The sequence below is a fragment of the Sinohyriopsis cumingii genome, chromosome 16, assembly GCF_028554795.1.
Source record: "Sinohyriopsis cumingii isolate HCF-2022 chromosome 16, ASM2855479v2, whole genome shotgun sequence".
Taxonomy (NCBI): Eukaryota; Metazoa; Mollusca; class Bivalvia; order Unionida; family Unionidae; genus Sinohyriopsis; species Sinohyriopsis cumingii.
Genome location: NC_142976.1, coordinates 68,482,022 through 68,770,379, shown reverse-complemented (window position 1 = coordinate 68,770,379; position 288,358 = coordinate 68,482,022). Strand labels below are relative to the sequence as shown.

At 35.4% G+C, this 288,358-nt stretch overlaps 2 protein-coding genes and 1 long non-coding RNA gene across 3 annotated transcripts; 2 read left to right on the top strand and 1 right to left on the bottom strand.

Annotated features, from left to right (window-relative positions):
- Nucleotides 1-79,073: 79,073 nt before the first annotated feature.
- LOC149780727 (uncharacterized) lies at nt 79,074-86,585 on the top strand. Its single transcript, XR_016414907.1, has 3 exons — nt 79,074-79,148; nt 83,904-83,957; nt 85,914-86,585. It is a non-coding gene; the product is annotated as an uncharacterized LOC149780727 (long non-coding RNA).
- A 13,936-nt stretch (nt 86,586-100,521) lies between these two features.
- LOC149780726 (WD repeat-containing protein 88-like) lies at nt 100,522-143,223 on the bottom strand. Its single transcript, XM_089937777.1, has 11 exons — nt 143,000-143,223; nt 135,629-135,828; nt 135,116-135,179; nt 130,355-130,493; nt 127,362-127,488; nt 126,089-126,202; nt 124,507-124,577; nt 116,338-116,420; nt 113,048-113,116; nt 109,302-109,394; nt 100,522-105,327 (listed from the first exon to the last, which is right to left on the bottom strand). Exons 1-11 carry the CDS (start codon nt 143,099-143,101, stop codon nt 105,196-105,198), a joined length of 1,194 nt encoding a protein of 397 aa, XP_089793903.1. The 5' UTR covers nt 143,102-143,223; the 3' UTR covers nt 100,522-105,195.
- A 210-nt stretch (nt 143,224-143,433) lies between these two features.
- LOC149780725 (E3 ubiquitin-protein ligase MARCHF6-like) lies at nt 143,434-244,565 on the top strand. The gene is made up of 25 exons (XM_089937776.1): nt 143,434-143,471; nt 156,357-156,453; nt 157,397-157,470; nt 163,619-163,762; nt 173,703-173,775; nt 174,689-174,839; nt 175,479-175,671; nt 178,410-178,471; nt 180,195-180,227; nt 185,587-185,638; nt 187,184-187,242; nt 187,975-188,084; nt 191,495-191,609; nt 192,332-192,535; nt 193,118-193,168; nt 196,347-196,447; nt 199,587-199,770; nt 207,981-208,196; nt 211,353-211,422; nt 214,651-214,832; nt 227,335-227,469; nt 228,274-228,363; nt 228,910-229,042; nt 233,346-233,481; nt 237,193-244,565. The coding sequence occupies exons 1-25, from the start codon at nt 143,444-143,446 to the stop codon at nt 237,284-237,286; spliced, it is 2,787 nt and encodes a 928-aa protein (XP_089793902.1). The 5' UTR covers nt 143,434-143,443; the 3' UTR covers nt 237,287-244,565.
- Nucleotides 244,566-288,358: the final 43,793 nt, after the last annotated feature.

The following is a 288,358-nucleotide window of genomic DNA, read 5'->3' as shown; positions in this document are numbered from 1 at the left end:
CTCGGTCTTGGTAGTCACAATGAACTATCGATCTTGCCTAGAGTTCCTTTTAATATACAGACCAATACCGACGTGTCCATACGGTAAGGTGAAATCATTAGGAAGTCGAACTCGCTTCTGGTACACGATTTGATAGACTTTTTCCAAGGGCCGACTGACGATGTGGTGAGTGGGTAAACGTACAATCTTGTTGGGTTGGTGAGTGGTCACTTTAAAGTTTCCATCCTCTCCGGATTGCAAGGCTTCTTTCAATACCACAAAGTTGACCACACGACTTGTACGATAATTCAGAGTCAGTCCTTTCACTTTGCACGTCGTGTGCACTTCTCCTTGTTTGTCCCGGTATTCGTAGCCGTAATTTTTGGGACCGCCACTGACGAAACTTAGAATCTTGTCGTCGGGATGCTCGTCTGTCCAGGCTCCTAAACGGTCTCCTTCGATGTCAGGGTGCTGTTGAATCGGGTGATGGATGTAAATGCAACTGTCCGTGTCAAAGTACAGGACGCGTTCCCCTAACAGTTATAATGCTTCGTACAATTTTAAGCGAGCATCAGCTGTCACGTAAGCCGCAAGGGTCGTCTTGTACAAAGTCCAGATCTTCTTCGTAATTGACCAAGATCAAATCCTCGCGAACGACGTCCACGTGTTTCATGTATTTGGTTTTGTAGTGAATCATCAGGAAGTAGCGGGAAGGTTCTGTCAAATATTCCGTCTTGGGTAAACACGGTCGTTGTGCCATTTTACCCCACAAGCAATTTAACATCACTTTGGCAAACGATCGCCTGCCTTCGTTTTTCTCGATGTGGTCTAAAGAGATGCCTTCTTGTTCATAGTATTTCTCTTTGAATTGTATTTGGTCTTCGGGAGTGTGACACCAGGAAGGATAGCCGCTGACTTCTTGTTTCAGTTTCAAAAAGGCATCAGCGAAAATGCCTTTCTGACTGGGATCACCCTTGTGGTATTGTTCTGTCTTGGGAAAGTGGCAAATTTCGTACACTCTAACAGTTGGTATCCCATGTCCAGAGCTTTGAACAATTCTACGCTGACCCAGGTTCCCGTCAAGGCCCGTTCTTCCTGGGTATGCTGACAAGGTTGGTCTTGGTTGCACGTTTCGGCACAAGTACGGCACAATGGAAACATCAGTTTGCCTTGACAATGGTGAGGTAAGACGGGATGGTACATGTCCGTGGGAGGTAAAACTTTACACTTGATCAAGCCTTCGTACTGTCGAATGTTTTTCAGGTCGATGTGTTCCGTGAACAATTGTGGGTGCCCTACAGGAAAGCGACAATATTTGCACACGTAGGGATACAGCGAACACACGTCCAAGTATTTGATTTCTTCTCCTTTCTCTTCGTCGGCTTGGTACAGCAAACAGGTGGCATTGGTCCTTCCTCCGTACAAACTATCCCTCGGGTTCAGCGGGTCCATGAACTGGTAACTTTCCACGAGGCGTTTAAACTCGGGATCGGTTTTCATACGGTGATCGTACTCGTGTTCCCACATCTCCACCACTTGGTATCCTTGCTGTTCCAACTTTAAGCGCCGCTGACAAGTGTCCTGGTACAAGTCTTCCATGGTCCGTCGTAAAAACTGATTTTTAGTGTCACGATCAGGGTAGCAGATGGGACATCCGTGAAATAAGCAACCGTTAAACTCGTACACGATCTTGGGGTTTTCTAAGTCCCAGCCATCGACCGAATACGTTCCGATGGTCTTTTCACCCCCTCCGTTGCGGGCATGCTGAATCCACTTGTCTTCCTTGTCGCACAAGTAATGTAACCAACGTAGGGCTTTGACCGAGTATTGACGTTTGACAAAGTGGGTCGTTTGAGGGCTGATGACAGCCACGGTGTTTTCAGGCATGAATCGTTGTCGATACACTAAGGAACACGCTTTGGCAATGGTGCAAGCTTCTTTCAAAGGATCGACCCCTCCGTGTTCCATGAACAGTTCTCGAAATTTTCCACAGCAACGCCGTAAAATGTCCACGTCGGAACGACAATACTTTAGCATTTCTTCCTGAAAGTCGAAAGGGTCCGAGGCGTGAGCCTGGTACCAAGCGTAGAAAGCTTCTCGTTGTTCGGTACGCATGTTGTCGGGGTCGTAATAGTGAGCCTCAGGTAAATGGGGTAGAACGGCGTGTTGATTGGCTTCCGTATTGAAAAAGTGTGGAAAGTACCCTTTAGCCATTTCTGTCATTCCAAACGTTTTAGGCATTCGACTCAAAGGCATGGCCAAATAGCTCATCGAATCTTTAAACTGCACTTGTCCCACTTGCATGAAAATGATTTTGGCTCCGTTCAAAGTCACTTTAGGACGTTCGGTGCCTTGTTCCGTATAGTATCTCAAAAGAAACTGTCCATCGTATCCGGAGAAATTGTGAGCCATCACCGTGGCATGGCGATGACAATCTCCGTAACGTGCGATGTCCTCTTGGCTCCACGTCTTGTCGACGGGGTCTAAAACCCATTGGGCAAAATCGGCTAACGTGTTAGGTCCCCGAAAGATTTTTTCACGTCCTCCAGGAATCTTGCTGCAGTGAGGGCAATGACTGAAGATAGGTTCTTGAATGCACTTTTCGCACGCTCGATGAGCCACGCAGAAATTAGGAATGTGAATGCCGGTCTCTTGCATGCATTCGAAATCGAAAAAGATGAAATTGCCTTTCTTCTTGTGACCGTCCTCTTCCTTTTGTTGGGGTTGGTATTTTCGCACGTAGCATTGGTGTTCCAAGTCCACGATGTGGTGACAAATGTGACATTTTTTCTTTCCTGAACATACGTGTGCCTTGGCACTATTGGTACGTATGCCTTGTCCACACGTAGGGCACAATCTCAGGAATTGACAAGCACATTTCTGCTGTGAACCTTGCGTCTTCAAATGTTGTTGGTAACAGGTAGGGCTGACAAACGTGCGCAGACAAGTTGAACAAGGCACTGATTCTTCGCTCAGACAGGGTGGAGAGGCCCAACATCCTGGGCATTTCAATCCACAATGCTTGTGTTGCTCTCGATTGTTATAACCATGGTCACATTTCTCACAGTAATAACCGTATCCCAGGAATGCAGTGATACTGGTAATGGTATCGAAATGGTCATCGTGATAATAAACATGAATGTATTTTCCATCCTTAAAATCTTGGCCTCGAAACAACAGAGGCCCGCGCATTTCTTGAGGGTGCACTTTCAAGGTGTATCATGGAGCTAGGGCATCTTGCAATTTTTGCATCTCAGGAATGCCACAGGGTGTGTCTTTGGACAGGCCAGCTTGTTGCAACAGGAGTTCTGCTTCGTTTCGTTGTTTGGCTCGGTTCGATTTTCGAATGTTCTCCCAGGTTCTTTTCCATTCTACCGTGTCGTTCTTGTTGGCATAGGTTCGTCCCACCACGATGGCACGGGCTAAACACATCTGGTCTTGAGGGTTGTTAATTCGGACGAGACTTGTTTTGGTGTTGCGAAGGTCGTCCACCAATAACATCTTTTTGCGTCCAGTCCCTTGAGGAGGAGAGACGTGGGTCATGTCCAGTGTGGCTTTACCATCGGTGATGTCAAACTGATCATTAGATTGTTGTACGTGTTGAATCTTGCCCATGACTTTGGAAGCAGTCAATTCTGCAAGGGTGCTAAACTCGATCCAAACAGGGGATTTCAAACCGTCGTGTTGTATGGAAAGTCTCAAGCGATCGTCTTCTTTGGGTTGACATTGTCGCTTGAGTGCGGTGAGCAAAGAATCCCACACCCCAGTGATGAACACTTCTGCTTTCTCTAACGGCACTTCAGCCTTGAAATCTTTAAACTTCACCGTGTATTTGTAAGCCGTGGTTCTAAATTTTCTAGAGGAGCGCTTTTCCGTCTCTCGAATGGAATAGTATTTTTCAGGGTTGACTAAGGGTGGTGAACTTGGTTTAGAGGTTTCAAATTCTGGTTCACTCATGTCCTCTTCAAAATCACTGGCATGAATTTGTGCCAAGATTTCAGCCCTGGTACGAGGCGATGGATCACGTTTCTGCCTCTTACTTTCTTCTTCTTTCTTCTCAAATGAATAGGATCGTTTCATCTTGAGTGCAAAACGTCAAATGACTCAAGTTTAAACACCATAGACTAATTTATAGTCATGGCAGACCAGCGTATATAAAAGGGTGTGTGTCTTGTCCTTTCACTATTCATTTCACTCTCAAGCTGAGCACAACGATGGAAGAGACTAACCAAATCGAACCTTTCGTCAGAGCTTTGCGAGGGGTCATTAGAAAATTCTCTTCAGACCAGCCCACGGACTACTCTCCTTCCTTTCGAGATAAAAGTCAAGATACTTGCTATATCTGTCAGAAGAAAGGGCATTGGTCTTCAGAGTGTCCAGACCGTCAAAAAAGAAAAAAAAACAGAGGCTAAAAAAGACAAAAGTAAAGATACCTGTTATTATTGTAAAGAAAAAGGACATTGGTCTCCAGATTGCCCAAAAAAGAAACAAGAGGAATCAGAAGAAAAGAGGAATTGTTCAGAAGAAGAGAGGGATTCTTCAGAGGAAGAGAGGGATTCTTCAGAGGAAGAAAGGGATTCTTCTGATGAAGAAAGAAGACAGGTGAAGAAAAAGAAACAGGAGAAGAAAAGAAGAATGGAAGAAAGCGAGGAAGAAGAGGAAAAGAGTGTGACGGTGAAGAAATTCAAAAAACAGAGAGACTAAACAAGGAGACAGAAGAAGTCAATGAACTTTTAATTAAAGTGTTGTGTTGTGAATTGTGAATTGGATTGTAACAATGGATAAAAGAATAAATTAATGATATAAGGTAAGTGTCTTTGAGTTTTGATTTTAAAATAAGAAGCTACACTCACGCACTCATAAAAGGAAACGTACTATAGGGGGTAAAATGGGTTGGTTTATTTTTTTTTTGAGTTATTGGCAAAATTGAAGGGCTATCTCTTTTCGAGAAATGTGGGTGGCCCTGAAAAGGGCCTTTTTATTTTGGTGTAGGGGTGAGTTTAACCAATCAACTTTAACTGCCTTAAGCCTTTGCCACGGCCAAGGCCTACTTCTGGACTGCGTAACGTTGATGATGATGATTGGGTTGAAATCACTAAGGGTGGTACGGTAGGCTTAGTCACAGGGTTGACGTGTTTAGCTCGGGAAGGTCGTATTCTCTTCGGTCGTAATAAAGAAGTCTGATACATTTGTTTCAGACTTCTTAACTCCCCTAAAATGTCCAACAGTACCGTGACCGTTTGATTTTCACCCTCTTGTTTCTTTGCTGCTACTTCTTCTTGCTGTTGTTGCTGTTGTTTTTTTCTTACCTCTTCTTCTTGCTGCTGTTGCTGTAGGAGAAAAGCTTGTTCCGCTTCCTTTTGTCGTTGTATAAATTTCTCCAATTCTTCTTTCTGTCTCTGTCTAAAATTCTCCACTTGCGGTAATGAAGAAGGTAACGAAGGTTCCGGAACAAATTCTTGCGAGGAGAGAAAATCCACAAAATCCCAATTCACCTCTTCTGAAAGTAAGTCCGGGTTCCCTTGGGCAGTCTCCCCTGTTGGTGCACCCCATTGGATCGTTTTCTGAATTTCCGTCATGTTGAATCACTGTCGCATAGATTGACTGCACACAAGCGCTAGTGAATCTATATAGACCAACTGACGTCACAGACTGCTCTCTTCGGATTGGATGCGGGCTGACTGAATTTTGTAACGCGTGTTCGGATTGGTGAATGAACTCAATCGTTTCAATCCTACCTGTACCTATAAATAAGCGCAGTTCACTGCATTGATTCACCTGTTCTCGTCGCTTCAAGATGTGGACCACAGTCGAATCATCCACCCTTGTGTCTTCCATGATGTTTAGAACGGACATGCTCATGTATGTCCGATCCAAGTGGACCGTTGTCCACAGGACAAACACCAGTCTGTGGATACGTAGGATCTACGTAAAAAGACAAGGATGCCTCAAAAGAGTGCTGATTTACGGGCCAACAGTGAGACGCAGCCTAAGGACAAGAAGAAGACCAATGCGGTTCCCTTTATGTTAATGGATACATTAACATAAACCCAAAGGCCCTTTTCAGGGCCACGCATATTTCTCGAAAAGAGAATGACTTTTCAATTGCCTACCAATTTTTTAAAAATAATTTTTATTTTAAAAATTTAAAAAAAAAAAAAATCCCATATTCAAATCCCCTTGTCCCTAGACAGACCCACACTTTATTCCCCCCATATTCAATTTCCCCTTGTCCCTAGACAGTCCGAAACTCTATTCCCATGTAATGCTAATTCTCCTTGTCCCCAGATTGTCCCACGATTTTTTTCCATGTTAAATTTCCATAGTCCCCAGATTTTCCCGGGGGGGGGGGGTCTGTAATGCTAATTCCCATTGTCCCTAGGGTATCCCCATATACTACTGTGGGTCGATTGGTTACTGCAAACTATCACTGGTTTTCAATCAGGTCAGGAACTAGGTCAGCATTATATACAATGTTTCAATAAAATTGTTTACGTCAAAAATATTTTTTTTTAATCAGTCAGAACTGAACTCTATTCCAGTAAATAAAGTTATGAAATAAAACATTTAAAACTAGCAAGCAAACAATTAAATTAAATCAAATATAAATTAAATCAAACATACATACATACATACATACATACATACATACATACATACGTACGTACGTACGTGCGTGTGTGCGTGCGTGCATGCATGCATACATACATACATACATACATACATACACAATAAATGTAAAGATGGGTGGCCCTTTCTTGTAATAACTCTACAGTCTACATGCTCGTGTTTGGAGTTTAATTATATAAATATTCATTACAGTACATTTTAGCTTAGATTCTGGCACTTAGCAAGACAGTCTGTTCAAGAAAGCTGTTCTGGAGAATAATGAAGAACGCTGTACCCACTAGAAATGTCCAACAATAATCATTCCTTCGATTTTTCGATTTTCTAAGTCTTTTAATTTAGTTCTCTGAACAAATATATTGATAGCTTCTAATTTCTTTACTTTTTGACATGATTCAATTTTCTTTCAGTTTGTATATTTTGGTTTTCCTTCGGTTGATCTCATGGTATTGTTTACGCACCACAGTATAACAAGCTCAACGTCCTGCAGTAAATTTTGTTTAAAGAAAGGGAGAGTATATTTGACGGCATGTGTCATCCACAAAAAGATCGGTTTCAGTAACTTTCATATGAAGTGGAAAATCATTCATAAAAAAGGAGAAATACCAATGGGCAACAAAAGTAGAGCCACTCGTCTTTTGACATATTGGTAAAATGTAGCTTTGGCCACTTAAACGCACTCTTGGCTTCCTGTTACGTAAAAATCAAACTAAGCAAGCTAATTAATACTGATATTGTATCCTTCAAGTTTGTTTCATTATTACTTTATCATTTACTAAGTCAAACGCTTTTAAAAATCGAAGAAAAAAAAAATACTCTGATTATTGTTCCGTCATCTATAGCTGCTAGCGAGATATCAATCAACTTTGTGAAATTTTTTAAATCAATGATTGTCTTTGAAACTTGATTGTGAGTTATGAAGAAGATTCTATTTCTTTAAAATCCGGCAAAGATGAATTGCGATGTCTTTTTCACAAATTTTAATGTAAGGTTGGTAAAATTGATACAGGTCTATAATTGATTGCTAAAGATCTATCACCATGTTTAAAATAGGGAACACAGTGTCTAATTAACGGTTAGTTGGGGAATTTCGTTAGCCATACTTAATCCTTTCTTATGCAAGACTGTCCCCAAGTACTGAAGCAGTTCTCTGATAAGGGTATTCAGGTCAGTTGAAATATACGATGTCCCTGGTCAACCGGATTTTATTTCAGAAGCGAAATCAAGATCTTTTTAACTTTAAACTTAATAATATTTGTCTACATTTTTGCAGTAACTTTTATTCTAACTTTTGAGAATGATCCTTATTAGTATTGGCGAATAATTCCGTATTCTAAATTTAATGATTTTTTTCTTTTAAGTTTCGTTTTCACGCTGTTGGTGACATATATCATGGCTTCACTGATTACAGATTCAAATCAGTCATACTGCATTATTCGCTTGACCCTTTTACAATTAATTAGTAGCATGTCGAGTAGTACTGCAAGAAACTGTGCAGTGAAACGTTGCACATCAAACTCTGGATTTATTAAAGTAGGTTGACAATTACTTTGAGCATGAATTTAAATAAATCAACAAAGTTGCATCATGGAAACGGTTCTGGGATCGATATTTGACAGAGGTAGGGGCCTTTTTAATGACTTCCATAACTTGTTTCTTGTGACACTAATAGGTTAGTAGTAAAGTTTATATTTCAGCTATAAATTCAGGGCTGGAAGAATAGATGCAATCAATTAATGTCATCGACTTGTAGATGAATTGAGTTGGGGACTGTATGATTTGAGTGAGATGATATGTGTTTAGAATATCATTCAATTTTCTATCCAGTCATTCGCCAAATCAATAAAAACATTCCTCATTAACAATATTTACGAGCTGGAGTTTGAAACAGTCGATAATTCATTTTCAAATCTCTCACGCCAAGACAACAGAAAATTCTGGAGGTTTTTTTTTAAATGTAGGCCTATTTAAAATCACGCTACCATAGTACCCCCACTCCCAGGGGCGTGATCAAACTTCTATAAAATGTTGACACAATCCATTGGACTAAAATTGACCCAAGTTTCATCTGCCTAGATTTGATGGTGTAGAGGGAGTTTAATAAGATTACATGTCCTGGAGGATGGATAAACTGTATCACACTATCTAATTTCTGTTAGAAAGACCTTTTCAACAGACGATCTACAGGCTCAGACTGAATGAAGTGCCTGTAACACATGCAACGGGATGAATCTTTTCTGATTTTGTATTAGTCAAACAGTTGTCAAACATACGGCAGCAAAGTCCATTTTGTACCTGTATAGTATAATGACAACAAGATTTCTTTAAAAAACAAACAGATTAAGGATAACTCCAAAGTTACTTAGGATCATTTCAGAAAAAGTTGATTTCGCAAATATTTATATAGCTTATTATAGCTTGAGGATTCGTTATAGTCTAGACTAGATGACAAACCAAAAGGTAGATCTATAAAAGCATAAAATACAGTGCTGAGGGCGGTGGAAGACATTAACTAAATTCAACATCTTTTATTTATCCATCGTATAAATTTAACTAGTGTCTAATGTTGAGAAAAACGAATTATAACTGATACAAGCGGAGACTTGCACACGTGTTCCCATCCTACTGGTAGTAAAACGGCATATGCTGCATTTACTTAATGGTATGTTGAGTCATTTCATGTTGATTGTGTAGTAAAGAATGATATTATTTCGTATCTCTCTGTTTACAAGAACACATTAATTGCCTTTAGATAATCCATCCTCTGAAGAGAATAATGCAAATAGTATATATCTGTATCTGTGTGTAAGTTTTGTACTCCTTTGATTCAAACACGCATTATGCGCGAAAATCTATTAAAATGGCAAGAAATGAACACAAGAAGAAAGATATATTTTTTTCCAAGGAGATAAAAGTACCACAAAGTAAATTCTATACTCAACAAGTTGCATTCGAGAAGTAAACATTGGCATTTCCTCTATATCTATACTTCATTGAAATACACGATACAATAAACAGAAGTATCAGTAAATACGTTCATTAAGTGTATACTATAATATGGTCGAAAAATCAGTATTGATAGACAGCATGGAATAGACACACTATATCGATAAACTGTATTGTATTGTATTGTATTATATTGTATTGTATTGTATTGTATTGCATTGTATTGTATTGTATTGTATTGTATTGTATTGTATTGTATTGTATTGTTGTCAACCATTCACAGTAAGTTCAACTTATCTGTATTCGCAAAGGCAAAAAAGACCTATAAAAAATAACGACTTAAAGAGAGGTAAAAAAATTATTGAGGATTGTTCGGGATTATTTTGATTGAAATGTATTTATATGGACTATCCATGCAAATAATTAGCATGCTTTAGTGTTATTGTGTCTTGAGTAGACGACAAACCAAAAGGTACAACGTATAGGGTAACCGACAAACCAAAACGTACAATTGTGTCTAAGGTAGCCGACAAACCAAAACGTACAATTGGACATAGGACACAATTACTTTTACTATATGTTATCTACACTTGTTTCTCAGTACTGACCTTTCCACTGTGTGGCAATCAATACAAATCATATGTTAATCTAAAATACCTTCAAAGATGACTTCACGTTGAAGTTCTCGTCAAAGGTTGACCTGCTCTTTTTTTAGATGCTGGACTGTCAACATAGCAGCATGTAAACAGAACACAGATTTCACTTCCGGATCATCACCAAGGCCTTATTACTGACTGTGCACTGTCGTCGAAATACACACAGACAACAACACCCTGAGCTCATATTCTCAAGAATAAACAGTTACTTTTAAATCCCTACCAAAAATGCATAAATAAAACTCTTCCATTACCACCAAAATGAGAGAGGAAAAAATGTTCTAAAAATAGACTAGAACTACATTCGTGGGTACTGAACTGGAAGTATTAATTGTGAACCGATTCCAATTGTGTCTAGGGTAGCCGACAAACCAAAACGTACAATTGTGTTTAGGGTAGCCGACAAACCAAAACGTACAATTGTGTCTAGGGTAGCCGACAAGCCTAAAACGTACAATTGTATACTTCTCATACTGCATTTATTATAATCCTAACGGTGATGAAAGACATTAATTAAAATCAAAGCCGTTTACTTTATCCCTCTTGTAAATGTAACTCAAATCTAACACTCATAACGTGAACAATAAATGCATCATAGCAACGTGGATCAGCATGATGTAGGGAAACGGCAGAAGTTGTCGTTACTTAATCGTTATTCACGCTGTTGAGTATCTTGATTGTGTAATGAAGAATTCTATTATATTATTTCGTATCTCTTTTTGAAAGGGGCTTTCAGATATCCATTACGTAACCAATCACATAAAAGAAATGCACAGAAAGTTGTATATTGATATATCTAATCCATTGATTGTAACCAGGAACGCCAAAGGAAAACCCAAGAAAATAAATGTTAGAAATGAACGCAAGAATATCATAGAAGGATATATCTTTTTCTTGGACATAATAGTATTACATTAAAAAATGTGTATCCACATCTAGCTACATTCGGTAAGTATGCATTTCTTCAATATCTATTTTGCATTCAAACGCACCACCACCACCAACACCCACCCACCCCCGTAAATACGCACACTATAAGTATGATTTCGAGCAGTCAAAGGATAAATATATAATCTCAATCTTTCCTCTCATATGGCGACTGGAATAAATAGAGGCAAAACCTTCAAAAAAATTGAAAGTAGCATCTAAAGCATCGACGATATAACTCTAGTTTCAATTAGTTTTATCAAAAACATTTTTGTAAAATGCAAAATGGGTGTTCATTTTGGCCGATTTATTTGACATAGCTTTCATTACATCATATTAACCTTTCGTTTAGAGGGAATATGATACAATTCTTCACTGACAGTTGGCCCAGTGTTGGTTAAAGGAGCCTTTGATTGATATCTTGTTGTACAAGGTAATACGGTTGTATAGTTATATTTTTTAATTCAATGGAAATGTCTCAATCGAGCTTCACAAAAGGCTAATTTGCATATTAAGTTGTCTTTGTTTTTGTTTTGGAGATTCAAGCTGGTTTTTTTGTGAAACTTTACCGTGTATTATTAAATAACAGTGACATTATAACAATTGCGTATAAACGTTAATGTTGCTAATGTTATGCTTTATTTCTAATCGCCGATATTCTAAAGATACAATGTTTGCAATAGCTTAATGATAACGCGTAAGGGTAAAACTATATTGATAACTCAAATCGTTATGTTGAAAGAAAAATCTTTTTAGATACCTTTTCAAGTTCTCCTTTTTCCAATCACTGTATAGACTAAAGAAATAAATAATTTTACATTAGCGCTTTTGGTACACTGTATGTTTCTGACGTATTTCTAAGTAACATTTACATAAATTAATGGAATGTCTCAACATTTTATCAACTCATTTAACTTGAATTGGTTGAAATTTGTCTTACTGGTACTCAATAAGATTAGCTAAACTATATGGGAAGGAAAAACAGGGATGAGAATATTCGGACTCAACTGTATAGGTCAGTGAGTAAAATTAATCGGTGCAGTGAGTAAAATTAATCGGTGCAGTGAGTAAAATTAATCGGTTGCGTTTTATTTACAAGACATATTTTGATGCAGTTACTGAGGAAAGCATCATAGTAGCCAATATAAATTATCAGTGGGTATATCAATTATTATTCTGCAAGTCAATGTAATCCCATAACAGTAGTAGAAAATGCGAAAGACCACGATGAGAGTTTCAAGGCGGCGATGGAGACAATAAATTCCTAACAACTATAACCTGATGAAAAGGGATTCTGTTTTGAACTTCTTGCAATGTCAGTGATAACAATAACGAGGGAACACTGGTGGCCCAGTGGTCTTATAGATCACTGACATCTCAAGGGTTCGAGTATCAACTGTGCAAACCTTACATATGTGAGAAATCTTTCAATTAACGTCACGTGGATCGGCTGTTCTCCGGTTCTTCATCCACCAAAAATATAATGGCCGCCTATCATCTGCTGAAACACAACGTTAAACCCTACACAAACAAATCAGACCATGATATCATTATAATTTTTTCTTATTACTATTAATATTGTAAAATATAATGTTATATCACATTATAATAATAATAATAATAATAATAATAATAATAATAATAATAATAATAATAATGTGGATATAATACAGCGCCTAATCATTATAAGTTCTAAGCGCTTACAATATTAAATAATATAAAAGCATACGCAAAGACAAGATTACAAAAGCAAACACCTATAAATTATAAAAGTAAACATGCTGACAATAATTAAGGTCTCTTGTTTTCGTCGAAATAGGTGATTTTTAAGTGCACTCTTGGGTGATAAAACAGTGTCCTTGTGTCTAAGATCAATGGTCAATTAGTTTCTACGCATCTGGCCATGGTACGCAAAAGAACTTTGTCCTTATGACTTCGTTTATTATAGTGGGAATAATGAAAATACAAATGTCGGAAGAAGAACGTAAGTACACATTGGGTGAGGTCAAGTAGGTATAGTGGACTGGAGCCATTCAACTAAATGTGACATGGTGAGCAGATTTTGTGTTTGATTCTGGATCGAACATGTAGCCGGTGAAGATTACAGAGCAGAGGAAGCTGTGCTCGGTTCTTCGAACTGTAATGATAACCCGAGCAGCTGTCTGTCGAATTATTTGAAGTTTCTGTAGCAGATACTAATGCAAACAGATACAAACGAATTTACAATAGTTCGTTCTTGAAAGTATTAAAGAACACAAAAGTGTTTTAGTGGCATCAACCGAAAGAAAACTGCAAATGGAGCTGATGCGCGTCACCACCATATTTCCCTCCATGCATATGCTCTTGATAGGTTGATGTCTTGGAGAGTAGAGCCGAGAGTGACATCAAGGTTTCGTACTGACTGTGTGAATGTAATGTTGGTACTGTTAATACTTATTGTTTGAGGTAAAGGATCCGAATTGGAAGGTCTTCGCGTGGTGATAAGTTTGGCTTTAGTGTGATCATCATTCATCTTCAACGTATTACATGCTATCCGTGACCTCACATTGCGAGTGCACATGTCTAAGCTTTGGACGGTAGCATCAGCTTCAGCTGGGCAGCTAGATTTTTATGATTGAGTGTCATCAGCGTACAATTGGCGAGACACCGGATGTCGATCTATGACACTTGAGAACTGTTGAGTGTATATAATTAAGAGAACCGGGCCCAGAACAAACAGAGCCTTGCGGAGCACCAAGTGTAGATCATCCGGGCTTGAATGTTCTCTTCTCTTTTCGCTGACACAATGTTGACTAAGTAGGACTCAAGCATTGTAAGGGTCTATCGTGAATACCAAATACATGCTGGAGATGTAAAGCAATATATCATTGTCTATTGTGTCATATGCTGCAGACAAGTAAATGAGGTGATGATTGCAATCCTTCCATTATCCAGAGCAGAGAGAAGGTTGTTAACTGCTCTCAGAAGGGCAGTTTCAGCACTGTGCCGACGGTGATGTGCAGACTGTACATAGTTATAAAGGCCATTTTAAATCAGATGAGATACAAATTATGATTGAATAATTCTTTTCTAAGATTTTGGACACAAAAGGGAGACTAGAAACAGGATGGTAGTTCTTTTTTAAAAAGAGGCTTTACAATGGCAGGTTAGAAAAAATAATTGGAAATTCCCGGATGAGAGAGAAGTATTGATAACATCGGTTAGTGCAGGCAATTTTGAATCTAAGCAATCAAACAGCAGCAATGTCGGGATCGGATCTAGTCACTTGACTTTGGGCGCTCTTCATTACAACTGTATGTACCAAAACCATGGAGACAGCTTCAAATGCTGTTAAAGATTGTCGTTGATATTCTTTATTGGAACTGTATGATGACGATGAGTCAATTGAAATTGTGTTGTCAAATTTATCTCTAATTGATTATACTACGACGCAGAGGTGATCTGATGCAATAACATTGAAGACTTTATAATATTATCAGCAGGCCTAGGAAGAATCGACCCTAAAGTATGAACATATATATGGGTGGATTGGCAAACTGACTGAAGTTGAAAATATGAACAGAAGCTAAGACTTTTGATGTTTAAATTTAAATCTATATGAATATTTAGATTGTCACCTATCGAATTTCTATACTCCAGGAGGTTAGTAAACTTCTCCAAAACGAGAGATACAGTCAACTTTTCGACTTGGAGGAAGGCGGTGGAGGCTGAAAATAAGACTGACCTTTGCTTCACTGTAAGTGAACTTTGGACCAGTTCAGACAATGTATGGTCGAAAATTAAAGCTTTACTGTGGTTAACAGGTTAGGTAATAATGTAATTACATTATAATAATTTCGTTGTTGTTATTATTATTGTGTGTTTGGGTTTTGTTAGTGCTCAAGTGCTTTAGTTGTTGTAAAGCATATCGAAGCTACAATTGTTCTTGTAGATTATAAAATTACATCATTATAGAAAACAGATTTAATAATAATAATAATAATAATAAGCAGCGGTAGTAGTAATATTAGTAGTAATAATATAAAATAATACTACTTCTAACAACAACAAGAAATACTTATAATGCTTCTTGTTATAATTATTTCGTTATTTCGTTATTGTTATTATTGCTGTGTGATTGGGTCTTGTTATTGCATTGGTTGTTGTTATGCATATCAAACTAAAATTTCTCGTTACTTTTATCTATAATAAATAGCATGTACCCATTACGAATATGAAAGGTCTACATTAATATTCTTCTCAGGTAGAAAGAACATATAGTCGTCATCCAAACCAAGTTTGGATGGGGTCAAAGCCGTTGAATCGTGAGTATGAGACAGTAATCCGATGAATCGTGAGTATGAGACAGTAATCCGATGAATCGTGAGTATGAGACAGTAATCCGATGAATCGTGAGTATGAGACAGTAATCCGATGAAAAGTATTCTGGCAATTATACATATGTTTTAGTTATGTCACAGGCTTGTAAACATCAGTAATAATACTATCAGAAGATCAGAATTTCAAAGTTTGTCATTTTTTTGCGACGTCAAAAATTTAAACTTAAACCTTAAACTGACAAATTTTCGGAGTTAGTTCGTTGATTAAGGGTCCTTTCTGGTAATACCTTGCGAAAATTCAAAACGTAAGTGAAAATTATTTGAGGATGCGTATAAGAGCCACTCAGTTTATCTTGTGTTCACCATGATTCAGTTTGCGCAGTAAGATGGAGGTTTAAACACTATAATTATAAATTTAAAAATGCACTAAATGATAATGAGACACTTAACCTGAATTGCTTTTTGTTCCTGATGACTTCGAGTTGTTTTTGTTTTCTGATGATTTCGAGTTGTTTTTGTTTTCTGATGACCTCGATCTGTTTTTGTTTTCTGATGACTTCAAGAAAAACATCAGATACCTAATATGAGTGTACACTCTGCAAACCGAACTGAAGCCAGAATCTGTGCCATTGTCAGTCGAGACCGTTCTAGGACGATTCTTTGCTATAGACAGTCGCGGAAGCAATAACAATAGACGTAATAGTGTTAATAAACGAAATAGAGTGTTTTGTCATTACTGACAGTTCTAATTCTTATTATCAACAAAAATTTTCAAGTGATGTAATAAGTCTTGAGATCTAGGATATACTCTTTACGATTATACTGGTCTAATGAGAGTTTACTCCTTGAAGAATCACGACGAAAAAATTCCGGGAGTGTTTGAATGCTCTCTTTTCTTTGATGTAGTAGAATTCTTCTGTTTGATGATTTGAGATTCTAACGCATGGCTTCCATTACAGCAACTTATTGAAAACAGAAAATCTCCGTACTGTTCATGATGTGCGTGCACCAGTGTCTACACATTGGCAAGTCAAACATACTATATAGCTCTATGTTACATTGAAAGCAGATCTTTCCACAAGTTTATACAGTTGATGTTTACACGAACAAAATGCAAGCCAAACCAGCAACGATAGAATGTGTATTTTAGTACATAATTCGCAATATAAACTCAAATCGCAAACCAAAAAAATAAACAAAATACGGCATGCAGAGATCGTGTATGGTGCACTAAAGCTTATATTATCTTATTAATGGAGAAATTTTCTTATATCTCGTTGTTAATTGGTTTCTATAATGAAGATGAAAGAGATTCTACAAGAAAAACTTAGTAACTGTGGTTAATTAGTCAGGCTTCCATTTATTCTGCACGTCGCTGGAAGATAAGAGCTGCACAACAGTTATACAAGAACCTTAGCTAGCCGTGTTGGAGTAGATTAAATATTCTAGAACTGAAAGTCATGTTACTGAATTACTGATATCTTGTTAATTCCAAGATAATAACTTTCAAATAATATTTTTATAAGCATAAAAACAATATAAGTTCGGTCCGTTTTCTTAATGAATGCTGGCTGTAACAATTCAGCCCACGGAGGTATATGATCAATAATTGTAAATATTATGGGTTTTCCTTTCACAGAGTAACCCTGCCGACTCTATACAAAAAATAGAAAATGTACAACTGTGTTCAGTTCTTGCAGAACAACTATTGAATATAGCATGTTTTAAGTAGACAGGATTATGAATGTCCACCACTGATTACACAAAAGTGACCAAACAAGAATATTAAAGAAACAGAGCCTGGGCGTAGTCCGAATTGGATCGTGTTGCTAGACGACTTCTGCAGAAGAACAAAGTTCTCTGCTTTATAACGCGGTAGTGGCTAGAATATCAGTAGTAAATCAAGCGAAGAAGCAGTCTGTCCGTGCATTAGGAGGCGTCCTTACCTACATTCGGTCATTCGGGGCGTTTCAGACACAAACTGATGCTGCTGTAATGTTTTGCCGTGACACAATGTCAGAGACAAATGCTACGGTCATTCCGAATCTGAAGAAGGATAAACATATATGACGTGCATATCACTACTGTGTTGTTGTCATGGATTCTAATCACTAAGAGATTGGTTCGAGGATTTTAATATTTTCAGGTGAAAGAGTGGATATTACAAGCTGTTCGGCTGTGCCCAAAGTATTTGTTTAAGGCAGTTAAAGAAAGAGCCACAATATAATTTATTGGCGGCATGGCTGAAAGCAATACGATGTCCGAGACAAAAGATAAAGGACATTCAGCTGTAAAATCCTGTTGAGTGTATAACCGGTTTTTGTAATGAGCTATAAGTCACATGTTTACAAGGAAACGTCCGCATGTATATATATCACACCCATTCCAAAGAGAATGTGTGAAACCCTTGTCCCCCTTGATTGTGAATGAATTAGATTGGCACGAATAAGTCAGTAATTAAAATTGGAAGTGATAGTTTACATTAATTTAATTCAATGTAACATCGGAGTATTGAAGAATGCATGCCAGTATATGCTGATCGGAGAAAAAAAAAACTCTTCGGTTTGCACGCGAAAGGAGAATCACGTGCATCAAAGAGGACCCCAGTGAATAAAAACTAAAGGACTATCAGATACTCAAAGGGTCCAGAATGGTGGAGCGAGGGGAGTCGGGTGGGATAATTACCCCAGGCACCAGGCAGATAGGATTCGCAGTCAGGAACTATTCTTTAGCTAAAACTTTCATAGCATTTCGCCTCACCGTAGTGTAGCGGGGGCAATTCTTACCAAACAAATTGTATTTTGAGGGGGGAGAAGGAGGGAGTTTGGCAATTGACATAAAACTGTTTTCTGTGGAAAAGAAAGGCCGCCAATACATAACATAGCCCCCTGGCTTCTCGAACCTTCGTGCCGCCACTGGTCCCGAAAAACTGATGCAGATCTAAATTTCGTCTGATGATTCATTACTAGTCATAAGCTTCAAGAGTCAAGATATTCCATAACATATTTGAAATGTTTTGGGTTTTGTTTTATTTATTAACTAAATTGATGGTGTTTTTCTGTTCACGAAATATGGACGAACATATTTCTTTAAAACACGATTGTCACATAAATACAGCGTAAAACACTTCTTGTTTCAAGAAAGCAATGCAGTGTATCATTTTGTTAAGAGCGAGTCGTCGAGTAAACTTCACAACAACATAGGGGTGGAGATAATTCAGCCGAATCTCAAAAGATGTATTGTTTGCACGTGTATATAACTGCATGTTTTGATGTTCCGCAGTTATTCTCTCTTTTTGGTCGGTTTTATGTGTTAAAATAAGTCATTATATTGCATCATGTTTTAACCCATGGTTTTTACTTCCACAGTATTCGTATAGTTTTTTATACTTCAATCGAGTTTCACCTCTAAACTGGCGGTATACGTGTTCATACATCACTTGGTTCTTACGTCTAAAGCATCAGTAAATATTTTCATACTAACCTTTGAATTTTACATCTAAAGTATCGGCATATTTTTTCACACATTCCCTTGGTCTTTCATCTGAAGTTCCATTAGACTTTTTACACTTCCCGTTGGTGTTTACCTTTAAAGTGAAGGTACAGATTTTCAGTAACACCATGAGTAGCGTCAGTGATTATCCGTCGGTAGATTGTTTTCATAATATGTCATGGATTGTCATAACACGCTATGGATTGTCATTATTACTTCCCTTGAAATCAGTTTCGGACATTATAAAGATCAATAAAAGCACACGCAGCACACACTATATTTTTCAACAATAACTGAAGTCATGGCTAATAGCTCCATTAATAAAAATCGATAATTTATATTATCCTTGAGGAAAAAAAATTCAGCAACACGTGTTTATTTTTACGACTCTAGTTCTTAAACTATGTAACAGAAAGAAAGCAAAACCACCACGTTTAGTGAAAGTCAGCAAATAATTTAATTCCATGGAAAACGAAGTGAAAATTTAAAAGAACTTTTCAGTATTGTGAACTAAATCCTTAATAATCCTAAATGTTCTATCGCAAGCCCAAAAGTATAGACTATTCCGAATGAATTCCAATCCCGATATGCAGTATTTAAGAAAATGATTGTAACCCATCACATGGGTCATCTCTATCACATTCCTCTACATTATCAGAGTTTGATTGGTGTGTACTAAAAGAAATAAAGATCAAAATTTGAGTCTCAAACACGTATATAGCAGAAGATTTCATCCAAATAAGAACATTGGTATTCAAAAATTTTTAATCTATGTATGACAACATTTCTGATAATATTCAAATGCATCATTCTCAATATAGTGTTGAATTTTTTTTTCAAATTTCGTAGTTTTCTTTGTTTACCAAAATGATCAGTAGATTTGGTATCCCTTAGAACACAAGTGTATGTCTTCTTGCCTTGGTGAAGAAGTGCCAACTAAAATATCTGAGGATTAGAGATGGTGTAAAATGTTTCAGTTATTTGATCCATACTACGGATTTCACTTTCTTGCGCTTTATTGGCTCATTTGTATCGCAGGAGCTCAATCAGGGACATTTTAAGTACAAATATAAGATAATTCCTCTTCAGCCGACAATATACAAAAAATAATTCAGATGCGTACGATCGAGACTAGTTACATATTTCAACTTATACTCACATATTTACATGGACTGAAAATGTTATCGTTATTTACTTCAAAGTGCACGAGGAACTTAATACAAAATCGCTGTATACCAAGCGACATTTAAAAAAAAATCGATGTTTGTAAGCAGTTCGTGTTTCTATTGAATAAAATAATTTCGTATAGAAATCTGATTCCAGTGGATGATCACTAAATATAATATAAAGCAAGAAGCTTCTGAAATACAGTTTCTCTTGGAAGCACACTTTAGCAAAAATCCAAAGTTGTAGCTTAGTACAAGCATGGTTGTGTCATATTCCCTACAAATTATGTTATAAATCTTACTGACGGTACTTTCACGAGATGGCATTCAAGAAATGGTGAAATATTACCAGTGAGGATTGCAAGTACGAAGCGCTTTCTCCACTTGATATCAAGTGACTTCATAGATAGACCCAAATAGCCTTTGATACATAAATCTTTTTTTCCTCCCTCATTGTCATCGTTGATTTGGTGTATGACATTAACCAGATGGAATGTAAACAGTACAAAAGATAATGGATATCTTAAATTATATGCTGAAAACAAAATACTGTGACAGAAATTTAGTGCTGCTGTTCTTCCATTTTCGTTTTCTCATCTGCACTTTGAATGATACTATATCAATATAATAAATCATGGCAAAGAGTTCCCAAGAAAACGACGTTACGCAAGTTATTTAGCTCAAACCACAATGTCAATTCAAGAATTCGAAACACGCTGAGAGAAATTATTATGGCTCATGTTAATGCTTTTCTAATTGCCTGAAGTTCCATTGGTTATCATAAAAGATGTTATTTACTGCCACTGGAAAAAGTAATCATGTCTTATAGAGCTAGTAAAAACGAAATACTGTAGGGTGAAAATGTACCATGACCATAAGTATTAAGATATAATTTTTAAGCAACAATATTAGTTGCAGCATTAAATTTGATAATTTTTTATCGAATATTTGTAATTTATGCATTTAGGTTATCGTTATCTAGGAGATGATGGACCACAATGGGAGTCTTATAACTTTTGGTATCAGAGAAAGTTCACCCTGATTGGCTAAGCTAAACGAGGGAGTGGTCCCATACGAAATTCAAGGATTAACTAATCTCGCTAGCACAGTTAGTTAGTCTACGTTTCTTTGGGAGGCCAGAATATAGTAGCTCCGAGGAAAATTAATAAGCAATTTAAACAAATAGTCTAAGGAACGTAGGTCTTGAAGAATTTGTGTGGCCGAAACCAGAGAGAGAGAGAGAGAGAGAGTCGGCTTCAAAGACATGGGAACGAGCGCCAATTTTTCCTTGAGATCAGAATATAATTGTGCATTTGTGGCCCTGAATGTTATATTTTTCATGTATTATAAGAATGATAAAAATTCTTAGGTATACTAAGAATTGATTTTACTATATGTATTTTAACGAATTGCTAATTAGTGAGTAATTTACTTTGGATAAGGGATGAAACCAATTAATTCGTGTAATTAAGTTGTGAATTCTTTCCATCGAGAAATTCGGCGTGTTTCGAACGTCATAGCTCGGCTGGTAATTTATAGCACAGAGTGGGGCGTAATAGTTATAAAAGAGTTATAGTTATGTCATAGTTCATGTTAGGAATGTGAGTAGCCGCTAGAAAAACATAAATTCACGTTACTGGGCTGTTTGTGTATCAGATAAGGTTACGAACTGACCAAAGCTTAGTTCAGCTGAATTACGACAAGATAATATCTGACGTAAAAAGAGCGGTAATATGTTCGATCCCAGAGAAAAAGAACCCTGACACGTATTTAGGTCGGGCATTATCTTTTATTATTTTCTTTTTTTTTTATTTTATTTTATTTACTACATCCGGGCAATAAAACGTGGTTGATCACGATCACGATAACCAAAGCACCGTAAGGAATGGGAGATCATACATCCCCCACTTCTGACACTCTCCAAGATTTAACTTGTATCATTATCTCTCCTTTCAAATATTAGTATATAAGTAAATCAGTCAATTCAGTGTAACATGATCCAAAAGATATAAGGTATTTTCAGAATGTACATCAGTCTGATCAATATGAAGCACATAACAGAAGATAATCGGCCAAACATGACTTCTAAATTGAAGGGGGAAAAAAATCAAAGAATTTATCCAAGATGTACCATGTGAATTACCATCTTGCATTTACTCATCTGACTTATTTAGTAATGACAATAAATAAATTAAATAATTAAAATGAGGAGAACAGAATTTAACGAATTTTTGTTTTCATTTTTAAAACACACATACTAATAGGCACATAAAGGGCACATGATGATACGTGAATATGCCATATTATTTCTGTTGATCACAAAGAATGCATTCAGTTTCGAGAAACTATGGATGGTGAGAAGGTCCAGCGCTATTATATATGGTACATTGCAATCATATCTATTTTTTTAAGAAAAAGAAGACATCAAGGATACAAAGCCTTTTTGCAATTTATTTCTTATGAAATTAAGCCTGATTCAATTCCAGTTCATATTTGTATTTGACAAGTGACGATGTAACTCAACGATTAATTCGTCAAACAGTTTTTTTTTCTTCAGTCAGGTTAACGTGTGAATAGGTAAAGCTTTTCCCCAGTACTCCATTCCTCACGTTCGCTCATCACAATGTAAAAACCGAACGGTGAAGGGGTTAGCGTGGCAAATGCGATTCATGGAAAAGAACATAAGCCATCCATAATTAACGCAAAGATTGGCAAAGCAAACTGTTGAGCACGTGCTTTCACTGCAAAAAAAAAAAAAGACAATTTTGCCCCACCTTCAAACTATTCCACCAAACAAAAACATGTAATAGATCCAATAAAAATGCAAGCCAATCATCTGAACACGGTACATGTTTACAATCTGGTAAAGCTGATCTAATTTGTAAATCATTGAGCGTACACAATAATATTTCAGTCCGCAACTCCAAGGTTTCCCCCAAAATAAATAAGCCGAACCGTTCTTTCAAGGTGGACAATCAATGCAATAGATATTAGCTACAAAGAACATGAATGTATAGCGGAATGAATGCAGTTCTATGTTGGGTCAAATGCTGGGATATAAAATGATTCTTTTATCGAGAAAAAAAAAACAACACATTTTGCCTTTGTTCAAGTCCCATATCTGTAGCACTTTTATAATACCTTTCTCTTTCCGACCAATCTACATTTGCAATCTATCCTATACAATATAAAGCCTTACTCAGCATGTACATGTGCATCACTTTGATTAGCTAAACTATTTTTATGGAGGATTTGGAGTTGTGTGAAGTTTGTTTTTTTTTGTGACAGGGGTCTAATCAAATCTAAGTTCAATAAGAAAGTGGCGTTGAACCTTTCGAAGTAGGCTTAACTTTGACTGAGGCAATCGCATCTGAAAACAGCTGCTTGCTTTCGATTCCAGATATATAGGTACTTAGATGTTTTGTCTGACTTACCGCTCGTTTTTTGAAACCATATGTGAAGTGAAAAAATCAATGAACATACGATAAAAAACTCTGATAATGTAGACCTATATATGAATGATTGATTATTGTCAGGGATTTGTAATCCTTCGTTTAGAGTTAAAATTACAAGGATTTAAATTTATTCTCCGAGACTTTCTATAATTTTTATTTTGTCTGAGTACTACAAAATGAAAACAAAAACTCCCTGACACGGTTCACGATTACATATACCTGGGTATATGATCACCATCTTTGCTAGGTCGTCGGTCCACTTCGTTCTACATCAACCCTTGGCATGCTTATTTAACTGAAACGGTCTTTTGAATAAGAACACTGTTGTAAATAAAAGAGTCCCTGACAAGGCAAGCAAAGTCAAAACACCAATGAAACAATTCACTACATTTTTCTGTTAGTTATTCAGTCATGCGATTTTGACGATGTCCATAGCCATTGACTCAGAATTAAAAGCTGCAGAAATGTTTTAATTGGAGAAACGCACGGGCGACAAGTCTGATTGCGTGGAAGCAGCCATGATTCTTCTAATAGTCTTTTAATTTAAATGTAAGAAAATCATTTCTTTCATCTTCATCCGATCAGATGGTGGAGCAGGGTTGATGTGCAAATAATACATTGACCACCCGTGGCTACCGAAGATGTATGATTAGACATTTTAGTAAAATATATTTTTTTGGGTGAATGAAGGCTCTTTGATAAAACTATTTGTTAATTTTTCTCTACGCTTTCAGTAACTGTAGACGTGCATATACATGTAACAAAAAAAGAGAAAAGTTACGAAGTATAAGAGAAAAAAGTCCCTCAAACATTTCGATAATTCACCCTTTTTTCCTACGCTTATGAAAAACTAGTTTTATTATAGATAAAATATGTAGAAATTTGGTTATTAACCAAAGTTTTGCTTCTTATAGTCGTGCAAGAGATAGTTGTCTTTGTATTTTTCGCATAAATATAATGTCAGCATATTTGTAAATTCGTTCCCTGTAAAGGCATTACTCGTCCGTATTGTGACGTTCCTTAGTAAATCCAGTTATCTGATAAGTCGTCAACTGGTTGAAAATAACTGTTAAGCTTTGGTAGAGTTTCCAGCTTGGTCAGCGTTTTAGTATTATGGTGAAATATAGAAAAGCAGCCCAGCACGCGGTATTTCCTTGGTGGTAGTAGTAGTGGTAGTTATAAATTGTCTGCAGCTTTTTCGTGAGTTTAATATTGATCAGATATTTACATCAAATAGGTCCTTTATGCGAGGGTATACTGTAAAATGCTGTATATGCTATTTAAGAGTTTACCCGTTGAACAATCATCACGAATAGTCCCAAACATGTTTGAATGCTTTCTTCTCTGATAAAGCAGAATCAGGTGTTTAATTATGTAGGATACTGACATATGGTTTGCATCACTATAACACATGTGCCAAATAATCCCTGCCTTTCATGCCGTTCGTGTGCAGGTGTATACCAACAAAGTTATAGCCTTTCAAGAACCTTTCTTTCAATTAAAAAAAAAAAATAAACTAATAAAAAGACCAGACCAAATCTGAAATTGGAAAAATGACTAAAAGCTGATGACAGATTTGGACACAATGGAAGGCATTATGTATCCAAATATGCTAGAAACAACACTAGAAATCGTCAGAGTTGCGTATGGAGTGATGAATGATTCAATGTAGATCAGTTCCCTGATAAATAATACAGAAAATGTTCACATCGAGTTTTCTGTCGTCTTACGCGATGAACATGAAGATGATACCGAAAATTCCTGACATATGTAGTCTTTTGTTCGCTTGATTATCGCAGCGTGCCTGAGCTGCAAATTACTTCGATATCAACCATTTCTAGCAATGCTGAAGTCGACGAAACGTTAGAATGTAAAATAGCAATTAAACATTCCACAATGCGATACTGATGGACTGTCCATCTCTATTATATTTAAAAGGCAAGGACTCTTGTTTAAGCCTGTTTATTGAACTTCCCTACTGGCTCGGGGATGTCGTATCGGACCGTACTGGCTCGAGGATGTCGAATCGGATCCTACTGGCTCGGGGATGTCTTATCGAACCGTACTGCCCCGGGGATGTCTTATCGGACCCTACTAGCTCGGGATGTCTTATCGGACTGTACTCGCTCAGGGATGTCGTATCGGACCGTACTGGCCGGGGATGTCTTATCGGACCGTACTGGCTCAAGGATGTCGTATCGGACCGTATTGGCTCGGGTATGTCTTATCGGACCGTACTGGCCCGGGGATGTCTTATCGGACCCTACTGGCTCGAGAATGTCGTATCGGACCGTACTGGCTAGGGGATGTCGTATCGGACCGTACTGGCTCGGGGTGTCTTATCGGACCCTACTGGCTCGGGATGTCCTATCGGACCCTACTGGCTCAGGTATGCCGTATCGGACCGCACTGGCTTGGGAATGTCGTATTGGACCGTACTGACTCGGGGATGTCGTATCGGACCGTACTGGCCCGGGGGTGCCTTATCGGACCCTACTGGCTCGGGAATGTCGTATCGGACCATACTGGCTAGGGGATGTCGTATCGGACCGTACTGGCTCTGGGATGTCTTATCGGACCGTACTGGCCAGGGGATGTCTTATCGGACCCTACTGGCTCGGGAATGTCGTATCGGACCGTACGTGCTCGGGGATGTCTTATTGGACCGTACTGGCTCAGGTATGTCGTATCGGACCCTACTGGCTTGGGAATGTCGTATCGGACCGTACTGATTCGGGGATGTCGTATCGGACCGTATTGGCTCGAGATGTCCTATCGGACCCTACTGGCTCAGATATATCGTATCGGACCGTACTGGCTTGGGAATGTCGTATCGGACCGTCCTGACTCGGGGATGTCTTATCGGACCGTACTGGCTCGGAGATGTCGTATCGGACCGTACTGACTATGGGATGTCGTATCGGACCGATGCTCTTTCCTGCATATGGTAAGATACGACTAATGGTGGCAGCCGTTTTGACATAGGATGCATCGTGCTGTAATGATACTTCAGCTGATAAGATCTCTGACATTTTAAAAGAGCATGTTTAAAGTTAATAAATGACTTTTAAGGAAAGGTTTTATCTTTTCATCGTTATCTTTGTGTTGTATGCCTTCAGGCGTAGCTAAACATACTCGGAAGTATACATCCACATCCGTCCTGCTGACGTGTCTCTAAATTCTATGCATGGATACATGCATACACACATATATGCATAAATATTGCTTTTGTACTTAAAAAAAATCTGAAAAATCAAACATTTATTCTTCTCACACATGTTTGCAATTTAAGTACTATTTAGTTTTAGCCTCCTTTTCTTTGGTCTGATGGAATTGTTTGGCATTCTACATACAGAACGAGCCAAGTTGTCTAGAGTGATCTTAATTGTCTTTCTCCGTGCACTATGAGCAAAGGTGTCCAATCATTATTGGATTAGTTCTAACATATTTCATAATTAACGAATAATATTACGATGGATGCAATTTTCCAGAGCAGCTCTAGAGTTATGTATAGTTAATATACATTGTTTGTTTGTTTTATTATTTCTTCATATGCTATGGACGATAGTGTCATTTTTTTTCTACTAGATCCGAATCATTGATTTTGGTTTTGCAAACATGTTTATCTCAAGCTGAGTCCAGAACTTTGATTTTCCCCATGAAAAGCCGGTCCGTCTCTTGCTTACAACATTTTACATTATAATTTTAGAAACAGACCTTCTAACAATGAAATTATCTTGCAAACATTTGGAACCTTCTAGAATGAAATTTTCTATACGGTAATAGTTTATATATATATATATATATATATATATATATATATATATATATATATATAAAGAACATGCTAAGTATGACCTACGCCAGGTAGAGGAGAATACAATCGTGTTTATTGGAAGAATTATCTATTTGTGATGTAAGATCTGAGCTGAATGAGTTGTAATATTGTTATGTCCAGTATTTCATTTAGGCTGGAATTTATTTATCCAAATTATTTAATTCAATTCTTCTTTGGAAATACAAAGTGCTCATACAATAACATTCTTGGAAATAGAGACTTGGATTTATAGTGAAATTCAGATAAGGATACATACTTGGATTATATTTTTGTGCTCCAAAAACAAGCGATGTGTCTGTGGGATGAAACCTCTATGGGGTTCCAAAAGGCGTAGCCAGTGGAAACACTTGCATGTTTAAGCTTTTCTAATTTTAACTACCAAGAAGATTTTTATGAAATGCTATGGTTGCTTCGCTCTCATTTTTTTCAGTGCTGGGTGAGGTGGGGTGGATGCGCATAGGCCATCCCCAGGGCCCTCGGTCTATTTATTTAACAACATGGAACTGGAGTCTGCTTGCTACATTAAGCAAAATTAAAGATCTCATCTTGACTATGCAGCAGACTTCAATTATAGTGTTAATGCATTTTTGGCTTCTTGATACATGCAGAGTTATGTGTTTCTATTTAATGGGATTCATTGGAGTGATGATTTGTCCTTCGAGCACAAGCTAACGTACTGCAGAGATGCTGATACAAATTAAGCTGCGTTGTTGGCAGACACGTGAAGACAAACACAGGAATTGTCTGTGAAATGTGCAATTTTTGTTGTTGTTGTGTGCAACAGTTTATAACTGCAATGTAAGACTATTTAGAAGAAAGTGTGTGTGTGTTTGTGTGTGTGTGTGTGTGTGTGTGTGTGTGTGTGTGTGATTGTGTGTGTGTAAGTAAACAGTTATTTTGATATTACCAATATTTGTAATACTTGAGCAGGATTAGAAGCCATTGTCGTATCATCGAAATAAGAATCTAATAGTAAAATATAAAGTATGTTAATCCTGTAAGCTAAGAAGCTTCCGTAAAAGTAATAACAGTAAATGTAAAACTGTTCTCACCTGTATATATAACAAAATTCCGCAAATGTAATAAACTCTCGTAAATGTAATATCAACCGTAAATATAGTAAACCACATCAACAGCAGATGCAATAAACATCGATTATTCATTCGATTCAACTTGCTTTAAAAAAGAGATAAGCAGTTAGAATAGAAAGATAACAAGTTAGCAAACAATGCGTATATCAGCTAGAGTAAGCATGAATGAATACCAAAACAAGCGAAAGTAATATTGCACTAGAGATAAGCAATCACTGATCTGATTATTACATTTGGGGGTAATATTTATTACATTCATGTTATTGAAATTATTTCGTTTAAGGGCCGTTTATTGCATTTACGGTTGATATAAATTATATAATTTACAGTTCATGCTTTTAGATTTGTGTCAGTTATTACATTTTTTATAAAAAATTATGACATTTACGGTTATTCTTTCTATGGACTTTATTACATTTACGGGTATTACAAACGTTTGTTTTCTGCACAAATTTTCACATGGCATTATGTAGTATTGTGACAAATCTAGTTCTGTCATTGGCACATATGTTCAGTTGTATATTATATTTTGCTGTTACTATTGGCACGTGCCAAACGTATCACACTTTTTTAATTGTATTACTTTCCAAGAAAAAAGGCAGGTCAACACCTGTTTAGCAATCAGCTGAAAGATTTAGGAAGGTATATGTTTGTGGGACACAATATTTCTCATCGTATATACCATTCATAATATGGTCTGTTTCAGAACGACTCCAAATAATGTAGCCACTCTTGAAAAAAGATTGAACTATGCTTTCATCCATTTGTCTGTGACTAGCAACATCACAGCAAGAGAGGACAAAATTAGATAACTATGCAGTCGTTACAAAATAAAAACAAAATTAAATAACTATATATATATATATATATATATATATATATATATATATATATATATATATATATATATATATACCGAATTAGTGTATTAATCTTTTAGCTTAAATACACAGCGAAGAAATATCATAACATGATATAATAAAAATAACCGATTTAAAAAGCGCAAGCTGAACTCACTTTTCTGCTTTTAATCTGTACGCTATTAATAAAACAGTTGGTTTGCGTGTGAAGATTCTTTGGTCATAAACTACCAAATAGTAGCAAAGCAACAAGTTTTGTAAAACTAAACAAATCATTTAATTATCTAACTTAATAAATGAAAAATTTACGAGGACCGTACAATATTATGAATTAAATCCAGAATCATTAAAACTGTTCGTTCATAAATTCGAAAGAATAAAGTGTTCCGAATGAATTCCAGGTCTTGAATATGCTGAAGTTCCAACAGTCTTGATGTATCACAATGGCATTGTCCAAAACACCTTTGAATGAATTCATAATAATCCTTAAAGTAATAGATTAGCCCAATGTCAATGGGCACTTTTTAATTCCAATGAATAGTTGAAATAAGTGAAATTAGTGATTTCTCTCAAATTAAATCTAAGCAATCTTTAAATACATCTTCCTACTAATATTTAAGCGAGAACAATACTAGGAATTGTTATATTTTCTTTTTATATACATCTCCACGACATTATTATTATTTTTGTGTCGCAATTCATCCATGTTACTTATTTCAAAACACATGAGTTATAACGAAATACAACTCACCTGACCTATGTCACAATGCTCAATCATACAATAAGAAAATTACCAAAAACTTATCAAGAGGTTCATTATCAAGACTGAGTTAAAAGCTGTGGCGTCACTCGGGTTGGTGTCACCCAGTGCGGTAGCTCATGGTGTCACCCCCATGGTCCTCCTTCCGTAACAGACCATACAGAATCCTTAGTAATGTCATTTTGGTGTCACCCCCTCTGATGGTGTCACCCGGTGCAGTCCGCACCCGCCGCATCCCCCTTAGCGACGCCACTGCTGTGCCTGCTAGTCATGTATTTAACTATGATCGGTTATCCGCTTATGAAATCCGACTAGACCGAGCAGTGTGTGCTCTGTAAAATTTGCAATTTTTCATTTTGGTGTCACCCCTCTGAGATGGTGTCACCCGGTGCGGTCCGCACCCCCCCCCCCCCCGCACCCCTCTAGCGACGCCACTGGTTAAAAGGGATTAAACTTTTTATACTTCTAACAATATAATATTGTCATGGAACAAAATATCGAACACACAATGCATATATACATAACGTGTGTGTGTGTGTGTGTGTGTGTGTTTTAACAATTCACAGGCGGATGAAGAAGTACCGTATAGTGGGATAGTAATTTATTATGCAAAAAGTCACTGGGATGGAATTTATAGTGCTGGTTAAGAGGGTGATACTTCAAGGGGACATACGGTGTTAAATTTATGAAAACATTAGTACCACCAGTCTGGAAATAGTTGTAACTGAAAAAAATAGAGACATTGTTTTATTGATGGAATATCAGTTCTTTAACAGTCTTGAGTTTGAAACAATTATTACTGAAATTAGCACCTATCTCTTTGGTGGGGAATTGAAAGCACATGTTTTAAACACATTTAGGTCCAAAACTTGCGGCGGCTCATATCTTTTCCTCTACAAAGAAACTGACATCTAGGGGACTGAATTAATACCGTGAGTCCTGGAAGCTCCTGCATTTTCAGTGCATAATTTAATCATTTATCTGTAAAGAAAACTTACTGTAGGACACGTTTATGTTACTTCTAGCAAATATGGGGAGGGGGTTGTCCCCTCCCCCTTTAGCCTCTGGAATTAGTTTTCTCCCATTGAAAATCTTTAATAGTTTTGCCTTCGGCAGTCGTATTTTCATGTTTCAGTTTAAGTTGGTATGAATAAGCTCCCACATTATACAAAGACTTGCATGCAAGAAAATCTGTCAAGAAAACTTAGTTAGTCGGACGGTTTTCGGAAATATATTAATTACACAATTTATAGAAACTGACTTTGTTGATAACCTTGAAGTTAAAGAGTAGAGTAGATTTCCTAAATCTTGTTCCCTTTTGACACTTTTGATTTAGGGCATGTTAGTGACCCTGTTCACCAGCAGCTCTTGCCATAGACAATGAATAGCTAAACGTACTTTGCCAATGATAATGCCATGTTCTTTCGGGTTTTAATTTGAAACAAAAATATTTCTAAAACTACTCTTGTCATTTAGTTCCCCTGGCCTATTTTCAGATTGTTATCTAAAGGTAAAAGCCGTGATAAAAATATAATGTTTATATTTATTTATCTCAATGATTTGTTGCGCACATAACATAACTTCCCTGTCAGAGTTTTTTTCTTCAAATGGAATAAGTAAAGATATAATTTCTTTAAAATGGAATCAAATTTTAGAATTATTAGTTATCAATAAATAATGAATACGAATCGAATATCTGCTACCCATGCAGAGAAATGATCTAAACTTAACATAAAATTAAACAAATACAGTGATTAATAACTGATGCTATTTTATGTGGATTTTTCAATTATTGTAAAATTAAGCTCCATCGTGCTATACGGACGTGATTACTTTGGCATAATTTTTAAAGTGTAGCAGTCTCCATCTTTAGCCTTTTGCTATTATACGTTAAACAATCCTTCTTGTACTTGCGGAGACCATCCTTGATGTCCTTAACGAAGTAATCATTTGAGAAAGTCAGTGCTAAACATAATTTGTGGGTGGGAGGTGGGTGGGTGTGTCCAACATTACAATCACTGAGTGTATAAGGCCTAGAAGAAACGCTTTATGTCTTTCGATAATCGTTGAAAACGTTTCATGTCTTTCGATAATCGTTGAAAACGTTTCATGTCTTTCGATAATCGTTGAAAACGTTTCATGTCTTTCGATAATCGTTGAAAACGTTTTACAGTTTAGGACCATACTCCGCGATGCGCAGCAAACGTTTTAGTCCAAAAGTATATTTCTGTATCCTTTATATTTCAGAAATTTGCATTAGTTCTGATATGCATACTCAATGCCAACTTTTAACAGAAGTGTTAAATTAACACTTAGGACTCCTGGTTGTTCTACAGCAATTTCAAATGATTTGGCATGAGAAACTGCCTTTGCTATAATGATTTGGCAAGAGATATTGCCTTTGCTATAATTTGCGACTCGGGTAAACATTGAATGCTCCGCTCTTTCTGCACGTGTACACAGCCAATTTAATTTATGTATGACGTCAACATCATACTGAAGTAAGTTCCACGGTTATTAAACTTTATTTCGGTTATTAATTCACTAGTAAGGGATTCCTCTGTATAGTTATTAATTAAATAATTATGGATTCCTCTCTGTGATTATTAATTCATTAATAAAGGATTCCTCTGTGTGGTTAACGATAATTTGTAGAAAAAAAATTATACTTATAGGTGCAAGAAAAGAATACGTACAGATATATAAATAAGAAATCGTTCAATATTCTGCCTGATAAATTGGAATTTATTTCATTAAAGGACTGTGTACATACGTAATATTGATAAATCACAGCTTTAACATATTTTCTCAAACGAACATGGGCAAATGACACGAGTAGTTTGTCTTTTTGTTGTTCTTGTATTTTGAGCATATTTTAATTTAAAATCGATTAGTTTGTATAAAACAGCTATAGCTGCAATGCCCCATATTTATTGTTCCTTCTAAGTACTTAAACCCCAAATAACTGCGTTACTGTCAAAATTTCTTCACATCATTTGACTTGTACAAATCCTGTTCGTCGCTTACACTAGCCTGAAATAATATATCATTTGACTTGTACAGCTCCTGTTCTTGGCTTACACAAGCTTGAAATAATACATCATCTAACCCGCACAATTCCTGCTCATCTTTTTCACTAGCCCAAAAGAATACGTCATTTAACTTGCACGATTATTGTTCTTCGTTTACACTTGTCTGAAAGAATGCATCCTGTAATTTGTACAATTCTTGTTCATTGTTCATACTGTCCCAAAGAATACACCATTCTATATGAAAATGAGCAAAATAAACCTGTACTGAGCAAACTACGAGATAAAATCACACAGAAAAGCTACTTATCCACAGGTTATATCAAATGTTAATAAACGCATGCTTCCTTTCTGTATTTTTATATGTCTTTTAATATCCGTTTGAAAGTACTGCTGATTACATAAAATATTTGATTGCTCACACTAATTGCGAAATGAGTACCAAAATAGATTGCATTTCCGTTTTTAATCTTTAGTGGCATGTAAGTACATAATGAATGGTTGTTTTCAGATGTTTTGGGGTTATTTACAAGAGGGTTTCAATAATTATTTGACATTCTTTTACATTCAGGCAGCACTTTCTCGTAATTATTATCTGGAAACTAATGTAGTGTAACTAGTTCAAGTCGAATATCTTTTATTATTGTTTTCGCAAAATGGACCCTACCTAAAGTCTTGACATAGGCAATAATCTAGATATTTTAATTATGCATGTCTAGTAATAAGAGATAGGAATAGTGGGTCGCGTTTTATAATTTATGGGGTGAAGCAATAACATTTAGCCTGGAAAGTCTTACTGGTTAATCATACAAAGGTGAGAACAAATATGTGGTCATTAAGGGATTAGAGTAAAACTATCTGAAGTATTAGCGCATTTAAATACATTTTACTAGATAACGACTGTTGTCTTAAGGCCCTCTGAAATAGGGGTAAATAATACACTCCAAGCCACACTCAGAAGGTGTTTGATTTGCTTGGTAGAGAAATCTCTTGAGTGTAATAGTAATATTTTTTTTTAATGTATCATCTGATGTCTAAATTAACGCATGCTTTGGAAAAAGTTGAAGATCCTTGAATTTACATGAAATCTTAATTGACTCAGTCAGTTGTATTCTTTCAGCCCTTTTCATTCGCTCTTAGCCTGGGGTTTTATGATCTACCTTAACTATTTTCCAAACAAATTATTTCAGCCCGGCTAATCTCCAATACTGATAGTTTTTAAGTACTATTATCGTTGATATATCATGGCGTACATCGCGGAGTCAAAATAGTTATGGAAATCAAGAGAAAACTCAAGAAAGAAATATTTTCGATGTACATCACATCACACGATATTTTACCATCTTGCAAACATATAGATTTTAAATATTTAAAAAAGCATGACATTTTTAATTTAATCCCAATCCCAAAAATATCAACTGAAAAATTCCAGCAAGAAAGAAACAGCTATATCAAGTACAGGACACGAAACCTTTCCAAATTAAAACTTGATGTTTAATTTATTTTCTGTATGCTTTGAGTTTGCATGAATAAAGATCGTTCCTTAATTCTTTTCTTGACAATGCAACATAATTCCAAAATTACTATTTGTAATCAAGGTGGCATTGTATTTTACTCTAACTGTCTTTGACTGACAGGAAAGCATACACCACGCTGTTTAAAATCCGTTTACTGGAACCTCTCTTATTATGCAGAAATGAGATGCAAATTTAAAATCTATTTTTAATAATAGTAAACTTGATCTTCAAACTCTAAGAAATGGTATCTACATAAAATGGTTTCTACATTTGGAAGAGACGATTCATTTAAAATTTGATCATGTTCGTTTATTAGCAAGCTTCTTCGACTAAAAGGAACCCACCCATCAAGCTGTTGTTGCATGCCTATGCCAAATCTAACTTATATTATTGTACAGAAGTTAACTTCAGAGGCAAAATCTAGTTGTGTGTGTGTGTGTGTGTGTGATTTAGATTTTTAACGTAGCTTTAACAATTTTTCAGTCATATCACTACGATGTCTGCAGTGTGACAGTTTATAGTGATGTTTAGCACTGGGGCATCATGATGCAGACATGTAGCATGATGTCCCACCCAGTCACATTATCCTGACACCAGGCCGACCAGTCCTAACACTAACCTCTTAATGCTGAGCCCCAAGCGAGGCAGCTGTTAGTACCATTTTTAAAAGTCTTTGGTATGACTTGGCCGGGGTTCGAACCCGCGACCTCCCGCATCCAAGGCGGACGCTCTAATCTAGTTTAGTAAACATATCGTAACCTCCCTCCCAAAACAAGTTTTGTTTTTCAAATAAGAAAATAAAATGAATAAAAATTGTTTAAAAAAATAATTCAGCAAGCTTCTTCCTCGGCTAATATGAAACAGTTATGCAACGTTTTGTTTTGCTGCAATCCGCCTACAGGAACAAAACGTTTTCTTGTGGAAAGGAAACAAAGTTACTGAAGCCATGATATTCGTATACTCACTTGGATCAATATGCTTTTGTCTGACATTAAGAAATACGCCTGTACAGTTTTTTTTTTTTATTATTGAAATCCTTCGACTGGAACTTAGGTGATTGTGCGGAAAATGTCAGGGCAAAATCTATATTCCGTAAGAGTGATATTGACCTGCAGCTTCTGACCCACTAATCGATAAGGTTTCTTGGGGGAAAAGAAACACGCTTATTAACATGTTTTCCATTTTGACTACTAGAACCTGAACTGCTATCAGAAAAATGACATTCAGATGTAATATCAATAGATAGTGACGATGACCTCATTTTCTTGATTTCTCTGTCCAAGAAGAGGACATTATTAAAGTTTTGCTTGAAAACCCTAAACCCAACGTAAGTTTCAGTGCAAAACTAGTTCGAATGGATGCATGGACTCCCGCTCGCTGGCAACCGCAGTTACCTGAACGAAAAACAGAAAACCACTATTCCCGAGAACGTTTGACTTGCGGGGCTACACAAAACATTTTGGAAAACCTTCCCTCGGTGAATTACATTGAGGAATAAAGAACATCGCCTGTCCCAATCACTTACAAAAAGTCTGCCTTGTTTCATGTACCATGATACGGACATGGCCGAGATACATTCCAACGCATTCCTGTTATCATTCAGTCGAATTATTTGTCAACACTATCTATTAGGAACCCCGAGACAGCTATTTTGCTCGAACATTTGAGCTTCTAAAATCGCTCTTGCCACGATGGTGCAGAAAGAGTAGACGTGATTCTCGACAAATTTAAATTTGGTGATATATATTTGGCAAAAGCAATCGTGTGTGTAAAATATTTTTTTCTTTCTGTTTCATCTTGATGGGCTGGTAGTCGTACAATCCAAAGATATCCTCAGAGATTTGATGCATAAGAATTCTTCACTGAAATTATAGCGTACCCAGAATTTACACATCTTCGTTAAAAAGGCAGAGTAAATAATAATTCAATTAAAATTACACATGTTGAAAAAATGTATAGCTTAGCAAGTAAATTAGTGTTAAAGAAATACTCGTGTCAAGCTGCATACAGCAGATTCAGTTGCTCGTTTTCACCTATCATGTGCAGATGACAAATGCTACACGCTTGAAGTATTCATCCTCAGTCACGTCAAGACCCATATTTAACAATCGGCCAAAGCTAAGCCCTCTCAGGTTGTCATGAAAACGCGTGGCATTGTCTAAAAGAGAAGCGAGAAGTGTATTTCCTGGCACGCTGTTTCAAGTCTGCTTAATTTATTTCAAGCCGGTTTAAGTGCTACATGTTCATTTTCCACTCATATACGTCCGTTCATTTTAAATCCAAGTTATATCGTGGTGCAAAAGTTACCATTTCATTGTGTCGTTAAGAATCTTTTGGATTGCAATTTTGTCTGGTCACATCACCCAAAAAAGATTTTACGGGTACTGATTTAATAAATTTTGACTGTTACATGAGAAATAATTATTGGAAAGTTATTGTTGACATGGCGGCTTTTAAATATAATGGAGGAAGAACCCCGGAAAACTTCGGGAAGGACCACCGACCCACATAAAGCTACCGGAAAGCTTTCTCGTATACTCATGTTGGTCGACCCCGAGGAAATCACACTATAAAGAAATTGACATACTTTTGCTGCTCTTGTATTTTAGGGTATACTTTATTCATCTACACGTGTCAAGTAAGAGCGTTTTTGCTAATGTTTACGTTTGAAAGCTATCTTCTTTCAATTGCGCTGTTTGAATTGTCCGATTCAAAAGCATGGCTTCCATTATCTAAGTGTCTGGCAGATGAATCTACTGGAGCACTAAAGCCGCTGTATATACATAGAAGTATATTTAGCTATTCTGACATTTTCAAGCAAGAAAAGGTAGTAAAGGTTGAACAAACATGTTGAAACATGGCAGTCACGTTTATGTTTGTTTTACTTTGGGTGTGAGTGAGGGGTTTTGTTTTTATTTCGAACTGGATGGAAAAATAAATAAAATTATTGTGAAAGCATAAATTTGACCCAAGATGTGTCTTAAATATAACTTAAAATCAAAGAGAGAATCTTTAAACGTCCGTTTCAATTATTCTTGTTATCATGTTGGACTTTTTGAACACCAGTAGATTCCACACAAATGCTGGAAAATCCGGTATATTACCAGGACTCCATTTACACAAAACTGACCGTTTGAATAGCACTAGATCCAATGCTGAATAGCTCTAGATCCAGTTTTGAATAGCACTAGATCCAATATTGAATAACACTAGATCCAGTTTTGAATAGCACTAGATCCAATACTGAATAACACTAGATCCAATACTGAATAACACTAGATCCAGTACTGAATAACACTAGATCCAATACTGAATAACACTAGATCCAATACTGAATAACACTAGATCCAATATTGAATAACACTAGATCCAATACTGAATAACACTAGATCCAATATTGAATAACACTAGATCCAATACTGAATAACACTAGATCACTGCCTGATTTTGCCATTTTTGTTATTCATCTGCAAGTTGAAAGCTTTATAGCAATTCATCGACGTAAGTATACTGCACTACATAACAATTCATCGACCTATGTATACTATACTATTCTCGAATGGAAAAGAATAGTCTTGTATATGTAAGATTTATACCCAATTAACTAACATCACAGAGCAGGATTCGTTACAATTTCTCGATACAATATAATACTTAAATCAAAGATAGAATTTAATATATACATATTTAAATATATTCTTATTTAAAATGCTGAATTTCAATGACAAATTCATTATCTTTAACTTATGTAGTGGCTGCATTGATTTGACTCCTTCGCTCGATTAAAAAAGTAACTTTGGAGGTGCAAAGTCCAAATATAATGAGATATTGCCCGCATGTACACACAAACACTGCCATTTTAGTGTTAAATTCGGATTCATTCCTCATAGAGCGTAAATGGTTGCTATTTTTTGGCCAGAAATTGCAACTTGGCGTGAGAATTGACTTCAAACGGTACTCATTCATTAAGTAGTGATGTCTACTACGTCTACAATTATGATTTTATTATGTAGAGTTCACTCAAGACGAGGTAATTCCTATTTCTGTTCAACGAAAGTTATATGAAACCACTGTATTGATGTGTCTGACATCAAATTACCTGGCCTCTGATGGGAGAGTATCATTGGGTAAGTGATGTGCCTGTCATCAAATCGGAGCGTACCATTGGATTCGTGATGGGAGAGTATTATTGGGTTAGTGATGTGCCCGTCATCAAATAGGAGTGTACCATTGGGTTAGTGATGTGCCTGGCCTCAGATGGGAGAGAATCATTAGGTTAGTGACGTGTCTGTCATCAAATCGGAGCGTACCATTGGATTAGTGATGGGAGAGTATCATTGGGTTAGTAATGTGCCTGTCATCAAATCGGAGCGTTACCACTGAGCTAGTGATGTGCCTGGCCTCAAATGGGAGAGTATCATTTGGTTAGTGATGTGCCCGTCATCAAATCGAAGTGTACCATTGGGTTAGTGATGTGCCTGGCCTCAGATGAGAGAGTATCATTGGGTTAGTGATGTGCCTGTCATCAAATCGGAGTGTACCATTGGGTTAGTGATGTGCCTGGCCTCAGATGGGAGAGTATCATTGGGTTAGTGAATGTGCCTGTCATCTAATCGGAGTGTACCGTTGGGTTAGTGATGTGCCTGGCCTCAGATGGGAGAGTATCATTGGGTTAGTGATGTGCCTGTCATCTAATTGGAGTGTACCGTTGGGTTAGTGATGTGCCTGGCCTCAGATGGGAGAGTATCATTGGATTAGTGATGTGCCTGTCATCAAATCGGAGTGTACCGTTGGGTTAGTGATGTGCCTGGCCTCAGATGGGAGAGTATCATTGGGTTAGTGATGTGCCTGTCATCTAAATGGAGTGTACCCTTGGGTTAGTGATGTGCCTGTCATCTAATTGGAGTGTACCCTTGGGTTAGTGATGCGCCTGGCCTCAGATGGGAGAGTATCATTGGATTAGTGATATGCCTGTCATCAAATCGGAGTGTACCATTGGGTTAGTGATGTGCCTGGCCTCAGATGGGAGAGTATCATTGGGTTAGTGATGTGCCTGTCATCTAAATGGAGTGTACCGTTGGGTTAGTGATGTGCCTGGCCTCAGATGGGAGAGTATCATTGGGTTAGTGATGTGCCTGTCATCTAAATGGAGTGTACCCTTGGGTTAGTGATGTGCCTGTCATCTAATTGGAGTGTACCCTTGGGTTAGTGATGTGCCTGTCATCTAATTGGAGTGTACCCTTGGGTTAGTGATGCGCCTGGCCTCAGATGGGAGAGTATCATTGGATTAGTGATATGCCTGTCATCAAATAGGAGTGTACCATTGGGTTAGTGATGTGCCTGGCCTCAGATGGGAGAGTATCATTGGGTTAGTGATGTGCCTGTCATCTAAATGGAGTGTACCGTTGGGTTAGTGATGTGCCTGGCCTCAGATGGGAGAGTATCATTGGGTTAGTGATGTGCCTGTCATCAAATCGGAGTGTACCATTGGGTTAGTGATGTGCCTGGCCTCAGATGGGAGAGTATCATTAGGTTAGTGACGTGTCTGTCATCAAATCGGAGCGTACCATTGGATTAGTGATGGGAGAGTATCATTGGGTTAGTAATGTGCCTGTCATCAAATCGGAGCGTTACCACTGAGCTAGTGATGTGCCTGGCCTCAAATGGGAGAGTATCATTTGGTTAGTGATGTGCCCGTCATCAAATCGGAGTGTACCATTGGGTTAGTGATGTGCCTGGCCTCAGATGGGAGAGTATCATTGGGTTAGTGATGTGCCTGTCATCAAATCGGAGTGTACCGTTGGGTTAGTGATGTGCCTGGCCTCAGATGGGAGAGTATCATTGGGTTAGTGATGTGCCTGTCATCAAATCGGAGTGTACCATTGGGTTAGTGATGCGCCTGGCCTCAGATGGGAGAGTATCATTGGATTAGTGATGTGCCCGTCATCAAATCGGAGTGTACCGTTGGGTTAGTGATGTGCCTGGCCTCAGATGGGAGAGTATCATTGGGTTAGTGATGTGCCTGTCATCTAAATGGAGTGTACCGTTGGGTTAGTGATGTGCCTGGCCTCAGATGGGAGAGTATCATTGGGTTAGTGATGTGCCTGTCATCTAATCGGAGTGTACCATTGGGTTATTGATGTGCCTGGCCTCAGATGGGAGAGTATCATTAGGTTAGTGACGTGTCTGTCATCAAATCGGAGCGTACCATTGGATTAGTGATGGGAGAGTATCATTGAGTTAGTAATGTGCCTGTCATCAAATCGGAGCGTTACCACTGAGCTAGTGATGTGCCTGGCCTCAAATGGGAGAGTATCATTTGGTTAGTGATGTGCCCGTCATCAAATCGGAGTGTACCATTGGGTTAGTGATGTGCCTGGCCTCAGATGGGAGAGTATCGTTGGGTTAGTGATGTGCCTGTCATCAAATCGGAGTGTACCGTTGGGTTAGTGATGTGCCTGGCCTCAGATGGGAGAGTATCATTGGGTTAGTGATGTGCCTGTCATCAAATCGGAGTGTACCATTGGGTTAGTGATGTGCCTGGCCTCAGATGGGAGAGTATCATTGGGTTAGTGAATGTGCCTGTCATCTAATCGGAGTGTACCGTTGGGTTAGTGATGTGCCTGGCCTCAGATGGGAGAGTATCATTGGGTTAGTGATGTGCCTGTCATCAAATCGGAGTGTACCATTGGGTTAGTGATGTGCCTGGCCTCAGATGGGAGAGTATCAATGGGTTAGTGAATGTGCCTGTCATCTAATCGGAGTGTACCGTTGGGTTAGTGATGTGCCTGGCCTCAGATGGGAGAGTATCATTGGGTTAGTGATGTGCCTGTCATCTAATTGTAGTGTACCGTTGGGTTAGTGATGTGCCTGGCCTCAGATGGGAGAGTATCATTGGGTTAGTGATGTGCCTGTCATCTAATTGGAGTGTACCCTTGGGTTAGTGATGCGCCTGGCCTCAGATGGGAGAGTATCATTGGATTAGTGATATGCCTGTCATCAAATAGGAGTGTACCATTGGGTTAGTGATGTGCCTGGCCTCAGATGGGAGAGTATCATTGGGTTAGTGATGTGCCTGTCATCTAAATGGAGTGTACCGTTGGGTTAGTGATGTGCCTGGCCTCAGATGGGAGAGTATCATTGGGTTAGTGATGTGCCTGTCATCAAATCGGAGTGTACCATTGGGTTATTGATGTGCCTGGCCTCAGATGGGAGAGTATCATTAGGTTAGTGACGTGTCTGTCATCAAATCGGAGCGTACCATTGGATTAGTGATGGGAGAGTATCATTGGGTTAGTAATGTGCCTGTCATCAAATCGGAGCGTTACCACTGAGCTAGTGATGTGCCTGGCCTCAAATGGGAGAGTATCATTTGGTTAGTGATGTGCCCGTCATCAAATCGGAGTGTACCATTGGGTTAGTGATGTGCCTGGCCTCAGATGGGAGAGTATCATTGGGTTAGTGATGTGCCTGTCATCAAATCGGAGTGTACCGTTGGGTTAGTGATGTGCCTGGCCTCAGATGGGAGAGTATCATTGGGTTAGTGAATGTGCCTGTCATCAAATCGGAGTGTACCATTGGGTTAGTGATGTGCCTGGCCTCAGATGGGAGAGTATCATTAGGTTAGTGATGTGCCTGTCACCAAATCGGAGTGTACCATTGGGTTACTGATGTTCCCGGCCTCAGATGGTGGAGTATCATTGGGTTAGTGATATACCTGTCATCAAATCGGAGTGTACCATTGGGTTAGTGATGTGCCCGGCCTCAGATGGGAGAGTATCATTGGGTTAGTGACATGTCTGTCATCGAATCGGAGCGTACCATTGGATTAGTGATGGGAGAGTATCATTGGGTTAGTGATGTGCCTGTCATCAAATCGGAACGTACCACTGAGCTAGTGATGCGCCTGGCCTCAAATGGGAGAGTATCATTGGGTTAGTGATGTGCCTGGCCTCAAACAGGAGATTACGTTTGGGTTAGTGACGTACCTGGCCTCACATTGGAGAGTATGAATTAGATGTAAATACATTATTTGTTCAATATGCAACTTCTTATTGCAAATAATGAAATATACACGTTTATATTAACACGCACTTCGGAAGTATTACTCTCTTACTTGTTGCAAAGATTTGATGTACAAAAATATCACTGCTGACTTCCGTCTCATGGAAAAGTCTGCTCTGATCTTTTCATGATACCAACAATCGTAAAAAACGTATGTGCGTGTGTGCGTATATGCATACTAGCCACATGTTTTGTCATCACTAACACTCATGTAACTAATGATATGTTATTGCATCCTACTGTAGTCCCTCAGAAAATAATTATTATATTTAGATTTTCCATGAAGATTTGCTAGCCTGTGAAGAATGTTATTTGCATTCAACATAAACCCTAAAATGAATTACATTGTTGATTGAATTCTGCCTGCTGACATTCGAGTAGGACGACAAAGCAAATCAAGCGCGCCCGTAGAATTATTTTCGGGGGTGGAGTGTGATCAAACATACTGTGGTCAGCTTTGAAGGTTTACTGATGTAGGCTAAAATATGTTTATTGGTGAAATCGGGGTTGTGTCAAATGCGGAATCCCATGAAGCAAATATATATGATTCAGCCAGTTCTTGAATGGTCACTCGCACTACAAATCAATCATTTCAATCAGATGCAAATATTTCCAACATAAACAAACATAACCTTGAGTATCTGAACGTATAACAAACTTAATTAGCATGGTAATATTTTTAATTAGCATGATAATATATTTTATTAGGACGGTAATACCTTTTATTAGCATGGTAATACCTTTGGAGCCAGATTGTCAAAGTTGCATAGCATTTTAATTACTTGTGGCACGAACCACAATTAAATAGCGTTTAAAATTTACCGCCAAAATAATTTTGACTTTTCACTGAAAATGAATATTTGACCGCCATTCTTACATGCTTCCTCACATCAGTTATCATAAAACAACATTTTAACAAAATAAACAGCTGTCAGATCTTAGATGTTGAAGAAAATCGATATTTTTATGTTATTTAGCACAAGGAAATTCAACCTTTGGTTCATCTTTAATTTCCATGGCATTATCCTGAATCAAAGCAAGCCAATGTAAATAATTTTTCTGCCTTGTTTGAAGCAAATATTTTCAATTTATGATCCTAATAAGTGACTCTGTAGTTCTTCACATTAATCGCTCTAGCCTTTATTTCCTGCCGAATAATACTGAAATCACGACTGGTAATAACTCATGTCACATGCCATGATAATTATAAACTGGTAATAATTCATGTCACAAATCATGATAATTACACAGAGTCATTAAAACGGAGATAAAACAAAGAAACTGAATGATCTACATCGCATCTTTCTGACACATACGAATTTAATACTTTCCCAATGTGCAGACATTTCGAGATGGGTTGAACTCAAACGATGCACGTGTAATACTTAAGTTGCATACCTGGGCCGACAACCAAACAAGACAAAAATTTGTTTCAAAAGCATGAATTATTCAATATATTCCTTAATTATCTTGCACGCTGTGTCGAAATAGACATTCCATTTAATAAAAAATAATAGAACATAAAGCTGTGTTGAATACGAACCATCATAGTGTTCAGAAAAGTGAACAAGATGAATCACTATCTTTAACTTACTGTTCCTTTCTTCCTAATATACTTGTTCATTCTTATGAACTATTCAAATGTATTTTATAAACCTACTTCAATGTACAATCCTTCCAAGTGCAAAATATCCATTAAAAGATTACTGATAAAGAGAACTGAATATCGCGAAATCGTAGAGGATGGTGGAAATTCTCATGCACAGTGCTGGTTTGCATTGGATCGTCATGATTAAAGGAGTGAAATTCTTTCAACTTTTCTCTGATGATATTGTTACTACAATATGGTCTCAAAATAAGACACAAATAAAGGCGAAATCAACAAGTTTAATAAAATTAACAAATACTTTCAAATAATTTATTTCTCTTAGTTACAAAGTGAAAATTTAAGAGGAACTTGCAGCATTGTCAATTCAGTCCTAAATAATCCTAAATGTTCTATCACAAGTCCAGAAGATAAGAAGGTTCCTAACAAATTCCAGTAATGAACGTGTTGATGTACCAGTAGATTTTAATGTGCTGATGTACCAATATCTTGTATGTATCACGATGATATAATCCAGATTGTCTTTGAATGGATTAACAATAATTCTAAATTAGTGTTTAATTCCAAAATATCAAAGTGTACTTTGTAATTCCAATTAATAATTTAAATCAATGACTTTTCTTAAATTATATCCGAACTGATGTAAAATCTCTGTTCATCAATTCCCAAAGACTGTTATTATATAAAAGCAAAGAATAATTATATTTACCTAATCCTGTATATAATAATTTAAACTGACCTAAGACACAGGATGTGGTCCCAAGTTAGTTTCCAGAACAGTCAAGTTTGTAACTAAAGTTATGCCTTAAACTCAAATCGAAGTAAATATTGTTTTTTAAACGACTAAAGACAGGTAGACACAAGCCTCAGCTAAGACAATTGTCAGGTAGGCCAAAAACATACCTTCCATTACGGACATAGGTCAGACACAGATTATAAATTAAATATATACATAACAAACTTTTCCTCTTTAACATGATTCTTGTTAACTGAATATTGAAAACGATCGCAGTTTATAAATGCATATCCGAATTGTCTTGGATACTGTCAAGAGACCGTACAAAAATGCACCTATCATGTTTCGAATTGCCAACGCTACATGATTTGTATTCAAGTACAAAGCCCCCAGGAAGAGGGAGCAAATATAGCGTTAATGTTTTATTTATTACCGCGTATCCCGTGACACGTATCGCGGGCTTCTAAACTCCTCAACATGCAAGACAGGGGAGATCACCAGTTCTTTGTCATTAATGTTTCCGAGATTGCTTTGTTTCCCTCCATTTCAGGAATACTCTTCCATTTTGTAGAATTCGTGGAGGCTAAAAATAACTTTCAAAACTTTTTTGCGATAAACCAAATATGGAAATATACAGATCAAATGTTCTGTTTTGTGCTTTGTTAAACGTGGTCGATGGAACCAGGGCAAGTTTTTAAATGAAAGCGCTTTACATATTGTATTGCCTTGTTCCTAATAAGATAGCTCCACAAGTTATGTATTTTCGCCCTGTTTCTAATAAGATAACCCCACAAGTTATGCATTTTTGCCATGTTCCTAATCAGATAAGTTAAACACAATTCGTTATGCATTTTTTGCCGGATTCCTAATCATATAACCCCTTAAGTTATTAATTTTTGCCCTGTTCCTAATCATATAACCCCATAAGTTATGAATTTTTGCCCTGTTCCTAATCATATAACCCCTTAAGTTATGAATTTTTGCCCTGTTCATAATAAGTTAACCTTATAATAAGATATTCATTTATATGACATCTCTTAAATATGACCAAACTTGTCTAATAAATAAATCTATCAACCATATTTTTTTATTTTCATTCAGAACAGAAGTAAAAAGTTACAGACATTTGCCACTATGTCTGTAATGTTTCAAGTACATATTTTACAGGCATCAAGCTACAGTCATTTAGTAATATTCAGCACATGTCAGGCATTATGCAACAATAACTTTCTGCTTTGTAAACCATTTACACCGGTTTTTGTTCATTTATTGGCTTCGTGTGAGTGATAAATGCATAGGAGTGACCTTAGGGATCATACAGAAATCCACTTTAAGTTGCGTGGGTCTATTTGTGCAAAGTTGGTTTCTGCATGTACAGTAAGATGTAAATTTCGGTTTCACAGTAAATAGTGCAATTTTTCTCTGTCAAATGTCTTTGAATTCTCGTTTTCAGTTTTATTTGCTTGGGTTGGTTTATTTTGTTGTTGCAGGTTAGCATGGTTTAAGGTGAGGTTTATAACCTAGCTATTAAATTAGCCAATTCCTACTCAGCGGCTTGGGCATAAAACGAAGATTATTAGAGATTTACTACAGTAAGTCCTTCTTAATGTTAGCGTTATCAGATAACATAAAATTTACAGAGTGACTAAAATATACAAGATAACAACACTGAATAGTGTGAGCTAATTATCTGATTCCAATCGCGTAGCAACCGACCCAGCAAGATCTCGTTACAAAACTTTTTTTTTGTATTGTTAGTGGGTCCCGTAATTAAGTTTGGCGGACTGGGATGGGCAGAAGTTCTTGATTCTTTACTCTTTGATTCATTATTCTGCAAAAAGCATGAAAAAACAACAACCGATATGTATGTATGTATGTATGTATGTATGTATGCGTGCGTGTGTGTGTGTGTGTGTGTGCGTGCGTGCGTGCGTGCGAGCGTGCGTGCGTGTGTGTGTGCGTAGGTACATACGTACGTAAACATGGTTAGTATGAAGAATGACTGTACAGCCTAAAAGCAAAAAACTAATAATATGAAAATACAATAAATAATGTATGTTACAGGTATTTGTAATGAAAGTGAATAATAAAATCGTCAGATATTCAAGCTACCTTAGTATAGTCTACATGGACAAGCTATCATAGTACAGTTTAGATAGACAGGCTACCAAAATACAGTCTAGTTAGACAAACTACCATAATACAGTCTAAATGGACAAGCTACCATAGTACAGTCTAGATGGACAAGCTATCATAGTACAATCTAGATGGACAAGCTACCATAGTACAATCTAGATGGACAAGCAACAATAGTACATTCTAGATGGACAAGCAACAATAGCACAGTCTAGATGGACAAGCTACCATATTACCATCTAGATGGACAAGCAACAATAGTACAGTCTAGATGGACAAGCTACCATATTACAATCTAGATGGACAAGCAACAATAGTACAGTCTAGATGGACAATCTATCATAGTACAATCTAGATGGACAAGCTACCATAGTACAGTCTAGATGGACAAGCAACAATAGTACATTCTAGATGGACAAGCTACCATAGTACATTCTAGATGGACGAGCTATCATAGTACAATCTAGATGGACAAGCTACCATAGTACAGTCTAGATGGACAAGCTATCATAGTACAGTCTAGATACACAAGCTACCATAGTACAGTCTAGATGGACAAGCTATCTTAGTACAGTCTAGATGGACAAGCAACAATAGTACATTCTAGATGGACAAGCAACAATAGTACAGTCTAGATGGACAAGCTACCATAGTACAGTCTAGATGGACAAGCAACAATAGTACAGTCTAGATGGACAAGCAACAATAGTACAGTCTAGAACTCTAGATGGTCAAACTAACATTGTGCACTGAAGATGATGAAACTTGTATAGTAATATGCATATTTTCAAATTACCATTGAACAGTGTACATATTCAAACTACCATTGAATAATGTAGATGACCAAACTACGATAGTACAGTGTAGATATTAAAACTATCATAGTACAACGTCTATATTTAGACTACCATAGTACAATATCTATATTTAAACTACCATAGTACAATGTCTATATGTAAACTAGCATAGCACAATGTAGATTAAACTACCATTGTACAATGTAGTATTAAAACTACTATTGTACAATGTAGATATTCCAGCTACTATATAGTACAATGCAGATAAATAGTATGGTAATAGATAGATACGAACGATAGATGGATATGCATATATGAAGGCAAACAGATATGTTAATGTACAACAACAAAATTATTGGATGCTGCAGCGGTTCAGTTTTTAGCTAATAATTGGATTTATTATTTACCATGATAGTAAGAAAACATTACAAAAATTTGAAGATTGCTATCACAGTTGATAATGGTGCCAAACGATACCGCTTCATATAAACACAACAACACATTATCGTAGTTATCTATATCCTACACATATTGACTGTTACTCTCTCATCATAAATGTTACTAGTTGATGCACGTGTAACTTTACCGATACAACAAGAATGTCATTCCCCTGTAACTGGAAGGAACGGTTGTAGATTTGAAATTGCATCCCTTTGGTCTGAGGAGAATGTATTTTTCTATTAAACACTGCGGAGTGGCAATTTTGTGTCTCATCTTTTCATAATTTGCCGTCATTACTAATTGAAACCCACCTTTCAATGAATTTAAAACAAGTGCGATGAAATTAGTCATTGTTTCTGAAGGTTAAGCATATTATGGCAAATACAGTACTTTGGTATAAGGGACATAACTCTCATATTGGTGATGGTACATGTACGAGATGCTCTGCATCTTGACCTTCTGACACTGAGCCGAATCGAGATTGGGAGTGGGTCTTGAGCTGTTGCCCCTCCTCCCGTCCAAGTTACAAAACGACCATAGTGTTTCCTAGAGTACGTTTACCTTACATACAGTCCATAATATGCCCTGGAAACGCTTTCAGTGCAGGAGCATCCTGGGCCTTCCTGTTGATGAATGTAACCGTAATATGTAATACTTTTCAGATGTCAGAGTATTAGATTCGAACAACGTTATGAAGTCTCACGATGTAAAAGGTTAGCTTAGTTGTCGTTGTTGTTGTTGTTGTTGTAGGGTTTAACGCCATTTTTCAGCACACGATAGGCTATACATGGCAGCCAGTATTAATGGTGGAGAAAGAACCTGGGAAAACCCCTGAAAGAACCACCGACCCACGATAAGCTACTGGCAAGCTTTCTCACATACCCACATTGGCCGAATCCACGCAGACAGGTGAGATGGCAGTAATCCGTAACGGAGAGCGCTTTAGACCACTCGGCCACTCGGGGCCCCAGCTAGCTTTGTGACCAAATGGCTTGCTGACCATTTTTAAACCATGACTGATATAAAACATATAATTAATGGAATAATACTTTAAAATACGCCGGAAATAAATCGTGTTGTTATGAATGTTAATCGAACGGATAATAACAGAAGATAATAGTGTTAAATAGTATTCACAAATATTACATCACATGAAACCACTGTTTCGTGCTGTAAGTTAGTTGGAAGAGAAATAATTTGTTGACAACGGCATAAAATAAGTTAAAAATATTCATTTCATGTTTCTATGTACACATTTTCAATACAAGAAACAATATGAGTGATGGCTGAATATTGCTAATTTTAAAGAACAACCAAGGGAGTCTGATGACGAGAACTTACAAGGTGTTGCGTATTATTCGGCAAGAGAATTTTCACTTGAACTACACCATAACAATTTTTAAAAATCTTTAAAACGATCCTTGAAGTATTCCGTTGTTTTTATTTTCAGGCTGTTGTGATTCCATTTAACGAAAAATTGACAAAACATTACAGTTGTTAAAGACACATCCAAAACATATTCATTTTGAAAACTCTTTTCAAAAGGAAGAACTGGGCAATCGTTCTCGTGAATCGTGGATATAACTATATACAGAGAACGTACATTGATCCTTTTAACACCTTCCGGATTTCTAAGGAATTATAAAACGTCCTTCCCGGTGACAAAGTCGGAGGAAGACTTTTAACACAGTATAAAGGTAACATTATATTTATTATAAAAAAAAGCTTCACGAAGAAAGAAAAACGAAGCCTTTGATTGAGTCTGATTCAGAATGGAATACTTTCTACGCTAAGACAAGTCAATGTTGTCGAATTTAGATTCGTCTTTTTAAAAACATCACATATAGTCAGTGTTGTAAATGTAAAAAAGAACACAGAGGGATATATTGGTTCGTTAAGTTGGACTGCAATCAGAGAGTTTTGCAAAAAACAATTGTTGTTTGCTTATCAATTCACAAACCATTTATCATTCTGGCTTGTCCAGTTTTTACATACTTTGTATACCAGAGACAAAGATTTAAACTGATGTTGCCATTGTTCATATTCACTTTTTAATAACACGGATGGTACATGGCCATTAAGGTACATCTAAATTTTGATTCACCTCTATTGGACAACATATTGTGCGAATTAACCCGTTGTTTAGAGTCGATATCATCCTTTTAACTACTTAGAAGTAGCAGCAACGCGATTAAGACAAAACCTTAGAAACATTGCATGAAATTATACAATTGAGAGTTAAAGAATAGTACACGTGTTAACTTGTAGTAGTAGTAGTAGCAGTAGCAGCAGCATCAGCAGTGGATGAAGCTGCATGAGAAAACAATATATCACTGTTAGTTACTACTCATTATTCTTTGAGAGCAAAATCTAGAAAGAATTTCTTCTTTGTTTGCGACACACCCTTCATTCATCTCTGCTGTGAAGAAAAAACTAATGGATTGTGGGAGATTGTTCTATGGTCAACTTATGCTGAAAACGTCTGATATGCAGTGCAAGATCATATGCAGGCATGTTTCTCTAATTATAAATACATCGAATAATATAATTTCAAGGTTGAGTAAATTTTACACATTATAAACTGGACATTATTGGAAAAGACTCAAACAGAAAAAGGCAACACAGAAGACTTTGCACAGGAGAAATGCTTTTTAATGGGTATAAAAATCGCAACGGTAAAAACAGAAAATCAAAAAATGTTTTATGCGGAAAGATCTTTTGTATACAATACTTTATTAGCATTTAACTGGGGACATTTTTTCTCTCGACGTCTGGGTGGAAATGACTACCTTTAAAAAAAAACTTCTGTTCAATACCTCTAATCATTAATAAACTTTAACTGGAAGACTTCATATACTGCAACTCTTTACGGTTACTGGAGTTGTCTTTTTTAATATCTATTGATGTCGATAATATAGGAGAAAAGAAACCTACACTTGTGTTATGAATACAGGATTCATGGTTTTACCTGTGCATAATAGCCACCTGATACTCTCAAATTTATTAGAATAATGTGTTTAAATATGCTATTCCCTTTTTTTTTACTTGTTTGTCAATCAAAGTATACCCATATCTAGGATAATTGTTACTTCTTGAAAAGCAGTTATCTTTAATGTCTTGACCCGGTCAGTGAATCTGCAGTTTTGTCTTATTAATGCATTTCGTCTTTATTTAATAATAATAATAATAATAATAATAATAATAATAATAATAATAATAATAATAATAATAATAATAAATAATAATTATTATTATTATTATTATTATTATTAATAATAATAATAATAATAATAATAATAAGTTAACAAGGGTAATGCATTTGGTCGTCAAAGACGTATTTGTCACGTGGTCCTAAGTTTTTATAGCAGGTTATATTATTAAAAAGCCACTTATACACACTCAGGTATGTTCGCAAACATACTCACACAGATTCAAAATTAATTAATATTTGTAAATATAGTGGTCGCCAGGTACATATATGAACAATAAATTATACAGGTATATACACATTTCAGCATGTCAGAAGTCGTAAATACATACATATAATAAAACATGCACATATTATTTCTAGACACAATAACAAAATTCTGTATTTGTTGGTTTTAATAGTGCATTCCAGCTGAATTACGTAACCACAGAGGTAAGGAATTCCAAAAGGTATTTGATGATAAAGTTCAAAAAAAGCGTCTGAAATGGTTGGTTTTCCACTGCAGAATCTGAGATAGTTTTTTAGTTTCTGAGCGGAGATTACGCTTAGTATTTGATGAGCTTACTACAGTTAGGTTAGAGATATGATCTGGAGAACGATGGTTTGGAGACTTACGTATCATGATTCCTTTTAAATAAAGAATGCTTTTGCAAAAGTAGATATTGTAGAAGTACAAACAAAACATTCTAGTGAGTCGTAACAGGAAGCTTCAGAATTATTCGCACGGGCCTTTACTGGAGTTTGTCAATTCTACACAGATATAAATGGACGAGTTCTAACTGACATACACTTGGTTTTCGATGAATAAAAATGTAGTCTGCTTTGCTGAAAGACGATGCCTTTATATAGAACCTTGAAGAACACCACTTAAAATTTGACTTGAATCGGAAGTGTCTCTATCCGTACAAGCAACCTAGAGACCGTTGGTGAGATACGAAGTGAACCAAGTCACTGAGTTTTACGAAAGTTTTTAGGATGATAGTGAACCAAATTCAGTGATTTTTTTATACATAAATGAAAATTGCGCAGTTACGTTCACAAAATTCGATCGCTAGCAGATGAATATTGATTGCAACAATAAAATGATAATTACATAGCATTTGCTTGCTGAAAGCGAATGACAGATACATAAGAGATTTAAATTGTAAACAAAAGACTTATGTAATCTTCATCATATGATTAAAGCAGAAAGACATATATTACTTTTCAGATGTACTTGAATGAAAGCTTTTGGATTGAAGTTATTGACGTTTGTGAGTGTAATACATTTCCGATGATATATAAATAAGAAGGAACTAAACTTTTTAACAAAAGAATAACAGAAACCTAGTCTAGCAATAAATCAAACTTTATTATTTGTAAAAAATTATACGTTTTACAAATCAGTAAAGGTCGCAGCAAACTGAGACTTTCTTTAAAAAGGAGGATTTATATTTATCACATGTAGATCAATATCCTTTTTAATCTAAAATATTTCTTTATATAAAAAATGTCACTTACAATTTATGTTATATATATATATATATATATATATATATATATATATATATATATATATATATATATATATATATATATATATATATATATTAGGGGTGCGCGATAATATCAAATAGCGGTAAATTGTGGTATTAAACCGACGATACGTTGCTGTTGAGTTTAATTATAGTCGCGTGCGCACAATTGTACATGTGCCACAACCGACGATACAATAATCGCGATATAACTTTCTTATATCGATACAGTGAGATATTGACGTTAATTTTGATGAGAAGTATCAAACGAACTTTATTATTACTATAAATTAATATTACCCATATTTCACTACTAATTAATGTTTCTGATTGGCAATGACCTACTGAATTCCATACCTTTACCTGCGGTTATCAGCTTCAGTAATATTTCTATTTCGTTTACTGGGCAATTGCAGCATGGGTAATCCAAAGTTACATGTATGTTAATGTACGTTAATCTTCATCCTTATGAAGCTTTAATTTCTCTTCATCAACAAATAAGCACCTTGCTGACATTGATGACTAACGAAAATGTACCTTGCGCTACAAGTATTTCAAGCATGGTACAAAATTCAAAAGCAAGGTCTGACATATGGACTTATCTTGTATTAAGAAAAAGTAAAAGAGATGGGAAAATTATTGAGGCAATTGCTGTTTGCCGACTATGTGACGCTCATGTTAAGTTTTCTAGTGGAACCACTAATCTAGCGTACCAAAGCCTAAAGGAACAAGCACCATCCCAGGAAATGTGGTAATTACATGATGATGGACAGTATATCACTGATCCCTGCTAATGCGAGTTCATCATGTGAAGATACTCCCAATCTTTTTAAAGCGAAAAAGTCGCAGCTAATCCAGAGAACCTTACCACGGGCTCATTGGTGGGAAATACCCTTCGCATTCTTCTCATGCTTTAAATATAACTGACAAGAAGTGCAGATTTGTAATAAAGGACATGCATCCATACCGAATAGTGGATTCGCCAGAGTTTAGAGACCTTTACATACATTTGACCCGACCCTCAAAATAATGTTCCAGGTAGAAAGCAAGTTTGCAGAGGTCATCATTCCTTAAAAATATGCTCAGATCAAGGCCATGATAACAAGACCAACGAAATGCTGAGAAGGTTGCATTGACAACAGATAGTTGGACATGAGGTCAACTGAATCATATCTGACAATCTCGTCAACTGACATTAATAAACATTGGGAGCTGATGGACTATGTTCCTCAAATTCGGCCCATGTATGAAAGGCGCACAGGTGAGAATATAGCTGCTGTGTTTTATGAGGCCCTCAAACAATGGGAAATACAGTCTAACGCCATACCACCTATTGTATCAGATAATGCATCTAACTTGGACAAGGCAGGGACTTTTATAGGATGCACCTTTCACATCAAGTGTTGTGCACATGCAATAAATGTGGCTGCACAAACGTGTCTCAAGATCAAACGCATTGAAATTCTCCTCAGCAGGATTCTTCAAATAGTTAGGTTCTTACACTAAAGTACAACTGCAGCAGCTAAAACTGAGAAGGCAGGCTGAATTTCTGGGTCTACCGGATCATAAGCTTATAGCTGATGTGCCCACTAGAAGGAACAGTACCTATGACATGAGTTCAAGGTTTCTTGAAATGCAATGTGCGGTAATTGCCGTGTTGAGATCCAAAGATCTTACTAAAATAAAAGCGAAAGATCTGAACACTTTGTCAGATGATGGCATTTGCCTGGCAGATGAGGTAATGTTTTGTATAAAACCTCTTAAAGTGGTAACAACCACTCCTTGTGCTGAATAAATTCCAACCATTTCTGTTACAATCCTTCTTCATCGGAAACTGATTGACAGCATTTTCCAACATAGCGAAGATGAAAAGGGTTGTGGTTGATGATCTTCAGGATAGATAAACCAATCAAGAAGAAACTCTCACTATTGCTGCTGCCTTGGATCCACGCTTTAAAGCCTTACCTTTCCTCAACGATGCCCGAATGAATGAAACCTTCACCAACATTTTGCAGAATTCATCAGAAACCATTGTTAGAGTGAAGGCTGAACGTGAAGAGATCACTCACCTGTGGGTTTTAGTGGGCAGTCAGAACTGCCACATTTACCACAGCTAACCGAGCCGTTATGTGTGTCCGTCACTTCTGCTGCTAGAGATGCTCAACCAGTTTGCAAGAAGCTCAAGTCAGACATTGGTCAGAGTTATATGATATATAAAGGTACCTGTTGTTCTAGCATGCAAGAATTTCTTGGTGATGTCTACATAACTGGTGTTGAGACTTCAAAAACACAAATGGAAGAACTAGAAGAAGAGCTTAAGAACTATATAGTGTTTCCTTCGATTCTCTTTAATTTCAATCCTCATCATTGGTGGAAAATCACGAGCGGAGATTTCTTAGATTAGCTAAGCTTGCTAAATCCTTATTTTAAATATGTGCCCTTTCTGAGAGGGTTTTCTCCACTGCTTGATCTGTAATAAATGCACAGCGTTCAGCCCTGAAACCAAACTATGTTGATGATTTTATCTTCTTTAAAAAAAAACTATGAAGTAAGTTCCGTCATGTGATTTTCAAGGCAGTTCATTTCGAACGACACAGGGTAAAGTGACAATGAAAATACCAATCTGCAATTGTATGCATTTTATGTTTATCAAAAAGTAAACCACAAACTGTGAACTGTTCAGACAAAAGAATTAAATTGTAACTCTTCAGTTCTGTGTTAGATTGCAACTACTGTACGTCATTTTATTCATTTTCTTTACTTTATTCCAATTATGTAATTAAATAATTTTAAGTAATTTTTTGCAGTTTGCATTCATTTTATTTCAATAAATTAACACTAATCTGTAATTCTTTCTTAAATCAATAAATTGCAATAATATTAAAAGTCTACTAGAGTGTAATACACAGTATATATCAGAATGTTCATTTTTCGCTACATAACTCAGGAATGTGTATTAAAAATGAATATTTTATCACAGAGAGAAGAAAATGAAGATAATGTATGCGTTTATCAATGTTTTACGGAAAACACTCCGGAAATATTTGTATACTTCCGGTGATAATAGAATTTCCAGAAGTGACTTAATGTCGGGAAGTCCCTCACGTTTAGTTATGTGGTGATGGCTGAATTCAGTGATGATTCTCATGCTCAAATTAGTCGTGTGAAGAAGGTCAACTCCTAGAACATAATAAATCTCAAGAAAATTCTGCTCGCTGAAGTTAGACACTAGCAATTTAACCCCGAACGAGACTCTAATGTGGACAAGGACCCCAAGGAGGATACAGGGCATAATGAGGCTGAGTAGTGACTGGGCTATTCATTCAGGTAATTACTATTATCATTATGGCAATTATTATCATTATTTCGTTAACTATATTTCAATTTCATAATGAAAAGAGAACGGCACTAATTGGGCGAACGTTGGATGTCTTCAGAACAGATTGTCATATGGGCATGATTCATCATTAACAAGAGGTGTTAAAAGTTAAACATTTAAGAATCAGACTGTGAGAGGTGTAGAAATAAATACTTTATTAACTTTATGACAAGACTGTTCTTTTAAAATGAAATGCAGACCCCGAATGTACTTTGGGTGTGATTCTTTACTACCCTCCACAGATTGTAAAATTAAAGAATTTTATTTAAAAGAAAAAGTAATCATAGACCTGGTGTATCCAGATGTTCAGCAAGCATATATTTTCTCTCTGGCTCTAGGTGTATAATACTAGTGACAAAGTAAGTATACACATTTATGGGGAAACAAATCTCGAGAATGATAATAATAATACATTATATTACATTGCTGATTGTTATGTTAGTGTGGTACAAAAGCGTGAAGTGTCGAATTTTGAATTGCAGCGAACGTTAAAGTTGGATGCATTGAGCATTAAAATATAATTGCATTTAAGCCAGAAAAGTCTTTGTGAAGGGTCACTTCCAACTTTCTTCGTTCATCCACCCCCCCCCCCCCATGTCAGAGTAAACTTCAAAGGGACAGAATTCCAACTCAGTGAAATTGACCGGGGTATCTTAACACGGTCCTTAGATAGTAAACATTTGAGCTACCAACCCTAACCGCTTGGTAGGAACCTATGTCCAATTATCATTTTTTCAAAGAGAATTTGTCACGCACTGTCGTTCACAGATTCCGATCTTTCTAAACCTGAGGAAAATTGCATAGAAGAGGAAACGTAGTCGACTCCGTGGAAAGCAGAAAGAGATTAGTGATTTCCTCGTAAAACAAGAAAGGGACCAGGTGGTCGTCTTGTAAAAAGAAAGACGGGTTTAGTGCTAGGACGCACAAGTTCTGAAAGAGAACAGCAATAGGCTTTCTAAAAGAAAGACGAGACAGTCTGAAGACAGAAGTCCGGGGAAAGAAAGAAGGACGAAGTCAGAATAAAGGGACAAGGAAGTTCACGAAGGGGCAAAGCATAGAGTTTAGGAAGGATCAACTAGGATACGTTGATGTACGGTCAAAGGGAAGGAAGGTGATGCAATCAATCGTGGACAATGCGCTTTTTTCACCTCTCAGTTTGATAATGAAATAAATCCAAATTAGACACACCTGTTAAATGATATTGACATAATCTAACTTGAATTGGAATTGCCGTTATTAATTTGTTCTAATTAAGTTTGTTATTTTTTTGTCAAAGGAGTCTCGTATGGCTTTGTTTCACCCCAGTATTCTTGCTCAGTTCTCTGTTGAAATTCCATTCTTTTTTCACTCCCGCCGGGCTATAATATCGAGGGAGGCCATTCTCTAGATAACGCCAGCCAAAGAAAATTATAACTCAAAGACTGGCTAGAACAAAATAACTTGACGTCAGTGTAAAAAGCCCAAAACTGAGACATCTTTCTCAACACATCTCTATTAAAACTAACAAATGCGCAGTAATGAAAAAACCGGAATTGCGAAATCGAGGGGGGTAACGTGATCGTGTTTATGTCACGTACATCAAAAATGACCCTGACGAAAACCAGTCATTTTAAAATAAAATAGAACTTGTTTACGAAGGTTGCTACAAATTCTGAAACAGGGTCAGGATTTAGATCAACAGCCGGTGTTTACAAAAAGAATGATTCAGGTCAATCGATTTTCTAGAAAAATATCATCTCCAGTGAATAAATTTACATTGTAATAGCATATAATAGAATAAACAATTTAAAACTGAAAAAGAATTAAATTAAAATAAATATGAATAACATCAGATATATGTAACAGCTTCCCCCATAAAAAAAAGATTTATATCATAAAGCTTTCTTTTTACCATAGGTTAATTATACCTGAGTTCTAAGAAAAACATAAGAAGTACTCTTATGAATTACAAAGACTGTACATGAAATAATACATTTCTATACACGGGAAAGTGCATCTGCTATTAAATTATCTTTTCCCTTGATGTGCATGCTGTCAAGATTATATTCTTGCAATAACAAACTCCACTTGTGAAGTCTTTGATTTTTATTTTTCATGTTGCCGATGAAAGTAAGAGGGTTGTGGTCACTAAATACAACAATCGAGGAAGGAGCCGAACCAAAGTAAACTTCAAAATGTTGTAATGACAATATCAAGCCAAACGTTCCTTCTCGATTGTTGAATAATTCCTTTGGTGCTTATTTAATTTCTTGGAAAAATAGCACACTGGATGATCAATACCACTTTCATCTTCTTCAATCAAAACTGCTCCAACCCCAACATCACTTGCATCAACAGACAATATAAAAGATTGGATGAAATTTGAAGCTGTAAGAATCGGCGCACTTTTAAGAATGGCTTTCAACTTGTCAAAAGCCTCCTTACATTTTTCAGTCCAAAGGAACTTGTTTTTCTTACTCAGTAAATTTGTTATGGGTTCAGCAATTATAGAAAAATTGGAACACAATTTAGATAGTATCCGGCCATACCCAAAAATCGCATCAGTTGCTTTTTATTTACAGGCACGGGAAATTCAGAGATAGCCTTGACCTTAGCATCTATAGGTTTAACTTGTCAATGTCCCACGATGTATCCCAGAAATTTAACACTTGCACGGCAGAACTCAAGTTTAGATAAATGAATTGTCAAACATGAATCTGTGAGTCTATCAAAGAATTTCCGAACTGTTGCTCAACTTTCTTTGCAGGTGTCGTTGTAGATGATGACATCATCGATGACTCACAATTGTCTAGACCAGATGTAATCATATTCATGAGGCGTTGAAATGTACTTGGCGACCCTTTCATCCCAAAAGGCATTACTTTATATTGATAAAGTCCATCTGGAATCACGAATGCTGAAATTTTCTTTGCTCTTTCCGTTAGTGGAATCTGCCAAAATCTTTACAAGAAGGTCAAATTTGGTGACATGCTTGGCATTCCTGATATCATCAATACAGTCATCAATTCTTGGTGATAGGAATGAATCTGTTTTTGTCACATTATTCACCTTCCTATAATCAGTGCACATACAGAAAGTTTTATCTGGTTTAGGAATAAGTATGCATGGTGAACTCCAGTCACTTTCACTGGGTTCTACAAAATCATTCTCCAGCAAATACTGAATTTCCTTTTCCAAGTATTCCTGTTTGAGAGGGATCATCCTGTACGGGTGTTGTTTGACAAGTTTAGAATTTACAATTACAACGTCATGGAAAATTTTGTTTGTCCTTGTAGGAACATCTGGAAATAAGTGCTCACATTCAAATAATTTAAGTTCATTTTTTTTATTGCACTTGCAAATATGAAAGTTTCTGGTCCAGATCTTTCATAATTTCTGAATTCCGAAGATTTGTCACTCCAGTGTCAGTAGACTCTGATGATATTCCTTCACTTGAATCTTCAATGACTGGGACAGGTACAACTAAATTAACTGCATGTTTAACATGGCCACTTAAAACGTTCAGCAATTCTTTCAAAACTAAAAAAAAAAATATATGTCTAGGTCATCTTCCAGAAAAGGAGGTACTAACTTGATATTTCTTAAAATATCAAAAGTAAGGGAGTGTTTTTCCTTTGCTACCTCTAATTTTTGTAACCGAATTTGAAATTCCCTTTCATTCGTCTCTCTTTGCATCTGTCTGTCTCTCTCCTCTTTCTCAAATTGTAACTTTTCTTGTTCTTTTTCTAATAACATCTGTTCTTTTTCTTTCTTCAATTTCATTTGTTCTTTTTCTTTTTCCAATTGCAATTGCATTTGCATTTGTTTTTCTCTCTCCTCACTCTCTTTTTGCAACTCCATGCATCTTACTTCTGTCTCTTTCTGAAACTGAATTTGTCTTTGATCTCTCTCTTTCTGAAACTGCATTCGTCTTGCTTTCATCTCTCTTTCCATTTCTATCCTTTATATCTAAAACTGAACCTGTCTTATCTCTAATTCCAACTTTTCTAGCTGTACCTCCATTTTCAAAATTTCCAACCACTCCTGAGTAAAATTCAAAACAAAAGTTCTCTGCTTTTGATGATATGTTAAAAAAAGCTTCCCGATTTCACTAAAAATTTCAAAAACATGGGGAATTCAGATTTAAAAAACAATGTTCTCTGAAATATTCAATCTAAAATTAAAAATTATCCTTATGATGAGCGCCCAATTTATATGTTACCTGTTTAGGCTCGAATAAACAGTAACACAGAAAGAGTGAAAACAAGCTTTTTAAAGTTTAACAAATAATTTATTTCCCTGGAAAAAGTCTGAAAAAATGAACGAAAAGAGAAGAACTTACGGTTTCAAGAATCAAATCCAAAATAATCCAAGAATATTCCACGAATTAAATTGCAAAAGTCCTAGCAATAAATGTTCTAATAATTTCAAGTTCGAATCCTGATGGAAAATTCAAGATGGATGATGATTGCGTATGCTGTAGTCTGTACTGTGTTGTCTTTTACAGTTCCTTATAGAAAAACAAATAATGACACTCCGGTGTTGGAAATCCAAATTAAATTTGTAAGCAACGTCTTTCCAAAATTTCTGTGTGAGCACTCCTCAAAATATTTACAGAGAAAAAAGAATTAATCCTTTTGAAATCCAACGGATCTGAAGAAAATTGTAACTCAAAATCTAGCTATAACAAAATAACTTGACATCAGTGTGACAAGCCCAGAACTGAGAAATCTCTCTCTACGCATCTCTATTAAAACTAAAAATTTGCAGTAATGGAAAAACCAGAATTGCGAAATCGAAAGGGGGGGGGGGCATGTTTATGTCACGTACACCAAAAATGACCCTGACGAAAACCAATCATTTTAAAATAAAATAGAACCTGTTTACGAAGGTTGCTACAAATTCTGAAACAAGGTCAGGATTTAAATCAACACCTGGTGTTTAAAAAAAGAATGATTCAGGTCAATCAATTTTCTGGAAAAATGTCATCTCCAGTGAATAAATTTACATTATAATAGCAGATAATAGAATAAAATATTTAAAACTGACAAACAATTAAATTAAAATAAATATGAATTAAATCAGATATATGTAACACATAATGGAAATTGAAAAGAAATCCTGTCAGAGTACATGAACACTTGTAGGCAAAATATTCTTACAGTAGTTATGGTGCCACTATCAGGGTCAACTTTGGGACAAGTGATTGCTTTATATGCATGTACAAATCATGCCTAAAATTCCATGTCATAAAATCCTTCCTTTATTAACAAAACGTATCAGTACTATCACATTACTTGAGTGTGGAATTTTTACCTAAACCTTTCATTTTAATAACAGATCCTGCTAAAAACAATTCGTTCATTATCTTGGAAATTCTCATGAAAAACTCTTTAATCCTCTGTAATTTCATTTCTTGAACAGATTATATACTATGACATTAAAAACACATTGCTGTCTGTTCATGTTCGCATTTGATTCATTTAGCTTCCTAGCACTGGTTGTAATAAAATCAAATTTTAATGCCAAAGGCATTGACTCTGAAAACATGAAATAAGTAACAGAAAAAGAAAACCAGGATACATGAAATAAAATAACTTTCTTCAAGTTTACAAATTTGCTGATTATTCTCAAATGGTCACTGCAGACTATCTCGCCTGTCACTGGTCAGATGACGCACTGTAACATCTACTAAATGCAACTAGCAACAAAAAATAGAAATGCACAGTTCCCTACAGCACATCATTTTTTCCTTTGTCTTACGGAAATCGCCAAACGCGTAGTCAGCAAGGAGCGTTTTTCCTTGTGCGATAAAAAAATCGATGTTTTGTGGTCATTATTTTCATTATTGACGATGTATTTGACATAATACCTTTAAAAAATCACATCTAGAAGATTAAATTTATCATATAAATGAAAGTTGCGTGAGTACACTACTACACCTCTCTAAGTCTTTGTCAGAGGAAAACCGAAAACAGACAAGACAAGCAATTAACACCTAAAGGGTTGGAATTATGCAAGCTGACATGACTATTTCTAATAGAATTTGAGACTGAAAGTGTTCGATGCTTCTCTAGTTGGCTTCAACTCGACTGATGATGTGGTAAACGAGCTGGTATTGACCTACAAAAGGAGATGTTATAGCACCATATGTTTTGGTAATATGGAAGTGGTATAACATTAAATTATATCCTGTATATTTCATTGCTCTTGTAATGCGAGTAATAAGCATAACACTCTTAACACCATGACGAACTACAAAAGACACTAGTAATTTACGTGAGTGAATGCGTAAATAATGGTAAGAATTATTTAATTTTAAAAGGTATGTCTGTAACAGATCGTGTATTGCAGTGTGGTTGTCAATTCCGAAAGTGATTGGTTTAAGCCGCTTGTTGTGTCATATTTGCGCGACGTGTCTTTGCAACAGTAACATGGTGTGTCATATTTTCGCGATGTATCTTTGCAACATTAATGTGGTGTGTCATATTTTCGCGATCTGTCTTTGCAACAGTAACCGGTTATTTTATATTTTCGCGATGTGTCTTTGCAACAGTAATCTGGTGTGTCATATTTCCGTGATGTGTCTTTGATTAACTTAGAATATCTTATTCACACTTTGGATTTTAATTTTTGATTTTTCTCTTGTTACTACGCAGATCATTACATGGATATCCATCTCTGATGCAATGAATATACAAGCAACCCCTAAATTGGCTTACTGCAAATCCACAAACGTATTCAAGATGCTTTTATCAATCTTTAAAACACGCTAAAAATCTACACCATTATTATGTAACAAGCGTCTGTACTAGTCAAATAATTGTCTTCTCTCCTTGACATATGTAGATATGTTTTTGCTTATTTATGGTTTTTCTGTGAGAGAGATTTATACAGGAGTGTGCCCCAAGGGTACATGCCAAATTCATTTACCGTGGTGTCGACATACCGTTGCAAAGCTGGTTTCTGCATACACAAAAAGTGAAATTTAGACTGGTTTTATCTGCAAAATGCTACAATCTATCTATGTCTTATCTACAGAAATTCGTGTTTTCAATGTTGAAACATTTTTTTTTACAGGTGAACATTATTTTAGAAGAGGCTGTGGGAAAATACAAAGCTTTCTGAAGATCCACAGGTGTAATTCACAATACCTTTTAACATTTAGTCCGATGACAGGCGAAACGCATTGAAAAGGACTTGAAGAAATTAATGACAACAATTAAACTGAATGGAGAATATGCGTATGACGTTCTTCTCCAAACAATGACAGGAAAGAAAACTGACGAAGATGAAATTCCGTCTGCTTTTTTATGGCACAGAGCCAAGTAATTTACATTAACTAGAATAAATATAGGAGAACGTTAAAGACAGTAGATAAGTTAATGCAAGTAGTATCTTATGCACAGCCTATATGAATAAGACACAGCTTAGATACTGAAGTAAAGGGAAAAGACGAACATGCTATTTAAAAATGAAAACGAAAGCATTCCACACTTTGTATATAGGTCAACTTTTCATTTGTTTTGACTTGCAAATTATATTTTCCAATGCTAAAAGCGTTTTGTGATTTAAAGAATGCGTTTTCTCTGTATAAACATGCAAATAATTTGAGACTTGCGTTCAAAATATGATGATTTTTGTCCTCGCTAGTAAGTAAAATCATTATTGTATATACCTTCTCAGTAGTTTGGTGTGCCACTTTGAGGATAAATGGTTGGATGTCCTATGTTAAACAGGGTTAAGCATTTAGCATTGTGGCGCCATTTTGAAATGCATGGAAAAATGTACTGTTTCAAAATTGGTTCACAGTTTTTTACAGATGAGTCTTTCTGTTTGTAACATAATGCATGTTGGGTCTGTCTGTCTTCTAACAAATGGATGTTACAACGTTAGTTTATCGTGTTTGGTGAATTTTTGGCTCCGTACGTGAGAAAGCATGCCAGTAGCTTCTCGTGGGTCGGTGATTTTTCCCCAGGTTTCTCCTGGTTGGTCCTCCACCATTGTTACTGGCCGCCATGTATAGTCCTTTTTGTGCTGAAAATGGCGCTAAACCCTACAAAAACAATAGCAACAACAACATATCATTATTTTCAAACATGATTTTGCAATTAATTTAACTCCTATTTCAATAGGACATCTTAATGATATTCCTCCATCTATTTACCCAACGTGACAAACGTTTGTTACAGGCATTCTGCGAAAGTTATGTATGAGTTCAAATACTTTAGAATCCTATAAAAATGGAAAATTAGATAACGATACAAAGTGGGGTAATTTAAAACTACCATCTTCATTATATAAGAGATTGCGATTATTCTAGCCGGAGACAGATTCCCGTACGAACGTGGTTATAATAATAACAAGCTCGTCCAGCTGTTCTTATCAAAGAATATAATGTGTAACAAAGTCGATTCTTGTTTGTGCATACATAATGTTTATCACTGGATTCGCACTTAACCTTATCAAACGTATTACACCTATCAGCCATTGCATTTTCAGCTGTTGTCGAGCTCATGGGTTTTGTGCGACCCGGGTGCTAAGGCAAATGTAGTACTAATATTAGTACCCTTACTCCTACCTCGTGGACAGGGTACTAACATGAGCTAATACGTGTCAATGGAGCAAGCCGGGTGTGAATCACACCCGGCGCTCTTTTAGCCCTATAATAACAATCTGAACATATTCCTTGAATATAATCCAATAAATTGAGTAGTCCTCTTATTTAATACCGGAAATGTGGAAAATCATTGTAGAAATAGTTGCAAAATCTCGTTTACCTTTTTATCCGATATTTTCGTTTAAATCGTCCGCCATATTAGTTCAAATAATGAGTACTTCCGTTCTCAGCCTCGTTTGTTTGTGTGCCATATAAGGACATTGAGGCCTTATTTGGAAACGTAAACAAATAGTAGTAAATATTTGGTGCGGTGTGAGTCAGAAATTCTGCGCATTAAAAGTAAATACGGTTTATCGGCGACTTTCAAATTTCTTCACCAAAAAGAAATTATTCGCCACTTCATTGATAATAACATTGCGTAGAATATCCAAATATGGTCTGGCAAGCCTTACGTAGAAAAGGGGTCACGGCGAGACTTTCGCGTTATCTGTCATTTCGAACACAGTGAGGTTAGTGTAACCGTGCCAATTTATTTTATCGTGTACGGGCTTAATAAATTCAAAATAAGCCATTCTTCTTTCACAATATGATTATTCTTATGTAGTAGATTTCTACACTGTTTGTTTTTCTGACTTTAGTGATGATTTTATTTGCTCCGTTATATTATATGGGATCAGTTCGTAGCCTCAACCACAACAAATCAAGTTGAGGCTACGACATCGTAGCTAAGGCAAATGGTGATATTTGTTTCAAGGCCGGATTAGTTTATTCAGTTTGAGGGGACAAAGGTTGTGTACCAGAGGGTCCAAGAGACAAGCAGGCTCTCGAGGGATCCTTTGACAGGCTGAAAGAAACGGACCATGCGATTCTGTTCCTTCGCCACTGGACGGCAGGCGTGGATTCGGAATCATGCCACTTCGTGGACGGGATAAACATCATACGTTCCATTTTCAAAACATTTGAATTGAATTCCCTATAGATGTGTAAGTCAAATTCAATCTCACTATTCAATCGAAAACCATTTATAAGCCAACATACTTCTTGATGAACCATTTATCTATCACACCTGTTTATAAATTTCATATTTTGATTATATCATTGATACAAATGCCAACCATACTTATTTATAATTCCATCTATTAATCATATTTGGGCATAGTTCCATACTTTGATCAGATCAGTTATATGCGTGATCTTTTATGTTATTTTCTAAAATAAAAAATGCTTTAATCTGTTCCATGCAGGAACGATTTCATGTTGTTATATATATTGTTGAACGCGTCAGTTTGTTATATCCTTAGATGTGATATACCGAGTTCGCATAAAAACAGCAACAATAACACAACCACATCAGCTTAACGCCTAGACACTCATCAAGCCTGACTTCCAAATGTCGGTCGAAACGGCCTTGACATTCGAAAAGGCCTTGACATGAACTCTAAACTTAGCCATAGTTCTTGTACGCTAAAAATAAATCTGGTGAATTTCACCCATTTAACAGTACAGTGGAGAACTACTCACATTTGCTGCATTGTGTCTTCTCCCAGTTTGTGCGTGTGGGGTTTACGGTATGTCATCGCAATCATTAATATATTGCCACGGTTGTTTATCCTGATTTGATGATACCGTGTTATTTTTCCATACACAGTGGTCACGAAATCGAAATAATGTTGTATAAAAAAAAATTAAAATTAAACTCATATGCAACATATCAACTCAATAGCTTGTGTTCTACTTGCATTATTTTTTTATTTTATGTTTTGGTAAAGGCATCGTCTTTCTTGCTGGTGATATGCTGGTTGCACAGATAAGAGATAGAAGCCTACTTAGGTTAAGTAGCCTTGGTCTCTACAATATTGTCGACATGAGCACATTGATTAATGGAATTTGTTGCATTACTTAATTAGGAAAACATAATTATAGTCATTTATTTAAGTGATGCCTCATTAGTGGGAATAGACTTAGCGTGTGGCATTTAAATGATACCATTGTAAACCTAATTAGAAGATGCGTGCAGCTTTTGCAGTTGTACCTTACAACACATGCTTTTGAAAGACAAGTCAAATATATTTCCTAATGAACAACCTTCACAGCTGTTCTATTACCGACGTGAATAGGAAGCGCTTCTGTAATGCCAGAAACTCTTGTAGTGCCAGGATATCGAACGAAGCTCACGTGGAGACCAAAAAGACCAACTTAAGACTCCGCAGACATTTGTGTGACATGTCACAAGGGAGACCAGACATCATCATATATTTGGTTTCAGGTGACAGGGAAACATTTTGTGTAAGGAGATAGGGAAGACCAAACACAGCAGCGACTTGTAGTATCAGTTGACAGGGAGTCCAACACAGCAGCCTCTTTGGGTGTCAGGTGACAGGGATACCAAACACAGCCCAGATAGGCATACTGTCTACTTTTCATAGACATTACGCTCCAGGATTAAACAAGATGCATATTTTCTATATAAAAAAAAATATAAGACACATTTACTATTTTATAACTTAAATTGATTCTGCAGATGTAGCCATAAATCTCAAGATTGCTTCAATAATTCTGTTAAAACCAAATATCTAAAGATTGCTTTGATACTTCAATTATAACCATAAATCTAAAATCTGCTTCAAGTTGAAAACGTATCATTACATCAATTAAACAGTGACTTCAGATAGTATAAACCTTGCACGATGTTTGTTTTTGTCGCCACGTCAAACCCACCCTCACCACACAGAAAACATCGTGTAAATATACTGGCAATGAAACAGATATATTCTCCCTGTAAAATTTCACATAATGTGCAAACAAGAATAATACTATTTAGCAAAACATATATGGAAAATATTAAATTTGTTAGAGATATATGAACAAACAACGAGTCATTTCCCTTTTCACACTATTCGTGAACTTTAATATTACTATTAATTTTCTTACATAATATGGATCTTATGCGGATATAACAAACGGGTTTTAATTAATTAATTAATTAATTAATTAATAATAATAATAATAGTAATAATAATAATAATAATAATAATAATAGTAATAATAAAATAATAATAAAAACAACAATATATAAACTATAAGAACCAACGCCTAATTAAACTCTGGAACCACTGCAGACCATAAGCCAACAAATAAATCAGTAAATTATAATGAACTACCGAAGCCATAACAGAACCATTAATTAAATAACAATTTAAAGAATTTGATCTCTAAGAGCCATTCCATACAAAAAAAACAAGAAAAAAGGATCATTTACAAAACAAATAGCACACACATATAGCAAACACCGGACAACACTGACCTCTGGCAAGGATCACTCTTTGTAACAAAACTCCAAGACCAGCCAGAGCCAAGGAGATTCTAAACACTAGAGCAGCGCGGTGTATAAACCCTAGATCAAATTTAATTAAATCGAAATTCTAATAGACGTAATACAAATAACACTTACACGATGGGGGAAAACAAAAACACAAAATATTTTAACTTTCGGCACTAGCGGATCCCTTCTGTGATGCAAGTCTGAGAGGGACCACACCAATAAACAATAAACAGTAAATTATATAGAATGATGCAAAACAAAGAGAATCCAACTTGGGGAAAAAAAATTCATTTTATAAAGAAAATCATTTCCAATATTTCAGAAAAATATATAAAGCCATTAAGAAAACTTTCAAGCTTACGCGGAGAAAAGGGAATACTTGGATGTATCTGAGGTCTTTAGAAGGAAGAAATTGTCGTAATTCGTTTAAATACATAGTTAAACGAATCTCCTTTTTGTTGTGCAATGTATAGCTTCTCTTTCTTCAGGGAATATCCTGAATATGTATAATGACATTTACAGTATACAAATACTAATTCACCAAACTATGGTCAAAGAAGGAATGTTAAGTACAGTGGTATGTGTACGCATTTTCGGTGTGGTTTGCCTTGGGGAGAAACAGCTGTGTTTGGTCTATCCTGTAACCATAAACCCCTGCGGCTGCTGAGTTTGGCACACGGTCCATTAGCCAGCAGCGATGCAAAATTGGCAAATCGATGGATGCCCATCGCCAGAAAAAATAATATCTCATACGCCAGAAATAATATACGCATTTAGTTCTAGTGATAATTGAATTTCCCTATGTGATATTAAAATAGATATAAGGTGAGATTTATGCCATGCAAAGAATGTTAATTGAATTGAAAATTGGCGAAGATTCAATACTGAAAATTAATGAATGTCATCAGTACTATAAAATAATTAGTGTATAGTTTGACATGAGTAATTCTTTTACTTGTAAAACATAGATTTAATAAAAGAAGAAACAAGCACCGTGCAGGAGTGATGATAAGTTTGATATTAGCATCTGTATTAATAGCAGTAGTGGTAGCGGTAACAATAGTAATAGTAGCATAATAGTAGTAGCAGAAGCATTTGTAGCAACAGCAGTAATAGTAGCAGCAGCAATCGTAGCAGTCAGTAATAGCAAGAATAGCAATATTCGTAGCGACAGTATTAGTAGTAGCTGATCTAGTCGTCCCCGGAACGATGTCAATTCAAATGGTTATTTGAATTAGTCTATTTAAAGGTTTATATTATAATATATTGTACAAGGTTTCCCAACTGAGTTAATATTTTATTTCCTATAAACATAACCAGATAATAATTAGCCTAGCAAGAGTTACAAACTTTATAACAGTAGCGTATACCCGTTTGGTTCCTTGAAGTATCAGGTGGTGTGTGTTCGCTCTGTGTCAGAAAATTGATTCACTTTAAAAAATGTGTTGTTCAGGTGTTGATAACATTTATTATGATGAAAAAACTGATGTTTGCTACGTATCTCGTATTGAAATATGTCAGTGGAACTACTTTCCTTTTCCATTTAGGAAGTAAATCTACCCTAGTCATGCAGAACCAGTCTGACCTCTCTCTCTCTCTCTCTCTCTCTCTCTCTCTCTCTCTCTCTCGTGCGCTTGCGCGCGCGCGCGCGCTCCAAATCAGGACTGTTTCGACTCTATGGTATTAAAGTGCGTTGCAAGAAAGAACAAAAGTAATACGTTTTGTATAATTGAAAAATGTGAATTTATTTTTCTAAAATAGAAAGTGAAAGAATTAAGAACAACTTAGAGTGTGGTGAATGAATTCTTAAAATTCCGAAAGATCTATCGATTCCAATAGTTATGAGAAATCCGATAAGTGTCAACAGTAGAGAAGAAAACCACTGATATAATTCCTAAATGTCTTTTAATGAATTCACGGTGATTCCAATATAGCTAGTATTTATCCAAATAGTCTATAAATGAGTGCTTAAGCACTACAATTCCAACGAACGATTATATTGAAATAAGTTAATCAATACTTTCAATGTAAATCTTCCAAAACACTAACAATACTATTAAGAATGTCTAATTTCGCTTAAAAATTCACTTATATAGAAAGATAATATGCAAATAAGAAAATTACATACAATACTTTGAATGAATTATTCTTGGTATTTCGAAATACTTTATCTGTAAACAAATCAGCTGATTTACACTATCTAATTAGGACCTATGTTCGCCTTGTTGAATCACGTGATGTTTATCTGAACTGTAGTACATCTCAGCCTTGGAACTTTATGAAACAAATTTATTCATTTGATGATCTTGGATAAATCAGGCGTTCATTGCAAAACGAAATTAAGTCACAATTGAAACTTGGATATGGAAAATAGCTACCTAGCTAGACTGCAAGCTTGCAAAGATCAGACAAAAATGTACATTTAAATGATTAAAACAACTATAAAAAAAAACGAAAATTCATTGAAGTAATCTCACAATCATTACATTTCTTTAAAGATGTTGCGATCTTATGTCTGTCAGATAAAACCGCTTTGTTATGCTTCTAGTTCATCCGCTCCAGTAGTATCAATCCGCGTTCAAATGTGTTAACACAAAAGCAGATGTCTTCATTTTCATATGAATAGAGCCATTGGTTTGACAAAAAACACAATTTGAAGCTTGATATGTACAATGTAAGTTTGTAAAATGTCGCTGTCCAAAGCTTAAAGTAAACTTTAGGAACATCATTTTATCGATGTGGTAATGAGGGTGGTAATAATTTGCAATTTACTTGCTTTTGCCTTTAAAAATATTCTTGAAAGAAGAAACCTAAGTTTTATTTAGCATACATACGAAAATATTTCACAAGCTGAAACATTATATTGTCACGAGTGTTGAATGTTTTGTTTATATGGCAGGACCACTGATATTGTAAAACATCTAGGACAAAAATTCTGAGGGCCTACCCCCCGTCACAATTCATAATTCACAGCAGCCTACTGCAGAATTGTTCCTAGGGCCGACAAATCATGTCCGCGCCCCTGAACACCGAAATAATTCACTCGTGAGGTAAACATTTTGTTTTGTCACTATGGCAACGCGGTATATACAAGCGCGAGAGATAAGATACATAAGAGAAATCGAACAGCCGCTAATCGCGAAGTCGAAAAATGGATCTCGAATTCGTATGACACACATTGTTCACTTCCTTCTGCATCAAATACGAATCATGTACTTTTTACAAGTCTGCAAGCTGCTAGGAAGATACGTGGTGATAAATGTTTCTACAATCCAATACTTCCCTTAGGACTAGACATACTGAACTGTTGAGTGCTAAATAGGCTATTATTCAAAACTAGACAATTAGCGTGTTCACGAAGCATATTAACAAATCCTCATATAATAACACTGGATAGAAACGTATATAACGTACAATGTGCCCTGGTCATTCATGTATTGTTTATATTATTCAAAAGTATTAAGTTATACTAATCTGATAAAAATCAATATCTACTTTTAATAATGATAACATATAATAATGATATCATCTGACACGCGCCGATAGACATTTATGTTCTGTTGACGTTTGGAATTCATTGTCAATATATTTTTGAGTAATCTAACAGATAAGCGTTGCGTGTCATTTTAGGCAGAGTTACAAACGATATACTAGAATTCCAAAAGACGCTTTCACATTATCAAAATGAAGCTATAATTTGACTGGCGAATAGAAGGTCAACATAATATGACCCTTTTATTGGTGTCTGTCAGCTTATGTTAGAGAACAAGAATTTGATGAGATAGTTAAGTTACAAGCATATTCTGTTATGCATATATTGTGTTTTCCCTTTTGGTACTCCGTAGAGTGCGTATGAGCAATAAAAAGATGTTGGCAAAGTTATTTTAATAGTGAACCTCTTCACAAGTTTGGGGTAATTTTCCACTGGCTGGCTCGGTCATGTGGGTTCTATTGAGACGTTGGTTAATGTGACAAATGTCACGTAGGAAGTATTGCGATTTAAGAGTCATAATACAGCCATGGTGTGTGTATATAAGGAGATGAAGTTGATCAATTAATTCATTGTTTATTTCCTATATTGTTGTTCTAATCACAGTCTGCATATTTTCAATGCTGTATTTAAATATAATCTGAGAGGAAACATTTTTGGGGGAGGAGGGGTATTTATTTGACTAAAATATTAATTATGGGACTATTATGAATGTATTCAAAAAGGAGTTCTGGACAATGACATTATGATACATCAAAACTGTTGGTACATCATCACATTATAAGACCTGGATTATTTTACAACACTGGATTCTTTTGGACTTGTATGGAACTTTTTATGTTTATTTTGGATTTAATTCGTAATACTGCAAGTTCCTCTTAAATGTTCATTTTATAACTTAGAGAATGAAATTATTTGTAAAGTTTTACAAAACGTTTTATTTTTTCTTCTTTTCTGTTACTTAGTTTAGGACCACAGAGCTGTAGTAAAACACAAAATCAAACAACTGCATTATCAGCTTTCCAACCTTTTGCTCCTTTGGTGAGGTCATGGACAATGTCCCAACATTAACCTCTATACAGTTTATTGCAAGGTAATTTATAATACAAGATATTCAATAAAAAGTTTGGTCAAAGGGAGTAAATGTGGGCATTACTAATTGGCGGCAAAGAGGGATACCCAATTAATTCCAGTGACACCTTCTTCGGAAATCCCAAACAACACTCGTACAAATGTATCATATCTATATCTTGCAATATCAGAATGAAACTATTTTGGGAGCCAATATACTTCCAATATTTTGCCTTTTCATGCTATTGGTCGTTAATTACTTCAGGTGCCAATTACTGACTGGCAATAATTACAGTTGGCGACGATTACGGTAACAATTTCTAATAGTATCAGTTTACCTCAAGTCTGGAGCCAGTTAATGATATGACGATAACAGGATAAATAGGAGCTGGGGATTTTAAAATAAGCTTATCTCAGAAGGACAATAGTACAGGAAGATGAATTGGTAACTAGTTTAGTTTTTCTAGAGGTCTTTCTTCTTACGTGTTTTTGAGAGGCAGGATGTCAGTAACATGGCTGAAAACAAACAGGTCGACATAATTACGTTGACAGTATTTTCTTCATGTTTGTCAGGATTCAGATTGCACTCTGACTTCTGATATTTTGCTAGAAACAACCTATCGTTGTAATATCAAGAAATTGCAAACGTCTATGATTAAATAAATGGGATTTTATGTCTTATAATGATGTTATTTAAAATCATGTCTCTGTTCAGGTAAAAATAATAACGGATCTACATTTCGTGAGTTACTCGAGTCTTGTACTGAGTTTCTAATGGGTTTGCATAGAAAGCTGTCGTTAGAAATCAATCAGTATCGTACGCAGGGTCGACAATGGGGGTGGAGGGGGGCAAAAGAGGATAAATCCAAACAACACTTCTTAATTTTCTAAAAGAAAATGTTTGTTTGAACAAGAATTCGGAGAGGCCCGGATGTTTCTCACCCCAGGGCCTGTGATTGCTCTCTACGGCGCTGACCGTGTATTTATATTACAATTACAACAAAGCCGTATACTTGTGCCAAACACCGAAAATATTTTACGTTCCATGAATTAAAAGTCAGATTTAAGAAGAAATAATGTGATACAGACTAACCTTGACTTACAGGTGATATGATCATCAGAGGAGAAACAAGGTTACTACACTAGGGTTGAGAGAGGAGGGTGACGGACTACAAACTACGTTTGATGTAGTTTGGACACAACCCAAGCCAAACTAAACATGTTTTGGAAGAAATAGTATGCGGATGCAAGGCAGAATGCTTATAGAAACTGACTAATTACTTAAAAATATCTTCCCAACACTGACTCCCCAAATAATCACAAATTCTAACAAATTTATAAGCAGAAACGTAAGGACCAATAGCACATACCCGAGGTTTGTTTCTGTTTGGGTAACATCAAAGCAATCAACTAAAATTTAACAGTTGCTTCTTTAAAATAATACTTTTTAAAATATTGTTCAGACATCAAGAATTAAAACGACAGATTATAAATTCCTCCATTCCAGCCTATTATGAATGTAACGACAGGTCATCACGCGAAAGAAAGATATTCAAACAATGTTATGAATGTAAGGACAAGTCATCATACCAAAGATACTCAAACTCTGTTATTAATGTAACGACAGGTCATCACGCCAAAGATATTCAAACCCTGTTATGAATGTAAGGACAGGTCATCACGCCAAAGATATTCAAACCCTGTTATGAATGTGACGACAGGTCATCACGCCAAAAATATTCCAACCCTGTTATGGATGTAACGATAAGTTATCACACCAAAGATATTCAAACCCTGTTGTGGATGTAACGACAGGTCGTCTCACCAAAGATGAGATATATAACAATTAGTTGTGCAAGTATATGAGGACTAATTAATTCTGCCAGTGGCATAAAATGTCTTCATAAGCATTCTTTCATTTCTTTTATTTTTAATTTTCTTTTTATAAACGGTCATCTTTAAGCTTAACAGCAAGAATAAATAAAATGCGATTCTGTTTGGAAATTAAAATAAAAAAGTGAGAATTGCATTTTTACGACCTGGATAAACATTAAGATTCATATCCATCAAATTGGTCGTTTTCTATGATTTTGGTCAGATTCATACTAGACACTGCCTTCTTTTCAATGACTTTTGTCAACATTTTATCATGGACATAGCCTTCTTTTCAATGACTTTTGTCAGAATTTTATCATGGACATTGCCTTCTTTCCACATGATTTTTGTCAGTATTTTATCATAGACAATGACTTCATTTCACATGATTTTTTCAGTATTTTGTCATGGACATCGCCTTCTTTTCAAATGATTTTAATCATCATTTTATCATAGACATTTCCGTCTTTTCACAAGACGCTTTCCAGTGTTTTTCATAGACATTGTCTTTTTTACATGATTTTTTTCAGCATTTTATATAGACATTGCCTTCTTTTCACATTTGTCAGTATTTTGTCATTTACATTGCCTGCTTTTCACAAGACATTTGTCAGTATTCGATCATAGACATTGCTTCATGCCTACTCGCTGCTGTCAGTAAGCGCCATTAAATGGTCTCTAATAAAACGATAAAATGTCCATTTAATTCCTTTTGGTCATTATTAAACTTTATAAACAACTGAATTGTCTTAAAATTTTGCCACAACAATGCTTGAAATAACTGCCTTTGCAGTTATTTTGAACTTTGACCACAGATGTTTCTCTTAATAGGCAAACTATCGTTAATGGTACATCATAAGGAAGTGGTCAATCATGGATGCAAATAAATATATCAATTCGAGTAGCGTGGAATGTAATCACGCATTTCTGGCGTAAACCTATCACGAAGGAACTCAAGACATTCAGTAGACCCATCTTAGGAACCTTTGACCTCGCCATCATTTTTAGAAGTTTGAAAGCAGTGGAACTAGTCGAAGACCGAGTTTCATCTGCCCTGAAACCGTTCTTCTTTTTTAATTTCCCTATTGCTATATTTGTCCAAGGACGACAAGACGGTGTATGAGGAATAAAAGTTAGAAATTGACAGCTTTTTATAGAAGGTTTATTCAAGGGTTTTCCTCTGTTTAATAAGCAAACTATTAAATGCTTGGCTTGTTGGATCATCCATCGTCACTTCCAGGCAACGATCGTTACAATTCAGAGTAAGTTTTTCGCCAAATTACTTTTTCAGTCAGTCAGCCAAGCCATCTTCAGAATTAATAATGTCTGAAAACACTAAAACGGCTTTGGTAGCTGACCATAACAGGAATTTGGCAAAAAAATAAATCTGAATTGGAACGATAGCTGTCTAGAACCCACGATGGATGCTCAGGCTAACCAAGTATTTATTATTTTGCCTCCCAACTTTAGGTAAAACCCTTGACCGCCTCCCCATGAAACACCGCTGGAAATGTGTCATTAATGACGCATGAATTATGTGCATCACGCTCTATTTTGGAAATTGTTAGAAACAGCCAAGTAATAGAGGACGAATTCCAAGACCGGAAACATGCTCTAGGACTAGTAGCAGTTACAGCAGCAGTATTAATTGTTGTAGAATTTGTAATAGCAATAAGCGTGTTGTTGTTGCTTGTGGTGGCTGTGGCAACTGTGGTTATTATTATTATTATTAGTAATAGTAGTAGTACTCGTAGTAGTAGTAGTAGTAGTATTAGTAGTAGTATAACTGTATAATGCTAGTGGTCATCGTTTAAGAGCGGTGTTCCTTAAAAGCACTTCATCAGTGATAGAGGGAGCAGCAATGGCCATGTTTAATTGCACGTGCGGTTAATTTACATACATGTATGTAATAATTAGATTGTAGCTGTTCTTATGCTGATTTTTCTTGTAGTTGTTAAATAAGTATCAAATATTGATACAGCCTTTTCAAAAAATACGACTATTTGACATCGATGTAGTTTACCCTTTTAGCGTATAATATGGTTTCTTAGCGATGATTCCTCGAAACAAATTTGTCAAGAACTGATCATGCATAGTATTAGCAAATACTTCTCTAACCAGTTGGGATCGCGAACTGGCCGCCTGATAGAGGTGGTCTGTTTAGAACGGCTTGATTAAGAGTAGAATGCCTCAGTAGGAACCAAACTATCTGATCAAGTGGTCTTGGGTGTTGGATTACATAACGTTTCTTTCCATATTTTGCTAAATTCACGTATAGAAAATGGTAGTTTATTTTCCAAAACTTCTGCAATCAGATTTTCAAAGATTAAAAAAAAATAATCTGTATTTGTTAAAAACAAATAGCACTTACTAGCATACCCTGAAATGTAATATGTAAAATTGATTACATCTCTAAATGTTCAGATCTACAAATTTTCAGTCGATATTGAATGCAAATACGAAAAGAAATGGACGCAGAGAGACGTAGACACTAAGACAGACGAGACAATTTAGTAACCAATCTGGCTGATCCAGACATTTCTGTCTAATGATATGTTCGTACTTATAGAATAATAAATAAACTAGCCAGATTCAATACCCGACAGCAGTTTCTATACATTGTATCAGTTTCCGTTGCATTGGTATTATGGGTTTGGCTGATATTTGGTAATGATAGCTCGGTAGAGGATGCCTTCCGACCCCTCTGAGATATGAATTAAGATGATACTTGACAAATAATGTCCAAAATAAGGAAGTGTAGAAGTTGTGGCATATAATGCTGCTTCCGAAACATCCTAGCTAGTCGGGGGACTTTAAGGCTAGTTGTATGTGCACTTCCCTGCGAGGCAGACTATCCGTGTTCGATACGCGCTGGCGGCATCTGTACTTTATATACGTTCTCAATAAAAGGTATTTAGTATTTCAGAGAGGCGGTAAAATGGCTTTAACTTTGCCAATCACATTTGTCACTGTTCAGTTTACATGACAAAAAATATAAATTTATAAAAGTAAGGGAAATATGTAAAAATGAAGTATTATAAAAGAAGAAAGCGGTTTGTGACTATATCCTCTTGAGTGTTTTTAATGATTTAAAACGAATAGGCTTAATTTAGATGCAGCCGATAATAGATTCTGAACTTTTCGGTCCATTGCTACTCAGGCACAAAACAGAAACAGGAAATGTATAAAAACTGAATGAGAAAAATAATTAATTATCTATAAATAAAATATTAACAACTTTGCACGCATAGGTCAGGATAATGTAAATTTAATTATAAGAGCAAATTCTGATATTTTGTTCCATTCTAGTATGTTGCTCTATAATTATTTTACTCAAGGATAACTGTGAAGGTTATCTCGTTTTTGACAAGAACACTTGAAAATACTACACCTATACGTATGTGATCTATTTACCGTAAAGAGATTATTGTAAGTAGGGAAAATTACACAAATGTCAGACAATTTCCCAAATTTTTCTTTAATTAAACAGTAGTTTTGTGTTCATCGAAATTTATCGGAAAGCTATATAATTTTTCTGTAATAAAATGCATCTCGTAATGGTAGGCACACTGAGTTCATCCTGCTTCATGTTAATGTTAGTGATATATGTACATGGAATTGTACAAGCTCGATTATCCCTTAGAAACATTCCTTACCCAGTACCTACATGTAAAATAATGAGAAGATTGGCAGCTTCCAGTACAAAGATTTATCCAGATCGACTAAGCCAAATCACCACCACCACCAACAACAACAACAAAAACTAGACTGAATTGGTTGTTTCTTTATTTACTGATTCAAGCAATGAAAGTGATCCCCTTCTTTCTAAACGATATCATTATGGTTTAAATTGATCTCAATCCGTTCGATCGATATAAGTAATATGACTCTTCGTGCAACATAACACTATTGATTTTGCCAGTAGCTTCTCGTGGGTCGGTGGTTCTTTCCGGGGTTTTCCCGGGTTCTTCCTCCACCAGTAATAGTGGCCGCCATGTATAGCCTATCGTGTGCTGAAAAAAAAACCTACAACAACAACAACAACACTATTGATTTAGGGGTTTTGTTGGCGTTGTTCTTGTTTTGTATGTATTTATGAAAGTTAGGTGTCGCTAGTAGCAGATGCATACTATTTCAGACATTTAATCGGAGCAAATGATGTTATCTAAGTGAGATTTAGCTCCACTGGTGCATGTTTCTGTATGAACGCGTCATAAAATGTTCGAATGTGGAATTATAGGCGGTCAGGTAAGTAAGCAAACAAGTAGGTTGACTGTTTGGAGGACGGATAAATAGGTAAGTAGGTAGATAGTTTTATTGGTAGGTTGGTGGACAGATAGTTCGCCCTGTCGTACTAGTTCGTTGGATAGGTCAATAAGTCATGTCAGAGTAAAAAATCGCGTCAGGTATTCACGTCCCGGAGAGGTTTGTCTTGATTACAACTTCTCTTAGGTACGACTGGCGAATGCTATGTCGAAATTTTGATAGAAAACACGTGTTGCTTAAGGGATTTTTCACAGTGAGATCTGGCTTTGGTTCCACTCAAATTGCATTTTCTTTAATTATTTTTGGGGGGGGGGGGATTTTCAAATACTCCCGTGTTTCACCCAAATAAAATATTGATATTAATGATGGCTTTGACATGGATTTTACTCCTTCATCTCAAATCCACGTGAGATTTGTTGGGATATGCGACAAAGTGGTACCGCAATTGCTCCAGCTGTAATAAAACAAAAACTCCAGTCTGTGTCTATGCCTATATTACGTTTAATGCTGTGTAACTGTGCCAGCAGGTTTCTACGATGACGATTAAACAAACCTCGATCGCAACAGGATACCTATGGAAATACAGTCATACCGAAGATGTCAATAACTTCTGAATTCTAAATGCTCATGAACAGTCCTTTGCCTCGCCGTATTGATTAATCCTTACTATATGTTGTCTTTTTTGTTTTGTTTGTATTTGTTTGTTTTTTTTGGGGGGGGGGTGGGGGGGGAGGGGGCGGTGTGTTTCTTTTAAATTGGGAGAAAACCATCAACAGCGTATTTTCAAAACTACATCTGACTGGAACATTGTATTACCAACTCCACAACTAAGGAATCAACGACTACTCAAAGTAGTTCACTCTAAGATAGGATGAAGCTTCCCAAAGATTTTAAACTATGATGTTATTGTTAGCCAATTATGGCCTTCAACACCGTATATCCTCCATCATAAATTCAACAATTTCTAAGATGAATCAATACGTAATTGCGATCAAGAGCCCATCAAGTATTTTACGCGTTTCTTGAATTTGTTTCTACTTCTCGTGATGTAGAAAGGCACCAGATACTGAGACAAAATGTGATGATGTTACTCTTAAGGTATACAGGCTCTTTAGGAGCATGCTAACGTATACCTTAAGAGTAACATCATGCACTAAACGGAAATTTGATACTGAGGTAAAAAGTGAAGACATTATTCGTACATGTGACGTAAATAGACACCTGATACTGAGAAAAAGTTAACAATAACAAACAAACAACGAAACAAACAAAAACATCAGCTAACTATGTACCACGTCTCTTCTGTCGCCATCACTTCAAATATCTGAAAAGCATATCTCTGGTAGTGTCACTTTATTTTGGTTATAGTTCTAAATACTTGTGTTGTTTAACTTCAAGAACGAGAACTTTAAATAACAAAGAAAAATGGAGTTCTACAAGGTCATAGTTTGATATAAATAACAAGAAAGGTCGCCAGGAATATAAGTGGAATTCATTTGCAGAATAATCGAGGGGAATAGCGAGTGATAATAAAATAAATAACTAAATGTCTACTTTGTGACTTGAATCCTTCTGGAGGCGAAATGAGAAAGCTGACGAATAGTAACTGTATCATCTTGACTACAAAACACTATTTAGTTTATCATTCACTATACATGATACAATGTATATAATTCAAAATAGCTTACCTACAATTTTATTAATGGGAAAATACCATAATGTAATTTTTGTATTCGCTATAAATGCATGTTTTACCTTTAAGTTAGTTTTGATCTCCCTTTGCTTTTACCTTTGCAATATAATTATGGATAACACATTCATTAACAACAAGGAAAATTTGAAAGAAAGAAAACAAAACGCAAACGTTTGGGGGTTACTGTAATAGTCTCTGTGAGTCTGACGATATATCCACCAGCCTTTTCGTCCGTCCGTTCTTCGTGCTTTATCGTCTTATATTATCGGACACACTCATTCACACACACACACACACACACACACACACGGGAAAATAATTTCCCGCATAGTGAATAAAATAAAACATATGGATTGATTTTTTCACCGACTTTAAATAACGCAAGGAGTGAAATAGAGTAACAAATTTAAATGTGTGATCATTTTCCAATATAAATTTCTTAAATATGTAGAAAGAGAAAAAATGAACGAAGTTAGTGACAAGGGTTGGGTATGGTACATTTTTGTCACGGCAACGTCAGAATGTGATGACTACAAAGTATTATATTAAATGAACTACTCTAAACTTATGTCAGAATTGTTTTTCATGGAGATGTCATTGACATTACATACTTTGTCTCCTCGCCCTACTCCAGCTGAAAGGCATTTAAAAGTTTTGGGATGTACTATATAGTGGTATCGCAATCGCTCTAATTCTTTATTGCTGGCAGAAGTCCATACAGTGTCTATATTTAGTCTATTCAATATGTTACCTGGCAGCTGTCCCGCGGTGAATACTAGCCTTCATCACGATAAGATGTTAGAAATTGTAAATTCCCGTGAGAGCTAGAAATAAACCTTATAATAATTTTCTTGCTAAAGTTTGTGATAACTTTACTCCTTTACTTACAGACAGCATTGCATAAACATTATAATATTGCGACTCTGTTAGAGCTAGTCACTTTAAAACGACCTTTAACTCCGTGATAGTTATCGTCGCAATTATAAGCATTAATAGAATCACGCCCGAACAATGTAAGGGAGGCATTCCTGTTTTACTGGTTGTTCGTCTGTACGTCGATTTTGTTAAAATTGGATTTAATATATAACGGTCATTAATCTTGTTCCATTTCTTACTCCTCTGAGCACATGGGCCTTGAAATGGATAAAAGTGAAAATAGATAAAAGCAGCATATGTTTTAAACGGATTTGGCAAAACACCCTCTCATCCTTGCTCATAGTCAGTTCAAGGCGTGACTCGCTTCAATTGGCTCCAAATTTTCAAAATGACTAGTTTATTACCATAATATATAATACTGTAATTAACAATTTTCACGACTTTGTTTATTGTGCATTTCCAGCTGAGATGCAAATGAAAATGCCCGGACATCGCTATGGCTTCAGTTTCATTCCTTTAATAGTCCATTATGTGTTTAATGCCATTTCATAAACTGGCATCTTTCCAAAAAGATGATATCAGCTTTTCGTTCGCTGAAGGATGCAAAAAAGTTATGAGCTCCTGATATGCTAGAAATAACTTTTGGGGATGATTTTTTTAAATGTGTAGTTCAATGCCATTGCTCCTTTAAGTAGAGGTAACATTGTGTAAACAGACTCTCAAGATGGAGAACAACTACCTCATTTGGGTTCTTAAAAATGCAGACATAAGCTGTGACTGGTATTATTGCTAGGTAATTTTTGTTATTATTCTTCTAGGGATGATTACTTTCAAGAAAGACGTATTGATAAGATGAAACACATGGAAACGAATGTAACTGGTTCCAGTGTATCTAAGGTTACTGTTATACATTACAAAAATGTGAAATAGTTTTTACATGCAGGAAAGAACAAGTTGATCTTTATGCCAACTGACTGCTTAATATATATATATATATATATATATATATATATATATATATATATATATATATATATATATATATATATATATATATATATATATATATATATATATATATATATATATTTATAAAGTATAAAAGACCTCACACAATTTTGCCTATGAAAATGAGGTTTGTTGCTCTTGAATTCCTTCAGATCTTATCATATTAATCGTGCTAAAACTTGTTATAGCCACAAAATGATGATAGAACTTTGATCTTGGAAGGCTTTCAAGGAATAATTAAAAGATAAATATTACCTGATTTGTTTAGCAGGTGTCCAAAGTACTAGATTGTATCACATACCAGTGTTCGGTAATGCTACAGACCGGTTTAACCGTATTTCCACTAAATTTGAAGATCTTCAAAATCCATCACATTCAACGATTCATAGGTTATTTTTTTTACGTCTGCTATTGCTCCTATATTTTCATATAATAGTAGTAATGGTGTCAAGAACTCATGACTAGAAGGCTGTGGGGCCGATTCCTACCATTGGATCAATGGTGTTAGGGACTCATGACTAGAAGGGTATGGGGTCGATTCCCACCATTGGATCAATGGTGTTGGGGACTCATGACTAGAAGGGTGTGGGACCGATTCCTACCATTGGATCAATGGTGTTAGGGACTTATGACTAGAAGGGTGTGGGGTCGATTCCTACCATTGGATAAATGGTGTTAGGAACTCATGACTAGAGGGGTGTGGGGCCGATTCCTACCATTGAATAAATGGTCTTAGAGACTCATGACTAGAAGGGTGTGGGGCCAATTCCTACCATTGGATCAATGGTGTTAAGGACACATGACTAGAAGGGTGTGGTGCCAATTCCTACCATTGGATAAATGGTGTTAGGGACACATAACTAGAAGGGTATGGGGCCGAATCCTACCATTGAACCAGACCAGACTGACCGTGATGTGTCCTTTGGCAAGGTACTGAACTCTGCACTTGTTTTATCACTACATGTCCTTCAAGTGCTGCTTTGTTGTAAATCACCAAACGAAATTAAAAGAAAGCATAATACATATGCAGCTAACTAGCTGAGAGAAACGCCATATTTAACCAGTCACGAGACCATTCGTGATATTTCATAATACTCTTGTATAAATTTGTTAGAGGATATAGCGCAATATGTTTCCTGAACGTTTATTTTCTGTTTCAGAATATGATGTCACTCTAATATACAGTCATTTTGGGAAGCTCTCAATAATTGACGGTAAATTATTGATGAAAAAACTTAAAATAATGATTGAATTAGTTAGGCTGGTAAGAGACTGTGATATGAAACTTAAAAAGCATTGCTTTCTAAAAGTTTTTAAAATTGGTTATACAACACTTCTTTAATAATTTATAAGAGTATGCCTACGATCTTGAATTTACAAGAGTATGCATACGATCTAGAATTTACAAGAGTATGCCTACGATCTAGAATTTTCAAGAGTATGCCTACGATCTAGAATTTACAAGAGTATGCCTACGATCTAGAATTTACAAGAGTATGCCTACGATCTAGAATTTACAAGATTATGCCTACGATCTAGAATTTACAAGAGTATGCCTACGATCTAGAATTTACAAGAGTATGCCTACGATCTAGAATTTACAAGATTATGCCTACGATTTAGAATTTACAAGAGTATGCCTACGATCTAGAATTTACAAGAGTATGCCTACGATCTAGAATTTACAAGAGTATGCCTACGATCTAGAATTTACAAGATTATGCCTACGATCTAGAATTTACAAGAGTATGCCTACGATCTAGAATTTACAAGAGTATGCCTACGATCTAGAATTTACAAGAGTATGCCTACGATCTAGGATTTACAAGAGTATGCCTGCGATAGTTAACGCAGACAATTAAAAGAACATTTTTATAAGCAGCGAAAAATCCAAGAATTAAAATTAAGAGGCGTAAATAGTAAAAATTTTTAATAAAAAAAAACTCGAAATCTTTAAAACAATCAATGCTTACGGGTTCCTTTTGTTTGTTATAACGATATCTGTGTGTCATTTTCTATAATACAACGGTACTGAGGTATTACAAAAATCAAAGAGGAGCTAACTTCTTATCTATCCTCTGTGTAACCCTACAGTACCCCCACCGATATTTTAAATGTATAAAATATTAAATAAATGAATTTGATATTTGATGAAACCCTCCTGCCCCTTGAGTCCAATCCGTCGACCTTATTTCATTATATTGTGGAGGTGGGGTGGGGGATAAGCGCAAGGCCTAGTGAAACGGAAAGCTGGACCATAGGTTTTATTCCTGCTTAGAATAAATAATATATGTACCTGCATGATTATATTTGTGCCATTCCACATAAAATTATTTAATAAAATAATCATGTGTCCATGCATACAATTTGGGATCCAGAGAAACGCACTATCCTCTCTTGTATATATAAATGAGTGAGAAAAATTGTATTGACATCAATGTTGAAACCATGAGTGAAGTGAGAAACATTGTATTGGCATGGGTGGTGAAGTCACAGATAAGCGAGAAACATTGTATTGACATGAGTGGTATACCCAAGAGTGAATTGAGAAACATTGTATTGACATGAGTGGTGAAGCCACGAGTGAAGTAAGAAAAGTTGTATGGACATGAGTGGTGAAGCCAAAAATGAAGCGAGCAACATTACTGCTTGGATCGAAATAGAATTCCCTAATCAGATTGATCATATTTGTGTTTTTCGTATATAAAAAAAATCATTGTACAAACACTGTTAAGGGAGATGGGTTGTTTAATATTAACTATTTGTCCCATAATTTAGGAAATCAATTTGTCAGAACATTTAATACAAATGTACATAACTTTTCATTGTTGTGGAATCTGAAAATATCTGGATTATAAATCATCCTTACACAGGGTGACGTTTATGCTCGACATTATAGGCATTCTATCGGAAATAAGAAATTACTGCGCAGTTCCATGATAACTGTATATGTCAGTTTAATAGAATAGTGCTGTAATTAGCATACAAAGAAATTTATTTATGTTTTGTATATGTTGGGGAAGGTTCTCCATACTCTAAAATAACCACTAGGAAGCCTTTGTGTCATGATGTTTAGAATGAGATTATATTGTTTTTTTATAATTAGGATTTTTAAGTTCTGTTGGTTACAGAGAGATCAATGTATATACATGTATCATTTGTTTATGTAGGTAATCAAAGGATATACCAGACTTCCGGTCTCGAGCTGAGTAAAATATGAAGATTAGTGAGTTGTTAGATTAAGTCCGGAATAAGCAAGTGGAAACATCTGAATAATCTCGCTCAGTGCGCTCATGTATATGCTAAGTTTAAAAGAACACAAAGTACAAAAAACAAAAATACTTTTCCCTTCCATAATAACGGTGGCTCATTGATTAGTGTTCTGGACTCATGACCGAGGGCCAGTATATTTGGTATATGAAGAACCCGAGACGACCCCAGGAAGAACCGATGATCCATCCACTCGAAGCTACTGACACACGTCTGACGTACACACGCTGGTCTAGCCGAGACTTAAACTTCTGCGGACAGAGGTGAGATTTGTGACTGATATGTAAATCCGAGCGCCTTAGACCAGTGGACTATATATATGGCACCGCTACGAGAGGAAATACATAGTTCAGAATACGATTGGAATATTTAAAGATGCTTGATAGGTAAAACTTCTTTTGTTATTGAACTGAACATAATTTTGTTTCATCAATTTGAAAAGCACATTCATATGTCGTTTCTATGTACTGTATATATTCGCATATAGGTATAACCCAGTTGCAGAAACATAGACCCTGATCTGCCTTCGCATAATGTGCTATTTGATCCGGGTCTATATGTTGTGTTCCACTGTTTAATCCTAAAAATTACTGCTTAGCCCCAGCTCTTCCGGCGCATAATGCGACACCAGATTTAGGTCTGTGCAGTTTTCAAATTAATCCGACTGTATGTATGTATGTATGTATGTATGTATGCATGTATGTATGTATGTATGTGTGTACGGAGGATGGAGGCTATGGTCATCTCGAATTGTAAACGTGCCAATTTTATGATTAAAGGTTCGCATGTGTGTGTATGTATGTATGTATGTATGTATGTATGTATGTAAAATTATAGTTTTACTTAGTTTACTGTGCTGAAGTAACATTAATAAGAAAACAGCAAGTATGACAAGCAGCTGTTACAGGACAGGACCAGATGGAGTAGATTCAAACATTTAATTTCCGCAGTAAGAAATAAATACATTGCCAGACACTGTTGACAAATAACTTGATTTCTGACATTTTAATTTGAAAGTAGTTCATCTAAATACGCGCTTCGCCCGAGCATGCTATACGATCAAGAAATACTTATTTACGCAATCGGAGCCAAATGGAAATAAATAACGTCTGTTACAGTGGAAAAATTTGGAATGGAACCAAAGCTTTCAAAAGAAATAAATGTGAATGTTGATCGGAACTAAATGCCGTAATTTTAATTTAGAACAGTGGTGACAAGGTGTGTTGTTTATAGTTTCCGTTGGGAATATTTTCCAAATTACATTGTAATCGAATTATACTTGCAGCCTCAATACATATTCTATCCGTATCCTTTTGATTGTTAAGGCAGCATTTTCGTCTCATATCCGTTGTAGTTAAACCTGTCTTCAAGCAGACGCCCGTGGGACGGTCAAAAGTAACCACTGAAGACAGGTAGATTTTAAGTTAAGGATATATATGAAGGGACTTGAAAACTGGGTTGTTTATGACAGGTTAGTGTTTAATGCAGGTGACATTTAAGGCAGGTTTGACTTAATGCAGGGTACTTAATTTCTACAGGAAGACCCGTCCCTGTAGACACGAAACTGTTTGGATCGGAATAATTTATGTCAAGTCGAATGTAATTTGCTGCCGTTGAGAACTATATTAGAAAAGCACATTTTCTTAGATGAAACAATATGCGGCGAAAGGACATAAGGTCACACATAAAACATCATCGGTCTGTCTTGTTGCGACATACGTGGTGCACTCCACAGGAGGCGAGTTACCAAACCCATCGAAATTAAGTGTGTTCCTACAACTACATCTGAAGTTATTTCTCGACCCGAGTTCCCCAGTAAGCTTGCCAGTAGCTTCAATGAGTCTGACGTTCTTCCAGATTCTTCCCCCATCAAATATACTGGCTGCAATTTATTGCCTATCATGTGCTGAAAAATTGCGCTGACCGCCCCCCCCCCGCCCCCCAAACAAAACCCTAAAATAAATAATATATAATTTTTTAAAAAAAAAAAAACATCACCAAAACCCAGTGACTTGACGTATAGGGCTGAACTATATTCCTATTTGAAACTGTGTTAGCAGACTTACTGAATTCAGACTCGAAACCCATACCTTTATATTCATACAGTAGAGTTTTCAATATATCCGACATTTAGCAGATGTGTAGAAACAGAAGCAATTAAAATTTTATGATCGTATTTCTAGCATTGATGAGACTGAAGTTATGAAACACCAAAATCTCTAAGCTTTACCCGAGTTACATGTTTATGCTCCGGTGGTTTTGCGACTAAGGAGACTCTAAACTACAAAATAAGAAACTACACATACAGTCTTAATATATTTGCGAAAATGAGCAAGTATTTATAGAAAACAATATTACCCAACTACTAAAATGACTGTTGTTCTACCTTATTTATAACTAAGTTATTATTTAAAAAATCAAACTTTTAAAATTTTCAGGCTGAATTTAAATTTTTGGTTCAAGAAGTTTCAAGACTAAAGGCCTTGATATCGAATATGCATCTATGCGGTCCTAGATTAGAATCCTTATTGGAGACATTAAATTGTATTACACTCATTGTGCATTTAATTTAAATAAAAACCAAAAAGATGATTGTAGCAAGCATGGTGAACAACAGACAACAACTGGAATTAAAAAAAAAATCATTAGCCGTTGCCCCTCGAAATGCCACATATTTAAAGTATTGCCCTAGTTGTGTTATTTAAAGTGTTGTCTTAAATGTGCTAGTTAAAGTATTGCCCTAAATGTACTAGTTACATTGTTGCCCTAAATGTACTAGTTAAAGTGTTGCCCTAAATGTGCTAGTTAAAGTGTTGCCCTAAATGTGCTAGTTAAAGTGCTGCCCTAAATGTGCTGGTTAAAGTGTTGCCCTAGTTGTACTGGTTAAAGTGTTGCCCTAAATGTACTAGTTACAGTGTTGCCCTAAATGTACTAGTTACAGTGTTGCCCTAAATGCACCAGCTGCATGCAGTGCTTTACTTTCTGTTATGAATACCTTATGCACATATTACATTTGCTACGTCTTATACTCCAATTCGTATTATCGCTCACCCTCACTATACTTACAGACATAAGCCAGACTATGGAATTGGTTGCTTGAACGAATTTAATTATGATAGTGATCTGAGATGCTGACAGTTTGTTATTGTAATTCCCAAATCTCCTTGAAGTTTTTGCAAGATTATCCAATTTAAGTACAGATTCTTGCACGATCATGTACTTTTTTTTGGGTATAAAGAAGTATTCAATGGTCGAAAGACCATCAAATGTTAGAAAATCTCTAAGTCCCAATATCGGTGAGGATTTTCTTGATCCAATAAGCTGCTAGAAATGTCGTTACTCTGGATATGTCTGTAGCTTTGCTTCCATCAATTAGAAAAATCCAGATAAGGCCAGACAAAAATGCATTTCCGGTCCGCAGAACGGCCATGTTTCTTACTTTCTTACTATCACTTTTCCCCCATGGTTAATAATTTTTGTTTGTTTTCAAAATCACATTAAAAATTTATAATATTTTTTTTTAAAACTTCCCAACAAAACAAACAAACAAACAAACAAACAAAAAACTACCTGCCTACCTTAATTTTAAAAACGAGTGCAGCTGGAAACACGTATTATTAACTTTGACCTTGTGCGTACAATTCTTCACATATAGCTTATATGACCTCATGTCAATGCTCTCCTATATACTGTACATAAAAAGGCATCGAAAACAAGAAGTCAACACATACACATCGGTCATAAAGCCCCCACTCCCAACAAAAGAAAACAAGAATCAAAGAAATAACCAAGTAATTGACATCAAAGCTGTATGTCACTCAAACCCAAACAATGACCAAAAGCAAATGGCAAATGTTTGAGCATCACGTGATTAACAAGTACATATTCAGCTTGACGGAGTTTTAGCCCGTCTCCTCTTCGACTGCCACTGTATATCGATGAAAAATTCAAATCCTTTTAACTTAAACATTTTCCCACCATTTTGCATGAAATTTACAGTTAGCACAAACAAAATGAACACGCTGGTTATGTGTCAACATAAAATACTTTGATATGATATGCTAACGAAAAGAGCGTGGATATGTCTGACTTGGAGAGACGGTCAATTAAAGTATGACTAACTTGACTATGCAAAGGAATGCTGTTGTTGAATTCGATTTTGATTATGTGCATGCAAGGAATACAGAAAATTTTATTTAAATACATTTATTAAATGAGCGTTTTTTTTTTTTATGGAATGCATCAAGACATTATGTTTATACAGAAGTGAAGACGAGACATTATTACCGTGCTCTTTATTATGGCATTTAAGCATGAGAGTCATTCGCCAATGTGTAAACACCTCCCCCCAAAATTAAAAGAAAAAAATAAATAATCAAACAATGTCGGCTCCAAAACTTCGAATGCGAACTTGTTTACGAACTATATGCCAAAAGTAAATAAATAATTTCTACTGAAATGAGAAAATTCTGGAATGGAACCAACACCTGCAAAATAAAGGTGATTTACAAATCACTTTCGGTCGAGCATTTCTTAGTTTGAATAAGGACAGAAGCTCTGACACTCTATTGTCTGTTAACAGATTCTAAAAATAATAGGACTAGAATGGAAGGAGGAGGAAAATGGAATGTACAACTATATTAAATAATTCATGTGACGTTTATTTCTATCCTGTTTTAATTTTCTTTTTGTTTTCTCGCTAAATGAACTCAAGTTGTTTGAACTGCATGTTACTGAAATAACTTAATGCGTTTAATTTGTTTCATATGCTAAATAAATGCACACAAATATCTCACTTCTACGATTACATAAAGAAAGAAAAACCCATAGCAAATGGTGAAGTATTTGCAGATGACTATTATTTGGGTAAAAATGTAATCATTTTCACTGCCGTCAATGTTGCCTACACAAACTGTCAACGATTCTGACTTTGAGTTCTGGCATCTCACTATGATTTCATAGTTTAAAAAGGAAAGAAAGATTTGAATGGAATCATTGGTGTGTTCTGCCGCCCTTACTGAAGGCGTCTGTTACTAAAAATACTATCGCATCAGTTTCGTATCTATGCACGGAGTCGCCTGAAGTTTTCTATTTCGGTTAGCACCACATCGAATTTCGCCGTGATAGTTTTATCTTCCACGGTCACCGTTAAATTCCTAAAGATCGTCATCGCGTGGCTTTTAAGGATTCGTCACTTATATGTGATTATAAAACTTAAAAGACGTTAAATACGTTTAGATTCCCGTTCCGATGGATTTAAATCCTGGAAACTTAATTGCATCACCGGCGACTAACGATATCAATGTTGGTTATGTGAAACATGCGAAAGGTTTTTAACCTTATCGTCTTTAGTACGTGTCACTGATAGCCTATAAGCTGGTGACCATTTATCAATATTGTCATTGTACTACAGTCGCCCACAAATCCAGCTAAAGTGAACAATTATTATCCCGTCTTGTGAACCAATAACATGTGACGTTTTTGTCCACTTAAGGGTATATGGAGAACTCGCCCCGTGGAGAACTCACCCTGGAAGAACTCGCCCCAACGTATCTGGAGAAGTCGCCCCAGAGTAGTTGGAGAAGTCGCCCAAAGTGGTTGGAGAAAACACCCCAAAACTTGTCACCTAGAGAACCTATTTAATATTAATCTTTGAAATAAATAAGTTATTTATAAGATAGAAATAAGTTATTTATAAGATAGAAATGTGTACCTTAGAACAATGCTGTTAGCAACAAAAGATGTCACAACATGGTGGTTACCGCATTATTTGATCGCATTTTGAATTGTTCAGTTACCTAACTGACATTATAATTCATCGTGATTAACATTCGCACCGAAATTCAAATATACCACCCAACACACGTCGTTTTCCATTGAAATTGTTTACTTAAGCCCTGTATTGACTATTATTACCGATCATTGCAGATTCGCTGTTTGCTGTTGTTGATGATGTTTAGTGCTGTCACCATCGTCAGGGATTATAGCAGACTAGTTTGTCTGAAAGTTACCAAACACGAGATGATATAGTTATCTGTGTGGTGTCTAAGATGGTACGAAATTCATGCAGCCCCGATTGTTACATCATATAACAGATCACTTTACAGTTTCCTAATTTCCCTCACAAGTTTTGTCTCCATCCATCAAAAGCAGACCGTTCTTGTAAATGTTTATTTAACTATTTTTTTTGAAAGAATGTCATTTTTTTCAATGGAATTTAATCTTTGCCTCGTATTTTAGTAATATCTAAATTATATCAGCGAGTACCATTTTTAATACTGACAAATCTGGGTTAGAATAACTGAAATACGTCTTGGTTATCTGATGGCTTCACTCCGTCTGTTCTAGATTATATGTTGCATCTGTATCCTAATTATATTTTATTATGTTTGTCATTCCAATGTAATGGTGCAAATGTCATTATAGCAAAGTGTATATTCCTTTTTGATCATTTGGTAACTTTCAGTAAGTTCAAAGATATATGCAGCGATTTTCAAAATCATTGTCAAATTTGCTGAGATCTTTATTTTCATCGGACATCTACTAAAACAACAGGAACACTTGTTTAAAAATTATTATTGTTGGTATCAAAGTTTATTTACGGAAGTGTTTAGAAGTGATTCGATTGAATACAAAAAGCACGAGTCGTCATGGTTTGTAACTCTGATATAAACATTTTTGTTCTTAACCCATTTTGACAAAAGCTATGCAAGTCCAGCACGAGACTGATTTAAATTTATTTTTGTTCAAATAAATGTAAAACGTACTATTAAGTAGTTACGGTCATTTTTGAGTAAGTAGATGGTTCAGATTATCAAATAGATCGTTAAATTCCTTTTCTTTGATTGAACATGTTCAGCGCGTATCCGAATACATTTTTTCTTCATTATCTTAGACGATAGTACGCATAGTTCTGAATAATATGGAAAATATTGCCCTTGTTTTCCATCAGTGCTCATTTCTGACAGTTATACGGCAAAAATGTTTCAATATTGGTAGCAAAAAGTATTCGTTTTAAAATCCTTGCTTTAGGTTGTTGAACTCTGATGTTTATATTGTAAAATTATATTAACATGGGTATCCAGTACCCATGTTAATATATAATCCTCTTTTTTTTAAAACTCTTTTTATTTCTCCATCTTTGAAAAGTAAGAAATTATCTACCAAATGAAATAACATAAAATAAATGATTACGCTTTGTCATTCAATGTTTACAACATCAATTTATTATGCACATTTGATTTTGTATGTAACTGCATCGGATGAATATGCATTTTTCATTCCACACTTATGTTCAAGACTGTTTTCCACTCGTTGTATAATAAACCCTTCTTTCCCATCCTGCATTCATCTTGTTTGTGTAATGTCGATAATAGAAAAATAAATCACTTATAATTGAAAGTCTGCGTGTTCATATAAACTCGTTAGATTTTAACACATTCCGGAACACCACGAGACCGTTTTTAAACAAATGTTACTGTTAACTTTCTTGATTAAACTCGGGACCAGGCTGATTCGGTACAAATTACTGACTGATTAGAGCCACAGGGGCTAGTATCGTTACTTACAATTGACCTGTCTAATAACTACAAGGGAGGACACTTTTAAACTCGGGACCAGGCTGATTCGGTACAAATTACTGACTGATTAGAGCCACAGGGGCTAGTATCGTTACTTACAATTGACCTGTCTAATAACTACAAGGGAGGACACTTGTCTCCTTGCTCGCGCGACCTATTTAAGAATAAACGCTGATATTTCAATCTACGCTTTGCGTAGCTTAATAAATTTGGTACCGATATTTAGCTATAGCATTCGACTGTGTATTCCTATCCAAAGTTTGACATAATATCAAACCTTTATGGAATGCCAAACAATTTTCCCACGCTACTGCTCGACATGGCCCTGATCGCGTCCGCTTAATATGCAAGAACAACGCGCTGAATGGAATGCTACCTTCTCACTGGCCAACTGAAAATAAGTTATAAATACAGTACGTCATTTTCTTTTAACCAATGACAGGAAAATATTCCATTCAGTGGGATCTCACTTGAATATTAAGCGGGCGCGATCTTTAATTGCGTAATCCAATTTGTTTTAATGAACAGGTTGCCATATCTAGGCTTCCAACAAATATTAGCAATCGATATTACCAGAGAAACGAAGAAGCGGGATTCCATATACGCTCTCATGTTCTAGAATGCTTAGAACTAGAAAGAACACATTGTCTGTCCCTCACATTATAGACCCATACAAAATAGCTGTCTCCTGTTTTATTGATGCCATATTACATCAATTCAGTTTATCAGGCTGTATGGAACATGTTGCCTTTTCTTATGTCAGTTTAAATGTCCACAGTATTTTTTGACATAGATCTTTTGTGAGTTTTCAAGCATTTGTTTGTCAGTTTTGTCAGCTGTGCCCTTCACGCCCTCAGTCCATAGTACTTTGTGTCATAGATCTCTTGTGAGTTTTCATGCATGTGTTGTTCAGTTTTGTCTTTTACATTGCCTTTCCCCTTTAAGTGTTTCTAACTTTATCATAAGTTAGTTATAGTTGGCTTTTCTCGACTCCTATATAGGCATAGTCTCTCCATTCATTTCTGGACTTGTTTGTGACCGGTTGAATTTTATATTTTAGAAAACATCTAATTTGATGATTCCTTGACTAATGCTGTATATTTATTTTAGACCAAGTTAAGGGTGCTGCACATAAGCTTTACATTCAAATAGTGTATTAGGTATCACACACCATTTGTGTTCAACTATAGTAAGTTGGAATCGCACTCAAATCATTCTTTTTCATTTCCAAAATACAGTGTTCGCTGTATTTTACTAAAGCTCTAACATAACTAGTAACAACACTTTTTATATTTGTTTCATGTTTTCAGACAATTTCATTTTGCAGCAATATGTTGCACAGTGAGGGCATAAATGAAGTCCCATGGAACCCACATGCCATCTGCCTTGCTTGTACTGATTGTTAATGGACCGGTAGGTGCCTGTTTTGTTGGTTATGGTTGTCGGAAAGTAAATGAACTTTATTAGGGGAATAAGAAATGGTTTTCTTTCTCCTCATCTCAGAAACATACTGGATCCTTTCAGTTTTGTGGGGTTTAATGTTATTTAATTCATATCTGTTAGAGTTAGGCCCAGGGTCACCTCCAAGGGAGAAAACACTAAGGGTGACAGCAATTTGCCCCCCCGCCCTCCCCATGAGGGAGAATCAGAACTCTCTCCAGGTCTGCAGCACAGTGACGATAGAGGCAGACTTCTTGTGATGGAGTTGCACCTTCTCTTATCCTGTGACCCAGTAGTGGTAAAAGGCAGACAGAGTCTCCTTGGACATGGAGAGTTTCAGTCTAGAGCTACAATATCTAAGAACTCTTCTTTCAGATCATTGTCGCTCTCTGCTACAAGAATAAGGATTTGGTCGAGACTCCCCCCTTCTTATAAGGCAAGTTACGAAGACATTTGGGGACTAAATGTTGGTGTACATGTGCCAGATTAAGGAAGGGAATCAGATCAGATCCCCTAATCCCTTTTAATCTCTAAGAGATGTCAGTTAAGTGTATTTTCCTTCCCATCTTTGCAGCCACACATCAACACCTGGGCAATGATCTCTCTGCAGTGTTGATGTTATAGGTCATGGCCTTGATCATCAGCTTGTGTGGAGTCAAAGAGGAAGGAGAGGTGCTGCTCTAGTTACTCAAGATGCTTGAGGAGAGTCAAGAAATGTTCCTGTCCTTCTGATGAGTCGGCTACTAGGGACAGTTCCTACACTCTTCGTGAGCAGTTTGGGGACAATGCTCCTACATCCAAGAGGCATCATGTCAAGAAAACCTACCAGTCTTAGCAGATTTAAACGAGTTTATGAAAAATAGGCTGAGACAGTACCACCTTTCCTGTTAACTCTGGCAGCAGAGGATAAAGAGATCAGGCATTTGCTGCCTTCTACCCTGGGATTCATACACCAAGCTCAGAGGAATACATCTTTTTATCAATGAAGAGTGCAATGCGTATTATGCTTATTGCTCCAGTCAGATTCAGTAATAGATGGCAAATTTTGCATGCAAATGAAAATTACTAATATTTTAAACTGAAGCTACATGTAGAAAAGACAAATTCTGTCAATTTTTGCACTCCACCAACTTGGTGAGACCGTTAATGTTTACGATTATGAAATATGACCATTACTCTTATGGGAAAACTATAAAGTTATCTGACAGATGTGAAAGGTATTTGATTTGTGTTAAAGATGATTAAAGTAAATATGCAGAAAAGATTAGTACAATCAGTGACCTTGACAATATAACTTAGTGATAATGAAATACCATCAAACTAAGAAGCATAAGTGTACCATGGTTATTTCTTACCTGAAACAGCTTTAATGATAACAAGATCAAAAAAAAGTAAACCACAGAATATTGATCTGTGACCTTGACCTTGAGGATACGATCTCAAATGTGCAATGCAACACATAGTGGCTATAGGTAAGTATACCATGCTAAACCTATTAACAACTGTAAAGTTAGACAGAAGATGGGAAAATGCAACTGAAACCTAAACAAACGGAGCATGACATTGACAGTGAGGACTCCCCCACTGATATATGTGGCAGTCCATTTATGAAATATAGCTATACTCAGTTTCATCCTGCTATTAAATTATATATTGAGAATGAAAGTGCAATGTAAAAATTCAACATACAACACCAGGACACTGACCCTGAACACACCATCTAATGATGATATATATGAATAAACAAGTAACATCACCAAATCTCAAACAATTCTAATGTTATGGAGTTGACCATTATGATATGACTCTCAATGTGGTATGCAACATACCTTGTAGTAATGATGTACACATATTCCAACTTTAATTTCTTTATTTCAAACAGCTTTAAAATTCAAAAGCAGAAGGGAAGGTGGAAACATAATACAGCACCATAACTTTGACCTTAAAAGATAACACCCATCCCCCACTACAGTATGTATGACACACTTTCTAGTGATGATAAACAAGTATTTGGAGTTTCATGCCTTTATCTGAAATGGCTTAAAAATTGTACAGGGAAAGATAGGCGTGATGAATATGTACAATGATAAGTCATGACAATAGGACCCTAAATGTGGAACATGACATCTTTTTTTCTCTTAATCTCAAACGGCTTTAAAGTTGTTGAGCAGATGAGATCAAATAGTGAACTGTGACTTTGACCTTGAATCTGCTACGTCACACACCTAGTGATGATGTACAAGTAAGCCAAGTTTCATTCCTTAATCTCAAATGACTCCAAAGTTGGAAGGAAAGTTAAGCATACAATATTGAGCAGTGACTTTGACCTTGAAAATAGGACCCATATGTGGTATACAAAACACTTTTTAGTGATGATGTGTAAGTATGGTAGGTATCACTTCTTTATCTCCAACATCATGACAATTAAAGAATCAAAAGAAACGTGATAGATTGATGGAAGAGCAAATACAATAGCAGAGGATAATGTTTTCTTAAATTCATTCTTTTTCTTATGAAAGTAAATATGTTGGGCAAAAATGTACTGAGTTGGAAGATTATGCAGTACCATCTCCAAATTGTGCAGATTAGACAAAATGCACAAAATGTAAATACTATACTAAAATAGCAACATTTTAATTTAAATAATTTAAATATTCTCTGACACTCAGCCCTTTTTGCAGCTATACAATAAATCTGTCCAATTCCAAGTATAACATTTCAGATTCAAAGATTTGTCCCTGTAATTGGTAAAAATACTCTTAAAAAATTCATAATGTACTAGATCTCTGATACAGTATTTTAAATATTACCAATAACCTTAAAAAAAAGTGTAAGAACCATTTTTCTTGTTTACTAGATCTTTTTTATCTGCTGATATACAACACAATTCACTTTTAAAATTACATCTACATTAAATGTATCCATTATACGTCACAAAATCATGATAAGATTTTCTGCTTAAGGTTTAAATTTTGAGATATCTACTTTAAAATTGCATTGATATTGACTGCATCTATTATATGTCACAAAATCTTAATGGATTTTCTGTTTAAGGTTTAATTTTTTTATAGATTTTAAGTCTTAAGGACTCAGATTGATAAAAGATCCCTTTTTCTGGTTTCTTCAAACATGCTATACAAGCCAAGATACAAATTCTTTTTATGCAATGGACCTATGATGCAAAAACACTGAAAGCAACAATCTGAATAGATGTAAGTTTATCAGCAATGTCATCCTGGGAATTAACCAATTAAAAATCATCACCCTGGGTATTAACTAAAGTCAAAATTTGTACATTTGACTAGAAGACTGATTTTGCACATGTCCTTAAAATTGCTTTAACCTGCAAAGTTATACAACCATGAAACTTTCTACTTTTGTTTTTGTGAGAGATTTAATTGTTTATAGCATAAAAAACATGCATTCCACTAAATGTCCAAGCTTTATTTCAAATAAAATATAAATTACTAGAATTAATAGTTTTTGTCATGGAAATGTCTGGGCTGAATGCTACAGCTTTGGATAATGGTAGATTACTGGTATACTGGGAGATTACTGCTATAGTTTTCAGATATCAATGGCTTTATCTCCCTGAATATTATTGTCACTGTTTTAGGAGTGAACCATGCATAGTCCAGTTATTTACAAAACAGGAACTTGTTTTCCATTTTGTAAGGACAAAGGACACGTTCATAAAATCCAATGCTGAGACAAAGAATGACAAATACAGACAGTTAAAAATTCTTCCAAGTATAGGTAAGGGGAGTTAACCAAATGGTTTTATATGAGCGAGTAAGTTTTTCATGAAATTTGTAGTTTTGGCATTGCACATAAAAGAAATGATTGATAATTGCAACTATTTCAATTCATAACCTGAACATTGTTCAGAAAAAAAAACACCACATAAAATGACTATGAAAAAATGTGTACAAAATAAAATAAAATTATCAGATTTTATCACCCTGTCATGTCACACTGTCAAATCTGAAAGAAAATAATTTTGAAATAAAAGCACAAGAGTAACATACACAGCAGACAATGTGTTCAATAGTTCTCTATACAGCTAACTGAAATTTCTGTGCAGAAACAATTTTCTTCTTTTAAAGTGAAACTTGATTTTTGACATTTTGACCCAAAAATTTAGAGGCTTCTTCTTTACCCTAAGTGCATATTCTCCACAAAATTTGGACCCGGCCTGTCATGTGAATCTAAATTTATTGTGCTGGAATTTCTCTTTTTCAATCAGCAATTATAACCTTTGAACATCTGACCTCAAAATCAATAATCGTCTTCCTTACCACAAGTGCATGTAATAAAATTTCACTTTATATATAAATTTTATGGAATAACAAGAAATGTTACATGGAACATTACATTATAATAAAATTCACTATCCAGTAGAGTGAATGTAAATTTAGATTTAATGTATTCTGTTCTAACTAACTAAGCAGAAATGAAATAATTTGGCAAAACTGGTGAATTCCAGGTAATGGGCAGTTATAACAGTTTTCTGCCTCATGTTAAATGTTCCAATCTTACTCATTTCAACTCCAAGTTGAGTACAACTATTTGTAGAAACTAGGTAGTTCATTTCAGGCTTGAAAGTCAGCTACTTTTACATTTTTTGGATTTGCTGAAAAAAGTTTTCTTAAACTTAGTTATTTAATTTAGCATTTTACTGCATTTTAAAAACTTGATAAGTAAAATTCACAATAAATGAGAGAGAATGTATGACAAGAAAGATGTAAATTGGTTTGGATTGGCATTTTAAAGCACAGCAAAACAAGTAGGTTATTTGGTGCCACAACAATTGAAATAAAGTGCTTTTACCAAGAACATGCCACAGTAGATGATCCAATGATATGATTCCAACCTGATCATTTCTGATGATTAGACTGGCATGTTAACCATAGAAGTCATTGAACATAACTGTCAAAAACTTTTAACATAGAATACAAAAACTGATGTAGCTATTGAAAAGTGGTGTGTGTGTGTCTGTGTCACATTCTGCTATTGCAGATGTACCTAAAATAATCAATCATATGCAAGGTGTGAAGCTGGGAAATCCCACATCGCAGTATAAATTTATAAGCCAGAATGAGGTTTCACTGAATTTCTCCCCACCAATTTTGATCCTATGGTTAGGAGTCCTCTGTCTTATATCAATGCCTGTGAAGTGTTTTGTTTCTTCTCTATTTCTCACATAGAAAGTGTTGGGGAAAAAGTGACTGATGTATGGATTAAAAATAAAATTTTCTCAAAAGTCTATGACTCTAATGAGAATAAAAAATTTAGTTGACCAAACATTTTTGTGCCATGTTGATCCAAGCATCATAATATAAACTGCAGTGTTCATGAATGGATTCATGTATCCCACTTTACTTTTTCACATGTACAAACTGTCCCGCATATATCAGAATAAGAAAAAAAATATATCCCACCTTAACAAGCCAGTAATGGTTCATTAATAAATAAAATGAGCCAAGTCTTATTTTTCAATATTTCAAGGTATTATTCAAATAATTTATATACAATATATACTTGTACACAAGATATCACAGTCTGTCATGTGACATTAGATAGTCGCACAGAAGTCATGGATATGTAGGCAAATATTTACACAACCTGAAAGACAAGGAAATGCCAATAATGTTCCTTATGTATACAGTATGGTCACTATACAGTCTAGAACTTTAATGAGATGGTCACTATTGAACCTTGATAAGACAGTCACTGGTACTTTGATGGAATGGTCACTGGAACTTTGATGGGACAATCACTTTGGAACTTTCATGGAACAATTACAGTGGAACTTTCATTGGACATGGTAACCTCTTTCCCATGGATCTTGAGGAAAAGATTATCACTAAGGAATTTGTGTTTTAAAAACAACTCCCATCAAATTTCTATGGCAAGCACAATGTATGTAAAAGTTATGTGAAATTATTGTTAATACAAGTATGTAAAATTAAGTCAAGCGTATGATCTCACAACACAAATACATGTAATATTATATATCATACACACCTGTATCTAATGAAAGCACATAAAAAAAACAGAATTTAATAAATTCTTTCAAATACAGAATTTTAAAAAAATGTTAATTCCACAGATAAAGGGAATAATTATAGTTGTTCTCAGATCTGCAATAATTGTTTCTAGAACATATTTCAAAAGCACACATAAGTTATACACACCTGAATAACATACATTACAAAAGAAGTCTCAACAGTGTATAACAACAAATTAATCATGGCAATAGAAATCTGAAACTGTACTAAACTACTGTGCAGTACTTAATTATAATGAAATTTTGCAAAACTCCATAGCATGAATATTCTGGTTGTATATATATGTATTATGGCGCTTGTCATTATAAGCCAATTTAAAGTCACTGTAATCTTTGTTGCCAATCATGCAAATATATAACTTTAACAGAAAATACTTTAAGGAGTTGATGTTAGGTTCTGACCTCCAGATCTATGTGTACTAATTTAAAAGGCGCTAAAATACTATGGACTTGTCAATTATATCGTATAGTAATGTTAAGATATATATATATATATATATATATATATATATATATATATATATATATATATATATATATATATATATATAATTGCATACATAAAAACCTTGCAATTTTAGATACAGCAAAATTTGCAGAAGATCATGTTTCCCAGAGAATACTTATGTGATAAAATTAACAACAAAAAGTACCCTTCTCCACAACCTCTCTAATCTAACAATCGCAGAAAAGATGAAAATGTTGTTTTTCTCATCTACACCAATTTTATGAGCTAAATTCTTCCCGAGGCACATATCTTCCTGAGATCTCAGAGTTCACTAAACATATTACCCACTTAAATTATGAGGCGCTTGAATAGTTTATATCCTTTTTCTTTGGCTTCACTTGAACAAAGAGGTCTTGGTGGGCTTCGTGGCACCTCTCCATCTGCTTTAAGTAGTGTCTGAGAGCATGGACTCAAGTCCTGCATAGCAGAGCTATCAGAAAGCACATTATACTGAACTTGCTACATCTCTTTTTGTTCTTAAAAGTTTTTCTCAGTACTGTGGAGCAGATTTCTTCCGACCATGACTCAAAAATATTGTATGACTCATCTGTGTCCTTCATGGTTTTAAATTTCTTGCCTTTAATGCATATATTAAGATCATGAATCGTATTCTGACAATACAAAATAGCAACAAACATCAGGGGAAAAAAGTCCATAACAGTTAAAACATTCACATTATTATCAAAAACAATTGCAAAAAGTAATGACTGCAACATGCAGCAAATACAGTGGAACCCCGCTATAGCGCGATAATTGGGGTCCACAAAATTGGATCGCGTTAATAACGTGGTAGCGTTAATGCGGGGTTTTACAGTATTGTACTTTTTCAGAGAACAACTCACTGCATTCATGTCTAACGTATATATGATGAATAGGGTATCAACACCGTTTACAATCGTTCCGTCATGGCATTCAATTCATCTATAATGCATGTAATTCCATCGAAAAATGGCACACAGACTTACAATATTCAATATTTTTTCCCACATCATTGTGTCTGAATTCAACGACTAAAATATAGCATGAACAGAGCATCAACACCATTTACTTGCCGTCTGATATTGTACTGTCGGGGCTTGAAATTAATCCATAAAATATGAAATTCCATTGCAAAAATTGCATACATATGTAAACTATTCAATATTTTTTTCACACATCATTATGTGTCTGAATTCAATGGGAAAAATTAACAGCAAAATTAAAGATGCATGTTTACGGTTCATTACGTTCCAGGGTCTATGAATGGTGTCGGTACAAATTTCATACTGCTAAAGTTTTCTCATATGCGTTTCTGTGTACATTTATCCACTGCAAATTTCCAATAATTAACGCTTGTACGCTTATTTATTTGAATGACTACAACAAGAATAATTACCTATCAACACATGCTTTCAGTGTGCATATAACTTTTACTTCAGATATTGAAAGAAACGTGTGAACAGTACTAAACTAATCATTGCGCAAAGTGCAGAGAATGACTTGCGTTTGTGAACTTGCTGCCCCATAATGGTAAAATATTTTTATAAAAAAATAGGAAATTAATAACGAGTTCATAAACAAACACCATACCCATGTAAAACCTGGGAACTAAGTACAGTAAGCCTGCAATGATCACGATTCACTTTTATAAAAAAATTTCAAGCTGAACACATGTACAATTTCATACCCTTTCAATTTCCAGCTAATAAAGTGGACATTATTTACTAGTCAACTGATTGCGTCTAATAAGACCGCCAAGCCCAGAAAACATGTTGGCGGCTTTTGTTTTTTGATGTTTATTAAATTGTGACAATCTTTTATCAACCACTGCATTGGCTGCTGCTTGTTTGTGTACGCAGTTAAAGAAGAAACACATGTCGGCTATTGTTTGAGCAATGACTGTATACAGAATTAATTGAAGACAATCACAAAGGCGACTTACTGGCTTTACTCATGGATCAGAAACAAGCAACATTTCCGATAATATTTATTTTGGCATAACACTTCAAGAACCTGGTGAAATTGTTAAATTTCAGAAGCCAAGCCACGATCGTATCATATTTGAATTCATACTCAAACTCTTCCCAAAATGATAATAAATGTTTTACACACTATTTCTCATACTTTAAAAAAAAAAGTATTTTCTCAGGTACGAATAAATTACACGTACATTATTTAAAATTTCAGGAACCACGGTACAATCGTATTCTATATCGCATTATACTCGAATTCATACACAATCTCTTCCCCAAAATGATAATAATTTTTTTGTTGTGCAAAGCGCAGAGAACGAATTGCGTTTGTGAACTTGTGTTTCCATAACGGTAAAATATTTTTTAAATAAAAAAAATAGGAAATTAATAACGAGTTCATAAATAAACCCCATACACATGTAAAACCCAATAACTAAGTGCAGAAGGCCTGCAATGGCCACGAGTCACTTTTATAAAAAAAATTTTTTAAAGCTGAACGCATGTACAATTTCATACCCTTTAAATTTCCAGCTAATAAAGCGGATATTTTTTTACTAGTCAACTGATTGCGTCTAATAACACCGCCAAGCCCAGCATACATGTTGGCGGCTTTTGTTTTTTTATGTTTATTGTGAGAATCATTTATCAACCACCGCATTGTCTGATGCTTGGTTGTGTATGCAGTTAAAGAAGAAACACATGTTGGCTATTGTTTGAGCAACGATTGTATACAGAATTAATTGAAGATAATCACAAGGACAACTTACTGATTTTACTCATGAACCAATAATAAATAGCATTTCCGAAAATGTTTATTTTGGCATAACACTTCGAGAACCTGGTGATATTGTTAAATTTCAGATACTATGCCACGATCATATTATATTAAAATTCATATGTGAACTCTTCCCCAGAATGATAATAAACGTTTTACACACTATTTCTCGTACTTTAAAAAAAAAAAATCCCGGTACGAGAAAAATACACATACATGTATTTAAAATTTCAGGAACCACGCCATGATCATATTAAGTTCAAATTCATATGCGATCTCTTCCCCATAAAAATAATAATTTGTGTATACATTGTTTCATGTACTTTGGAAAAAATGTTTTTTTCATGTGTGAATGAGTACAAGAAATTTTGGGAGCCACACCATGACCGTGTTATATCCGAATTCGCATTATAGCAGGGCGCGTTATAGTGGGGTTGCACTGTACTTCTACTCTCAATACTATACTGACTCAGTCTATGAATTATTAAAAACCCTTGGATTCTGAGTGGCACAGGGATACTTATAACTGGTCAGGGGAGGTAATAGGCAAGAGTATCTTCCTTGTGTCTAAACTGCATATAGAACAGAGGAAAAGGAAATTTTTGTCTTGTTGTGATTGCAAGATTGAAGAAGTAATGGAGCTTCATTCCTAATGTTGATGTGATTGGGTAATGTACTCGAAGGTGAAATTTCTTTTGATACATAATCTTGAAAAATTAGAAAATTGCCTTTGAAACTCTTGCCAAATTGACAAGATACCAGTCACATGCAATACAGATTTAAAATATATATAACTGATACTTTCAATGTAAATGATAATTGGCAAAATGTGATAAAAAATGTCACTACTATGGACCCTAAAGGTTTTCATTGCTAGTAATAGAAACCATGGTATGCTCAGCTGCTTGTAGTCGGCAAAACACGCATATTGTAAGATCTCGAAAATTTTCCAGTTGAGCCATTGAGAAGGGCTTCCCACAATTTTGGCACTGAAAAAATAAGAACAAAAATCTGTTTACAAAATCAGCCAATTTATTATGAAGAGATTTCTAGAGATAGTTTCGCTAAATCTGCTAGCACTAAACATGGTTTGCATAATGAGAATACGTTTGAGAAGATATCCATAGAGATGCTGCCAGATGTTTGTTTATGAGGAGGAGGTTCCCAACATCAACTTTTCAGGGAAGGTTGGTTTGAGGAGGGAAGATGGAATTATGGCTAGCAGGAGGCTAAGTAGAAAACTTTTTTTAAGGCCAAAGGTTCCAAGATACTAGTCAATTTATGAATCACTACATTCTGCACTTTTTGTAGTTGGTATCAAACAATCCAATCCCCTTGATGTGTTTTAATGACCACATCTTCCCTAAGAAATCACTTATCTTATGTTTTGACCTGGCTATTACTGATTCTAGAAATTTAATTCATGGCTCATCAATGGATATATTTAACTCTCTAGGACATAACTCAATCAAAACCTGTTGAGAGTTTCTGCATAAATCATACCAGACATTGGTCATACAAGTGCATGCATGCCAACACTCCATCTATTTAAATACAGAAGTTATGACTCTATTATTGTTATAGGGTTTAATGCCATTTTTCAGCATAAGAGAGGCTATACATGGTGGCCAGTATTAATGGTGGATGAAGAACCCGGAAAAACACCAGAAAGAACCACCGACCCACAAGAAGCTACCGGCAAGCTTTCTCACATATCAACATTGGCCAAGCCCAAGACTCGAACCCACACAGACAGAGATAAGATGTCAATCAATGATCCATGACAGAAAGCGCTTTAGTCCACTCTGCCACTCGGGGCCCCTATGACTCTATGGTCTTAAACTAATTTACAGAAAAGAATAAAAACAAAAAATTTAGTAATATTTAATGAAAAATTTATTTCCCAAGAACATAAAGTCAAAATTTAAAAGTAACTTACACTTATTTGAATTAAATCCCAAATAGTCATAAAAGTTCTATCCAAATCTAAAAGTACAAAGTGTTCCAAATGAATTTCAATGGCATTCTAAATGAATTCCAGTCATGAATGGGCTGATGTGCCAATAGTCTTAAAAGTGATGATGTGCTAAATCTTGATGTATCACAATGATATAACCCAGAACATCTTTAAATGAATTCAAAAATAATCTCAAAATAGTGATTTAGTACAAAAGGTCAAAGAGCACTTTGTAATTCAAATGAATGATTTAAATAAATAAATCCTATAAAGTTATAACTGAACACAACTAAAATACTGATTCCATTATGTAGATGTTAAGATAGGAATGAATAATTCTGATGTAACAACCTTAACGTAAAATACTTAAGATACAATAAATAACCATTGTGAGGGTCAAATGTTCATTTCTAGAATATAATAAGTTGTGAACACGATCATGTCTTTAAATTAAATTTTAATAAAGAATATGACCAACATCAGGCAGACCATAATTTTCAGGGGAAAACCAATGTCTTGAACTCAGATCCAAGTAAACATGTTTTAAAAAATGATATTAGTCAGGTACTCCTATCCTCAGTTATGGACAATGGTCAACCACACAACATAAATTAAATATACATAATACAGATCAATTGAGATTATCAACAACCAAAAATAAGCCTGCTATTTCATAAACATCTAGTATGATTTTTAAAAAAAGTACAGTAAATTCAAGGAACCATGGGTCATCTGAATGATATGTCCCCCATTTTGGATTTTATTGACTCTCATTCATTTTTGCAAGAATGACATGATCCAAAAAACTTGCAGCAACCCTCTAAACAGCGTGTTTGAAATACTGCCAGAATGTTTTATAACGTGAAAATGCATAGCTCATATGGAAGAATTTAAAACCATATACAATTCCATTTTAGCTCAGAAATAATTTTTTATCAATATTGTACTTACTTATACTAACAAAATGTTTTGACTGAAAATCTTTATTATTTAAAAGAACAAACATAAGCTGCAAAGGGAACAATGACAATAAATAAATGATCGTTTCAATTTATAATTTAGGGTCAATAAATTACAACTGATTCAATGCACAGAATAAATAATAAGGTTTCTATGGAACATGTTGTGTTGCTGATGTCTTCATGTTGACATGACATAATTAGGATGATACAGCATTTTGCTTAAGTTAGCAAGGCAGGATACCAAAGCATTTCAAGTGCAAACTTTCTCAATGTAGCATTACTGTACCAAAGTTCCAGTTAAAAAAAACAATTGACATAGAGACTGAAGGACTTTGAAAACTTTTATACAAAATGATAAACTTGCTGATGGTGTAGCCATTATTGCAACTGCAGGCATGACAGAAAGAAACCATACTATCTTAGGGTATCAATGTTAGCCATATAGTAATTATGTGCTAAGTTTTAATTTAATACAGCAACTGAAGTTGAAGATATATGACTCCAAAATCTGTAAAACAAGATGTTACTAATGACAACTCCACCATTACTGTCATTCCCAGCTGGAAAAGATATACATCATTTCCTCATTATAAGGCTATTCAGTATACACAGTTCCTTTCATTTGGTCAGTATGGTAATTCATTATATACATTTCCTTTCAAATTGTCAGTATCGTAATGTATTATAGCCAGTTCCTTTTATAAGGTTAGTATTGTAACTTTTTTATACACAGTTCCTTTCATATGATTAACATGGTAATTCATAATTCATTATACACAGTTCCTTTAGTACTGTTAGTATGGTAATTAATTATACCCAGTTCCTTTCATATGTTCAGTATGGTAATTATACCCAGTTACTTTCATATGGTCAGTATGATAATTCATTATACTGTTACTGTTAGGCTCTTACAAAAGTAACAAGAAAATAGTGGAAACAACAAGATTTGTAAAATTTAACAAATAATTTTTTTCCCAAAATACCAAGGTAAAAATGAGAAACAGAACTAACGATTTTTTTATCCTTGTCCAAAAATTAATTTAGAGCACTAGTATTTCCAGGGAAAACAAACCTGAACTCCAAATAAATTGAAGAAAACAAATTAGCCCAAAACTGGTCACAACATAAAACTCTTCAAGTGTTAAGGCAAGAATGACAATTCTTTCTCAAAACATTAGTAATAAATCTAACTACAATGCAAAACAGATTCCCGAATGGCGGTCAAGAGTTCATCCTTTTGGGAAAACCAAACTTTTGTTACAATAAACACATGTTATTTGTCACATACTCCAGATATGACCTTGAATCCACTTTACGAAACTTACTCTGAGAAAGAATAAGAAAAAAAGTTGTTTACTACAACTCTTACTGGTTCTGAATCAAGTTCAGGAACAAGGTCAGCATTAGGTACAATATTTTTATTATTAGCTGTTTACTTTGAAGAAAGAAATAAAATGTCAGAACTGAACAAAATCAAATCCAGTAAACAAAGTTACATCACAATACCATGTAATGGAATAAAAAAAATTTAAACTAACAAACAATTAAATTAAATCAAATATAAATTAAATCCAATATACATAACAATACCCAGTTCCTTTCACATGGTCAGTATGGTAATTCATTAGACCCAGTTCCTTTCATATGGTCAGTATGGTACTGTACCCATTTCATTTCATGTGGTCAGTATGGTAAGTTATTATACCTAGTTCCTTTCATACAGTCTGTATGGTAATGAATCCCATTTATAAAATTTTATTTGAAATTTAGTTTATTGAAAGGCAGTTTCACTATAAGGCGGTACTAATATTGCTTTCATAGACAGTGTTATAATGAGGGAGTAATGTACCCATGTCTTTGCATGCACAAATGAAAGAAAAAGTAGACAGCAGGGAATGACTTTTATTCTGACACAATTATCAATTAAGTTTATAAATTTACTAGAGTTTAACAAATTGAATACCAATTTAAATTACTTGAAAAGCGGACATGTCATCATAATAACTGATAGATTTTTCTAAAATATTGTTCCAAGAACTTTTACCTTTATAATTTTAAGACCTACAGCCTTTCTTTTCTCCAAAACAACTGGAATTTTGTCTGAATCTTCTATGTTCCACATGCGAATTGTGTGATCCTTGCATGAACAAAAAGAAAGTGGAAACATTATTAGCATGACTAGACAGACTGTGAAAACATTTATGACAAAAAAGAATTCTACTGAATGCATTTTCTCACAAATTCTACTAGTGCATTATGTAAGATTTTCATGGAGGAACAGCTAATAGCAAAATAGTGACATATTAGACATACTTGATTGTAAGGAAGGTAAACCACTCAGACCCTGGTCTGCTGGCGCATTATGCTGTTTGTTCATGCTGATGTCTAGCACTGGGGAATCATGCACAGACATGCAGCCTATGTCCCACCCAGTCACATTATCCTGACACCAGGCTGACCAGTCCTAACACTAACCTCTTAATGCTCAGTGGCAAACAATGCAGCTGTTAGTAGCGTTTCTACAAGTTTTTGGCATGACTTGGCTGGGGATCAAACCCACGATCTCCCGCATCTGAGGCAGATGTAAACCACCAGGCCACTGGAGCGGTCAACTTATATGTGAATAAATATGGTACTCAATGAAGCATGAAAGGCAGGTCACTCTGACTTTTGTTTCCTGTAATAAGTCATAGCCTCCATGATGAGTGTACTCACTGACAAGTTTCATCAGCGTAAATGCAACAGAGAAACTGGGCTTAATGTTGAAACTTACACTGACATTTATGTCAAACAATAGTGACATCATCATCTCAAAGTGATACCTATGACCCTCCTATTCTTCACAAAAATTTCTTGTTTGAGATCAGTATGAACTTCCTAGAATAATGCTTATATAGCCACATATTCAATAAGTCCTTTGTTAACTTGTATAACCACAAACTCAGTAAATCCAAAACTACCTTGTATAACCACATCCTCAAGATGTACCATGCAACCTTATATAATGACATACTCAGTAAGTCCAATACTACCTTATATAACCACAAACTCAATATGTCCAACACTACTTTATATAATGACATACTCAATATGTACCATGCTACCTTATACAGTGACATACTCAATAAGTACTATGCTAACTTATATAACCACAAACTCAGTAAGTCCAATACTACCTTATATAACCACAAACTCAATATTTACCATGTAACCTTACATAATGACATACTTAATAAGTCCTATGATAACTCAGTAAGTCCAATACCACCTTGCATAAACACATATTCAATATGTACCATGCTACCTTATACAGTGACATTCTCAATAAATCCTTTGCTAACTTGTATAGCCACAAACCCAGTAAGTCCAATACTTATAGGTTAATGCATTTGTTTGGGAAAAAATGAACAAGTTTTTCTGATGGAAATACTGCATGACCATGGGAGTGCAGTATATCCATCCGACAAAACAAGTTTCATATTTTCCCATACAAATGCAGTAACCTTTTTATTATATGTTCATTTTCTTATTCTACATAAGGCATAATTATATAAACAAAAATACACTACAAGAAACAAAGTAAATGAATGTATGCCATATTCCAAAATAAATACACAGGTGCAGATTCATCATTACACAACAACAACATTATTAAAGCGCACATAACTCAGCCCAGATAAATTTGAACTTAGCCGTGTGCTAGACACAACTTTCGAAGAAAATGGCATATCCAGTTAACACTGAAATTTGGAGTCATATTTTGAATGAATATGCATTGCAACAACTTTTCCATTTGATCTGGAATGAATAGATTTTGTTTTTTTTTGTCAATTCTATGAAATTTTGTGATTATGGACTGGATTTATATGTGACAATTCCACATGAAATACATTGAAGAAGTGAGGGAGAAGCGTGTTGACATCTGCAAATGTGTTTCTGTTTCTGTCACTGAATGTTTGAAATCATAATGTGGGAAAAATATGAAGTCTTTCAATTGCAATTATCAAAAATATGTTTTGGAATTTAATGCTTATTTCATTTTGAGTACAGTAAGGAGGATGTAATTGCTCTTGGAATATATTTGAAATTACAGTACAATTTTGAAATGTGTAATCAAGATTGAGAACATATGACATGGCTCATGTAATTTGGATTTGCAGAACTAAAAAAAGTACATTTTGAGGAAATTCAGGATGAAAAACTCTAAGTATATCTTATGCCATTCTTATTACCAGCTAAAGAAGACAAGTTTATGCCTTGTCACTTGCATGTTATTTGTAAGGACCCTGTCTGGCATCTACTGTATAGCTATCCTAAATCTGAAACACTGTATCAAAAAAGGTTAATGCGGACTGTGTCAAAGCAGCTGGTATGTGGCAGTCCATGTAACATCTGCTTTAGTTCATTCAGAAACAAATTTAATCAACCAAAATGTAACATGAGTGTACCTGATTGGTTTACAAATCAAAAGTGCTGGCATCTGTGTCCATTTTTTGTTTACAATAGAAAGTAGTTCCTTTATGCACATGAATGCAATATGAATCGAACGCGAGTTCAATACTGTAAAATATTGCACGATTCCAACAATGTAAAGTTAACAGAGAAAAAAATGAGCATATAATAATACCTAATATAACCACATACTCAATATGTACCATGCTACCTTATATAGCCACATACTCAATAAGTCCTATGCTAACTCGTATAACCACAAACTCAGTAAGTCCAATACCACCTTGCATAAACACATACTCATTATGTCCCATGCTACCTTATATAATGACATACTCAGTAAATCCCATGTTAACTTATATAACTACCAATGCTACTTCATATAACTACATATTCAATGAGCCTTATGCTATCTTATATTAAGTTCCATGCTACCATATACAACCACATACTCAATATGTCCTACGCTACCTTGTGAATAACAATGGCAAATACATGACTTTGTTGAAGATTGATATTTACCATTCTAAAATTTGATGCAGAAAAGTAAAGGTAATTAGGTAATACTGGTAAACTGCTAAGTACTGAATTCTAGAAACAAATTATTTGTTTAATTCACAACATAAGAAAAATAAGCATTACAGATCTTGATTGGATACTCCAAATATGATTTTTTATGACTTATTTTACAACCTGAATGTGGAAAATACAAAAAGAACCCTGTGGACATCATTAAACTTGGATGGACTGCAACTAAATTTCATCTCAAAAGGAACGAGCAGACATCCTTCAAGTCTGCTGAAAATATACTTCACCAAATTCAACATGACAACTACATGTCTTGATAACAAAAGAGCTCAATTATTTTGAACGAGTAAATGAATTTAAATTTCTGTTGAAAATCAAAACTTAAATTTGCTCACTTGCTCAAAATAATTGTGCTCTCATAGACTCAAACTGTCAAGGTTTAGAGTTAATATTTTTTAAATGATGTGTTTCCTTATGTTTATACTATTACAGCCTTCAAATGATCTTTTGAAGTAGCCAGCTCAAATTTGAAAATTACATGGCTGAGTCACTGTAACTATATATCTAAATTACTACAATATTGTCAAAGTATATGGCTTTAATATTACAATTTATAAGAGTAGAAGGTTTTGAACTAAATGTTAATAAGCACACTTTTCTTGTCAGAAAGTTTTTTCCTGCCATATTGAAAGCATGTTTAAAAATAACAATGGTGCACATCCTTACAACATGGGACATTTACAGCTAGAACATCTTGTCTTGTTGTAAATCTTGTCATTTTCCAAAATAAAAAATGACTTTATTTAGTACCTTTGAACATGAAAGAAGCCAGGAGTCATCTTTATTGAAACAGACATCCTCCACCCAGTCAGTATGACCCTGGAAAATTAAGACAAAAAGTTAAGTATAGTCAAATTTGCTCTAAATGTTTGTCACCTCTGTTTCACATTCTAATCTGTTTTACCATATATATCATTGAAAAAATAACCTTAGCGGCCTTCTGTCTGATACAGCTATTTTTTTACTCCGAAGAGGTGGCTACACTAACTTTCACTGTATCTGGCTAAATTTCATATACATTTACAAATACCTTAATTTGTCTATGTTGAGAGCTCTCTACTCAGAAAGTACATTTTCTCACTCAATGTGACTATACTGAATAAAGCATGTAACATCAGTTCTTGACACTAATTTCATCCCATAGAATTGTGTGGTAACAAGACATAAAATATGCCAAGTGGCAAGTTCATAAAAAAAGCATATCTTCTAGTTGGTCTTGAGTAGCTGCCTCCCTCACACAAAGTATGCTGGGATCAAGACGTGTGGTTAGAAATGGATATTTCCATGCAAATCAGACCAAGCAAAATGTGCACTTGTTATGTTCAATACATTACTATGAAAACTATTGAAAAAAGTGATGTTCAAAATTTTATATTATTTTTATTACAGAAGAGTAAAAAAATTTCACATGCAGTGTATTTCACACATACAGGTTTAAAAATGTCAAAGACATCTACTCTTCTGACTTGTGAAAAAAGGCAATTCCTGAAAAATTCCAATCAATGGGCATAAAGTGAATTCACTATGTTTTTCTCTTACAACATAATAAAACAAATGAAGGCCAATCATTTCTTGGTTTACTGTGAAACATGATGATAATTAATACAAAGATAACCAAATGCCTCTCAGGAACTGCAAATTAGAAATGATGATAATTAATACAAAGATAACCAAGTGTCTCTGAGGAACTGTAAGTCAGAAATGATGATAATTAATACAAAGATAACCAAATGTCTCTCAGGAACTGCAAATCAGAAATGATGATAATTAATACCTTAACTACAGCCATTGTGCAGCCCTGCTGCTGCTAAGTGTACCATATCAGCTGCTGAGACAAATAAGGCTGGTTTCCATGCTGAATACTAGAGCATAATACTGTCTGACTACAGAAACTGACAGCAACCCACCCACCCCATGGATTATATTTATTTTCAATATTTCATTCATTATTGCTGGATTTCAATCAAATAAAAAAAAACTTGCCTTGTGTGGTGTCTATTATCTACTTCCACCTGGATATATACCTACATCCCATCATGCATGAATCCCACAAAATAAATCCAAGATTTACAGATGTACATATAAAATATTAATGAAATAACACTCTAACTGCAGTGTTATAAGTGGTCCAAGCTCAAAAGTTAAACCATCAAAATCATTGATCTCAAACACAGCAATCACATCACTCCATTGTGCAAGTAGAACTATGATCTCCTTGGTATCTGATTCAAAATCATTGGCATCTGGTGTTGAAATTGGAATAACATCAATATATAATCTAATTTCTAAGACTGATCCATTAAATTCTTCCATATACCTGCTTGAAATCCTTAAAACTCACTCATATCTGAATCAAACTACAGATTTGTTTATCTCAACTACACGTTTCATAAAACATGGAAAAGCCCTTGCTATGTGTCAAAATTTAACTGACCACATTTTAAACTTTTATCCATTATGTTGAGTAAACTATCCTCTCATTGGTTAGGATAATCAAACATATGTAAACTGTGGTACTTTCAACCAATCAATGTTTAGTTAACATAACGATTAATACAAAGATAACCAAAGTTCTCTCAGGAACTGCAGATCAGAAATGATGATAATTAATACAAAGATGACCAAAGTTCTTGCAGGAAATTATACATGATTCACAGTACTCAGCTGTCATAAACTAATGATTGTCAAAATTAAAGTGTTTTCTTGACAACATAAAAATGACCATTAACTCCATCCAATATTGACATATTTCAGTCTAACAAATATCATTCCAGAAATTAAAGATAAGACTATTTCTCCCTTTTAACTGCTGAGCGTTGAAGCCATGTCAATAATTTTTTTTTAGCAATAACGAAATTTTCAAATTAGCTGATATGGCAGCCACATTAGATGTAAGATCTGCACTATTTTTATTGAGGACAAACTAGACATCATCTTTTGGTGAAATTCCATGTGAGTATAGCCATGTATTGAGGGAATAGTTATATTTTCAGGAAGGCTACCATGGTGGTCCTATTAGAATATCAGAGCAGCTAAAATTTCATTTAGGGCCAATTTAAAAAGTCTGTTGATGAAAACCCCATGTTGTAAAGTAGCTATAACATTTTCAAAATGGCTGCTCTTTTAGATTTGCACCATTTGGATAATTAATAGGCACCATTTTTGGTTTGGAGCAGCAAGACATCAATAGAAGTCTTTTAGTCAAAACCCCATGTCAAGATAAGCTTTCCTTAAGGAGGAACAGCAATAACAAGGTTTTCAACATGGTTGCCATTGTGGCTACAATGGACATTAGATCAGCTACATTTTGATTTAGGACCAACTAAACATTATAATAAGTCATGCAATGAAAACCCAGTATCAATATGGCTTTCCATTCCTCTCAAGCAGTGATATGGTTTTCAAGATGGCTGCTGTGGTGGTCATATTGGGCATCAGATTGGCACCATTTGCACCATTTGCAGTCAGGACCAACTAGACAAAAATGACTGTTCATTCAAGAGTAGTAATGATAACAAGATTTGCAAGAGGGCCACTGTGGCAGCCATATATGATGTCCAAGTGGCACCACATTCATTTAGAACCAACTAGACCATGAGATCATCTCACCTTTGTCTGCATGGGTTTGAGTCTCAGGCCCAGCCAATGTGGGTACATGAAAAAGCTTGCCAGTAGCTTCTCATGGGTTGGTGGTTCTTCCCAGGGTTCTTTCTCCATCATTTATACTGGCTACCATGTATAGCCTATCCTGTGATGAAAAATGGCAACAAACCCTATAACAACAACAAAAATAACTAGACCATGGGATCAATGTGTGTAAAGTGTCACAGCAATCTGCCAAGTCATTTAGAAGGAGTAACGATAACAAAATTAGTGCTATCAGACAGATGGACAGAAATAAGATGATGAATAATAGACAACAAAACCATCTCATAACCTCTTCTAGTCTATGGCCAGTAGACCTAAAAGGCACAACAAAAATCCAATTAAATACTCGTTTAAAAAAAATAATTTAAGAAAAGCTCTTGCTTAAATTCTACCTGAAGCTTTACTTTCTCTACCATGTTGTCAACATCCCAAACTACAATGTTTTGGTCATAGGAACCACTCACCATCATCTGACCTGAAAAAGGGAGATAATCAACATGAAACTCCAATTAGAACAACCTTACTGCAATGAAGGTGTTATGTATAGCTTTATTTTTGTAACTCCTGGTACATGATTTTTATCTAATTTGGTAATTTTTAATCATGGCTGTAAATAGCATAGAATATCTTTAGATTTTGCCTACGTGACCAGAGTCTGGTAAGAGTGTAAAATGACACTGGATTTATAAACAGATGCATTCATATATGTTGACAATTGATAATAATAATAATGACTTAATGATGACTCTGGATGAATTTCTCATTGGTTGATGGGATTTTAATGGTTCTAGAATTCAGTAACTTTCCATTGATTTGGTAGGTCACATCAATAGGCATGTTCAAGACAAAATGAGTAGTAAACTCTCTCATGTGGGGTATATTGTGCAAAATAGTCAAAATAGACGGTATATATAAGGAGAGAACTGAGCAATCAGATTAATTCCTATTATGGAGTCATCCTTATTTTTCATGTTCCTGTTGTAAGTCTGCAGATGTGTTTTATGTTGTACTTAGGTATTATTCTAGAGGAAAAACATTTGGTTGGACTGTTCAGTGGAAATAGAAAGTTCTCATTATTTGGATTATAATATTATTTGGGGACTGTTGTGAATTTTCAAAGGAGTTCTGGATGGAAAGTCATTCTTTTGGACTTTCATAAAACTTTATCAGGATTCTCTTGAATTCACTTCATAATACTATTAAGTTCCTTTCACATTTTCATTTATAACTTTGATAATTAAATTATTTGTTAAGTTTTACAACACTTGTTGGTTTTGCTTCTTTCTGTTACTTAGTTTATGACCATAGAGTTGTAACACATCATTTTCAATTAATATTATAAAAGTATTCTACTAATCTTATTATAATTGGTATTATTACATCAATTTTGATTAAGTCTCCTTTCACTTAATTACTCTGTTCCAAGCTGTATTTCAGAACATTTAATATGCAGATTTATTTATCAAAATCTGTTTCTCATGGATACATTTAATATGGCAGTTTGTCTTTAAGTAACTTGTTACTAATTTCACATACAAAACCTATAGGTTGCTATAAATAGGTATTTAAAACACAACTGCAAATCTAAAAGCTCAAAGTTTGCCTATAGGTATTTAAAACACTACTGTCTATCTAACAGTTTATAGGTTATCTATAGGTATTCAAAACACTATGGCCTATCTAACAGATTACAGGTTGCCTATAGGTATTCAAAACACTATGGCCTATCTAACAGATTACAGGTTGCCTATAGGTATTCAAAACACTACTGCCTGTCTAACAGTCTGTAACAAGATAACTGGGTTGGATTTTGGATTTATAACAGAACACTTTTGATGGTGATACAAATACAATGTCTAATGATGAATGACTTCAATGAGAAAAGAATTATGATTAATATGTGTGTGTATAAGATCCTAATATTGGACAAATTAGCATAATCCGCATGAACCTAATACTGCAACAAATGAAAGTACAAATAAATGACCTTTCACAGTACAAAGACAAGAATAAATGATTCACTAATTTCACATGACAAAAAATGATGAGTTTTACACAAATAGTAAAATGAATTCACTCAAATAGTGAAAAATGAGGTATTTTACTCAAATAGTAAAATGATGAAAACAAAGGGACAGATATACAAAATATCTTTACAATTCAAAAACACTAGGTATTACAAACCCAAAATTAGCCCACAGCTAAAAGATTACATGCATGGAGTTAAACACTCTGCCACCAGCACACTTGGCGACCAGTCACACTGGTCAATCAAGTAGTCAGTATTCCAGGTAGTCACAGACAACCATGCCTCATCACCTGCTACTCTACCAGCAACACTGTTCACTCAGCTCTACAGCTGCTATGGTTCAGCTTTACAGCTGCTATGGTCAACTTCTATGGTTAGCTCTACAGCTGGTACCATGTCAACTCCGATCAGCTCTACAGCTGAAGATGTGCAAGTCTTTAAGTGGACCACTCACTGACAAGACGTTCCATAATGTGAAGATTTAGTCTTACCATGAGGCATTTATACATAGACGATGCAGTCATACATCATCTGTGTGCTGGAAGTATTCAGTTTTTGCAATCGAAAGCACTTCACACATGTGGCATTGGATGAACCAAACACACTGTTTCGAAATATTGTACAATATACATAAATCACCCTTGGGTATCACTATACACAAAAAAAAAATGAAACCCGGGTACATGTATTTAATAAATAAAGGGATTCAAACAATTCTGTGACACAGTTTATAGGTTGCCTATAGGTATTCAAAACACTACTGATTCTGTTGAACTGTAATCAAGTTTTCTAATTTCAAACAAAATGTTTTGGCAGAAGTTACTCATTTTCACTGTAATTTGGCAGAAGTTACCCATTTTCACTGTAATAAGGCAGAAGTTACCCATTTTCACTGTAATAAGGCAGCAGTTACCCATTTCACTGTAATTTGGCAAAAGTTACCCATTTTCACTGTAACTTGGCAGAAGTTACCCATTTTCACTGTAACTTGGCAGAAGTTACCCATTTTCACTGTAATAAGGCAGAAGATCCCCATTTTCACTGTAATTTGGCAGAAGTTACCCATTATCACTGTAACTTGGCAGAAGTTACCCATTTTCACTGTAACTTGGCAGAAGTTACCCATTTTCACTGTAATTTGGCAGAAGTTACCCATTTTCACTGTAATAAGGCAGAAGTTACCCATTTTCACTGTAATAAGGCAGCAGTTACCCATTTCACTGTAATTTGGCAAAAGTTACCCATTTTCACTGTAACTTGGCAGAAGTTACCCATTTTCACTGTAACTTGGCAGAAGTTACCCATTTTCACTGTAATAAGGCAGAAGATCCCCATTTTCACTGTAATTTGGCAGAAGTTACCCATTATCACTGTAACTTGGCAGAAGTTACCCATTTTCACTGTAACTTGGCAGAAGTTACCCATTTTCACTGTAATAAGGCAGAAGTTACCCATTTTCACTGTAATAAGGCAGCAGTTACCCATTTTCACTGTAACTTAGCAGAAGTTACCCATTTTCACTGTAATTTGGCAGAAGTTACCCATTTTCACTGTAACTTGGCAAAAGTTACCCATTTTCACTGTAATAAGGCAGAAGATCCCCATTTTCACTGTAATTTGGCAGAAGTTACCCATTTTCACTGTAATAAGGCAGAAGTTACCCATTTTCACTGTAACTTGGCAGAAGTTACCCATTTTCACTGTAATAAGGCAGCAGTTACCCATTTTCACTGTAATTTGGCAAAAGTTACCCATTTTCACTGTAACTTGGCAGAAGTTACCCATTTTCACTGTAACTTGGCAGAAGTTACCCATTTTCACTGTAATAAGGCAGAAGATCCCCATTTTCACTGTAATTTGGCAGAAGTTACCCATTATCACTGTAACTTGGCAGAAGTTACCCATTTTCACTGTAACTTGGCAGAAGTTACCCATTTTCACTGTAATAAGGCAGAAGTTACCCATTTTCACTGTAATAAGGCAGCAGTTACCCATTTTCACTATAATAAGGCAAAAGTTACCCATTTTCACCATAATAAGGCAGAAGTTACCAATTATCACTGTAACTTAGCAGAAGTTACCCATTTTCACTGTAATTTGGCAGAAGTTACCCATTTTCACTGTAATTTGGCAGAAGTTACCCATTTTCACTGTAACTTGGCAAAAGTTACCCATTTTCACTGTAATAAGGCAGAAGATCCCCATTTTCACTGTAATTTGGCAGAAGTTACCCATTTTCACTGTAATAAGGCAGAAGTTACCCATTTTCACTGTAATTTGGCAGAAGTTACTCATTTTCACTGTAATAAGGCAGAAGTTACCCATTTTCACTGTAATAAGGCAGAAGTTACCCATTTTCACTGTAACTTGGCAGAAGTTACCCATTTTCACTGTAACATGGCAGAAGTTACCCATTTTCACCATAATAAGGCAGAAGTTACCAATTATCACTGTAACTTGGCAGAAGTTACCCATTTTCACTATAATAAGGCAAAAGTTACCCATTTTCACCATAATAAGGCAGAAGTTACCAATTATCACTGTAACTTGGCAGAAGTTACCCATTTTCACTATAATAAGGCAGAAGTTACCCATTTTCACTGTAATAAGGCAGCAGTTACCCATTTTCACCGTAATAAGGCAGAAGTTACCAATTATCACTGTAACTTGGCAGAAGTTACCCATTTTCACTATAATAAGGCAGAAGTTACCCATTATCACTGTAACTTGGCAGAAGTTACCCATTTTCACTGTAACATGGCAGAAGTTACCCATTTTCACCATAATAAGGCAGAAGTTACCAATTATCACTGTAACTTGGCAGAAGTTACCCATTTTCACTATAATAAGGCAAAAGTTACCCATTTTCACCATAATAAGGCAGAAGTTACCAATTATCACTGTAACTTGGCAGAAGTTACCCATTTTCACTATAATAAGGCAAAAGTTACCCATTTTCACCATAATAAGGCAAAAATCACCCATAATAAGGCAGAAGTTACCAATTATCACTGTAACTTGGCAGAAGTTACCCATTTTCACTGTAACTTGGCAGAAGTTACCCATTTTCACTGTAACTTGGCAAAAGTTACCCATTTTCACCATAATAAGGCAGAAGTTACCCATTTTCACCATAATAAGGCAGAAGTTACCCATTTTCACTGTAATAAGGCAGCAGTTACCCATTTTCACTGTAATAAGGCAGAAGTTACCCATTTTCACTGTAATTTGGCAGAAGTTACTCATTTTCACTGTAATAAGGCAGAAGTTACCCATTTTCACTGTAACTTGGCAGAAGTTACCCATTTTCACTGTAACTTGGAAGAAGTTACCCATTTTCACTGTAACTTGGCAGAAGTTACCCATTTTCACTGTAATTTGGCAGAAGTTACCCATTTTCACCATAATAAGGCAGAAGTTACCCATTATCACTGTAACTTGGCAGAAGTTACCCATTTTCACTGTAACTTGGCAGAAGTTACCCATTTTCACTGTAATAAGGCAGAAGTTACCCATTTTCACTGTAATAAGGCAGAAGTTACCCATTTTCACTGTAACTTGGCAGAAGTTACCCATTTTCACTGTAATTTGGCAGAAGTTACCCATTTTCACTGTAACTTGGCAAAAGTTACCCATTTTCACTGTAATAAGGCAGCAATTCCCCATTTTCACTGTAACTTGGCAGAAGTTACCCATTTTCACTGTAATTTGGCAGAAGTTACCCATTTTCACTGTAATAAGGCAGCAGTTACCCATTTTCACTGTAATTTGGCAGAAGTTACCCATTTTCACTGTAATAAGGCAGAAGTTACCCATTTTCACTGTAACTTGGCAGAAGTTACCCATTTTCACTATAATAAGGCAGAAGTTACCAATTATCACTGTAACTTGGCAGAAGTTACCCGTTATCACTGTAACTTGGCAGAAGTTACCCATTTTCACTGTAACTTGGCAGAAGTTACCCATTTTCACTGTAATAAGGCAGAAGTTACCCATTTTCACTGTAAATAAGGCAGCATATGCCTAAAAGCTCATTAACAATATGATGAAACAGTGCTTACCTGTCAAGAAGAGGGTATGGGACAAAAATGAGGATACACACTTATTCAAATTACCATTTTGCTAATCATATGAACACTACTTATGGCTATCTTCTGAGTGTTATATATGATTGTTAAACAGTTCATTTCAGAGGCAAAATTAAATGGATGTAGAACATGATCAAGTCAAAGTGACCAAAGTTCTCACAAGAACTACAAATCAGAAATGATCTATAGTTCTATGCTATCAGAAGCTAACTTGGTATAAATCAAATAATGATCTTCAAAATAAAAGTGGTGTGTTTTTAGATGGCTGAGTTCACAGTACTTTCAATGTGGCTTGGCTGAGAGTGTCTATAAATACCAAAGCAGACAACGAATAAAGGATGGATTTGAAACCTCTATTAACAATGACATATACATGGGCATATTTTCAAGAGTAAAAAATAGCTGTACATTTTTTATACAGTAAAACCATTAAGAAGAGATATGAGTTCAATCCCTCTTCATTACAGTCAGGGTCATTTGATATAGAAAAAACTTGTCTATAAAGGCCAGTGATGGTTCGTTTCATGTGTTACTAACAATAGCAACATATGGCTTCTTTTTATTCTTTTTTTTATCATTAAAGGACTCTAATATAAGCCAGCAGTCTTTAAATCTCAGTAAGCTGAACATAAGAATAAGCAAAATATTGTCTGAGGCATAAACTGCTGTTTCTAAGCCTATCTATACATGCTGGCTACACAAAAAGTCAGTCCTCTGTTTCACTGTTATAATTATGTAAGTTGCCAATTAGTAGTGAAATTAGTGTTCTGTCCAGTGCACAAAACTAAGATCAGTGACTTCTTAAAAGACGACGATTTATTTTGTGGAATTAAAGATTGGGCATGATATAGTAATCTTGCACGGAAAATAAGTTCGAGAAAGAACAAGATGTAAAATGTATATTATGGTTTTGTTGGATAATGCTATAACCTAAATATGTGTATAACATTATCAGAATAATACATGTAATAATAATAATAATAATAATAACAATAATGATGATCATAATGATCATACTGGTACTTGGTGCATGGTATTTGCTCAAAACCAAACTTGAAAGGTGAACCCTCGTACAGAAGCCACCTGTGTACAAAGGTCAGCTTTGCCTTTTCCCATAGGTGGCTGCTGTAGACTATATATAGTAAATATTTGATAAGAAAATAGTCTGTGGCATAAAATATCTGGAAAACTTGAAAGAATTATATAATGTATGCTTTTCCAATTTAGCAGTGATAATGAATATAATCATGTTATCTTAATGATGCAAAACTTTACAAATTGATCTTGACTTATAGTTCAAATATGTCTTTTTTCTATGAAGACATTGATTCTCTTTCACTCTTTACAAACAAATGTATACATGATATGAATTAGATATACTGCAAATCACTCAATTTTTATGAATCTTTAATTTCAGCATATTAGTAACATAAAATTGCACTGAATTACCAACGAACAAAATTATAGATTTCCTTGACCTTGGACAAAGATATACAACTGTACCAGTTCCAGGTAAGACAGAAACAGAATGTGGTCACTTTATTCCAACACAAGGGTGCATAATATGAACTGATGCTGGTTTTGAATGAGGTTAAGATAAAATCAAAGACATAATTTCAATCAGAACATTTCTTTAAAGTCCATCTGCTTTCTTGTTAGTAATTCCTATTTAGTCTAACTTGGTACTAATAAACAGTGTTTCCTAATATCTAACTCTGCTTACAAGCTTCATAAATGATTACTCTTTGTACTTGTGGTCACCTACATTTAAATCATACAAAACTTTTTGGCACAAAGTTTTAGCAAACACAAAACATAAGCTACAATATCACAGCCTCTACCAATATTTGGATAGGTTAGGGATATGAAGTGGTCCAATAGTTATATATGGAGCAATAAAATTATAGTCCAAGTTACCAAGTAGTATGTGTCTTTTCATAGAAAACATGAATATATATAATGACACCTGAACTTTTTTCTGTCTGTGTGTCATAATCATCCAATCCAATGTTCTGTTCAAAATAGTGGCCTATTTTTTGACGATCTTATGCTTCAATAGTTTAGAGGGCACTGAGTCATATTTGTTAACATCTGGGGGGGGGGCTGGCATAAATTGAGTAGACCAAAGTCTGAATAGTACTGTGCATTGTTACCAATGTGGGCAAAAGTATTGAAAACCCCATCTGAGTGTGAATTACTGATGGATTTAGGATCAAATTAGTACATTGCTGATGAAGGAAAGTAGTATCAACTTTAGTATCAACAAAATATTATCAAAAATTAGACCGCATACTAAATTCTCCAAAATAGTATACCTCTCAACATTTTACGACTGCCAGCAATTGGCAGCTAAAGAGGTTTATAAGGCTGGCTTTCCCTGGTACTTTCGAGGATGGCTTAATTTCAAATTTTAAGTTATGTTACAGAAATAAATGTGAAAGTACCATCATTGCTGAATCTGCAACAGCTCACTGAACCCTCATGGGACCCATGCAGTGTGGTTGGACCTTTAGACCTGAAAAGTGGGAATAGAATCACTTATTTAATGGGATGTGGGGAAATTTCATCCACATGCCAGTATTACAGAAGTACAGTGACATTTATCTACTAAGCTTTAACAGAATTGTACATTTTGCACTATTTTCACAGTGTAAACATTGTCAAAAATAAAAAATGGAAAACCTCTGAGGCAGTAATAGTGCATAAGAATATTTTAAGATTGGGTATGTATTTAGCAAATCAAAAGTAAAGGATGCTTAACATATTTGTAAGAACTTTTTATAACTTGGTTGGTAGGGCATCCAACTTGTACTTAGCAGGTAACAAGTTTTGGTCTATTCTCTATCAAGCTTTTTTAAATAAAAACTTTAAATCAATATCCCTTGCTTTCTGCATAAATATATTAGACAGATCTATGTATGGGATCAATATTCAGCATAAATATATTTTAGTATTTGGAAAAGTGCTACAAAAACATTTTTCTGACACAATATATAATGCAAACTTTTAAATGCCTTATGAGTTTTATGTCTAAGTAACTCCCTGAGGGAGAAAGGGTCCATGTAAAATTTAGACAGGTCCAGGACATAGAGCTAACCTGGTCTTAGATGCCACTTTAAATAATAATATTAATAATAATAATAAGGAAGACTTTGTATAGCGCCTAATCTTTAGAAGTTCTAAGCGCTTTACAACATTAGACAACATCTATAAGATAAAAAACATATAATGATATGATTACAAAAACAAACACCATGAAATTAGAAAACAAAAAAAACATGCTGAGAATATTTAAGGTTGGAAACATTATTAGGTCTTTAAGTTTGTTCTTGCAGTCAAAATAAGTTCGTTTTGTGCGCACTCTTTAATGGGATCACTGTGTCTTTGTGGCTGATCACTGTGTCTTTGTGTCTAAGTTCAGTGGGCAATTCATTCCACGTTGCTGGGCCCTGGTGTGCAAAAGAACGCTGTCCATACGACTTTGTTTTCATAGTGGGAATAATGAGTATATGATTGTCAGAAGAGGAGCGTAAGTATCTTGCTGGTGTGAACACATGGGTGAGGTCGGATAGGCAAGTTGTACTAGAGTCCGACTTTGAAACGTAGCACAGAGAAAAAAAATTGTGTTTGATTCTGGATCGAATGGATAACCAGTGTAGGGTACAGAGCAGCGGGGAGGTGTGCTCTGATCGTGGTACTCTAAGTATGATCCAAGCAGCTGTGTTTTGAACTTTGTGAAGTTTCTGGAGCAGATATTGAGATAAACCAGACAGAACGGAGTTATAATAGTCCAGTCTTGAAAGTACTAATGAACACACAAGTGTTTTAGTGGCATCAACTGAAAGATATTTGCAAATTGAGCTGATGCGTCTCAGCTCAAGATAAGCAGCCTTGCATATGTTCATGACATGTTGGTGCAATGTGAGAGTACTGTCCAGAGTAACACCTAGGTTAAATACAGAGCATTATTTGTAACAGTTGTTGTTGTTATTTTTGTAACTATTGTATGGTTTAACATGTCTTTACCTGTATGTCCCTGTAGCTATATCCCACACCTGGATGTTTTTATCCCAAGAAGCAGTTGCAAATTTCCTCTCATCTGGGCTGAAGTCACAGTCAGCAACAACATTGATGTGACCTCTACAAGATAAATATGTACTTTTTATATTCTTTGTTTTATTTGCTTATATCATTCCAAGCATTAAACAATAGCAAGATTACTTCAGCTATTTTTTGAGAAGCACTTTGTTTATAATTTCTGAATCCTGGATATTGTTAGGCTTTTGGTTTTAGATAAACACTAAATTACATTTAACTGGAGACTTAGTTTTTTTTTCAGCTCTAAAGTAACACATGAGAGATCTGACTTTGTAAAACATGTATGCCTTGATGTAATCCAAGCCTACAAACATATAACAGAATGTGTGAAATTGCCATACTGCTATGGTCATTTAAACATACATACAAACATAACTACCAAATTTAAATATCTACCACAAGTAATTATTCATGCTAACAAGGTCTTCATAAAAAAGTTTTAAAATGTGTAATAAAAACTGAAATTTTTCTTGTAATGGCCTGAAAATCCAATAAGGTCATCTACATAATTATACATACAAAACTGCTTGCTAAATAAATTTCAATTGCATATGTTGATTTGTTTTTGTAAATCCTCCTAGAAAGCTCTATTGGGACAGACAGACAGATGGAGAAACAGAATCAACTGATATGCACAAACACCTGATAGTTCATGGTTTAAAAGAAAAAAAAATGGAAATAAAGAAGAGCATCTAAACAGCATTTTCCTCATGGCATTTGGACTTTCACTAACTGCATGCTAAATGAAATCAACACTGGCTTTGTATCAATTTAAATCAAATCAGATTAAATCAATTATTTCATCATCAGTAAAAAAGCCTGACTGAGAAATACACCTTTCAACTGTGTATAGCTGATGGACAATGAGTTGTAACAAAGTATGTTGTTGTTTTTGTTGTTGTTGTTGGGTCTAACGCCATTTTTCAGCACACAATAGGCTATACATGGCGGCCAGTATTAATGGTGGAGGAAGAACCCGGGAAAATCCCGGAAAGAACCACCGACCCACGAGAAGCTACTCGCAAGCTTTCTCACATACCCACATTGGTCGAATCCGAGACTCAAACCAACAAAGTATAAGAATCTTGGTTAATGCTATTTAAACATGAAGGAAGCACCTTGCTGACTCTTTTAAAGAGAAAGGTCAACTAAAGAGGTATTCAACTATTTAAACTAGATTTTAAATCAGCTCAGTACTTACCCAAGTTTTATTGTTGTTGCACAGGATTTAAGGTCAAAAAACTTTGCTGTCCTATCCATGGAGGTAGTGCAGACTTTATCATCATTTGGAGAAAATATACAACTAGTTATAGCGCTTGAATGCATACCTGAAAAAGTAAAATACAATTTATTATGCACCAAAAATTTGGAATGTTGAGGTTTTACAAGATCTAAAATCTATTGTTAACTTTTGACAATCCATTCTATTTATGCCCACTTTTTTTCAAGTAAGTGATGCTATATTAGTAAATGTTTACTAACTTAAAACATATGCAGTCAACCAACTAAAAAAAATGAAGGTAGCCAATAAAGTGATTACTCATCTGAGCCCCAACATTTCAACAACAGACCATCTACCATGGATCTAGACAAACCATGGTTGGTGGGACTTCAAGATTTCCAAGGAAGAGTTCAATATAAGAAATTAAGTAAATCAAGAATGAAATGATGGATCTTGAGTCCTCAGGCCCCTTGATCCATGACTGAATAAAATATTCATAAATTAAATCTGACAAATATTTATGTGTTCAAAGTTTTAAAATCTGACTATTTGACATTAGATGGTTAAAATGAATGTGCATATTAATAAGTATCATAAAATACATGACTAAAATATTAACCAGCAAAGTAATGCTCAGCAAAATCAAGATGAATCGGTTATTTAAACTTCAGACCAGCCTGAATAATTTAAGTGGGAACCATGTCAAATGAGATGTAAAACTGAAAATGGATTTAATATTCAGAAGAACCAAGATGAATAAGACCTTTCAATTTCAGGCCAACATGAGGATTTCAAGTAAGCACTATGACAAATGATATAAAACTGAAAGGATTCTTTACAATCAATGCAATGTAAAGACTCCCACACCCCAACTATAGCATAGTGGTCTAAAAAACTTTTAACCTGGTTCTTTTACAAAATTGTTTTGTAAATCATCTGTCTTTTACACAAGTCTTGTTCAACCAAAATGTGTATCCACACAATCTGACACGGAATTATATAAATCTATCATTTTATTAAATACATGTACTCGGATTTCATTTTTTTGTGTACAGCGTTACCCGAGGGTGATTTCTGTATAGCGCATATTGTTGTGAAACAGTGAGTTCAGTTCACTGAAAGGTGCACGAGCAAAGTGTTTGTGTTGGGAAAACTGATTTTCATCAAGCGCACAGACAATGTAGGGCTACATAGTCAGTGCATAAATTACTTCACTATACAGCCTAATGTTACATTACAAGAAGTCTTGTCAGTGAGCAGTCTACTTCAATGACTCACAATCTCCAGCAGTAGAGGTGTGTGAATTATACATTAGCTTCCTATTTATATTGAAGGATATAATTACTATACTACCATGTTTATTTTTCTATTTTTGATAACTCTGACTTGTTTCATATTGCAATGTTACATGCTATTTCCTAATTTACTTTTATGTGATTTAAACGAACAATTTATATTTGCAATAACGATGCATTTATTAAGGGACATTAAGTACTATAAGATTCTTATCAGACACAGTTTCACTTCTGAACCTGCTTATCGCTTTGTATAGTTGTCCCGATAATATAATGAGTACAAAAAGAATTAACTCAAGTTTACAGTCCATAACACCATTATGTGTTATAAAACATGCTCATGCCATTTGTAGTACACAGATTTGGATATATTTTCAGGTGATTGATGATTGATCGACTGACCAATGATTGACTGGTAGCCAAGTGTTATACTGGAAGAGTTACAGAGTCATATGCTATATCTCCATATATGCACCGGATTCTAGGTGTTGTTTAGCCATAGGCTAATATGGGTTCTGCTATAGCCAGTGAGCTGCTGTCAGGAAGGACATTGGCCAGAAGAAGACTGAGATTGTCAATTGGTGAGGAACCAAGGCTTCTGGACCAATGGGTTTGCAGAGAACAAAAGACTGTATGGATCTTTAGGCAGATTAGGAGGGGCAGACCATTGGTAGCAGCTCCTCAACCTTTGCAGAGAATGAAAGACTGTATAGATCTGTAGGCAGACTAGGAAGGGTGGACCACTGGTGGTGGCTCCTCACCTCCCAATATAGCATTGGGGCTGTAGATATTTTGCATTTTATTATTTGAATGAAAAACTCACACATTTTACTATTTGAGTAAAGCATATCATATTTCATACATTTAATTATTTGAGTGAAATGGAACATTTAACTATTTGAGTAAAGCATATCATATTTCACTGAACCATATCACTTGTCATTATTTGTGTGAAAATTGTCAACATCTATGCAAATAATTTGATTTCATTGTGTGAAATCACTTTGAATCATAAATCTCTGTACTATTTAAAGTTCTTTTCTTACATTACATTATCAGGTTCATGCATATTATGTTAATTGAACATGATCTTTTCCACTGAAACATTAATGAATGAACATTGCATTTTTTTTACCATCATTGGTGTACTTTGTCATAATCTGACCCCAACCTATCTTGTTATACAATGTATGCATATACACAAAGGTTTCTGTGGTGATTTAGAAAATGGATGTCCAAATCCATAATTTTAAAAACAGAGTTCATTAGAGAAAAGTGTGAAGACCCAATTTTGTACACTGCAAATCCAGAACAAAAGAACGGAGGTAAAGGGATGCACAACAACTTCAAAGAGCAACATTTACAGTTTAATGCCTTAAAAAGGTATTTCAGGTGCATCAAAATTGTTTGTTACAGCTAATCAATCTTTATGAGCATTTATTTAATCCAAAACTGGAGTCCATTTTATAATGTAATTTGTTACACTGTATACATTAGTTGGTAATACTGAAGTGCCATACTTAATGCATATCTGTGATAAAAAGAAGTAGATGATACTGTGTTGATGAATTCTACAAATAATCTAGACTTGTTTCAGAGGAAATTGGTGACAATATATGTATCTAAAATAATGCACTTTCTTGATACCATTCTATCATCAAATTTCCTGTCATTTACCTGGTATTTTGTGTACTATCTTCCCTGTATTAGTCTCCCACACTATTAGGGTATTGTCCAGGTCTGACCCTGAGGCAGCTAACTTCCCATCATGTGATAACTTGCAGCACATGACAGCTCCTTCATGATGACCTGTCCACTGCGAGAAGATAACATTTAATAAAGCATGAAATTAAAATAAGCATTCAAACAATAGTCCCTCAATGGAACTGATGCTCTACTTTCCCCAAAATAATTTCCAGGAATTCAAGATGACACCATTTTTTCTCTTTAACTGTTGAGTGTTGAAACCACCTCTGATATTCTTCAGCAATAAGATTTTCAAATTAGCCACTGTGGTGGCCATATTGGATGTAAGATTGGCATACTCTCGTTAAGGACAAACAAACCTGACACCATTAGAAGAATTTTGTTAAAAACACCATGCAAATATTACCATCAATTAAGGAGAATTAGTGATAACATTTAGATCTTTTATAAATTTTTAAACCACTAAGATACGCTTTATATTTCTAAAGGTCTGAAATATGTTTCATGGCTTGTGATTTATGTTAAACACATATTACATGTAAGATTTTCAATATGTTCATTGCGACAGCCATATTGGAGGTCTGAGGAACACGATCTTCATTTAGGACTAACTAGCTGTCACATGAGGTCTTTTGGTGAAAACTCTATGATGACATGACCATCAATTCTGGATGGGTTTAAATAACTTTCCATGATGGTCACCATGGTTGCTATATCAGATATCAGATTGGCATTATTTTCATTCATGATCAATTACATACCATAAGGAGTCTTCTGGTGAAACCCTATGTGGATATGACTTTCCATTTAGAAGAAGTTGCTACAATAAGATTCCCAAGATAGCTGCCATGGTGACCATATTTGATTTCAGATTTGCACAATTTTCGTTCATCCAGAACCAACAAGATATCATAATTAGTCTCCTGGGAAAAACTCTATTTGAATATGACTTTCAATTGAGGAGGAGCAGAAATAAGATTTTCAAGATGCCTGCAATGGAGGCCATAATGGATGTTAGATTGGCACCATTTTGATTTAGTACCAACAAGACATCATAAGAAATCTCCTGGTGAAAATTCCATTTGAATATGACTTTCTATTGAGGACGAGTAGAAATAAGATTTTCAAGATGCCTACAATGGAGGCCATACTGGATGTCAGATTGGCACCATTTTATTTTAGTACCAACAAGACATCATAAGAAGTCTTTCGGCAAAAACCCATCTTCACTAGCCAAGGTTTTGATGTGATAAACCTTGGTGTATTGAGCAGTAATTTCTGTGCTTCGTGTCTGTGAATTTCAATTGATGAGGTGGCAAGTCACCACATCTAATAAATATTAAGTTAACATTTTAATACTGTTCCTTCATGATCAAATCAAGGGGAGCACATAACTTGAATGCACTGATAAATAAGCAATTTTAAACTGCGAGTCCATGTTTGCACAAATAACTTTCACTTAAATAGCACTGTAGTGGCTTTCCTCTGGTACATAGTCATACTTTCGATGTTAAACTTAAAAAGCATCCTTTTTAGGTTAATTGCCTCTGTCATTTTTGGCTGATGTACAATGCACCACACTATACGTTAGTTGGCATTACATACTAAGGGAGGCAACTCACAAACTCCAATAGATATTGCTAGGACAAAACACCAATATATATGTTCGAGCCGCCAAGGTGTAGATAGGGTTATCACACCAGAAACATGGTTAGCAAAGATGGCGAAAACCCATTGTTGATATGACTTTCTATCAAGGAGGAGTAGTGATTAGATTTTTAAGATGGTCACTGTGATGACCATACTGGATATCAGATCAACATTTTATCTAAATGAAGACAAACAAGACACCATTAGAAGCCTTCAGATGAAATTCCTATGCTGATATGACTTTCCGTTTGGGAGAAGTAACAATGATAAGATTTCCAAGATGGCTGCTATGGTGACCTTACTGGCACCATTTTCATTTAGGAACAAATAAACATCATAAGAAGTATTTTAGTGAAAACCCATCTTGATATTACCATCCATTTAGGTGGAATAACCATAACAAAGTTTTCAAGATGGCTACTGTGGAGGCCATACTGAATGTATGGACAGCACCATTTTCTTTAGGACCAACCAGACCTTCTGATGAAAACTTTATACAAGTGATGCTCAATTTAAATTAATTCAATGTACATGTTTCATTTTAACACCATTTATAATGAAGTAATAACATTCAATTTGTGCAACTGTTCATTTTTATGTCATTGATGGTGCCATATGCTGTGTCACAAGCACAGCTCATGTACATGCATTTGCATTAGTTTTTATTTATGCTATATCCTCAATAATGCATCTATGGTGTAAGTCATCTGCATTGATGAATTTTTATTCAGGTGGGCTAGCAATAAGAATTTTAAGATGACTGCCATCATGGCATTTCTGGACATCAGAGATGACACCATTTTTATTCAGGACCAGCTAAACATCATAAAAAGTTTCTCAGTGAAAACCCCGTATTGATATGACTATCCATTCTGGATGCATAACAATAACACAATTTTCAAGCTGGCTGTTGTGGTAGCCATACTGGATGTCTGAGCAGCACCATTTTCATTTTAGGACCAATAAGACTGTGGGATGAATGTTTTTTGTAAAGTGTCATGGTAATTTTCTGAGTAGTTTAGGAGCAGCAGTGCTAAAAATATTTCTGCTAACAGATTGATGGGTGTCAGATGATGGGTGACAGGTAAAAGATGTTGGACAATGGACAAATGACAGGTGAAAGATGATGGACAATGGACAACAGTCCAATATATAAAGCTCTTCTGTTCTATGACAAATAGAGCTAAAACCCACAAGCTAAGAATGGAGGTTTTATTGTTGTAAATTCCACACTAAAAAGGTTTTGACACCTTTCCAATTCCTTAAATTTGTTTAAGTACATGATTATTGTTGACAATTTCATGTCTTTATTTAAATCATGTAGAAACCTATTATGATTTCTTTTAGCTTTATTGTTCACATCCAAAATTCATGTAATATCTAATATAATGAGATTTAATCTCCCACTTTATAGAAATTTCACAGTCACATGTCATAAATATTTGTTGTAATATGTGTTTAAGATAAATCACAAACCATGAAACATTGCAGACCTATTGAAATATAAAGCAAATATTTGTGGTTAAATATTTTACAAAAGATCTGAAATTTCTAGTTTCACTGACAGATCTTATTTAATTCAAAAATTGTTTTAATATGACACTATAAATGGAAATACTACACTGGAGATTAATTTATGTGGATATCATTTATTTGGTTTTACAAAATCTATCATTTATGTTGGTTTTATAATCCATGGACAGGTCTGTTGGGAAGAAAGGTTATGTTTTCTCATAGGTTAATCCTTTTCCAGTGGGTTTTTAAATGCATGATTTGAATAAACGTTGAAACCAGTGAAACTGATATCCTGTTAATAAAAATAATAAGCATGAATATTTTTATCCAACATGTGGGCCTGGCCAACATCTCTGCAGGGAACAGCTTGCATTAGAAACAAATGTGATAAAACTGATAAATTGCATTTACTGTATAAACAGAGGATGTCAAATGAATAATGATTTAATATTGAATTTTTTAAACGATTTGAATAATGTCCAGCTTTTGTGAGCAAAGGCTTGCAAAAGCTGGACATTATTCAATGAGTTTCACAAATTTAATATTAAATCATTACTTGTTTGAGATTTTGTTTATCCTATTGCTTTTATCTCAATAGAAATATAGAGAAAGAAGGAATAATTTTGTTAATTTTGACTTTGTTGTTGCACCTTTCATTGCTGCATGTAAAAAATAGTTCTATAACCATTATCGTTTAAAAGTAGTTTATTTTACAAATTATGAATTAAAGAGCAAGTGTCCTTCTGAATAAATAGAACATTTTACACAGACAAAATCATTTTTCAACACAGAATGTCAAATGCATGTGATGCCAGATAGTTTGATATGGGTTATGGAAGACAATCCAAGTTAATACTAAAGTATCCTTGTTTCACAACTAAACATTCCCGTTGTTGGGATATTCATCTGAAAGGATGATTACTGGATACAGAAATTCCAGATTTACTGTAATGCATCTGTGATCTGACATTTGCATCATTTCATTTGGAACAGTAGACTACAGTAGATAAAGACAAATTTTATTTGGAGTTGGAACTACATCATAAAAGAAACATTAGCTCCTTTGAACTATTTTACTACATAAATTCCTTGTTACAAATATACCATTCACACCTCCCCCAGGCCGATTATCAACTGACCAATATCATTTGTTCTGTTTGTTGTTGCTGTTCTTGTTTTGGGGTTGTATGCCATTTTTCAGTGCATGATATGATACGTATGGCATAAGCGGCCGCTGTTGGGTAAACTGGCCATCTTCAGATAGAGGTGGCCATTTTTCCCCCAATTACCTTTGGACAGTCAATTTGAAAAATGGCCAACAAAATGTTGATAGTGAAATTTCCCCAAAAGTGGGGTCAGGAAAATTTTCCTATGATCACAGCCATTCAGTAAAAAGAATACTGCATAATAATTTCATAGGCTTACGTGGACCAATCAAAATCACATAAAGTGATATGTTAACATGTTGTAATATCAAAAATATTAAACTACATACACTATATGTAAAGTGTACAGACTCTGTGATAACTGAAAATAATTGATATCTGCATGCTAGTTTTGCCTCACCAGAATTTTTCCTGCCTCTGTATCCCATGCCTTCACGGATTTGTCCCAGCTTCCACTCAGGAACCTGAAAACAGCCATCAAGTTTTTATCTACTGAGAATATAAAAATGTGTTCTTTAAGTTTTAAAGGTTGATTATCTCATCTTATTATATGCTCATTTTTTCTCCGTTAACTTTACGTTGTCAGAATCGCTCAGTATTTTACGATACTGCACACCTTCAAAACTGTTTTATTATTGTACTTTCAACCTTCAAAATGAGAATTAATCAGAAAAACTGAATTTAGCAGGAGAAATAATGGCATCCCAACATATATCCAAGGTGTCAACCCTAAACATTATCAATTGTTACAAAGGATTAAAATAGTTTGAGTTGCCTCCATTTCCTCAATCACATAATCACTAAAGAATTACAAACAGAAATACATGTAACAGGGAAATTATTCAAGACATTGTAACAGCCAACTTAACGTAATTATTAAAACAAGAAAATATACATATCTGACTGATCATACCTCTTGCCATCTTGTGTAGCTCTTGCCTCTGTGATAATATGAGAATGGGCATTCTCAAAGCTATGTGCTAATCTTCCTGTATCTGTCGTCCATAACTTAATGCTTCTGTCACTTGATGCTGTCAAGATCCTTTCATCATCTCTCAAATACTGACAGCTGTTCACAGCATCACCATGCCCCCTTATCACTTTGATCCGCACCTAAATAGAGTAGAAGACAGCATCAAGGTACAGGCCTGCCAGGCATATTTTTTAAAAAAATTATAGGGATATTCTTAGGCAATTTCGTCTAAAAAATATACAGGTAAAAATATAAGGATTTTATAGAAAAGATCTGTAACATTCCTATTTTGAAAATCAAACACAAAACAATTGGAATGTATAGCAAGTGTCCTCATAGTCTTTGTAGGCATTCTATAAAATTAGAGTGGAAGACTTTGAAATTCAAATCTTTCATACTAATATGTTAAAAACTTGTGACCCAAAACATCATGGGGGCAGAAATATACTCTTAAACACAGGACTAATTAATATTTCTCATCAGGTGCTCTATAAACAATGCAAGTAAATATATAGGATGAAATGGTCTCACGGATTACAAGAAAACACAAAGGAAACATGGAGCAAAAAGACAAATCCAGGGAAAATTGAGAGAAAAAGAAAGAAAGAAGAAAAAATATTGAAACCAAAATCAAATTAAAGGAAATACATGTATATAAAATTATAAGAGAAACCAATTTTTTTCTAACAAAATATGTTTCTTCAATAATACTTACCTTTAATAAAACATTCTGAGAACTATTACCACCTCGCAAATCCAGCTCTCCCAGGCTAAAAGATTTTACCTAAAAAGCCAAATGTTATCTGCCCGTCTATGGGGCAGTTAGAGTGATCTCCCCTTGATACAGGGATTGGGGCCAAATCCTATGTATTCTTCACTTACTACTGGAGTGGAAGGCACACTCTCTATATGGAAACAAGTGCAGGAAGGAAGTGAGGGTGTACGTGTATTATGATTGCATCAGTATATGTATTATTAAATAACCATTTTGCATTTTTTTTATGGATTCTGCTTCAAATATGTTACCCAATCATAATACTTTAGAAGAATAGGCAAGAGGTGGAGAGAGATAATCTCCATACCCCAGATAAATCATCTCCCATCCCAAAAGGTATGTGAGACTGCTTCTAGATAACCTGACTTGAGAATATACTCCAGATGTTGAGTGGCTACGAAAAGGAAAAATGTTTCTTCTCGTAAATCCAGCAGAAGTCGTAAAGTCCCATCCTTATGAAGCTGTCAGACAACACGGAAAGGTACTTGTTGTGCCAAGGCTATTGGAGTGCTCTAAAAATATTACAAACGTCGAACCCATGACCTTTCGCATCCAAGGCGGATGCTCTAACCACTAGAGCAGTACGAAATTCTGAGACAGCAACAGGTGTATGGTGAAGATGCTTGCATTTGCAACATGTACAACAAAGACAAGGTTGGCACACCTCTATGTTACTCTCATGTACTGTGGCTGAAATTTCATTGGATATTGTAATTGTGGAAACTGTACATGATTTAAGCACACAACTAACCAAAAATGCTGTTCACTTGTGCAGAAAATTCCGCCTGAATTTGTAATGTTATTTGTTATTGAAGAATAACTGCAGAAGGCGTTCTATAGTATTTATTATATACAAGACATCAATACAGCTTGGAAGGGGAGTAAAGTCTGCCCTGAGTGTCTATTTCCCATGGAACTTAAACCCTAGTGAATGTATAACATAAACCAGCTGTTGGTGTGTATCAGTTCTAGTGCAGTGTGGAATGTCTGATTACTTTTACTGTCAAGTGATGTTTCAAAGCTAATTAGATTAAGGCTTACACTACATCTCCCTTCCTGAGAAGTTTACATTAAAACGAAACGTGATCTGATGACCGCATTTCTAAACAAGCTACATCAGCTTAATTTATTTTACAAGTTCAGTCTCTCAGGTGGTTTCGACAATCTTCCCGAACGTGTGAAATATCCGTTTTGACTGGTTGGCACTGCTTTGCTTTCATCTGAGTCAGTCAAAGTATCAGGGTCTGAAGCAGTCACTTTTAGAGGCTCCGATAATGTGGTAGGCATGGGAACTAAATTTCTCCTATTACGCCGTATCTCTTCCTCGTCAGTTACTACCATGTATGAACGAGGTGTATATGCCTCAGATTTAATTATCCCTGAAGAAAAATGATCTTTAATCCATACTTTATTCCCTACCTGAAGTTTTTTCATATTTAGGACGCGATGTCGACGATCATAATTTCTCTTTTGAGTTTGCTTTTGATAGTTTTCCGATTTCTTCAGTTTCATTAAATCTGGCCATTTCGGCTCTAAGTTGTTTGGTGCCATTGGCAAAGTAGTTTGTAATTTTCTTCCCATCAGTAATTCAGCAGGGCTGTATCCATTTGGTAATGGTGTTGCGCGATATGTCAAAAGAGCTATGTAAGGATCGTTTGCTTTTTTAAGCATTCTTTTAATTGTCTGAACAGCCCTTTCGGCGAGACCATTGCTCTGTGGATATTTTGGACTGCTTGTAATATGCCTGAATCCATAACTTTTTGCAAAATCTTTGAGTATAGCGGATGTGTATTGCGGACCATTATCTGAAACTAAAACTTCTGGTATACCGTGTCGCGCAAAGATTGATTTGAGATGACTGACAATTGCTTTCGAACCTGTGCCTTGCAATTTTGCTATTTCGATGTATCGTGAGAAATAATCAATCACCAAGAGATATGTTTGACCATTCAGTTCAAACAAGTCTGAAGCGACTCTTTGCCAAGGTCGACTTGGAAATTCATTTGGTATCATTGGTTCAGCTTGATCTCGTGAGTTTTCGATACAATTTTGGCAAGACTTTACCAAGTGCTCTAGCTGAGTACTTAGTCCTTTCCACCAAACTGACGTTTTGGCGCGTTCTCGGCATTTAACTATGCCTTGGTGACCATCGTGAATTCTCTCTAGGATTTCTCTTTGAAGTGATTCTGGTACGACAAGGCGTGTACCTTTCATTAAAAGACCATTTTGAACTGTAAATTCACCTCTATCTGCCCAGTACGATTGAAGTTTTCCGTCAATAGCGGATTTCTCTGGCCACCCCGTTTCACAGAATTGTACAAGTTGTTTGCAAATCGAATCATTTCGATATTCAGACTTTATTTGTTCAAGTCGGGTATTTGATGCAGGCAAATTGCTAACTACGAAATCAACATAGGCGTTAGTTTCAGCCTGAAATTCTCTGTCACTCTCAGAGTGATAACTTAAAGGTGCTCTGGATAGAGCATCAGCAGTTAATAGACTTTTGCCAGCAACATGAACTATACAAAAGTTGAATCTCATCAAACGCATTCTAAAGCGTTGAATTCTAGGGGGTAAATCTCCCAAGATTTTTGTGCTCATTAGTGGTACTAATGGCTTATGGTCAGTTTCAAGTTTGAATTGTGACCCAATTAAATAGCTACTGAAGCGTTCACAAGCCCAAGTGATTGCAAGGGCCTCTTTTTCTATTTGAGCATAGCGTTGCTCAGTTTCTGACATACCTCGTGATGCGAACGCCACCGGTCTCAGAGTGCTTCCGTGCTTCTGCTGTAGCACAGCACCTAGTCCAAATGAAGATGCATCTGCAGATACAACTATTTCTCTATTTGGATCATAGTGTGCTAAAGTTGGTGAAGATATCATTTCTTGCTTGATATCTCTAAAAGCTTGTTCTTGATCTGGACCCCAAGTCCACGAGTTTTTACCTTTCAAAAGCTCACGTAATGGTTTTGATTTTTCTGCCAAATTTGGACAAAATTTGCCAAGCTGATTTGCCATACCGAGAAATCGTCGTATATCTGTTACGCATTTCGGTGTTTCCATTTCCGTTATAGCTTTGGCTTTTTCTGGATCAGGTCGGCAACCATTTTCGCCAACAACATGCCCAAGAAACCTTATTGATGGTCTCGAAAATTCACACTTTTCAGCGTTCAAAGTGACGCCGGCCTTTTGAATTGATTTCATTACCATTTCTAGTCTTTCGTCATGCTGTTTCTGCGTTTCCCCAAAGACAAGAACATCGTCCATGTGACAGAGTGTTCCGTCAAGTCGCTCCAGCGTTTCTGACATCCTTTTCTGAAAAAATTCAGGCGCAGAACTGATTCCGAATGGAAGGCGATTAAAATAAAACCTTCCAAAGGGAGTAATGAAAGTTGTAAGGCGGCGTGAATCTTCTGACAGGTTTATCTGCCAAAAGCCTGAGTTTGCATCAAGTTTGGTGAAAAACTTTGCACCTGCTAGTTTTGCAAGGGATTCTTCAACTGATGGTAGTGGGTGGTTTTCTCTTTTAACCGATTCATTCAGTTTTGTTAGATCCACGCAAATTCGTACCGTACCGTTTGGTTTCGGAACAACAACCATTGCCGCGCACCACTCGGTGGGCTCATCTACTTTTGAAATAACACCTATTTTTTCCATTCTATCCAACTCCTCTTGAACTTTATTCAATAAAGGGATAGGAACCTTTCTTGGGGTAGATAAGGCATAAGGTTTGGCATTTTTGTCCAGAGTTATGTTATAGAACCATTTTGTTTTCCCTAGACCTTTAAACAAATTTGGAAATTTCTCGCGATAATCCCTATCTAAATGTATGGATTTATCGTGAATTTTGCTTGCATTTTGTGAGTTTTTATCTGAGGCATTTACTGAGGATATATTTACCTGTTCAATTATCTTGAGAGCCTGAATCGCGGGCCTGCCCAAGAGTGCCTGATTCAGTCCCTTTACAACAAATATGTCTTGTACACTGAATGCATCGTTTGATTCAAGTCCACATGTGAATTTTCCAAGCACTTTAAGTTCAAAGTTTCCAGGTCCATACAGTTTTCGATCAGACTTTGATAGTTTTTGGTCTCCAATTTTTCTTAAATCTCTCTCAGGAATTACAGTCATATCAGCTCCAGTATCAATCTTGAATACAAGTGAAGTGTTGTTTAATCTCACACGCGTTATCCACGGCTGACCCTTCTTTGTGCTAATAGTCCCTAGAAATCCAGATTCCTCTCCAGATTCTATTGTGCGAACTGTTGACTTTGACAAACAGCATTTTGCATAGTGTCCTCTTTTCTTACACTTGTAGCATTCTGCTTCTTTTGCTGGACATTGATCTCGAGAATGATTAATTTTCTTTCCACATCTCATGCATCCTTTTCTGCTGACATTATTTTGCTGAACATTTGGGATTTTATGTTTCTGTTTCCCATATTTCAGTGAAGACGATTTTACTGCATCCATTTCAGACATTCGTTCTCCACTTGCTCGTATCGTTGTTTGTTGCTTTTTCACAGCTTCATTTTGTCGAGCTTGACTAACGGCTGACTCTAGAGTTAGATTTGCATCTAACTGCAATTTTTCTGACAGCTTTGAATCTCGCAGTCCAACTACAAGTCGATCTCTGATCATTTCATCATGTAGTGGCCCGAAATTACAATTATCTGCTAACACATAGATAGCTGTAACAAAACTGTCCACTGTTTCTCCCTCTTCCTGTTTTCTTTGATTAAATTTTGCCCTTTCAAAAATTACATTCCTCTTTGGAATGAAATATAGCATGAATCTATCTGTCACAGGCTTCCACTTCTTTTGATTTTCCTCTGTCAGGTTGAACGAAGACAAAATGTCATCAGCCTCACTTCCCATGGAATAAATCAAGGTATTCACTTGAATTTCTTCCTCTTTTTCACTAAGTCCAGACGCTTGCCGAAAGCGTTCAAAGCGCTGAAACCACTTTTCCCAAGTTTCAGGTCTCGAAAAGTCAAATTTGTCCGGATTTGTAAATTGAAATGAAGCCATTTTCAACTCTGATAATTTCGATCCTGTATTTTTACCGCTGCCACCATGTAATGTTATTTGTTATTGAAGAATAACTGCAGAAGGCGTTCTATAGTATTTATTATATACAAGACATCAATACAGCTTGGAAGGGGAGTAAAGTCTGCCCTGAGTGTCTATTTCCCATGGAACTTAAACCCTAGTGAATGTATAACATAAACCAGCTGTTGGTGTGTATCAGTTCTAGTGCAGTGTGGAATGTCTGATTACTTTTACTGTCAAGTGATGTTTCAAAGCTAATTAGATTAAGGCTTACACTACAGAATTTAGTCTAAAGTAAACTATCTTTCACAGTTATTCAAAAAGGGAAAATGAATTGTGCCAGACTAGTTTGTATCAGATTCTGAAAGTGCATAGAATAAATTACAAAATATATAAAAGTAAAATAGCTCTTTTTTCTACAATTTACCTCTAATGTCCAGGAAGTGAAAATAACCAAGCAGAACTATCATTTTTTTGACAGGTGTGCATCTTAACTAAGACCAAGCTGCATACTCTGTAACCCAAATTATGCCAATCATACATCAAAATAAAGGGAATTAAATGTTCTTTTCACAATACCTATGATATATGTCTTTTTTAAATAACCAGTATAACCAATCTGGAAAACCTGAGAAACTTTTTTTCTTTATAAATCTAAACATATAGAAAACTGTAGAGCACCGCTTAAACGTCCCACAATATTGAGTTAAGCCTTTTAGGATGACAGATCTCTTAGATGAAAGCTGGAGAAGAGTAGTCGGATCTCCATCCCACAGCATGGATAATAACAAAGAACAGTTTCATTGCAGTGCAATGGAAGCTGGGAATGCGAAAATCAGTTAAAAGGATAGGTATGTTAAAGGAAATAAAGTTATCTAAAGACTTTCTTCAATTATATTTGTATTCCTTTTGTTAAAGAAACATACTTCAACTTAATCTGATTTTGGCATTCCCAGCTTCCATAGCATTCCAGCCAACTGAAATGTATACCAAATGAACTTGAAAATACGTCCATTTGCTTGTGTGATAATTTGAAAATATCAGAAAAAAGACATCGTAGTAATTAAATTCTGACTAAAACGTTAGGACTTTGATCTGTAGAAAAGCACTGATATTGGGCTACCAAGTGTGAGATAATCCTGACAATTTGACTTCTTGTTCCAATCTTAGTCTACACCAGAACACACTACACGGTGCCATTATTTAGGCAGTAAGATCTCAAACCCTAAAACATAAATATCAGTGTCGATGTCGTACACTGTATGACTAGCCCTAATCCTACAATATAAAACATAAAACGTTATTAATGTTTGGAGTTATGTCTTACTGCCTAAATAACTACATTGTGCCATGAGAGACAATTTAAGTACAGCAAGTACTTTTGGGAGAGTGGACGGGATAAATGTCGAAACAATATCAGCCTTTGGTATAGGGGTTTACGTTAAGCATTTCAAAGCCAAAATATGCACAAAAGCTTTAAACACCGTCGCGAGATCTTCGTGTTCCCATGTTGCACTGATTTCTTTTTCGGGCGTTATTTCTTCAGAATCTTCTAGAGCGATTCCATCAGCGGTTTCGGTTGGCATATTTTCTTTGGAACTGTCATCAATTCAAATTATCGTTGTTACTTAACTAACTTTCGTCTCTTCCTACTCAATTATGAAATCAATGACAGAAATATATGCGTCGGCAAAGTTTTAGTGGTTACCGAGATAAATTTATCGTAAAAAAGTCTTGGAATGTTCTATTCAGGATGTCGTATAGATGAGCAATAACTGCAGTAACTAAATAGCTTGATATTTTCAGTTCTATGATATTAATTTGCTTCTGTTACGGTTTAATTTACATTTTATTTCTCAATTTAAGATCTCCTTATAAATGAACGTTATCGCATCAGTTTACGACAATGGGTGACAAACTGTACCAAAATGGAGTCGGATTCAGAAGGGCAACTTGGTAAGGCACAATATGATCTACATTTTTGCGTGCCGTTGTCTCAATTTTTTTCTCTCCATATATATAATGTATGATATTTTAATATATAATGCTTATTTTATGTATTTTTAACGAATTTTTGAGTTGCAGCAGTCCATCTTAACTTTGGTAGTTCTGTCGCACTGAATGTTCATTTTGTGCACGTTAAGGTCCGTCAAAACACGTCATTTTATTGTTTATTTTGAACATGTGACTTTAGATGAGCACAGAGCAAAGATTAAATTATAGCGAATACCACCTGCTCGTAGTGCCTCGATTACGTCATATTTGATGATAATTAACAATACATAATTGGCTGACACTAAAAATAGTACAAGTTATACAGGTCGTGGACTTGATTACACCCGCTATTAAACGTGGATTATTCAAATTATTTCGCTGTTTATTTATTAATATTCATTGCAAGATCATTAGGCAGGTAATGCATTCAAGTTCTCACAAACCAGTGTTAAAGCTCGTGAACATAGTGATCAGGCTAGCCCGATTTTGCTCTGACCGTTCCTAGTACGTTTTTGATATTTTGACATTTATGTTGCGGTATGGTATCAAAGCCAATTGTCTGTCAGATATGTGGGATTCACTGCCACCATGCAGTGGCAGCATAGGGTAGCTGCTTAATAGCCAGCCTAGGAAACTTAAAAGACCTTACATTAAGCCATACCTGCTTGTAATTATCTGGAAGATGATTTCTTTTCTCAGAAATTGTGAGTGTAATATTTATTATGACTTTAATCCACTTATAGTTGAGATCAAACTAGAGCATTGATGAATTATATCCTGTACTAATAATTTTGCGTTGCTTGACATGTGACTACATAATTTTTGCATTATACATGCCCATGACATCAGAAGTTAAATAGTCATGTGATATCAACAGACTACTATTGCCTATGTTGTTGTACCAACAAAAAAAAAGATAATAATAAAAGAAGGTCATTTAAAATGTCTCTAACAAAATTAATGAAAGCACACTTAATTTTCAACATATTTATTCAGAGAACAATGACCAGAAACAGGTGTCCTGAATGGTCGAGCATAGGGCACATGCCAGTGAGGTTTTTCATTGGGTCATGTAGCTGTCACGTTGTCATGTGTTATTTGTGCAATGAATCTGGCTTTCTTCATGTTGGTGCAAGCAGTGGAAGAGATACAAAGCACTGAGGTGATCTAAATTGCCCAAATACCCTTTTTCCAACATTTTTAAGACATGTATCCAAAATTAAGCAAAAATAAAAGAAAAATATATATAATGAACAAATTATTTATTTATAGCATCATCACCAACCACATATTAAGCCTAGACAGTTTAGAGCCATGTGAGAGAAAAAACAGTGATGAGATAAATTTGTAAAATACAGTATTCAATCATTATAATGCTGTCCATGTGAGAGTATTGTTGGACCATCTTAAAATGAAATATGAGATGCATATAAACTTATTTACAATGGAATTCATGATCAGACTCACCTTTTCACAGAAACAGCAATATTATAATGGGCTTAGGGAGGATATGCTGTACCCAATTTTTCTAAATATTTTCAGAATCTTTCCTCGAGTCTTGGCCACAGGAAAACAAATAAAACCTGTAAAATTTAAATATAATCTAAAGAGCAATAATGTAGTGAATGTACTTCCAACACTATCCAGAGTAAATAACCATGACCTCTAGGTGGGACCTATAAAGTGATGATCAATGATGGATTGATCAATTAGACAATGTGGTTTTCAGTAATTTGTATGAAATGCTAATTTGAGAGTTTCATGAGATATGTAAGTAAATTAATTATATTAAATGCATAATACTTAATTTTCTTCAGCATTTAGACTGGAATCCCAAAAATGTTGGATGTTCTTTTGAAACTATTACAGTACACAAATAGTTGTGTATGGATTGTTATCTCAACTCAATGGATGTCAACAGAGGGGCAGGGGCAGGGGTCTAAGCATCCACCATGGGCAGTGGAAGTCCACAGCTCAACATTACAGCTGTTAACAAGCTTGTATAAAAAATTTAATATATATGGCTTAAACATTTTAATACAAGGCCATAATATGTAATAGCTTTGGGTCTTGTATACACATCTAGCATCTCTTTCATTGACCCATCGGGGGCCCCGGGTGGTCTAAAGCGCTCACCGTTCCGGATCACTGCCATCTCACCTCTGTCTGCGTGGGTTCGAGTCCAAGGCTCGGCTAGCATGGGTACGTGGGAAAGCCTGCCAGTAGCTTCTCGTGGTTCGGTGGTTCTTCCCTGGGTTTTCCAGGGTTCTTCCTCCACCAGTTATACTGGCCGCCATGTATAGCCTATCTTGTGCTGAAAAATGGCGTTAAACCCTAGAACAACAACAACATTGACCCATCTTTGCTAGCCAAGGTTCCAATAACCCTATCTACACTTTGGCATACTGAGTAGATATTTCTGAGCTTTGGGTCTGTGAAATTCATTGGATGTGGCAGCAAGCTACAGCATCCAATCAAAATTAAGTTGTTTAAATTGAACACTGGTCCTACTTGATCGAGACGAGAGCACACAACTTGAATGGACTGATAAATAAGCAATTTTACAGTGTCCATGTTTGCACAAATACCTTTCACTTAAATACACCTGTAATGGCTTCTCTCTGGTACATAGTCATACTTTCAATGTTAAACTTACAGAGTATCCTTTTTTGGTAAATTGCAACCACCATTTTCTGCAGATGTACAATGCACCATGCTATTGGTTAGTTGGTATTATATACTAAAGGAGGCAACATGTGAAATCCAAAAGATGTCACTAGAACAAAGCACCAATATAGCTGTTTGATCCACCAAGGTGTAGATAGGGTTATTGGAACCTTGGCTAGTGAAGATGTGATTGACATAAAATGGGTTATTCCACTTCCTGAACCTACCTATTCAAATTAGCATAATTGGCTCACCCACTTAAACCTTCAAACACAGTTCATTAGCTATTGTTAGCCATTTAAGTAATATATGAAATGGTGGTGTTTACATGACCTCTTTCCCTTTAATTGCAACTATTTAAACTGCCCAACGGATAGGTGCACATCAGCTCCAGTTATGACTGTTTGCCATTTATACATGCTACATGTAATGGGCATACACTAAACATGGTGGGCTTATTGTTGTTTTTGTTTTAAAATTACTAAACCTTGTGTCTTCTTAAAACATGATCATGTCAGAGGTTTTGGGAGTACAAAATCATAATTTTAGCATAACATGCCATGCTTCAATCTGATTAAAATCAGATCTCAGTTTTTATATAGGACAGTGGTGATCTGATTTTGATCACAGGGACTTGTATCATTGCTTAGAATTTAACTATCAGTAATGAATGTAGTATAAGTATTATGCTAATATATGACTGACAGTCTGATTGTAAGCAATGATGCGAGCCCCTGTTATTTAGATTGCACAATGTTATGGCAGGTATGTCAACATCTTGAAAATTCATTGACACGTATCATCAGCACAATCAAAATTTCCTCAGGCAAATTAAAATTTTAGACAAACCTGATGGACACCTCACTTAGAGTACAGGATGAGCCCGATCTAAAATTAGAGGGGCCCTGGGCATCTGGCTATCAGATGTTTCGAGCACTGTGATGCTACATGTGTGCAGCATGATGTCCAAATGTTAGACATGGCTATGAACTGCCACACTACAGACATAGTAGTGATATGACTGAATTTTAAAAGAAAATCTATAAAACACAAACACACACGCTCCAGTCTAATGGAAATCCACGAAATATACTGTAACAGATTTTATTGCAGCCATAGTGAGTTTTATGGCACCCTCAGTAATTCTGTTGTATTTTTTCCATGAGTTGATACATTAAACAAACAGATGTGAGAAACCCCAACAACGTCAACTGATCATGGCAGATACCAATTTCATACCTTTACTGGTACAAACACTATAGTGGTAACATTTCTTGTTATATTTATGAGTGACCTACCTAGGGATACATAAGAGAAATATGGATTACTTAGAATAAAGTGGCATCATATATTAAAATAAAAAATATACACAAACCTCTACTTTTACCCTTAAACTTTGAAAATCACATCGTTTATGAGCACTGCATTTTTTTAAACTCATTCAGCCCCAGCACTGTTATCAGTATCTCAGCTGCTATGCCCCAGAAGCACTAAGCTGTGTCTAGCTGCTTGTGCCCCAAAGTATTTACCTGTTTGAAAAAATTTGAAAACATTGTGCACATGCGTTCACTCTTACCTTAATTTCTCTTCTTATATCTAATTAAAATCCAAGAAATTTTCAACATTTATTCCAAATGAATTTGTCTACGAAGTGATGTATTTTTTTTCCCATTTGTCCAAGTCTTTCACAACTTATTTATATACTATTAAAATAACTTATGTGCAACGTTAATCTGCAAGATCTCTATCATCATCACTGTCAGCATCATGAGGATGGGCTTCTGATGATTTAGTCTCAGAAACTTCTATGTCCGAATCTAAATCTCGCAAAATATTTTTGAGATCAAACTTGAGAAACTCCTATGTCCACCATCATTTACGATTTTTCATGAACAGAAAACGTGTAGTGAAACTGCTGTCAAACAGTAACCCTTGGTTTCTAAACAATTCAGATTTTCACAAATGAAAGTAAAATCATTTCTGATTGGTTTAATAGTTATTTACTTCTTGGAAAAAAAACATTTGTAACTAATAAGAGACATTGTATCTAACACACATTCATCACGCCTGGAGACTGGATCAGCCATTGGATGCAGTAAACAATCCATGACTACAGGTGGAATTCGCCAATGAATGCAGAAACCGGATCACATCTACAGATGGGATCAGGGCCAAATGAGTTAAGGCACATAATTTTGTACACTATTGGCTGTTGCACTCATTGGTGACCATTTATATCATGAACAAAGTGATTTCAATGAAGAATACAAAGTTAATTTTTGTCTTCACTTTGTGTCACGAATTTACATTCATTATTCATAAGCAGGCACTGGCTTAAATGTCGACATTCTTGCTTTAATGTCACTCACCATACCTTTAACCGGTAAACAGTCGATCAGGACAATTCACACATGTTCAAGCTAATGTTTAATATTACACTTTGACATTTTAAATTGTAAATTAACTATTGAAAGAAAATATCACAAAATCACATGTAATAACACTAAAAAGAGGTTAATTTGTGAAAAACAAATTTGGATTGAGAAACACCTTTGATGTTATGTTTTCATATTATCAAGTAAAACCAGTCTAGCATTATGTGAAATTTTAAATTTAAATATTTTTTTTTCATTTTGACAGATTTTCCGTTTAACTTATATTTAGAAGAAAAAAAATGGTCAAATGGCTCTGATGCAGGTCTAAACTTGGACACAACTCCCTCGATAACTCGCACCCTGATAACTCGTGAACCCACTTATATTTCTTGAAAATTGCGATCAAAATTGGTAACTGAAACATTGATATATTGCTCGTTTTATGGTCGAAAACGGTAGATATGACCTAGAAAATTTAAATAACATTTTGAAATTATCACCTTTTAACACAAAGTCATATAATTGGTTAAATTTTCTTTCCAAATGACATTTTTGGGACACCGTAATTAAAGATAATCAAGGAAATTTTGATCAATGAAAATGTCATGCCTAGTATAGGCAGTACAATAATATTTAGATGCCAATTAAATAATATTTATTAAGTGAAATTTGTATTTTAATTCTATCTATCAGTTTCACTTAAGCGTAATCATCATAAATGCAGTGTGTATTTAAACATAAAATGTCAATCTATTGTAACAGATAGGTCTGCAAGCATTTCTCTGAGAATCTAATTAAGAGCTGATTGTGTGTTGATAACTTACTTGTGGAAGTATTTTTGTATTGTTGCAATGAATTAACAGCTGGCCTCCTTTGTATTAGGCCCTGTCACGTTAATTATGTCTTTTGAATATAAAAAGGACATGGACTATACCAAATAATGTTACGAGGCACGCAGATCCTATATACTTAAAATCTATTGGGCCCTGTTCGTATGTCGGATCAATTGTTCAATTGAACACTTATAAATTTTATTATGTAGTGTAAATTACCTTAAGTTAACTGACTCTTTCATAACTGTGATCAAAGATAGCAAGGCAACCAAGCAAAACGAATACTTCACAAAATAACGAGCATGATTTCACAGATACATACCATTGTGGGCAAGTGAATTTCTGAAGTAGCACTTAGAGATATCCGTAAGGATGATAAGAAGTTTCACTGTTACTTTCAATGAAATCATGACATCAATATTGTGCTAATTGAACAATACAAAAATTGAGTTTCGACATAGGCAATTTGTCTCACGAAAATAAATGTTGGTAGTTTTTGAAGAAAAAATCTTTCTCAGTGGTATATCAACAGATAGTCTAATTTCTGGCTACTTTGACTCCCGACTTACTAGTATACTATTTAAAACCACTCCAAGAACCAGACTAATCAACAGGACAAAAAGCAGTGATTTAATACACGTTTTCGTGTACACATGATGGCTGTTGAAACCAGTTGGAACAATCTTTTACATGTTGGAAATTTTGAAAATAAATGTGTGTGTGTGTGATTAGGATTTTAAATGTAGCTTTAACAATTTTTAAGTCATATCGCTTCAATGTCTGCAGTGAGGCAGTTTATAGTGATGTCTAACACTGGGGATCCAACTTATGTGTGAGTGTGTGTGTGTTTGAGAGAGATTTTGATTTTTAGCATAGCTTTAACAAGTTTTCAGTCATATCGCTACAATGTCTGCAGTGTGCCATTTTGTAGTGACATCTAGCACTGGGGCATCATGCCACAGACATGTAGGATGATGTCCCACCCAGTCACATTATCCTGACACCAGACTGACCAGGCCTAACACTAACCTCATAATGCTGAGCATCTAGTGAGGTAGCTGTCAGTACCATTTTTGTAAGTCTTTGGTATGACTTGGCCAGGGTTCAAACCCATGACCATCCACTACTGAGGCAGATGCTCTAACCACTAGGCCACTGGAATGGTATGAAAATAAATGTTATTTATACAGAATAACAAGCAACCTCACTAGAAAAAGAGCATTTTTAAGAATTATTATCAACGTGATTGTAAAAGAAGTATTAAGTCATTAAACAGCCCAGTACCGTACTTGCCTCCCCCCCCCGCCCCCGGTTTTGTCGATGTATATGCGGGTTTTTATTTTTGGAGGTTCCTTGATAATATGCATCCTCGCTTATAGTGTGGTCTATGTTTGTGGACCCTGTTGTGATCGAGGGAGAGGTTTATACTTTTTTTCTAACAATCAGAACAAGTATATTTGTTTCAAACTATATCTCATCCCCTGTCTTTGTTTGTCTCACAGTCTACTCCCACCCCGATCCCATGTTAGTGTAATAACAAATAAAGTAGAAGTCTTCAATGGCTTAAACTAGGGAAGTTCCCAGCAGATACTGGTAAATAAAAGTAGAGATCTACTAGTTGCTTGACTGGTCAATGTTATGACTGAAAAATGAAGAGTATGAATTTTTGTTGTTGCAAATATGATAATTTTTTTAATGCGCCAGTATTGAAGTATGCTCTCTATCAAGGGATGTTCATGCAATAAAACAAGATTTTTATGAAAAAAGTAACTCTTAATCACTTTTTCATCAGTCGTCAAGCTCCAACCAAATAGTGACATGTTTACTTTGAAGTCTGCTGCTAAGTTTGTTAACAATTGCCAGTCATGAAGGTGTTATGGTTCAGTGTTATTTTCTAGCACCAATATTTCAAAAGAAATATCAGCTTCTGAATGTAAGTTGTTTTTGTTGTTTGTGGAGAAACAGATTTGAACCTGTGATTCAGACTGAGAAATGCCAGGTGGTTCAGTTGTGATTTTTCATGTATTAGTGTTTTTCTTCATTTCTTATTATCTGCCATCTGGTCATATTTAACATGTAGCTACAGAAATGTAATATATTTGAAAGTCAGATGAGTGAGTATTACCACAATAATCAAAGTGACCACAATGGTGGTTAGAGTGTCCACCTTGTATGTGTAAGGTTGCAGGTTCAAACCCCAGCCAAATCATACCAAAGACTAATAAAAATGGTACTTGCAGCTGCCTTGCTTGGCACTCAGCATTAAGAGGTTAGTGTTAGGACTAGTTGTCCTAGTATCAGGATAATGTGACTGGATGGGATATGCTATGTGTCTGCTTCCTGATGTCCCAGTGCTAGACATTACTATAAACTGACACACTGTATTTTATGTATGTTTATGTGTTCGTAGGTGCCTGTGCTTATTTTCCAGGCTGAATACTTTGATATTTAGAATCACTTAATTATTTATCATGTTATATACTGTATATATTGTGCTTAACAGCCAGAAGGCCTCGAGGAAGATTAGTGCTGTAACTGAGTTACCTTCTCTGAATAAAGTCTTTATTGTTATTATTATTGTCAGTGCTCAATATAGATAAATCAAAGATGGTAGATGCGTGTTAGACCAACCAGTAGATCTCCGCTTGTTTACCCTGACATTACTGGTGTTGCTGCCAGTTGTGTTAACAAAACAAAGTGGAGGTCGACTTCTTAGTCTAGATGCATGTAGGAGAAGAAAGTTATTACTTATCATTGCCTTGAATGAGAATGTTTAAGCCCTATGTATTGTAGATTTTTTACAGGTTTGTGTACAATGGCAACGTTTCTTTGAAGTCAGATTTTTGCTGCATACATAAAGACGCAAAGCATGATCATTTCAGTTGTTTGAATAGTTTGCACATGTGATACAGTTTTGAAGCCGATTTGTGAATTAATTAGCTGTTAGCAGAACCCATCAGAAGTAAATTTCAGAACTCTTGGTTGGCAGACTTTTACTTTGTGAAACACAACCAGTAAAATGGGGGGGGGGGGCGGATTAATTATTCACACATACTACAAACAGCATATCGACATACATCAACTTGGTTCTAATAGGGATTCACTCAGAGAACCAGTGTAGATGTTTGAACACCAGCAGTTTCTAGTGAGTGTAGTGATCAACACTATTGAGACTTGCATTACTGTACCTTTAAACCCCCTATTAAATTTATATTTTGAATTGTAGCAATTGCATCATTGTGTGACAAATAACATCAGAAAAAGGGGAAATGTTGGGCATATGGAAATTGTAGTCTGGGCTTTTTGGAATTTCAGTCAGGGCTTGTGATTTTTTTTAAAGTCACCAGGCCTGGGGCTAGAAGAATTTTTCTTTGAACACTGATTATTGCTACTGCAGACATCATAGTGGTATGTATGACTGAAAAATTATTAAAGCTGCATTAAAATTCCAAATCATACAAACACATACACACACATACAGTAATCAAAGTGAATACAGAGAAAATGTTCGCAGTGACATTAGAATTTGTATGAATGGTCTGATGAAATGTTTTACTGTTTTATAAATTATTGTGATGTAAAATTAAATTAAAATAAATTTAAAATAAAATTATTGTGTTAAAGGTGATGTCATGTTTCATGTAAACCAGGACATTTTCATTCACTTATTGGGGGCATGCCTCCTGTATTGGTAATTGTGTTCAGTTTTAAATATTATTTTTGCCTTATGAGTACAGAAAATATGTTTGTAAAAAATGTAGATATAGGGAGGTGTCATTGTAGGTTCACTTCTAAAAAGTTTTATAAAAGTACATTTTGTCTGTGAGTTATATTTTTCCTTGAATGGCTCAGCTGTCTTGGAGCCATATGTGAGTCTGGTAGATCAGATCTGCTTGCTTTAAATTGCTTATGAATAAAAATGTATATTTTTTTAATGAGATTTCATCTAGTTTTAACTGGATAATCTTACAAAACATGCAACTGGGCAGTCATTTAAATTAAGTAACCTGTTTAATCTCTAGTAGATAATAGGTCTTTTAGCAGTCTTTTGAAAGCAACTTTTTAAATGTACATGATAGCACATGCACAAATGTCCTCACGCCGTAATGGTCATATATTCAAAGCACAGTGGTCACTGATATTAAGAGTGAGTGGCCTCAGTTTTATAACTACATATTGAAGGAGTAAATGTGAATCTTTTGAGCTTTGTTGATTTTTTTAAGTTTTGGAAACGAAAAAGGTATAGTTTCTGCTGTGCTGATTTGAAGTTATATAGCCAAAATATATGGTGTAATGATCAAAATAGCCACATTAGGGGTCAGTTATTTCATTTTCCAAGGGATGTGGGGGTGCATGTGCCTGAAATTTTCTTTGCAAAAAGTATATTTTTCCCCCCAATTAAAATGATTGATAGAGGTAGTTTTTTCTTCCTTAAGTCAGAGTAAGTTAATTAGTTTTGAGCTTTAATGGGTCAGAAATTTAAAAAAAAAAACAAAGCCTCCCTCCTAAAAATGTAATAGTTGGTCTTTTAACCTCAGATCGAAATTACATATGTAGAGATAGGGTTAAAGCTGACAGTCAAAATTTTCAAAATCAGAACTGTGATAATGTCACAAACATGTTCACATTTTGAAACTATGCAAATGCAGTAGTCAGTGGTTTTGTACATGTAACTTAGTTATTGGTGGAAAATCAGACACTGTCTCCACTGCCTTGTTCCAAAGTACATTAATATTGTGACCTTAGTATTACTGATGATATAAACAGTACATGTGCAGAATTCATTAGGGACAACCTTGACAAAGTCATTTAGCACCCTCTAGTAATCACTTGAAACATCTATCCATCAGCAATTAGGTTTCCACAAGATAACTTACTGGACTTTAACTGATTTACTATAAAATTGTGTGGTGATAAGATCTTGAGTTTAATTTCAGTCCTTCTGTGTTGCCATTTAGGGAAGTTATTGGCCTTGATTATCCATCCTCCTAACTTCCGGCACCTTAATTTTACCAAAGTTTGTTACATTTCAACCAGATTTAGCATGCAGTATTAGATTCATGAAGGCCTGAAATGATTTCAGTTTCCAGCATTCAGTGGGGTCGTTTGATGGTGTTCTGCCTCCTTGGTCGCCTGTCCTAACTTTTGGTTTCTCCAATATAATCTTACCAAGGCTTTTTGGTTTTCAACCATTAGGTGGTATATGGCTCCATAAGACCTTGAATAAGTTCTGTTTTTAGCATTCCATGTTATTGACAGGAGTTAAATCCTTTGATTGCTTGTTATGCATTTGTTTCAGCAGCATTATTTTACTTGTAGGATTTCAACCAAAAATTGGCATGTAGCTTGACATTGATAAGAAGATCATGATCGAGTTTGGTTTTAGCTTTCCAGAACATCACTGATGGGAGTTATTGTACCTAATTTTTCATCCTCCTAAATTTGGTCTGTGCAGCATGACGTGTTTTTTCAACTTAATTTAGCATGTACCTTTGTATTGATAAAACCTTAAATTATGTTGAATTCTAGCATTTATTGGCATATGCATGAGTTATGCTGCCCTCTCCCTTGATCATTTATAATTGTGGTTTTAGTTCTGCAGCATTACTTTACCAATAATATCTGGATATAAATCAGATTTGTCCTGCATCTTTTATATTGATGAGACTCCAGCATTCCACATCAGTTGGAACAGTTATGGCTCCTAAATGCCCAGTCCAGGGTCCTCATTAAAGCCATGCATAGCAAATTGTTATAAGGCAGGGTTCATTGTGATGAAATCACTGTTAGTGGGACAAGTTGAAAGATGTATTATGATCTAATTTTAAGTTGTTTGCTTAGTACACATCAGAGTGGCTTTAGCATAGTGCATTACATACAATGTCATTTCCAGCATTTCTCACTTGATAAGTCCATGGTGCCAGTGTAATAAATCTCTCAAGAAATAGAGTGTGGGCTTCTTGTCAGTGATATCATTAGTCAATGTTTGCAGAAACTTTGTAAAGGTTGTGGATTGGGCTTATCATGAAGCATTGATTCAGATAGAAATAAATAGAAAATGTTTCCCTCCACATCTGCCTTCAGTGCCCTCCCTCTGCCCCAATTTCCATTCTTGTACCCACCTCTGCCTTCCAACTGTCCTCCTTTATGCCTCTCACCTATTAAATCTGTGTTGTGTATTTGTTCCATTTATTGTTCAACTTATTTAATGTAAAATAAAGTTATGAATGTGCTTTCTTTGTTTCTACTTCTAATTTTCATTATTGTTTACAGAAAAGTGTCCTTTATTACAAAGTGTCCTATCCGTCAGCAGTATTGTCCCTTTTTAAGATGTCCGTCTTCTCCTCCTCTCTGTAAGATAATTCCACACTGCAAGATTGGTGAAGCATTACCTTTTCGTCAGATTAGGTATACTGATACAATACTCTTCAGACCTTTGAAATATGGTATACACTAGAAGTCTCAAACTCAAACCACCTCGAGGGCCGCATGAGGGTATTTTTGATGACCCAAGGGCCGTACCACCTTTGTTATCTCAAACGACACCTTGTGACGCCAATCATTTTGTGAGCCACAGGATACGACTTGACAAGCCGCATGTTGGCCACGTGTTTGAGACCCCTGTCTGTAGATGTACTTGGGGTGTTTCTGAGGATGGGGACAGGTGAGTGGGAAGTAAAGAATTAGTGAAACACCCATGCAGGAAATGGTGTCCAAGATTGGCAAAGATTGCATGGACTGAAATTGGACCCCAACCCAAACACCAGTGGGCTCCATTCTTAATAAAAAAAATTGCTTCAGAATCATGCAGAATTAATAATTTATACAGTTTAGTTTTTTCTACTCAGAATATTTTTTCCAAATTTATAGTGAATTTGGCATCATTTTTTATCAAAACAACACCCATGCCTTTTGACTGCTTTTCTTTGGAATTTAAATCAAGGATGTATGCATTGTTCTGTCTTTTTTAGATATCTGTCGTGTGTGCAGATGTGAGGCAACTCATGACAAACCACTGTTCCACCCATGTGTGTGCACAGGAAGTATCAAGTACATACACCAAGACTGGTGAGTATCTTTTCCTGAAAATGCAAAACCTGTATAATCAGGGATTTTGTATTTTTGATGAAAAAGGAATATTTATCGATGATGGGTCAGAGGGTTGAAGGTCAAGGCTATTTTTAGACCGGAAGAAAATAAGTTTAAATAAATTTAGTTTAAATCGTTGTCATTCCTTAACAAATGTGGAAGAGGTGCTTGTAAATAAAGAAAGGTTTTTAAAAATAAATTTGATTGAAAAAACAAAATTCTAAGTAATTTTGACCTTCCGTAGAAAAGCATATATTGTAATATGTATATGTTTAGTTTACTTGAATGATATTGAGCATGAAGAAATGGGGAAAAAACCCATAACTTATGGCACATCAGGTTCTGTTCCATGTGAGAGTTTCAGAAAATCATTTGTTTTGAGTTGTTCGATTTTTGTCATGATTTTAATCTGCATTTGTTTTGCCTTTAAGCACTTATAACTTTTTTTAACAGGCAATTTAGAATTTGCATTGTAGTCATTTATCATTATAGTCTTATGCAGTGGCTAGAGGTCTGTCTTCAATTCTCATTATAGTCTTGTACGGTGGTTAAAGCACAGACTTCATTTCTCATTATAGTCTTGTACGGTGGTTAAAGCACAGACTTCATTTCTCATTATAGTCTTGTACGGTGGTTAAAGCACAGACTTCAGTTCTCATTATAGTCTTGTACGGTGGTTAAAGCACAGACTTCAATTCTCATTATAGTCTTGTACGGTGGTTAAAGCACAGACTTCAATTCTCATTATAGTCTTGTACGGTGGTTAAAGCACAGACTTCAATTCTCATTATAGTCTTGTACTGTGGTTAAAGCACAGACTTCATTTCTCATTATAGTCTTATACAATCGCTAGAGTACCGTCTTCATTTCTCTCTATAGTCTTGTACAATAGCTAAAGTAAAGTCTTCATTTCTCATTATAGTCTTGTACAATGGCTAAAGTACAGCAGAAAGGAGTATTGCGAGCTCTGCAAGCACCGCTTTGCATTCACACCAAGTAAGTGTACTGATTTTAAAAATACAACATCTAGAAGACAATTGTAAATCTCAGTTTTAGTTAGAAAGACAAAGCAAACCAATCATAACTGGATATTCAATGTTCATTTTTTTTGCATTAAAAGATGTGTTAGGTGCAGGTTCTTTCAGCTCATATTTGAACTTCCTCTTGATATACCGAAAAGTGTTAATTGTACATAATGTAAGCAGCTTGAAAACAATTCCATGGAATTCAGTCATTTGTAATTTGTATATGTGGAACCAGTTAAATCCATTTATTTCTGAAGAAACAGGAGTTAATGTATTGTCATTAACTGTATATTCATGTTCATAAATTTTTAATGCTAATTGACCTTGATATGCCCACTTTAAAGTGCTGTATATTATGTCTATGCCCGTCCATTTTGTCCATTTGTTGGGGATATCCACTGACAGTTTGATTTCTGTGATAATTAACATTTACAGAACCTTTCAGATTGGAGTCATTATAGCTGCAGAGAACCCTATTGATTTGGAGATCCAGTGGTAACATCTCAAGGTCACTGTGACCTATGAAAGTAAAATCGTTTCAGTGTAATTGGGTTCTGCTGAACGCACCTTCACCAGACCTTATATATGTTACCTTTAATCATACAAAGAAGGCTAATAATTTGGATGTCCAGTTTAAAGATCAAGGTCACATTTACAGGCAAAATTAAAATGGTTTCTGTGCAGTAGATTGAGTGGTAATGAAGATATCTTTACCAGATCTTGTAGCTGTGTTGCCCTTGACAACAATACCAATAAGCATGTTGATTTCATAGTCAGAAGGTTCAAAGGTCAAGGCCATCCTGATCTGAGAAAGTGATATTAATTTTTGCTTCATTAACCCAAGTTCCATTCCTTTTATATTCACCAAACCTTGCAGATATGTTATCAGAGGTTGTACAAAGAAGCCTATGGATCATGGACAGATATCCTCCCAGGATGCACAGTGACATGATATGTACAGTCTTTGTATAAATTCATGCACTTGGAAAGTCAGAGGTCTTGCCAGGATTTGAAAACTAAGAGTCCAGGACTCCCATTTTGGTAAAAATTGGAGTCCCACCAGCAAGTTGCACTCCCGTCCCAGAAACTTTTAAACTTTGCAGATTAGAAGAACTGTTGGTTGCCATTGAGTTTAATTTCCACATTCTTTATAACACAAACATGTTCGACCGTGTCTGCCTGTTCTGTACATCTTGCCATTTAGTGGCATTGTTACATTGAATTCTGTAAAACCAGCTATAAACATGACCTAGATCATTGGCTGAAATGCTGACAGAAAAAGTCCAAAGTAATGTATTTAATTTGCATAGCCTGATGCATAAACATTACATCTTTTCAAAGCCATATGCAAAATAGGCGCTATATTGTGAGTCATGAAAACATAGGTGTGGTTTGTGATAATTTTTTATGCTGGCCATTATACTTTATAATCTAGTCGTCAGTGTTTGCTTTATGGTGTTGCCATAAAACATGTAATGTTAATAGTACAATGAATATAATTGATATCTTGCAGTTAAATGCATTATGGTAAACTAATAAAATTAAGTCATTTTTATATTTGGTGAGCCAATATTTGACATGGTTTTTTTATTTCTGAAATGATGCTCTATACTGCCCAAAGCTCAATAAAATTTATTTTTCAGCCATCAATTGTGATTTGTTGCTAGGTCTTGGTAAAGAACAAAGAGATTTAAAGACACACATAATTTATTAACCATGTGTTCTTTCAAAAGTGAGGATGATTTAATCCCAATGTTTAATTATTAACACCCCCGTCGGTGAGTAGCAAAAATATTGTTTATCACATAGTTGGTCAACTTTGTGTGCAATTTCATATTTTTTATATTATAACATGTGAATATTTCACTTTATAGGATTCTGATTGGTCCAAATAAGCCCATGACATTATTGTGCAGTATTCTGTTTATTGATTGGCTGGGATCGTGGGAAAATTTATTTATCCTGCCTTCTGGAATATTTTGTTTTCAGTGAACATTCTTGGCTGCCATTTTTCAAATTGACTCATGAAAGGGAATTGGGGGAAAATGGTCTCATCTGTTTCAATATGGCTAATTTACTCCCACAGGGATTCGTTATGTTATGTATTACATATCATAACATCAAAAATGGATAAAACCACAAGAGAAAAACAGTGACAGCAACAAGCAAAACTATGGGTATTGCTTGTGTGGGGTTGAGGGAGGCAGTGTATCTGTAGCATGGAATTCACCCTATATACAAGTGTGGTTTAAATGTTAACTTACAGAAGTAAATAAACACATCTCTGTTCACAGAAGAATGTGGACATGAACAAGTCTCCAAACTGACAAAAGTTTTTCCAACCACTGCATATTTACATGGTAAATATGTGATGCAATTCCAACTCAAAATGAAATTTGTTTATGTACTCTGTAGTCTGCTATTCCAAATCAGATACTTCAAATATCCAGTCACAAATACATTACAGTAAATATGGGAATTTCTGCAGCTAGTAAACCTTCTTTCAAATGAATATTGCAACAATGTAATGTTTAGTTGTGAAAGTGACATGTAAGGTTACATAAATATGAGTCATCTACTGCGGTCTATACTAGGATACTGCATCAAACAATGAGACATCACATGCTTCGGATGTTCTGTGTTGAAAAATGACTCTGCAGAATGTTCTGTTTATTATGAAGGACGCTTGTTCTTTGACTTATAGATTGTAAGAAAAATATAATCTACTTTTAAATGTTAATACTAGTTCAACTTTGTTTGAGACTGTTTTTTTATGCACAACAAATGAAAAATGCACTGTCTGTCAGAATGAACGAAATTAGTCATTCTTCTTTTCATCTAAATAATTTCCAATGAAATTTAAACTATGTGATAAAAAGAATCTCAAATGGGTATTGATTTAATATTAAATTTATGAAACTCATTGAATAATGTCCAGCTTTTGTGAGCCTTTCCAAGCAAAAGTTGGACATTATTCAACTTGTTTCATAAATTCAGTATTAAATCATTACCCTTTTGAGATCGTCTATTTATGCAATCACTGGTTACGATATGATAATGCTACTCTTAGTTTTTCTGCACACATGATTACATGATCAATTTAAAGTGCCACTAGAATTTGACCAATCAGAGATTGTTAAATTGACACACCTCCAGATCTTCATAGGCAGGTCAGTGTTATCCTGCTGACTGTCTTTTCATATACAGTTCTTCAATTTTTTTGTTTGTTTTTTGGACAGATATTTATGTAATATCGAGGCAAGTTTTACAGTAATTTTACATTTTGGTCCCTGAATTTGATTTCCCAAGCCAGAATGTGGATTCTTGATTAATGGACCAAAAATTAATGTTTCAGAATTCCATTCCAGTTGAAATTTGTCTGGAAAGCAAGGTTTCTGGATTATCGGAGTCTGTACTAATGAGACTGCACTGTAGTTTCAAATCATGCACATGAAAGTGTACTCTGAGCAGTGTCCATTTTTATTCAGCTGTTCACCTTTAAATGCTTGTAGTGACATAAGTAAGGCCAGTAGAAATATTGTAGCATTGGTTGCAAGGTGTATTTCTTGTCACTGTTTACAGAATTGTTTGGCTTGACATGAATAGTCATTAAACTGAATCTGATAGGCACATTGGGCCCTGTGACAAGTATTCTGTCATAATTTGAACCTTGCATCATGATAGGCACATTGGGTAACGTAACAAGCATTTTATTCTGTCATAATTTGAACCTTGCATCATGATAGGCACATTGGGCCCATAACAAGCATTCTGTCATATTTTGAACCTTGTGTCATGATAGGCACATTGGGCCCATAACAAGCATTCTGTCATATTTTGAACCTTGGATCATGATAGGCACATTGGGACCCATAACAAGCATTCTGTCATATTATGAACCTTGCATGAAGGAAGTTTTGCAGATGAGCATTTATAATACGGACCATCTAGAAAATCCAAAATGGCTGATTCCCAGCATGTTAATCTTTGGATGACATTTTTGTTCAGCAAATACTTGCTCATCATAGTGATAGACGAAATTTATTTTTAAAGTTTGGAGCATCAGATTATTGGAGCTGGGAAAGCATTAATGGAGATACTAGTGAGTGATTTTGAATACAAAAATGGTGTTAAATACAAGTCCAATGTATATGCTGGATGGACAAAAAACCAACAACATGCCGGTCAATCATTCATTTCAGCAGTATTGTAAAGTTAAATGCAGAGTAAAGGCAAGCAGTCAAAGTTGAATGTAGAGAAAAGGTATACAAGCCATATTAAACTGCAGAAATTTTGAAAGAGTGCATTTTTAGTTTCTTTTCTTGTCACAATTTAGCTATGGAGGATCATGTGCTAGAAAACCATTTAGCCCTAGCATAAAAGTTATGATAAATCTAATAAGTAAAAATCTAAAAATTAAATTAAGAAGTTTAGATATTTATTTGATCAAAATACCCCAATTCAAACAGGTAAAATATGCCATTATTAACAAATTCCTTAAGTAGCTTTATGGAATAGTAAATCTGGCATTGTATTCATTAGGGTGCTAATTCAAGCAAAGTTGAACTTTGGCAGAGCTTATGTAGAACAGTTTTCAAACTTGTTCCAGCTGGCTAAGGTAGCTATGTATATGCCCTTTCAGACAGCAGACTGAAAGGGGGTTCTCAGTACAGAACAGTATTCATACAACAGTATTCATACATAGATAAGGATTAGAAACAATCCAGAGATTAATGCTTATAAAGCTGGAGGCAACATCTTTAATAGATTTGATTTCAATAGGGATCTTACATAGTGGAACAGGAAGAAAGAGAGATTGATATTGACGCATTATTTACGTGTAAATATTGAATTATAGATAGTTCCTCCTCCCCTTCATTATTGTTTACCCCACCCTTATTTTTGTGACAAGAGGGGTAATCTCTCCCCATGATAAAATTCTGGGAGCATCTCAACATTATGCAATACTTTACTTACCTTATGAGCATCATCAGCATCACCTATCTATTCAGTGTTATTGGTTGCATAAGTACCCAGAGAACACATTTTCCTTTGTCATACTCAGAGAAAAACATGAAGAATATTATCTATGTCTAATGTTCTGCTTCTTCTTGAAGTTAGTCAGAAAGAATACAAAAATGTTGCAGACTCTAGGTAGCAGTATTTCTATAGTATATATGTCATCCAGTTTGGAACTTGAAAGTTGTCTACATCGAGATTGTGGCCTAGTGGTCAGAGTGTCTGCCTCAGATGCTTGAGGTCATGGGTTTGATCACAGGCTGAGTCATACATGATTCCCAGTGCTAGACATCACTGTAAACTGCCACACTGCAGACATCGTAGTGATTTAAATGATTTAATTTTTTAAAGCTATGTTAAAAATCAAAATGACACACACATTAAGATTGGCTCAGGTTGGTTATCATAGTATTTGTTACCTTTACCCCAAGACCTTGACCAGTATGTATGTATGCTTGATTTGTATGGATGGATGTACATATATATATATATATATATATATATACACACACACACATACAAAAACTGACAAAAAATATTTTCCCAAACCTGCAGAAGTTGATAATAATACATTTTAAAACAAATCATAGTATTTACTGTAGTATGTATAAAATGATAAAACCATCCACACTTTTTAAACAAACTAATAGCATATACTTACATAGAATATCTTTGTCTGATAACAAGCCCATCTCCTGTTTTATGACAGATTGATTAGGCTGGTTATCTGGTCCTGTCAGAAATGTGACCTATACTCTTTGAATGATTACATGCTTCCATGCACTGAATTGTCATGTCCAAAACTCATGTTGTATCCCTGTAGATATAGATTTCATAATAATTTAGAGGTTCAGTCTTACACACATACAAGTTTTGAATTTAAATTCTCAGAATCAAGCATCAGTCAGGTTTCATAAAGCTGTAATTACATGTATTTATGTGTGTGTGTGTCTATATATATAGATATATATATATATATATATATATATATATATGTCTCTCTCTCCCTTTCTCTCTCTCTCTCTCTCTCTCTCTCTCTCTCTCTATATATATATATATATATATATATAACCTCTTGTCTTGTTTTTTCTTCTTCTCAGTCTATTCACCAGATATGCCAAAAAGATTGCCAATCAAAGACATTTTGAGTGGATTAATCACAAGCATTGGGCGGGCAGTGCGTTACTGGTTCCACTACACTCTTGTTGCATTTGCTTGGCTCGGAGTTGTACCACTAACAGCTTGTAAGTAATTAGATATAGTAGCACTATCATATTTCACAGTTATAAGGATGATATATGTGGTTAAATGTAATACCGTAATACCAGTTTTCAGTGGTATTGCCCAGTTGAATAGATGAGAAATATCAGTTCCATTTGATTGTATATGTTATGATATTGCCAGAAGAATGATTGATTACAGGGATCGTCCTGGGCTTTGCTAGTGTCTCAAATTGAGATTTGTTTTCCTTAATGGTGACAAAATATATCATTTGGGTTTTTTATGGGCGATAGCCTTTTTGGCTGTTTAATTTGTACATACAATCAAGGATTTCGAGCGGATAAATTCAAAGGGACCATGAAGGGAAGACACAAATTGGGATACACAATGCACAGGAATCTGTCTGTTACATAAACAAATTCGTTTGTTCGTATTGTCAAACCCATCTTTACAGTGCATTGTTACATCTTAATCTGCTTATGTTGACATCTGGCCTGAGTACTGTATGTTGCGATCCACTCAACCATGCTTCTGGACTATACCTAGAAATGACTGACCTCTGAAGACGCGAACAGAAACAGCTACAGTTAATTGAATGATGGCTAATCCTTCTGTTGTTATTTTTATATATACCAATAAAATAGTTTTGATGAAACTTCAGAGAAAACTGATTACCTTTGAAGTACCAATTGCTGTGCATAAATACAAAGCAAATGGAAAAAATCTAAATCAGAATTTATATACAGTTGACAGTGCAACATTATCATGGGTAAACGTAAGTTAGATGTTGCATGTTCATTATCTCATCCTAAGAATAAGTTAACAAAGTTAACAGCATTTAGATTTATTGCAAAAATTTATCAGACAACACAAATCAGTGAACCTGATGTTAAACCAGGCAGTCTAACATCATCTACATGTAGTGATGATAGTAATGCTTCAAATGCAACACCACATCATGATGAATGGGTCAAAAGTTCCTGACAGCTGGAAACTTGGGCGTCCGTAGCTGAATATATGATACAAAGTTAAGCAGATGTTCTGTGATATATGTATCAAGGCACAAGTCATGAATTCATTTACAACTGGCTGTGATATTTTGAAGAAGGAGTGTGTCACCAAATGTGTATCCAAACGGGGTAAGAATTATATGGTCTTTTACTTTTGCCATCAATCCTGTGTTATGACTGCAGGGACTTCAAATACGCAACAAGAAATAACAAAACAAACAAGTTTTGCATAATTAAAAATAGTTTGTTTCTCAAAATACAGGAGTGTTGTTGTTGTTGTTGTTGTGGGGTTTAACGCCATTTTTCAGCACGATAGGCTATACATGGCGGCCAGTATTAATGGTGGAGGAAGAAGCCGGAAAACCCCGGAAAGAACCACCGACCCACGAGAAGCTACTGGCAGGCTTTCTAACATGCCCACATTGGCTGAATCTTAGACTCGAACCGCCGCAGACAGAGGTGAGATGGCAGTGATCCGTAACGAAGAGCGCTTTAGACCACTCGGCCACTCGGGGCCCCAAAATACAGGAGTGAAAGAATTAAATTAACTTACAGCATGGTGAGTGAATTCTTATTTCCTAAAAGTCCTATCAATAGTTACAAGAAATCCGAATACATTCCAACAAAAAATGCCCTTTCCATGTTGAAGTTCAAATGTACAGAAAGAATTAATTTCCAAAGAATTAAAATAATTGTTGAATAAATTTAGTTAACCCTTTACCTCATGCAAGCATCTTTGGACGCCTCTACTACATTCGCATGGAAGCGCCTTTTGACACCTCTACTCCATTCATATGGAAGCACCTTTTGACGCCTGCTATAAACATCAGCCATTTTAAGCCATTTTTTCGTAGCGCCACCTTCGGGGAAAACGCCCATTAGATACTACATTCATTTCTGCGAATGACAATTACGTCAGATCACATGGTCATTGCTTATGCACTGGTTGATATCTGCTATTTAAATTAACTGGGTCATAATCTCCACTCTTCAAAATGGCAGTCGCAGATTTCATTCAGTACATCTAAGTTTTCACGATTGGAATCACAACTATGAAAGATTCAATAACTTAGGTAAAGGCTTTGATATTGATGTAGGCAGCAATTAGATTTTATAAATTATCAAATTCAGATGACTTAGTGATGTAGACGCAGACGAAACACTTGTAAATTTCGAGTATGAAAAATGGCAGCTACGGTTGGTCACATGGCCTCACTGACATGATGATGATAGAGTTCTCTCAAGATTTTAAAGCACATAAAAAAATTCTTCCATGAAAAATAATTACACAGCTATAACAATCAGACTTTACTCTTAAATTTTTCCTCACATAATAGATGTGTACCAAAAATGTTAATTGGTTAAATGTGACATACACTACATTGCTTAACAGTTAACAGGCAGGCATATGCATATGGAGTCTAATAGGTAACAGGTGTTCTGTTTATAGCACACTGCACTTTGTAACTATGCTCTATGAGGTAAAGAGTTAATACCATACAGTTACTCTAGCATGTCATGCAAAAAATAAATCTTTTAAAAAGCCAAGTTGGGAGATTGAATCCAAAAACACACAGATTGGGACCTACCATCGGGAGTTTTTTTTACGGCATATTTAAGTATCATTTTCACTAAATATTCCCTGAATTTTAGGGTCCAATACACATGAAATTTTCAAAAAGGTCATGCTGTTTCTCCCAGTGGAGTGCATTATTTGCCCCTCCCCCCCCCCCCCAAGGTATCCCTATTTCAGATTCTATACAATAGCAAAGGTTAGGCTTAAGCCTGTTCGATATACTTCAAAGAAACTGACTGTTCTACAGTAAGCGAAAGCACTAGCAACTGATTGACAAATAAACTATGCCCTTTTTTATTACCTCTAAAAATCCCTAAAATGAATGTGAATTGATGTTAAAATGTTGTCTTAAGCTACCATACATGTTATAACTCTTTCCCACATTTTATATCCCACCTTATTTCCTTATTGTTGACTCATATATGTATATAACACTTTTGACTCAATAATTTTTTTTCTGAATTGGTTTTTATGGGGATGGGGCACATATGCTCTGTGATATGTTTCTTCACTACTTTTAATTCATTGATGGTAATTAATGCTTATATATACTGTACATTAATGCCAGGTGTTGACTCGTGTAAATTTCATTGGTGTGAATGGAGATCCTATTTTGCTTGTTGAGAAAAATCCTACAGCATTCAGTGATCATTCTTTGGATTTATATTCACTGTAAACAAAGCATGTGAAGCGCAGAAAAAATAAATTTCTGAACTCGGTTGATGGAGATGTACTTTGTGATGCATGCCATAAATGGTGGGGAGGGCATTTAATTACTGAATGAATGAAATCTGTGGTCGCATTATACATCACTTATCTTACATTGCAAAGCATGATCTTAGGGTTTAAGTATTAAAATGTCATTAACTAAAGTTCTTTAGAAAACTTTTTTGGAAAATAATATACACATTATAGATTTGCTTAATACCCGATGTTTCTATTTTAAAAAAACGAGCCAGACAAAGTAGATGTCAGAAAAGTAGATATTTTGCATTTGATAATGCATTTTTTTTCAGGTGACAACAGTCATACCTATGCACTAACAATAACACAGGATGCAAAGACTATGGAAGTAGCGAAGATCGCTGTTATTAGTTTGTGTACTTTTGAGTACAAAGGCCATACAATTAGCGATGGTGCTAAGCAGAGGTCGGAGGCTGCATGGTCTGGTGCCAAATTTATAAGTATTGTTATACTAAAAGCAATATTCACAGAGAAGTGGGATTCGATAGTTTTAAATGCTTTAACCAAACTGTTTGATCCCTATTTGTATGGCTCACAGGCTAACAGTTCCATTCTTTCAGAGGTTTTGGGTATTATTTCAGATTACTTGTCTACTTGTGGGTTAGGCAATCAGTCAGAGGTTAGTCAGGAGATGGTTGGCTTTGTGGCTTATGCTAGGGTTCAAATTCTCAGGAATGGTTAGGTGTATAGAGGTGTTAAGGACTTGATTCAGTTGCCAGTTGGGTCCAGGGCAACATATCTTTGCACGTCTGCAGCTGCTGAGAGACTACTGGTGTCACTCGTCAGCACTGTAGACTGTGAACATGGATTCAGTAAGATGAACCTCATAAAAAAGGAGATCAGAATAAACTCTGCATCTCATCTCAGGAGAATTTAATGAGAATTAGCATGTGCAGATGCGAAGAATTAGACTTTAAAACTGCATTCATCAAAAAAATTGTGACGGATCATCATGTGATATTCTGTAACATTTTCATAGTGCAAAACAGTCATGTAAGGATTTATTTTGTAATGTTATGGCTGTATTGCTTATTGTCAGGAAAGTAATAACTATCCCATCTTTCTCAATTTTCATTGCCTATTACATCAATAGTTTTGGAAAAATATTCACTACTTGTTCTGGCGACATTTTTTGAAAATTAGCGACAAGATATTGAGGTTGGCGACAACTTTTCAAAAGCCAGGACCATCCCTGGATTATCAATAGCAGACTGGTGGAACACATGCTCATAATAAAATATTAATTTGCTTCAAAGACTATGTGATATGGCATGCTTAAAATAAATAGTACTAATAATATGATTGTATGAATATGTGATTATAATATTTGGAACTTAAGGAAACAATGATAATACATTGATCTAGAGCTTAAAAGAATCAAAATGTTGAAATTCCACGGTAGGTGATACAGAATGTTCCAAAGCTGTTCCTATTGCATTGCCACTGAATTTTTAAAAAAATGTTAACCAGGTACCATTTTTTGGATTATCAGGTGCAAACTACTTATTAAAGAGTTGTAAAGTTATATTTCAAGATTGCATCTCTAAAATAGAAAATAAATTCTCAGAGGGCTAAAATTAATAGGTCATAACCCTGCTCATTGCAATCAATTACTGAATGTTCTTGCCATTTACAGCAACTTAAAGGATGTAACAGTTTTGGCTGTTTAAAAAACCTATTTACAAATCACAGAAGACTGCTCCGGTGGCCTAGTGGTTAGAGCATCCGCCTCAGATGCGGGAGATTGCGGGTTTGAACTCCGGCAGAGTTATACCAAAAACTTTTAAAATGGTACTAACAGATGCCTCGCTTGGCACTCAGCATTAAGAAGTTAGTGTTAGGACTGGTTGGCCTGGTGTCAGGATAATGTGAATGGGTGGGACATCATGCTACATGTCTGCGGCATGATGCCCCAGTGCTAAACATCACTATAAACTGTCACACTGCAGACATCGTAGTGATATGACTGATTTTTTTTTGTAAAGCTACATTAAAAATCCAAATCACACACACACACACAAAGTGAGAGACAAACTGGATACTGGAGGTGTCTGATATCTTTTCATTATTCAAGGCTAGAATGTACATCTGTTACCATTATTAAAGGCTAGCATGTACATACGTTACCCACGGGTGAGGCTGGGTTAAAGAAAGTTTTCACAATAGCCAGCCTCAATATTTTGTCACCAGTTTTCAAAAAATGTTGTCATTTTCATATTACACTACTAACCGTTTATTTTGACATCCTTGGGTCCAAGGAACTATTGTCAGCTTAAGCAGATGTTGAGATAAGTGTTTGGGGGAGGCTAAAAGTATAAAAATTTCTCATACAAGTGAAATTTGTGGGTGGGCCTGCCATCAGGATTTACGCAAAGAGAAAAAAACAATGGAAATTTTCATTAATTCAAGACAAAACTAGTTTGAAATACACTTGTACAATTTATAGTTGTGTCGTAGAATCCATAATACGTTAAGTACTATCCATAATACGTTAAGTACTGTTGGAAAAATCCATGAAATCCATGAATATGAGTATAGATTACGTGTTTGAAAATTCATGTCATTCACATCCAACTAGAAGATGCAACTAACATGTATATTTAAAAAAATATCAGTCCTCGTTTGATCTCTATCCCTTTGTCAACAAACATGTGTCACAAACACTTCACTACAATTTTCATTGTTGTCATTAGCATGTGGCTGTATAGTTGTTTACGTGCTACACGTATGCGTACTTGAATTGGCCTTGATTTTGGTCAGCTGGAGACAGCTATCATCTTGCTGAAGCTACCAGGGGGATGCAGCTATTCATAGGGAAAAGAAAACACATGAACAAATTAAAAATTTTAACAAACATCTTTGCGAGATGGCCCACCTTAAGTTAACCTGATGGCCAGATATCTGTGGTTTCAAATTTGAAATTTAAGTTGCATTTTATGTCACTGTTAAAAGTGATAATAAGCACAAACATATTTTACTTAAAAAAGGAAACTTTCACGGCACAATAAAAGTGTTCCAGTCGCTTTGGAAAATGCAGCAATTCAACCAGATTCCTTACTTTTATTTATGTATGGTGCTGACTTCCTTTGATGAAAGGTGGTTTTGTTTTTATTGAAGATTGTAGTTGGCTTACTTAGATGAAGAGAGTGTGCTTGTTATTGAAGTCACTGCTAAATGCCTATGTTGAGGACCAAACAAACTGCGTGGTTGTTATTGCGGCGGTAATATGAAATAATTGTAGAACATTGAGACAGATTTTTTTTCATTTGCTTAATATTTATGCAGAATGATTGTGCTTCGCAGGTATTCAGATTTCTTTGAAGTTTCAGCAAAACTGTTTTTTAGGGTACATAAAAAAAACAACCAATATTTAGTCAATTGTAGCTGTTCCTTTTCACACCTTCTGGGGTTGGTCAATTGTTGCTAATCAGGTAACATGACTATTTGAGTGTATCACAGCATACAGTACTCAGGCCAGATTTCAGCATATGATGTAACAATGCACTATTAAGATGGGTTGGTAAGTATGAACAAATGGTCTGTTTATGTAACAGTAGATAGATTTCAGTGCAATTTATATCCGAGTTTGTGGCTTCTTTTCATGGTGCCTTTGAATTTATCCACTCCAAAACCAAGATTGTATATATATGTTTGAATTACCAAAAAATGTTGTTGCCAAAAAAATGCCAGATGTTATATTGTGTCACCAGTATTGGTTGTCAGGCTTATGGGATTTGATCAGCCCTGACCTGTCTTGAGATGCCATATCGACGAAAAGTGTTTGCTCGAACCAAGTGGTATCTCAATTCAGGTTTTTGCTAGAGGGTCTGTTTTGAAGGTTGAAAAAATTATGCTGGTTTTAAAAATGAAAATACCCAGGTTAACTGTACATATTATTTGCTCTTTGTTCATGTTGCTTGTTAAAATATTACTTAGAGTAATAGAAAAATAAATATATAACACTAAAAATAAAATACATATATAATAAACATTAATGTTTAATTGAAGTTCACATTTAGTCTGTTTTCATTATGGGATATTAATTACAAAGTTAATTGTAAGGTAACAATTTAAAATCCTTTCCATAAATTGCAAAGTCACCTGTCATAACTCTTACTCAATAAACATATTTAATCAAAACCACAACATAAGTAATACATGGATCATCTTAACACAAAAAGCATTAACAGATGCATTAAGGTGAACAGATGATGAGATCTCAGACTGGCATGTTCAACCTCATGAGTGGGTTAACAGATTTACATATGCATTAAGGTGAACAGATGATGAGATCTCAGACTGGCATGTTCAACCTCATGAGTGGGTTAACAGATTTACAGATGCAATAAGGTGAACAGATCTCTGACAACATGAAATCACCCGATCGGTACTATTTGATTTCATTTTGTCAGAGATTTTGTCATACTTTATTGATAAAACGTCAGACTCCTGTGGCCTGACGTGGTCGTTTTAAAAACAAACAACAATAACAACAACATATATATAACAAAAACATAGTAACTTAAGGTCAATCCATCTTTGAGAACACACCGTACAAAACATTTCTCAAGAGACAAACACAACACACATGATGTCGAGCTATTTGGTATTTTGGTAGTTCCACACAGCATGTTCAGTTTTATCCTATTTGCAGGCATAACTCAGTACATTTTCAGGTCAGGGTCATTAAATGTAGCTAAAGCTACCTAACTAGTTTTAAATACTTCATGAAACAAATTATATTCTGTTAGCTACATTTAATGATGCTGACCTAAAAATTGACTGTGTTACTGATAGGATAAACTTCTCAATGCTATGTGGAATGACCTATGACAGAAAACACTGATCCATGCACATAGACTAGGTCTATATACTTCATAGCCTCGTGGGGAGGTAAATAATATAACCCCTTGACTGGAATTTCCTTGTCTTGGTCCAAAATCCCAACAAAGATTCTATTAATCAAGGGACACTCAGGCTATACACATTACTGGCCACAAAAATCCCAACTCTCTCAACAACTACAGAAAACTTATTAACAGCATAAATGTGTTATGTCAAACATGCTTTCTTCTAATTTTGTTAAGCGTCTTCATGGTGCCCCAGCTGAATCCAAAATATATCTGTAATCTTGAATGACAAATAATGCACTTACCAGCCAGAAGGAATCATTTATCTGTCCACACATTAATCCTTATGCAAATTTCACTGTAGCACTTGCCATATTTCCAAGACAGAAAAATAAATTTTCAAAGAATCCGTGATAGTTCAGCATATAGTTATCCACTAGGGTCCGTATTTGGAAGGTCTTAAAATACATGGGGGTTATTTACAATCAATATTAGTTACAACTCGAGTATTTCACAGACAGTTTCACCTCCTACGAAGAAAAGGAGTGTTATATACAATAGTGACACAGATCTCAAATTACCCATGAATAATCTAATGCAACATGTTACTCTTCCTTACAGCTTGTACTTAGTATAACTACAGTAGAGATGTGTACCCAGTATTGTTTCATTATTTACAATATAACTTTTCAGAATTGGAACTGATGAAAATGAAACATTTTATTGTAATAAATTTCTTTGCTCACACGTATAAACTGTGTACTTCGGATGCAACAGTCACAACACAGCCCTCATTAACATATTTGTATTAATGAGCCACACAAACATTTGGACGTGAACTATATTACACCAGTGAAGAGGTCTTTTTACTTTAAAGGAAAATATTGGGTCAGAAAAATAATCTGTGTTGGGGTTTGGACTGAGACAAGGAATCCCGGTCAAGGGGTCACATTATATGTCTCCCCACTTGGCAAGCCTTGTGGGGAGACAAATAATGTAACCCCTTGACTGGGATTTTCATGTCTCGGTCCAAACACATACATAGATTCTGTATAAGAAACACTTCAGTACTATTTTACATCTCTGTGGAATATGCTTCATCTGTACGTAAAATGTGCAGAAAATATTACAGCTTTTGAGAAAATATACTGTTATCATGACCGTGCACATGTTGCTAATAGAATATAACAGAATTTATTAACCATAATCCAAAGAACTTGTTAAACTATAGTTATTGCTGTTAATTCTCTTATGTTATTTTGGTACATTATTATACTTTCTTTTTAAGATTGTCTTAGTGGAGAATAGTCTTTGGCTAAATGAGTCAATCTCTTAAAGTTATTATTATTGTTGTTGTTGTTGTTGTTATTATTGTTGTTGTTATTATTATTATTATTATTATTATTATTATTATTATTATTATTTGCATCCTTGGAAGAGTGTGGACATTCACTCCAATATTGTCTAATGATTGACTGCATTTGGCACCATTCCCTCTATTCAAAGGGACACAAGTCATCTCGCCTCCACCTTGGCAAGCAGACAAATTTTTAGCTCTTCTTTAGTTTGTGAGGGTTTGATTTGTGAGATAGTGGATGTATTCATATTATGATCAGTTCAATTTCATGAAAGAAGCTATTTGTATGCCAAAATTTGTTTCTTTTAACAATTAGTAATATTCTGTACATCACCATGTATAATTGTTTTGTAGATAAATAGAAAATTGTATTAATTTTGTAGATTATGTATTATTTGTTTATTAAGCTGTTATTTCTTTTTTCAGGTCGAATCTATCGCTGTTTGTTCACAGGTTCTGTTAGTTCCTTATTGACTCTTCCACTTGATATGTTATCAACGTAAGCATATTTTCTTCTTTTTTTTCATCATCATCAGTAGCCAAAATATTTCAGCAACTTAATCTTGATTACCATATTTATGTGATTATAAGTCCATGCTTGATGATAGCCCCCACCCACTTTTACAAAATATTAGCTATTATATATTAAAGAAAAATTTATCTGTTGATAAGTCTGCCTGAATCGTTTCTTGTTCAGCAGTTGACTACCAGCACTGAACATAGGATAATTACTGTAAGTTCTGCTTCTATCACATTTGCCACATTTTTCTGTTTTTTATGTTTGTAAGGGTTGTTTATCCACCAGTATGTGTATACAAGATATTTTTTATATGTTTTCCACATGCCACTTGATAATGAATGTTTGATAACAGAATTGGTAATTATAGCTGGACATTAATATTCTATATGCCAAATGGTATGTCACATTATTAAGTCACATGCCACATTACCAAGTTATGTGTGACATTGTTCAGCAAGTTCAATAAGTCAGGTGTTCACTACAAGAGGATACTTTTCATCACATGACTGCAGCTACTGCATTAGTCAGCAACATTTCTGTGTGGGGTTCATACTTTTGACTTGTACCTGCATCATTATTTTATGACACTAATCATTTTGAAAGATATGTGGTATGCATGAAATAATAGTCACTCTGCCTCACAAAAAAAGGAATAGAAAGTTTAAAGTGGGTGACTATGTCATTTTGATTGTGGTAGTCTCTTACTTGCCAGTAGAAAGTTAGATTTGTAAATATTGAAAAATACTAGTGCTTGACCATCTTTAAATTAAAGTTTTGCTTATAGAATAGAACCTTATACATTTTAGAGCAATTATTGATGATAGAGATTTCTATGTTGATTATTTTGCACAGGGGCATTGAAAAACCAAATAATCATATAATATAATTACAGGGAAAATATTGCATCAGATTGTTTCCATGGCTGCTTTGTGGTCACCTGTACACTGTGTGCATTCATCAGTCTTGTCTGGTTGCGTGAACAAATTCTCCATGGGGGAGGGCCAGACTGGTTAGAGCAGGAGCAGGCAGGGAACCAGGCCAGGGTAATGCAGGCTTTATCAGTTTAAGAGCTGTTAAAGTTACAGCGATAATGGAATAATTAGTTAATGTTTTTAGGGTATATTTACAGTTGTAAGAGTTGACAAAACATATGCTACAACCTGGTAACCAGGTAAATACTTGCCCAGTTTTATTCACTTGCCCATATGCAGGTAGAAAGTTGACAGTTTTTAAAAGCTGGAATTTCCTTATAAGTATATTTTTAAACATGCCAGACAAGGGCTAGTAAGACATACTTCTAACTTAAAGTTCGTGCTTGAGTCTTGTGTCTGGCCTTGGGTTATTCTGATTCTTAAAACCTCAGATTTTCAATTAAATGTTTTGTTTATTCCATCAAGACTTACACAAATCTAAAACATTAATTCTTGTTTGTAAATAAATAAGATGCATTCTAAAGAAAAGAACAGTGTATTTGGCAGGAAGGATTACTTGATCCTTAAGACGTCACATATTGCATGTCTACTATCGACATAACCCTTCAGTAATGTATATATGTAAAGGCTTTGTTGCTTAATTAAACCATTTGAAAAGTTTATTTGGAGCATAAGAATACTGCCAGTGAGTAGATATTACTTTTTTATTTCTTGTAGGCTTCATGATGGTTTGTAATGTTACATTTTCAGAATTTTCTTGATGGAGCTGTGGTCAACAATCTTGTTGGTCTTGGGGGAGGAGGTTTACGAGCACCTGCTAATCAAAATGAGGGAAATCAGCAGCAGCAGCCACAACAGCCACAGCAGGATGTGGTGCCTGGAGAGGAAGATGGAGATGAAGAGGGGATAGAGAATGGTAACAATGGCAACAATGCAGCACAGGGTATGAGAAAACTTAATGTAATATATGACTGACATTGATTTTCATTTTTGATTTTCAGAATTGTTGCATCGTTTCCTTTGTTGGTTACTAATTTCACAGTTTGGCAAAATTTATACAAATCATGGTCATGCTGCCACTAATCCACTCCATAAGAAACCATAATACATGTAGGATAAACAATTTGAGAGAGGTTGTTTTTTTATGTATTGTGCCTATACAGAGATATAACAGCTAATACAGTTTAGTAGCATTAATTATGGGTTTACAGATATTTTTACACAAATTTTAAGATACAGTTTATTGAAATGAGACAGTCAACCAGAGTACATTAGGCTTTTTTCTTTAAAGGTTTTATCTGATTAACACATGGCACATTAAAAGAGAAAGACAACTTTCGGCTGTGTTATATGAATCATACACATTGCACATCAGGAGTGAAAGACAGGTGTCAGCCTTGTGACTTGAATTGGAATGCATATACTTGTGAAATGATTCAAAATAACCATAAGAATTACTGCAAATTGAAAAGGTCCTCAACAATTATGTGACATTGATAGTGCTTATATTCATAGTTTGTTTGCTGTAAATCCTAGCAATATAAGGAACAAGTTGATTTGTATTTGTGTAGCTAGGCCTCAGTCATTAAATGATTGATTATCATAGTGTTTTGCTATCTTTGCTAATTGTAATCTCCACATTATCATAGTGTTTTGATATCTTTGCTAATTGTAATCTCCACATTATCATAGTGCTTTGCTATCTTTGCTAACTGCAATCTTCACATTATCATAGTGCTTTGCTATCTTTGCTAATTGTAATCTCCACTTACTGTGTTTTTCATCATATTTATAAACATGGTGAATTGTGCACTGAAAATTAAGACAGCTTGGTTTGATAAGAATTCACTCAAAGATTTCATATTGGAATTTTAAAAAATACTAGCACAATAAAGGAAAAAAAGTTATTTTATTTACAAGAAATTACATTTCAGTCTGAATTTGCTTATTTTGATTATTTTGATCACTTATTAGATAAAGACAAATATTGATAAGAATTGAATGGAAATTCAGTCCTGAATTATTATATATCAAATATACTCACTTTTAATTTGAACTAAACTGCAGACTGCATTACTGATTATTCCAAACAAACTGCAAAGACCCAGATCTGCTGGTGCATTATGCAATGGCAGATCTGGGTCTGTGCAGTTTGCAGTTGGACACATAAATGAGTATATACAGTAACACTTTTATGAGTTTTCTGTGCACTGTTATGTATTTAAGGTGATAGTTTGTTTCATATCACACTGAATGTTTCTGTACTGTTCTCATACATATGACCCTGCTTTGGTATGCTGAAGTTGCTCATTATTGTTGTCTACTCAGCATACAAACAGGGGACAGTTTTCTTTCAAAAATATAATACATTTGGTCTTTCATTTTTAATGGAATATATCTGATTTTTAATTAGTATACACGTTTTTTTTCAATAAAGGGCAGTATATTGCCACTTTTTTTAGTTTTGGACATAACATATTTCAGAAACAGTGGATTACATGTACAAAATTTGAAAGGCATGATGGCAAAATTGTTTCCAAAATGGTAAGAAAATAATCATTGTGAAAACTATATTGGCAAAGAAAATGTGAAGACCAGTGTAGTAATGAGATTATTGTCTGTTATTAGCCTTCAGGAATCCATTCATGATAGCTTTTGTTTGATGAGCATAGATAGAAAATGGTATAACAACACTTACATGTATATGACATCTTTGTTTTAATCCCAGTGTTGGTATATAGAAGGGTTGAAGGCTGTTTATCACAGATTGATATATTGTTTGGGTTCTTCTTGTTTCAGGATTAAGTCATTCTAACACTTAAAAACTCAGACACAACATGTCATTCAGGCCTCCTTCATAAAACTTTGTTCTGTATTTCAAGTTATAAATGTTACTCCAGATTTTGGAAATCTTACTTGAAATATACAATTGCAATCTTTTGATTGGTTAGAATAGTTTTGAGTAGGATTTGAGTTCTAGTTGAGCTTTATTAAGGTGCCTGACATCTGATTTGTTAGGAAGTCTTGTACTGTTAGTGAGAACTGAGAATTGTTTTTAATCTTGAGGACAGATACTTCTATCTTAATTGCCAGTTTTCACCAAGACCTGAAGCATCCAGAGAACTTCCTGTGTCTGTGTTATATGTAGAACTTGTTATTCATTTTAAGAATAGTCAGAGGGCTGTTCCATTTAAACATACATGATACAGAGGGATGGCAGATTTTTAAAAATATTTAGCCAGGCTTCTCTGATTACTGCAAGAATTTATAGAAAAATGATATAAAATACTAAACTGTATCAATGGGTGACCATTTCAAATTCAGAGCATCTTCCCAGGGTCCCAAGTATGTTTTAATGTAACAGCACTGAACTTGCTGCATATAGCTTTTGGCATATATTACTGTACTTAGTCAACTCTTACATTTAATATCAAATGAATACTGAAGTAGAATCTTCTATAGTACCGTATATACTCACTTAAAAGTTTAACTGTAGACTGCACAGACCCAGATTGGCAGTCACATACTGCATTGGCTGATAGGTTCTAATCAGTAGAACAAACAGCATAGATCCTGACATGCTGGCACATTATATGATGACAGATCAGGGTCTGTGTTATTTGCAGTTGGACTTGACTTATAAGTGAGTATATATGGTATACTGTTGTTTTCTCCATACAGATGACAACAACTGGAATCCAATAGAATGGGATAGAGCTGCAGAGGAGCTGACTTGGGAGAGAGTAAGTTAAGTCCTTACTTATGAATCTGAGTGTACGTATAGGAATCTGAGTATATACATAATAATCTTGCTGCACACTTACAAATATGAGTGCATACATATGAATGTGAGTCCACACTTATGAATCTGAGTGCACATTTATTAATCTGAGTACACATTTATGAATCTGAGTGCTCATTTTGGAATCTGAGTACTCTGCACTTATGAATCTTTATAGTTCATACTTATGAATCAGAATCTACACTTATGAATTTTTATAGTTCATACTTATGAATCAGAATCTACACTTATGAATCTTTATAGTTCATACTTATGAATCAGAATCTACACTTATGAATTTTTATAGTTCATACTTATGAATCAGAATCTACACTTATGAATCTTTATAGTTCATACTTATGAATCAGAATCTACACTTATGAATTTTTATAGTTCATACTTATGAATCAGAATCTACACTTATGAATCTTTATAGTTCATACTTATGAATCAGAATCTACACTTATGAATCTTTATAGTTCATACTTATGAATCAGAATCTACACTTATGAATCTTTATAGTTCATACTTATGAATCAGAATCTATACTTATGAATCTTTATAGTTCATACTTATGAATCAGAATCTATACTTATGAATCTTTATAGTTCATACTTATGAATCAGAATCTATACTTATGAATCTTTATAGTTCATACTTATGAATCAGAATCTACACTTATGAATTTTTATAGTTCATACTTATGAATCAGAATCTACACTTATGAATCTTTATAGTTCATACTTATGAATCAGAATCTACACTTATGAATCTTTATAGTTCATACTTATGAATCAGAATCTACACTTATGAATCTTTATAGTTCATACTTATGAATCAGAATCTATACTTATGAATCTTTATAGTTCATACTTATGAATCAGAATCTACACTTATGAATCTTTATAGTTCATACTTATGAATCAGAATCTACACTTATGAATTTTTATAGTTCATACTTATGAATCAGAATCTACACTTATGAATCTTTATAGTTCATACTTATGAATCAGAATCTACACTTATGAATCTTTATAGTTCATACTTATGAATCAGAATCTACACTTATGAATCTTTATAGTTCATACTTATGAATCAGAATCTATACTTATGAATCTTTATAGTTCATACTTATGAATCAGAATCTACACTTATGAATCTTTATAGTTCATACTTATGAATCAGTATCTACACTTACGAATCTTTCGTATGCTTCCACAACATAACTGATTATTAATCTAAAGGAATTCAGAATAAATGTTTTTGTTGTATGTGAGAGCTTAGTGAGATCCACATGTTCATTCAATTTCACATACAGGTGTTGCCACTCATTTCTAAAAAAATTTGAATAGATTGTAAATAATATTTATTTTAAACTTGGGATTTACTTAAAACTTATTTTTTATGATGATTAAGGCATATATGCAGCCTATCTATTCATTTTGGAAATGTATTCAAACAGAATTCATTTGTTGTTTTAAACAAAATGTCTATGTTGGCTTGATCCATTTACCTGTACAAGTAAAAATCATCAGATCATTTAGAAAAACTTGCAAATGACTATAAATTTCACATACTATGGAATTTTGGAGGGGGGGGGCAGAATATGGAGTATTTTGATTTTAAACAATGCACTTTCTTCTTTTGGTGAACATGTATGTCAAACTTTCTTGGTTTATTTCCAGCTCCTTGGGTTAGATGGCTCTCTAGTATTTTTGGTAAGTGCATTTAAAAATAAAACCAGATATTAAGGGCATGTTTTGGAGACATTTTATTATTGGCTTGAGATGTAACATTTACGTGTCCAGGCACGCATTACTCGGTGTTAATCTTCCCAAAATTCAGTGCCACATGAAAAACTAGCTTTTCTTGCTTACCACCTGGATGAACTTGAACCAATCAAAGACTTGACCCATAGTACTGTTGAGTTTTCGTGGTTCTTTTGTAACAGAAAAATGTGGACACATGAATTTCTGGGATTGTTTAGGGTGACAAATAAACTGGCATTGATTGATATTGCATGTCAATACAATAATTGACAATCATTTCTATCACTGATATTGCATGCCAATACAGTAACTGAAAATCATTCCTAACATTGATATTGCATGCCAATACAGTAACTGACAATAATTCCTAACATTGATATGGCATGCCAATACAATATGTTACGTGTTTAGGCTCTCATAAACAGTAACAGGAAAAAAGTGAAGACAACAAGCTTTGTTAAATTTAATAAATAATTTATTTCCCTAGAAAAACAATGTAAATATGGAATAAAGAACTTACATTTTTAAGAATTAAGTCCAAAAATAATTCAAGAATAATCCAAGAATTAAAAATTGGAAGTCCTAGTAATAAAATGTTCTAATGAATTTGAGTTTGAGTCACAACGAAAATCCAAAATGGTGTACTGTAGCCAGTATAGTATTGTCGTGTCAACAGTTCTATGTTGTATATCAGAAACTAATATTCCGGTGTTTGAATTCCGAGTAAAAATTCAGTAAATGTCTTCGTCCAAGAATTCTGTATGAGCACTTAAATATTCCCAGGGAAAGGAATTAATCTCTCAGCATCCAAATAATTTGAAGAAAAATTAAAGTATTAAACTCCAATTGATCACAACAGAAAAAACACCACATTGACATCAAAGTATTTAAAAGCCCAACTAAATTTATGCCTCATTACATCACTATTATATCTGACTACTGCGCACTTCCAGTAAAACCAGAATTTCAAAATTGAGGCTATTACAAGTGTAAAAACACGTGTACCCAGTCCAGCCTCAATTCCACCCTATAAATCAATACTAAGAATGAATTTAAAAAATTAAAAAAAACCAAGTTGTTTACTAACCCTTGCTAATTCTGTGTCAAGGTCAGGAACTAGGTCAGCATTAAGATAGAAGGTTCTAATAATAGGCATTTACGAAAAAGAGGTCAAACTAATTTCTGGAAAATGTCTAATTCTAGTAAATTAAATTACATTACTAAAACATGTAATGGAATTTTTTAAAAATTAAAACTAACGAACAAACAATTAGAATAAATCAAGTATACATAACAAAAAACTGACAGTCATTCCTGACATTGATATTGCAAGCCAATACAGTAACTGACAATCATTTCTAATATTGATATTGCATGCCAATACAATAACTGTACAGTTAATGCAGAAACACAACTCAGCCTGAACACAAGGTTGTGTTCTTTGTAGCAGACATTTTCATTGCATTTACCAACTAATTCAGTTGCAATTGCTGTAACTGTGCTGTTGATGCCCAGCCCTGGTCATTTACTGTTAAGTCTTTTGCTGATGTCCAGCTCAAGTCATTTACTGTAGGTGTGCTGTAGATGCCCAGCCCTAGGCATTTACTGTAAGTGTGCTGCTGGTGTCCATCCTTGGTCATTTACTGTAAGTGCGCTACTGATGCCCAGTCCTAGTCATTTATTGTAAGTCTTTTGCTTATGCCCAGCCCAAGTCATTTACTGTTAAGTGTTAAGTGTACTAGTGATGTCCAGCCTTATTAAATTACTGTAAGTATGCTTCTGATTCCCAGTCCAAGTCATTTACTTTAAGTGTGTTGCTGATGCCCAGCCAAAGTCATTTACTGTAAGTGGCCAATCTGGTGTCCAGTCCAAGACATCTACTGTAAGTATGCTGCTGATGTGCAGTCCTCGTCATTTACTGTTAATGATGTTATGTGTATTTAAGTTGTATTATTTTTGGCTTTTCTTAATGAATATGTGTTATGTATATTTATATTTTGTACTTGACCTTGTCCAGAAATCAAGTTCATAGTTTACCAGACCAGCGACATTTATTTTGTAAGCAACAGAATACTAGTTAAAATTTTATCTATTATTGTGGATTATATATTATTACATCATTATTAATGTAAATGTATACCTGAAAATAAAATAAAAGATACAGTCTTCCTCTGACCTTAGAATCTTCTAGAATGGAAAATTCCATTGAGTGACAGTATTTTCAGAAAATTTTAATTGCAATCTAAGTCAAGTAGAGGGGTATATAATCTTGTTTATCTAAAAGTTACTACTTCTTTCAGTAACATATTGAAACAGAATTAGTCTTGTTGTGTTCAGTTTTTCATTCAGGTTGATTTATATATTAAAATTATTATTCACTGGAATTATAAAGTGCTCAGTATTCTTGGACTGGAACATTGATTTGGTGAATTCAGGCAAGGACATTTTTGGATTATATTATTGTGATACATCAAAAGACTCCCAGCACATCGTCACACTCAAAGCCACCTGTACATTAGCATATTCAGGACTATAGGCACATAAACACAATCAGCAATGTAATTTATTTGGAATATCACTGAAATTCAATTTGAAGTTCATATATTTAGACTTGATAGAACTTTTAGGTCTATTTCTGATTTAATTCACAAAACAGCAAGTTGTTTTTAATTTTGCCTTTGTATAATAGAGAAATAAATTATTTGTGGAATTTATAAAACTAACATAGTTTCAGATACTACAGTTGTAACAGTGAGCGGCTACAGATTTAGTCGCTTACCATTTTATGTTGTGGGTTGACTGACATTTGTTAGGTGTATATTGTAGTTGAATGACAGTTGTTGGTAAAATGTATGTTTGTCATGGGTTGATTGATATTTATGAGATGTATGTTGCAAGCTCAATGTTATTTATATCAGTAAGATTTATATAGTCATTTTTTGAATGACAGTTGTGTATAAGGCTTATATTATGGGTTGAATGACATTTGTATGTAAGGCATATGTTGTGCGTTAAATGCCATATATTTATCAGTAAGGTATATGGTAGTTGCAGGTTATAGAATCTTTACCTTACAGACAGTTATTTTTGGGAAGTCCAAAACACTGGCGCAAGAGTTCAGCTTGCACAGATTGTATATTCAAAGAATACATCTTTTCACTAAAATGTTTTGTTTTAGTTCTTAATTTGAAAAAAAAGTTCATAAATTATAATTAGTCTCAGTAACTGGATTAGAAAGTGATATTACTTGAGCAGTAATTTTCACTACTGACATGATTCTTTAAGCAGCATGTCCATATAAAAGAGCATTAGCAGAAATAAAATAGGATTTTGAAGGAAGTGGATTTGAATCTTACCATTGGATCAGTTGTTGTGCAAGGCTCATTAATCCTATTGCTTTGGTACTAAATAACCTACTTGTGATGCTGTGCCATAACACACTAAACCAGACCAGAACTATAATGGTACAGTTGTTTTGTTCTGCTGGTCATAAACCAGAAGAGTTTTTGAAATGGTTTTTCATGTCATTTGTTCATGCAAGTGTCATGTCACTACTGTTCTTAAATCAAACTGTATGCACACATTTATGCCATGGTCTAGTTCTAAATGAAAATGGTGCTGCTCAGACATCCCAAATGGCCACCAAAGTGGCCATCTTGAAAACATTGTTTTTGCTACTTCTGAATCAATATCATTTCAGCATGGGTTGTTTCACTGAAAGACTTCCTATGTCTGGTAGTAAATAAAAATGGTAGCAAACTGACCTCCAATATGTTTACCACAGTCATATTATTACTACTTCTCATTGAGTGAACATTGACTCTGTGGTTTCACCAGAAAACTTCTTAATGATGTATAGTTTGTCGTAAATATAAATAGTGTAAATCTGGCTTCCAGTATGATCACCATGCCAGCCATCTTGAAAACCTTTTTGTTTTTTTCCAAAAAATGAAAAATTATGTCGACATGGAGTTTTCACTAGAGGACATCTAATAATGTCTTTATGGTTGTAAATTAAAATGGTGCTGATCGAACATCCAATTTGGTTACCATAGTGACCATGATGAAAATCTGGTTACTGCTACTATTCCTAAATGGAAAGTCATTATTACTTGGGATTTTCATTGAAGGAGCTTTTATTTTGTCTAGTTGGTCCTAAATGAAAATAATGAAAATTTACTAAGTGGCCATTGTGGACAATACTTGTATCTCCTAAATGGACAATAATATCAACATGAGGTTTTCACCAACTTCTTAAGAGACCTACTTGGTTCGAAATGAAAATGGTGCTGATTGTAAATCCAGTATGGCTCCCATGATGGTTGCCAAAAAAATCTTGCCATTGCTATTTTCCCTGAATGGGTGGTCATATTGATATGGGTTTTTTTTACCAAGAAGACATCTCGTGAAATCTACTTGATCCGGAATGAAAATGGTGCCACAATCTAACATCCACTGTTCACTACATCAGCTATTTTGAAAATCTTGATAGCACTGAAGAATATTAGATGGTTTTAATCACTCAGGTTTTAAAAGGAAGAATTAGTCTTGAGTTCCTAGAAACTAGATTTATCCAGTAGACCATCAGTCCGTTCAAGAGGATTCTTGTTTTATGTTTGCGAATTCCAAAACATGATTATTTTTGTTCAAGAAATATCACTACAGCTTGTCAGTACTGTCAGTTGCAACAACTTTATAAAATATACATATGATCAACAACATTATACAATATACATACAATCAACAACATTATACGATATACATACAATCAGTAACATTATACAATATACATACAATCAGTAACATTATACAATATACATACAATCAACAACATTATACAATATACCTATGATCAACAACTTTATAAAATATACATATGATCAACAACATTATACAATATACATACAATCAACAACATTATACAATATACATACAATCAGTAACATTATACAATATACATATGATCAACAACTTTATACAACTTTATACAATATACATACGATTCATAACATATAAAAAAATATACATATGATCAGCAATGTTATACAATATACGTATGATTAATAACATTATACAATATACATATGATCAGCAATGTTATACAGTATACATATGATTAATAACATTATACAATATACACATGATCAACAACATTATACAATATACATATGATAAACAACCTAATACAGTATACAAATGATGAATAAGCAAATCATGCAGTTTTAAATGTGAAATGGTTGACATTCAATAGGACAAATGTAACAGTGCTAAAATATTTGTTATTGATTGTTTTTCCAAATCCTTGCAGGAGCATGTCTTCTGGGTTGTGTCTCTGAACACATTATTCATTCTTGTATTTGGTAAGTGGCTTATGTTTTACTAGTTTGGTAAATGTTTAGATGTTCTGTCTCTTAACTGATCAAATGTGCTTGAAGTGCCAGCATATCCAGGTGTTTGTAATTTGTCAACTTTCTTCATTTTCTTAATCACGCTTCATTCACACATTAAGTACTTTGTAGCCTTTGCAAGCTTAATTTGAATTTATCAAGAGTTTTGTCAAAATTTCCATGTAATTTCACATTTTTATGAGTTGAATTTTTTCCATCAGATTTACCATTGTGTTAACTTAGTGATAGGAGAAAGGCTGTCTGATTCAAAATGCACACTTTAGCCACAGAAGAAGCAAACAACTGGAAGTCTCACTAAAGAGAGTCAAGAATTTTCTATATCCTTGCCATTTTGGCAATGTATATTATGCTGAACCCTTGCTGTTTGTCAATTAGTTAACTCTTTCTGTTCTGCATGATGACTTCAGTTCTATAGCATGTAACACCACCAAACATTGTAGATAGCTGAAACTTAAGGTAAGAAAGAACCCTATTCATTTTGAAGTCAAAGGTCCAGGTCACTAATTGAAGAAAAATTATTTTGATATAATAACATTAGTTCTACAGATCAGAACAAAACTTTGTGGATGGCTTGCACTTGGCAAGAATAAACCCTACTGATTTTGGAGTCAAAATTCAAAGGTTAAGGTAACTGTGGCTGAAAGAAGAAAAACGGTTTCTGCACGTTGTTCTCCATCATACCTGGACCAAACTTTATGGATAGCTTGTACTTTTGGGCAAGAAAAGAGCCTGTTGAATTTGGTGTCATAAGGTCAAACGTCAAATTCACTATGACAATAGTTTTTGAACACTAATTTTAATAATTAATCATGTCCCTTCAGCAGAGTTTGTGGATGACATATATGTTGAAGATAAAGAAGTCTCTTGATTTGGAAGGGTAAAGGTCAGTGTCATGGTGCCTGAAAGAAGAAAAATAAATTCAGCATAATAAATGTGGTTTGAGACTCTGTTTCTTCACCAGATTTTTAGGAGGGCATGCACTTAAGGTATGGAAAAAACCTGTTGATTTGAGGGTCTAAATTTCAAGGTCATGGCTCAAAGAGAAAATGGGTTCTGCAGCATATCTTTTCGAGAGTATGTTGCTTCACCAATACCTTGTGAATGACTCCCACAGAGAGTAATAAATGAGTAAGTAATGATTCTGGGGTCCATGTCAGTGTTCTTGGTCACGGTAAATCTAACAAGAAAATAACAGTTTCTGCATATTAAATTTATATTACTACTATACACAATGCTCAAAGATTCGTGTCATTGTGACCCACTGGTCAGTGATCTCCAGAGTCAGCCATAACTACTAGTGCCTACATAGAAGAATGTGGGCATGAAATATGATGATACTTTAAATATATCCCTGAAATAAGGAAACAATCTTTCTGATTTACAAGTAATACATGTATGCATTTCAAATGTTGTTTTCTGATTTTCCAAAGGTTGCTTTAAGGTAAATCTAGTGAATTTCTACAGTTAATGTGTAATTGCTTATTCAATTATTTTCAGCTTTTTGCCCATATCATATTGGTCATTTTACAATGGTTGGACTGAAACTGGATGACTGGGTAAGTTAGAAAAGCATTACTTGGTAAATTCAAAGCATTTTCACAATATAAAAATATTTATTTTTAACAGTATTTTTAAAGTTTAAATAGTACTGAAGATATAAAAGTTCTTATTAAATTATTTTCTATGTTTGAATTTATATTAATTTCATATTTTCACAGGTTTTAATTGTACATTTTTTTAAAATCATAGAGAATTTCTATGAGCTGCTTAAAATCTTGTAGTGTTGCAAATGAAACATTCTTGCAGATCCATAGCTGTGAGTTGGAGCTACTTCCATGGCTCACCATAGCAAATTTACATGCTTTTTATTATTTTTCCCCCACCTGCCTCTTTTATCTGGACAGTGACCATTGATTATTATAGTCCTAAATCCATTACATGTATCACGAGCTTTGTGTTGTTTTTTTTGTGTGCTTTGAATGCATGTGTATTGTTTAGTAAATTACAAATATTCAAAAATATAATAATAATTGTAAATTTTGTATGTTTGACCTTTAACCCCATCTTGGGGACTCCAGGGGAGGTAACACAAAAGTCATTCCCCTCTTGCAGATAGTTACCACATAGACAGTCTATGTATTAAGTTTGTTGAATTTTAATGTAGCAGTTTTGCAGAAGACAGACAGATGGGTGAATGAAGGGTGGTAAGTGTCACAATATCCCCATGTTTAAGCCAGAATTAGTTACTTAGTGATTAAGGCAAGCTTTTTTTTAAATTTATTTTGCAGATGGTGGCCTCACATTTTGAGGGTCTTATTACAACAGTTATTGGCTATGTTGTGATAGCCTTCTCTCTCATCATCCTGTACTTCATATGCTCTGTAGCACGACTTAAAAAGTAAGTTTATTTACCACCAATACTAGTTTATAAGTCAAGTCCAACTGAATACCTCATAGACCTAGAACTGCCATCATATAATGTGCCAGCAAATCAGGGTGTGTACAGGTTACCAGGAATTAATCAGTAGAACAAACAACATCGACCCTGATCTGCTGGAACATTATGTGATGGCAGGTCATGGTCTATGTTGTTTACATTTGGATGCAACTTAAATGCAAGTATATATGCTGTCTTGTGATAGAGTAGAATCCCAGTTAAAATGTCATCCACTGTAGCTGATTGTCATGAGATTATAAAAGAGTCTATGCTTTGTGGCATCAAAAGAAACCAGTATTAACTTAAGGTGTACATGGATCCTGCCACCAGATGAAGTAGGTAGCTAAGTCAGCAAAAATTGCAAACACTTCTGTTAGGAAAGTGAAAATGATTTTGCCTCACAATTTTTTGGGATGTAAATTGAGTGACAAATAGTTTATGGCTTTTGAAGTGCTCTTTCCATACACTATAGTATCTAATTAATTGTTGTAAGCCCCTGGTGAAATGTTTTTCATGCAGATGTTGATATCAGTTGTGAAGAGAAAACAAACTTTTGCTCATTCACAGTATATGTTTTATTAGTTGATTGGCTATTAACCATTTCCCCTACAAGTTATCATTTGTTAACACTGTTTGATTTCCTCAAGTTTCATTTGATGATGATAACATACTAACCTGTGTTTTGAAACATAAAACATTAATATGTAAATTGCAGTTGGTGTTTAAGAATAGATTGGTTTTAGCACTTTCTAAATATATCTGTTGAAGACTTTAACTGCTGTATTATATTTTGAGTAAAAATCAGTCTATAACTGTAAGTGAATATGTGAGGAGATAATAGAGGCAGACATCGTTGTGTCCACATAGTCGGCCTTCTATTCCATTATATTAGTGTTTCCCAGACATTTTTTTTTTTGCAGTGATCCTAAGAAATTTTTGTTTTAGTTTCTACAATTTTTTAAGTTTTGCCACCATAAGAAAACCCACCAGAATGTCCTTGCTACCCTGATTTAGGTTGATACCTGGGGGTTGGGAACCACTGCATTAGACAGTCTGTTTTCATAATTCACTGGGCTCATAAATTAAGGAAAATATACAATTGGTAGAAACCAAAAATATAAATACTATGTGAGGGAAGATTTAACCTAAAAAAAACTTTCGTTTGATTGGTAAAGTATGGAACAGTGCCATGTGGAATTCAAAAAAGCACTGTATGGACAAAGCTGTTTTCTTGCATCTTGTGAACATTAGAAAGAAAAACAAAACAGAGATGCGAATAATATCTAAACAATCCACGATGTTGAAACAAGTGCATAGATAATTATTAAAAGCATAAATTTTCAATCCTATTTATTGATTGTTGTACCGAAGCTACCAAGAGTGAGTAGTAATATTAAGAAAATCCCTGTTTCTAAAAATAGATGCACCTGCATGGTGTGTGTGGTGCCATATTTGTTCTTTGTGGTATGCCAATTCAGTTGGAAAGAAGTATATAGTTCATTGATATATCCACATTAATGATTCATTTCATCATTGATGAATAGATACAGTCATGTTTTATCAGAAACAATTAAATTAAACATCAAAGTTATGATGTTATTAAATCGTCAGTCCTTTGTTTGCCTTTGGTCTCCAAACCATGTATTTTAAGCCGTATGACTTCAAGTGAGCAAGTTAGAAACAATGTATTGCAATTAATTGTAACTGAAAGGAGTACATATTATTATATAATTGTAATTAAAATCAGGTAGAGATAGTTAATCATCTGCCACTAGAAGAAGCAATTTAATGTTTACAGTTTTCAAATCATCCCCAAAAGTTTGACAGTCCAGAAGATTTCACATTTAAGTTTAGAATTAATTCCCAAAACATGCAATTGTATAGTTCTGGTTACTCATCCATAAGTTCAGTGACCACTGTGGTCTGAATGGACGAACATCGTGATGTGAAGACCCCTGTGCATGTGCTGTCATGTACATATAATAGGGGTTGTTTCAAGCTGGTTTATAACTGTTTTATAGTACCATTATCCAGTGAATTTTAGAAACCAAAATTTTGTTAAACACTAATGTATCTGTTCAAGTTTCACTTGATTAAGCATTTTTACCTATTTGTAATTATGATATAGTAATCTTTGTACTCCAGTCAGTTGATGCCTGTGTGTTTATGAGATAGTACAAGATCAATTAACAGTTTTATGAAAATTAATATATTTGCTTAAACTTGCAGAATTTTTACCACACTTAAATTTAACTTTATTTTGGAACAGATATTTTCAATTTGTTGCAGGGTATGAGAAATATGTATTTGAATTAATTCAGAAAGAACTCCAAGCAGCCTGTAGAGATGTTTTGTTTGTTAAAACAAGAGTTTTGTTTGAAGGGAAAAAATACATAACATTACAAATCAAACCATTGTATTATACACTGTACATGTAACTCTGAATGAAATTAGTACTTTCTTTACATTTACTAAATACTAGTTTGTAATAAAATGGTTCCACTAATCCTGGATATCAAGTGGTATAAGGTGAGAGAACCTAATGTAATTATCATATAACCAATAAAGGTCATACCAATATTAGGGTGAGAGAACCTAATGTAATTATCATATAACCAATAAAGGTCATACCAATAGTAGGGTGAGAGAACCTAATGTAATTATCATATAACCAATAAAGGTCATACCAATACTAGGGTGAGAGAACCTAATGTAATTATCATATAACCAATAAAGGTCATACCAATACTAGGGTGAGAGAACCTAATGTAATTATCATATAACCAATAAAGGTCATACCAATACTAGGGTGAGAGAACCTAATGTAATTATCATACAACCAATAAAGATCATACCAATACTAGGTTGGTAAACATGAAGAGAAAGGTAGTTGTTATAATCAGTCATTTGTAAGGTATAGATGCAAAAAGAATAAAGAACTAATCAGTTTTTTATGTCATAGAGACGAAAAGAAAAAAAGAACACATTTGCCTATTGATTATTTAATATTTATGACTGACATACACTAACAAGATTGTGGATAATAAATTAATTGTAAAAGATATTTTAGTGTCATGAAATTTAACCATGGTTTATTCATTCATAATATATTGTGCAGCTTATTGCAATGTCAGAAATAATTTTTTCTGTTGCTAAATGTTTGCAGAATGTTTATACTTTGTGAAATTGTATTGAAATATTTTGCGATTTGCTGCATTTAAAAATATAAGAAGGTATTGTACATGTTGAAACAGTTTTATGTGTATAGCTCTAGTCATTGTCTAATATTAGATAATAAGTATTGGCTTTATTAATCTTTTATTACAGGGAGATATTTTTAAACTTGAATGTCTTTAATATCTTACTTATAGGTTCAGACGAGTTCTTGGGCTATGTTATGTAGTTGTCAAGGTCAAACTCTTGGTTGTTGTGGAGATCGGGCTATTTCCTCTCATATGTGGATGGTGGCTTGATATTTGTTCCCTGGTAAGCTTCAAATATAACACGCCTTTCATTTTTATTACATGCAAGATTTTTTTTTACTTTTGCATCTTGTATAAATATGTTGCCTTTAAGATCAATATTTTTCTCTAATATTGCAAGAGACAGGTTTTTGTACTTCGGAAAGTCTTGTAATTTACAGTGTCGTAATTATAATAAGCATGATGTCTTTAATAAAAATCTGAATGTACTATGTTATTATATTCTATCACATTTATGGTATTAAATTGATAGATTCTTCTTAAAAATTGACACTTAATGTTCTTTTACATCACCATCATAAAATTTTTAAAAATATTTCTTTTTATAAATTTTAGATTTCATGCTGATGATATATCTATCATTCACTTTCATGTATTACAAGATATAATGATGTATGAAGACTGCTTTGCGTGTAACTTTACAAAGATCACTCTATGCTTGAAACATATCATGTTTAGTGTCAACATAAAAAGACATTTTTTACACACATTTACAGAGTTTAGTCCCACTAATACATCTATGTACCATTAATTTTAACCATAAATGGTGCATGTTCCCCTCTCTCAACATCAAAAGTGAGTGGGAATACTGTAATGCAAATTAGCAAATGTATTCCCCATGCTGATAGTGTTGCCATCAAATTCCACAATGAGGAAAGAATAATTCACTTTGCAATCTTTTTTCTAATCACTTTTGACAAGGAATTTTTAATTTTAATCTTTCAGTCAATGTTTGAAGCTTCATTGAAGGACAGAAAAAACAGTTTTCACCTAGCTCCTGGAACCTCCATGTTTATTCACTGGCTGGTTGGAATGGTATATGTCTTCTATTTTGCATCATTCATTCTGCTCCTCAGGGAGGTGTTGCGGCCAGGGGTACTTTGGTTCCTCCGGAACCTGAATGATCCTGAGTTCAATCCCATCCAAGAGGTAAGTAGCCAGTCAGTTTATAGCATGCATAACAAAAATTGGGAGGTTTTTGTTTTCATTCAGACAGTGCAAATGCAATTAATGTCATTGACCTTTTTTATATGTTTTTTACTTACATTTTTTACAATTTGGCAAATGGTACTGGTTTAGGCCACAATTTGATTACCAGTTTGATGATTTTTTTCATTGCTGTTATTTGTTTTGGGAATTCAATGGCAATGTTATAATTAAAACTTAATTCAAAGTTACTCCTTTTAAAATTTTAAGTATTGAAATTCACAAAAGAATGTTTTCTTTTAGGACATAATTTCTCCTGCTTGTTCTTGGTGCATATTAAGACATTTTAAGATACGCAGAGTTAAAGTGGGGTGCATGATGTCAAAAATTCACAAATACATTTGCTTGCTTGATATGTACATTCACATTTTTGGAGAAAATTTGACTGCAAGGTGTTTAAATTAAAAACTTTATACATAAAATTGAACATTCGGAATAAGTAACAGTAGGCTATTTTAAACAGAAGCTCTAAAGGACATGTATGTTTAGTGTTTGCCGTTATCAATGACGTTTTCCTTCTTTTAGATGATTCACTTGCCAGTATACAGACATGTCAGGAGGTTTGTGGCATCAGTGGTAAGAATAATCTAATATAATTGAATGGTACAATGCAGGTGCATGTGATTTTTCAGAATTGATTCCAGAATATCCAGGGCCGCCACAAGTGAGCTTATGGTATAGATATTCGTATAGCTTGTTAAATTCTGATGGTTATTATTTGACCTGGTCTTAAGGCAAAGTGAGCTTATAGTATGGATATGCATATGGCTTGTTAAATTCCGATGGTTATTATTTGACCTGGCCTTAAGGCGAAGTGAACTTATAGTATGGATATGCAGCTGGTTCGTCTTGCATCATCTATGATCTGTTCTATTTTCAACATCTCAGAAACCATTTTCATCTAAACTTGACTGATAACATCCTTGCATGAAAGCCTTTCAGGTTCAAACAAATGGCATCTGGCTACAGTTACTAAAAATATAAAAGTTATTCAGATGATGTCTTCTGAAGAGGAAAAAACAAACCATGGTGTAGAATTTATCCAATATGACAAAAAGTATCCTGGCATGATGGGTTTTCATTTCCATGCAGACCCACCATGAGATATGGCCAGCATTATTCATTTGTGTTGTCTAATACTGCACAACAAAATTTATCAAATATGACAGAAAAACTTTAAATAACATTTTCTTGAAAACTGTTAGACAAATTTGACATAAAGCATTTTGGCATGAAGGCCTTCCAGATGTATATCTAAGATACTGATTAGCTGATCTGTTCCTAAATGATGTATAGAAGTGATGCCAATCTGTCACCAAATGTGGCTGCTCTTTTCACACACACACACACACACACACACACACACACACATATATATATATATATATATATATATATAAAGGATGCCAATCTGTCACGAAATATAACTGCTGTTACTGAAAATAGAAAAATGTTAAATATCTGAAAGCATCATGCTAAAACAGACCCATTTTTGCCAAAAGGGCCTCACATTTGACTTAAAAGGAATTCTGTCCATCCATAAGGTTTCCTTTTCTGGAAATAAATAAGAAACTAATGAATGAACAGAGAGCATATCAAAGATCAACTTTCCCTTTACCCCCTATCCAATTACAAATCTCTTACATTTCATGCCAAAAGCTAAATCACATCCCACTTGGCAGAGTAAGTTCAATGACTAAATGAATGGTTTACACCGTTACAAGTCACCTGATTGACCTTGTTTACATATCGCTTATAACCAAAAACATGGGAGAATAAGGGTTGGGTTTTTTAAACATGCATGTTGTCCCATGAAGAAGATGAGAATACAGTACGCCAGTAAAGTAGCATTTCTCTTTTGCTTACTTTCTTGTTGTTTTTTTAAAGAAAATGAATTACTAACTTCTGTTTTATAAGCTATTCTTTGTGGAAGTCAGGACATGTAATGGGTTTTAATTAAGGAAAACATTTGGAGTTTAGAATCTTGTTTACTTTTCAGATTATATTTTCCTGGAAAATGCTACATTCAAGACTTCATTTACATCTTAATTTTATGTTGGACATAAATTTTTGTTGGATTCAGAATTTTATTTTCTCCATAAGATCTATAACACTATAACAAAACCCTCCAAGACTGGAGCAACTGCAGTGGCATAGCAAATACTGTATATTACAAGCCCCCTTTCATGTATTTACCCCCACCCCACTTACAATGACCCAGGGATCATCATGCAAACTCGATTACAAATATGTCTTCCTCCTAGGAATGCACATATGAAGTTTGGTTGGAAAATATTTGAAAATGTCATTGTACTTGCAATTTTTTTGTATCTGACCTTTGACCACCAAACAAGTTCCCCATTAGTGGGAGCAAAGGATAAATTAAAGGCAGATGGTTACCACTGGGGCAATGTAACTGCAAAGGTTTGTGAAAATGCACCTAGTGTTTTTTTTAGGTAATTGGGTATGGAAGGATAGACTTGACAGTGGTTTTGTTATAGTGTTATACATCTTATGGAGAAAATAAAATTTTGAATCCAACAAAATTTATGTCTAGAGATGCACTGATTTTTTTTTTCCAGCAGTACATACCACAGTACTTTGTACTACACTGGTACTTCCTTAGTTTCTGTCCATAAGACATGTTATGAAATTCTAGAGAGTAATCTTGTTACAGCCTTAATGATATTAGCAAACTATCTTCATTATTCATGACAAAATAATTAAAAAAGTTACCTGTTTTTTATGGTTGTATCAGTAACAAATTAATGGTGAATATTACAGATATAATTATATTTACTATCCTTTAATCACATATTTGACGCTTGTCATGTATACCACTGTGGTTGCCAAGTGGAATTTTTTAGAGATGTTCAGACTAAATTCAAACTCTGGAAAAATTTCAGATGAAAAATCAAAACAAAAGGTTAGAATAAAGCACATCATGTTTCAGTTATGTACTAGCTTATGTGAAAGTGTTAAGTACATGTTTTCCTTTACAAGATTGCTAATCATCATATGATTTTCCAGAGCATAGTTCTTTTCTGTCCAAACTTTACATAATTTATCAAGTCTGTGAGAGCATGTAGAGTGTGTTTTATGTTTACTTAACCCTCTCTGGTAAATATCTTGCAATGTGTTTGGCATCCCGCTCAAAGTTTCCCTGCCTATTCTGTCGATAGTGTAGGCTTAAGTATCAGCACTTCCTACTTTTATCAATGGTCCCCCTAATGTCAGCATGATGTCTTTCACAGTATCAGCTGTATTATAAGCTTAATCATAGTACTTTAGTTAATTTTTAGATTACAACTTGTACAACAATTAACATACACATAGCAGACTCATCTTCTATACTGTATTGGCCAATTAATTTTTTGTTGTGTGTGTGTGTGTGGATCTTATTTTCTTTGGAGCTGAAATATTTTATTTATTTTATCTCAAGATCATATTTTACCAGATAATATCTTGGATATAAGATGGTGTTATTTTTCATTAAATTAGAGCAAGATAAATTTTTTCCAGCTATTGACAGATGGAAATTAAGCAAACAGCTGTCAAGTCCTTGCCTCAGAACATTGAATTGCTGGTCCCAAATATAATTGCAGTATACTGTGGTACATATTGTAGTAAGTTCAGAAAGACTGCAGTACAAACATTTTCATGGTACCCAACTCAGACAGGATATCACTATACCCCTGATGATATTTGAAAATTTATGATTTCATTTACTTACAAATACTGTGATTCCTTTCAGATAATCTTTGGTAGTACAGTGCTCCTTATGCTTTGGCTTCCTGTGAAGGTCATCAGAAAAATGTTCCCATACTTCTTGCCATATCATGTCATGTTATCAAGGTCAGTTTTTTGCTCTCATAATCAGAAATTCATTCTCATGGAAGTTTGACTTGTATATCATTATTTCTTTCCTAAATTAGCACTAAAACTTTTTCCTTTATTTCACTGTACTGGCAAGGTTCATTTTTTGTTCTGTTTTCATTAACTTTACAAATTCAGTTTAGGTCCATACATTAATTGATTGGGGCAAGAATTAAATACATCAGTTTTCTTTGATATTTTAGTATCAGTGGAGGGGGGGGGACAAAGTTGAACATAGAATCTGTAAATTACCTAAAATAAAGTATAAATAAGGATATTTACTTGAAATGAGTGAATAATGGATTAATTTCATTGAGTGGTTGAGATGAAAGAGATTTGCTATTCACTCATAGCAAGCAAATTTTCTTTTAATTTTATGCTCAAATGTATTGGCTGGCATTTTGTATTACAGATTGAAGTAGCAGATTTCTTCCTGTATCCCTTGTGATAATGTCAGGTGTTTACTGTTTGTGTTTTGCTCTGTTTTGCACAAAAAATATAAGTAGTAACTTAATTTTCTTTTCTAATTCAAGGTAAAACAGCACATACAATTTTTTAGGAGAAATTATATGCACATTATTGTATTTGATCTTTGTTCGTTTGCATCCAAGGCATCGATGCTTTCTACTAGATGATATGCAGGTTTCGAAAAATGGCTAAAATTAATGTCTTGGTTACAATTTTATTGCCACTGCAGTGAAAATATTTATCATATTTCTCGTGAGTGAAATATCACAATTATTTCACTTGGAAAATCCAGTAATTCACAGCCTAGCATAAAATAAATTAAAACTTTAGTCATCAATACTTCCCTCCAAAATCACAGATGATTTGTAAGACCATTTAAGGCACATTCACTGCCTCTCTTGCCTCTTAGATCCATCCTTAAATTAATTTGACACAGATAGAGAGATGGATGATGGAAAGGAAAGACATTGTGGATATCTAGTGTAATGTAAATCTTTCAGAGCACATGATGATGCGCCCATCTTTCTTCTTATGTGTGCTGTTTGTATTGAAAATTTCTTTACGTTGATAGCTTACACATGTATCTTTGCAGTTTCACTTATTATGAAGTAGAGGTTAGTTGTTGTACTACTCTGGCATTATTTCCAGCATCCACAGATACAAATGTACATCCACACTGAATTGCAACCATTCTTTCTTCCTAGGTCTTAGGCAGCAGTTTGCAGTGAATTTCATAGTACCTATCCCCTGAGGACTGGGCTGAGAGGGCTAAATTTGTACAAACATGTACATTAGTTTTGCAGCACCTATCCTTTGTGTACTGGGCTGAAGGGGCTAGATTTGTACGAACATGTACATTAGCTTTGCATACTCAGTTGAGTTTTTTCATTTAGTTCAGGTATTTTGCACACTTATACCTTGAATCATGAAACTTGATGAAAAGATGTATCTTATTACTACATCCATATGTTTAAAGTAGGTCACTGTGCCTTATATTTTGACCTTCACTGACTTTGCTGAATTTGATATTTTAGGTTGATTTATTGAACTTTGTTAATGGCAGTATTACCAGCCTAGATAATTGTAAGCATCTCTATTAGTATCACACCTTTACCGCAAACAAAGGTTATCATGACCTAGATTTCACATGTCACTTGGGTTAAATTTTTATGTCTGACTCATGGCCAGAGAGATTATTTGCACCCTGTTTATACAGACAAACTTCTGAAGACCAAAATCCCACTTAAATGAAATATTCTTGATACCAAACCATTTTTGTGGTCCCATATTTCTCCCATAATTGAAGTAAAAAGTATTCAGCTAACTGAAACCCCTCTACCCTAAAAATAAAAATAAATGTTTGGTCTCATATTTCATTTGTACATTTATCTGAACCCCAAACAACTGAAACTTATTCGATACGTAGCTAGGTAGCTGCCAGATCCCAATTTTTAGATCACCCAATGTTCTGGAAGTAGTTTAGGGCCATGCATGAAGTATCACAATGTGCAGCACACACTCATTGGCACAGATTACAGCCAGTGTCAACAGTAGCCTATAATTGGTTGTCATTACACAAGGCTAAAGTGACAGTTGTCAGAGTCAGTTGTTTGTAATATAGTGTCAGTGATTGTGCAAATCAAAGATTATTTTTATTTCCCAGTCATCTTTATCCAGTGCCATTCTCCTAAATGATCCTCAATCAGCTGACTTTTGAGGTTCAAACTGGACTTTGACTTTAGTGCCAACAAGACCAGCAAAAGAATGATTTTGAATTGATGTTCTCTTGTATTTACCAGCTCATGACATTTTATCAAATCAAATAAATTTGCGTAATGCATTTGTTGAAACAGAATTAGTGTGAACATGTGCACTATAAACATCTATAGAAATCAAATCAATATATTAATAAAACATAAAATAGGCACCAATAAATATGCATATTATAACTATACAATAATACAGGGGCCCCTAGTGTCTGAGTGGTCTAAAGAGCTCTCCGTTACAGATCACTGCCATCTCACCTCTGTTTGTGTGGGTTCGTATCTCGGATTTGGCTAATGTGGGTTGTGTGAGAAAGCTTGCCAGTAGCTTCTCATGGGTCGGTGGTTCTTTCCGGGGTTTTACCGGGTTCTTTCTCCACCATTAATACTGGCTGCCATGTATAGCCTATATTGTGCTGAAAAATGGTGTTAAACCCTACAAAAACAACAACAATAATACAAAAATAACATCAATTCATTATAATGCCTTTACTTTGACATCATAGAAATGGATGTTCTTTTTGTTGTTTTATGTCTTGTATGCCTTGTCTCACTATGTGTTTAGATGTTGTGTAGGTAGTTAGGTGAGTATGTATGTAGGTAGGTAGTTACATGCTTTTTTATGGCATGTCATCACAATACTGTATATAGTGCAGTTAAAAGTGAACACATTACTTTTTCAGAAGATTACAAGTATGGATGTAAAGATAATTCCCAAAACAATTTTGTAATTGGTAAAGGGTCCAAGATCAGCCTGAATTTGTTTTCTGCTTGATAATGATATGATGGCCAATGGAGGCTAGTAAAGCTATATAGAGTTGAGCTACGTATTTCACTCTGGTTGAAGTATCTACCTGCCTAGCTGTTCTGTTTATTATTATTACCAGTGATGCTCCAGTGAGTGAGCTATCCCTGGAACTGTTGCTGCTGCAGGTGGTGTTACCAGCGCTGTTGGAGCAGGGACACACCAGGATGTGGCTGAAAGGGCTGGTTAGGGGTTGGACTCGTGGTGTAGCCTGGCTGCTGAGGTTGAGATCTTACCTGCTTGGGGACATTCCTCTTGGAGAAGGGGTAAGATATGCAGAGAATCTTCACCTGCTTGTATTGTGTACTCAGCTGCAAACAGCATAGATCCTTATCTGCAGTAACATAATGTCAGGGTCTGTTCTGTTAGCTCAGATTTCAAGGAAATAGTGTAGACTCTGATCTGCCAGCTAAGGTTGATCCCTGTCTATATTGTTTTTTAATGATTGTTGATTATACTTAGAGATATATTTCTCCTTTGAATGCATTCTCCAATTACATTAACTTTACAAATATAAGTTTGCTACCTCCCAAATCTAGCCCTACTAAAAGAAGAAAGATTGTTGGGTTTTTTGGTATCATATAGACAAATGGCAATTACTCCTGACATTACCTTTCTTTACCACCACTAGGTGTTGCCAGTTTTTATGTGTTGCTAGTTTTTAAGCTATACTTCTGTATAACATCATACAAGACACCTTCTATCAATCCAAGTCAGTGTTGTGTTAACATTAAAAAATCCATTCAGGATTTTTTATTAATTTGGATAAATATTAATTCATAAATATAGATGGTAAATATTATTTTTTTCCCAAAATTTGGAATAATATGTGAAATTTTTCACTTTCTTGGATATGATCAGTTTAGACTCATGCTACATGCTGTCATTGATGCAGGTTATTACTAACAGTTTTGTACATGCTCAGTTAATTACGGGTGTTGTTTTAGCAACTTATTAACATCCTGCAGTATTAATTTATACCGTTTTGTATTGTTTTGTTTCATCATGTCATTTAAGTGAAACCTGTCAAGTTCAAGACCAATGAAGATGCATATGAGTGATACCTTACACATACATATAGTTCAGTCAAAGATTGTATGCATTACAGTTTGGCAAAAGTCAGTGAAGGCAAAGAAATAGGGTGAAAACAATGCAAATTTTAAATTCCTACAAGTAATTATGATACAGTAGGAGAGTGTACCCCCATATTTAGGCAGCCATGGTGGCATAAGTACCCCTGCATGTCCAAGCTTGGCCTTTGGGCCTTTTACGTTAGGGCACATGGATTTATAATGGATAAATCATATACTGCTGTATCACCATCTGGAGCATTCCATGATTGTCCAGCCAGTTGAGCTGGCTGTCCAGTCCATCCAACCATCTCACTTGGGGGATCCTACTGAAAGATCCAGCCATTTCATCAAGCCTACAGTTTTATCTTTCTACGGTTATGGAAATCTTAATGATCTCTACATCCTAGCATGCAACAAATGTAAACAGTTACAATTATGATGATCTTAGTGATAGATCCATCCAAGTCGCCCGATTCAACTCTCTGCATTTAAGGATATCTTAATGATAGATATTTTGTCCTAACATGCTAATGGCTGCATACAATTAGTTACTGGGATCTTAGTGTTAGATGTGTCTATCTCACTGGGCATAAAATCATCTGGAAGAGCTAGCTTGTCCTAGCTTTACCACTTATCCACATGGTAGTGGCCATAAATTATATAAAGATATGTGTTACATCATCATTGCCACAGGGAATGGTTTATCTTGAAATGGAAGCAGACCATAAACAGGAAATTTCATGGTGAGTGTGAAGATAATCCTGAGCAAAAGCCCTACTCTGATTGATGATGGAGAGTATGGAGTTTAGTTTTAAGGCAGCAATCAAGGAGACATACCAGTCAAGAAGATATTCTGGATGTTGCCGGCTTTAGAATGCCCTCTATGCCCCTTGAAGTCAAAGCATTGGTCAACATCGATGATGAAGTCTCTATCCTTCTGGCTGCTTCCCCAGTCAAGAAAAATAAAGGAAATTAACGATGGGCTGTCTGGACATATCTGTGACATGGGGACTTTCTTTTGTGAGAGCCAAGTGCCAGTGACATTTTCATCATATCAGTACAAGACACATTCCACCATACTGAACTAGATAAAAATTATGCAGCAGTTAGCAAATCTATCCCACCTTTTCATAAAAATATTTCTTGCCACATCAAAATGGGCTTAGAATATTGTCACCATGTCTTTAATAATGGATTGAGCCTTCTTGGTGATTTTCTGACTGGTGGAAAAACCAGCCAGCCACCATGCCTAGGAGTCAATGACCGAAATAGTTTGAGTGATCACCAGGGCAGCTCTCGATTCAGTGGCAAATGCGCTGACTGCCTCTGCCAGACTTAACTGGATATGTCCTGATGCATATGCACACACCACGTTGCTAAAGCTGCTGGCTTTTAGGATGACTCCATTTGTCTCACCATTGCTGTTTGAGGGCAAAGTTAAAGTTCAGAGGCAGGCAGATCAAGAACTATCCCTCTCATTTGCTGCCCCACCTGTATCCTCATTTTAAAACCAGCCATCCCTGCCACACTGGAGGGACAATAAGCAAACCAAGCAAACAGGGTTTTTTATGTTCCGAGTGCCTTTCAGATCTCAGCCGTATGTGAACAGATAGCAGATGAATTATTCTGATAGGCACCCATATGGAGTAGGAAAGGAATCAAGTTTCTCCCCTCTGAAGCCTCCTGAGTCCTGCCGCTGACATAACAGCTGGCTTTACAAGGTGGTCACAAATTATACATTCAGGCATCATGGCAAATGAGATATTGGCTGTGATAAAGCTCTTTGAAACTAATAAGTCAGTTTTGATTGTAGAAACCAAAATCTCTCACCCTGTTTCTAAAATATAATCAGTCCTGGGCCTTAACTTTACTCAAAACAGATAAATTCAAGCCATTATGCTGAACCTTGCTAAAAAAAAAACCTGTTTCCTGTTAGCTTTTAGCTCTGGCATGCAGGATGAACATGTTACATGCCCTTACAGTCGACCCAAATTATTCTCAGTTCAGACTGGATGGCTTTTGGTATTGAAAGAAAAGATGAAAGTTTTTCTTTTAAGAGGACAAGATTGGGGAGGTAGCAGGCTTATATCCCAATTGTTATTGTAATTGGTAAGTACTCTAGGTGCAGCATAATTTAGTAGAAGGTTCCCAGGTGGCAAAGTGGTCTAAAATGCCCATGTGGGTTCAAGTTTTAAGTTTAGCCAATGTGAGTGTGTGAGAAAGCTTGCCAGTGGGTTTTCCCAAGTTCTTCCTCCACCAATACTGGCCACTATGTTTAGCCCATCTTGTACTGAGAAATGGTGTTAAACACCAAAGCAATGACAAACAATAATTTAGAGACAAATTTGTTTTTGTAGATATGAAATTTTTGCAGATAGTTGAATGATGTTATATGCCATGGAATGCTTGAGGTTGGTTGCATGCTGTATTTTTCACATTTGATTTTGTTGCTTTCACTTGTGATGAACAAAGTGTTAGGTTCTGTTTATGACATTTCATCACACAGTAGATTTGCTGCATGATATTGCTTGTCTTATGTCATAGTTTGAAACAGAATCACTATGAGGTGGAAGTATTTCCATTTTCCTTCTCTGATGGTGCTTTCTTTCTATCTCTATACCCCTGGCATTTTCTTTATTGAATACATTGCCTGATCTCATTAAAATTAGGAACTAAAATTTGCTACCTCCCATATCCATCCCTTCTGAAAAGACTTGTGTTTTCCATCATACAGATGAAGGCAAGAAACACTTACAAATTTTATCAGATGTTTACCAGCTTAAGCTTTCATTCAAGACTGGCAACAACAGTTTGATATAGCACATGAATCTATTGAAAATTGTATTTTACTTCAAGGCATTTATCAGCAAAGTCAAATATTTTAAGTGTTGATATACTGTGTTTATGTTATGGGCAAGGGATTATTTCATGTTTATCAAATCATAATAAACTTGTTTATTTGACCGTAAGTTGTGCAGACCAGTTGAGTTTATAAATGTGCATGTTGAAATGAATAGTAGACACTGGTTCATCCACTCATTTACCTTCAGTGTTTTCGCATTGTGACTTTCACCTAGTTTTGTGAATAATTATTGTATTTTGATAGTTTGTTCTCTATTTTCATATATAAGGTGAAAATAATCCAGATGTGCAAAAGTTTTAAGTGTTTCAAAGTCACAGAAAACATGCATGAGATGTGACTGCCATGCATGAAATTCTTTTAATTGAACTGATGCAATGTCTGCTCTACTTGGTCCGAGGGAGTTTTTTTTCTCAAAATTTTACTGTACATGGAGTTGCATCCTGATCTCACCTGCCTTAACATATGCAAGATCTGTACCATCTGTCCTGTGCCATTTCCGTTGCTGACCAGCCCATCCTGTATGTCTACAGGCTTATTGATTAGAAATCAAAGATATTGGACTGTCAAACCTAAATCAGGTCTACAGCTCCATCAGGTACAGCCAGTTGTGGTTTTCAGACCATCCTTCTAGCTGTTCCAGAATGCCACACCGTGCTAGCCTCCCAGACTGTGTCAGCCACCCAGCAGGTAGTGATCATGCATGGAATCAGTGTGTGACATAGCCCAGAATGTTAACAGAGTATCACATCATACAACAGCTAATGCCCTTATGGCATATTGGAATTTGGATTTAGTGTAACAGATGCCCCCTTGTGCTCTACCTTTCTTGAACCACATCATGTAGCTGCTCAGAGCTCCTGGCCGTTTAACTGATCCCTTCTGTTTATGGGGCACATTGAGGAGATTAGGAAGTAAAAAGCACAAGAGTTCCCTCCACAGCTTATCTTGTCTTCACCTTCATTTCAAGTGCATCATGCACAGTATCAAAGGAGAAACTATCACCAGCAAAAGTAAAACAGAAGTTTGCTACAACAGCAACAACTAATTCACAGTCAAAGGTCACTCAGTTTTATGGATAGTCCAGGATGGGGTACAGGAACCTAGTTTCTCCTAACCTCTCGGTCCCTAATGTTTTCCTGCCCTTCCCACCTGTGACATCCTCCATGTGGCCATCCTCTTTAGGACATCTGCTGCCACAGTGATGGTAACCTAAACATATTGATATATTTGATTCTGGTTCAGGATTTGTTTTCATGTTAATACATGGACAAGTCAGCTCTTGCCTCTTCTCAGCATGGAATTCCTAACATATCATCCTTTTCTGCTTCCACCCAATCACCTGACTTGGATTATTGCTGCCACAGAGTCAGTCTTTTTCAAGACTTAAGTTTTGGCAAGGAAATTTCTTGAAGTCCTTGGCCTTCTCAGGGTGGTGGTGGGTTCACTCTATCCTGCCACTTCTGCATGTGCCCTTGCAGATGGTCAAGTGAAGTCCCAACACTGGTCACCTATGTCATTAGATAATCATAATGACAGAAAATTGCCACTTGCTAAACCAGTGGCAGGATGGGGTGTTTAGAGTGGAAATACCTCTTAAAACTCCCCAGCTTTAAATTATAATCTGTTTAGGCACCAGTTCCTCAGGTTGATGGGTGAATTTAATGCCCTGCTTCACGGCAGTCAGTGGTAAATAGACTTGAGAGATGGACCTTCATATCAGCCTCTTGTTGAAGTAGATTGTTCTCTATGCTTAACATGCTTAGAATGATTGGATGTATCAAACGGTTATCCTGTTAATGTCAGACAACGATCTGCTGGTGAATTAACTGCTCAGACAAGTGAGGGCCAAATCACCAGAACTTTGTGTTATGGCATTGGAGTTCCAGTGCTGATACATCCAATACCTTCTCTCAACGCAAGTATGTCATATACTGGGCAGTCTTAATGTCCTGGTTGATGTACTGTTCTCTCCATGAGTTTTGCTTGTGTTGAATTTCCATCCTGTGTGCAATCTCATGATGATAGACTTCATTGCTACAAGATGGAACCATAAATTGTCCACCTTCATTTCTCCATTTCCATACCCCATTGTCAGGGCCATTGATGCTCAATTAATCAGATGGGGAAAGGGGATGTGAGCTTATGCTTTCACCAGCCAGTCTTGAGCTGGAACATTGTTCACAAGGTGGGAGGCCAGATTTGCAGTGATCTGATTCCTCCTCTCCATTAGGACCAATCCACGGTCAGGGATCTACCTAATATCACAGCAGACATTCCCATGAAGTTTAGGGTAACTTCCACTTTTCGGAAGCAAATGAGGTAATCAGTTTTCAATCCTTGTACTGACAAGTTCATTTTCCATACCTAACTCGTGGCATTGAACCTTGAGTAAACGTTTTAAGATTCATTTTTGATGATTGATGTCATGATAATTTAGTCAATCATTTTAGCATCTATACCTCAGTTGGATTGTTTTTTTTTCCATTGAGGAGCACAGGTTAGCCCCAATCACTTTCATTGGTTATCACTTTATTATGTGCGAGACATTCATACATCATGGGATATAAAGTTTTGGCCACAACAAAGATCTGCCTGACTTGCCCAATTTCAGCCTTCCAGGTCCCACTTACATTTTGTTCCCCTAATAGATTTTCTACTGGGTCTTGCTATAGTTCAGTTCTCGTCAGTTTCAGCCTGTCTTCAGCTTCACCGAAACTGCTATCCTACAAGACATATTTCATGATATCCAAAGCTTTGGCACAGTTTAGTGTATTACCTATCCATAGCCCAGCGTTACCTCGAGTTCCGATGGAATGGTTTGATCATCCTGCTTTTGTTGCCAAGTACAGGTTGACATCTATGGGCAATCAGAAAATAATCACTTGCTGTCTCGCCAAGATTGATCTTTTGAACAAGACAATGCTGCAGGACCCAGAATGTGTACTTTGATGCCATCTAACTAAGGTGCATGGTACGTTATTTTTTCTGCCTAAGTAAGACATCTCTAAGTGACTGACCTCATGACTTGAATGGGTCATTCAGTCATCTTATTTTGAGTTCTCTGATGATAAGGTACATTTCACGAAGATCTCAGATCATGAAATTTGAACAGTTTTGACAAGCCTCACATTCAGATGTAAAATATCTTGATTTGAGACATCATGAAGTCAATTAGCTGGACCTTATAGAACCTTGTTTGACCGCAGGTGATGTCAAGATGATCACTAGACCCCATTTATGACAGTGCATCCTTTGCTTCAGGTTTCTTTGGTATGGCAGTATCCACATACTGAACCCTGGGTTTGCTTTCACAATAATTGAGTTTGTACACTTTCAGTTGTGCTGCCCTCATGTTAAAAGAATGTATTGGGTTTTTTAAAAATTATTTTTAAAGTAGCTTCAACAGTTTTAGTCATATCCTACAATATCTACAGTGAGGCAGTTTATAGTGGTGTGTAGCAATGGGTCATCATGCCACAGACATGTAGCATTGTGTCCCTCCCAGTCACATTACCTCAACATCAGGCCAACCAGTCCTAATACTAACTTCTTAATGCTGAGCACCAAGTGAGGCAGTTGCTAGTATCATTCTTATAAGTCTTTGTTATGAATTGGTCACGGTTTGAACCCATGACCTCCTGCATCTGAGGCAGACAGTCGGATTACTTCAGCCATCAGAGTGGTACACATTGAAAGAAAAATTCATCTTCTGTGGACACAGTCATATTGGCTTTTGAAGGATGACTATGGTAGAGGTTTGATTCTCTTGTATTTCCTATACTCCCAATGTGTTATTGGGTAATGTATTAAATGGAGAAAGGAAATGTGTTTGTAAATTAGGTTTCTCAAAGAATTCTTACTAGATCACATTACTGAGGCCTTTCCACCTATCTCCATAAATGCAAGCATCATTTCTATTGGTTTTTCTTAGGTTTAAACTGGTAAACATCCAGAATATCATTCAGCGGTCACCTAGTAAGGTAAACACAAATTGTTCTACTTTGTCCTGATGCACCTAGTTTGAAAATACAGGTGCAAAAGCAGGTACTTCCCCCTGTTCTGAGTCTTCCATGTGGCAGAGAGTGGTTTGGAGAAGAAGAAAGACAGTATAATGAGACTGTTGCACATACTGTGAAGTATCAAGGGGAGGTTTACATGCCTTATATCAGTTTAAAGAACAACAAAAAAGCCTGAAACACCTAATTTAAAATTCCATGCTTATATTTAATTATAAAGCAATAATGGCTGTCAAAGACAGATTGTAGCCTTAAGTTAAGAGATTTGACAGGCCAGTTGTATGAAACTATCTCCTGCCACCTGAGAAAGACAACATATTTCTTTTTGGGAGGTAATGGATTTTATTTGTGATCAGGTAAATATTTTAGAGAAATCTGATCTTATATATTTCAAGCAGTGATGAATGTGCCATAGCTTAAGAACAAAAAATGTAAGCAGTTTAAAAGAATGAGGATTCTTTTGTTTAGGCAGGAAGTAGTGAAATGTTGTTTGAGTGTTTGTAAACTGTGACTTGATATTTTAGGATGATATTGTGCAAGGAGATGGTCATGCCCAGCCAGTCAACAACAACAACAACAACAACAACAACCCACCAGCAGCAGTCCAACCCCCACCTCCCCAGCCTGCAGCTCCCCCAGGAATGGGAGTGGGACTAGCAGCAGCTCACCAGGCTATGTTGCAGGGAGGGGGACCCACAGGGTTCCAAGCTTACAAACGACCACCATTCTTCCATTTTAGGGTAAGGTACTTAACATATTATCAAATCAGTCTTGAAAAATTAATTTCTAAGTCATTTAACATTTGATAAATCTGTTACTTAACGTCTCTATTTTCTCATTCGCCTAAAGTTAGTGTGTTCAGTGACCAATCACTGACCATTTTATTTTCTCTGTCACATATATGTTGTGATTCATTTACAAAGGGAGAAAGAGAATGCTTGTATCATTTGGAAAATTCGGTATATAGTAACGGACAGATTTAGTGTTGTTCTGATTGATCACTTTAGCCTTACAGTGGTCACTTTCATTGATATAAATAAATCGATTACAATTTATGTGATTGATACAATGGTCACTTGTGATATAAATAAATCGATTACAATTTATGTGATTGATTTTGGTCAAAGTTGGCTTCTGCATGTTCCAACCATTTTGAACTTAATGCTGTTGGAAAAATGCCAATACTGTTGGCAAAATGTCAAGTGGTCAGTTTAATTGATTATTGATTGATTAGTAATACTGATGATCAGTCTTGAAGTTTATCCAATTCCCAATGCTAAACCATTGATATTATTTTTCTAGTAAGTAAGTGTTATATTAAATTATGTTTTTCCAAGAATATTTACCTGATGACATTAATATTAGGAAAATAACTTTCATTACCTTAATGAATACAGCTTACTCAGGATAATAACAATTAATCTTTCCCTATATATATCATATAGATGTCAAAGTTAGCATCTAAGGTAAGGAAATCTACCAGAATGCTTTATAATGACCTGTCCATGCCATTGCAAGGTGTTTAGCAATCTACCAGAATGCTATATAATGATCTGTCCTTGCCACTGCAAGGTGTCTACCAATCTACCAGAATGCTGTATAATTGCCTGTCCTTGCTACTGCAAGGGGTCTACCAATGCACCAGATCTTCTTTGGTTTAAGATTGAGCAAAATACTTGATTGCTTGCATTTGCAGGAAGTGTTGTGAGGGCTTTAATTCAGACATGATTTTTCTGTTTTAAAGTGGAATTCTGCTTTTCTCCTGACTTAAATCAGATTTTTCTTGATATAGTCCAATTTTATATCATCTTTGATCCGGTTGTTTAAAAATGGTCTTTCCAGTCCCTTTCTGCAATGACCCTTGTAAATTATTTGTTCCATATATTAGCACATGACTCTGAGTATTCTCATTGATTAAAGGTTTAAATTCATCAAGTAAATCTTCGTGTAATAGAAACTGATGGCAATGGAAAGAAGAAGCATGCTTGCAAAACATGGTGTCCCGAATTGTTGAGAGAGATCATGACATGAAAAATTTTGATAAAGGTTTGAAAAATGCACAGAAATGGGAACGGCTGGAGCGAAAAGTTGACGGAAATATAGTTGGTCAATTTATAAGAAAACTGATCACTTGAGGACTGGCATTTTGTGACCTCTACAAGAAAGATCTGAATTACGATAATCACAGTTGGAAGAGTTTGGAACAGCACCTACAAAAGAAGCTGCATGTGGAAAAATTGAAGCTCAGAAGGAATCTGAAAAAGTGCAGTTAATTACTTTAAGAAGAAAGATTTCTTGCATGAGAAAACAGATGTAGCCCTCTGTCAGAATATGCACACTGCATGTCACAAATACAAGCACCAGCTTGAAAGGAAAGAGGCTCTCATTGAGACAGAAAAGAAACAATTGCACATTGAGCCAAAAAAGTCAGTGGTGACAAAAAGGAAGGCTAAAGAAATCTGCCAAAGCCACAAAAAGAGCTTGACTGGCATATCAACAGGTTGTGTCCATTAGTGAAAAAGACGAAGTGAATCTGTGGGATTATTTGTATATAGTTGATACACTTGGATGTTTATTTTACAAATTTGTTATGAAAACAGAGAAGTATAACATATTTGCTGCAAAACTTGACAAATTATTGTGACTTAAATACAATTTGAACAGTGACATGCACATGAAATAACTTCAGCATCAGTAGTATTGGAAAACAAGTTCATGTGACAATAAATATTGTAAAATTATTGAAGTTAAGTTGAACATTTTTTGTAAGTTTATTAGTTTTTCAAATGATTATTTTGGTTTACTTTATGATGCACAAGGAGCAGTATTTTATTAGTGTAAAATGTGCTTTTGGCCAGGGGGCGGCTTTGGACCCCTGTATCAGGGGCACTGCCCCTCGAGACCCTGTTGGGGGGAGAACCCACAGAACCCCCTTAAAAAAGTTTTCAGCTTTTTTTTGGGAACACCAAAATCATGTCTGTTAATTCTCATATGATCAGACCAAATATTCTTGGACAAGCATATTTAACAATATATCATGTTTCCTTTATCCATCAAATGCATTACCTGGTCACATGAATGTTAAAAGAATAGGTTAGAGGAGGATCATCCAGCCTTTACCTTAGTTACCCTTATAGGGGCAATATAAACCACTCCTTATGTGAAGGCAGCACAATCTGGGGGACAGGATATTGATGCAATGCTATGAGTTTATCCACTGTAGGATGGAGAACAAGGGTATAACCTTACCAATGAAAAGATTCCAACATGATTCCATTAAACCCTATGCCCAACATAAGATTGTGCTGAAATAAATGGGAACTGATAAATGTCTGGACAGGAAAATAAAGGCCCCATGACATTCAACCGTTCATTTTTGGAAGCAAAGTCACATACATACCAATTAACCGTCAGTCTCTGTTAACCATCAGGGCATTTTACATCAAAATATTAAAAACAGGTACATGTATGTATGTAGATATTATGATCTTTTGATGTCCCGGTCTATTGTATAATACTTTTAATGTACATAATTATTCTATTATCCATCTATTCTCATTTTCATCATGGTCTCAGTCCCACACCCTGATGGATAATCAGAGTTTTACTGTACATAAACAGATGCACAAGCCAATTGCTTCCACAGTGTCTTGAATTGAAATGTTGCATTCAAAAATGAGGCTCACAGAACTGCTTGGATCTTTTCAGCTGAGATCTTCATGACATTGAAGAAGAAATTTTTCTTTACTGGGATTAATGTTCACCAGGAAAATTTACTTTTTTTTAGTCCCTTTTTGCCTTTGTGAATTACCATAATTAACATAAAGAGGGTATACTTCTAAATTGTATTAGGTGTGATAATTTATTAAGAAGATTATAATATTTATCTTCTGTAGATCCTGATATTGGTAATGCTGATGTGTATTACACTGTTTTGTGCCAGTCTGGTGTGCCTCATACTGCCAGGTAAGAAACATAATGTGTTACCCGTCATGGATACTTGTACGTTATATGCAGAATTAAGGATTTCACAATTGGTTTGATTTGGACATACATTTTAATTAGAAGACACAGTAATGTCATGCCTTGCTTTGTCTAGCATTTGTTGTTCTGCGCTAGAAGTAAAGGTTGTGCTGTAATTCAAATAAAGTTGCTTTAATTTTGGACAGATTTCCTGTGATTGGTTTTTGTATAGTGTTACCCATGTCTTTCCATCACACCACATGACATAAAGTCTAGCAGAGTTTGTTCCACTCAGTAACCTTGGATGGAATTCATGGATTTAAATCAAATTTGGGATGAAGCTTTGCATTCACAAAACCTTGGACAAGTTTGATTTTCAGCTATTTTAGTTAAATTTGTATGAGTTATGACCCTTGTATAACATGTCACTCTGTCCTTCACTCAGTAATTTCTGAAGGACTTCATTAATTTAAATCAGATTTGGTACAGAAGTTTACATTTAGAAGACCTGCAGAAATATATCAATCAAAACAATAAGACCGTAGAAGGTAGAGAAGATTCATTTTAGCTCCGCTGGCCATCATGGCCCTGTATTTGTCATATGTCTGATGACAGTTACAATTTTAAACTTCTCAAAAACCACTGGACAAACTTGACCAATTTGGAACCAGGATGATCTTTCAGATTTCTACAGCTGATGCCAATCTGATGTCAGATATGGCCAATATTTCTAAAAATGGTAAACTTCCATTTAAATGTCTTCTCAAAACCACTGAAAATAATTGGATCAAATTAGACACAATGGTATCCCGACAGAAAGGACTGATGACTAGAACATGATCAAATTTGATGGAAATCATGCTGGTATAGAGGGGTCTTAAGATTTTACAAAAGCTGCTGATCCACCATCAGATATGGCCACTGTTGAGTAAAAAAAGTAAAATCTTTTAAATCACTTTTTCTCAAACACTGCCAAATGAATTCAACAATGCATCTTCACAGGAAGAGCTTTCCATATTTATATAAATTATGCAAATCTGCCCACAAATAAAACCATTATTATTAAAACTGAAAAGCTGTTGTGAAATTAAAAAGAAAACCTTTAAATAACTTCATCCCCAATGCTGATGACTTGAATTTGACCAATGCCGATGACTACAATTTCCCAAATGACTAGAATTTGACCAAACTTGAAAGGAAGCATACTGGTGTGAAGACCTTTCAGATTTGTACAACTGTTGTTCAGTTATAAAATGTGGCTGCATTACAAAATAATAGAACAACTTTTTAAGATTGCTTCTTCAAAACTGCTGAGGACTGTTTCAGTAAAACGTACATGGGACCCAGGGAAGGCACTTTTAATGTAGGGTACTCACCCATAGATGAATTTAAAATTTTCTTATCATTTTAATATGAACTGTATGCTATCAAAGTACCCTGGAATGTATTTTTTTTAAACTGCCTTCCCTAGGTAATCATGTATTTTTAAATGGAACAACCCTGAATAGAAATTCACTAAACTTGACAGAAAATATCTTTGCATGAAGACTTTTCAAAATTATACAGATGCCAGTAAGCCATCAAATATGGCCTCCATTAGCAAAAGTTGAAAATTACTTTTCTTCCCTCCCTCCTTATTAAAGCATATAAAATAAGCAGTGATGATTACTATTGGTAGCCACTTGGGGTGGGGGGGTCATGAGTTCTTCCCCCTGTGGAAAAAAATTAAAACAGATTTTAAACAAAAAATTTTTAAATACAGGATTCTTACATTTCAATAACAAGTAATTTAAATTAGCCAATTAATGCATCTTAGGGATTGTATAATTTGAAGCTGAACAGTTGAGTATAAGCAGTCTTGGATGTGAATGAAAGGTATTGCATCTCACTGGTTAACAAAGACTAACTGAATGCAGTATTGCAAATATTAAAATGTCTGAAATATTTGTTTTTATGTTATTAAACTTGAATGAATATTATTTTATGGCATTTTTTATATGAAATCACATTAGTTGCAAAAGGGTTAAAACTGTATATTCATTGTTTTTAGCTTTAATAATTTTTTTTACAAATATATATTTTTTCCAGAAACACTTTGAAATTTAATTACTGTCAGTAATCCAGATATATAGACCCTCCAGTTCTCCAAATGCCAACTCCAAAATGTTTCCGGCAGCCTCAGGCATTAAATGAAGGGCAATTTACTGAACTTATGTTTTTTTAAAAATAAATTGCTGCTAATGGAATTTTCATTAGGAAGTACCAGTAGTTTTCATGAAGCTACAACTAATATCCAGTGGGAAAAATGTGTTGTGGCTGGTTCCAGCATGTAATGGGCTAACCATTCATATCTTGGAAACACAATAGGGGAATATCTGGTCAAAATTAAGGTATTTGCATAGAGATTAAAGCTAAACAATTTGTAAGAAACATTACAGTCATGTTTTTTATTACAGTACCTACCAACACAAAAATGACTGCACTGCCACCAAAATCCACCAAGATCACACAGCTTGGCTTGTTTTGTTTCTTTGGAAACCCTTGTGTTGTAGCTTAATAATAGTATTATTTTTAATCAGTGTTGTGGGGCTTTTGGTAACTAGGCTGGTTTTACTTAATTAGTAACCATGTACTCTGTAAAATTGTCTTGATATTTCATTGGGTCTGCAGCCCTTTGTATAAGTTGACAGAGTTTTGGAATGGCCACAAATCATCATGTAGCTGGACATTGAGAGCATGTGTTCTCTACAGTTTGCTTTACCAACCCTTGGGTCAGTTATGAGTTGGCAGAATGACCAGTGCTATGTTGATATTGTTGCCATTTGATGACACGATGAGTGTGTGATGAACTTTATAGTGGTGAACATCATGCCTTATTTTCATCCTAAATTGCTTGTCGAATATTTTAGGTCCCTGCATGATTCTCCTTTTGTTCAAAAATATTTTCATCATTTATTTTTGGAAGTACCAAAGTCAAGTCATACAATTATGGCAGAATTTGTTTTTCTTGTAAGGGAATGCAAAATAGTCTTGTACCTAGAATTTGAACTTGGATTTTCTCAGCGAATTGCATATTATTCCTAATAATTTCAGCAGTACTGTTAATTTCAGAATTTTAACTCATTTGTCATCAGATAAATTAGACAAAGTTTGAACTAGACTTTATACCCGTATCTCATATGTACAGTAAAACCATAAACAATAAAATAACAACAAAACTTTATATTTCAGTGTTTATTGGAAGGAAGTTGATGTCCCTGTGGATGGGGGATGCTAGAATCCATGAGCTGTACACAGCGGCTTGTGGTCTGTACATCTGCTGGCTCAAACTGAGAATAGGGACAGTAATATATAACTGGATTCCTCAGGGCACAGCAGCCATTCTCAACAAGATCAAGGAATGGGTTCTACTGGTATGTAATATTTGTTTAACCTGTTAGTGGAGGGAAATACGTTTAACGGTGATTATAGCAACAGTGATGGCAGTGTAATTAAGGTGATTAAAAATAATATATCTTCAACATAAGCTTATGTATTCAACTTAACCTTTGCTAAAATAAGAATTTATGTCTGAAAGTTGTACCCAAATTTGCTAGTAGGTTGTCTCACCTGGACAAACAGAAAGATGTGTCATACTAGTGTCATTCAAAATCAAGACATTGCATTCTGAGAAACACTTTGGTCAATTTAGGCTGTGTTCAGTAGTGTTAAGCTATTAGCTCACTTCGCACAACAGGCTAGTAGGTCTTTGTAACTAGAAGAAAATACTTGGGTCAATATAGGCTGTATTTAATATTATTCAACTATTAGCTACATTTGTTCAACGTGCTGGTAGGTCATGGTGACTAGAACAAGAAGCTTTAGTTAACTGAGGCTGTGTTCAGCTGTTAGCTCGGTCTGTTCAAGAGGCTGTTAGGTTATGGTGCCTAGAACAAGATACTCTGAAGAAAAATATCACACTCACAAAACATTGCTTCAAAGCTGAAAATTTACAAAGACTGTTTAATATTGGAGGGGCATAAAGTTGTAGACTTTGACTTCACCTGCCTTTTTAGTTTGTTCAGAGGTATCCAAGAGAAGAATCCAAAAGTGAAAAAAAAAAAAACCCCAACTATTTATTTGATATTTCATACCAATAATATGTCAAGTAGAAGTTATGTAAATGGTCTACCTTTTTTACTTGGGGGAGGGTTGAAACATTTTAATTTTTCTTGTACAAACTGGCAATGGAATCGGACTATAAATTGTCACAACATTAGGGTCCTCTCCTTTACATTTACTACATGTGCCAAGAGCAATAACACTGATTTTGCAATAACACTGATTTGAACTATTACAATAATATTATTAAAACTGTGTTCATCTAGTTCAATATATATATATATATATATATATATATATATATATATATATATATATATATATATATATATATATATGGATTGGAGAGAGTGATTGATATTTCTGTGATAATGATTATGTTGAATCATATTGTTTGCTATTAAAATGTCATGTATTGATAAGGCTACCTTTATATTACGAAAAAGTAGATTCTGAAAAATAGTATATATAGAAGATAATACAAAAGTGAGCTATGATTGGAAAGTATCCAATGGTTCTCGCTGTTCCCAAATTGTCACAAAAGTTTTGATCCAGTCTGATTCAACTGCAGTTTATTTTTCTAATGTATAATAGTTGTTAAAGAAATTTTTTAAACCAATTTTTGCACATACAGTGGAACCCCACTATAACTCACCCTGATTTAATGTAAATTCGGATATAACGCAGTCATGGCGTGGCTCCCGAAATTTCGCATATTCGGACATGAAAAAAATATTTATTTTCTCCAAAGTAAATGAAATAGTGTATAAATAAATTAGTATCATTATGGAGAGGAGATCGCGTATGGATTCCAATTTAATATGATCGCGGCATGGTTCCTGAATAGGGTATAAAAACGTTTATTATCATTTTGGGGGAAGAGTTTGCATATAAATTTTAATATAATACGATCGTGGTTTAGCTTCTGAAATTTAATAATATCACCAGGTTCTTAAAGTGTTATTCCAAAAATAAACATTATCGGAAATGTTACTTATTACTGATCCAGTAAAAAATAGCCACCAGCATGTTTGCTTGGCTTGGTGGTGTTATTGGACGCAATCAATTGACCAGTAAATAATGTCCACTTTATTAGCTGGAAATTGAAAGGCTATGAAACTGTACATGCGTTCAGCTTTAAAAAAAAATTATATAAAAGTAACTCGTGACATTTGCAGGCCTACTTCACTTAGTTCTCGGGTTTTACATGTGCATGGGATTGGCTTATGAACTCGTTATTAATTTCCTATTTTTTTATGAAAATATTTTACCATTATGGAAAAGCAAGTTCACAAACGCAATTCATTCTCTGCACTTTGCGCAAAAAAATTGATTATCATTTTGGGGAAGAGATCGTGTATGAAATTGAATACAATACAATATATATTACAATTGTGGCATGGTTCCTGAAATTTTAAATACATGTATGTGTATTTTTCTCATACCCAGAAAAATACTTTTTTTAAAGTAAGAGAAATAGTGTGTAAAACGTTTATTATCATTTTCTGGAAGAATTCGCTTATGAATTCGAATATAATACAATCATGGTCTGGCTTCTGAAATGTAACAATTTCACCAGGTTCTTGAAGTCTTATGCCAAAATAATCATTATCGGAAATGTTACTTATTACTGGTCCATGAGTAAAGCAATAAGTCGTCTTTGTGATTGTCTTCAGTTAATTCTGTATACAATCATTGCTCAAACATTAGCCGACATGTGTTTCTTCTTTAACTGCACACACAACCAATCAGCAGACAATGCGGTGGTTGATAAAAGATTCTCACAATTTAATAAACATCAAAAAACGAAAACCGCCAACATGTTTTCTGGGCTTGGCAGTGTTTTTAGACGCAATTAGTTTACCAGTAAATAATTTCCTCTTTATTGGCTGGAGATTGAAAGGGTATGAAATTGTACATGCGTTCACCTTAAAAAATGTTATATAAGTGACCATTGCAGGCCCACTACACTTAGTTCTCGGGTTTTACATGTGTATTAACTGCTTATGAACTCGTTGTTAATTTCCTAAATTTTATATATCAAAAAATATTTTACCATTATGGAAAAGCAAGTTCACAAACGCAAATCGTTCTCTGCACTTTGCGCCATGATTAGTATAGTAGTTATCACACATTTCTTTCGATATTCACAAAATCTGAAGTAAAAGCTACATATATGCTAAAAGCATGTGTTGATTTGTAATTATTCTTGTTGTAGTCGTTCAAACGAATAGGCGTACAAGCATTAATTATTGGAAATTTGCAGTGTATAAATGTACACGGAAACGCATATGAGAAAATTTTAGCAGTATGAAATTTGTACAGACACAGTTTATATATCCTGTAATGTAATGAACCTTACACGTGCTTCGTCTTTCTTAACCTAATTTTGCTGTTAATTTTTTCCATTGAATTCAGACACATAATGATGTGTGACAAAATTGTTGAATAGTTTAAATATGTATGCAGTTTTTGCAATGGAATTACATATTTTATGGATTAATTTCAAGCCCCGACGGTACGATATCAGATGGCAAGTAAACGGTGTTGATACTATGTTTATTGCTATATATTAGATGTTGAATTCAGATACAATGAAAAAATATTGAATATTATAAATCTGCAGTTTTTTCAGTGGAATTGCATGCATTATAGATGAACTGAATGCCACGATGGCACGATAGTAAATGGTGTTGATACCCTATTCATCATATACCATAGACATGAATACATGTATATGTGCCAATGAGTTGTTCTCTCAAAAAAGTAAAATACTTCAAAACCCCGCATTAATGCGATCCAATTTTGTGGACCCCAATTATCGTGTTATAGCAGGGTTCCACTGTACCTCTCTTTTTATCTTCTATGAATATATGTAGTACTTGGTAAGAAGAAGACATCTCATTTTATTCTTAGGTTGGCCCATTGTCATAACACTATTGGGCTCTTTTTTTAGACTTGACAGAATTACTGCTAATGTATTACATAGAACTTTGTTCTATAAGTCCAGAGCACATGAAAGTGAAAATGATCAGAATCATAGTGATGATTACTGCAGATTTCTTAACAGTTATGGGCAGCCTATGTAAATAATGAGCTATAAATGACTAAAGAGCTGTGATCAAATATTGTCATTTCAGCCTGTGTAAATAATGAGCTATAAATGATTAGAGCTGTGATCAAATACTGTCATTTCAGCCTGTGTAAATAATGAGCTATAAATGACTAAAGAGCTGTGATCAAATATTGTAATTTCAGCCTGTGTAAATAATGAGATATAAATAGCCAAAGAGCTGTGATCAAAAATTGGCATTTCAGCCTGAATATATAAATATATAAATAGCCAAAGAGTTGTGATCTAAAATTGGTATTTCAGCCTGTGTAAATACACCACTCCCTCGATAACTCGCGCATATCGGGGTCCAGAAACATCGACCGCACTATAAGTGAGGCCCGAGTTATCGAGGGACCTATAAAATAATCCCAAAACCAATAAAGTGATTGACGACATAACAGAAAAATAAGGGGGGTGGGTAGGCAGATTATACTGTTGAATACTCACTTTATAATCGTTTTGAGATTAACTGTTAATAAATATCTCTTCATAACAGTGTACTTTATTATTTTCTCATAGGATAACATTAATTTCAGGATAAATTACAGTATATTGAGGCGATCATCGAAAACATTATTCCACGTGGTTTCCGTTCGCTGAACATGTGTACCACTTCACACATTGTGTGCTACGTCACTAATTTTTATGTTCAATTGGATACATTCTAGTTTTATTGTTTGATCCAAATTAGACGTTTTTTTTATATACAAAAGATCGACTCATTTCGAGAAACAGTGTCGATCGAACGATAGATAGATAGATAGATTTGAATGCGATAGAAGTAAAATGGAAAACAAAAAAAAACAAGGGTTAATCAGTACTAACATATTTAATTGGTCTACAAATTTAAAACAACGTAAATTAGAACAAGTTAATCCTTTACCTCATACAAGCGTCTTTGGATGCCTTTACTCCATTCGCATGGAAGCGCCTTTTGACGCCTTTACAAGATTTGCCGTTCGACGCCTGCTGTAAACATCAGCCATTTTGAGCTAGTTTTCGTAGCGCCACCTTCGGGGAAAACCCACCTATTAGATACTACATTCATTTCTGCAAATGACAATTATGTCAGATCACGTGGTCGCTATTCGTGCACTGGTCGATATCTGCTATTTAAAGTAACTGGGTCATAATCTCCACTCTCCAAAATGGCAGCCGCGGATTTCATTCAGTACGTACCATGTTTTCACGATTAGAATAACAACCAAGAAAGATTCAGTAAATTAGGTAAAGTCTCTAATATTGATGTAGGCAGCAATTAGTCTCTATAAATTATCAAATTCAGATGACTTAGTGATGTAGACAAACACGAAAACCTTGTAAATTCCGAGTATCGGAAATGGCAACTACGGTTGGTCACGCGGCCTCACTGACATGACGGTGAATGAATTCTCTCTCGATTTTGAAGCACATAAAAAAATTATTCTGTGAAAAATAATTACACAGCTATAACAATCGGACTTTACTCTTAAAATTTTTCCACATATAATATATGTGTACCAAAAATGTAAAATGGTTAAAATTGATGTTAAACATAACATACACTACATTGCTTAACAGTTCACAGGCAGGATTTCATTCAGTACTTACGAAGTTTTCACGATTAGAATCACAACCACGAAAGATTCAATAACTTAGGTAAAGGCTCTGATATTTATGTAAGCAGCAATTAGTTTTTATTGATTATCAAATTCAGATGACTTAGTGATGTAGACGCAGACGAAAAACATGTAAATTTCGAGTATGGGAAATGGCAGCTACGGTCGGTCACGCGGCCTCACTGACATTACGGTGAACGAGTTCTCTCTCGATTTTAAAGCACATGAAATATTCTTCTGTGAAAAATAATTACACAGCTATAACAATCGGACGTTACTCTTAAATTTTTCCACATATAATAGCTGTCTACCTAAAACGTAAAATGGTTAAAACTGCTGTTAAACGCAACACCACTACATTGCTTATCAAATCACAGGCATGCCTATGGGTATACAGTCTGCTAGGTAACAGGTGTTCTATTTATAGCGTGCTGCACTTTGTCACTATGCTCTATGAGGTAAAGGGTTAATATTTGCCGTTTGTGCCACGCTTGACAAATATCAATTCACTTTTTGAAAAAATCAGTTAATTTTTTTGTGTGTGTGTTACTCCTTGGTTTCTCTGCCGCTGAGCAAAATCCCTCAGATTTCTCAACTGCATGAGCTTTACGTAGTCAACATTTTGGGTCTCTAGCCACCTTATGGCAGTATCAAAATATTTGATTGCTTCCTGTGCAGAGGGGTGGGGGTGCAACATCTGTGTCTGCATCACTTTCAACACTTGTGTTACTCCAGTTAGAATCGTCTTCTGCTGCAAATTTGTTCGCTATAGAAATAATTATAGTTTCATCTGACATATATTCGGCTGTGGGGCAATCATTGTCAGCACAAATCCACTCCTCAATATCACCAAGAGAAACGCCCATCTCAGGACCATGAGTCTGTACAAATTTCTCCCAAACAGCCTCGGCATTAATGACATCAGTTTCACTGAAACATTCGAAGTCACTATCATCGTCGTTGTCTCTGTTACTGTTTTGCTTTACGTCAAAGGCAGTTCCAAGACCCTTAATCCAGCACCTGAGGTCTCTTGTAATCGATTTTTTTTTTAATGCAACAAACACTTCCCCAAGTTGTTGATGAAAACAAAGCTGGCATGTACATGTAATTAGGTTCTCACAGAAGTACTCACAGGTTTCGATGTGACAGTCGATTGACTCTTTTCATGTTTTCAATGAACAGAATATGTTGTGATTATAATGTTTACACTGAAACGGAATTAAAGGATTAGAACGTGACTTTCACACAGGAAGACGTTTAATTGGTGTTTATTTCATTCTCTGTTGCCACCTGTTAATATTTACCAGAAGTTTTCATTGATCGCTATTTCACCAGACTGTTTATTTACAGTATAATGACAACTATTTATCATAAAAACTTACATAATATATGATATCTTTAAACAGAGGTCTCGCTAGGATTTTAAAACTGGGTCTTTCTGCCTCTGAATTCAATCACTAAATATCAGTACATTTTCTCACTCAGCCGCCAAGTCAAAGCCTTTGAACTAGCCGCCTAGCTGTTGCATCATGTTCTTTTTTTTTTTTAATGTACTCTTATAAAATAGCAACAGTACATCAAAGAGTCTTTCAGCCACTGAATTCTGTCAATGTAAATATCAGCACAGTAAACTGATCAACACATTTTCCCACAAAGCAGGTGGCTGAAACAGGACCGGCAAATCTTTGAAATTTCCTCTCGCACCTATTACATGTGTACGGAGGACTCCCGCCTCAATGATTTTCTGCATCCCAGATCAAAAATTGGCGTCCAAATACACGTAATTAAGCATTTTCGAGATCTCTGAAATTAATTCTTCTCTAGAACTTGCAAATTTCAAAATATGGATTATATTTTGACGGGCATTAATCACCATTTTCGATGATAAAACGAGCAATGTATCAAGGTTTAATTTATCAATTCTTATCATAATTTTTTCATGTTCAGCATATTTTAAAGATATTTTAAATACATTTTCTCTGGAAAAAATCGGGAGCCAAGACAGACACTGCGTTATAAGCGGGATCGCGAGTTATCCGGGCGCGAGTTATCGAGGGAGCGGTGTACTGAGATATAAATAGCCAAAGAGCTGTGATCTAAAATTGGCATTTCAGCCTGTGTAAATACTGAGACATAAATAGCCAAAGAGCTTGATCAAACATTGACATTTCAGCCTATGTAACTACTGAGATATAATAGCCAAAGAGCTGTGATCAAATATTGTCATTTCAGCCTGAATAAATACTGAGATATAAATAGCCAAAGAGTTGTGATCTAAAATTTCAGCCTGTGTAAATAATGAGATCTAAATAGCCAAAGAGCTGTGATCTGAAATTGGCATTTCAGCCTGTGATGATACTGAGCAATGAATGGCTAATTAGCTGCTATATAATACTGGTATTTTTCAGCCTTTGTAAATACTGAGCTATAAATAACAAAAGAACTTTGATCTAGTATGGGCATTTCAGCCTTTGTAAATACTGAGCTATAAATGGCCAGATAACTTGGATCTAGTATGGGCATTTCAACATTTGTAAATACTGAGCTATGAATGGCAAAAGAAGTTTGATCTAATATGGGCATTTCAGGCTGTATAAATATTGAACTATAAGTGGCTAAATAACTTGGATCTAGTATGGGCATTTCAACCTGCATAAATAATGAGCTAAAAATGACGAAAGAACTTGGATCTAGTATGGGCATTTCAGCACTTGTAAATATTGAGCTATAAGTGGCTCAAGAGCCTAGATCTAGTATGGGCATTTCAGCCTGTATAAATACTGAGCTTTAAAGAGCAATAGAACGTGGATCTAGTATGGGCATTTCAGCACTTGTAAATATTGAGCTATAACACTGGACAACAAATTTTTACAAAAGTCATGTTACTGAAATAAAATTAGTCAATTCTTATCAATTTTTATGTGCTGAACACGAATATGACAGTCAAATTGCAAAATTGGCTCTAGTTTTTCTGTAATCTGCAAGAAATTAATGTTTACATAACGAAATGCATTCCAATAGTAAAAGGTCAACTGTAATAGCCTACCTATAAAAAATCAAGTCATTGACTACATCTTAGATTTCTTCGCCTGTCTCTTGTACAGCTGTTCGGGAGCATCTCTGAGGAGTGTCCAGCAGTAGTCAGCCAGCATTGTAGTGGACCATTTTCCCTGGTATCTTTGTTCCATTGTTGCGATATCTTGATGAAAACGTTCGCCGTGTTCATCACTAACAATACCACAGTTGCTAGGAAAGAAATCCAAATGGGAATGAAGGAAGTGAATCTTTAGAGACATATTGCAGCCAAGTTTCTTATACTTCATCAACATGTCTTCTACTAGTTCCTTATAGTTTTCTGCCCTAACATTTCCGAGGAAGTTTGTAGAAACTAGGCGAAAAGCATTCCATGCTTGTTTCGCGTCACCTTCCAGCAAGTTGTTGAACCGGTCATCTTTGAAAAGCTCTCGAATCTGAGGACCCACAAAAACTCCCTCTTTAATCTTTGCTTCGCTGAGTCGAGGGAATTTTTCATGCAGGTATCGGAATGCTGGCAAAGTCCGGTCAATGGCTTTCACGAAGTTCTTCATCAAACCTAGTTTGATGTGAAGGGGTGGTAGCAAGATTTTCTGAGCCTCAACCAGAGCTGGGTGTTGGATATTCTTCTCTCCAATGGCTACATTCTGCCTGTGAGTCCATTCCTTCCTCATGTAGTGCATTTCCCTTGCTTGGCTATCCCACTCGCATAAGAAACACATGTATTTTGTATATCCTTGCTGCAGTCCCATTAAAAGGGCAACTACCTTCAAATCACCACAGAGGTGCCAGCTGTACTTGTTATACTCAATGGAATTCAGTAGCTGCCTTAAGTTATCGTATGTCTCTTTCATGTGGACAGCATACGCTACTGGAATAGATGGAAGAATGTTTCCATTGTGCAAAAGCACAGCCTTGAGACTCAGTTTCGAAGAGTCCACAAATAGTCTCCATTCTTGTGGGTCATGAGTGATTTTTAAAGCATTCATGAGGCCCTCAATATCGGAACAGAATATCAGATTACTTTCCTTTCTGAAGAAAGGCTCCAATTGCTGGTGGCGCTTTCGATATGCAGTAATTGTGACATCTTCTTCTAGAAGATTCCATTGTTGGAGTCTTGATCCTAGCAATTCTGCCTTGTTCTTTGATAAGTCCAAATCACGAATCAGGTCATTTAGTTCTTCCTGTGTTATTCTCTGTGGGGTTGATGATGCACCACAGTGAAAATCTGGATCACTGCATGCTGATGGACCAGGAGAAGAACAGGTCGACTCACCTTTGTCTTCGTCAGATGAATCAAGAGAATATTCTGCTGGAGGTTCTGGAATAGGAAGTCCCTCACCATGTGGAACTGGTCTCAATGCAGACGGAATGTTTGGGTAGACTATTCTCGACTTCTTTCGCTTCGTTATTCCGCCGGAAAGAGGAGGAACCAAGCAGAAGTAACAGTCATTTAGGTGGTTGCTTGGCTCTCTCCACACCATTGGGACTGCAAACGGCATTGATGACCTTTTGCAATTCAACCACTGTGAAAGCTGTGTTGTACATGTAGCACAGCATATATGCGGAGCCCAAGGCTTGTCTTGGTCACCAACCTTGCATCCGAAGTAAAGATGATATGCCTTCTTCACTTGAGAATTGATACTTTTCTTCTGGTTGGCAAATGTCACTTCCCCACAAATATAGCAAAAATTGTCCGCGGTATTAACACACTTTCGAGGCATTACTGTTCTTTATTGTACGTAAATGGATAAAATAATAAGTTTTATGTAACAGTAGCTTGAACTGTCTCGCACAACGTCTAAAATATTTTAAATGCTGAACCTATCTGATTGGGCTTTATATAGTACACTGCTTACGTCAGCTTCAGCAGCCGCCTGGCATTAGTATAATAGGCCTACACATGTATAGTACACTGCTGACGTCAACTTACTTCAGCAGCCGCATGGCATTAGTATTGCATTGCATCAGAAAATGATGCAATCAACTGTGGATGATGTGAGCATGATGGTATTATGCAATGTTACATCATTATTCCGGATGTTGCTGCAGTCCTACTGGAGAAATTTACACAGTGAAACATAGAAAATGAGGTATATGAATATCTTCAAAACGAGAGCCAATACAAATTTTTCACGGTTATATTCGTGTTCGGCACACCAAAATACTACAGATTAGGGCCTTTTCAAGTCAGTAATGATTTCACTGTTGACCAGTGTAAGTGGCTAAAGAGCCTGGATCTAGTATGGGCATTTCAGCCTGTATAAATATTGATCTATAAGTGACTCAAGAGCCTGGATCTAGTATGGGCATTTCAGCCTGTATAAATATTGAGCTATAAGTGACTCGAGCCTGGATCTAGTATGGGCATTTGAGCCTGTATAAATATTGAGCTATAAGTGGCTCATGAGCCTGGATCTATTATGGGCATTTCAGCCTGTATAAATATTTAACTATAAATGCTAAAGAACTTAGATCTAGTTGTAAAGAATGGCTGTCTATTACAGCAGCATTGTACTTTTTGTCTTTGATGCATAAACACTATACAACCACCTTAAGTGCCAGACTGTCCGAATCTAGTAACATCACTTGAAATTTTTTAAATGTTTGACCTTGGCTCTCAAGTCTCCACATTCACTACATATAGCATGCCAGTTTATTGGGTGCTTAGCTATTGTCCATCATGTTGAAACTTTTCAAACTGACTAAACTGATCTCAAGAATCATTATGCCCTCTACTCCAACAGATTTCCAAACCAACTATTTGGCCCTTGAGAATCATTATGCCCTCTACTCCAACAGATTTCCAAACCAACTAGTTGGCCCTTGAGAATCATTATGCCCTCTACTCCAACAGATTTCCAAACCAACTAGTTGGCCCTTGAGAATCATTATGCCCTCTACTCCAACAGATTTCCAAACCAACTAGTTGGCCCTTGAGAATCATTATGCCCTCTACTCCAACAGATTTCCAAACCAACTAGTTGGCCCTTGAGAATCATTATGCCCTCTACTCCAACAGATTTCCAAACCAACTAGTTGGCCCTTGAGAATCATTATGCCCTCTACTCCAACAGATTTCCAAACCAACTAGTTGGCCCTTGAGAATCATTATGCCCTCTACTCCAACAGATTTCTAAACCAACTAGTTGGCCCTTGAGAATCATTATTCCTTCTACTCCAACAGATTTCCAAACTTACTAGGCTGCTATTAAGAACCACTATACCTTCTGTTCTAACAGATTTCCAAACTGAGTATATTGCTGTCGAGAACCATTATGCCATTGTCTTTCATAGAAAAAGGCAAACCATTTTATTTAGCACAGATGCTTTTACTGAAATGTGATATGAGTACATTATATATTTTGTACTTACTTTAGGTCTCACAACATTTTGCATAAAATATTTTTTTGCAAAATATTAGTGATTTATGTTCACAAATCTATACATTTAAACTCCAAAAGTGAGACCACACTCTATTTACAATCACATCAGACACTTCCATTTATTTTGTAATATATACTTTGAAATTTGATCACCTCTAAATTCAGACCATTGTCCTCAATGTAATAGGTCTTATTTAGAAGGTTGTACTGCACATAATAATGACCAAGGAACCAGCTTAAAGAACAGTATATTTTGATATATATACGATAGATGCAATTGCAAATTGTATAGACCATGATTCATGCTGACAGATCTGGGTTATGCATTTTGTAAAGATTAATCATTAGAAGAAATTACAATGACTCTGATCTGCTTGTGTATTATGTAACAACAGATCAGGTTCTGTGCTGTTTGCAGTTGGACCTGACTTTGTAAATATATATGGTAGGTGTTATGAACAAGTATCCTTATATACAGGTAAATATTATTTAGGGACAGATCTGATTTTCTTTTCATGTATTGGTGACTGTTATCTGGAGGTTGTTGCTATAGCAGGTATTGATTGTAGTTAGGCCCATTACACAACATTTTAATATATTCACACGCATGAACTTGTTGCTTGTTTTGCAAACAGAACAGATACTAATAAATTTAGTTAAACCATTTGTACTTCTTTTCCAGGCCTTGAAGTCTCTTTTTGTGGCATCACTGTTGATGGGAATGGTGCCACTTTTGTTAGGGCTTCTATTTGAATTAGTAGTGGTGGCTCCACTCAGAGTCCCACTAGATCAGACTCCAGTGTTTTTCCCATGGCAGGTACGTTACAGATATAAACAGACCCTTCTCAAAGAAAATGATGTCCCAAACATTAAGCTAGAAATAAAAATTTGTTGTATTTTATCATCAATATTTTGTATTATTATTTATGTCATTATGCCATCTGTGTACCTCTTCATCAGTCTGCAAATTCTTTTGTGTCACTGTTGAAATCTTCATTGAAAAAATGTTAGGGAACTTTGTCCAAGGATAGATTATTGCCAGAGTATGTATATTTAGTTCTTTGCTTGGCAGAAATGTCTAAGACATTGTAAAGAATAAGTTGATTTTTCAGTCATTTTTGTTTGGCATGTTTTTTTTTTTAAATGTTAACTATACATTTGGTAATTTTTCAAGGCAAATGCTTTTGATAAAATTTCACTTTAGAAATGTATCATTACTGGATATAATAATTATTTATCTGACTACCTCAAATGACAGTTACATATGAGTTTTGAGCCATGTTCTTGTCCCCTAAATATTTTGACTGTAAAAGATTTTAAAAATCTTTACTGAAATCTCCATCATTTAATGTTGTGTCATTTATCAAACTAAAATAGCTGCAGTCAAGGTAAACAGTAACTGTAATTTTGAGTACTTATTATATAGAGTTGAACTTGAACTTAAGAACCATTTTAATGTCATTTTACAGTTATTGTCATGTGTGTGTATGTGTGTGTGTGCATGTCATATGCAGCTTTCAGGTGCCTTGCATGAAGGCTAAAATATGAGCAAGATTATTTTTTTTATTAAAAAGAGACATACAAATAACAGTGTATAATATCATGCTACTTTTGTTTCCAGGATTGGGCCTTAGGAGTCTTACATGCCAAAATCATCTGTGCAATAACAATGATGGGGCCACAGTGGTGGCTGAAACGTGTCATAGAGCAGGTAATGATTTTGTCTTACTTCAGTCTTCACTAATTTAATTTTACTTTTGGGGTTTGAGTTCAGGAACCACATCTTCAGATCTGCTAGCCCGACCCTCAAATCCACTCAGCCATCGATTGTTACCCCTAATAGGCAAAACTTGATGTCTTGCTTCCTTGGCGGCAGATGCAGCACATAGTCTGTTTAATTTAAACCTGTTATTCTGTCATAAATACTGATAAAGGGAGCTAAATTATGTGAGGAAATTACAGAGGGTAAAAGAGATACTTGCTCAAGAAGTCAAGTGTTAAAGTGTTAAAGAGAGTGGTATCTGTCAGAGGATGGACTATAATTGGGTACAATGTGTTAATTATATCAACAAATTTGATACATTAAATAAGTGACTTGGCAAGAATATGCCTTTATCCATTTAGTTAGATTAACTTTGCAGGTTTTTTCTCTTTTCTCTTTTCAGTCCTTTTTCACACTTGGTTCTGAAAGGGGTTTGTTGATGCCCTTTCTTTGCACTTGGTATTTTTGTTTAATTTGGATCTTCCTCTATTTAAGGTGTACAATGATGGCTTACGGAATATGAATCTCAAGTTCATCCTAACCAAGCTATGCTTGCCTGTCATTGGTGTACTGGGGATGTCTCTTTCTGCTCCATATGTAGTAGCTAACAGTATAGTCCCATCATTAGGTCAGTATGGATTGGTGGACTTTGGAACACATGTAAAATTATATTATTTTTTTTTTAATGTCGTTAAGAGACTTAATTCAATCTAGGCTGTTGTTCACATGTATCATTATTGTGCTTGTAATACACCAGCTCAGATTGATTTGCCTGTGTTCTTATTTTCATGGAATAGATCAAGAAATAGGAATAGATTGTACCATAAATCTGGACTGGACATTTTCACTTACCTGTGTCTTAACTAAAATATTTTTACCTACAGTCATGCAGTTTAAATAAAATTCTTATATTTGTTAAGTAACACATGACATACATGGCAATGTATTCCTAAACATTGGGGCATTATATTTAATAAGTAGAAAATTACATACATGGCAATGTATTCCTAAACATTGGGGCATTATATTTAATAAGTGGTGCATGACATACATGGCAATGTATTCCTAAACATTAGGGCATTACATTTAATAATTGTTGCATGACATACATGGCAATGTATTCCTAAACATTACGGCATTATATTTAATAATTGTTGCATGACATACATGGCAATGTATTCCTAAACATTGGGGCATTATATTTAATAAGTAGTGCATGCCATTCATGACAATGTATTCCTAAACATTAGGGCATTATATTTAATAATTGTTGCATGACATACATGGCAATGTATTCCTAAACATTAGGGCATTATATTTAATAATTGTTGCATGCCATTCATGGCAATGTATTCCTAAACATTGGGGGCATTATATTTAATAAGTAGCATATGACATACATGACAATGTATTCCTAAACACTAGGGCATTATATTTAATAAGTGGTGCATGACATACATGGCATTGTATTCCTAAACATTGGGGCATTATATTTAATAAATAGCAAATGACATTCATGGCAATGTATTCCTAAACATTGGGGCATTACATTTAATAAATAGCAAATGACATACATGGCAATGTATTCCTAAACATCTGAGCATTGCATTTAATAAGTAGCGCATGATTAGGGCATTAAACACTGCATGGTTCTTCACTTGTTAGAGGAAGAAGAGCAGTAAAATACATAGTTTGGTGTTAATGAGAATAGCAGTAAAATGCATAGTTTGGTGTTAAATTCATTGTTTCAGAATTTAAATCAACTATTTTGTAAGTAGATTTTTTTAAATGATGGACTTTTACCCCAATTGTCTTAAGCCGTTTTGGTTGTTTGAAATATCTTATTTTGGGTTTTACTGGCACATATTAATTCAGGGTTTAAACTTATTTCTTTACAAGATGAGATTCTAATACAGTGTGATCCTGCTATAACACGGTAGTTGGGAGCCATAAAACCCAACTGCGTTATATACCGAACCATGTTATATGCAACCAAGTCAGTTAGCTGAAGAAAATGTACTCCCCACACACACAAAAAAAAATTGTTGGTGGGGTAATAAATGCGGGCAGTAAAATAAGTGCTTCGTCGGCACAGTTACTATCTTGAATTGATGCATATTAAATGAGAAATACACCTGTAGTGAAAACAGAGAAGACATAATAGTTTACTTTATTTAGAGAACCATGAATTGGTACATATACGTGAATCATGTTTATTTATAAATGTCTAATGTATAGCATGAATAGAGAGTATCAACACCGCATGCTCACCCGCAAACCTCATCATATACATTGAATCCACAATATAAGTGATTCCATCGAAAATATGCACGCACAGATTTAAAATATTCATTAATTTTGTCACAGGTCATATTGGTCTGAATTCAGTGGAAAAACATAGCACAATCACGTAACGAATGACGAAGCACATTTACTTTAAAGTACGTTCCAAGTCGGTAAAAGTTAGTTTGCGTTTTAAGCCACCGTTTTCAGTGGAAATTATTTAGATAGAAAGAAGAACGAATAATTTCGTTCATTCTGACATACGGTGCACGTTTCATTTGTTGTGCATAAAATATAGTCCCAAACAAAGTTGAACTAGTACAAGTAGATTGTACTTTTTTAACTTTTTCCCTACAAAAAGTAAACTTTGACAGCACAGTTAACGTGTTCCATTCACGTTGGAAAATGCAAAACTCCATCAGATTCCATCACTTTTATTTAAGTTTGATACTGACTTCCTTTGAAGAAAAGTTCTTCGCTGTTCTTGAAAGATTGTAGTCGGCTTTCTTTGATGAAGGGTGCATGCACTATTGAAGTCACCGCTAAAGGACAGCTTTGGTGAACCAAACGAATGCCCATTTCTTATTGTGGTGGCAACATCAAATAACTGTATTGCATGATTGAGACAGGTATTTTTTCCATTTGCTGAGTACGTTTTCATAACAGTCGGTGCTTCAAAGGTAATCTGTTTCCTTTGAAATTTCAGCAAACTATTTTATCTGGGTACATTTTTAAAAAGGAATTGGCCGTCGTTCAGACTATTCTAGTTACTGTCCCTCCATGCCTACTGAATAAACCAATAAGTAAAATTATTTTTTTATTTTTTATTTTTTTTATATTATTGACATTTGTGGTAGTAGCGTGATGCTGCCTTCCATGCAGTGTGTCTGAAAATTAACAAAGAGTCAACGGACGATAGAGACGCAGGTGTTCTGACAACAGGGATTATTACAGAAAACGTGAGCGTTCTGAAGGATTTAATTCTGAGTGGAACGAAGAGGAATTTTACTTACCATCCATGTACAAATGTCAGTCTTTGTAAATATATTAATTGCTAGAAAGTGGCAGAAAATCCGATGAAAGATAGATTACGAGACAATGCCTAGTCCGGTTGATCTCTGTTACCAGAAATGTCAACAACAACAAAGTGGATATTTCACAACATACAGAACTCATGCTAGATGTCAGGATAAGCTGATTATGATATAACAATGCTCTGTTTAGATGGTTTGTCAGTATGGACAAAGAATTTGTTTATGTAACAGTAGATAAATTTCAGTGCATTTTATATCCAGTCTGCGGCTTCCTTTCATGGGGCCTCTGAATTTCTGCACTCCAAACCAATGGTTGTATATAAAAGTTTCAACAGCCAACAATGTCGCCAACAAATAAAAAAGCCACATGGTATGTTTTGCAGCCAGTAAGGAAAAACAATCCAAGTTTGCAACATTGGCGAAGACCTTCGCGATCCCAGAATAAACTTTGTATGTGTTTTTTCTTCTTCTTACTTTTAAGAAGAAAAAAAAACTTTTTCTTGCACGAGAAAAATACTTTTCCGTGTTGAAGAAAAATAAATATAAAATTCAATGAGCCAGGCAATCATCTTTTATTATTCATACGCGATCTCTTCCCCAAAATGATAAGCAGCTTTTTATGGTTTTTTTTTCGTACTTTTTAAGAATTTGTTTGTGCACAAGAAAACTACATGTATATGAAATTTTGGGAGCCACGCCACGACCGCGTTATATCCGAATTCGCGTTATAACGGAGCGTGCTATAGCAGGTCACACTGTACTTTGAATTTTTGGGGTTTTTTTTAATGTGATAGGAAATGTTTACTTTGTATGACATGCATATAGATTGCTATCTTGATTTACAACTGATTATGATTTCTTTAGAATTAAAGGTTTGAAAGGAAACAGAACTTATATACGTTCATTATATTGTTTCCTCGTACCAACATAATGCAGGTCAGCAGAGTAAAGTTAGAATTTTTATTCTGTAAATTGAAATGACTTTACGTGCCAATTTATAGGAATATACATGTACAGTAGTCACACTTGTTTTACGTGATACATTTTGTGGTTTGGTGCATGATCATCTTTCCTGACTTGATGTTTTGGGAGAGTTTTGAAAAAGAAACATCCTTTGAATTAAAAAAAATTATTGTTTTGTAAGCCAAAATGTTCTTTATTTCTATTCAGTAATGGTCATATGTGAACCTTGAAAAAGTTAATTTCATTCTGGAAAAACCCTGGAAATGACCTGGAAATTTATCTTCAAAAAAGCATGGGAACCATGTAATACATTTTGTATCGATGAATGCAAATGATTGGTTTACTGGTTTTTAAACTGTTATATTCATCAAAACAAATTCTTTATTTGTTTCATTAAATGATTAAAGAAAAAAATGCATCCAGAGAAAAATCATTTTATGGTAATCAAGTAATAATTTATGGTAAATAATATATACGTATTCAGGCGATATGTTCAGCACTTTTTACATGATTTATTTTCTTGAAGCTTCTTGATTATGTCATTGAAACTTATCTATCTTCCTTTGTCAATGAAGTTTTAAAATCTCAATGCAGAATGTCTAATGATACTTAGAAATAAAAAGATTCAATTTCTAATTTTTGTTGTTGCAGGGTTTGATTTTGAAACCCAGAATTTAGTGCACAGAAGAATATATCCATTCCTGCTTGCCTGTGTGATCCTCATGCTCATCAGTATGCTACAGTTCAAACAGTTTAGGAGATTGTATGAACATATTAAAAATGACAAGTAGGTATCATTTTTTTGTTTCAAGCAGTACCTGTCATGCCGGATCTCATACAGCAGTAGTGTTTTGCGTTGCCTGCACACAAATGCAGAAACATTGTACTATACCCCAGATGTTGTAGGTGTTTATAAATGTGCACCTTTGCATTTAAGTTAGTTTCTCAGATACTATTGCATGAACAGTCATGAAATTTATGCGGTTTGGTATATGAACAGTGTTTCATACACTTACAAGAATCAGAAAAGAAATTATTTATTGGGTATCATTTTACTTAATACTTCATAATAGACTATTTTTCTGTAATATCAGCGTGGATTTTTTCTTTCTTTATCTTTAGAGAATTGTACTAATTTTTTCAAATCTTGCATAAATTTTGTCTATGCATGTACACAATGTTGATATTTTCTGACAGGCTAAAGTTATCTTGTGCCTACCCTGTAATAATTGTATGATTATGGTCGCTTTTGTCAATATATCTTTATTCACATTTATCTTGAGAAAATGCTGCCAAGCACATATTTTGATTGTTCAGAAGGTTTTGCAGACTTTAATCAAAAGAACATTTGTTGTGTACTGAGTAATCTAGTGCACAAACTAGTTTTATTTTCACAAATGTAAATATTGATATCAACAAAAGAGGTATTGGCGGTTTGATCCCTGTATCTTATCTTCAATGTCAAGGTCAAAACTTAATATTTTATGTTTTCCATCACACTTTTCATTCTGGTGTATAACTTTAAAGCTGTTAGATATCAAAGAATGAAACATGGTACACTTGTACCCCATGCATCAGCAGTCTGTTAGATATCAAAGAATGAAACGTGGTACACTTGTACCCCATGCATCAGCAGTCTGTTAGAGATCAAAGAATGAAACATTGTACACTTGTACCCCATGTATCAGCAGTCTGTTAGAGATCAAAGAATGAAACATGGTACACTTATACCCCATGCACCAGCAGTCTGTTAGAGATCAAAGAATGAAACATGGTACACTTGTACCCCATGCATCAGCAGTCTGTTAGAGATCAAGGAATGAAACATGGTACACTTGTACCCCATGCATCAGCAGTCTGTTAGAACTGCAGTGCCAGGTCCATTGAATTCTAGAGTTCTGCATGCCAAGTCATATTTGTCCCTTTTATTTTATTATTTTTAGTACATAACAGTAAAAAATACAGCTCATACCTTATGCCTTTCCAAAGAGTCTGGCATGCCACCATTGGCATGTATGCCATGGGATGACAACACCTGATGTATATCATCATTTCAAGGTCTATAACGAGGATCCTATCTTCAATGTCACAAGTCAGCACTTTACGTTTTCTTTCATTTTTACCTCTCTATTCAGTAACATTGAAGCCATTTGAGATTAGGGGATGAAATGTGCTATATTTGCCATGCACTATATTCATATCCTATCTTCAGCATTGAGGTCATAGAATTTGGGGTTTCAGTAGCATCTGATGTAAAAATAGTTTGGGCATTCATCTGAATAGTCCTACACTAGTTAAATGAGGCCTACTTTTCATGCTGTTGTGATCATATATACCTTTCATGTTGAGGTCAGATTCAGGGACTGTGTTGCTTGTACAGCCACAAGAGTAGGTATGTGTTGAGGTCAGATTCAGGGACTGTGTTGCATGTACAGACATGAGAGTAGGTATATGTTGAGGTCACATTCAGGGACTGTGTTGCATGTACAGACATGAGAGTAGGTATATGTTGAGGTCACATTCAGGGACTGTGTTGCATGTACAGACATGAGAGTAGGTATGTGTTGAGGTCAGATTCAGGGACTGTGTTGCATGTACATACAGAGAATAGATACGTGTTGAGGTCAGATTCAGGGACTGTGTTGCTTGTACAGACATGAGAGTAGATATGTGTTGAGGTCAGATTCAGGGACTGTGTTGCATGTACAGACATGAGAGTAGGTATATGTTGAGGTCACATTCAGGGACTATTGCATGTACATCCATTAGAGTATGTATATGTTGAGATCAGATTAAGGGACTGTGTTGCATATACAGACATGAGAGTAGATATGTGTTGAGGTCAGATTCAGGGACTATGTTACATGTACAGGCATTAGAGTAGGTATATGTTGAGGTCAGATTCAGGGACTGTGATGCACTACAGACATGAGAGAGGTATATGTTGAGGTCAGATTCAGTGACTGTGTTGCATGTACAGACAGATAATAGATATGTGTTGAGGTCAGATTCAGGGATTGTGTTGCATGTACAGACATGAGAGTAGATATGTATTGAGGTCAGATTCAGAGACTGTTGCATGTACAGACATGAGAATAGACATGTGTTGAGGTCAGATTCAAAGACTGTGTTGCTTGTACAAACATGAGAGTCGATTTGTGTTGAGTTCAGATTCAAGGACAGTGTTGCATGTACAGACATGAGAATCGATTTGTGTTGAGGTCAGGCTCTGGGACAGTATTACATGTACAGACAAAGAGAATAGATATGTGTTGAGGTCAGATTCAGGGACTGTGTTGCTCATACAGACATGAGAGGAGATATGTGTTGAGGTCAGATTTAAGGACAGTGTTGCTTATACAGAAATGAGAGTCGATATGTATAAAACTCAGATTCAAAGACTATGTTGCATATACAGACATGAGAGTAGACGTGTGTTGAGGTCACATTCAAGGACTGTGTTGCTTGTACAGACCTGAGAGTAATTACATGCATGCATCAAAGAGATCTATGACCGCTCCTGCAGCATGACGGTTAGCGCGTCTGCCTTAGATGCGGGAGGTCATGAGTTCAATCCCCAGCCGAGTCATACCAAAGACTTATACAAATGATACTAACAGCTGCCTCTCTTGAATTCAGCATTAAGAAGTTAGCATTAGGACTGGTCAGCCTGGTGTCAGGATAATGTGACTGGGTGGGACATCTTGCTACATGTCTGCGGCATGATGCTCCAGTGCTAGTGCACTTCATTGATTACATTCACATTTGATATGCTGGCAAGATTCTAGGACCAAGTTGCTTATAATGTCATCAAACTGGATATGAGTGTACATCCTGAAAAGTACAGCATCAGGATTTCAAAGAACAAAAAGTACTGGCAACTGTTATCAAACACATGGTTCTTTTTACTCACCATTTAGATAATCTTCAGTATTAACAACTACAAAACTTATTTTGGGATACATGCATGCATATGCTATTTATGCATCGATATTGTAAGTGTGTTGATATTTGGGGGGGGGGTAACACCATTTTTTGGTTTATAACCATTTTTAAACACATGATGGGGTATGTTTGATGGCCAGTATAATTGGTGGAGAAGAGCCTAGGAAAACCCTAGTACAAACCACCGGTCCACTGGCAAGCTTGCTCATATGCCCACATTGGCCGAGCCTGAGACTTCAGCCCACATAGACAGAGGTGAGAAGGCAGTGATCAAGAGCAACCGACCTACTGTAAGCTTACAGCAAGCTTTTTCACATACCAAATTTGGCTGAGCCCAAGACTCAAACTCACATATGTATTTACATGTATATAGATGAGATTGGGAGGCAGTGGATATAATTTCTAGTATTAATGCTGCCAGTTAAAAAATTTCTCAAGAAACCTAATTTGTTTTAAAAATTCTTTTTCAGCAACACTTTAGTTAAACGTTAATATAGGAAAGGAAAATATATTTTTGAAATGTGTAAGTAAATGTAAATTTATCTATTGACAGGTACCTTGTTGGTCAGAGGCTTGTCAATTATGATCATCAAAGACGATTTACACCTCGGCCAGATCTCGAAAAACCATCTCAACCAGCCACTTGACAATCAAACGAGAATTCAGGCATGTGTTTTTCATATTCCAAAGGACATTAGAAATCTAGAAGTTAACACAATTTGACATTATGGTTTGTTCCTGTGACAGTTGAACTATTGTATAAATTAAAGGCAATTTAGGATATATCTTTGCCAGTTTTCCAGAGATGTGATATATTGTGATTATGGAATTCTTAAGTGTCTGCATTCAAATGGTCAGTAATTAGGATTCAAGATGCTGCGCACTGAATTCACAGGCAGTCTCCGCATAGAGAAGACGACTTTTTTTGTGTTGTAGTTATCATGCACATGACATGAGTGAACTAGACTGGTCTTATATTATCTGAAGATACCTTGAATACTAAACCTAGTCATGAGAGCAATTATTATTTCTTTTACACAGAATTTATTTGTGTGGGTATTCATTTTCCAGGACTTAGGTAAAAGTGGCATTTTTTGTTATTACCTAAATTCATGATGTAAGAAGGAGTCCTTTTGTTTCCAGGGAAGGAGTCCTTTTGTTCATTGGGTCTATGAATTTGTAGTAACCATGAAATCCCTTGAAAATTGGTGCCCATGACAAATATTTAAATTATGGTATGCTGGATTACATTTATTACGCATCTTGTATAATATATACCCATTCAAAGCAGCAATATATATATTATTTTGTAACATCTCTCAAAGACCATGGAAAAGATTTAATCACATTACAGCCATCAAAATAACATCTCACTTCTCACCTCAAAAGCATATCAGTTATGCCTACATCATTAACTCCGTATACATGTACATTGTTTTCAGGTTGTGCACATGTGTGTTGTGCACGTGTGTAGAGTATGAAACAGATTAAATATTTTGTTAAGAGTTTTTATATCTGTGTTACTGGTAATGATGCATTTCAATGAACCCTGCCTGTTATTTAATTATTTACTTATTACATGCATTTCACATTTATACCACAGTTATGAACATTAACTTCTTTTTCATTACTCCATTAAATTCATAGTAGTTTCATGCTAAGTTTTTGTTTAGTTATTATTACATTTCTGATACATGTCTGCACATACAATAGCTCAGCATTTGAATTGCGTACTTGTTAACAAACTGAAATCTAACTATTTATTCTGATCATTTTAAACCTCACCTTTTTATTTAGATATAAACAATGTGATTAATCCATTTTATGATGCAGTCTTTACGAATCATTGACCAGATTATCTTTTAAAGAGTACACCTATCATTTGATAACAAAGCACACAAAATATTCAGCAACAATGTATTATCACTATAAAAGATAATACAGCTATCTACTTCCAAGCATTTTCAAACAAATAACCCAAATGCCTACCACAGCAATTCAGTTGACTGAGTAAATTATTCAAGATACCTCCTGAATCATTTTGACATATCTTTATTTTAGGTCAGTGAAATTTAGTGCATGTACAATTGTAAATGTACAATGGGTTGGAAACATGAGCTGAAGCTATCATATATATATATGTAGTGAAACTAGTCAAAACCAAAGCCTCAAGACTTAAATTATTTTGTAATCCCAAACTTTTCCTATTTAATATCATCATTTTCTCACAGTAAACTGAACCCCTCAACTCAGAATATCAAAACAAATTTTGATACCAGATTTTAATTTTACGCTTAAAACACCCCCATAAAACTGAAACTCAGTTCAAACATGGAACTATATTTTTTCTGCTGAATTCCTGATACATTCTGCAACAGATTAATTAAGGTTAGCAAGCACCATAGTGGATTGATCTGTGAGATAAAGACCTGAAAAATGTCCCAAGGACATGTGACGTTAAAACAATACTTGACACCCATGCAACACAGATTAGGGTTGACAAAAGACTAGTCTGAAGTATTTACACCATATAAAAGAGCCAGCTTTTAAGGTGAATTATTAATAATTAAATGCTTGTTGTTGTTGTGGGTTTAACGCCACTTTTGTGCACACATCAGGCAATGCATGGTGGCCGGGGAAAACTCCAGTAAGAACCACTGACCCACAGGAGGCTACTGGCAGGCTTTCTCACATACCCACATTGACCAATTCCAAAACTTGAACCCACATGGACAGAAGTGAGATGGCAATGATTGAAACAGGTGAGTGCTTTAAACCACTAAACCACCCAGGGCCTCCCAAATGCTTGTAGGTAGATTATGTTTATCTGTTTGATATGCAATTGTGATTGATGCTATTTATTTGTAAACATGAGCAATGGAACATGATTTGTTTGTTTTTGTTTTTAAAAAAATTAAATATCAGGGCTGTATTAACCTGGCCTGTGGCTTTGCTTTTGATGCTTTGCTGATGGTGACTGAAAAAGCTGTATTGTATGAGTCCGATTCGCTCAATGACAAACATATCCAGAAGTTTAGATCTTATATAGAAATTAAAATGCTATGTGATTGCTAAGGATGAACTTTATCTGGGTGTGGCACAAGAAATGGAATCATTAACACAAGCAACATTTGTTAAAGAAAGATGTAAGGAATGAAGCCTTCATCAGGCCAAGCTATTGAACTGTGAATATTATGAATTATACTGAATATTTAAACATTGTGGAGTATCGTTTATATTTATAATGGTAAGTATTTAATTCCTAATATGTTTCTTGTGACAAGGATAACTATAATGAACAACTGTATTTATTTATCTGAAAAGATGTGATTTTCAGAAGGAACATATATTGTTAGGGTATTTCTTCATTAAATACATGTATTTTTAAAAAAATAACATTCTTAGTTTTGTGCATTTTTGCACACTGACACTGATAGTCTTTTTATTTAATTACATTATCTCTCTTTTGTCATATAAGTGCTTAGAAAAAGAAAAAAATCCTTTATTAAACCAAAAACTTCTTAAAACGAAAATGTTTTTGGGTCCCAGGAGTTTTCAGTTTTGAGGGGTTACACACACACACACACACACACACACACACACACACACACACACACACACACACACACACACACACACTCTTATGCATTCAGTTTGGTTGTATTTAAGATAAAAACTTAAAGCATCAGATGTCATAAGAAACGGCTTGCACTTCACAATTCCGATTCTGTCAACATGGGAATGGAGGAAGGTGGTGTGATGATTAAGCCAGAAAAAGTTAGTAATATACATTTTGCTGCAAGTTTCTAATTATAACATGTATGTCTGATCTGTAAGTCTGTATGAACTGCTGTAAATTGTATGGCCTGAAATGGAATTCTGTTGAATTCATTTTGAAATAATCAGCATTGTATTACGAATCATTACTCTTGTAAATTGCCTTTCAACTTATGAAAGGAGTGTTAGTTAATACCAAAGATTTGTATTTGCTATTGGTAGTATATTTGCCCCATTTTATGAGGGTTGTTAAGATGTAAATCCGTTTACATGTAAGAAAAATGATGCATTTTTCATATGAGTACTGATTTGTGCCATGTAAAAATTTATGGTACGTGTACTTTTCTTTCTGTATGAACCTAGACCAGCAGTTTCTAATTTTTGTAAATTTGCTTGTCTACATAATTTTGACCATTACTACTTTTTGTGTGAAAAGCATACAGCATTTTTTATTGTCAGGCCCACATTAATGGGAAGGGAGTCAAAGCAGCCACTTTTTTAATGTTTGTATAGTATTCTCACACCATTCTGTAACCCCCCAACCGATTTGAAAAAAGGAAAGCATGAATGATATAAAAAAATGCACAAAACTTAGTCAAGTAGTTTCGTTTGTTGATTTATAACTTCTAACCTGATTGTCCCATATACTATCAACTTGTTGACATTTCAAATCAAAAGGGTGTTTCTTTAGTAACTTAGTCCACATATTTGCTCGGGCCAGTTTGTGTTCCCTTGGCAACAAACAGGTTAGAAATCAATGAATGAAATTAAGTTTTGTTTATTTTGTATATCCTTGATGATTTTGTTTTGAAAGTCTGTAGGGAGGTACAAACAAACAGGAGTGTATGCAAATACTATAGTGATTATGCTATCATCATTTACAGTTAAGGTTTTATTTGAAGTTTATCATTTGCTTTTATTTCCTGAACACCATCATGGATTTTCTTCATGCTTGGAAGGAATTGATAGAAGGTAAGACAATTAACTCTATGACTTGTTAGCTTGCCCATTTGATCAAGTCACAGTCATAAAATACTTGCATTAGGGTTTTGTTTAAAGTTGTATATTTTGGTTATATGTCCGAAACCCCTGCTTTTTCTTTCATATTTGGGATTAGTAATTATGAAACAAAGATAGTGAAATATGCATCATGCTTATTTAGGGCAGCAGTGCTTTGACCAAGGGCTTGACATGTAGGCCTAAATGCCTTGACCAAGGGCTTGACATGCAGGCCTAAATGCTTTGACAAAGGGCTTGACATGCAGGCCTAAATTCTTTGACAAAGGGCTTGACATGCAGGCCTAAATTCTTTGACCAAGGGCTTAACATGCAACCTAAATGCTTTGACCAAGGGCTTGACATGCAGGCCTAAATTCTTTGACAAAGGGCTTGACATGCAGGCCTAAATTCTTTGACCATAGGCTTAACATGCAACCTAAATGCTTTGACTGAGGGCTTGACATGTAGGCCTGAATGCTTTGACCAAGAGCTTGACATGCGACCTAAATGCTTTGACTGAGGGCTTGACATGTAGGCCTAAGTTCTTTGACCAAGGGCTTGACATGCAGGCCTAAATGCTTTGATCAAGGGATTAACATGCGACCTAAATGTTTTGACTGAGGGATTGACATGTAAGCCTAAATTCTTTGACCAAGAGCTTGGCATGCAACCTAAATGCTTTGACTCAGGCTTGACATGTAGGCCATAATGTTTTGACCAAAGGATTCACATGCAGGCCTTGATGTTTTTTGAGCAAGGGATTGATATGCAGGCCTATATACTATGGTCAATAGCTTGACATGTAGGCCTTAATGCTTAGACTGAAGGCTTGGCATGCAGGCCTGAATTCTTTGACCAAGTGCTTGACATGCAGGCCTTATTGCTTTGACCTAGGGCTTGGCATGCAGGACTAAATTCTTTGACCACAGGCATGATATGTAGGCCTTAATACTTTGACCAAGGGATTGACATGTAGGCCTTAATGCTTTGACCAAATGCTTGAAATGCAGGTCTTAATGTTTTGACCAAGAGTTGGGTATGTATGCCATAGTGCTTAGACCAAGGGCTTGACATGCAGGCCTTAGCCTTTTTGTTATTATGTTGTCACTCTCTTTTTAGGTTTAGGTGTGGATGAAAAATGCAAAGTATTCAGAGTATAAAGAAGGCATAGTCTCCCTGCTGGCTCAGAGATGTAGAATAGGCTCATTGTGTGCTCCTGCATGTCATTCAAGGTGACTAATGAAGGCAGCATGTTTGAACTGTGAAATGCCCCATGAGGATGTTTCAGCCAAGAAGGTCCTTGACTTTTTAAAAGAAAGTGTTTTATGTAAAAATGTTGCTTCATATTTTTAATGATTTTACCCATTTTTTTGCTTTTATATTTGTTTTGTTTGTTTTGGGGGGGATAATGAAATTTACTCTGGACTGTATAGCCAGGGTTGTGCTCATGTTCAGTATATATACATACTCTATAGATATGTTATTGTTTGAGATATCCACTTCACCATGGCTTAAATAGTATATATTATGAGAACTGAAGCTTCTTTTTGATTACTGGGGTTACTTTTCATAGACCTACCATGCTGCTTTGCTATTTCAATGTTGATGAAAAAGACTAATTATTCAGACTACCAAGAGATTATGTTGAAGTCAAATACCTGATGTTAATCCATTGATAGTTCATTAAGAGAATTTTTTTCATGGATTAATAGTAGGTATGATAATTACTGACTCCTTTCTGATTACTGCAGTTACTTTCTTAGACCTACCATGACTGCATAAATCTTTTCTGCAGTCCAAATAAAAATTCTTGCAATGCATACAGTGGTCCTTTGTTATTAAGTCTCTCTATATACAAGTGATCTAAAGCACTCTCCGTTACGGATCACTGCCATATCACCTCTGCATGGGTTTGAGTCCATTGTGGGTATGTGAGAAAGCATGCCAGTAGCTTGTCATGGGTCGGTGGTTCTTTCCGGGTTTTCCCAGTTCAAACAGGTATGTCTGTGACATGTATTTGACCTTTGACATTTGGGTCAAGGTCATAGTCATTGAAAATTTGCATTAAGGTTTTGCTTAAAGTTAAATCATTTGCTGTATCATTTGTTTGTTTGTTCTAAACTCCGTTATTGATTATCTTCATACTCAGCATGAATGATTATGATGCTAAGGTAATTCATCCTGTTAATATAAGTTTGAAATTTGAGTCAAGGTCACTGGCATAGAAAATTTGCATGAATGTTTTGGTTTAAGTTTTTTCCTTTGCATATGTATCATAAACCCTTGTCTTCATACATGGGATGAATCATTATGATGCTAAGGCAGTTCATTCTGTTACATTCTAGCTTGCCCTTTTAACATTTGGTCAAGGTCACAGTCACAAAATTTACATGAAGGTTTGGTTAATGTTTCTTTCATTTGCTTGTAATTCCTGAACCACTTAATGGAATTACTTTAGATTTAAGTAAACCATTATGAAGCTAAGACAATTTTCTCTGTAGCTTACTCACTTAACCTTTTGACCTTGGGGTCAGGGTCATATTTGACAAAAATGCTTTCATTGTGGGAAGGTATGCAGGCCCTGGCTTTCATATTTTATTATTCTATCTTCCTAAATTCCACTGCATGTTGGTTCTTAGCTGTTGATTACCAATTATAATGTGATTTCAAATCATTTAATACCTTATTTGTGTTTTATGTACTATTAAGACAGTTTTAGTGGAACATCCCTCATTAAAAGGTTCCCTCATTCATAATGCTGGTCACATTGATAGCTTACATGAATATTGCTTTAGAACAGGTTACCTATGGTTTGAATGTTTTACTTTTTACCATGCAAACTATCAGCCAAAGTCAGTATACTTAATGTTTTAAAAAAATCTAGATGATAGACGCACATATATGAAAACTAGAGCATGAACTATCTGGAATATTTGTTGCAAAATTAAGTGGATATATAATGTGATTAAAAAAATGAGAAAATGTGTGTGAGTGAAAGAAGAATAAAGTTTAATACGTAAAATGTTCTTTTCTAGTGATATCTAATAAATTTTTGGTGAGACAGTTTTTTACATGTAGCTCACTCTGATTGTGCCTTTTCCATCTTGCCACTTGTCCTTTCTTTAATTAAACAGTCTTATTCAAATTTCAGTATGTTTTGTGTGATACAGTCAGCTATTAATAAAGACTGCTCCAGTATCCTAAGTGGTGAGAGCATCAACCTTGGGTGCAGGAGGTCACAGGTTCAAACCTTGGCCATGTGTTTCTAAAGACTTACAAGAGTAATACTAGCAGTTGCCTCACTAGTTGCTCAGCATTATGAAGTTAGTGTTATGACTAGTTGGCCTGGTGTTACGATAATGTGACTGTGAGGGACATGATGCTACATGTTTGCAGCATGATGCTCCAGTACTAGACATCAGTATAAACTGCCATACTGCAGGAATTGTAGTGATATGACTGGAAAAGTATTAAAGCTACATTAAAAGTGCAAATTGCATACATGCACACTGTTAATAAGCCATTGTGGATGCAATCACAGTCTTAGAAAATTTGTGTTAAGAGTTTGGGCAAAGTGTTTTCATTTGCATGTATTTCCTAAACCCTTTGATGGATTTTCTTCATACTTGAGATCAATCATGATGAAGGTAAGACAATTTTTTTCTGTTGCATGCTCACTCCCTCGTTTGGTCTTTGGAGAAAGGTTACATAAAAAATTTGCATGAAGATTTTAGTTGAAGTTTTTAATATATTTCTAAAACCATTTGGTGGATTTCTTCTTACTTGAGATGAATCATTACGAAGATAAGACAATTCATTCCATGTCACGTTATCTCTTATTGTTCTTGAGTTCAGGGTTACAGTCATAGAAAATTTGTGCTACAGTTTAGCTTTAAAAATTTTTAATTTTCCTATATTTATTGAACTGTTGATGGATTTTGTTCATACACTGAATTAGTATGAAGATAAGACAATTTATTCTTTAACATGCATGCTCTGCCATTTTGACCATGGGGTCAATATCACACATACAGCAATGCATTGATTGTTGGCATGGCATGTAGGCCCTGGTCAAGTTCGCTGTCCTATACCTTAAGAAAAGGAAATTTATAAATAATTATGCTCCACCATATCAATGGAAGGGGCATATTATGTTACCCATATCTATCCATCACATCATTTCATGTTATGCCCTTCACAAAAGTTTGTGCTAAGTAACGTTTAAAGGACTTAATGGATTTAATACAAAGTTTGCACTAGGTTTTGATTATGCAGATGTCTGCCAAGGTGGGCTCTCACCATTCCTTTGATATACTTCCCAATCATAATGATCATGGCACAGCTACTATCCTGTTTTTTAGTAGTAACAGTTCTAGAAGTTGTCTGCCTGCCAAGGTGAGTGATCTCCCCTTTGGTAAAGGGATTTTGGCACAAAATCACGTCAGTACATCAGTAACTACATCGACTGATATCAGGGAGCATTATTCAGTTGATACCTCGCAAAATCAAATAATTTTTAGTGAGTTCTCTCACAACAGGAAGAAGTCCAGCTACATGTCTGTTTATTACTTCTATTATAGCTGATCACTTTTGGTATAGCTGGCTCTAGACTTTGGCATTAGTAATTTGATACAGAGAACACGTGCTCTGAAAAATAAGTGGCTAATGGAACTGGGTGCAGTGGTCTGTTTTCATGATATACCTGGTGCCAGCTTCAAGACAGGTAGTTTCCAACAACCAGAATTGCTAGTTTTAGCTCTGACTCAGACACGTATTCCCAGCTCTGACATCAAAGAATGAACTGTCTAGTACCTGACTCATGGAAGTTGTGCAACAACCAGAATTGCTAGTTGTAGCTCTGACTCGGACATGTATTCCCAGCTCTGTCATTCAAAGAATTATCTGTATAGTACCTGACTCATGGAAGTTGTGCAGACTGAAACCCTGATAGCTCTGGCACTTCCTCCATAATCACCCAAAACCGACTACAGCAACACTCCAGTTCCAGATAAATGACTATTGATAATTATCCCGTGAATAACTGGAGAGAAGTGTCACAACTTTACTAGGTTGACGGGGTTTTTTTTTTCACTGTCCATTTCAGTTTTTCTTTTGTCAGCTTCATCACACCCATTACAGGAAGCATCCATAGCCCCACTTTTTTTCTGTCTCTGAGAACTTATGCTCACTATCACTATAGTCCATGCTTGATCCCAACGATGTCCAAAAGGAGTCACAACTTCTATGAATTGTTGAAGTTGTCCCGCTTTTCCCACCTGAGTTTTGACCATCTCCATTACCATCATTAGCAACTTACAAATTTCCCACATATATCATTCTATTTGCAAAAAAGACGAACTGACATTCAAACAGCAACCACAGCCTGATCAAATCACTGATTTGTTATATTGCTTGCAGAGGAATCTCCATGACCCAAGTGTCAACCAACTTTCATTGTGTAGTGAGGACTCCCATCAAAATTTACCAAAGCACGTATTCCTCTTTTTCAAACTGAGATCCCATTTCTCAACAGGGACTTTGAAAACTTCTGAATGGCAAAACCTGCATAGGTTGTTATTGACCAGATGTCCTTTCTTGACACAATATCTGGTTGAAAATTCCATTGGAATAGCATTTAATTGATTTGGCATCAATAGCTATATTTCACCAATCTGAATGCAGCCGACCCTCTTTTGTCAATAACCCTGCTGGTCACATTTGGGAGTTTGTCTCATGGATGACGTGTTCTAGACAGATCACGCATTGCATTAGTTGATTCCATGGCAGCCTCGTGAAATTTAAGGCTTGCTAGTGTTTCCATGACCACCTTTGTTGAGGAACATCGTAAAGTTGCCCTTAAATCACACTCAATGCTTTCATCTAATCTGGTCTTCCATAGTCATGTGGATGAAGTTCGGAAACAGGCTTCCAAAATGGATGTCTTGTACAGGCCCAACCTCCTTTAAAAGTATAGACTAGAAAACAGGAAGAATCCATCTAGTGCACATCAAATTGAGAGACAGCTATACACGCCCTTTGCTCAAACAAGAACACGGTTCCAAAAGCTACTGATGACGGAGGGCAAGAAGATAAATATTAGTTTATCCGGTTTCTCTCCTCGTCAGACTTCATCCAGAATAAAACAACGCCATGTACACAGCGCTTTTTTTACACACCCTTTTGAAGGAAAATGGAAACACTTCACAACAGAATTGGGAAGACGGATCGGCTTAGATTGCCTTCAGATCACATTCAGTGTCCATCCCCAACTTCAAGAGATCCCTATTCTACAGGCTACCCAAATAAATGACCCAGGGTCGACATTCAGCAGCAATAGAGAGACATTCTTCTCGCAAAATGGGAAGAAGTATTTGTTCATAATGGAAACTCACCAGGAATGTATCCCAGAGTGTTGTTTGTGCCAGTCATGGGACTTGGCTCTCTCAACCTTTTCATTGAGACACCATAGTTCAGTATAGAGATACACTGATTGGTTCTCAGTACTGTTTAGGAGGTAAGTTTGGTCTGAACATTTTTCCATGAGTTTTCACAGAGTTATGGACAGTTGTGTCACACTTCAGAGTCGTCGTCTCATCACCACTCATTCAAAGCTTTAGTTGGTCCTCAATGAAAATTCTTCCGATCTGACATCCAGTATGGCTAGCACAGCTGCCATCTTAAATTCTTGTTATCGCTACTTGTCCTGAATGTAAATTCTTATTTACATGGGATTTCTACCGGGAGACATCTTATGATGCCCAGTTGATGCTGAATAAATATGGTGCCGATCTGTCCATTATGGCCACCTCAATGATCATCTTGTAAATCTTGTTATCACTACACCTCTCGAATGGATGGTCATATTAAAATAACGTTTTCACTAAAAGTAGTCATATTGAAACTAAGTTTTCACTAAAAGTCTTCTTACTGTGTCTATGGTTCTACGCGAAACTGGTACATCTGTGTTATCCAATACGACGGTTACAACCGCCATCATGAAAATGTTCTTGCTACTCTTCATTAGCTTACATTCATATTGACACAGGGGCTTACACCAGAAGACTTCTTAAGATCTGAGTCTGTTCTTAAATGAAAATTGTGTTGCTGCACAACGGCCATATCACTACTACTCGACGGATGGTGATGTCAACATGGGATTTTTCTGAAAGACCATGTATGATGTCTAGTTGGTCCGAAATAAAAATGAGGCCGCTCAGATATCCAACTTGGTCAATCTTGGTGGGTTTTTTTACATTTCTTTCACGCTACGTTTCTAAAATGAATGGTCGTATCAACATGGGATTTTCACTGAAATATTTCTTATGATATCTAGTTGGAAACTTGTCGACCAAGCTTCCAATCTGGCAGATACAGTAACCATATTGAAAATCTTGTCGCTACCTAGAAAGCAGGTCATGTTGACACTATACTTTCCCTCGAAAGACTTCTTATGATGTCTGGTTGGTCCTAAATGCAGGTGGTGCCCATCTGATATCCACCACAACAGCCATCTTGGAAATCGTATAATTACTCCTCTCGAACGGAAAGTCATATCATCATTGATTTTCACCTCAAGATGTCTTAAGATGTCTATTTAGACCTAAGTTAAAATGATGCCGATCTGTTCTCCAGTATGGACACGATGATAGCAAATTTAAAATCATTGTTATCGCTACCCATAAGTCATGCAAGTTTTATGAAAAAACTTACATGTAGTTTAGTTGTTCTTAAATAAAAATGATGCAAACTGACCTTGAAAGTATTGGGTTTTTATATTGCCTCAAAATGGACGACCATATCAACATGGAATTTTCACAAAGAGACTTGGCATGATACCTAAATGAAGATGGCACACATTGTAAATCAAGTATGGCAGCTACGACGGCTGTCTTGACAATCTTCTTGTAATTATTTCCTCAGAAAATATGGTTATATTGACATGGGACGGGGAAGCAAAGAAATGTTTATGGTGTATACTTGTCCTGAATGAAAATAAGGCCAATCCGACCTCGATCATAGACGCCATAGTAGCTAATTTGAAAGTATTGTTATCGCTGAAAAATATCAGCGATACTTTAAACACTCAGCAGTTGAACTAAAGAAATGGTTTCATCTTGGATTACTAGAAAATCGTTTGGGACTGTAAAGCGTTATTCCCGTCGAGGAACTCGTGTTTACAAATTGATTACGCACATGATCTTCTTGTCAATTATGCTGAATGCGAATATTGAAAGAAAAAAATATAATCCGTGAAAGATTTTCATTACAATTTTAGGAATGTAAAACTTTTATTGAGAACATTTTTAATATTCACTTTCATATCTCCAATGAAGATGATTATTTTTTGCAATTTCTGCACTTAGATTTTTATTTTTATCTTTTTATTTATCTTTTTAAAATATTTTTTATTTAATTGTTGCCTTTTTCCAGCAGAACTGAGGAAAACATATTCTTATACTTAAACAATTTTTCTTCTATTTGCATCCATACATTTGTTATTTTTAGTACAAATTGTGTTTATGACTCCTGTTTGAATTAATCTGTCCTGATTTCCCCCAAGGGTAACTGTGGCTGTGTCTTCAATTAATATTGTAATAGTTCTTTTCTCAACACACATCTTCACAAATAAATCAACAATATCTTGAGTAAATTTATGCAATAATCTTAAATATCATTTTTTGGGGCGAAGGAGGGGATTCATCTTATTTCTTTACGAACACACTTTCGATTTTATTCATTGGAGTATTGCTTACAACCATAACATAGAATTCTTGAATTTAAAATAATTAGTCATCAAGAGTTTACTTTTGCACGAGCAACATTGATTTTGTTTGTATATATAAGGATTGAGCTGGAAAAAAAGTAGAAGCAGTCTATATAATTTGAAAAAAAAAATGATGTTCAGTCCATTTGGGTAAATATCAGACGTCACGGCTGAATGTCACAAAAACACTGAAGTTGATACGTTCAACACCATTCACGGTTTTTGCCTCGTATTCTTCGTCCAGGAGACTGGAGACTGCAGAAAGCTTTCACCGTCCCATCCGCTTTCTCCACCACCACAAAAACCAACGCAAGCAGCACAGAACACTCCACAGCACCCAAGAGCAAAGCACGCTACTGCAAGATCCAAGACACAAACAGGCCCAAAACCCCAAGGCCCTGCAAGCCACAGACGTGAAAAAGATATATTCGAAAAGACGACGGAACTTGCTCATCGAGAGGCCCTAATTTAATTCAAAGATTCCAGGCTGGCTGCAACAGCTCCAGCAAAATGGAGGCTCATTCTGGCGTCTCAGGGCGTCAAAACAGCAGCTGCAGCTCCACCTTCTAATCCGTAGCATGCCCTCCCCCCTCACACACACACACACACACACACAGGGAAGTACGGTCACGACTGAAGGCCATGAAACAATGCACTCAAATAGACATGATGTGGCTCACTTATAACGTTTACATATGTCAGCTTGTTGAAACCAATTTACGCACGTATTACAGCTGCAGATTCGAAAGAAAAGCTCAGAGCACATTTCATTCATATACCACACACATACACACACATAAGGACCTCTCGTTGTGCTTGCCCCAGTGGACTAGGTTCTAATTCATAACTTAGAAAGTGATCGTAGTCCCAGTATTCAAGTACATGTACTTACTTGATATTATAAGTAGAGCTATTCTGTGCAGTCAGCATGGATTATCATGTCTGTCGTTATCCTCCTGAGTACCCGTCTCTTAATGAGTGTGCAGAAAGCAACTGAGATCCCCACTGCAATGAACCAGTGGTTAAGTCACTTGCGTCATACCCAGAAGATTGCGGGTTGGATTCCTACACTCTTTATTAGCATGGGTCCTCATTAATATGCGATGATCCGGCTTATAATCTAGATCTTGATGATATACGCTTACTCTCTAAATCTGATCAAGATCGGATCAGAAATATGGTTTCTAGAGTGTTCACAAGCTTGGCCAATCCGATGATAGACACCTCATTAGTGTTAGTGAATGTCATAATCAAACTCAACGTGCCAACTCTAAGGGAAATCTGTCAAAAAGTTAAACCACTGAGTGTTCACACATGTGTTGCTGGAAGGATTGATGAAGGACAAAAGCCATATAAGTTCATTGATCCACAACAAAACAAGAAATGGCGGCTCTAATGTTAATAAGCAAGTTCTGATTGACGTACGAAGGCAGACGGAAAAAGGTCATACAATAAGCTCGATTTGCTTTTGACCATGTGAGCTAACAAGAGCAACGTAGATGACTCCTTTCAATAGCAAATATCAAATACTCTTGGGAAGGGGAGCGACTTCAACAACAGGGTGGTATCGGGAATAGAGATCTCCGCAATATTGGTCAGACGGCTCCCTGCTGCATTCAGAACAAGTCAAACTGGCACACCAAACCGCAGAACTAACTTTAGCTCTCGACAACACAAGGTCAGTACTCTGGCGTATAGACGACATCTGATGCAGTATTAGAGAGATTAAAGGATGCTTTGGTCGTACAGTATGCTGAAGAGCCAGATTCGTTTATCTCAGATAAAGTGATGTTCATTTGCTTTAACGTAGAAGCGTTTTGAAGTAGTAGTTTCAAAAAGTTCCAGACAAAACACAAGTCTTGTAGTTTTCTAAGGGTAAACAGTTTATTGTAACCTTAAGTGTTAGAGGTTTTAACTTTTAAAAGGGATTTTTCTTTAATGTCTTCGACACGGCGGAACAGTATTTTGTGAATTTCTAGGCAAATTTGTTAAAAATTTCTGATAGAGTCGTGACCAGTTTGTCCGATTTATTGAGATGCTTGATACGGCTGTTTTAAATTTTGCCCTGCTGTGTTTCATACTGATTTAAAAGAGAAGCACCTAGATCTGTAGGATCTCCATGTTTGTATCTTACTCTCGCTGATGGTACGTCGGGTACTATCTCGTCATATACGGTGATTTATTAAAATGTTCACTTATTGGATTGACATTACAATCTCAAAATACCTTTTTCCTCTCCCTGATTATGTTAGTAAGTAAGATCAGAGTATCCAACACGATTCGAAACAATGATCTAATCTGATTCGCTTAGTGATTGAAACGCATCCCAATTGGCACTATTCGGTAGTTGTCTTAACCCTATCCCCTGAGAATCTATCGTTTTCCTCCTTAGTTATATTGGGAAGTGGACACCATGGCAAAATAGTCTCCAACATCCCAAGAGCAATCAGCTAAAAGTGGTTGCTCGCAGATGGTCCGATATTGTTAGGGTTGTTGCTGTTAACAATACAATAAATATGGTTAATCATAACCATATTTATTGTATTGTGAATAACAACCCCAAACATATTCAACAGCTGAATGAGTATTTAAAATAAAAATATATTAGTGAGTGGACATGTTCGATATAATGCATTTATTAAGGTAACATCGGTTTTCCAAAATAGAAAGCCTGAGCAGCCAAATCGTAAATCGATAAGATTGCCAAATTTCTCGTATGCTTTTCTTTGACCGTATAATTTTCTTTCACAGGACTATTCTGTAATTATAAAAATTGTGCATTTTTTCTTCATTATTTAACAAGCGATAGAAACCGTAACCAAGTCATTTTAAATCCAGTCTCTCCCAGAGTTCATATATATTTCACTAAAGGCAGAATAAAATGGGAAATAAACTTATCTAACCATGGAACATTGGAGTGCTGCCACCTACTGCCTCGATTGATGTGGTACTCACAAAGATCGATAGCTAATTACATACAGCAGTTCGTACTTTAAAATGCAACACTGATGGAAGACTGAACTTTCAGTTGATCTTTTGCAATAAACAGTGAAGTTACCTCAAGCAGGAAGAACACGATAAGGGAGAAGTGAAAGGGAATAACGGACAAAACGACGAAGAAGAGGAGAATAGTAGAGGAACACGAGAGAAAAGAAACAAAAGGAAAAAGTGTTTACTAAAATAATAATAATAATAATAATAATAATTATTATATATATATATATATATATATATATATATATATATATATATATATATATATATAACATGAAACTTGATTTAAAGTGAAAAAATAATTCTGGCTTTGGTCTACTTAAAATTGAAATTTAGAGTTCTATTATGAACGAATGTGCATTGAAATAACTGTTACAGTTGGTCTGGAATAAATGGATTTTGTTGTTCTGTCGATCCAACTCAATTCTGCTTTTCTGCTTGTGATCGACTGGATTGATTGGGGCAGTTCCATACGATGTAAATGATTTTTGAGCAGTTAAATCAACTGAACCTGTGCTTCTTTTTTGTGGAGAAAATATGATTTCTTTTAATTGAAAGTGTCAAAAAGAAGCCATAGAATATCACATTCATTTAATTTTGAGTGCAGTAAGGAAAATGTGATTTCAGTTGGAAATGTAGTCGAAATTACAGTACAGTTTCGATGTGTATCAGGTTTTACATGACATGGGAATTGCAGAACTAAGAAAGTACATTTTGAGGAAAGTCGAGATGAATAGATGTAATTATATTTATTACCATGCTTATTAACAAATAAAGAACACATATGTTTATGCCATGTCACTTGTATGCTGTCCTAAAAATAACAGTTTGAATCATCAGAATGGCATTTTCATGTTTGTTGTTGACACTGCGAATATCACGTTCACTCCGTTTGCTTTTTTGAAAGTTTCATTTGTGACTCATTGAACTCGTACACTTCGTTAACTTTATCATCTTCTGACGAAACAGCTTGTTTTGTTGATCCACAAACAAATGTGACGAACCAAAAGATAAAGCCTAAACTACATGAACGTACATTGTTTGTTAACAAATTAGTTCCTAATACACTATACTATTTTTATACACAGGCGGAAAATACTGCACGATTTGACAATGTCAAGTTAATGGAGAAAAAAAATCGGCATATAATAACAACATATGTTGCACGTACGTATGGAAGTACAACCAGTATAACAACATCTAATTGCACGTAGAAATAGACCCATAGAAGAGTCGTAGTGAAATATATAAGGTGGAAGAAAAGAACAATTGATTCATTCCGAATTCCTTTTTTTATTATCGTTTTTATTTTATGTTCAGTCTGCAGAAGTATTGAAAGTTGTGTTTAGATTTAATGGATTTACAAAGTGCTCATGTAACTGTTTGGGCAAAGTACTATTTTGGGATTATTGTGAATCCATTCAAAGACGTTCTGGGAAATGTCATTGTGATGCATTATGACTGTTGGCACTTCAATACAATTACGGTTGTTGGTACATCAGTACATTCAGGAACTGGAATTAATTTCGAACACCCTATTATTTTGGACTTGAGATATAACTTCTAGGATTATTTTGGATTTAATTTAGAATTCTGTAAGTCCTCTTAAATTTTCATTTTATGACATTAGCATTAAATTCTTTGTTAAGTTTGGTTTCGCTTCTTTTTGTTACTTCATTAAGATCATATAGTTTTAATAGTAGTAAACAATAGTTTCCATAGACTCCATTTCGCCTAGCAACCTCGAATAAGCAACTTGTATCATCCTAAATTATCGTCAACATTAATCATCCTCGCAACTCTAGAATTGCAATATAATATATCAGCTAGTGCTATCGACCTTTTCTATGGTCTTTTTTTCAGTTGCAATATTTCGTTCCAGGTATACCGAACTTTGCAGTATTACTGAGAGTATAGTGTCACAAAAGGATATCATTGAAATCTATACTCTACTATGTAAGGCCATATTTTATGAAAGCAGCAAATGTTTCTTTCAAATTTACTTGTAATTTACGCAGTAAAAGTTTAGTTGCTTGTTTGAAATATTCTTCGATATTTTTCGCTAAGAAAATAAACTTTATTTGCTTGAAGTAACGTTGAGATGTGAGGATGGTTCGAAAACATCTTGTCCATTTGAAAATATTGGTTATTGCTCACTTGACGATATTTCCTTAATAAATTAAATGTTTCTCAAAGTGTTAAAATCCGCAATTTTCGCACCTTGAATATAATCATCAACGTTTTCTTGTTCCCCGGAAAACAGAAAAGCCTAACGGATGAATATTGCATTTACTCCACTTTAAGCGTGTTTCTCATGTGTAATGATTTTTTTTAGCAATGGCCTATTAGGCCCTGTAATTAATGTGCAGACAACGGTTCCCTTTTCTACTCATACAAAGAATGGGTTGGGGAATTTAATGAGAATATCGAGTGAAATATAAATACAGATTTCGCCTTGGTCTTAAACCAATAGACAATTTTAGAAGGATACAGAGTTTGGTGGCATCAGAAGTAGATATATTATTGTTTCAATAAATGTATACATGACCGAGGAGGTATATCAGGGAAACTAACAAAACGATCGAGGGATTCTGTATATAGATAGTATATTTTTATTGAAGGTGATGGCATACATGCATTTAATTAAACTCTTAGTGGGTTAGACACTTCATAAGTGTGTACAAAGTTGCAGCAAAATCACCATATGATACGAAAGTGAAGAAAAACATAACATGTAACATGAAAATGAAAACAGTTTGAAGAACGACAAATACTGGGTTGATAGTTATGTCTGCTGTATCTACAAAGGTATCCAAGATAACAAAGAAAACCTATCTCCATAAAAAGTGATAAATGTGTTTGCAATGGTTTTATAGCAGGTTTACTAAAATATTTATTTTGGTGGACAATCAATGACAAGTACTACAGTAATTCAACAGGTTTAAAGGATATACACCAAAAAAAAAATACGTACCTAAAACTGGAATTAATATTCCATGCCATAAAATCATTTCTGTCAATACCTCATTGAAATCCCAATGGACATAATCATACAACTTGAACCATGCTTTTGGGAACCAGTTGGTTGTGACACATTTTGTGTTATCTGGGTTTCAAGATTCAAGTTATCCATGATAAATATTATATGGTATTTATGCATCAGATTTAAAAAGTTAAAATGTGCATCCAGTCGATATTTACAGTGCCTCATACAATCAGAGTCGAATAAAATCATCTGACACCATATTTGCCTGACAACCATCATTCAACACAGATTATAATCTCTCAACATTAAATTCGTTCTTAAGAAGGTCGAATAAAACCATCATGGACATATTTAATTGCTTATTTTCTGACCCACCACATTTACATTCTTTGTTTTGTATCAAGTTTGGTCTAAGTGTCGCTTTGTTATCCTTTTATCCCATGTCGTCATGCGATATGTATTTTTGAATACTTAACGTATGTTACACTTGTTTTCGGCCATTGCAGTATTTCTGAACAGAAGAAACTGATTGAAGGCGGATCAACATTTGGAAAATACGACAAATACTGAAACACTCATTGTGTTACTGCGATCTTTATTTATTCATTCCCAAGTTATTAACAGTTTCTTTTATCTATGGCTCGGAACATAAACTATAAAGTACCCTAATTAAAAGAAACAAGGACTTCATCCTTGACGTGTTGTTGACAATCAGAAAGGAACCCTTAGGTCTTTGTGTATAATCCAATTAAAAAATAAAGATGCTGTTTCAATAAAAAAGAATTAAGTGTTTTCTCTATTGCTACCTTCTATCAAACATAACGGAACTAGAGATATGGGTGACTCTAGATCCAACATAATGTCTGCAGGTTTATACAAGTTTCTTTAAAAATGAACATTTGTCTAATTCAATAAGGAGAAAGGATAGATAAATGACGCAACTGACTAACACAGAACAAAGAATGAAAAGAACTGGAACAAGATAAAGAACATATTTAACGACAAAAGCCACGACAGTTTATGTCTTTCTAAAACAAATTAGAAATCAAGATACACTTGCACGCAGAACTCTGTGAACTGTGCGTGTAAACTTTCGCGTTATGTAACCTCCACATTTTCTTAATATAATGATTATGTCACCTCTAACGTTCAACAAAATTGTAAACAACAAACACAATCGACGACAACGATCCATATCAACTTTTCTAACCTTGTAATATTAAGGTCTCAGTGCTCTGAGAAATAATCTGATATCAAGCTCTGAAAAATAGACAAACAGCTTTTTTTTAGGTATAAGACGACTTAAAGTGAAAACAGTTACTTTGATTTCGTGGATGGCATGCCAGAGACCGTCCAATGAGACCAAGTTTCTTTCATACCAAAAAAGTTCAAATGGCGCTAGAGCAAAGTGCAAAAGCTGAGCATTCCAATTTAATTTCATTGTGGATGGTAGACTGCTGAGAATGAAATGCATATCAAGTGTACTTGTTTAAATATTATTTCTTCTAATCGCTTTTTATGCAATTTACTCAAAAGTTGTCGTAGCATAAATTCGTTTATTTTATTTAATTTCGAATGTAGATTACGAACTACATTTTTGAAGTTTGCTTATTATCGTATTTGCATTTGATTAAAATCAACTGAGCTGAAACAGTTGAGTCGTTTACCTCGCAAATGTTGCATATTGTCCAGATAAATTGGATGTTTTCTTGTTTGGCAGATATTGGAAGCAAGCATGCACTGCCTAAGTCCGAAAAATGCAACAAATATGGACCTGGTAGTTATTGAGACTTCACTTTTTGTATGGATCTCTGCAATTTCTAAAATGGCATCAGAAAACTTAAAGATGATTTCCAACAATCAAATTATAATATCACTTCCATTACCCATTTAGTCATCACCAATACGTGTTTATTATGTAAAATATGTCTAAAGTCACCGTCAACCTCAACTGACTCAAATGATCTACACTGAGTACCGCGCCAACCCTCTTACTACCGTTTGCAGCGTCAAATCGAATAATTTTCAACGTTTTCGATTGTTTGTATATCTCAGCTATGGATTTCGCTCCTCTTGACATATATATGGTTTCATAAATTCTGTCCCGATGGTTAGTGAGTTTAGATGTAATTACTATATTAATATTATTTTTTTTCTTTTTATTACGATGATCCTTCTTACATTCACTACCACTGGTGTCTTGTCTACATTCACTATCTTCGTCGCTAGGTTCGCTCGCTAACGTCAACGAAATGAAGTTTTCTTACAAGATATCATACAATGTCTTTATGTCTTTTCAAACTTTTGTTATCAGCTTGACCAAGTAGACGTCGTTGTTCTTTCAGTAGAATCCATTACTCGATTAATTAATCAAGGCACTCTGAAATACTTCTTTGAAAAGTCATGCAACATCTTTTGATTTCATTTGATAAATATGTATGATGCATATAAGCAAAATAACGATCTTTTCTGTCAGGGTAAACCAACCCATTGATTTGTAAAGTGATTCCCTTATATCCCTTATTAGCTATGCTCATAAATCCTTTCAAAATATGCCGATCAAATTGTAAACTCATATATATATATATATATATATATATATATATATATATATATATATATATATATATATATATATATATATATATATATATATTAATACATAAATATATATTTCACAGTAATTGCCTAATATAATATTCTTACACAATCTTTGCAGAATATATTGGCCCAATTAGTATGAAGTTTGGACATACAGAGAAAACACAGCAGAATATTTTATTTATATACAGTATTGTAGGAACTATCGATCCTATTCTGCAGTGATGTTTTAGTCTCACAGAAAAGGAACTTCCACATTTATTGTATAGTCACAATCAATAATATTGGCCTCACTGAAAACTTCACTTACATGCAAAGGTTGTATGTGTAATACAATTCCACTAATAGATGTCTGTTTATTTACCACACGAGCGTTGCTGTAAATTCTGATCTTGCACGTGTAATCGGACGTGTATGTATTTGTGTATGTATACGTATTTCTCTTTGTATCTGTGTTTTTATATATGCATATACTTGTTTATGTAATTATATTTGTACTTGTCACGTCAACGGAGTTAATATCACAATCTCGGAAACGTGTACGTAGTATGATAATGGAGATTTGCTTGGTTGCTGATCTAGGTTAAGGTCTTCTATCCACATAGCTATCTTCTGGCTTGGGCACTTCATGGTGAATTCGCTTCGTGTTTTCGCGTGTGGGCTGGCGTGTAATCGCGAGTGATGTGAGGACAAAGTCATGGGGATTAGAAGGTTTTGACCTTTATCACTAAAACATAGTATCAATTTTCTCTAGCATCTTGCTACTACTCATAGGCAGTAACAGACTAAATATTACTGCGATAATTTTATTTGCTACCTGTAAATCTAACAGCCTATTTGTTTACTGATAAAAGTGAGGAACAAATAGAACGAGTGTGAAACCAGTATCGTGCAGTTATTATATTCCACAAAGTGTATCGTTTAAAAACTGAGCTATAGCAAACACTCATAAAATCACATAATACATGTGTAAACTACCACACACACACACACACACACACACACGCACGCACACACACATACATAATGATAATAATAATAATAATAATAATAATAATAATAATGAGGACTTTGTATAGCGCCTAATCTTTAGAAGCTCTAAGCGCTTTACAACATTAGACAACACCTATAACATAATAAACATATAATGATATGATTACAAAAACAAACACCATGAAATTAGAAAACATAAAAAATATGCTGAGAATGTTTAAGGTAGGAAACATTATTAGGTCTTTAAGTTTGTTCTTGCAGTCGAAATAAGTGAGTTTTGAGAGCACTCTTGAATGGGCTCACTGTCTTTGTGTCTAAGTTCAGTGGGCAATTCATTCCACGTTGCTGGGCCCTGGTATGCAAAAGAACGTTGTCCATATGACTTTGTTTTCATAGTGGGAATAATGAGTATACGATTGTCAGAAGAGGAGCGTAAGTATCTTGTTGGTGTGTACACATGGGTGAGGTCGGATAGGTATGTTGGACTAGAGTCCGACAGTGAAACGTAGCACAGAGAACAAATTTTGTGTTTGATTCTGGATCGAATGGATAGCCAGTGTAGGGTACAGAGCAGCGGGGAGGTGTGCTTTGATCATGGTACTCTAAGTATGATCCGAGCAGCTGTGTTTTGAACTTTTTGAAGTTTCTGGAGTAGATATTAAGATGAACCAGACATAATTGAGTTACAATAGTCCAGCCTTGAAAGTACTAATGAACACAGAGGTGTTTTATTGGCATCAACTGAAAGATATTTGCGAATTGAGCTGATGCGTCTCAGCTCAATATATGCAGCCTTGCATATGTTCATGTCACGTTGGTGCAATTTGAGAGTACTGTCCAGAGTAACACATAGATTTCGTACTGATTGTGTGATTTTAATGTTTGTGTTGCTGATATTTATTGTTTGAGGTAAAGGATGTGAATGAGAAAGTCTTTGTGTTATGATCAGAATGGCCTCAGTTTTACCATCATTCATCGGCAGCTTGTTACATGTCATCCATGATTTCACATCAGAAATGTACCTCTCTATACCTTGGATGGTAGCATCAACTTCAGTTGGGTGGCTAGATTTGTATATTTGGGTGTCATCAGCGTACAATTGGTGACACACTGGATGATGATCTATGACACTTGAGAGCGGCTGAGTGTATAGAATGAAGAGAACAGGTCCGAGAACAGGTCCAAGAACAGACCCCTGTGGAACACCACAACATAGATCAACTGGGCTGGAGTGTATGGAGTATATTCCATTTGCAGATACAATTTATGTCCTGTTGACCAAGTAGGACTTGAACCACAGTAAGTCTATATCATATATATATATATATATATATATATATATATATATATATATATATATATATATATATATATATATACAGAGAGAGAGAGAGAGAGACAGAGAGAGAGAGAGAGAATTATAAATATAAAGTGCTATCCCTGGATTCCATAGAAGAATGCTTGATAATAATAAGAAGAATTACTATTTTAATACAAATAATACTATCATACAGGTTAGATAATTTTAAATTCGAACTCTACGGAGAATCGAACCCAGGTTCACGGTTAAACAGCACCCATCGCCTTGCCTGCACACACGAACCCATATTCTCTCACGTCTAAGCAAACATCAGCCAAAAAAATGATGCTACTCAATTTGATTTATGTGCACTCGTGCGTAGCAGACACACTCGCATGACGACCTAGCAATTAAATCTCATCTATCTACACAGTCCTTTCGGATTTCTATGAAAGAAATCAAGGTATATACAATTAATTATAGAGAATTTAAAAATAATGTGTGTGTGTGTGTGTGTGTGTGTTTAGAACAATATGCTAATTGTTGACAAGTTAATCAACATTTTTTAATTTTCTTTGACAAGTTGAACTAATTGCTTTTTGTTGTTGTTGTAATTTTCGGGGAACTTAGAGGACAATACAGTTTCAAACAAAGAAAACAGCAACGACGAAATGTTAAGCACTTATGTAGCACAATAGCAGCGATTTTGAAAGAAAATTTTAGATTCAAGGTAAAGTATGGGAGACTTTGAGTGGTAGTGTATAGTTTCATACTTTGCATATGGTTTCAAGAAAAAGAATTTCTAAAGTTTTCCTCACTGAATCTCCTGGTTATTTAAGAAAAAGATCTTGTATATTTTAGAATCTGTTAAAATAACTTTTAATTCCTTTTATTTGGGTGTAGATTTACTCTGGGTTACAAAGTATACAGCTTGGACTTACGTCAGATATGTATCTATCAAACAATTGCTTACTCCACTTGGTCATCTTTACTTCTGGACTTCAAAGGTAAATTGTAAAAGAACTCGCTAAAAGCTTTATGTTGTAAATTTTCGTATTATAATTCATTGCACTACAAAGCTGGTATTGCCTCCTCCGGCAACATTCGTTTTCTATTTTAACACCTACTGAAGTTAGTGAACGTTTGACTTGTTCAGGCTGATTTTTCCAGGATATTTTGAACAGACACGTTCTTGGATCGTGCACGATTTCCACAACTATAACATTTAAAGAATCTGCAGCCAAAATACATGAATGTAGCATAGAGGTATGCCTAAATTCTCTCCACTGTGCATGTTGCATATGCAGATTACTTCACCTTACACATGTCACTCTGTGGAAAGTATTCATCATATATGGAGCGACCCTTGAGGATGTTTAGAAATATACAAAATGCCGTGAATTGGCTGCCCAAGCTTTATTTTGTGGAAAACCGATGTCACTTCTGTAATTGTGTCACACTGACAACTTTCCATCAGTAACGAATATTTCTTTACATATTTTAATAAAGGTAGTCAAAAATATTCAACACGTGCAAATTTTGTAAATCATTCATTGTTCATTTATTGACATTTAGTAACGGGAGATATTTTCTTATTCTTTTCTGTGTGTTTAGCCTTACTTGATGACATTTACTTAACGCAGCGAAATAGAATTCACGCCAGCCTATAAAAATTTTAAGTGACTTCTGATTTCTTTGATTCCCAGCTATAAAAAATATAAATGTTTAAAAAACATAATACTTTAAATTTTCATTAGCGACCATCCTTAAACCATGTTTTACATCATAGCTATTAAATGGCTCTTCACAAAAGCTTAAATGCTAGTTGACATTTGTTTGCTTGTTTATTCTAATTGATATTTGTTTGCTTGTTTATGCTAACTGACATTTGTTTGCTTGTTTATGCTAATCGACATCTGTTTGCTTGTTTATGCTAATTGACATTTGTTTGCTTGTTTATCCTAATTGACATTTGTTTGCTTGTTTATGCTAATTGACATTTGTTTTCTTGTTTATGCTAACTGACATAGCTTGTTTATGATTTAATTTAATTTAAATCAAACCCTCTGAATCCTGCTTTTTCGGCTGTTTTTCAACCCAAATACAAAACTTTATACGAAAATAAACCAAACGCCATACCTTCCTTTGGCATTAGAATATCATCCAGCCTTGACACTACAAATATAGATCTTTCAAAAATTCAGAAAACATCCATCTCCGAAACACCACCCTGGCTAATTAAACAACCAAAAGTACGTTTTACGCTACACGATGGAAAAAAATCCGAAACAAACCCTTCTATCTTCCACAACTCTTACCATGAACTCCTCACCGAATTTAAAAACTACACGAGAATTTACACTGATGGATCAAAGGATGAGGAAAAGGCTGCTGCAGCCTTTGTTTGTGGAAATCACACAACGCAAGTTCGCTTACCAAATGGAGCATCAATTTTTACAGCCGAAATCAGAGCAATAGACCTTGCTCTGCAACATATAGAAAAGAATCGTATTTCAAACTGTATCATCTTCTCCGACTCGCTATCAGTACTTCAGTCACTACACAATAGAAAACTGGAGAACCCATTATTGAAAAACATACTCGTAAAAAATACCGAGCTGAGTGTCTCCCACAATATAATATACTGTTGGTTACCTAGCCACATTGATATTAAAGGTAACGAAAAAGCAGATCGCGCTGCTAAAATGGCCCTTTCTCAAGAACCATCTGATTTTAAAATACCATATACAGATTTTAAACCTTGTATCAGAAAGTTCTTACGTCAGAAGTGGCAGGCATCATGGAATGATGCTGTAAATAACAAACTTCATGCAATCAAACCAACTCTAGGAGAATGGACTCCTTCCTACAGAACCATTCGTAGGGAGGAGGTAGTCATTGCAAGAATCCGAATTGGTCATACTTATATCACCCACACCCACATACTAAAAGGTGAAGACCCACCAGAGTGCGTTTCTTGCAATGAACCATTCACTGTCAAGCACTTTATGATAGAGTGCTTTGACCTACAACCTACGCGCGATCGTTATTACGTTGTGCATGATATGAAAGAACTTTTTGATAATATAAACATCACTCGTATTATCGAGTTCTTGAAAGCCGTAAATATTTACTCTAAACTCTGACTTTTATGCTATCACCTTGTGCAGTTTTATGCAATATACATTCCGTCCCATTTTAATACCTATTCATCTTTTTTACATCTCCCGTTGATCGGGAAGCTTTATTTTGCACCGTTACCATCTTACCGTTTTTAATTTCAACCATTTGTTCTTTTATATCGCTGGTCGATGTAGAACCTTTTATAAGTTTTAAAAGATTATACAAGTAACACTTTGTTTGGCGCTAAATAGCCTAAGAGTGCTGATGCGCCGTTAAAAAAAAACAATCAATCAATCAATCAATCAGCTTGTTTATGCTAATTTACATTTGTTTGCTTGTTTATGCTAATTGACATGGTTTGTTTATGCTAATTGACATTTGTTTGCTTGTTTATGCTAATCGACATTTGTTTGCATGTTTATGCTAATTGGCATTTGTTGGCTTGTTTATGCTAATTGACATTTGTTTGCTTGTTTATGCTAATTGACATTTGTTTGCTTGTTTCTTTTTTCTAGTTTTGTGCTCTGTATAAACACAACCTTAGGGTTGTTGAAAACATGCAACATAACTTAGCCCAATGAAATTAAAAATAACTTCTGGAAGATTTAAATAGTTTATGCTGAAGAATTATTATAAATTCATGAGTTTAAAACTAACACTTTTCACCATCAGCTGGTGGATGAAGGGCAGAAAATGAAAATTATTAGCTTTTACTAAGTTTTGGTCAATGGAAAACTTTCCGATAGAAAATTGAATTTTCATTCATTATATGACAAAAAAAATGTATCAATGATTATTTTGTATGTAGGAGGCGACTGTCATTCGAAATTCATACAGGAAAATTATTTTGAACATACGATAAGCTTTATGGTTCAATTTCTGACTGTTTTCGTAAACTTATTAGGGAAAAAGCATTAACGATATCACTGTGAACAAAACTATCTTAAACATATAACAATTACTTAGCTAACATTTGTGAATGTAACTCGTCATATGTTTCCACGAAATCTGTCAAGTACATTGTAAATTTATTGATCAGAAAACGGTGGGCATGAACAAAATTATACAGTTAGCTATGGAAAAAAGCAATGTCAGTATTCTACTTGCCAAGAGAAAACAGACGTGTACAAGTAAAATGAAGTTTAGAATTATATGTTAAAATGTTTAAGCTACGGTCTAATATTTTTATACCCATCAATTCAAACTGGCATGGTATTGTCTTCTTGAAAAGTGGTTTTAAGTAAGTCTCATTTTTACAATTGTTGTCCTTTGAAGTTGACTCAAATTAGGAAAATTGTACAAATAAATGATTAATGTTCATGGAAGCTTGCTTTGTTGGTAATTGCATTAATAAATGATTAATGATGATTCAGGTGTACTTTGTTGGTGAAAAATGATAATTGGCAATTGCTTCCAAAGCTATGCAATGTGCCACTATTGCTGTAAGGTAGAGTACAAGGTTACTGGTATTTCCGGATCAATTAGGTTAATTTTGTTTTCATTGCTAATAAATAAAGCATACGCAGTCAGCTCTAAAAACCTTTTTCAGGGTTTATCGAACTAATGTTGGTTCATTGTGTTGAAAAATGGCATGCACTTTTTAGCTTTCTTCAGACCTTTTCAATTTGAACGGTCATTAAGAAAACAGGGACAATAAATAAGATATAAGGCCTTAAATCGTATAAAATCGTATGACATGTCCTGGCGAAAGAACACATTGATCTTCCCAATTGTCATTACCGTTAATCTACATATTGCCTCCACACACACACACACACACGCACACACGCACACACGCACACAATCCAATACATATACTAATATACAGACACATGCTCACTGAGAGATTGAAATTTTCATGTTAAAGTCAGCCTCAAAATAGGAAATGTTCTAATTAAACAAAGCCATTTGGTTTTGTTACGCTACATTTACAAAGCTCACTATGAACCGAGATATCTGAATGGCATGCTAATATTTGAATTGCATGCTACTATTTGAATGGCATGCTAACATTTGAATGGCATGTTAATATTTGAATGACATGCTAACATTTGAATGGCATGCTAACAATTGAATGGCATGCTAATATTTTAATGGCATGTTAACATTTGAATGGCATGTTAATATTTGAATGGCATGCTAACAATTGAATGGCATGCTAACAATTGAATCGTATGCTAATATTTGAATGGCATGCTAACAATTGAATCGTATGCTAATATTTGAATTGCATACTAATAATGTTGCTCCATGTTCATCATAATCATAATCATAATCATAACATGAAAGGTCGACTGATTAACTTTACAATAATCCATTATCATAGCAAAACCAGTTAAAACTCGAGACTTTTTCATTATTTTATCACTAATACTTATAATAACAGTCAGAGCACAGAGCACAGATTTTTCTGTCAATAGGCACAGCAACAGTGAAGAAAAAAAATCCTTGTATCAGATGATGTTAAAGACGGCGGTACTGAAACAAAGGTGTCCTTCCAATGTCAAAATAAAAATTGTAATTCAGACTGGGGAAAAAGAATTGGCCTGACTGGAAACAAGTGAGATAAATCAGATGCTTTGCAATTGGTGTGTAAAAACTGTCAAAGAAATTACTTCATACTTGGAATTGCTAATTTCAGGACATCAGCCCCTGAAAGACATTGAATTCAGCTCACAAACAGGCAATTCAGGATTTGAAACGAAGTGACACACAGTAAATATGTGACACTGTTTTTTAAGATATAAGAATGGACACAGGAGTGACAAAATTAGCTGTGCATGCTTTGATAATGTAATGGTCACTGTGCAGAGAAAATACTGTAATATACAGAACACAATATGTATTTAATGTTATACTGTAATATACAAAACACAATATGCATTTAGTGTTATACTGTATTATACAAAACACAATATGCATTTAGTGTTATACTGTAATATACAGAACACAATATGCATTTAGTGTTATACTGTAGTATACAGAACACAATATGCATTTAGTATTATACTGTAATATACAGAACAAAATATGCATTTAGTGTTATACTGTAATATACAGAACACACTATGCATTTAGTGTTATACTGTAATATACAGAACACTATGCATTTAGTGTTATACTGTAGTATACAGAACACAATATGCATTTAGTGTTATGCTGTAATATACAGAACAAAATATGCATTTAGTGTTATACTGTAATATACAGAACACAATATGCATTTATTGTTACACTGTAATATACAGAACACAATATGCATTTAGTGTTATACTGTAATATACAGAACACAATATGCATTTATTGTTTCACTGTAATATACAGAACACTTGTATTTAATGTTATCCTGTAATATTTAGAACATATATGCATTTAATACACTTTTTATACCTGATATTGCTCTGTTTTTTTTTACATCATCATGCTAGGTCCCCTTTGTCATTATGTTGTCCCCCATTTTTCTAGATTCAGTGGGGGCAAGTGCCCACACTTACTAAATCCTAGATGCAACTCTGTATCACCAAAAGCATTCAGGAGTATGATGAAAACAATATTGAGTAGAAATCTGCTGAAAATCAGGCAGGAGGTGGGGAGGGAGATTTTCTCTCACAGAATTATGCAGTACATTAACTAGTGAATGAAGAAAATGAAACTAAATTTGAATGGTTTGCATCCATGATAATTAATTGTTTGATTTCATGTAACTTACTTAAAAGTCCCAAACTTATTGCTTGCATACTTTTGGATTTGCCTGAAAATTGTACTGTTATCATTGTTGCACCTTGTTTGAGCTGTCAAGGGAACAATGTACGTACCTCTGACCCCCTTTAATGATGATGATATGGGGTTTTATTAAATGTAGGGGTGCACTGGCTGTTTGGGGTATGAAAATGTCCCCCTGGGCTTACTCAAGGTGCAACGCAGTTTTATACTCCTATTGCTCACAGTGGGTGGGATGTCGTCATTTGTTTCTCTCTTTCTCTTTATCCATCATTTGAAGTTTGTTAGCATGATTACACAAAACCCACTTGACTTTGACGAATTGGTAAAATTCATATGGCATATTTCGATGCATGTGTGGACAAATGGGTAAGATTTTCAGGTTATTGTAGCATTTCTTAACATTTTCAACCGAATTTAGATTTTTTAAAATACTTTTTCCTTTTATTTAATGGAACCCTTCTTAGAATGATTCTACATAAAAGTACTTAATGCTGACAAATTAAACTTGTTAGGAATTTCTGTGCGCATATGCACATGATGTCATGTTTTTATGCCATTAAGGGGTTATGTCAAACTTTTGAGTTTTTAGGACTGGTTTTTTACTGCAGTTGGGAGAAGGGGCATACATGTTGTATAAACACAAAGATAGTTTAATTTTCTCAATCAAGAATGTTTTATATGGACTGTTTTAGTTCTATCTCTTTATAGTAATACTCAGGTCCATCCATACAGCATAATCTCATTAGCACAACTTGGGGCATTTTTTTTGTGTGATTTTGATGTAAATTTGTGCAATTATAAAAGAAAAATGTGCAGTTGTAAAATATTGTTTTGTGCAGATGTACACTATGCAAATTATAATAAATTGGGTAATTTGTGCCGTTGTAAAAATTCCATTAAAAATGACCAGGCACAGCTAGTCCCAGAGTTTATGATGGATTGCCATTAAAGTTGGTAAATATTATGGTCATGACCTGAAGATATAGACGTATCAACAAATCACTTTGCTACCCCGTTGTTTTATGATACTATTTTTGTCTTACTGTTGAATGCAGTGCATGACGGAACCTTTCATTGTAATATAAATGCAATTGTCTTGCATTTTTAAAAATTTTTTTTAATGGATTGTGGTTAAACTTTGAACACACTATGGTCATCATTTAAATATGTGCATATATTGACAAATTATTGCGCTTGTTTAATTTTGGAAGAGTTATTGCCCTTCTTGACTTGTAGCTTCGTGCAGTGTATAATTTTGTGAATAAAACTATTCTTGCAGTCTTTTTTGGATTGCTGTAAAACTAAGTATGTACCAGGGTCATACTCAGAAGATATGCATATTGGCCAATCATTGTATTGACACAATTTTCACAAGAGTCATGCTCTGTTTTTGGCTATAGACATTTATTTCCATCATGGGGTAGGAATAGGGTGCAGATGAGATGAGTATATTTCTGTGAGCAATGTAGTCACCATTTCTAAGGTTTATTTCATAACTAGAGTGGGTGTTGCAGAACTATTTGGTTAAAATGGAGCTCAACGTAGTTGAATGTAAATTAAATACACCATGAGAAGCAATGTAATCATTTTGTACTTGGATCAGAAAATTAAATAAATGATGTAGCTGATCTAATAAAAGTGACCCATTCATATTATTATGTGATCCTTTTACGGTATAGTTTTTATTTTTTGATAACTACTGGTTGGAAATGTATTTACATTTTGTTAAAGGTTTTAACACGAAATAAAGCTTTAGATAACACAGCAAAGTTATTTTCTGTCATATGAAATATTGGGTGTTCTGTCAGTGGGAAAGAAGTATATGATCAATCATGTTTTCTGCAATTTTTGTTTGCATCATTTAAAAACTAGTTTACTGCTCTCAGATTTTAGTATGTTGGTAATAGACCTGCTGTACTTTTTCACATTTGAAAATTGTATATCGCTATACCATTTTACATAGTAATTTAAATTTCCATAAACATGTAGAGTCTCGTCTTGTTTATCTGAGACAAGCCACTGAAATTAAAATATTTTATTAAGACAATTGTTGTATAAATGGATAAATGTATGCGTTATGTTGAATCATTCATTCACGTCTGAAGTATATTATAAGGCAGTTGTCAGATAAATGGAGGTTGGATGACCAAGATGTGATTCTAAATCTTGTCCGTTGTACATGTCATTATTGTTGAATTATTGAGAAAGTTAATGTTGTAATAAAGGATGATGCTAATAGCTTGTTCTTTTTTGAGTTTGTTCCTTACATTTCTTTACACTTATCTGTCCCAAAAACCCATATTATTATGCAGTAAAACTTGTTACCAAGGTTACAGTAGTGAACAGACATTTCCATAGGCATGAAGTTTTCCTGATTTATAAATTCTTCATGCATCAGATTACTATCATTTTTGTGCACTTGATGGATGTTATACGTAGGGATATGGTGGTGTTGGTTGCAATGGAGATTATAAAACCTAGAAGAAACCATCAAACCCAAATGGTGACCAGTGCTGGAACGGAGGATTGAACCCAGGCTCACTGGTGAAAAGTGTTGAATGTGTAGTGTAAAGCCTTGTTGCAGGATTTTACACACAAGATATACTCTGATGCAAATCAAAGTTGTTATCAAATTTACAGTAGAAAATGCTTATTTTGTTGCCAGTAAAGACTAATAAAAGATAATACTTTCTACAATTTTAATTTTTGTAATGGTAACTATTGACTACTGTAAAGGTAAATCGCAGTATATACTAATTAATGTAAAGATATGTGGTGTTAACTTTAATGAGATTTTATGACTTAAATTCGGTCTTTTTTACCTTTTAAGAAATGGAAATGGTTCCCTTTAATTACTTAATGGAACAATTTACTACCTCTTTACAAACTAAAAGATCTTCTTTCATACACCTTTTGATCATTGGTAAAGTGGGCCATTTATTTGCATTTTAGGACCCTAAAATTATTTGTAAATATCATCTTTAATACCTTTAACATTTTCTTAAAATTTGTATTAAAGTTAAGTAAAGGTCAAGGAAAGTTGGTCTTTCTTCATCTTTTAAGAGCTAGTAAAGATATTTTTTCAAGCAGTGACATTGGTTGGGTCTAATAAACCCTAGTCTGATTTGATTATGGAGAATTATGAACCATTCATATCGAAGGGTTCTATATCACTCTTGGGTGATTCGGCCAATCTATCTCCATTAAAAGTTTAAGGGACACAGATGATTCTCAGATTCTTTTATTGTCAGGTACTTTGCCTTTTTCTGAGAAGTCTTCTTCTAATGAGAGTGTTCTTATTCAAGGAGTAGAGTGCGGCTTTGTTAATGTTCATCTCCATTGTGTAAATATGTCATTAGACTTAGTTTCAGGACCCGTGACAGTCGGAATGGTCTCTGTTTTACCCGTTGAGGGCATTCATTTATTACTAGGCAACGACTTAGCTGGAGACAAGGTTGTGGCTAATCCACTTGTAACTGACAAGCCTTGGATCAGATCGATATATATATATATATATATATATATATATATATATATATATATATATATATATATATATATATATATATATATATACACTTGTTTGTTTGTCAGTTTTAATTTTTATTTTTCTTACATGCTATTGTAATGTAAATTTATTCACTAGAGATGATACTTTTTTCGGAAAATTGTTTGACTTTGACTGTTAGTTTATAAACAACAGGTGTTGATCTAAATTCTGACCTGGATTCAGAATTAGTAAACAAAGTTCTATTTTATTTTCAAATGATTGGTTGTTGTCAAGGTCATGATGGGACTACGTTGATTAAGAAGTAAACACTTTTTTAAAAAATGTTTATTCTGGAAATAAAATCATTGGTCTAATCAAGGCCATATTCTGTGTATGTGATATAAACATGATCATGTGTCACCACCACCACCCCAACCCGATTTCGCAACTTGGGTGAATTTCGAAACTGCGTCTTATGATGCATTATAATCTTTGTTTTGAGAGAGATTTCTCAGTTTGGGGCTTTTTATACTGATGTCAAGTTAATTTGTTGTAGCCAGATTTGAGCTATAATAATTCTTCAAATCAGTTGGATTTCAAAAGGATTAATTCTTTATTCTCTGGAAATATTTTGAGGAGTGCTCACACAGAAATTTTGGAAAGGCATTACTTACAAATTTAATTTGGATTTCCAATACCGGAGTGCCATTATTTTTATTTCTACAAGGAACTGTAGATAAGCAAAGTACTGACTACATCATACGTAATCGTCATCCATCTTGGATTTTCCATCAGGATTCGAACTTGAAATTATTAGAACATTTATTACTAGGACGTTTGCAATTTATAATGGATTATTCTTAGATTATTTTTGGATTTGATTCTTGAAACCGTAAGTTCTTCTTTTTTTCATTTTTACTGAATTTTCCAAGAAAATAAATTATTTGTTAAATTTTTAAAAGCTTGTTGTTTTCACTCTTTCTGTGTTACTGTTAATTCGAACCTAAACACGTAACACCACTAAATTGGTCAGTGGTCCATTGAAGCTATTTCTACCCTCTCTGAGTGAATGTTTCAAGCACTTTTGCACTTTATTTTCAAATATCTTAGAACTAGGATTGGAGAGCAGCAATGTTTTGTTATCAATATGTTAATGTTTGAATTTTGTGATTTTGCAGCCGACCGAGACCGAGCTTGGGATATGGACTTTGTTTTCCTACTCTCTATGTCAGTTGAAAACAGACCGTGTTTTAGTACAATGGATAAAAATCAAGCAATTGCGCTGTCTTCTTGAACGAGCAATGCATGCCAGTTTTATTTCTTTTTTTGCATTACTTATACACCAACCAATTACACTTATTTTGAACAGTAGTATTCCATTATATTTAAGCATGTGCTTCTCAGATGATTGGTTTGCATTAGAGACGCAAACAAAAACTTGTTTGATTGGTTTCACCCCGCTTTACGGTTTTGAGACAAGAGGCTTTGATTTGTTTTGTTGGGCAATCAATTAGCTCCTTTTGAATAAAATCATGTTGATTTTGTAGAAACCATTCATACATTGTAGTCTTTATAACTGATTCCAATCTATTTTATTTCTTTTGCTAGTATAAAAACGTCTATAATATTACGTTTTAACGAGGGATCATTGTGACACCTTCTGTCTGTCTGTTCGTCAGTCAGTTGCCACGCCTCATAAACTGCTGGCTGAAATTCACAAAAGGTTTGAGTCACATTCAACTTTGGGATATCATCAATTTGACGAGTAACTCTAAAAGGAAGTCGAAGGTCAAGGAAAACAAAACTGTATGACAATAACATTTTCAAATAAGAGCTTTTATATATATATATATATATATATATATATATATATATATATATATATATATATATATATATATATATATATATATATATATTCAATGGCTAGCAGAGGTTTTCCAGTTTTGTTTAATTGCAGTGTAAGCTAATTTACAGAGTGCATTCAGAAATACCAGTGCTACACAATAATAGGTTCAATGCAAATACGATTAGTAGGTAATATTCAAAATGTTTAGACTAAACAAAAACATACAAACCATTTCTGCTTCTATTCCCCAATGTGATTTCGCTTTTAATAAAACTTTCATAACTGGTGAAAATAATAGATGACCCGACGATAGCTCTTGCAGTTTCCAGAACAGATAGTGCTGACAAAGGTTATCTATTTTCTTTTAGTAGACCACATATCGATCATAAGTACGACTTTTCACCAAGCTCTTAAGTGTTGAAGATTCTCCCCTCCCCCCCCCCCCCCAACCCTTCCTGTCATGCGCTTGCTAATATTATGTAATTATCAAGTAAAATAATATGCATTTGTGGAACGATTAGCAAAGGAGCAAGCAAACTGTTCAAGATCATAACATTGAATAATGTGCTCGTATTCAAAGTGATGTAGATCAGGATTATATATCCACAGTCCGGGCCCTGCGTGGCCAAGTGGTCTAAAGCGCTCACCGTTCCGGAGCACTGCCTTCTCACCTCTGTCCGCGTGGGTTCGAGTACCAGGCTCGGCAAACTTGGGTGAGAGAGCTTGCCATTAGCTGCTCGTGGGTCGGTATTTCTTCTCGGGGTTTTCCATGGTTCGTCGTCCACCAGTTATCATGACCGCCGTGAATAGTATATCTTGTGCTGACAAATAGCGTTAAACCCTGCAACAACATCGCTGCAGTGATATTCTTGGACTTTACATTATTAGTTCTTGTTTCAACCTTGATCAAATATTTCATCGAACTCAAATTATATTATTCATATAATGTATCCAAATCCACCTAAATCTAGCTTCAGTAGTCACTCTTTCACAAATTTGTATGATGTGATGGAAAAGATCAAATAGACATACAGATTCTGTGTAACGGTTATTTTGAAGTTGGTTTGAAAATTATTTATATAAATGTGTTGATGCATTCTTGAACTTCGCAAATAAGATGTATTACCTTTGAACCTAAATGGAAGATGTTTTAAAACTCCCCAATCTGATTAAACGCAGATCCCCACTGTCTTACAACGAAAACGGCTTGTGGGTTAATATAGATAATTTCTGTAAAACATTTGGAATGCGTGTAAACTTTTAAGCTTTCAAAAGATTCACAGAGTCCTCAAATCTGTCTAAAGAAACTTCTTATCCTTCTCTTTCACAACGCTGTTATCGTGCGCATTGGGATAAAAAGGTTTGTAACGAACGTCAAAATATTAAAACCTAATACCTTCAGGCCAACATCATTATTTAAATGGAATCAAGACTATTATTAATGGGGGTCACTTTAGCGACCATAGGACTTTAACGTTACAAAATGGTATGTCAAAATTGGCGACAATTGGATTTTAACACAGGGAAATTTAACATGGAGTGAATGTGGAATTGAATATAGCGAACAACGATTGGGACACCCTAGCCTAAATAGGACTTTAACGTTAAAATAGGTATATAAAAATTGGCGACAATGGGAATTTAAAATGGGGAAAATTGGGCCTGTATAGGGACAAACAATTTTGGGCCACTTTAGCGACAAGGGAAATGGAACAAGGGTGACGTCATGGTACTGGACACTGCCAACAATGACCGTCAGGCGTTATATACAGTTACATGTCCCGCTGCGCCAGGCGTTATATACAGTTATATGTCACGCCCCGCCAAACATTATAGTTTTTCACTGCGATTCACGGACAATAAGAATTGCCATTACAAAACACCCTGGGACGATTCATGGACAAGACTTATAAGGACAATTACAAAGCACCCTGGGACGATATACGGACAAAGGGAAATCTAACATGGGTGGGACTATAGACCGATAAGGGGGATTTAACATGGGTGCTATACTCTACAGATAAAGGAAACTGAACATAGAGAATGTATAGAGACAATGGATTGGGACTGTCTACGGACAAGAGGAAATTGAACAGGATTGGGATACTTTACTGACAACGGGTATTACATGGAAAAGCCACTCCCCACCCCACCCCCACCCCCAACGTTTACGGACAAGATTTATACGGACAAAAGGTTGGGCCTGTATAGCGACAATAAAATATTGGGTCTGTATAGGGACAAAAGGAATGGAACAGGTGGGGTGACGTCACGGTACTGGACATTGGCAACAATGTTGCAAGTGAAGTGGCTGGCCTCAATTGGGCAAAACAGTGACAGCGGATGAAAAATCTATAACGCCTGGCGGGACGGGGCATCTAATTTTATAGACATGGAATCATCTACCAAACATTCCGTAGTGACGAGAGTGCTAAGCTAAAATAATTTTTTATTCAATGCAACACACTGTCACGTTATTTACTATCAATACATTGTGGAGAAGGAATTTATTTATATCTACAAAAACACACCATTACCTACAGTCACCTCAACAAAAGAGTTAGTGGTTATAGTTAAACTACTTCATATTCTCACAAAACTAACGCATTGAGGAGGGATAAGGTATTTTATTAAGGGAAACAGCAAACACACAAACACATACAAACGTACGCGCGTACACAAAAAATACACACAGAAACAAAATACACACACACACACAAAACGAACACGTGCATACAAAAACACATACATACACATACAAACACTTTTTTGTTAAGGGATAAGGTTTTTGCTAAGAGAAGAAAACAAGCACACATACACACATTCAAACGTGCGCGAACGCACACAGATACATACAAACACACACACATACAAACACTTATTTGTTAAGGGATAAGTTTATGCAAAGGGAAGAAAACAAACACATCGACACACACACACAGACAAACACTTTTTTTTTGTTAAGGGATAAGTTTTTTGCTAAGGGAAGAAAACAAACACACATACACACATACAAACGTACGCGAACACACACAAACACATACAAACACACACATACACTCACTTTTTTGTTAAGGGATAAGTTTTTTGCTAAGAGAAGAAAACACACACACACACACATACAAACACACACTATTTTACAAACCAAATAAACGAAGTGTTTATGGCCACACTTCTGTTTTTGTCTTTTTTTTAACTAGCAAACAGAAAGACAGACAAATAGTTTGGTAATTTGACTAGTATCATTTTTCTAGATGGTTGGGGTAGCCCTGAAAAGTGCTGTTTTGTTAATGAGGTTATGTCAATCTTTTTATCGTCTAAGATTGTGTCCCCATCTGGCTACAGGCGTTCCCACGGGATAGGGTCTGCTTCCTCTGAAGGAGAAGGAGAACTCTTTTGTGTCCACACGGCAGTCTACAAAACATCTGCTGGCTCCTGCTGTTTCTGTTTCTGAAGTCTATACTTCTCTGTCCATTCTTCTTGCTCCTTTTTGATTTCGTCTTTAAAGACCTCTTCTATCAGGTCTTGGGCTACTTTTAACATCCTGGCATTCTCTATCTCATCAGGCTTGGGTATAAGGTTTTGCCTGACACGATGTAAATTCACGTTAGATTTGTTTAGCTTGGCTAGTCTTGAACACATCTTCGTATGTGGACGAGTCAATAATGGATGGTCAAACTGGAGACCGGTACGCTTTATATGTGTCACGCGCGGAGGCGATAGAAAACAACCCTTCGATGGTTTAGGAGTAGGAATGCTATATAGTTTATCTCATGGTGAGGGATAGAGACAGAGAAGTCAAAGAGCATATATTCACAGTCTTTTTTTAATAAAAAACCAAACCACCAACACTTTTTTCAAAACATAACATTATTTTGTTTCAAACAGCCAACAACTAACAATAAAACAATTCATATAATATCAAAGAACACACTTTTACAAGGTTGACAACGTTGTGAAGTCATGCTAGACTTCCAGTGAGGGAGGTCATTGCTACGTTTCCTAGCTGAAGACACGAGATTGCCATAACGGTCACAAAACCGTCGATCTATTTTTTCATCGTTTCTAGAGCAGTCAAGATCAAAATAAGTTACTAAATGTTTTAAGGGATATCCAAGACAGCGTTGATGAAGAAAATACACACAATATTGTCCACACACCATGGAATCCGTGCCTTATAATTTCACGTTACTGAAGCAAGTCGTCTGGGCGTTTCTTCTCATAAGGTCGATGATGTCGTCTTCCAAAGGCGGTAATACATACGAATCAAAATACTTCACGCAAGCATCGTGGGGAAAGTAGACGTCTACCCAGTGGGTTCCTTGGAGATGACATAAGCTTGATGATCTTTAGGTTTGAGATTAGAAAGTTCATCTTTAGCACACACGACAGGATTCCAAGAAGCGGTGTACAAACTGTTGTTCAAAAGGAAATAAAGTTCCCATGTATCCATTTTTTTAAAATATTTTTTTCCACAGGTAATGATAAGTCATCAATTCAATCCTGACCTTTTGCCTGAAAATCTCTGACAAGTAATGGTTTGTTAGCTTCGCCTTCGTACTCTGAGTCAAGAACAATTCGATGCGATGGATCTCTATAGCAATCAATGAAGGAGAGGAATGATCACGTAAGTCTTTATACCACTGTTGCAACACTGCTTCTTTTGAGATGAGACCACAAGCGTCCTCCAGATACTCGTCCACTTTTTCTTCTTGACTCATCATCAGACAATAATCAATTGAATTTGACTGGGAAGATCGCTTTGTCTTCCATAGCAATGTTTCTTGACCAACTCTGTAGGTGTGTGGCAAAACAGGAGATTAAATGTTCTTTTTGTTCTGACCATCTGGACATGAAAACCACGCCCTCTTCGTCTTTTGTCTTTGTGTTCTGCTTCCACCATATTATCCCATTCCATTTTCAAAGATTCTCTACCATTCAAAGAGGGATAAGTGTCTTCCATAGCTTCTAATAGTCTAGAATGACTTCTCTCAAACTGTTGATTTCTATCGTATTGTCGAATTCGGCATACAAGAGGACGTTCACCATCTCGGTTAGAGCTTCTTCAAAATGAAATTCCACACGCAGTTGGCCAGATGTGATAGGGTGGAAATGTCCCTCGTCGCTGCCTTGGTCTGGAGTGAAACCAGTGGCCCACAGAGTGAAGTCCCCTGCATAATCGTCGTACGAAATGCCGTGGCTGGTGTTGGTCCCTAGCTGTTTGGTGGGTTCGTACAGGGACAAGTACGATCTCAAGTAATTCTTCTGTGCAAAGTTAGGTTCGAAGGGTCTGATACACAAGGTTTTGCCATCGCAACTGACTTTGATCTTGGACACTCTGTAGTACTTGAACTCTAAATGATTATCAGTGACGACTCCGTTGAGAGCTTCGTTGATGACAATCCCAACGATTAAACGTTTGGGTAACTATACTTATAACAGATGATATTCAATCTTGGATTCGAGTGCAGAGGCAATGGTGAAAGTTTTCACTTCTATGCGTCGTATCGAATACTTGGCGGTCGTTCTGCTCAAAGTGTGGCTAATGTCGTTTCCCACTTAGGTAACACTTCCACGCATCGCACGTAGGGTCTGGCTTCTTGGATGATGGTTTTGTACTCGTTGAAATTGGCCGTCAAATGGAAAATGGTACTGCTACGATTCAGTCTTAGACGGATATCCACTCTGTCCAGCAAATATATTTCATGCAACCACATGTCGTTAAAGCCCACATTGTGAGGACCGTCAGCTGCTGTCAGGGCTGAGTCGTTGAACTTGTTCTTTCCTGCTGTGTCATGCTTCCAATCCACGCAAGCATCCAGATGAGTGTTCTTGGCATCTTTTCCCTACGTCAAGAGATTTTCCAGGTACGCTCAGTAACTGTAAGTATCCTTGCTGCTGATGACTAGTTTGTTATTGCTGAAAAGGCAATGTATGAAATTGTTGACGGGAGCTGCTCTAGCATCGGCTCCCTGAGCGGTGTCGTCCGTTTTGATCACTTTGGCTTTCAACTGCAAGCAGCTGCTATTCAGATCGATGTAATCTTCGGGCTGTCCTTTGATTTCAAATTCGATGGGGGCTGAGGGCGTCAAAGGGGAAGTGGGATGAAATTCTACCCGTTGAGATTCTTGCATCGACATTATAGTGGGTGGCATGACAAAAAGATCCAGTTCCGACTTGGAACATTAGTAAGACTCTCGGTGCATCATTGTTTCTCTCTGTGATTTAATAATCAAAAACGTGTTTTTCTCGGACGGTTCTTTATTTCATGGTCTTTCTAGCTCTGGGGGTGTGAAGTCCTCTGGAGGGCTGTCGTCGTCGCCTCTTTCTGCATTCTTCTTACTGTGGCGTCAGGGAAGCATGAATGTTTGACTCGGCAGCGTCCATGGCATTTATACAAGTTTCTCATCGGCCCAGAATGCCTTTGCCCGTTTGAAGCAATACATGTTTGCCTGCTCGCAAGAAGGCTTCTTTGGGGTTTTGTTTGTCGATGGTAACATTTTGGAGAAATTCTTTGCCTTGCGTCAAAGCGACATCTTTCAATGCGTGCAATCCTTGTGTCACCACTGGTTTCAAAATGGGGGCCACAAAACAAAACGCCGATTTCAGCATATCTCGTCGCTGTCGAGTAACTTCTCGGTACACAGGATACATGACTTACGAATCGTTACAGAATCTTTTTCGAAAATGGAGTTTCACCGTAACTTTTCCTTTGGTGACTGAAATATTTTGTCCCAGATCTCCTTTTATATCACTGTTGACAGTGTCAAAATACAACTAACTGACGGGCAAATAGTGAGGATGTACAAATTCACGTTGAACTTGATATGTGTTCCCAACTTCCTGGTCATAGGTCGTGGCAGAATCCACTTTGAAAGGACTCATATTAACGGTACGGAGGTATGTCCCACCACGTTGTACTGCACCACATCGGAGTACACAAAGATACAATTCAGTCCTTGGTTCTACAGGGAATCTAAAATACCTCGCAAAATTAAAGTTGTCATCAGTAAGCGGTATGTGGTTACCCATAATAATCTTGAGGTCCCCACCAAAAATGTCAAACAATTCTTGACCAAATCTATTGGCCAACGTTTTGGCATCCGAAAATTTCATCAGTAGGCGACGAGCTATTTTGTGGTACTCGATCATGACATTTCGCTTGGTTTTGTCCAAGGCTTTGTTAAACAGCGTATTGAACCTGGCAGCAATGGTGCCACCAAATGTTGACCGCTAAAATAATAGCCTCCAGGAACTTTCAACAGATAGATGTACCGTGGAGTATCGGAGGACACTTGTCCTTTCATAGAGGTATCTACAGTTTAGTTTTCGTTCAAGTGTTGTTGCACTTGGTGATACAGAATTTCAACCATGATATGGTTTTGATTTTCAGTCATGTTTTTGATTTGTGTAGGGTGAATCATTTCGACCAAAGCCACTTCCCAATGGGCTTCGTGATCCGGTTGGATGGTCTTAGGTAATTTATCCGTGGAACAGCACAAAGTATTGTGGGGAAACACATCCATGGAACTGGCACTGGGTAACGTTAAGTCAAATTGATTGTTCATAATTTCAGAGTTATACTGTCCGAGGGATCGCTGAATGTCAGAGGAGTGTCCAAAAGAGGATTGATGTTATTTTTGTTCGGGTGGTGACTCTTGGGAGAGTGACTGATGTTGGGCACACGGCTCCCGTTGTGATCGTTAGCGGAATATTTCATGGAAGGATTGGGAAGAAGGTAATCGATGCAACTGCTCAGTAAAATGGTCCACAATTGTTTGTCTCCTTGTTGCAAACTCAGATTGGCAATGGCAGCACCGTTAACACAATACACTACAAAGATTTGGCAGGAAAAGATGATTTGCGTTTTAGGCACACATTCTCCACACCACATCCACAAGGTCTGCGTTTGTAGATCTTGCACAGATGAACTGGGTGAAGAAGCGGTCATTGTTGTAGTGGTTGAGGCTGTGTTGAAGGGGATGATGATCACTTCTTTTTAAAGTCGATGACTTGCGAAGCGTCGATCCAAGAATCAAAACTGGGAGGATATTCTTTCCAACGTACTTTGACTTCTTTGACACGTCGTTTTCCCACTTTACGATGTCGTACACTTCGTCTTTTTTTGGTCACGCGTTGCAACTCAGGCAAGTAAAAAGTTCCTTTAAACATTTCCCCGTTGATGACTTCTAATTTATAGACGGTAGGGTGACGACCACGTACGTGTCCAGTGACACGAAACCATTCAGTGGTCCAGTTGTGTAAGCACCCTTCGTCCAACGTGCGTTTGGTTCGCCAATGCGCACCCAATCTCCCGTCGTCAACAGTCCACCTTTCTTGGGGACAGTCAGAACCGGGTACGTACCAAACAAACACTCAAAGATAGTCACTACGTTTTCGGGATTCACTTCTTAGGGAGCACAACCGATGCTCCGATGGTGAGATTGGATGTACGCTTGGACCAGGTGCGGTGAGACGTCGATGTACTTGAGAGTGTGTTGATGCGTAAAATATATCCACATGCGTTCATTCAATGTGCGTTGAAAACATCCCACTATGCTGGTATTGGTTTCGGGAATCTCGGTGGTGAATAAATGACTGTCTCCTTTTTTAAAAATCTTTTTGGAAAGCGTAGTTCAGAAATGCAGTGCCTTTGTCGGTTTGCTATCGAAGATGGTGACGACCGTTTTGTTTCAACACCGGTTGGAGGGCTCGCACTAACTCACTCCTTGATTTGGAAGTCAATGGCATGACCCAGGCAAATTTTGAAAAGACGTCGATGACAAAAAACAAATATTTGTAGCCACAGTTAGGTGGCCAAATGAGAGACATCGGCTAAATCGGGCTGCCATTGATGATCAATGCCCTCCACTCGGGTGCGATTTTTGGACAACTTTCGTCGAATGGGTTTGTGTAAGGTGAACTTGCCTTGTTCTTGTAACCATCTTTGCACTTGAGGTAAACGGATATTTTTCAGTTGGGTTTTGTCAGTATGATAGAATTTCTGAACTCCTCTGTACCCCTCAGGATAATGGATTGTAGTAAATGCTGGTTAACACATTCTCCATTTTTTAATATGTCACCCACTCTTCACGGATGCTACTTTGGATGGATGAGGTGGTGGTTTAGAAACGGCTTTACGTGTCCAACGTGCCACGGGAGGAGACGTCGAGGGGAGTGATGGTGGTGGAGGTGGTAATGGGGATGACTTTGGTCCTGCTTTCATTTTTCGTTTTTGGTTTCTCTTCTTTCCTTTACACTTCTGTCGAAGGAGGAATGGACATCAACTTTTTAACCCAAACTTTAAGTTCTTCTCGTTGAGGTGTGGGTGAAGGGGTCAACAAGGACGCTGCAATCTTACTAGGGATGGGAGCTGTTGACGGTGTTTGAAAGACTTCTCGTACGTCTTCTTCCTCTAGCATCCTATGGATGCATCTGTCGTGGTCACTGATGGTGATGGTGATGAACTTTTCATCAGGGTCTTCACATGTTTCAGTGTCGGTCGAGTTGTTGTTGGTGAAAGAGTTGAAGTCTCTGAAACACTTGAACTTCCGACTTTTCCGTTTGTGACCTATCATCAACGATTTTGATTCGTGTTGTAACTGGGACCTCTTGGTCAAATGAGGATTGGGATGTAAATGCGGGGTCCGTTGTTCTTGCCAACAATGGAATTCCATCCATTGTTTGTAAGGCACTAAAATCAGTTTTCTGCCTTCCATCGGATTCCAAAGGTCACGTCTTAGATCATTTGACCTAAGAGTTCTCTTTTATTTTCTTGGTTTTTATCTTGATCCCATGAGACCTCCTAGCATTGTTCCCAATACTCCTTTCAGCAAGGGTCCGAACAACATGGACCAAATTCTTCCGCGTTGTACCGCCATCTTTTTCATTTGACGGATGTGTATTTTCTTTTGGACCATTTGGCGAAGAACGTGTCGATGCTTGGCTAAGCATTCTTTCTGATGTTGAGACAAAAGTATCGTCCCTTTTAAGACATTCAGGCAACATTTGCACACGGTATTGACGTAGTGTTTGAATGAGTTGTTTTTACGTGGGTGGTGGGGCTTTGGAAAGGACGGACGACACGTCCCAATGTTTGGCTAAACGAGGAGGGAGTCCTTTCCTTTTTGGGGGGATAAGAAGAGGGATGACCTGTGGGGGGTGACATCTTTGTGTGTTCAGTAGCACAAAATACTGATACCCATCTTTTCCACAAGTCTTCTTTCCTGGACATACGTGAGCCTTGGCACAATTGGTACGTATGCCTTGACCACAAGTAGGGCACAATCTTAGCAGTTGACAAGCACTTTGCGTCTTCAGATGTTGTTGGTAACGGGTTGGTAACGGGTAGGGCTGACGAAAGTGCGCTGACAAGTTGAGCAATGTACTCATTGTTGTCCTTCGTTTAGAGGCCAAACATCCTGAACATTTCGATCCACAATGCCTGTTTTGCTCTCGATTGTTATAGCCATAGTCACATTTCTCACAATAATGTATGTATCCCAGGAATACGGTGATATTGGTGATGGCATCGAAATGTTCATCGTGATGATAGAAGTGAATGCATTTTCCGTCTTTGAAATTTTCGCCTCCAAACAACAGAGGTCCGCGCACTTCTTGAGGGTGCACTTTCATGGTGTAACGTGGAGCAGGGACGTCTTGCAATTTTTGCATTTCAGGAATGTCACAGGGAGTGTCTTTGGATATCCCCAATTGGTGTAACAGGAGTTCTGCTTTTCTTCGTTGTTTGGCTCGGTCCGATCGTTGAATAGTTTTCCGGGCTCTTTTCCATTATGCCATGTCGTTCTTGACGGCATACGTTCGTCCCACCACGATAGCAGGGCTATACACATCTTGTCTTGAGGGTTGTTAATTTGGACGAAGCTCTTTTTGGTGCTGCGAAGGTCGCCTACCAATAACACGTTTTTGCGTCCTGTCCGTTTGGGATGATACACGTGGGCCATGTACAGTGTTGCTTTTCCATCTGTGATGTGAAATTTGTCGTTGGACTGCTGCACGTTTTAAATCTTGTCCATGGCTTTTGAATGTATTAATTCTGCTGGCCTGCTAAACTCGATCCAAACGGGGAACTTTAGACTGTTGTGATAAATGGAAAGTGTCAAGCGATCGTCTTCCTTGGCTTCACATTGCCGTTTCAGTGAGGTTAACAAAGAATCCCACAAATCAGTGATGACCTCTTCTGCTTTCTAAATGTGGTTCTAAATGTTCTAGAGGAATATTTATCGGTCTCTTGAGTGTGGTAGTACTTTTCAGGGGTTACTGGTGGCGGACTTTGGTTTGACTTTGACTTTCTGGGTCTGGATTCTGGCTGACTCATGTCATCTTCAAAATCGCTGGCATGGATTTGAGCCAAGACTTCAGCTACCGTGTGAGGCGATAGGTCACGATTTGGCCTCTTACCATCTTCTACTTTCTTTACGAAATGATGCGATCGTTTCATCTTGGTTGCAAACTTGCAAATGATAAATTTTAGACGCAATGGAGTCCCTATATATCAGGTTTGTGCTTTGAGGCTATAAATATACTTGGGTTTTTCCATAGGAATTTTTATCTCATTCTCTTACATTCGAAGCCAGCACAAGGCGTTTGGAGTGTGTGTGTGTGTGTATGTGTGTGTGTGTGTGTGTGTGTGTGTGTGAGAGAGAGAGAGAGAGAGAGTGTTTGTTTGTGTTTGTCTTCGCGGGTACGTTTGTGTGTATATGTGCACGTTTGTGTTTGTGTGTGCATGTGTGCGCGCGTACGTTTCTGTATGTATGTGTTTGTTTTTTGTGTATATATGTGCTTGCGTATGTTTGTGCGTTCATTTTATTTGTGTGTGTATTTCGTTTGTGTGAGCGCGTACGTTTGTATGCGATTGTGTTTTTTTTTTCTTTAATTGAACAAAAGCTTATCCCTTAACAAAAAAGTGTGCGTGTATGTATGTTTTGTATGCATGCGATCGTTTGTGTGTATGTGTTTATGTATGTATTGTTTTCTTATGCAAGCGTTCATTTGTGTGTGTACATGCGTATGTATGCGCGCGTACGTTTGTACGTGTTTGTGCGTTTGTTTTTTCATTAACCAAAAGCTTATCCCTTAACAAAAAAGTTTGTGCATGTATGTTTGTTTTCTTTCATTAATGAAAAAGTATCCCTTAACAAAAAAGTGTTTGTATGTTTGTTTGTGTGTATGTATGTGTTTTTGCATGCACGCTTTCGTTTGTGTGTCTGTATTTTGTTTGTGTCCGCACGTACGTTTGTAATTGTTTGTGTGTTTCCCTTAATAAAATACCCTTGTCCCTGCTCAGTGTGTTTGTTTTGTGTGAAGGTGAAGTAGTTTGACTATAACCGCTAACCCTTTTGCTAAAGTGATTGTAGGTAATGGTGTGTTTTGTAGATAAAAAATTTCCTTCTCCACATGGTATTGATAGTAAATAACGTGTTAGTGTGTTGCATTGAATAAAAATGTATTTTAGCTTAGCACTCTCATCACTATGGAATGTTTGGTAGGTGATTCCATGTCTATAAAATTATATGTCCCGCCCTGCAAGACGTTATATATTTTTTTTCTCCGCTGTCTTTGTTTGCCCGATTGAGGCCAGCCACCACTTGCAACATTGTTGCCAATGTCCTGTACCGTGACGTCATCCCACCTGTTCCATTCCTATTGTTCCTATACAGACCCAATAATTTTTTGTCGCTATAAAGGCCCAACCTTTCGTCCGTATAAATCTGGTCCGTAAACATTTACAAGAAGTCTTATGTAATTCCCATTGTCCGTAAAGTATTCCGCTCCTGTTCAATTTCCCCATGTCTGTAGATAACACTGAAATTTTTTTAAAGCTACGTTAAAAATCGAAATCACACACATACATACACACACACACCGTAGACTATCCCACCCGTGTTAAATTCATCATGTCAGCCTATAGTCCCACCGATGTTTAAGTTCCCATGTTAAATTTTCCCTTGTCCGTATATCGTTCCAGGGTGTTTTGTAATGGTAATTCCCATTGTCCATATAAATCTTGTCCGTGAATCGTCCGAGGGTGTTTTGTAATTTACGTCCCATTGTCCGTGATTCGCCGTGAAAAGCGATAACGCTTGGCTAGGCTGGACATATAACTTTATATAGCACCTGGCGGAGCGGGACATATAGCTTTATATAACGCCTGGCGGAGGGGGACATATAACTTTATATTACGCCTGGCGGAAATTATTGTCAATGTCCAGTACCATGACGTCACCCGTGTTCCATTTCCCTTGTCGCCAAAATGGCCCAATATTTTTTGTCCCTATACAAGCCCAAATTTCCCCATGTTAAATTCCCATTGTCGCCAATTTTTACATACCTTTTTTACGTTAAAGTCCCATTGAGGCGAGGGTGTCCCAATCACTGGTCGTGATGTTCAATTCCCCATTCACTCCATGTTAAATTTCCCCATGTTAAATTCACATTGTCGCCAGTTTTGATATACCCATTTTTAACATTAAAGTCCCATTGTCACTAAAGTGACCTACATTACTACTACTATTATCTTATCAATGAGGGACTGGAATAAATACTTTTTTCTTGCCTTTAAAAATCAATGAAGTGACATAGACTGAAAAGGTTTCCGGAGTAAATACTAACTGGCATTACGAAATGGATATAAAGAAAACTGTTGTAGTCATTTGCATAATTTTCTAGTTTCCAAAAGAGAATTTACATTTGGTATAATAGACACAAATAAACCAGATAAAGTGATCACATCTCTTTTGGTGCAATTGAAAATATATATAAAAAATGCAGAGTTAGCAATAAAACACTGAATACAGCTTTTTCAACAAAGAAATGAAATTGTACTGCATGTTAGAAAAAAAAATCCGCATGTATCCATTGCACATGTTTCATGACAAATATAAACTACACAGTCATATTTTGGAATGGTTTGTACTATATTTACATATCAATTAACATTTAGATATAGCCAATGCATACCTGTACATTAATGTAAGCATGCGATATTTGCTACGTGTATGGCCTCAATATTTTAAAGGTTTTGTTGAGTTTGTCAGGACATAAAAGTTCCAGGGTTGGTTTATAATTGTTGTGTACATACAAAGTTGCGCAATTACAATAGTTGTCAATGCTCTAGATTCCTAAAACATTATTTGCTTCCTAATTTTTCTTCCTATATCTTTAAATTTGTTTTAGGAGAATGATAGTGTAAGAAATAATCATTCAAAATAATAACAGAATGTAAATATTATCAAATAACTGAGTAAATGATTTACTATACATAAGTGTTGCTTGTAATAACAATTTAGTGTTTAATCTGAATTTTTTTATGGGAAGACCTGAGCAAACACTCCTCATTGAGGCACTCTATAGACATCTGAGGTGTTCATTTATGACATGCAATCAAAATGGATCCAAAGGGGCGCCTTTTTCAAAATTGTTTTTGATTTCACCACTAACTTTCTTCCTACGGATTAAATTTACATGATCTTGGATACTTCATCTTCCCCTCTGTAGAAGAGCAAAGAAGCCAACTGAATCCTACCAAATCCGCTCCACACCAGCTGCCACTCCACACAATATAGTTTGGTTTTTTTTAAACTTCTTAACGGCATGTGCGTTCAGACCAAAACGCACATGTACTAATTCTGCTACCTTTGAAAGGACACCTAAGATATATGATGTGCTTTGGATTTTTAACGTAGCTATAACAATTTTTCAGTCATTTCGCTACGATGTCTGCAATGTGGCAGTTTATCGTGATGTCTAGCACCGAGGCATCATGCTGCAGACGTGTAGCATGATATCCCACTCAGTCACATTATCCTGACACCAGGCCTACCAGGCCTACCAGTCCTAACACTAACCTCTTAATGCTGAACGCCCAGCGAGGCAGCTGTTAGTACCATTTTTGTGAGTCTTTGGTATGGCTCAGCCGGGGGTCGAACCCACGACCTACCGCATCCTAGGCGGACGCTCTAACCACTAGACCACCGGAGCGGTGGGCACTAAAAGGGAAAGGATATCAAGAAACTACATTGAGGAGACTATTAACAAAACTAGACAACTCGATAAAGGAGCTCTTCTGAGATATAAGACCATGAAAACCAAGAAGAGTGA

Bases quoted from the DNA above. Each gene is read 5' to 3' on its own strand.
- LOC149780726 (XM_089937777.1), bottom strand. From the start codon at position 143,101: ATGCCAACCGAAACCGCTGATGGAATCGCTCTAGAAGATTCTGAAGAA. The intron at 135,180-135,628 runs GTATGATCAGTC...GGCTGTTTTCAG, and splicing joins GCTACACAAGATGGCAAGAG to GTTCCTGAGTGGAAGCTGGG. The intron at 113,117-116,337 runs GTAGAATTTAAG...TTAATTTTCCAG, and splicing joins TAGAGAAAGTAAAGCTTCAG to GGTCATACTGACTGGGTGGA.
- LOC149780725 (XM_089937776.1), top strand. From the start codon at position 143,444: ATGGAGTCGGATTCAGAAGGGCAACTTG. The intron at 156,454-157,396 runs GTGAGTATCTTT...TTCTCATTATAG, and splicing joins AAGTACATACACCAAGACTG to TCTTGTACAATGGCTAAAGT. The intron at 185,639-187,183 runs GTAAGTGGCTTA...AATTATTTTCAG, and splicing joins ATTATTCATTCTTGTATTTG to CTTTTTGCCCATATCATATT.